Below are 288,358 nucleotides of genomic sequence, written 5' to 3'. Positions count from 1 at the left end.
GAAGTATTTTCAAAAGAGAAGAAGGACGCCAGCGATAATCAGCACATTGGTCGCACCAAGAAGGAGGAACATTCAGAGGCAATGCCATTGTTTTCGTCATTTTATGTTTGACAGATTCAGAAATAAATCAACTTCTATGTGTGGAGTTACCACATCGTTTAAGTCTGAGATCATACTGCATTCATTCAACTAGGAAATAGTTAGCAGTCGGTTACCAGTTTCTTTATACCAGTTTCTTTACAGCATTAAAAAATGGCATAAACAAACAAGCAACATGGTTGCCTCAAGCTGTTATAAACAAAAGAAAAGAAAAGAAAAGAAAAGAAAAAAGCTTTGTTTTTCCACAAACATCAACTAAGAGGATGAAGGGAGTTAGACCTTTTCCAGCTTCATGTTATTAATGAAAGTACCGTCACTTCTCATGTTTGGAAAGTCTGAAATGGTGAAAAAGTATACATGATTCCAAAAACCTTTTGGAATCATATGTGAACTCTACAGAATGTGAAAGCTTCAAATATTTCTACTTTATATTCCTCTTCAGGGAGGATCAGCGACTCCCTGTTGCTATGGCTCCTTTTGTCGTCGATTGGTGATAGTATGCCTCTTAACTTTTTAACAGCCACGAGATCCCAAAACCAGAACTTTGCTTTCCATCCAGCTTGCAAGTGATGATCACAGTGCCAAACCTGGCGGCCAGCTCACATCAGCCCATTTGAAATGAGGCCGACTGGACTTTATGATCAACAGCTCAAACACAAGGAAGTGTCCTCCAAGTTCACTTCCCAGGACAGGATCACCTTTCAGTATTCGTTTCTCCTGCAGATCCATGGAGGCTCAGGAATTATTCAGTTGTTTCTAATCAGAATATCAACACAATCAGGTAATTGATTAACCCTGAGATATAGTCTCTACAGTGTATAGCTTCCAGACAGGCACTTACTGCTTTAAAATAGCGCAAAAAAAAAAAGTGAGTTTACTCCCAAGATTACATCAATTGCAACAATGATGATGTGGAGAAAGTAATGTGTCAAACTCAAACACTTACCCAAGAAAATATTATTATTACAGACAGTTAGTGGACAAAGAAACACTCAGAGGGTGTAATTAGAGAGAAAGGCAGCGCTGCTTGATACTATGTACAGCGGAGATAATATTCAGGAAGGGGGAAGGTGGTGAGTGTCAGACTATACGAGGGAATTTGGGTTTTGGCATCCATCGTTCTCTGTGGATCTACCAGTGCTCACAGATCAGAGCTCCATCTCCTCCAGGCACTGCAAGTAATACACAGAGGTGAAAGGAATACATGCTCACAAACTTATATACACTTCTGCATTGCTTGTACACACGCACACGCACACACACACACACACGCACACGCACACGCACACGCACACGCACACGCACACACACACACACACGCACACACACACGCACACACACACGCACACACACTGTACGTACACATGTTCCCTCCAGCCATAAGCACTGCTCAGCAACCTAATTAAGAGAACAATTAAGTTTGAGGAGATGAGGAATGAAAAAGAGGGCTGCTCGGTGTGTGTGTGTGTGTGTGTGTGTGTGTGTGTGTGTGTGTGTGTGTGTGTGTGTGTGTGTGTGTGTGTGTGTGTGTGTGTGTGTGTGTGTGTGTGTGTGTGTGTGTGTGATCAAGATCACACAGTGGAGGACTAAAAATGAATCCTGGTGCCAAAACAACTCGGCCGTGTCTCATTACATTTGATTTGAGGTACTGCAAGTCTCAAATCAAGGTTTGTGTTTGCCTTCTCCTGATTTGAACATAAACAGCTCGTTTTTCCATGTTATATTGCAATTTCTCATTGTATGCCAGAGTTCGTATCTCCTTTTTGTCAAGCTTTGCATACTATATTCTTGATTCCATTTAATGTTTTTAAGTGTTTTTGTTTGAAGCAAAGCACTTTAAATTATTGTGTTTTTGTGTGATTGTCTTATGTACGGTGTACAAACCATCGAAGGACCTCGTATCTTCTAGACCAAGGTTACAAATGACAGCAGACAACACTATTAACATGACCTGCGGCCTGTCTGGTAAATCTGCCAGTAAGCTTACCATGAGGAATTACAAATAGTTTAAAGTTCACGTGAACAGACTCATTTGCTTTTACTATCAATAATGCTGGTTTACATGACTGTTTAATATGTTGAGAGAAATTACCAAAGGAAAGGTCATCTGAAAGAGCTAATTTTGCTAAACCTGGTAAACGGGCAAAAACTGTGAAAAACAGGACAATTATTAAAATAGTTAAAACTATCAATATAGCTAAATTGGATAAATCGGCTAAACTGTAAAAGTGTCTGAACCAGCTAAAATGACTGCTTTACCTGGCTCAACAGACACAAAAGATACTGGAACAGGTCAATAAACTAAACAGGCTAAAACAATCTAAATGGAAAAGACGACTGGATCAGCTGAAATAGCCATATAGATAAAATGGTTAAAACTGCTTAATCAACCGTACACCTGAAACGGTCGAAAGCTTCTTATGTGTCCAAAAATGCAACATAAACAACTTTTTTCTATGAAAACTAAAACTCTACAAAGAGTATTTTCCAGATTACAAGTCCTACTTTTTTTTCCTCATCCTTGCATTTCCAAACACAGATTGTCACTCATGCTGCAAAGTAAACACTTAAAACTCCAAGTTTTGGTGGTTTTCACTTTTTTCTGAAATTAAACTTTGCAAAATTATTTCAAGCTTAGGTAACTTTCCTGCGTTTACCTTAGGGCCCTGTCCAAACAATTCACACTTGTACACACATAGTGAAAAGGCGACTTTTTATAAACTTTGGAAAAATTGACATTCTGAGCAGACATGAAGTTCATCAGAGATTATGTTAGTTCTGAGGTGATACCTCACCGTAGCTCTGCTCTGGCAGCACAAACAGGATTTTGCGGCCAGGACGCCAAGAAGCAGAGAAATATTAAACAAAGGAGGAGAGAGCAGACGCTGAAATATACCTGCTGGCCCAATACTGAGGCTCCATATGCCCGGCTCTACCCTGACTGCTGGCTGACCAGCCTGTATGCCCACTCTCTTCCAGGCCTACACACACACACACACACACACACACACACACACACACACACACACACACACACACACACACACACACACACATATGCAGCACACGCTTCACTGGGGACAAGCCAGCAAGAGTAATCCTGGCCTACTTTTCTGCCCGGAGCCCACTGCAGCACCGACTATACACACTTCTACAACAGAGGCGAGAGAAAGGCGGCGCAGAAGGGGTGGATGTAGAATGAGGACCGATTGTAGTGTGCTTGAGAAAAGGTGGAGAGAAACTGGAAAGAATCATGCAAAGGGAGAAATTACGATTCGCAGCCTCAATTCTAGGGGTCTGTATTAGAGTAGATGAGATAAAGACATAAAAAAGACATTTGTGAGTGAAAGAAAAAAGTGTGCCAGTTGAGTCTCCTGTCAAACAAGGAGGGGAAACACTTGCTACTCCTTATTACCTTCGCACAGGCTAGTATTACCTGGGGAACTCTGGTAATTTGTGAATTACCCCCCCCCCACATCTGTGTTTCTTGCGGTACGTTTGCATGGGATAAGCAAAGTCTGGATTTTACCCGAATTTACTGATATCACAGCCCGGATATGATGTCAAGTCTGTGCACGTCGCAACAGCAGCGCCGTCAGGATAACGGGCCGTCAGGGCGTTTCTATTAAGCCTGTTGAAAGACAGGCCTAGAGAAATGTTTCACACTGCATGCTGCTACGCATGTCATCCATCTCAATATCCTCCAAATTGTCCCGCTTCCTGGTTTCAATTCCCCGTTTCTGTGAATGATCCATAGGCCTGTTGTGTACAGGCCAACTCCTGCGTTTGCACCGAAAATGCTGTCAATAATTTCCACCGCAGCCTCCATTATTCAACCGGGAAAAAGTGAGAAAAAGGCATGCAATAGGGGAAAAAAACTTGTGAAGTACACCCCCCCCACTCACTGAGTTGCAGAGTCGCACGGGACTAATGATAACACCTAAACCACATCAGGGAATTTTTTTCCCCTCTGCTCCCGATGACAGGATGAAAAGTTAGACTGGCAATATGTAAACAAATGATAACATCACAAGGGCATACGTGGCGATTAAATATTACTTCATAGCACATATAAAAGCAGGGGATAATAAATTGCAGATCTATTTCTACACGTTTGTAAATAATCAGAAAGGTATTCAGGAGCCGTGGTGACCTCTGTAAACCTTCAGGGGCGACATGTGTGGCGGGTTTTGTTTGCACGGACTCGACGCGTAATTACCGTTTGTCTCGAAATCATTTTATGAATCACGTTTGTGTACAATGTTGGTATTCTGAATGTGAAGTAGCCGCATTGTATCACACAGAATGAAAATAAAGGTTTTATTGTAGTGATAAAACCAGATTTGTTTAGGGTAACTGTCATGATTTAGATGGTTACAACAGGTCGGGTTCATTGGTTCACCAACTGGGGATCATAGGGGAGGCCCACTTTCAGGTTTACGGTATAGAAATGTGAAAGAAAACCATAATAAAACACTTTCTTAAACCCTTGGAAACTGGTTTTATATGTTAGTAAGAGTGGATTTAAAAAACAGACTGATTATAAAAACTGTCTAACAGAAAAAAGAAAGGTCTCATCAAAAAGTTCAATAAGAACAACAACAATACACAAGACCTTTGTTTGTGTTGAAGACAACATAGAAGTATACAATAGAAGTTTTATATCACGCATTACTTTGTAGGTTTTTAGATTCCCCATAGAAACTACTGGAGTACATTTTACATTAGTTTTGAATCTACAGCATCTGAAATGTTACATTGTTGGTAACTGATTAACTTAACATGAGGCTGGATCAGAAAACATCAAAACACCAAAAACCAAAAACCAGGAGTTTTTTTGTTTTTTTTTAAAAGACAAGTTAAAAGGAAAAATCAATACTTGACGTGTTTTCCATCCAAAAAACTGATGTTCATATTTCAAAAAGAAGAATGTATTTCATGCTTCTCATTCACGTATTTCAGTGACGTATTACTTGTTAAATCACTATGGGATTACTTTTGCAAAACTCCATCATAATCAATAATCTAGAAGGATCATGTACCTAATATTCAGACTGATATAAGCACCACCTACTTTATTAACATATACATAAGTTACAAGAAATAAATTAATGTAGAAATATAAAAATACAGAAAAAAGGTAACAATTTACCATATTTTCTGTACTATAAGTCACATCAATCAAAAAAGTAATCATGAAGAGGAAAAAAAAGATAAAATGAATTTATATTTAAAATGTTGATAATCCTGGTCCAGCAGCAGCTGTTCCAGAACATCTGTGATTTTCTTCTTCCATCTCTGGCCTTTATGCTTTTAGCTCATGAGTAGCATTTTTTGTTTTCTTTATCATATTAACACTTTCTCTGCTCGCTCTGTTTTGGGTCTTTTTGTTTGTTGAAATTCTGCTGTATAGCTTTTCTTTGGGCAACATTTGGCTTGCGCTGTCAATGAACTATAGTCGTAATGGAGGTTTTTCGGTGGTACTTTAGCAGCATTCTGTTGTCCGACAGTGATATCTAGTGGTCCCAGATGGTAGGTACCCGTACATTTTTTATATAGAAGACATTTCCTACTGTAAGTCACCTGATCAGCCAAAGAACTACACAAATGTGACTTATAGTCTGGAAAATATGGTAAATATGTAATACATAAGATAATGTAAAGGTTTTGTTTTAACACTGAGAAAAAGGTCATTTATTTATAGATTTTATTTTTCTTCCTTTTTTGTACTATATATCTTCACATCACCATTTAGTGGAGCTCAGTTTCATTTGTCTTCCTGCTGCACTGAGATGACGAGAAATTGACCTCTTTGTTAAGGGCAGTGACGTGTGGTGAGGTTCATCAGACTCTTTCACGGTCAGATATATGAATACATATCTATGGGACAACTTTGTTATTCTTTTGTATTGATATACGACTTACTGTTCGAGTTGAACAAGTGTGCAGCTTGCACCTCTCAGACTTAATGCCGACCCGTGTAACATGTAAGAGGTCACTAAAATATTCAGTCCGTAGAAGGTGTTAGACATCCAAAGAAGGTTTGTCTGCAGAATTTCAGGAAGTAGCTGGAACATCATTACAAAATTCCTTCTGGTAGCAGACAAATGTAATGTGATTACACTAAAAGTTTCTTGGTCTATATCAAAGGGAAAACCAAAAAAGGGGAAAGTCTGATCTGCTTTTGGTCATCTCTGGTTTTTCACCCCCACACTATTTCCAGCTGAAGGTCACATTAATTCAATCAGCAAATTGTAAAATACGGGGGGTGATTCATTGAGTTACTCTGAGATAATATTATATCACCAGGCATTTCTGTTATTTTGTCCACACCATTGATATCTACATTCGGTATTCTTTCTGCATACAGTTGGACGGATCCCACAAAGGTAGAGTTAATTATGCACATCATTCTTACTCTTCTCTTCCGACAGTACAGAAGCGATTTAATGAGTACTTGTGCTCTATGAATCACTGATACTGCACTCTTAAACTAGACAGAGGTGCCTGATTACATTTCTGTCAGCAGGGAGCAAGAAAACGTTCCAAGCAATCCCAAGGCCTTTCGGTGTCGAGGAAAAGGGGAAAATATGGATTGTAGAAGAAGGGGGAAGGGTATTTAAAGGGTCAGGTCAAACACACACACACACACACACACACACACACACACACACACACACACACACACACACACACACACACACACACACACACACACACACACACACACACACACACACACACACACACACACACACACACACGTCCCATTGCTCTCATCGCTCTCACTGATGAAAGGTGTGTCTCTGCTCATGGGTCGTTTGTCGCGGGCATCTCCACGGACGGCTCATTGGAGAGTGCAAGGACCCCTTCATCTTTCACGATGACAGGTCTCGGACACTGGGCCCCCGTGACAGACGATCCATAACTCACAGGAGGGGGGAGAGGAGCTAATGGCCTTGACTCCAGTCCGTGGTGATGATCACGTCCAGATTTCCAGTGTCACACACTCGTGTCAGACCCCACAAAGGCCGGTTGTTGTCACTTTGAGCAGATCAGACACAGAAAGGTAGGGTAGGACCTCACGCAATCACCTGATCCTCTCAATTTTTAATCAAAACCCTGCAATGACCTTCACAGGTGGCGAGCTTAAGAGACAAAACAAAGGAAATACGAATAATCTAAATATCCGTACCAACAGTGATGTACACATTACATCAGCTAATTTCTCCAGGAAAAGAAAAAAGACTGATAAAAGTGTCCATATGTAATGAAGATTCACTTAAAAAAGAAAAGCATTTTGGGGTGCATGTTGAGAAATATGAGCTGCTGCATCCTCATAGAGGGGTCAAAGCACTCATTAATTATGATTAAGATGACCATGGGACATAAAAAAAAAATACCTGCAAAATGGTGTCAATTCCCTTTACTTTCTCCATATCCTCAAAAAACCTCAATAGAATAGTTTTGCATCCAGAAAATCAATCTTAACTCAGCGGCCATGATGTTTATCGACGCACATTCCATCAGATTGGGTTATTACAGAAGCACAATCAGCACACATTGGGCAACAAAGATTTAATTAATCGACCTTATCCAGTTTGACCTTTCTCCATTTTCAAGACTTTTTTGTAAATAACTTAAATAAAGAAAGATTCAGAAACAGCCATAAACCAACAAAAGTGACTGATTCCTGTTGTAAAGGATCATATACTTGTCCAATGTGTTGTTTTAAAGTACACATTTCTTTCGTAGATGGAACTTTTATTTTATTCATTACTGTAGATTCATTGGAAATTCTCAAAAATCAAAGACAAAGCATAGATAGATCACCAGGGTAAACATGTTTTCTACAACATGGCCAGTATTTCTTTTTACAGTTTGAAAGCCCGTTCTCAATTTTACATCTGTATGTTTTTACACTGGTACATAAAGGATTAAATATGTGATAATTGATAGAACTAAAAATATACGTGTGTCGCAAAACATAAGCTGCTGTAGACTGTAGCTGTTGAATCCTTCACCAGTCCATCACAGGGCAAACACAGAGAAACACACTATGTAACTGCAAATTTTGCTGATATATGCTGAGGTGTCTCTATTTTTGTCTGCATATATTAGAAAAAAATTGATGTGCATCTAAAAACACACACTTATAAAGTCTAAAGTCATTTATGCAAATGAGCAGTTTATTTGTGTATGCATCACATATAATCCTTTAAAGCTGACGTATTAATTCATAATTCATCATGTCACATAAACATTAAACAATTAAACAATTCTTTACATTCAGGACCAACTATAAGCAGATCAGGCAACGTATACATCTGGAGTTTCAGTTGCACATGTGGCTCCTAAAGCAAGTGGGCATAGAAATGAGAAAAAAAAAAAAAAACTTTATGGGAGTATTTCAAAGTGGCTTTCAAATTCAACAGGATGTTTCCAGATCTGTAACTATCTACCAGCAAAGCCTTGCAAATCTGTAAAGATAATTTGTCTGCGTCGACTCCATTCAATGTGTCTTGTCTTCACATGTAACTGTACACCTCCAAGAAATTAGGCCGCCTCCCAGCAACTTCTCATCACTCGGCCGGAAAAAAAAAACCGCTAGCCATGATTAGTAATATCGATTTTCACTGAGCGGTGAACGCTCGCTCCAATCCGCCATGCTCAACTAAAAACATGTTAAAAGCGCTGCCTTTTTAATTTTTTTTTTCCCCTCAAAGGGCACATTTCACATTCAGTGAGAGAGATCGGGGTCTATTAGGGAGTTCGTGATTGCACTGAATATGAGTGCTGACAAGAAAGTGAGGGCTCCGCGTGCCAAACAGCGTGGGATTTGGTCTCTCACAATTTAACTACAGAGACAAGTTCAGGGGAAATAATATCACATTGACCTCACGGAAAACTGAGCAGTTAAGTACTTTTTTCTCGCCAAAGCCCATTGAGACTCACCTCATGGTATCAACCCACACATGTTCAATCTCCAGAAATAATCCTCTGATACTAATCACAGAATCACATTTGTAAAGGATGTAATTATGTTTTTTTTTTCCCATTTTTCTACCACTGTAAAGTCTTCAGGGGTGTGACACAATAACCTTTCATAAGTCGAATGCTTCATTTGGAATTGAAAATGAGACAGAGGCTCGTTATGAAAAAAGATGAATAAAGAGTGGTGGGGAGGGGCTTCAGCGGCCATGAAGAACCAACTCTTGCTTATGAATTTGCATATTCATATCTGGAGCCTGGTCGGCGTGAAAGACAATAAGGACTCCAAACTTTGCTGGCCCCTGTGGGTGTATTCAGCCTGGTCGCATACAAAGACACAAATTTTCCGCTGAGGCCTCATCAGGAATGGCACGGAGGGAAGCTGAAGCACCCCTGAGTGTCCCTGAATCGGACAGACAGGAAGTCGTCTTACGAGAAACCCCGTCCCTATGGCGATTCCCATGAATTCCCACAATTCCACTGGCCCGTTGGTTGGTTACTGATTCAGCGAGGCTCCACCGTGCTCCCCTTGAACCCAGCCATAAAGGGACAAGAGGGGGGCAAAGAGGGAGACGGAGCGAGATGAAAAAAATTATATTTCATTCACCGTCACAACATGACCCAGATAACAGTAGATTGCCCTTTTTAGTCAGGACAAAATTGTCTTTGTGTCTGAAGTTACAAGAGCGAAAGGAAAACAAAAAGCCAAATGAAAAGGGGGTTCTTCAAAGGTTAATCCGTTACAAGTGAGATCAGAGCATCCCTTCTTTAAGGAACAGAAGAAAATCTATCTCTTTTCTCTATCCCTCCTTTCTCTTTTATGTCTGGCCATAAAGAGAGGGTTTTATGTACACTCGAATGGCTGAGGCTCACAGAACATGCATGTGAATGAGGGGGAGCCACAGGGGACCGATATATCTTTACAAACATATATGCACACAGAGAAAGAGGAAGGCAGAAGAGGAAAAGATATAAAGAGAGAAATAAAAGAGACAAGAAGGTAAGCAAGACAGTAAAAATGGAAAAGAAGAGGATAGAAGAAGGTTTTGATGGAGATGGAGAAAGGAAGAGGCAGAAGTAGAGAGACCGTCTGGAATAAAAAAAAAAAAAAACTGAAAGAAAAGCAGTCTGGTGCTTTAATCACAAAATCAGAAGTGGAGGAGCAAGGCAGGCATGCAGCCTTCATAACGGATCACATCTGAGAATGCTATTACAGGCCTGGCTCTGGTTGCAGCGAATGCTACTGGGCTTACAGCACCAACGCTGAAGCTTTCCATTCCAGCCATGACCCGCCTTTAGTACCTGCTGAAAAACTGTGCCTGCTTAATATCCCAGTGTCCATCAATTCCCAGGCTACAACGCCGAAGTGCTGCAAATAAAGCTGCTGCCTCGAAACATTTGCAAGGTGTTGGGTTCTTCCAGCCTCAGCTGAGGACTTTCAAGTATTTTTATTCAGAAAAAAATAAAACTCTAAAACTCTAGATAGTTCTGGCTGCACTACAGCATTTAAAACTCTTTTTTTTCCCCAGCAAAATGAATGCTAATACAATATTCTGATTGCAGGTTAGACATGATGAGTTTTCCACATTCTTCTGAAAAATGTGCTTCACTTTTAATTTATTTTTCAATAAAGAAACAAATAAGTTTCTTTTTTTTTTTTAACAGTCTTGTTGCTTTCATACTAAAAAAAAGTGTATCCCCATCACATATTTATAGCATAGGTCTGTTGAGCATACGCCAACTTACCTGCAGGACTGTGGGATGGACGGATGGTAAGCGGGAGAAGGAAGGTAGTATGGAGAGAGGGGGAGGAAGGAGAGATGCTAGAGGGAAGCAGGAGTCTGGAGTTAAATATTAATCCGTAGTGATTCATCTGCTGTGGAAGCCTCCAGGCTCCTTCTGCACACCGCCAGCTGTTGGCCCCTGTCTCTTGGCCCTGGACCTGGATGTGAAAGGCTGGGCTGCAGCCCAGAGTGCCCAGGCATGAGCTTCCTTGGCTGGGGGAGAGGCAGCTCAGGCCAGGACAGGTGGTGGACCTGGCCGAGATGACAGGGTGTGTGTGTGTGTGTGAGTGTGTGTTTGTCACAGTGTGAGATATGGGCTGTTAAACATACTGTACAAACTCAACTCTGAGGTCTCAGTCTCAAGCTGGAGTCGTAGTGCTGGGGAATGCCCACAGATGCAATGACGTTTGACACTGCGAGATGCAGAGATGCTGTGGGACTGCGAGGAGGAGGGGGCGGGGCCAAGGAAGGTTCAGGCATAAGATCACAAAGTGATGAGGTGCATAGTGAGCATTGCAGAAATGTACTTTTTAAAGTATATCCTGGGGGTATTTTTGTTTACCTTTATGCAAAACACTTAAGGTCGACATGCAGGGCATTTGGGGGGCATGCTCGCACATGTGGCTTGACGAACCTGTCAACTGACGTTACTTCATTCATTTAAATTTTGTCAGATATTTTGCATTCAAAACCCGTAACCCGACGTTAAATGGTTTTGATGTTGTGCAGAACTTTGTGTTTCTTTGCTGTATCTTGCTCATCTGTTTAGTTTGAATGTGGCCTGGCGTGTCAGAGAGATACAGTCTGACAGTCACACACGCAAACAGCTGCTGCGTTGGCTATAACTCAAAAGCTAATGTACCTTGTGTGATTCCACCACACCATGAAAGCCAATTTCCACCGCTGAGAGAAGAAAAAAAGATCAACGAAGGTTTGAAGAAGCAAGAAGTAAGTGCCTGCTAAGGGGAACTCAAGGTTGCATTAAGCATGCCAAGTTCTCGAAAATGTAATGAACATTACTGGCAAAAAAAATCAGTACACAAATAAATTTAATAAAACATGGAAGACCATTAAATGTGATTAGGAAAGCTAAGTGCTTCTCTCCATTGAAAATTACTTGTTGGTCTGAGATTGAACAATTTGAACAAAATGTAAACTTTTCCAAAAACAAAAACATGCAAACATACAAAATAAACCTAATCGTTATGATTCAAAAATGGCATACTGGTTTGCACCGTCACCTCACACCATAAATGTTCCTAATTTGAATTTGCAGACCATGCAGGTCTTTCTGTGTCAGAGTTTGCATGTTCTCTGTCTACGACTACAGTTTTCTCTCACAATCCAGAGACGGGGCTGGTCGGTTAATGGGTGGCTTTAAATTGCCATTAGGATGGAGTATGGAAGTGATTGTCCGCTTAGACTGGGTCCAGCGCCTCAGGACTGTAACATGGATAAAGTTGGCATGAAAGATAGATTCATATCAGCTATTAGAAGTGTGCAATTATCTATAATTGAGCATTTTGAAAAAAAAAATCCATATCATGCATCACTGATAGAAATGTAATTTCTATGTTCCTGTTCTTAATACATTAAATTTACATGAGCACATTATCCCGCAGCCATTATATTTAAATGCATTCACAATGTTAAGCAGGACTGCCATGAGTGGTTATTATTGTAACCTGACCTGGACGTCTGTTGGCTAATGTGCCTTTGTATCACAAAGAAAAGATGGACACGGCTACAGGTGAGGCTCAAACATACAGGTAGGTGGAGACTCAGACATAGAACGCCAGTACAGCAGGTAACAGGAGTTATCCAAGATGTGGTCAAAGAGTAGGAAAGATGTGAGAAAAGATGTGAATTTTGACTAGACAATTATTGAATGCTACATTTTGCATGCTACAAGACACATGATATAGTGCAGATGTAGGTATTGTGTGGCTATCCTTTGGCTATCCCTGGCCAGCTGGCAAGGTCAATGAAAACATATGAATGAACAGAAAATAATTGTCCATGACGCATGCAATTCAACCTTATGGTTAGTGTGTATGAAGTCCATTTCAACCTGGCAAGACTCCCAAACACAGGTATGCGTTAGAAGAGCTTTAATGGCTTGAGGTTATTTGGTGCTCAGACCCCGGCGGAAGACTGCGACAAGTGATTAATGCATGGACACGATGATCTAGGATTAGTCGTCTCCCTGGAGTCTGGACACTGGCGGTGGCAAGGAAGAGGATGGCCCGAGGGATTCGGTTCTTTTTCAACAGAGAGAAACCCAACTGAACCACGTGAGTAAGCAAGAGCGACTGTGGAAAGGAAAAACTCCCTTGAGCAGGAAGTGACCTTTGCAGAACCGGGCTCAGAGGTGGCGATAGGAGAGTGGGATGACACAGGCAGTTCAGGTAGGGTAGGGATTCGGACTGGATGATGAGCGTTGATGGCAGCATGGACGTGAGGCCCGATGGAGGAGGGGTGGAGGTCGGTAGTAATACAGCTTGAACGCCGAGTCTTGAACGTTGAAGGCTTATGAGGCGGAACCTGGCTGATGATTGGCTGGGCGGAGGCAATCTGTGGCAGGGATTGGCTGCAGCGAGAGGGTGTGCCTGGAGACGAGTGGTGGTAGGATGATGGCTGAAGGTATGAAGATATTAGGATTCGGGTAAGGCAATGGTGGATCGAGTGGTGGCCTAAAGAAAAGCGTGCTTGTAACAGAGTTTGCTGGTTGAAATCCCGCTGAGGGTCTCCCTGAGCAAGGCCCTTAACTCCTCACTGCTCCGGTTGTGTCAGGAAAGCAATCTGGTGCAAAATATTGGGCAACACTAGAAGGGAGCAGCCAAAATAACCCAAAATTATACTGTCATGAAAATATATAGTAACGGAGTGAAATACTGTGCAATCACAATATTTTCCACCAAACAATGAAGGAAACCAGTGCAATGCAGTCATTGAGAATCGTTAGCATTCAGGTACACAGCGGCATGGAGGAAAATGGGAGATCAGTGGGATGCTGTCGGTCTACGATGAAGACACTCACGGGTTAGACTGTAAACTACAAAGCAACCAAAAAGAATCAAAAAGAGGTGTTTCTGGCTGTTTTCTCGGCAGGTGTCCCCAGAGCTCGACGAGCCTTGCCTCAAACTACACTGCTTGACTTGTTTCAGCGTTCGCTTTAAACCACAGAAGAAAGCGCGGGGATATGTTACTGCCAAATGAAAAAGAGATTTCTTCCTCAATCGCTACAGGAGCCAACAGGACCTCATAAAAAAGCTCGGGGAGCCTTCTCAGTTTTCCCCATTTGTGTTTTGTCTCCTTCCACTGTTTTCTCCGTTTCCTCCTGCTACAAAGAGTTTGAGTCCAGCATGACTCATTCTCCATCTGAGAGAGGTAAAAATAGCTTTACAAAATACTGTAACTGCTGACATGAAAGTGAGCCTCTGCAGAGAATGAGTCAACATTCATAACCTTTATCTGAAGAACACATTTGTGAAGATCGAAACATCTGCATTTTTTCAAATACTGAGTCATAAATTTTAAAACGGGGCTAAAGCAGCTTTTTGGAATCGCTCGAGTGTCGTCCTCCTGACTGAAGGCATTTCACCATCTCTTCGTGGGAAACTACAGTTTTTTTTCTTTGCATGTCCAGTTCATGCTTTGCAGCAGCTTGTTAACGTGCCCAAGAAATCCTCATGGAAACGAAGAAACAACACAGCTGAGAACATTAAAACTGATTCAAAGATTTTATTGATCACTTCTATGGTGTGTCAAAGTTCAGACCGGTCATACATTTCTCAAACGTGTGCAACAATTCCTAATTATTTGTTCTTCTCTTTGGTTTTCTTTCCAAATGAAATGTGATTCTTTGGCTATTTTTGTTTAATCAAACTTAAAATATTCAGAAGTAACATTTGACACCCTCTTGAAATGTAATGAATACATCGACATGGGGATGATTTATAAAAGGTATTTAATGCTTTACCAAAGATTTCATCAAATCTAAGTTCAAGACTTATTTGGAGTGACTTTCACGTGTAGTAATTTTTTTCCCTCAATGTATTTGAATTTGCATGTATTTGTAATTTCTTTCATTTTTAGTCCTGTTTCATCTCTTATCCTGTTTCTCTATATACACGCTACTTTTAAAGTGCTTTTTGTGAATAGCTATTTGTGTGCCTATTGCAAAAAGTGCAATACAAATAAACTTTGCTTGATTGATTATTACTTTTCATCCTGTCATGTCGAACATAGATTATCAGAGCCCATTACAAGTTGATGCCCACCCACTCTTACAGTACCTTTCTACTGGGCAGAGGCGACAAAAGAGGTGAAAGGGGGGGGAAAGGGGGGGGGTGTTACTACAGTGTCTTTGGGAAAGAGAGAAAAAATTTGAGAGGAGAAGAAAGAGAAAACGCTGGGTCATGAATTATAGAGCAGATCACTTTCGTCTGGTTCCAGGGAGAAAGAGAGAGACCACAAGAGAGAGAGATTCACCCCCTTTTCTTCCATGCCCTGTCTGGTACGTGGGAAGCCACCAGGGAGAGCGATTTATGGCCAATTGAAGCAGCAGCAACATCTCTCGGAAGGCAACGAGTGGATCCATAGCAACGATCCTAGCGGGGCATATTAATCCCCTGCTTTATGTAGTGCTAAGTGTACAATAGTAATCAGGATTGGAGCAGGCCCCACTGATCATTAAGGGAAAAGGCTATATAAAGAATTCATAATGGGATTAGCCCACGGCGAATGGAGAAAGAGAGAGAGAGAGACAAGAGAGTGTGGGGGTAGATGTCTAGAGGATGAGGACAGCGAGGAGTGGGCAGAGAGGAGGGCGGGTGGGAGGACGCAGGGAGGGAGGGGTGGCACGATGCTGGAATTAAATCACCCATCAAATTGCACGGAGGAATTTTAATTTACAGGTTAATGTCGTATTGTGTGACTAATCACAGCCAACCGTTTCGATGAACCAGTGGAAAACCGGGGAAATCAGACACTGCTGCAGCAAATTGGAAATGCTGTGTGTAGTCGCTCCTGATGAAAATACACTTTGTGTATTGTCACTTTCTTTTTTTTATGTTCACTAAGGCTTTGACCATTTAAAGTCTAAAAGAACAGACAGAAAGTTACCTTCTTTAGGAGAAATGCTATCTGTGAAAGATGCGACATCGAGCTATACACTTATGTTTAAATATACCTACAAACACAACCCATTTAGATTTCAAGTTAAATCCAACTCTTTATCCTGGCTGAGTTACTTTTATTTTTACTAACTTTCTCTTTCTTTGTTGTTATCTAATTGATCAGCTCATTCCATATTGTATTCCTCCATTTTGATCTTGTGTTTCAAACCAAGATCCAATCAACAAAATAATAAGATAATAATTAAAAGAAATGTATTTCCAAAAATAAAAAAATAAAAATCCAAGTTAGATATCCAGTACCCACTCCCTTTTGCTTGTGCCTTAAACTTTAAACGTGATAACTTGATGCTCCTTTTATTATTTCCAAACGATCAAATAATTGTAATGCCTCGTCTCTGGATGGCGTTGCATAAACAATCCTGACTTACATAGTCTCAAGTTTGAGCTGTTCAGTCTTCAAAAAGAGGAAAATCTAAATCAGTTTATCCTAAATCCTGACAAAAGGCCTAAAAAAACCATCTGCATTCCAAACAATGCCCAATGACCATTATTATACAAACCTGAAGCTCATATATGTTATCAAATGAATTGCAGGAAGTTCTAGTGAAAACACTGAAATGTTACCAGGAATGGGTCAACACTTTTTCCCTTCAGAAAAATTCTCTCCTTGCAAGATGCAAAATCAGTTCTAATCAATCTACAACATAACATTTGAGTAAATATTAAAATCTCATTTAATCATTTGTATTTACTGCTTGCCTTTGTATTTGGCCTAATCCACTAACATACACCAAAAGCCTCACTAAAGTAGATGCTTGTACATGTCTGCCAGACCGTGGAAGCAGTCAGGGCACGTGCGTCTGGAAGGACACCCCAGGGCAGACTCAGAACATGCTGAAGGGGCTGACATATCCCAGCCAGTGTGGGAATGCCTCGGGATCCCCCAGGAGCAGCTGGACGTGGCTGGGACAATGGAGGGCCGGGGCTATTGCGCTTCATGTTGTGCTGCTGCCGCAAACTGGACCGAGTGATCATAGAGGAATGGACGAGCTGGGTGGATTTATAGGACTGAGGAGCATAAGGACAACCAGATTTGTTTGAACCTAATGGTTTACAGTTATCAAACTATTTCATTCCAGCAATTAATTTGCACAGGATCATGGTTGTTTCGGTTTAGTCTTGTAGGGAATTCACACAATTAAACTGCACTTACACACACACACAAGACTGTCAATGATGATATGAAGTATTATTCGATGATAGTTATTGTAAGAAATTAGGATTTCAAAAAAAAAAAAGTGACTCCATCAATGATTAATGCCAATAACATGTAAAGCCTCTGTGGTTATAGCTACTTTAAACAGCAATATGCAAAAACACCAAATTGCCCAGCCAGCATCCTTCCAAAGTAGGTCACTGTCAGATGTACTTGAACGTCTTAGTGCACTTCTGTTATACCAAGAAAAACCTTGGATCGCCTCCATTGTGCAGCTGTTGTGGGTGTGGTTCAGTTCATTTGCTGAAAGATGGAAGTCGCACACAAACACGAAAAGCACCTTGACCCTATCAGCAGGCCACCAGCAGTCACAAAGTAAGTTTAGTTGAAACCTTTCCAGTACTAATTCTATCTGGGGCCTTGGCTCAGCTCACTTTGGGTAGCTCCTTCATCACTGCGGCAGACCGGGGGGAGGACTTTATTACAGCCACAGCTCGTTAGCTTGAGTGGTCTTAATGAAGCAGCGTGGCGATCAGACAGAAATCATGCTGCCGAGGCCTTGCGTCATTACACCAGCCTTTAATTACGTTGATATATGGCTGGGACGTTTCTTGATACCACGGAAATTCAACCAAGTCGCACCGGACTCCAGCCTCCTGCACTCAAACTCACACATAACGCACATTTCCTCAGTGTAGTTAAGCCTCAGAAACACACTCTCAAAGCCAACCTAGGCTTTTTGTACTGAAACTGCCAAAAGCCGATGTGTGTGCACAACTGTTATATTTAAATTTCTGTCACATTTACTGTAAATTCGACTGTTTTAAAGCCCAAAACCACAAGCATTTTCAACTCGCGCCCACCTCTCCTCTTGGCAGGGTGAAAACGCCTCTGAAAAACCATTTAGACCATCATTAGACACGAACAGTCTCCACTGAAAAGTGTGGATAGTGTTTTCAATCCCAGCATGCTTCTCTGCACAGCAGGTGGGAGAGAGAATCTCAGGACAGATAGGGAATTGAGGCCAAGTCTTGTGGAGATCGGAAAAGCAACTTGACTGGGTGACAACAGACTTGAAAAAGGTACTGTTGTGTTTCATTACTATTCATGAGTTTACTTCAAAATGTATTCCCCCAACTGAGCAAGAGGGGAAGGATTTCCAAAAGGCCCTGGAGGGAGTTCAGGACAAGTAGAACACAGGACTTCAGAGTCAAATAGTAACAGGGAATATTATCTTGTTTGGTTGAATGATAGATTATATTTTAAATCAGAATACTTTAGGATGGGATGTCCTTTAAACCTTTCTCTTTTTGGAAGAATCTATCTTTTATGTAAGAGTATGTATTACAATGTAAAGGTCACTACTCTCTTTAGTAATACCTGCCTCCAACCAACTTTAATATAAAACATGAAAGTAAGAGTTTGTCCAGAAAGAGTTCAAGTGATATAAAATCCCGATGGGTTTGCTGATTTTACTTCAGCAATTTTCTGGATAAATACTCAGACTTAAGTGAAGCAGCACACATCTGCAGGAGTAAAACATGACTGTCTGTCTTTATCTGGTGCTGCTCTGTGAAACATACTCCACTTTTCTTTCATTGGCCTCAGAGTTATGATAGCCATATTATGTCATGCTTCTGTACCTCCTCCATTATTCAAAATGAACAGAAATCCAGTTATATAATATGAGGCCAGAAGTTCTTATGAGATTTGGAAAGCTCAGCACTAGACATCTCCACTCTGTGTTAATTGGTTTTGCTTCTGAAAGGCCATCATTTTCTTTCAGGCCCATTAACCATAATGCTCCAGAGTCCGGGATTAGTTCGCACTCAGTAAGACTGCTGTGTTGTCGTTAAATTCAATTTAACGGGGCACCCACCAGTGCTAATTACTGCTAACCCCTAGATCCTGCATCATGTTCGTGTGGCCACAATCTCAGTGAAAAGAAGTCTGTGGTGGGTCACTTTTCCCTTTGTTTTTTAGGGTTCACTTCTTCATTTTAGTTTCAGACATAGTGCGTTAAATATTTCTCCTCTGGTAATAAGATCATTTATTACACATTTTGTGCAAATTCCTCTTGGTTTGAATCAATTACACAACCGGATTTGTAACATCAAACCTCCATAGTTACATAAATATATCCCTGTATGTCGCCACATATGTTGTTGATAGTTGTACTATGTCAGTTATTGAAGGAAGAATTAAGAAGGGGAAACAATTGAGGCTAGGCAAAACTTAAATGGATATATTTAGTTTGAATGCATGGATAGACACACAGCCTGTTCCATCGGCCAGTCAAGGCATGAGTGTCACTAGACCCGCTTGCCTTTTTCTTCCCATAATGCATCCCGGTGCCATGTGTTCCTCAGGTAAGTCATGCACATTCACCTGGCCAACCACATGTACACAAAAGAACATGCAAGTTCACTTCTTCCATTGCTCTGGGGTCCAGTTCAGAGGACCACGTGTGTCTTGTTGGTGGTTTGCTGGTATTTTTGCTGAGAGATGATGAAACCTGTCCAAGACATAATGTGGAAACATTTCACCTCAAGAGAAAGTGCAAACCTAGGATCATTTACATATTGTTGAAATGATATCCAAGTACATATTTACACATATGACCCTAAATGTTTTTTTGGCGTCACATAAAATTACTTTTGATGTTAACTCTCCTCCCAATTTAGTCAGCTGGAGGGTAAAAGCTGCAGGTAAAAGATGTATTATTCAGCTCCAGGAATGGGCAGGAAAAGGCATTTTCCAATGGCTTTTACCTAACTACCCCCCCCCCCCCTAAAAGCTTCCCAAGAAAAATACCTGCGTTAGAGAACCATGCTGTGGAGAAAGTGTATTCACTATAGAAGCACTCCCAGTACCTGAATAAAAGATGAAATATTGAACATAGACTGTGGGGTTTTAAGTTTATTATTTAGGCCAAGATGGTCTAATTGCACTAATGCAATGGAGTTGATTTTTTTTTTTTTCTAAAGCAAGGTAGAGACTTCTTGATTCCAGACCTCCACTTAAATGCAAGATTGTGCAGGGACCACTTTATAGTGCATTCATATTTTCAGTGAGGGTGGAGTGAGGTTGGTAGTGTACATCCAAGGTAGAGACATTAATTACTTTTTAATTTGTAGGAAGGGTTTTACAGACTCTTGAATTTTTCAGACCCAGGGCTCTTTACCTGAGGCTACGGATGTTGAGGAAGGACGATCTAAATCTGAATGTAGAAGTTTTTAATGTAGAGAAGTATCACGCTGTCTTTATTATTAATGAGTAAAGCACTGCTGCCATCCAAACCAAATAGACCCAGAGGACCTTTTGAGAGTAAAGGGTGTATCATGACTTTGAATGCAGGAGGACAAATCTGATTAAAGCTATATCGATTTACTTTGTTTTTGTTTCCCAAAGTATACTTTGCTGCAGACAATCACTCTCATCAGGGAGCTTTCTACAACCGCAACTATTTTCTTACAAAACTATTTTTTAAGCTCGTGTAGTTTTTAGATTAGGCCAAAATCTGTGACTCCTGTTTGCCTCCAAGCTCCACGGGGCTTTGAAGCTGCTCTCGGGTAACTCCGGGTGAAGGCAGGATACTTCATAGACAGGTCGCCAGTCCCTCACAGGACAAACACACAGACACTCACACTTTTGGAAAATTTAGAGTGAGCAGTCAATCTCGAATGCTTTGTGAGGAGAAACCAAAGTAACCAGAAAGAAATCAAACACACAAAAGGCCTGAACCAGGAGCATTCTTCCTTTGGAGTGAGAGTATTAACTACTACACCACCATGAGCTTTCCTATATCATTATTAACCGTATTTTGGAAGGAAATGTCAGTCATGCCTAAACACGTCACCACATCATTAATAACTAATAATAAAATGAAAGGATACTGGATGTGAAGCCAGGACTGCATCCAAGCAGAGTATCTGATTTATTCATGCAGTTAAGAGACTTATCAACTGCTTCTTTTTTTCTTTTTTTAAATATGTCGTTATTTGTTCACTCTGTGTGCATTGAGATGATTTTAGAATATACCTTTACAATATAAATATATCCAAACAAAGTGTGTAGCCTTGTTTTTTTCTTCCAGCTTGAGTTTTCAACAATAAAAAAAAAAAGTAATTAAGAGAGTAATAAAGTAAAAAATTGGCAGCGCAGTAGAGTAGTGGTTTGCATAAATATCTGTGTTTTGACTTCCGCTGTATTGCCCAATTATCCTTCAACATAAGAACGTAAAATAAAGTGCCACTATATCTGAAGACTCTCGGTCATCCAGGTCAAGTTTTACCTCGTATGCCAATGAGGCAACTGAACCTCCTTGAGTTTCCTTCAAAACTTCAAGCAAGTCCAATCGCCTTTAGAAGTAAGGAGCAGAATCGAGTAGAAGACGTATGAGACCATCTGAACTTCCCACTTCTGATTATTACCTATCGAGAGAATGAGGACCAGGTTGAAAAAACACTCGGGTCTCTGTAACAAATACGGCAAACTGGCAGATCTACAGCAGCTGGCAGTCAGAGTTACTCAAATGCACTGCTAAATGCTATGAAGATGAGATCGTTGAGGAGTTAGCCCTCTGCTGTTGCTACAGTTGCTATTTATATGAAGTACCAAAGGGCTGAGGTAATGACGAAGTAGAGAAGCACCTCACTATCTGAAGGTTCATAATTACCCAGATTACGATGCTGATTTCCGTTTGCAAAGTTATAAACTTGGTATCCCCACCTGGGATGTAAACATCGGCTCAATGTTAAGCCCCAAAGACTACTTCTACAGCAGATTACTCAGAGTTTTCTAGCCCTGAAGAGAGTTGGCCAAAGGAGAAAATGTTGTGAAAGAAACAGGGGAGACCCTGGCATCACCTCTCGTAGTCCCTCCTCCACCTCCTCATGTGTTGTTTGACATTTTCCAGCAATGATGGGAATTTTCTCCCCTCTCCTAGCGGGAGTCAGCCTTCATCCCCTCTCCAGCAGCCTGTCCCTCCATGCTGAGACCCACACAATCGCTCTGTGCTGGGGCCCTGTGAAATCCCGGGACACCGAGGCCCTATGAAATCCAATAGAATGGCTTTTATCCCCCGAAGATACAGTACAAATCATCATTGGTTTTATCTCAGCTGGGGATGTCAATTTATCTAAATGAGCTTAGTCCCTCTAGCTGCCTGTCAGAGTTATTTCTCTCTCTCCAACACCAGCCCCACCCTGACACCCTCCCTCCTTTTCATCTCCCTCCTCTCTCCTCCCAGCTCCTCTCTTCCTCCTCCCACCCTGATTCACTGAGCTTCAGATCCAGTCGATGTCGCCGTCCTTTGTTCTCTCCAGAGGGAGGGGACAACAGAGGACGGGCCAAGTAATGGGATTGGTACCCGGTACTGGGCACCAGTTTTGTTCGAAGGCTGCCTTACTGGCCCAAAGACAAGGGTGTGAATGTGGATGTGCATGTGTGTGTATGTGTTGGTCCGAGTCCTTTTAGTGTGCAGTGGAATGTACTTAATCTGCCTGCCACCATAATGCAAATGAAGCTCCCAGGTCCCAGCGGGGAGATTGGGGTGTGTGTGTGTGTGTGTGTGTGTGTGTGTGTGTGTGTGTGTGTGTGTGTGTGTGTGTGTGTGTGTGTGTGTGTGTGTGTGTGTGTGTGTGTGTGTGTGTGTGTGTGTGTGTGTTGCACTAGCCAGGCCTCTTGACAGAGGACACTGGAGAGCTCTGGAGGGGGCATCAAAGAGTGGGCAAAGTCTTCTGTCACACCAACACAATGGCTCAGGACCAGGTCCAGTCACACACACACACACACACACACACACACACACACACACACACACACACACACACACACACACACACACACACACACACACACACACACACACACACACACACACAAGGTCCATTGGTGCAAACTGAAATATGACACCACGCATGTGAAGTTGGGATGACAGTGAAATCTTTTTTCTCTTTGTCTTCGAGTGCTTCAGCAAAAGTCCTGAATGAATTTTAAAAACACACTGTAATCACTATTAACGCACAAATATTGCACACAGTCCTTTATGTTTAAGGAACAGTAGATCATTGAAATTTATGAGACGTCATACATTTGTAATCTGCCGTCTTTATCTTTTAGCACTCTGTCAATTAGGCCTGAGTATTCATTTCAGTGAATATGGGAAAATACTGAATATGAGTTTCATTGGGTAATTCTAACTTGTGTATGTACTTGAACAAAGCTAGAATGGGACAATATACTAAATATACAACATTTGATGAGAAAAACCGAAATCAGCAGATATAATAGGTTAATGTTCCTAATGCATTGTCAGTTATCCTCTACTCAAGCGACTGTAGTTCATTTTTAGATTTTTCTTAAAAGCTGTATTCATCCATAAGTGTTAAAGTCTAAAGGGAATGTAAACTGCAGCAACTCCCCAAACCTTAAGACCAATGGTATTATTTATTAATGGTCAGTACTCAATTTATTTTGACAATGGTCACTTGGAGCTGGAGACAATGGAAGCTGACATGGTGGAATCCACTGTCCATCCCAGAGCACAGAGAGACAATTCTGCAAGGACACATTCACATCTACCATCAACTTCACCAATTAACCACAAATGTTTTTGAACTGCATGCGGAAACTAAAGTATTCAGAGAAGGCCCACAATCTCTGTAAAGACAGAGGGCATCACTTTTAGTTTAAAGAACAAAAATATTTTTGGTTTTGTTTTTGTTTTGTTTCACAGCTTCACACAACTTTGTCCTTTTCTCTTTCTCTCCTTCCGCATCCACATCCCTTAAGATCAAGGTCAAGGTAGATTTTATTGTCCCAAAGGGAAATTACTTTTGTAGTGAGGTTATCGGAAACACTGTCCCCACCTGGCAACTAAAGATATATCCTAGTGGGTACAAGCTACAGTCAATACAGAGGACAAAGGAAATATACACTCAAGCTCTTTACAGACAGAGATGTGCATTCAGTTGAAACCTCGCAGTAAATTATACTGAGACAAGATTGACGGTGTAGGAATTTCTTCACCCTTTGTCGATTGTTGAGGTTAAATACTCCATGCTCTTTAAATATAAACTCTTTAAGCCGCTGCCATGTTAATTCAATATAGTGAAATCCATTGTTATTTTGTAAAGAGGAATACTTCAGGAGAGGCTTCAGCATGATGGTGGCCTGATGGGCAAACTTGCTTCCTAAGCTGGGAGATCCCGGTTCAATTCTGAGCGTTTCTTTGTGGGATGTACATGTTTTACATGTGTGAGCATTGATAGTCTTCAGATACAGTTTTACACATGATAGATTCTGCTCAAACAAACTGGTATAGTGAAGAGCCATATGGCGGTGTAATTCGAAGGAACGTCTCATATTCGAGTCCAGGTTGAGGAATTATGTGTGGACTTTGTAGGTTTGCTAACACAGCTTAAAAACATGCATTTGTTTATTGGTGACACTAACTTGCCCATAGATGCTCTGTGTTTCCATGAACTGATGACCTGCTGGGGAGTGTTCTTGCCTCCACACAGAGTCAGCTGGCTACAGCTCCCCACAACCCTTAAACTTTAACAAAATACAGAAGCAGTGGGCATCCTCTGAGATACAATGCCGCATGATGTGATCTGTTGTCGCCTCACAAAATTAATGCCCCGGGCCCAAACCGTGTGGGAAAATTTATATGTTCTTCCTTGGCCTGTGAAGGTTGTTTTGACTTCAAAACCACAATACAAATTGATGCCTGCACAGTAATGTCCAAAGTTATTAAAGTTAGCGCCTAGAAAAGCTGCATACTAACAAGAGAGCACAGAACGATATATTACTTATTATTAGTAAGTGATTACAAGGAATCTCATAAACTTTCTCTAAACTGTCAAAATCCAAAGCAACTAAGACACTTAACTCCCCACGCTTGAACTGTAGATCCTAATTTCAGCGCTTTGACAGTCAAAGGTACATTAATGTGGCCAAAGCTATTATTAGCAACACAGTTAATTAGATTCAAAGATTAATTACCAGCTTATCTAATCCATCAAAGGGCTAAAGATAACTATCTAATTAACAATTTGAGTGAGGAACAGCAGCAAAGTTTGTCAAACAAAGAACTCCGTCTTTAGATATCAGGGTTATCTTCAACCATCGCTAATTTTCTCTCCGTATCCATTGTTCTCTCATGTCCCTCTCTTTTGCCCACTTTCCATCATCACCCACTCCTTCTCTTTTCCTCGCAGCCCCCCCGCCACCACCACACACACACACACACACACACACACACACACACACTCTGCCCCTGATGTTTATTGATTGCCAAAGTTCATACGCGAGCATCACTTAATGCGCTTGCTTTCATGTCCTGCCTTTGTTGCCAGGGCCGCAGTCCACGATATTGCAAATTGATCCGTCTCTCCCCGCCACCCTTTGTCAGGGTTCGTGAAGTGAACTACTACTACATTAGCCCACTCTCCGACTCGTGCCCCCGCCGCCCCTTGTCCTCCCCCTCCGAGTTATTTGCTCTTTCCATCTCTTTCTTGTCTTTGGGAGGATGGCATCGGCATGGCTAAACACCGGTGTGAGGGCTGATTATCGGAGCCACACGCCTGGCTGGCTGCACTGATGAGCTCCTTGAGGTTTGATGATGTAGCCAATAAACGGACACTTTTGATTATCTGACCTCTGACCTGCTCTGTAACAACAACAAGCGGCAGCCTCCCGCCTCTCTTCTTCCACCCTCATTGTCCCCTTCACGCCTCCCTCTCTCCATTGTCCTTCTCAGGTGACAACTTGAAAATGAGGTCATGCTTGTTTGAACACAAACAAGGACGCGCATCCTCAAGGGCGGCCCATCCTTCAAAATGATGCGGTGCATGATTTTATCACCTCTGGGAACTGCAAAAGGTAGAGGGAAATCATTTTATTCTAATGTGACTGATTACATGGCACATCCTCCAAATATTGAAAAGAGCTTTTGGCTGATGTGTGGTAACGGTACCTGGTGTAACGACGGTGTGCGCACGTCAGGTTGTTTATTTTTTTTATGTTTTTTTAAGTTTCGTCAAAAAGTTATGCAAGTAAAAAGCTTTGGGATTGAAAACTTCAGTGCAACTTATGATAACTACTTCCTTCAGGCGTCAGGGACTAAGTGGACTCCAAGATGCAAGACAAGCATCCAGTAATAAGGTTTTCTCTCACTCCGCTCCTGCCCTGGACAACTTGGCAGGAATTTGGAAGGAAGACGAAACATTGGCACTCCTTGACGTGCCTGCGGTCTGACTCCAGCTTCCTCCTGAGCCGATCAACACCGATTCCTCAAGTATGCATCACTGACAGTGTAATTGCCTGGTGGAGTATTCTCCCCAGCTCAAGGCAGACTGCCTGTAATTAAGATTTGGATGCAGACCACCACCACCACCACCACCACCACCTTCCCTCAACTCTGTATATACACACTTCACCACTTCCCAAAGCTCCTGTTGTCATGGAGAGAAGACGTCAGGGGGAGAAGCTGAAAATGTTTGCAGTGATGGCAGCGGGGGACGGTCGGGGCGGGTGGAGAGGGTGGGTGTTTTGTGGGGGTATACAAGAGTGCAGGCAGCACAGGGGGTTTGTCTGAAAAAAGGGCGATAAGGGGATGGGGGACTGCGGCACAATCATCTTGATTTCTTGTGCTGAACGATTACATGCCATGCTAATTGCTAGCAGAGGGATCTTTAATAAATATTTCATTCGGTGCAGCATCATTACTGCCTAATGTCGTTATTAATCTCCACCAGTAATTTCCACTCAGGAGAAGCGTCTTTGTTAGGGGAGAGCAATGTTTCCCCCCCACAAGGAGAGAAAGAGAGAGCGGTAAAGATGTAGGGAGGAGGAGAATTAAGGAGCAATGCTGAAGAAGAGTCATTACACAAAAGTTATGAGAGAAGAGTGGGGAAGAAGTGAATGAACCAGAGAAAAGAAAAAGAAAAGGTGATAAACAGAAACTCGGAGGGAACGAGAGGAATCAAGTAGTGAGAAGTTCACTGAGAGAGAACGCATGAATGAGAAAGACTCGTGTCATCCATCACTGAGATCACAGCTGCTAATTATATTTGTACATGAGGTTGAGGTTGTACAAGTGACTGTGTAGATATAGACTCACTGACAGTAAGTAGCTGATTTGGCCAGTCATGACTCTGAGTCTGGAGATTAACGAACGGTCAAAACTGTTAAGGTACGACTTTGGTCCTGGCCTTTGTGGCCATGTGACTTTTATCTGCGTATGCGTCTTAACTCAAATATCTACAAAAACCAATGAGAGTTAAGGTCTTTTACTTCCAACCTCACATGAAAGCCAAAGCCAAGTGCATTTTTAGATATTAGAAAGCACATAGGTGGTTTTTGCATTACGTGTGCAGATGTTCTCAATGTCAAGCCAAATACTGAATGGTCCATTCTCACTGACATATCAAACTATAAATGACAATAAAAATGGTGAGCAGGATCCTAAAAGTGTGTTCTGAAATATTTATTTGACAGGTGCAGATCTGATTTGGGCAACTTCAGAGGTGATCTCTAGTTCCCCTCAAAGGGAGGCCTGGACTCAGATGGAGGACCCACTGTGATATATGATGGCCTTAAAATAAGTATTTCTATCAGGTCAGAATTAACATCTCTGCTTCCCTAAATCTGCCTTTGTTCCTTCAGTAAGCATAAACTACATTTAAACACATTTCTTATTTTATTTACTCGTCTACAAGAAGCCTTCAAAATAAGAACAGCCACCAGAATATGTTGATTCAACTGAAACAGAATCTAGAAGTCAGCTAAATGAAATATGTGAAATCCTCAGTAATAACAAAAATGTTCAATAAAAGGTATGACTCACACGAGGTGGAAGACATAATGACTTTTGTTTTTTGAGAAAAGGTACAAACAACAGAAGCTAATTCTCGTAAAAGAAATGTAAAGCAGAAAGCCATCACTGGACAACTTGAACAACTCCAAACAAAGTTTGAAGTGCAAAGAAAACGGACGGGATGTCAAAAAATAGCCTTTGCAGAAAACACACTGTGGAGAGAGAGCATGGGTCCACACGGTGCTGTGCGCGCCGTCTCTTTCTTCATGCACTTTAAGACATTAAGAAGGCGTGAAAATGGCAGCGAGCTAAGCCTTGGGCGAATAGCAAATAGCATTAGCCGGCGAGCAGACGTTGCATTTTGCTCATTCCAATATCCATCGGTGCCGCCGGCTATGCTAGCAAACTACTATCAGACTGGCTTATTCACACACATTTTCCACAGCTCTCATGCTTTTTAGAGCAAAACTCGATCTTTGGTAATAAGTGAATTTGAGACGGCGCATAAGCACAAACTAAAAAGCAAATCCAAATCCATGTTGGTCTTATCTAACAATGTATTTCATGGCCACATTCCAAACTTTTATGAGAATAGGGCATGAATGATTACCAGAAAAATGATTATATGCTTTGCATGATGTTTCAATAACAGATCCATCACATATGGCCATGGACGGTGGCAGTGGGGCTGGAATAGGATGGACGGATGGCTTGCAAGAAGAGAAGAGGGGGGTGATTTATTGACGTACAATAACGAAAGGGAAAAAAGGCTTCAGTTAAACCATCTATCCAGCCAGTATTCACTCTTTCCCTCCTTCTTCTTTTCTCTCCCCTCTCTCTCTCTCTCTTTCTCTCCCTCACACACACACAGACACACACACACACACACACACACACACACACAAGTGATGGCATTGCCCCCAAAGAAAATAGAGTTGTGTGTACCATCCAATTATCTGTCAGGGGTGAATAATGGCCCCAATAATATATTCACATTGCTGGTGCCGATCAATTTTTAATCAAGCTGAGAAATATAGAGGAAGTGAAGCTAAAATGACCCACCAGGAACTCTCCCATAATGCCCGAGCAGAGAGTCCCTAATTTTGTTCCAATCAAATTACCGAATCCCCAGGCCCCACCCGCACCTCTCCACAGCCTCAGCCCCCGACCCCCAACCCAACTTTAACTCGTCGCCTTCCTAGGAGCAATAACGGAGGCTCCCAGTGTGGGGCAGATAAGCAGCGACCACTGGTGTGTCGGTTTATAAGGGCAGAGGTCAGGAGGTGGTGACCTTATTAAAGAATCTTCACTCATAATAAAGTGATTAGCCGTTATGAGCCAAATAACACAGATATAAAAACACAGGCTGAAGACACAGGCACTCCATTCGGTGGGTGTTCATATTAATAAAAGGAAGACAAAAAGGGCTTACTTTATTTTTATTTCGTTTCCATAGAACTGTGATTCTCACCGTGTTGGATAGGGGGGGGACCAAAGGAATAATCTGGCAGTCTGTAGAATATTTTACCAAACATGATTTTACCTTTAATTTTTGAGGATAAATAATTGTAAAAAGAGCTTAATAGAGGAAAAACTACGAAATGAAAACCTGCAAAACCACAAGAGGCAGCTTTAACCTTTGGCCAATGTTCGGGTCATCAATCAAAGTCACCTGTTTTTGGACCGCTGGAGGAAACTGGATTACCTACACAACTTAAAACAGAAAAGCCCGGTCTGGTTTTAAACTCACAACCTTCTCGCCACTAAGCATTAAGTCACCATAACTCTCACCCTTTGTTATAGCTAGAAGCACATTTGTCCATTGTATTATTTAAATCGTCAATTTAATTCCTTTTATATGATCTTACTGAAATGTCGTGACTGGTTTCATTGTTTTCAATCTCATAATTTCATTATATATGTTGAAATTAATTTGATTCTGATCAACATCAATAAGGCCCCGTTTACAGGACAAGATTTTCAAGTGAAAACGGAAAATTTTTGTTGTGTTATGGGGGTCCGACAACTGTGGTCGGTGTCATTGAAAACAGAACTTTCTACCTGGGTGTAAACGATGAAAACTTTAAGATACCGCACATGCGCACTGACGGCCTCAGTAAATCAATCTGTGCATGAGCGAAAATGACTGATTCATAACCATGAATGTGGTGTGTGCTCTTCACTCTTGAATTTAACAGCATTTCTCTAATAAGGTGTATATTTACCACACGATCGTCTGGATCACATGTGGAGACACATTTTATTTCTGACAAACAAGCGATACTGAGTGAACCAGAACAGTTTAAAGGAGCTGGAATGTTTACGGCGTACTACTCTCTTTACGTCAGTTTGCAAATTCTTTTCAGACCAGAATTCTAATTGATTTCACTTTCAGGAGGTTGTTATTCAGGTAAAACTTTGTTGGTTCCTATTGTGCAACCAAAATGGATATAAACGCACTGACCGGTATCGCATCTATACTTACTTCCAACATCAGCGTATTCGGCATGATGTCATGTCTTCTTCTGCGCATTAATCTGAGATTAATGATCTCAGCAAGTAATTGGAATTAAGAACCAAGACCTGCAGTGTGAACGTAGCCTTATATTCTCATTAGAATAAAATAGAAAGGCTTTACTCATTCCCAAGGAGAAGCTTCAAGGTGTCGAGCTAACACAATAATAACATTAATATAAATTGATAGTTACAATTATGACAGCAATAAAAAAAAAATAAGTAATTCAAATATAACAAAAGCATAGGTTGCTAAACGTTGCACACGATGATGTTACGGGTTAATTATATTGTCTGATGGCACGGGGGACAACCGACCTCCTAAACCTCCAGGATGAAATAATCTTTGGCACAGGCGCAGATGTTTCAGTGTTTATTTGACTAATTGCACACATTTTTGTTTCAACCAGCTGGCAATGCATGCAGCTCTACATCAACAAGTACACACATTGGCTCGGGACGAAAATCTTTTGAAATTGTTTTGTACTTTTGCCATTTCTATGAATGAACTGACAATGGTATCCAAGTAACTGTATTTCTCGGCCCAGTTGACAGTAACAGTGTTATGTTGCACTTGTTTTTAAGCTGTTGCAGTGGACAGCAGCTGCGTATATCGCAGACGGGATGTGCAACATTTTGAAATAATGACCTACAGTTCCGCTGGTGCCTTTTCTAACATCCAGCATGTGTCATTGATGTGTAATTGTAAATGTCTTGGCTAAAATGAAAAGAAAGAAAAAAAAAAACAACATTCATATGTGCCAAATAGAAATGTGACCATGCCTAATGTGAAGCAGCCCAATGAATACAAAAATATATTGTTACATCATGTGAATGCACAAACCCTGTTAACATATTTCATGGTGCTCCATACAAACAGACAGGCATGGGTTCATGCCAGCTAATCCATGTTTGCTTTCAAGTGTATAGTTTCTTATTTCCAAACACAATACTCATATATACAACTCCTATGTCCGAAGATTTACACAAACCCGTGTGCGTGCACGTGCACTCGCGCATGCACACACAGCTTCTTGTCTGTGCACTCTGTGAGTAAATTCAACCATATAAAGCCGACCCCAGTGCGCCTGAGATGGGTCACGTACCTCTACGCAGTGCTGGGGCAATCTGCAATGAAAGCTTTCCCATTTGTAATAAACTGCAGCCTCTCAGAAGAGCAATCCTAGAGAGAATCCAGCGTGCACTCTCCTCACTATAACAACAGCGTCTGTAAAACAAATGAGCGGGGAGGTAATTGGAGACAAACAAAAATTACATTTCCAATAAAGGTTCTTGTCTCTTTGGGGTCCCTGAAGCCCCCAGCCCTCCTCAACTGTTTAACAGCCTTAATATACCCTCTCATCAGCCTTCCCGTTGAGCAGCCGCCTGAGAGAAGTTATCCGAGCACAAACAGAGCTCATCTAATGTGAGCAGGTTGAGGGTTTAGTGGTTGAAGTGTTTTAGGCAATTAAAAGGGGAAAGTGATGGTGGGATAGATGGATGAGAGCATTAGACAAACGGCTAACAGTTTACACAAGCCATGCTTTACGCCTGAAGACATTCATGGTCCTCCAAGAAACGCTAGAAGAAGATATGAAGAGAAACAAACATGCAATCATATAACTCAAGTTGTTCAATTTTTTTAATAAAAATGAACAATGGGGAATGGAAGCAACTGAAACTGCCTTTAAGGGGAACATGGTTGTTATAATGCTGTAAAAATCTTCAAAGTTAACTGAGATGAGGAACCAAAACAGTCCAACTATCCACACATCTCTATGCAAGTTTTTTTGTTTTTTTTACATGGGATGCAACCCCCGTTTAACCAGAGGCCATCACACTCAAGGTCAAGCTTTACCACATGGACCGTTGGGAGAGATGCACTGATTGAGATTCATTACAGAGGAATGCAACAGTGTGAAGCAAGTATTGAACTGTCAGGAGCTTAATTATTAGGATGAATGGGTGATGAGTTGCATGTTAACCTCTATAGGTGATGCCCCTAGGGGCCAAGTTTTACAGCACAAAACAAAATACCAGGAAGGAGGCACTGTTCTACTAACAGCAGTGGTGTAGCGTCTGGCAGGCATTTGAGGTTACCTGGCGACTCTAAATGTGTTTTCACACTGGCTAGTGGAGAACATAATGTGCATTTGTGCACGCGGACTAAATTGTAAGGCTCCGTTCACAATGCAGGTCTTGATGCTGAATCCTGATTCCTTTCAGAGCTGCGATTTCTTTGCGTGATCGTTAAAACTACATTTTAAAAACGAGCTCCATCAGACTGCAACGTTTTCCGACCCCCAAGCGGCCCGAATGCACAGAAGAAGACGTGACCGCATACGATCGAGGCCTGGGTCTGGTGTGCAAAAAAAATCGGAATTACAACGTTCACACTGTCACAAAACAGATCGGATCTGGTCACTCCTGAACAGAAAATCGGAATTGTGTCGCACTTGACTGCAGTGTGAACGTAGCCTGAATGAGTCGTAGTGAGAAGTTTCACACCAACTCTTCTGACCAAAAGCTACACTAACAGGGCCAAGCGCCATGTTTCTCGGTTAAAGACCAGAAGTTTTTTCTTTTGCCTTTATGCAGCTTTACGCAGCTCTGTTCCACAGAGCCATTTGTTAAACATACGATTCAAGTCACTACTTGTGTATGTTATGGATAGCTGTGTGTTTATAAAGTAATTTGTATACGTATTCAAAAAAGAGAATAAATCTCACTTTGGCTCCAAGTTTGGCCGCGGTTGTTTGTATTCACTCTTCTCTATTCTCTTCACTACGCTTGACAACTGGACTTTGATCAGTTCAAACTTGTGGCCTGCGGTCGACTGTGAACGCTTTCACATCGCATACTGTCTCTCCTCTTTTTTGTTTGTCCTGTGATTGACTGATGACTTGTCCAGGGCGTAACCTGAAAACTGCCTTCGCTCATAGTCAGCTGAGATCAGCTCCACCGCCCTGTGACCGAGTTGGATAAAGTGGTACCAAAGATGGATGGGAGTAATAGCCAAACAAAATGCAGGTGGATGGAAAATATCTCACGAATACAAGCCCAAGAACTGTCTTTTCATAAGTGTCAATACTTATTAGAATGCTTTTAAAATCTGTCCTTTCACAAAGTAATGATCTTGTGTTCTTGTGATCACTAAGTGATGCAAATTCTTTTCCAAATATTTCAGCTGCCTTAATTAATTTTATCCACAGTCTGCACTCCTCTTTTGTTTCTTTGCGTCAAGTTTTAAGTCTAAGCAATGTCACCTCGTGGAGGCAGTGCAGAGAAGGTGGGGTTTAGTCTTGAGGCGGCATTGGAGAGACTAATAGAGCTAAAATGGTACCTATGTAAAGGCTAAGCTGACACTGTGGAACCAGAGCCCGAGAGTAAAGCCTATCTACATGGCTCTTGGCAGGACTACATGCCAACACTGTGTTACGCAGCTGTCAAGACTCTGAGACAAAAAGCCGGCTTCCTGTGTAAAATCACACACCAGAGCAGCATTAAGCCGCCTTGGCTTGGCTCTGGGCAAAACTAAAAAGCCAGCGTAACGAGAAGTCTTCATTACGGCATTATTATAACACCCCTGTGCAGAAGGGGCCAACCTGCGTCTTTTTCAAGGGTGCATTTTGAATTTTTTTTTTCTCTCCACACATACAGTACGCACACAAATGCACCTCCAGTCTTCCACACACACAGTTGTGCTCTCACACAAGGAGACGCGGCTACGAGTTCATAACACAAACAGTGAGAATTCCTCTGAGTGCTGCAGCAGTCGTCTCCTCCCTGCAGCAGTGATCAAATCAGGCTGTTTATCTGATGGTGAACCTGACATTAGGCCAAACTAAAGGTCCCTGCTCAGCTTCCTCTTATCTAACCCTGCAAAGAGTGAACTCCATGGCCCAGCCCCTCGCCAGAGGAAATTGATTATAGCCCCGGGGCCGAACAGGCAGCAGCGACTCTGTTCATTCCATTATGAGTCCCAGAGCCGAGCGGGCCGAGGTGGCTATTAGCTACAGGTTGCGGATCAGATGCTCAGATATTATTTGATCTTGGAACGGCGATGGGCTGAATGAAATGAGGTGTAATGTGAGCCTGGATGCCGAGTTAAGGGTTGACCTCCGCCGTGACCAAACAGCTGCGGTCAAAGCTCTTAATGAGAGGTCGCGAGAGTTCATATTGGTTTGACATATTTTACTTGAAGCGAATGCTGAGACTCCAGCTTCTCTTCAATAACAAACCGCAGCGTGCAGGCGGTTCCAAAAGACCGTGTACAACTTTGTTAGCAGCCATTTGCATATAATACAGAGAATGTGTCCTGCGCGTATCTGTTCTGCTGAGTGGGAGAGATGGAAGACGCAGACAAAATGAGAAAGAAAGCAAAGTGTGAATGTGTGCTCGTGTGAGCCAGAAGAGCTAATAGTTTTAGGGCATTCCTGTCAGTGTTGCTGTATGATTGCGGGTCCTCAGTGGCTTCCTGCGCACTTTAATGCTTAGCTGGTTTGATGTAAACACTCTGAGGAGACGAAGATGGGGAAAGTCCCTGAGATATTTAACCGACTAATTCCTCCACTGTGTTTTTCTTCTGTCTCTCTTATTTATTTTTTTTCTTCTCTTTGCTCGTCTCTCTCTTTTCTCCGCCTCAGTCATCCCACTGTGGCGGAAGATTCTGGGAATCCGGGATATGCAAAACAAACATGCCCTTTCCCTTCATCATCAAGAAGTAAAAGTAAAAGAAGTGTGTAAGTGTCTACAAGCAGACACACACACCTACACACACACGTACTCCTCCAGCTCACAAACAAACACTCCTTTATCTTAAAACTTCCCTCCAGGCATTTTATTTCTCCAATTAGACTTGTCAACGGGCTGACAAGTCTCAACCACGCTTGCTTCACCTGGCAGGAAATTAAAAATGGTATCTAAGGCACTTGTCTTCCAACTTAACAAACAAAAAAAAGGAGGGGGAACTGTATAAATTGCTTCTTGGAGCATAAACATGCACGCTTTTGTTAAATGTGTTTGCAGTTTTGCATCACTTCTCCAGGTTTCTCTTCAATATACATATTTTTCCATTTTAAATCATTTTGATGAAACATAAATAAGGTTTCTGTGATAAACAAAATTAGTATAATCCAGTGTTTGCATTACAATACATCAAATACTCTAAATTCTAAACTGGATTTAAACCACCATGTGAAGTTTGCACATTAAACTTTGAGAAAAATAACAAATTTGTCCATCATGAACATAAAGCTATGAGACATAAGCTAAACTTTTAATATGAGCCTGGCAACTTATCATGTCCTTAATGTGGATTCTATGTATGTGTGTACAAAATATTAATGAATTGTTTGTTTTTTAATTCACAAGAGAGACGTGTAATTTTAACTTTAACATTTGATTGTGCGCTCAACAATTTTGTTGGATCCAAAAAATGCAACAAACGGCTTGACTGAGCTTAATTTGGCTTTCAAATGTTCTGAAAGATCAGAAATCCGCTCTGATAGCATTTCTCTTCAGATTGAGGTTAATAAAACTCATAACTGGAAAAAAAAAATCCCAGAATTTTACAGCCTTCAGCATGTTTTCACAAATCTACCTTCAGCTAATGCTCCTTCACTCACAATAAGCCAGCTTGCCGTCCCTAGTGTATCACAACTGTGTAAAATGTGTGTGTGTGTGTTGTTGTTTTTTTTAAACTACTAAAAGTTTAAGTTTTTAAAAATGATTTAAACAGTTTGCGTCGTGATCTCGTATGCCAGATTACAACCTTCTGGAAGCCTTTTTTGTGCTATGAAACCACAGCTGTAGATACATGTTAAAGAAATCATGAGGAAACATCTGAGAAGTTCAACTAAATCGTGTGTGTGTGTGTGTGTGTGTGTGTGTGTGTGTGTGTGTGTGTGTGTGTGTGTGTGTGTGTGTGTGTGTGTGTGTGTGTGTGTGTACATGCATGCATGCATGTCTCATAAGAGGTATTTATATTAACGCCTGTTTAATTCAATTTCTTTTTCATTATCTTCATTTGAGAAAATAGTAACATTTTCATAAAACGAAAATGCTTTTTTCTGAATTATATATAAATGTGAGGGTTGTCCTATGACCAGGGTCATTTTACATTCAGACCAATACAGTACTTTTAAGGAAATTATTAAAAAAAACAATAATGCAGATTGTTCATAAATCATCAGTAACTCTTCAATCCTTTGGTTTGTGCTTGGAGCTTGCAGGTGTGTTTGAAAAATATGTTTTTCCTGCTATAGAGTAACACCTTGTTCTGCAGTACAACGCTCACTAACACCCCCACACACACGCACATACACAGCCAAAGACACACAATCTACGGCGACACATTGAGGTGAGAAGGACTGTCAACACTATACAGAGACAATAATATTCAATTCTAATTATGATTTGTTAGCAGATGTGTAATTCACTCTCTGAACTGATCTCACTCCATCTTCAGGAAAAAAAAAATGCCTTTATTGCAAAAAAAAGAAAAAAAACCTGTGACCCGCATCATTTGAGCATGCAGTGGCATCATGCACGCTAATTGCAAAAGTGGGAAATATCACCCACATGTCTGCATTTCCATGCGTGCACACGCCGACAGGCTGCCCGCCCTCCCCGCACATCCTCTCTCTGATGTGTTTTTCATGTTAACACTTTGCAGTGCCTTAGGTACATTGTGCGGCTTCCCACCATACACAGCACTACCGAGCCCATTTAGGATGTTTTTATGCGATAACATCGTTTTTATTTTTCTATTAAATTTTTATACTTTTGTGTTTTTTTTTTCCCCCCGTTTCGTCTTTTAAAGGTTCCCATTTCTCCTCATCCAGGTTATTTATGTGCCGTTTCCTGCTCTCCCTCCTCTTTGTCTTCTTATATAAATCGTTGTTCTTTTGGTATCAATCTTTGGCTCGATCACCAAAAATAAACAAAAAGTAATCAGAACGGCTTTTAGGATAACCGATATAATCAGTTGTGTCTTTAAAAACCCAGAGACATTTCACCTTTATTAACAATTAAAGACTGTTGGACAGAGTTTGAAGGATTGCACATTGTCCATTTCTTTTGTTTATATGACCAGAGGTTATGTCATTTCATCCACCCATTCATTCATCTGACTCTGATCACGTCAGCTGGAGTCAATCACAACCGACACAGGCCAAATTGGAGGTTTCCCCCCCTAGACAGGCCTCACATCAGTCACGTTTTGACCAAAAGTAAGTGGAACCTTTCAAATCTAAACCAAGCAGAGCAACCAATTCTCAGATAGGAAGAGGAAACCACACACAAATACATAAGCTTCATGTTTCACGGTTAGTTTTAAGAGACCGATGTAAAGGTCCTCGGTCCAGCTGATAACATATTTTCAGACGAGAGTTGTTCCTCCAAAGTATCATCTGATTAAATTCAGAGTTTGTTTATAAAAATTAAAAAAATTCCCTCTAGAACATTCTGTTCTTTTAATTCAGGCCTTAAAACATAATTTGGTCAAGGTTTCTGTTAAACTATAGATTATTATTCTTTATTCAAATAAGCCTTTTACTTCAAGCCTTCATGTTATCTTATTGGCTTTGTCTGAACGTATTTCTGTTCTTGATATTCCCATTCATTTCCATGTGGTTCTGTATCGATTAAATAAAAACATAATGGTGCACTTTAACTGTAGAGTTTAGATCGGGCATAAGGTTTGAAGCAAATGCAAGCCAACAGTGATCTTATAGTCCAGCTTTCAAAAAAAAAAAAGCACCAATAATTTTAGTCAACTCAAGCTCGAGCCAAAGATTTTGTCATTTTCCATTTTGGTCTAACTTTATTTGTTTAAGTATTTGAATATATTTTCCGCCTCAGACGATAAAAACAAAGGGTGAACTTGTGAATCGTGGCTTAATCATTTCTACAGAAACTCTGGGAAACTGTACTGCCATTCACCCAAAGCCCAGCAAGCGAAGAGTTCATGACATATAATTCATTGTTTCTGAATCATTTGTCCACTTTTAACGATGCCACATAAACAAAACAAAACATGAGACCAACCCGGATGAATACTTTGTGGAGCAGTGATTTGTGGATGATTTGAAAAAAAATACACATTGGTTCTGTTCTGCAACCGTGTTTTCTGGTTTGTATTCCAATCTCGGAATATGAACCAAACGCATCTCTGCATGAGAGCAATAACTACAATATAATCCGATCTCATCACTTCACCTTGAGTTTGAACTGTATAACTACGGAAAAGTGATATTCAGTGAAGATATGCTGCAAATATCTAAATCAAACACGGCTGATCTTTCCATCTACTCATCTTTTATACCTCTTGGTCCAGATCAGAGTCACCGAGCCCATCTGGTGATGTGTGGAGGCGAGTTTATGATTTTGGACTGTGGGAGGAAACCAGAGTACCTGTCGAATCCCCAGGTACTTTAGTAGTGTGTATTCTTATGGAACTGTGGGAGTGGCTGAACAGTGATCTCAAATCTCAAAACACAGCAGAAGTGTGTTCAAGAGTTTGCAGCAAAGAGAAAATAATTTTATTAAGAAGGTGTGTCCATGGAGATAACATTCAAATGTTAATTGTTTCATCTGCACTCATGATACATTAACTAAGAAGTTAAAGTTATTGTTCAATTTTGATAGCAGTAATTATGGTATCTGCTTTTAAAGAAAATGGGGAAAACATGTCATTTTATGAAATATTTCAATATATTCAGATACCTTATCTTTGGTTTTGAAGATTTACAGGCTGAAATGATAAACACTATAAGTAAAAACTATGAAATGGTTTAAATTACGTCCAACTAATCTGAAATAGATGTGTTGCAATTTGTGTTGCTGTGAAAACTTCAGTAGAGTATATTTGATCTCCTTGAATCTAAAATCTTCTATATCCTATAAATTTTTTGTGAAGTCTCTGTGCGAGACATAAAACATGATTGCTGGTTGTTGAAGTCTGAAGACAAAGTCCTTGTTCACCCTTCTGGTTGATAGGTGGGTGGGTAAATAATATACCTTATTTATCCCAGCCTGAGACGATCTTTTGTTGCAGCAGCATGTTATGAGTTGTTGGGTGTGTGGGAGGAATTAAAGAAAGCAAAGAATCAAACAGCAACAGCAGCAAAAGTACAACAAAAACTGGAAAACAAAAAAACAGGTAGAAAAACTGCAAGAGGCAGAAATCCAACCGCACCATCTTATAACGAATAGGGAGGATTAACAATAAATCACTAGTGGAGTTAAACTAACCTGAAAGTAAGCCCAGCTGAACGCCTGGACCTCACAAGCAGTTATTTCTTTCATTAACTTTTCTGACACTTCCTGCTGCAAAACCAAAACAATCCTAAGGATCCTGCTTCTGACATATATTCTGCAACATAACTTTACCAACACGGCCGTGGGCTTGTTAAAGCGCAACAACATGTTGGATTATAGTTGTTGGATTCTTACCCGCGAATTCATTCATTCATTCTTGCCAGCTAATGAAGAATACCAACTGTAAACACCAGATTGTAAGATGTAAAAAGGCATTTAAATAGCAGTAGAAATGCCTCCGCTGCACATCAAGTGCATCTGAGCCCGACACATGTTGAGAGGCAGATCAAGAAAAATGTTTCACAAACGGGGTGTAGGTGTGAAGACGACACCATTCACACTCTCATAAATGGACTTTTTTTTTTTTCTTTTTAGCTCATATCGATACAGATAAACCACATCTGCAGTTCCCAATCGCTGCTTAGTGGAGACACCAGGTATAGAATAACTATGACCACGGCTCCCAGGTATCATCTCCCAGTCGGAAGGTTGCACGTTTGATTCCCATCTCCACCTGTCCACATCCTCCAGTGTCCCGGAGCAAGACAGCGAACCCCAAATTGCTCCCAACGGATTGACAGCGCCTGTGACAGCATGAATGTGTGTGTGAATGGATGAATGTGAACAGCAATGTAAAGCGCTTTGGGATTGCAGTTGAAAAGCACCATGTAAGTGAAGACCATTTACCAGTTCATATATGATAACATGAGAGCTGAGAGCTCTGATCCATTGCATTTTACAAAGGTAATATTCAGGTTTTCTCTCTTTCAGAGCGCTGATTCTGTCTCATAAGCTATTTTTGTACAATTTTCATCTTGAAAACATTGAATGTTGAATTTTGATACATTACACTGTAAAAAGTGTTGGACTTTTTAACATTCTGATCTGTTTTAATACATTTTAGTACAAAGAAGTGCAGAGAATATAATTCGTGCTTGTAGGTCCAGAACCACTGTCTTAAGGGAACCATGTGAAGTTATTTGAAAATTAACTTACTAAGAAAAAAAGAACATTTTTGAAAACATGCAGCCGTTCAGTTGAATCCCCTTAAAAATAAGTTGAGGGAGATAAACCTGGCAACATGAAGGACTGACACTCATCCAAGAACCAGGCAGTCGGAAATCACAGATAATCGCTCCTATTAAGCAGGAGGCTGAAAACAGGAGGCAGGAAGGCAGATTCGCCCCCCGTCATCTCTTTCCTTTTCCACATCTTGAATCTTGATTTGAGTGGTTCCACTGACGACGACGGACCAAAAGCTTTGAAGCATCACCTGATCGGGGCTCCTTCAAGCCGCCGAAACCAAAATGATGCCATATCACATTTGACACCTCAAAGCCTGAGACATTGATCCCTCAGTACAGCCATTGATCGTGTTGGGTTTTGAACGCGCGTTCTGGCCGGGCACAGAGGGAAGGGTCAGGAGCGAGAGGTTCGCCTGGCTCAGTTCTTTTGTCACGGGGATCGATGGACTCTCACCATGGGGGAGATTAGCCCCGTCAGGTCGTGTGAGGAGCGCAGCATGAGCTCATGTTAGGTTATCTGTGTATGTACTCCGTCTTCCTCCAGCTATTCTAATCTGAAAATGAGAGCAAATCCTTCCATGATTTTTTGCTTTATCTTTCATGAGTCTTGATTTATGAGCGCATTCTTACTTTGTTGTCCTTCGGTGAATACCATGAAAAGGGATCACTGAGCTAATAGTGTTTGTGCGTTTCCTCTGTTCCATCTATGTGATTGGTTTTGCGGGAAGTTGAGACTATTAGAGGGCAGACACACATTCTCCCAGAGGCAAAATAAAATTACCTCTGTGCCATTTATCTCAAACTACAAGTTCATACACTGACACTTGACAGCGCTGGCACTGTTTACAGTGCAAACAAATGAGCATGCTCGAGCATGCCGTGTGCATCTTTGTGGGGAGAAAAAAGAAGAAGAAAAAGTCTGTCCAAAAACAAAGATGTGTCTGTTCTTTTCTCTTTAAAACTGTCTCTCTACACAGAGGTGGCGTCTGCTTTCTGAAGCTTCTTCCAGGAGGTGCATAGGGTAAAGCATTAATCTGTAAACATGAGCGCTCAGAATGAGTAGAAGCTGCTTTGTGCAACTTGAAATGTGTTTCTTTTATTAATTTTCCCCTTGTTTGTAGTCAAACTCTTAATAGTGTGAGGGTGTAAGTTACTGAACATTTCTAATTAATTACAGCGAGAAGACACTATCACTTTAAAAAAAAAAAAAAAAGAGTCCAACTTCTGTTACACAGCTTGAATTATGCTCAAATGCAACTAAAAGTGCAAAGCACTTTTACAAAAAAAAAAAAATCTCAAAGAATCAGTTACTTTTTTACTAATATGGTTGTCAGGCACTTGATTTATTTAACTTTTAAGTTTCTCAAACAAAAGTAAGTAAAAAGTAAATAAAGTAAATAAAAATGACGCAATGGTAAACAAATGCAGATGTCAAGCAGGTAGATTATTGGTTAACAGAACATTGGAGGGCTTATATACGTTATATATATGTTAAGAGGAAGAAAGGAATCTAAGCCGTGATCAGCAATGTTCACTGTTTAAAATGGGAACCAATAAAGACACTAACAAAATAAAAATTCCCGATAGTAAAACTGCTTAGCATATAAATATCTCCCCCACGACATAAACAATAAATAACTGGGATATTTTTAATGCATTTATGGGTCATATAGGGTCATCATTGTATCTGGTATTAAATTATTAGAGTGAGTTGTCATAGAACACTGCTGGTTTATTGTTGTTTCGATATTTGTAGGATTTAAAAGTCAATATGAAGCCACTGAAAGCTGCCGGTTAAATGTAGCTTAGCAAGACACACTGGAAATGGAAAAATCGGAGATGTAAAATTATATATAAAAATAACATTTAAAAAATTATATATATATAAAGAAAAAAATATATATATATATATATATATATATATATATATATATTCATAGTCGGCATCTACAAAGCTTGTTAATCAGTGTATTACTGCAAATTAAAAGTGCCGGACAAACAAAAACAATACACAACAGAAAGAAAAAAAAAAACTGGGGATCTGAAGGAAACAAAACAAAGAGCGGATGAATTGAGGTAAGCAAGAAGCAGAGGAGGTCAGAGCTGAAGGCTCGGCCGGGCCAAAGCGGGCCACAAACACACTGGTGCTAAAGGGCCCAGGACAAGTGTTGCTATGTCCCTCTGAAACCACCGAGGCTGCTGGGTAATGAATAAATAAACACCCCCTCCAACCATCCAGCCTCTTCCTCTTCCTGTTCCCCTTGTTTGGCAGCCAGCACCCACACACACAAGCACATCCACAAGCATGCACGCATGCATATGCATAAACACACCCACACACACACACACACACACACACACACACACACACACACACACACACACACACACACACAGAAACTGGCACATGCACACAGACAATACACACAAATGCATAGATGCATGAGCGCCATCGGCTTGACAGCCCAAATACATACGCGCAAACATGCTGGTTTTGTGCAGCGGAGCTTCTGTGATTGTACGAGTGCCTGCAGATGTGTCTGCAGGTGGCAGGTTGCTCCATACATCCAGCTGTCCGTGTGCCAGAGTGTACCCCCCCCCCCCCCCCCCCCCCTTTGCTTCGCCTACTTCCTGCTTGCTCCCTCTGCGCGCGTTTCATTTGCCCTTTTCGTATTTGTCCAAGCCGATGTGCAGACGTTTGCCTGGCATGGACCAAAGCAAAAGCAGACTGAGTACACTCCCACACTGAGACGCAGCAACGCCGTATCAGAGCTTAGGAAAACAAGAAGTTGCGAGACGCACCGGCTCCACATCTACCGGCCTGACAGGCAGTGAAATTATTTTCAATTATTCAGCTTCACTGATTGTGAATCCAAAGACAGAAAACGCCCCTTTAACAGAAATCATGTGGGAAGACGTTAAACGAAAGTCAACATAGCTCTGGACATGATCTCTTGATCCCAGGATCCAGGAAAGCCGGGAAAAAGGTGATCAACAGACTAAAATTGGTGATTGGTGGGTTTTCCACTGTTAATGACAAGAAACGCAAACTCAATGATTCAGTGTGAAAGGTGATTATGAATATTATCCGAGTTTTATGACGCCTCCAAAATGCCATTCTGGACACCAAATTTCTCCTAATTAAATGTTTTTAGGTGGGAAATGAGTCTTTATATCAGAGTGAGCATTTAAACAAATTCCCCATTACCAGAGTTTAGTAAAATATTATACTCACTCACATAACAGCCGCACAGCTGCTATCAAAACTATTTACCATCTGAAACCTGCAAGAGGATACGAGTGTGTAAGTATAAATTAGTGGTTTCATAAAAACAAATCAAGTAAAGCCTAGGAAAACATAAAGTTCTTAATAATGCTTATTTGAGTGATCTCTCACAGCATAATAGTGCAGTTAAAGCACTTAAAATATCCTCCAAAAGGCCCATAAGCGAAATGATTTAAGCACTCCAGTGATTATCGAGCTTTACTATACACATGCCGGGGGTATCGCAGCAGCTCTGTTGATCCCGAACACCGCAGTCAAACACAGTTTTGCCAGTTCCTGCAGCGGCAAAACCGCGTACAAAGATACGGCGATTGTCTTTGCTTCAACATTTGTGACGGCATCCATTCAGACGGGCGTCCGACTTGTAATTCATGGATACAGTTTATACCACAATATACAGACGGTCAGAGCTTACAGATAATTCAAATAAACAGGTATGTTCAGTCCACTCAAAAGTTAATATCTTTCTTCGGTATGTGCATCTGCTATCCCCCTCCTCGCATATAGTCCCCACACACACACACACACACACACACACACAGCTCTCCATCAGACAGAAGATTACATGGCAACCTTGACCTGTCTGCCCATCGTAAATTTCTGCACAGCCTCTGCTGACACCTCATTCTGGTGTGTCATCAGCTTAGCCACCATCACATTACATCAGTGCCTTAGTGAATTACAACACAGTACAGAATCCGTTGGATGTATTAAGACCTCTTTTTTTTTTTTACACTAAATGAGCCCCTGCTCTTCTAACACCTTAATATAATGCAGAAATCCTCCAAAAATAAATAAATCACTTTTTATTCTTAAAAATCAATTAATCACAGCCATCATGTTTTAGTACGGCTAAAATCAATGTTTTATCCCGTTTTATGTTCATGCAGAGCAACTGAAGCGCCATGGAGGAATCGTCCAACTGTACTGAGACAGTAAGCAAGGCGAAAACCAACCGCTTCCAGGTCAAAAAGGAAAGGAGATAATGAGAAAACAAGAGTGTAATGGGAGCCTTGCTTTTATAATTTAGTCTGATAAGACAGGTGCGTCTTAACAACAATGAATGGTAACCTCCAGCCGCTTTAATTGTACTTGGCAATTAAAGAGATTCAGATGCTGATTATTATAAGCGGCGCAGAGGCGGCGCTCGCTCATTCTCAAACATAAAGGGCCCACAGGTAACAAAGCACATAACTACACAAAACTGAAACACTGCGCTTCATGCAAAACACAAAACAATTAACATGAAAAATACACCTGCATGCCACATCAGTGCTCTTCGATGGGTGCATTCATCATTGGTTTGACCTCAGCCGGCCTTCATTAGGCATGAGCGGGTAACATTCAACACGCAGCGATCAACAGTTTCATCAAGGCCTGAGCCAGAGACGCCATCATCGCAATTACACCCGAATTAAAAGAAGCAGGGGGTCGGATCTTGTGTGGAGGGGCTTCTATTGTGAAATGTTTGATTCGCTTTAACCTTGGATGTGTGAGTGCACTCTGTCTGCATTCGGCCCATGCATGTGTGTGTCTCTCTCTGTCCTGCACTTTATATGGATGCAAATGAGTATCTGGATGTTTAGATGGATGCATACACACATAGAAAAGTGTGTGTGTGTGTGTGTGTGTGTGTGTGTGTGTGTGTGTGTGTGTGTGTGTGTGTGTGTGTGTGTGTGTGTGTGTGATATCGCCGTGTGTTCTCTCTGCTCTCCATGCTGCTCTGCTCCCACAGTGCCCCTGGGACCCATCTGCCTCCCTGTTATTAATTCATCAGGCTTAACCATGCAGCGCTTTATGACTCTGTTTGGACTGACGAACTATCACACACCACTATCTCTCGCTCGCTCCCTCGCAAGAACATGATATTGAAAAACAATATCTGTCACTGGATGCTGAACCTTCACTTGCAGCATGATATGTCTACTGTATTGTCTCGGCCTTCATGTATCGCCCAGAATCATCACTACGGTGCAGATCTCTCTCGCTCGCTCTCTCTTTTTTATTTATTTATTTTTTAACATCTGATGGAATTACAGACAGCACAACTAAAATCTGTAGCACAAAACAATCTACTGCCAGGAAATATTGGAAAATTATTCATTGAAAGGGAAGAGTATTATAATTCAAGAGCAAATCTAACCTCAAGACAATGACTGGAAGTATTCGAGAAAACGTTTCTGTGCGTGCATGAGTGCAGCATCTCGTGCCCCTTCATGTGTACTATGACCGAATGATTCTAACAATTAATTTATGTCTTCAGAAAAAAAGATTATTAGTTGTTAATATATCTAAAAAAAAAAAAAAAAAAGGTGAATTCGATATTGTTATGTCATTAAAACTAGAACTTTCAATTAATGGAGTAGGGGTTGGCAATCATGACTAATACGAACCTATTTTCATATCTTCTACATGTTGGATCGTCCCTGATGAAAGTCACCAAACCAAATGTCTGCATTGTTAATATTGTCGGCCACTAAATCACTCAAAGATGACACAGTTATATAAAAATGGGAATAAGATACTTTAAAAGCCCCCCCCCCCCGCAAAACAAAAAACTAAAAAAGCTAGATATAACATCTTAAAAGGGCAGAAACTTTTGGGCAGCTCTGGACTTCAGGATTTAAAACTGCTTTTTCCTCGGACTTCATCTGTACATTTAATTCCCACCATGGGAATTATTTTGGGCTGAAAACTCTGCTGATTGCAGCTCCGTTCAAAACAACCCCCCCCCCCCCCCCCCCCCCCTCCTCCCCTTTTTTTATTTTTTTGAAAGAAAAGAACTCTAAACTTAGCGCTGGAAAGATAATCTAAGAATCAATCAATGCCCTTCACGTGAATACGTCTTGATTGCCATGTCTAAACCTATCCCCATCAAAGACAGGGAGAAGAGATCTGAGATTGCGGCACACATCAAAAGAGTTTATCTAGCCAGTATTATGTGACTGTAAATAGCTGCAGCAGGGATATGAGACGCACTCCGTGCACACCGAGGAACTGGAAGTAGAAGGAAAAAAGAAGACCGGTCTTTAATGGCTACTGCAGGAGCTCAGAACCAGGCAATGCAGTCTTAAAAAGACACAAAGAAAAAGAAAAGCCTGCCACAAATAGTTTTTGCACACTGGCTTTGCTTTATTTTTATCTTTTTTTTTTTTTTAAAGATAAAGATGCCCAACAATACAGTTTCTTGGAGTTTGGTGTCAATATAAGTTGTATTACTTTTCTCAACAGCAGACCTGAGCACGCAATAAAAAGCATCTTTCAGACAAAGTTTTAACTCTACCAAACACACCATTTTTTTGTTATTTGCAATTATTTAAGAATGAAAGGAAAATGTTTATGACGTTTTTGGAATTTCCTAGCTTTGTGCATTAATTGCTCATAAATGTAATCGAATCTGCAGAGATCTGGTTTGGACGATGCCTCTATCGAACAGCACAATCTAAAAGGTCAGAGGTCACAAACTGGTTCATAGAGTCAAATGAGCTTTTTCTGGAGTCATCAGCTGAAACGCTCACTGACTTTTTCCCCACCAGCAAAGCACTGTGCATGTTTTAATCGGCATGTTTAATACAGATATGGAGTAATATAATTCATTATGTGAAGTTAGGTGAAGCACTGTGGATGTACATCAGATCACATTTCATGACCAGTTAATGCAGAAGGACTCTAAAATATTTATATTGTAACTGTGAAGGGTTTGTTTAATTTAGTTTTGGTCATATTTCATACATTCACTTCTCAACATTTCCTTCACAAATAAGTTCAGCTTCCCAGTAAGAGACTTTGCCCCTTCATTCCACCCCTCAGAGGGCAGAATTCAGCTTGAGGACATCCAGAGGGAGTTTTAGTGGGCCCAACAGCAGCTTACTACAAAGGCTATACTGCCCCCCAGTGGACAGGATGTGACACGAACTCTCTGCTTCAGAGAGACTGATAGGGTCTCTCAGGGGTTTTACCTCCACTACTAAAAAGAAAGTCTGAAACTACAAAGAATTAGTCCTCCAAACACAGTTTATAAGCTTTGATGAGAGTTTAGTTGTATAAACTGTCTAAAATTTAAAAAAAAAAGCAAGAAAAATCTGTGAAAATTTGTAAGAAACTTACATTTGTGGGATGAGCAGCAGAGTAGGTGAAGTGTGTGAGCAGGCTGGTGAGCACCATTATGGTTTAATAACACTCTACTGAGGCTCCTGTTGTGGTCCATGTAAAAGAGATGTATGCCTCTTCAGGATATTTATGGCTGCAAGTAAAAAAATCAATAACTAAATGCTGGCTAATGTGCGATCCACCCATTCTGAATTGGGCGAAATAAATTAGAAACTTGATTCACAAGACGGAAATTCTCACTTTAATCTGCAACTTCAAACAGATAAAGAAAACGAATAACGGAAAAACAATAAGATTCTCAACAACTGTGTATATTAGATGTTGAGTCCTCTGTATTGTATCATTCTGCCAGATGGTACTTGCTTTTATATTTACTCTGGCCCGTACCTGTCCTGTGTTTATATATATTATGAAAAACATACAATAAATTAAAGTTTCTTTAGGACACACACACACTCTTCGCGCACATACTGTTTGTATCATGCTTTAAAGTCCCTTTAGTTCAAAGTTTACAACTGGGTCCTTGCAGGTTGTTGACAAAAAATAGGTTTTAGTATATTTGTGGTGCGAATTTAAATGATCATTTGTGTCTTTTGTTAAGTTTTCCAACCACAAGACATATTGTAAAGTGGATGTAAAGCGAGTTCCTTCACCTTCTATACCACGTCACCCCTCCTAGGGTCACAGGAGGCTGAATACGGACTAAGAAGGCAGGGTTCACCCTTAAATCAACTTCAAATGCATGTTTTTAAACTGGAGTACCAGAGGAAACCAATGCATTCACAGGGAAAACATGCAAACTCAGACTCAAACCAGGGACATTATTGCTCTGAGGTGCAAGCCACAAGAAAAAACAATATTTAAACTCAAAGTCACTCACTTAAACAGGCTATTTTTCCGCATCCTGCATTCGCACACAAACATAGGCGCCTCGCTCAAAAAGGCCCAGCGATACTTTGAGTCACCACTTTACTTATACGCGTGTTGACAATACCATTGTTTGATTCTTGGAGCTCAGACATATTCCCCACCTTGCAGCCTCTGTGGGACAAAACGGCTGACAATGTTTGAAAATGGCCTGACAATGTGATTACGTGCATGACAGTTTGCCAGTCGTCACTTCCAAGGAGAAGAGAGCGATGGGGGCGCCGGGGGGAGGAGACACAGAGAGCCATCAAGTGGGAGAAAAATGTTGAAAATGCTCTCTGTGGAGCTCAGGGGCGAGAAGAGTTGGTGAGAGACGGAGGACGGGCGACGTGGACAGAACAAGAGGTGGCGTGAATAAAGTATGAGGGGAGAAATGAAGGCTCCTGTGATTGTTTCATCTAAAACTAAACAAAACGATTCTGCCCTTCTTTCTTCAGCACTTCTCAGAAATAACGTGACTTATACATGTGATGAAGAAGATTTCATGACGGGAGGTCTCACATGAAGCGGGGGATGATTTGACTTTGAGATGCATGGAGGAACCCCACAGAGGGAAATCATGCAAACCCAACGCAGAACCCCGAGCAAGGCTCTTAACCCCCAGATCCTCACGTTGCATCAAGAGCGGCATCCGACGTAAAATGGAAAGGAGAAACTGAAACACACTCTCACAACACAACTCACTATAACTACAGACACATAAAAATAGATTAATGCAAAATATCCCTAAAGCATCCCGAAATGTTGAGCTTAATTAAGCAAAAGCAGAAATACTTGTTTTTACAATCTACCAACACAAGAAATACTCAATTACAAAGATGAGTAATTATGATTAATGACATCATTTCAACATATTTGATTCAGCCTTGATGTCTGACAGGACTGCATGTCAATAATCAATAAACACACAGGAAAAGTCAAATGAATGAATTTAATGCAATTATCTGTGCTTAAACTTCCAATCGGTGTCTGGGATTAAAGAGATTATAACTACAATGCCGCTTTAGTACAATATTCTGAGACCTCATAAATTCTTTAACTGCTAATATGTGTTTAAAAAAAGAAGCAAAAAGTCACACAGGGACGTTTCCGTTGCTATTTCATTGATAAATATAGAATGTTGAGATGCATACATGTAGTTTTACAAAAAAATTGAGCACGTACTAAAAAAATATTGGCGCCTGAAGGAAAAGTGTTTCTCTTTTTCCAAAGAAACAAATATCTTTTAGTTCCTTGGGTAAACTGCTGCTATCGCTCCATTTCCTGCCCCAAGCAACCTCACTTAGTGCCTTTCCCTCCAGGGAGCCTTTTCTTGGCAAACAGGGCTGTTTATTTTACTAAAACGGGGCTGCACTTCTGCTGGTTTGTCTAATTAAAATGTTGCAAAAGCATCAAGGAGCAGGCATTTTATTTAACAGCTAATTGTGCTGACGCCAGGGATCTGGATATTTTATGCATACACTTTCCGGGATCTTGAGGAAATAAAGCAGTCGTGCACAGGCGCACACACACACACACACACACACAGACGCGTGCACACACAAACACACACACACACACTGGAGATCAGTTTCTTGTTCATTGGTGGGATGAATTTTAAACAGTCGGGAGTATCGAGTTAATCAGTGAGAATTCAGTGGGGGGATATCAGGTTGCCTTTAACACGGGAGGATGCGTGTATGATTAACGCGGCGCTCCCTGTTGGACAGAACAGAATAATTGTCTTGTTTACCAACAGGTGTTTTTAATCTAGACACAGGAATTAAGGATCCTTGTTTGCGCGGGCACTCGGGGGTTGCCATGTTCGAGACGTAATAGCTTGTCGTTTCTCTTATCTGTCCTTCTAATTGGGCGTTTGGAGTCAATGAGTTAAGGACGTGCGCGGCGTCTCCAAGTTAACTGGGAGGTTCATCATCACTCCTGTTACAGATGCTAATACAAGGGAGAGATGCGTCTAGTCAGCTGAACAGTGACGTGTTCACCTCTTCGGTTGTTGGCACCAGAAAAATTAGTTAGTGATTCATCCATGTCGAAAGCACTGCTTAACGGTCATTCCCCTACCTGCCTCTAGTTGGAGCTACAGAGCTATCAGTTAGTTAGTTCCCATTCCCCGAGATGTCTTTCTTGCTCAACTCGCACAGTTCGTGAGAATTTCATCTCGAAAATGAAAAAAGAGTTACTTAACTTTTGAAGGTAACGGCTCGGAATATGTTAAACGACAAGACATGGTGGTCAATTTGGACTGTTTTCTAGGTGCTTTCCTTTTTTCCAACATGTCGATTATTTTTAATCAAAAGGTTTGTTTAGTTGAAAAATAACTTAGTTGTGAGGAACATCAGAATTTACGCAATAAAAGGGGACGCGAGTCGTGGCATGACTGAGCTCCATCATAACAGGTCTTGTTTTGTTCTGACAAACAATTCATATCGGAAATCATCGGAGAGTAAAATAACTAGGAAATGTTGACATAATTAAGGCTGGGATCAGAAATGCTTTAATAATGATCCTCGCAATCTCCAGATCTGTGGACATTCCACCTTGGCATCCCTTTTCAAATAGAAGCGTTTTCAGTGACTCTGAGTACCACTGTCATGACATCAGATTAAACAGGAGACGCTCCGAACAACTAAAACATGACTTACCTAAAAACAAAATCTAACTGGTGTCGATTCATCAAAGCCACATTTGGGACTCTAGTTCTGTCACTTTATTCCACAGCCTCTACAATAAATGAAAGCAGACTCCACCTATCAGGACAATATAAGGGTGTAAGAAAGCTTGAAGAAAAACACTCACTTTTGAATTGTTAAATAAATTACTGGATACAATTACAAGGAAATCAGTCCATTTTGGGTTTTCATGATTTTCATGTTGAATGATTCATCAATTAAAAATACAATAATATTCTTTATTGCTTCATTGCCTGCATAGTCCCACTCAAATGTGGCATAATTTACAATATTAAGAAGACAAAAGTAGAAGATTTAACAAGATAAATTGAAACACATTTAAAGGAAAAAAAGTAATCATTCTTGGGAAAATACTGAATTAATCACGAAGAACTTAAATTATATATTTTTTTAAAAAAGGTTCAATGTGTAACAGGAACTTATTCAGAAACTGATTTTTTTCGTCCTGAAGAAAAATGATTTCACGTGATAAAACAGCATTACCGGGTTGTTGCATTGAATAACATAGTGAGGTGTTATTTTGTGGACCCCTCTGCAGATTCCCATCAGCAGACGTGACGCTAGAGGGAAATAAATGTATCACTTTCAGTATTTTCTGCTCCCCTTTCTCCGGATTTTATGTCATTCTGCGACAAAGACGAACGAGGCGACTCACCTTCTTCCAATGTCATCAATGAAAACTCCACACGGCGTGTCTTTCTCCGCTCTAATGAGGTGTTAAAACCCCGGTGGGTGATGGTGGTCTTTGGTTTGGGGGCAGTTTTTAGAGGGACGGTGTGAATTTGGTGCAGTTATTGTCACGGCGAGGACGAGGAGGGGCTGGGATTCCTCTGTGGAAGTAAAAGCCTACCTGGTATTACCTTTTCACACGTCAGCCTGGAGATGACAGCCCGCTAAAGTAAAGGTATTTTAACATCCAATTTCAACAGTTTTGTGGCACGATTGTGTGAAGCGAGGTGAAAATGAAAAATGCCGAGGGAGACAAAGAGGGAGTTTAACTTGAAAATGGATGAAGGATTTCTTCTTTTTTTTCTTCCAGCAATGGAGATAAAATAAAAACAATACCTTTAAATGGAGTGCGCCTCTTCTCGTATCTTATCTGGACTTAAAAGTAACATTTTATTGGTTGCAGGGTGACACAATATTTCGTGTAATGTATCAATATTGCAATATCAACGAGCACAATAGACATACCACAAAGGACCGAGTGATAATCGGATTATCTGGTCTACAAGTTGTGAAAAACAAGCAAAGCACTGCTGAATAAGACATTTATTTTTCTGTGACTACATGTAACACGTGCACGTCAGTAATCCTCATCCAGCAACTACTTTTTTCAGAACCAATTGTGAAAAATTTTGTTTTCTTCATCACATGTAGCAGTTCCTCAGCTTTTCTCCAGTCCCTCACAAGCTTCTCATACATTCCAATATCTGCTGCAATGTTTCTATTCACTGCTGCACGTTTTACAATTCTTACAAAAGAAGAGAAAATGTCGACGACCTTGCTGGTTGAACATCTCAGACCGTGAGGCTCTCAGGCATTGAAAAATCATTCAGTGCGGTTCAATCTCTGACAATATGTATATTGTGCATGTTGATACAGTCACAATAAATTCATACCAACTAAATTCTTCCTACTTCACATCTTAATTTTTCTCACCCTCAACGGTTGAGCTCTATCCAAATATCACTAATGAAAAGCGCTTTTCCAGCGGTGCAGTTTCACTGCAATGTTATTAAGACCAGACAAAAAGAGCCTTCATTGTTGAAACCTCGCTTGTAAGTGAAACATGAAATATGGTGATACATAAAAGCCACATTTGTGTATCTTTGTCAGTCACACACACACTCTCTCTCCCGTCAGAATCATTTTTCAGACTGTCCTTTTGGCTCATCGTCGCCGACAGCCGTGATTTGACTCGGGTTTGACAAATTTTCTCCCCGGTTCATTTCTGTATTAAATATGTTGACGCATTAACTCATTCTCAGTTGTCACGAGCTTGTTCCCTCCATCGCAGCAAAACACATTACTCAAGCAGTCAGAAAGTGCTGGCTTGACAAAATACTTTTACACCTCAAAGGCCCAAGAAACTGCCTTGAAAACACTCACAAGCCAGTCAACTCTGAATCACTCCCAACACACCTTTAAAAAAAGAAAGACAATCTTTCATGGTTATCATCCCAGTAACTGATTATCACTGGACATCAGTAATCAGCCTGATGTAAACAACAGGGCAAGATCCATCTGTGCTTTGACAACCTAACTTAACTTAACTGCCCATGAAACAGACCGTTAACTCGAAAATGTTTAAATATTTTAACTAAACATTGCTGCGCTGCACAGGTTTTACAAATACGTTTCATTCAATAGCAGGTCGTCACTGTGTATTCACTATTTCAGAAGCTTCTGGCAACTTCTGTTCAAGGTAGATTGGATAGCTTGATACACAGACAATCAAGAGATTGATTGATATATATATACATATATATATATACACTCACAACACACAAGATGAATTTAGTAACGATGGGTAAATTAGGTCTGACATGCCCCCTTACAATATTTACCATATATATTCTGGGTTCGCCCTCAGGTCAAAGGTGCCCAGCCCGTCTCTGCTCCAGTACTCAAGTACCCACTAGGAGATAACATTCATTGCGTACACATAATAAAACAAAAGCTTAGTCTCTTATCAACAGTTAGAAACTGACACATTTTAAATCTAAAAAAACAACTAGCCGCCGCCACCGCCGCCAGGGCAGTGGCAATGGAAGCAGCAGTGGCGGCACCACCAGCAACATGGACAGCATCAAGGGTCAGCGAGGAGAAAGTACTAGGTAAGCTGGAAAGGTAAATCCCTGTGGAGAAACAAAGTGCCCTGTGAAGTATGTTCATCTGCTGACAAAACATGAGCCCCATTACCCTGTACATGACGTGACCTGGATTCTTACAAGGCTTTTGTAAAGGATGACTTTTGTGGTTCCGGTAAAGCAACTGAATGTTTTTGATTCCACAAGAAGTCAAATGCTCACGGAGCTGCAGCTGCCATTGCAAGTGCTGCTGATGCTCGAGTTCATATAGCAGCTTGTCTCTCTCTCTCTGGCTGAGGCAAGAACGGCGTTGATGAGCATTTTGTCTTCTGTACGCGATTTGGTGTGTCAAGCATTAGCCATTCGGGGTCATGAAGACTGACTGGCGTTGAGACAATGGCTGAACTTACGTGCAAAAAGACCCGGAGTTAGAGACCTGGCTGAATCAAAGTAGTTATTCTCACGACATTCTTAATGAAATGACTGAACTATTTGCACATGATGTTCCGTGCACACTAATAGAGGAGATAGCGCTCACCAAATTAATCCGACTTGGTCTTACTGCTCCCGTGACCTCCTGCACATCAGAGAGGTCCTTCTCAGGCCTGTAAAATCCCATCAACACGCCAGCATGGGACAGGGGAGACTCAATCACCTTGCGGTGTTGAACACTCAAACACATTTCAGCAGGGAGAAAACCTGGATGCCATCGCCAATGACTTCATCAGGCACACATCTGCCAGATAAAACACATTCCTCCTTAAGCAATAAACAACAGCCAGTGGTGAGTGACTGACTCAAATATTATTCTTTCTTTCCGTAACACTGTGTAGGCTTGAGATTTCAAGTGTCAAGAATTATGGAACGATAAGTCTATGAGTTTGCGCTGCATATTAATGACTTTGTATGCTGAAGGGAAACGTGTAAGTACCATCATTGTGTGAGCATGGCGCACTTTAGTGCTTGTTTAGCCGGTTCGGGGGTCGAGTATCACAGCACCATGGACAGCGCTGTTTTTTTTTTTAAGTTTGCATAGTGTGCTGCGTGATTAATAAAGAGAGTTTCTTCTTTTAAATAAAACTTTCAAATTCCATTTTCCTTCCATTGAAAGAAAATGACAAGAAGTGAGGAGAAAGAGAGAGAGAGGGGCTTCTTTAAGGCCTCTGATGTTCAGAAGCTAAAAACAACCCTATATAATCGGAATGATATGATTTTTATATGATTAATTTCAATTCAATTCAACTTTTTTTATAAAGCACCAAATACAACACAGTCATTTCTAGGTGCTTTTTACAGAGAGAAACCAAACGGATCCACATGAGGAAGCATAGTGACTGTGGTGGGGTACGACGGTAGGGTATTCATATTATTCACCCACGGGAAAAACTATAGCGCATTTACGAAAGCATAAGCATAGCCAAGCTGGTGGACGTATCCCACTAATGTCTCCTGATTAAGAATTGTATTGGAAACACAGAATCAGTCTAATTCTCAGTTTGAATGAGGTCAGCTTTGGGGGTCCGGAAAAAAAAGCACTCGCCGATATGCATGAAGATCAATATCAATCAATCAATACTTTTTTTTCCACATGTGCGAGTAGATTGACCACACTAACAATGGCAGAGTGTGGAAATTAACTGACTGTCTCTCACAAACTCGATCTCAACTAAGATTAAAGAAATTACGACATGTCATAAGACATAAGATCCCAGATTTTCAATATGAAATATTACTCATCTGTCCTCTGGACAATTTATTTGAACGGCACTTATTAAACTCCCTTGATGATAAATATTTGATCCATTGTCAGAATTAACCCAGATAAGTTGTTGAAAGTCTCATCGTTTAGTCTCATGCAAAGAAAATGTTAACTATGTGAATGAGAAAAGCTTCCACTCCAATACTTACTAATTGATTTAAATATATTTATATACCCATGCTCTTCACATATCACAGAGAAGCTGAACTTCCTGCCCTGGTTTAAAAACCTCCCCTCCTCCAGTGAGCAAGGTCGGATCCCATCCTATTTAGAAAAGGGTTAGCCAGGATTAAAGGGTGTTTCTGACGCTCTTATCTAGTGTTTGAGCACTTGATCACGGAGGCGTGCCTTAATCCGAACATCGATGCAGCTCCATCAACACGCTCTCCTGGAGCAACTCCTGAACAAAGGGGCTGTTGGGGCTTGTTTAGATTGGTGGGAGGAAGCGTGCACGCACCCGCACACACACACACACACACACACACACACACACACACGGACACGCACTCGAGCACACAGATCCCTTTTTAAGGAACACTGTTTCTGCTGTTGTTGGCTTTGATAGCTGATGCCAAATGCCTAATCTCATAAACTTCTGCCTGTTCTCTGGTTGACGGACTCAGATTTAACGTCTGTGAAGCGTGTGTGTGTGTGTGTGTGTGTGTGTGTGTGTGTGTGTGTGTGTGTGTGTGTGTGTGTGTGTGTGTGTGTGTGTGTGTGTGTGTGTGTGTGTGTGTGTCACACAAGGGTTGTTTGGAAATCTAAGTGGGAGATTAAATCAGGTTGGTTGATCATCGGTGGATTTGTTTACAGCTGGCTTTAGACAGAGATGATAAGCTGTTTATATCAGATCTGTCATGAATAATTGTAAATGTTTGGATCTTCTGATGTCAGTAACATGAGATTCCACATGTAAAGGGGCTTTGCAGCAGTGAAGATAAGCAATCAGTAGTTGTATATCATTGTAAATTGATATTTTAGGACGTTTTAACTGGGCAGTGTGCAGCCCTTTGGCCGTTCCTGACCAGCCCACGAGGGGTCAACCGGTAAATAATAAATTACATTTTTAAAATTCTGTACATCAGCGGTGCCCGATACATTGATGGTGATTTATCAGTGTTGTCAAATGAAAACCAGTGAACAAGACACAAGCCATTCAACATTTGCGTTGCAATTCTGAAGGTGGCAGCTTTTTTTTTTCTGACTCATAATTGTTGATGTACCTTTCTGGGGCTGCAATGTTACCAAAAAAATGACTTGAATGTGTATTTTGATTTGTATGTGTGTAATATCTTTATTACCTCTACAGACCTTTTAATGTCTTTACCCTCCACTCTACCTCAGATGGGCCAGTCAGTCGGATGGATTTTAATGAGTGTGTTTTGCTACTGAAATTTGTTTGTAAAAGGGTTTGTTTACCCTCAGACTAGACTTGCAGGCTCACCTTTGTCAAGCCAAGTCCTCTCATCTTGTAATATTATATTTGTACGCATTAGATCTACTACTTAGTGTGATGAAGGCTGTATGGAATCATCTACAGTACATTGTGCATGTTGATTTCATGATGATAATGAATTTGCAATACATTGCCCAGCCTTAAAAAACACACAGATATCAATACAAACATCACAAAAAGCTGCAAATGAACATGCAATTTGCTCCTCTACGATAAAATCCCAAATATCTTCAATAATTGATGAAAGACTAAAATTTGAATCACCATAATTTGACAAAACTAGTACATAAATACATGAACTCTTCTCTAATCAAATCCAAGTAATATACTACTTTTAAGTAAGAGATAGAATCATGATGAGCAATTTGGTTAGAATTTATTGATTGCCCTTTTATAGTAATCTGTGTTTTTTTCATGTGACCTACTTAAATTTATTACGACGCATTGAAATTTTTAAGTTTTCAGCAGATTAATAAACATTTTTAATATATCTTATATATATATATATATATAAAATAATAGATACATATGTTAAATCTCTTTATTAATTACTTTTATCATTTTACTGTTTTGTATTACCGAACCTAATCATATACTGTTCTGCGTTTTCTTGTTTACCCCTGTACATAAGGCGTTTCCATCCAGCCTCATCTGATTTGTCATCTTTTTGATTTCATTTAGTCCATAAAGCAATCTATAACCATGTTTAGATAAGTGCTTTTTCAATTAAGTTTATTATTAGCATTCATATTATATGTATGCTCACAACATAAGTAGAGGATAGGCAGACTCCATGTGGTGAAACAAAAACAGAAAAAAACAGAGAATGACCCTGTGCTTCCCCCCGTGGGCCTGCTGGTTTGACAGGACTGTATATCATACTGTTGGATGAGTCGTAATTGTAAGTGACTGCTCTGTGTTTCTCAGAAGTGACTGTGTGTGTGTGTGTGTGTGTGTGTGTGTGTGTGTGTGTGTGTGTGTGTGTGTGTGTGTGTGTGTGTGTGTGTGTGTGTGTGTGTGTGTGTGTGTGTGTGTGTGTGTGTGGGGTTGCCGGTGTTTTTGTACAAATAAAAAGGAGAAGTGTAGCGCTTGCTGTGGATTCTTTAGGAAATTGCTGTCGCACACGCACAGAGGCTGGAGCCGGTCTGGAGTCTGGCTCCCGGAGCCATTTACTGCTGCCTGCTGGAGCCACGGAGGCCACGCTGTGTGTGAGAGTCACTATGTGTATTTTGATAGTATTGTAAGCTTTTTGGGAACCCGGCTCGACATCATTTGGGTATGAGTGGGATGAACCTGGGCTATTTATTTTTTTCTATTTCTGCGACGTCCAAACAAAACCTACTCTTGCACAAAAGTGCCATTCAAAGCAGACAATTTGAAGCGTTCACTTAAGTTATTCACAACCTATTTTTGTCCTATGTTATATTTGACCTATGTTTGTTCTGACGTTTTCAAATCATTTCAAAAAATAATATCAGTTTCTTCCAACTTTTATTACACAAAGGCAGAAAAATTCACCTCACAGTGAAATATGTGTCTTTAGTTTTTAGATTTATGGAGTGTCTGTGTGTATTCTAGCTATATTGGTGTATATGTTTGTTTACACGTCACTAAAAAAGACCCTGAGTCATGACGGTGCGGCTATAAATCGGCAATTTCAACAGCAAGCTGCAGTCGCCACAGAAACACTGACAGACTAAACACTGATGACCCCTTGTGTTGACCTCACACACACACACACACACACACACACACACACACACACACACACACACACACACACACACACACACACACACACACACGCACCAACACACACGCACCAACACAGAGTTCGACTTTACTTTCTTTTTCTCTACATTTTATTCTTCTTTATTTATATATAATTCTGTAATTTCTTTGAATGCTACTCAACACTCTTAACAGTAGTTTCTTGTGATAATAATGCATCAGACTCCTCAGTGAAATGAAATCTGTTTCTATGCCATATGTCAGGCTTCAAATGATCCAAATGTAGTTTTATATATGACCCTACATTCAAACTGCAAGTAAAACTTGTCAAAATATATATTTTTTTAATCCATTTTTCATGGTGCTTTCACGAGTAACTGTGATGCTAAATTTCAAACCTCCTCCAACTGGCAAAAAGAAATCATTGGCTCATAAGAGCTGCAGTTGTTGAGGATGCACTCTTTAAATGCAAAGCTTTAAGAACAAAATGTTCACTTGCTGCCTGATATTTCAGTCTCACTAACACGTGCCGTGATAAAGAGATAAATCACTAACTCTTGGATGAGCCTCACTGACACAAAACGACAACAATGATGTTTTTGAGGTGAGAAAAGTGAGCAGGATCTTAAAAATCATTTTGCATCGGCGCAGATAAATTATCTCTAAACCGCTATAAAGTTGTGGAAGTGAAGTAAAAGTGCGTCAAGAACAGCTGATTATAAAAGAGAGAAACTTGATTTCCAAATGGTGTCAAAATCTGTCTGTTTTTTTCTCAATTAATTAATGGTCATTTAAGACATGTTTCCATCTATAAGGTATTTTATTAAAGCAGAAATGTCAAACATATGACCCGAGGACCAAAACTTCTCCGCTCAGGAGTGGAATCAGGCCTACAGGATGACACTGCCAAGGTTAAAAGATATGAGACAATTACAACTTCTTTTTTTTTTTACATTAAAAGTAATCGCTATTCATGATTTGTCCACTAGTGGCCGTACAGTGGTTAGTGCAGTGACAACATAGTGAGAGAAAGCAGGTCCTGGGTCAGAATCTGGGCAGGGCATTCATGTGTGGAGTTTGCATGTTCTTCCCATACATGCACAGGTTTTCGCCGGGTAATATGGTTTCACCAAACGGTGTATATGACATTTATTCCGGGGGGCCTGTTTACATGGCAAAGACTAGACTGTTTTTGCATTTTTTGTTAAAGAAAATGTCACATTTCGTTGGTAACATAAGCAGGATAGAACTTGAGATTAAGGGTGATTTAAATGACTTTGAACAGACAGGCTGATCCGAGTCTTTTCATAAACTGACAATCTACCGTGATTTCCACACACAACCCTCTCTGGGATTTATGGAGAAAGGTCTGGAAAAAGAGAGAATATCCAGTGAGGAACAGTTCACTGCCACAAAATGTTTTCTTGACGTTGTCAGAACAGAAAACCTGGATGAAGAGGATAGAAATGCATCAATAGCTTCAATAACCTGTCATTACAAAAAAGGTGTCCGCTAACAACAGGAAACTGAAGCTGCAGTTCACACAGGCTCATCAAAACTGGATGACAGATTGGGAAAATGTATGAAAATGGTTCTTTCACTACATTCAGATGGTAGGGTAGAATTTCATTAAGTTGTGGTGTAATGGTGTGAGGGAGATTTTCTCATCATGCTTTGGGTCTTTTACTATCAGCGGAGCATCATTTGAACACCACAGTCTGCCTGAGTGTTGTTGCTGATCGGGTCCATCTTTTTAATACCACACATCTCCTGATGGATAATTCCAGCAGGTGAGCACACAATGTCAAAAAGCTCAAATCATCTAAATCATGCCGATAATTCAATAGACCTACAAGGCCTCCACAATTACCAGATTTTTAACTATAAGAGCACATTTAGATGTCGTCAAGGAAGAGATTCACAACATGAATCTGCAGTGAATGGAGACAGTTCTGATGGTAAAAGGGGCTCCAGCCCACCACGAGAAAGGTATAACTAATTAGTTCTAACTATAATAACGCACGGAGCTTCATCCATTCATCTTGTGATCTGTGTGAATTACATTTATAGTTTTTAAAGGACCAAACAGGAATGTGAGCGTTTGTCTCCCCCTGCTGGAACAGGCAGGTTTGTAGCAGCTACGCCTCGAAACGACACAGCAGTGTGACCAGACTGGTAACCTCCAGCCCAATGACTTCCATTTGCCCCCAAAACCCCAGAAAAACTGTGAGGCTGACCTCTGACCTGATACCACACACTGGGGCGACCTCATTTATCACCTGGATACGGAGTGTTGTGATAAGGGGGGTGGAGGGAGAAAGAGGGGCGCATGTGTGTCTGGGGGGGGTCATTAGTGTGCAGGGCAGTGCCCAGAGTTGGTCGTTCTGGGAGGGGGGGGGGGTGACTTTGCAGGGGGGCGCGTTGGGAAAAAGGTTTTGAAGGTAAAGAAGGCTTTTATGTACGTGTACAAGAGTTACAGACAGAGCGACGCTGTCTGGTTTGATTCTGATTGGCCGGGGGCGCCGGGGATGCAGAGAGGTCACCGAGTCACGGCTGATGAATGTTTTGTGATACTCTGGGTTGGGGGGGGGGTTGGGGTTCTCCAGGGGAGAGGGGCTGCCGCGTGGTGTGGTTTGAATTAGAGACAAATTGACTCAGGTCAACAAAAACTCGTATTAAGTGTTGTCACTGATTCCTCCTGAAATGTACAGACTCATCAACTAAGTGCAGTTTTAATCGCTCATTAAGAGTGCATTCGGGTTTAAAACCTTACTTAACCTTATTTAAGGAAGGTGAGAGGCACCGAGTGTCACGTCAGGCCATTGGAAACCGTTAACATCAGTATGGTCTATGTGCTAGACCAGCTGCAATGGTACCAGAAGACACCAACAGGCACAGGCCTCATTGTCTTTATGGACCAGAGAGCATTTACCAGTGGGCCTCAGTGCTGTTCTCTGATGAAAGTCCATTCACCTCGAGCAGAAATAATGGCCGCCAATGATGTTTGAAATGTCAAGGAGCGTGCTCTGCAGCAGCCCCTGTTGTTACTGGCCATGTCTGTGACGGTGGCGGTGATAGTGTGGGCAGGTGTGTCTAATCAATACAGAACTGCTCTACACTTTGTGAATGTCACAGTGACATGGTTTTGTTTTTGTTTTTTTATCTTCATGGAAAACAATGCTCCAGCTTTTGTTGGTCACATCATGAGTGACCAGTTGCTGGACACTGGTGTACCTCAAATGGAGTGGCCTGTACTTTCTTTTCACCTGGATCCCATAGAAAACCTCTGGGATCAACTCGGAATCCTGTACCCAGAACCTCAACGACCTCATGGCCACGCCTCAAGAAGAATTTGATGCCCTGCCTCAACACACCATAACTTAACTAGTGAACAGCATGAGATGTTGTCAGGCTGTCACTGATGCTCACGGCCACAAGACAAGTTATTGAGACATTGACATTTGTCGTTCTGGCGTTCCCAGCACTGTTGTTGGCTTTTGTTCCTATACATTGTTTGACTGGATGAAATCACCATTGCATGCTTTGACTTAAATGTCCTACTTTAATGATATAATATCAGTGTCGCATGAACTTTTCACATTTTTCATTAATATTCACCTGAAAGCTAAATGCCTAACTTTTTGTGAGGAGTATGTATATTTTTACTGTATATACTCTTTGACACCAAAACCTTTTAAATGGCTTGACAAAATAATGAGCCATAACAGACAATGATTTAAAAAAAAAAGGGGGGGGGGGGGGCTGAATTTGAGTTCCAATAAATCAATTCCCACCTCAAATGATCTGTTAATCAACCAGATAGTGTGCACATTTAGAAACGCTAATAACTCTTGCACGGTTTCAACAGTTTTGAGCAAAAATAAAATAAAAAAGGGGGGGGGGGGGGTTACTTTAACAAGCAGAACATTTTTGAAGTTGAAGGCTCTGAATTACAAATGATGGTGGATTTTACACATGAAACAGCTAATTAGCGATCAAAATGTTTAGTCACAGTTTACTAATTGCGATTTAATAGCTGGATGATCAATTAAAACAAAGAATATCTTACCTTGTGACGCCTGCAGGAATCCTAATGACGAAATTGTGGAGTAGTTGGTTCATCAAAACTTCAGCCAGCTCTGTCGATTTGTGCATTAAAGTTCAGTCTGTGTTTGATCAGCTGACCTGCAAAGTCAAAGGAGCACAATGCAAAGGCACGTATTGAAAATGGCTGAACACCAGTGGCGGCTGGTGCTAAATTTCTTAGGTGGGGCTCTTCATTATTATTCCATTTCAGCCAATGGTAACTTTATTTAAATGCAGTGCGTTTATAAATCACATTACAACAATCAATTTTTAGATTGAGAGTGGTCTCAATTCTGAAAGTTAGTCTACTTTTAAACAGGTCGTGAATAGAGAGCACTTGACTCTTTTATTGACATTACTTGTAAACAAATACAAGCAGATGCTTCATTAGTCCCTTTTAGAAAATGGATGTGTTTTGGGGCTGGTTTACTTGAAAAGAAAGTTACGCTAAGTTTTGGGAAAACAAAAGACATAAAGTATATTTTCAAACAACACAACAATCTATCTTTCAAAGCATTTTAGAATTCTTTGATAGAAACTTCCAAAAAAAAAATTTGCAAAATATACAGTGTGCTATTTAAGCTCTTAGATTTTTAGCAATTAATAAATAAGAGCCTATCTAAACATTTATCAACAAACACAAACCTGGACACGTTTGCGAAATTCTGAACCCATTTCTGTTTATGGGAATTTTGAAATAACTACACTGGAGAAAGTTGAACGTGAAATGCAGCTTTTCAGCCAAACTTCTCCTTTCAAAAGGGTAAATTAAAAGGGATGTGACAGAGTTAAATCAGAGACTCGCCTATTGTCGACATCTCAACATCTTGTAGAAACACGTGAGAACAAATCGCCATGCAGGTCTGGCCAAGGGTGAGTTAAAAAAAAAAACTCCCCAAGTCGCAGACGTCAAATGATGCTGATTGGTTTAATTTCCTGTCAGTCACTCTGGTGTTCATCAATAATTGGTGAGATCGTTACTAAGCCCCGCCTCCTCGGGGCGGCTTTCTGTAGCGCCCAGGCCTGCTCTCACACACTAGAGAGAGAAATCAATAAATCCTCTTTTATTGAATATTATCTGTAGAAAATGACGGGAATGCAATTCGGGGCCCATTATTAGTTTGGTGGCATGAACATGTTTTGACAGAATTACAGTATATAATATATTTCATTTAAAAAATACCTTCTTGATCCCAGCGAGGGTCTTGCCCTGGCGTCCTCTATTGGCCAGCCGCCACTGCTTGACTGATTCCTTTTTAGGGAAACAGTTTCTCTGCATTAAACTCATTCTATTCATATTCAACCTGATCTACACATGAGAAGCAGATGGCTGCCACAGTACAGGGTTCTTCCTTATGAATCCATATTGGTAACCGACTGGCAATAAGATTTGAACCTGCAAACCTACGAACACAACCAGGTATATTTATTTATTACTGGATTATGTTTTATTCTATCTATGCAGCAACTCTCTATTCAAAACATTTCTTTCCCAAGAGAGAAATAAAGACTCTGAGTATGTTACTCAGAGTCTTTATTTCTCTCTTATACATAATAAATACCGCTGCTGACTTATAGAGCTGCTCTAATCCTGAAACATCATTAAATAATCCAGGACAATATGGTTCTCTGGTAGAGAAGAGCACATTCTTTGGTGACTTTATGAGTGAATGGAATACTTTAGCCAAAACCTGTAAGGAGCAGTAATGGCCACCTGAGGGCGCTACACGACCATATGTTTGAAGTCCACTGTGTTAGATCTAACGCCTGGGCATGAACCTGAAAACAATGCAGCCAACTGTTTGGGGCAGGAACACAAATCTGGCAGCACTCAACGCAAACAAAAGTGGCTAATCATCTTACTTCCTCCGCACTTTAGTGGATCAATCAGTGATAAAAAGCTCAATCTCCGGATTCGTTTACTTCACAAAGGCAATAATCAGATACTACAGAGAGGTGTGATGGATAACACCAAGGTCCTCCAGTGAATCAAGACAGATAAAATAGGAAATATACTTCTTCTGAGGATATGTGGACTAAAGCAGAGGGAAATTGTGTGTAATTTATCCGTGATTCAAATTAGTACATACCAATTGCCAATTATATGTGGCAAGAATGTTATTCCTGCATGCACAATTATAAATAATGTATCTAATGAGAGTTACCAACTCACACTATTATGTTTAATTTCCTGAGGAGTGCATTTAATAACCACACAGAGACGTTTTATAGGGGAACAAAGGTGACATGCCTCGCTTTGAAAGCCAGGATCCGGGGAGGGGAATAGTGGAGGAGGGGGGGGGGCTGCATTTATCAAGGAGGGCCCCACGGCGCGGCGCGCAGCAGCCACCGTGGGCCCTCAACCTAAATGTGGACCTACGTCACCGCTTCCGCCCTGCACTCCCCCTCGTCTTCTCTCCTCTTCTCTCCCTCCCTCCTCCTCCCCCCCTCCCCCGGCGTCGTTGGAGCTGCTCGGCCGCCTGCGATCCAACATGGAGTAGAGAGAGATGGGGCTCTAGCGGGGCCACCCCTCGGTAACAACAGCGACGACGCGCTTTTTACGCACAAACTGGAAGCGGAGTCGTCGGTGAAAACATGCGCCATAGGACTTAAAAACGGAACGTGTGCCTTTGTGGATCCGTGTGTGTGTTTGCGTGCGTGTGTTTGGGTAAGGAGAGAAGCGGGGGGAGTGAGAAGACAAGAGCTGGATACGGCTACTAAACAGTCTGTATGTGCGACTTAATCTGATGGGGGTCTTGAAGTTGTAGACAAACTGGGGGTTTGTTGTTCGCGTTCCGGAGGACACGGAGCGGCTGCGGGGGCAGGAGAGTGAAAATTAAAAGGGGAAAAAGAAGAAGAAGAAGAAGACGGAGGCGCAGCCAGTCGAGGGCAAAGCCAAAGAGCCGACACTCGCACAAAGGCGCAGGGGGGATTTATGCGGAATTGGAGACCGAATCGGAGGAGCCGCGGTGGAAGAATGACGAGCGAAAAGTATGCAACCGCCGTGACCCATTACCTGAGGTGAAACGAGAAAATGATAGAAGAAACACACCCGAACGAGTGAGTATACTGTCAAAAAGATTTTTCTTTACGCTTCTCCCTCTGCGCCTACAAGTTGGGGATGATTGAGGCAAAACTTGGAAGAATGTGCAGCTTCCCCTTTGCTCTTTTTTTCATGTATGATTTGTGAACATTTGTTATAATAATCCCATCTACTTGATCGTGTTAGGCTTTACTATACTGCTGCTTGTGGAGCAATGCATTGGCAGTGCTGGTGGAGAGAAGAGGGCTTTTTTTAGGGCCCCCACCTCGGTGTGGACTAGTCTTTAGAGAAGGCAAAAAGAGAAAGAAGAGGGGGGGAGGAGGAGGAGGAGGGGAATAAGCGTGGGTGGATCGGAAACATTTTCTGAAAGGATCTGAAGCGAGCGAGGCCCTGTTGCAGCGTAACTTAGAAACTCAAACACGCCCAGAAGTTCCACCTTTTCTAAACACGCAAACAGCGGGGGAGCGCACGCACCTTTTGTTTGTGGGAGAGAAAGAACAGACCCGACGGCGTTTATTTCACCTCGTTATTTGGCCACATCTGTGTGTCTGTGTATGCGCGCGCGCGCGCGTGTGTGTGTGTTTGCTTTCCGCCGAAGGGGGAAGTCTCACAGGATATGAGATATCCGATATGCCTCATCCGCCATCTCTTTCTCAATCGCCCTCATTTGCATAGCCTACCGCACTCCATTCATAAAAAAAAAAAAAAATACCGATTGTAAACGACGACTTGCCCCGAGAAAGAAATCCACGTCTGTTTCTCTTTGACTTGAGGATCTTTCCGCGTGTGTCTGCGCGCTACGATCCGGCGTTTGGAGCCGCTGATCGGGCTTTTGCCGCTAACATCGAGCGGTGTGTGTCGGAAGGCCCGCAGACTGTTTATGTGGCTCCGAACGGGCCTGAGTGTTCTCCCGGATGTGTGAATAGAAAATTCGATTTCCCAGTAGCAGTACGTGCACTCGCGTGCCAAATCCGTACACGTATAACCACGCATGTTTGAAGTGTGAGCCCCGGAGGAGCATCTGCCCGGGCTCGGTGAGACTACCCGCCTCGCGGTGGGGGTGGAAGGGCGAAGGGCACCGGAGGGGATGTTTGCGCTGCGGTGGCGTGGCGCCGGCTCATTCATAAAAGCCCTCTAACCTTCAGCGCGTCCCCCATTCATGTCTGCTTGCCGCACGCTAGGTACTGCCTTTTCGCCTGGCTCAGGTGGGGACGACCTGTCCTGCACCGACCCAGTCTCAACACGAGTCACATTCATTCACGTCCCTGCTTCCGGTTGCCTGCTGTTGCACTCAAAGCAAATATGTGACTATAATCCTAAGATTACCTCGTGAGAGAAATGAGTCGAAGATATTTACTTTGAAATTGCAGCCATCAAGTCTAGCAGCTATCTATAGTCTTCTCTTCCTTATTAACATTTTTAATGAAAGTGTATTTAAATGGCAGCAGTAACAACATGCTGCTCTCAAGGCAGGTTTACAGAGATAAACCCAACTTGAGCAGGCCAGAGTGGACAGGAAGGACTCTTTTTAACAAAGTAAAAACCACTGCAGAACCAGACTCCAACCTGGTGCCTTTCTATAGATTCGCTAGGCTCACATTTTAATGTTATTCACAGTACTATGTCCCCGATTTTCTTTTTGTACCAATCGTCTTGCCTTTGTCCTCATATCGATCATGAAAAAAACCTACATTTATATATTATGAAATAGTTCAAACTATTACAAATCATTTCTAGGACTTTGTGTATATTTGTTCCCCATAAAGTAAATCAACAACGGTACTCTCATGGGCTCTGCATATATCTAAAATACAAACTATTTGGTCAACTAGTAAACATTTCAGGCATTACTACTAATAATGATGCATGCGAGAAATATTTCATTATAATTTTTTGGGAGGATAATTGACAACTCTTACTCACAGCTTCTGAATTGAATTGTGACACACCTGAACTTTACATCTATTCCATTTTGGGGTTTTCTTTTGTCTCATAAACATTTTAAGAATTGTTAATATCTAAATTTGATTTCTTTGGCATATCTGTCTTTTTATTTGTGTCATTTCTAAAGTCAAATTAAATCTGCATTGTTTATTCACTGATACAGACAAAAAATCAGGGATGCAAACACTGCCATCATTCAATGTCGGCATTTTTCCTTCACTACAGTATTTTTACTAGTGAGTCCAGTAATGCAACAGCTACATTAAATGAGACATTTTTTGTCGTTGTATAAAAAGCCAGTGAGACCGGATCTAACAGGCATCGAGACAGAAATGATCACACTTGCTATCACAACTAATAAATTAGAAAGAAAGGACAACATAAGTCACATCTTTTAATGCCACTGTGGCATGTGTTTACTAGTGATCCACTTTCCCCCAGAGCAACCAAGTATAAACTGAAGAATACTGGCGTGATGTGTGAAATGTAGAAATTGTAAAAAGCTTTGCTGACTTTATCACAGATATTCGGCGATTTCCAAACCTTGCAACCGACTCTGATGCCTGAGGTGTTTAAGGGTTTAAAATTAACAAATCATCTTCCACAAATTAATTACACGTCATCTTTTTAACAATGAAAATGTCCTGAAATCATCAAAAGCAGAAGGCGTGATATCACACTAGAGATTCTTTTCTAAAAATGTTTACGGCGGACGTAAATTTCTCTTTTGCGGTCAAGTAGACGGATATCTGTAAACGTCATTGGTCCTGATTATTTCTTTCTATGTCACGTCTATACAGGTAACCAAGTGTTGCTCCACAGCTAATCATTTTCACCAGATACATTTTCCATTTTAAACTATAGCACAGTTTTTGATTTAATCAAACCATTGTGATGTGAATGCATAAAACGCTCTGACTTAGCGTTGCTCATATTTCTGTTGCTTGCTGTGGTACTTTGTGTATTTTCTATCCTGCATTAAATTTTGCTATTTATTCCTCAGATGCGGGTCTACGCAAACTGAAAGCCTTTATTTATATGACTTATTTGTTGAAAAGATTTTAATTATCTTATTGGGGGGGGGGGGGACTCCAGTTATGTGTCAGTGTGAGTGTTGTGGTTTTGTTATCGGAATTGAAGGCTGTCGTAAGATTAAGGTACAGTCGGCAAATAAAGACGCACCTTAAAATCTTTTGTGGTGTGTTTAGAAGGCACAGAAGCCTTTTTCACAACCCTCACAGCCTCTTTCATGACATCAGATGTTTTTTTGTTTTTTTTTTTTAAGCCTTTGCCACTTCAGTTTGTGTTGTCGTCTCTGAGGCCACCTTTTAATGTCTCACCTGATCAGCGGAACAATCGGACTCGACGTGTCTGTTTAAAATTGGCGACTGATTCATTTAGAGATGCAAAAAGCATTGAAGTGGTGTTTTGTGCGAGCCCCATTTTCGGCCATGTGATCGGAGCTAAACTATAACCACAGCTATCATATCCTCATTTTGGAGGATGTGTCTCGTTGGCCTGTCCCTCCGAGGACATTTATTACCTTTTATAGAAGTAGAAGCTCTCCCTCGCACAGAGATTCACCACGTGAGCAGGGGATGTATCGATCCGCCGCGAGCTGCTGCAGGGTCAGCATGTGCACAGTCAGTATTGGACAGGAGAGGCCCGGTGACATTCAGCTAAGGTCAACGTAGAGTCGAAATATAATCCATCCCCGGACAAAAAGCACTCATCAATTGGCAAACCCAGCAGTGAGGCGTTCGCAGGTCTGTGTGTTCCCCCAAGGAGACTGTTCTGTTCCTCATGCGTACTTTCTCTTTTTCTTTTTTTTTCCCTACGTTGGCAGCCTTTGATAGTGAGACTATGATAAACCTGACTGGTGTGAAATTTCAGGGCAGTGGAAAGGCTCCTTCACCAAAACTGCACTGAAGTAGCCAATTGTGTGAACACTTTGCCACCTCTGCATTGAGGATTAAAAAACAACCTCACAATCGCATACATTACTTTTAAAGTAAGTGGAAGTGTTTTGGTTGTTGGCCTTACTTTTGTTTAACTAGCTGTCCTTCTTATATTTTCAACAGTGCAACAAAAGCCTGACTGTGGTGCATTTCTCTCCACGCTGTACGTGTATGTGGGTCGCTTGAGCCCTCAATTGATCCCTGGCATTGCATTCTGGGTAATAAAGGCTGCTTCATCAGTTGATTCGTGTCACTTTTCTATCATTCAGTTGACGGACCAATAATGGACATCAGTTTATCTGGTTTTGCATGTTTGTGCATGTCGGTTGCATTCAGGAACTTCTGCACAGTTTTGTGTACACATAGTGCCAGTAACAACATATTTTTTCTCAAAACGGCAACCAAAAGAACAGTTAAGAGGGAAAAACAACCTTTCAAAGTAAAAAAAAAAAAAAAAAAAACTAGATTCAAAGGTGAATAAAAGAGCAACCTACAATAAAATGAAAAACCAAACACTGAAACATACAGTTTTTAACAATAACAGAATTCTAAAATGGAAAAACAGGGTAACATTGACTGACTAGAGATTGTTAGTTATTAACTATTAGTTATTAATTATACATGAACTGAGATTAGTTGTGGGCCTGCTTGTGTGACTCGCATTTGTGCAAAAATGTGACTTCACTGACAATTTATCACAGCAACTTTTTGACACTACAGCATTTAGGAGACATTGCATTAAGACAATCTTTTATTTTTACGGCAACTTGTTCCAGGGCACGCTGATGAGCTCAGGCACATCAGATAATGAACTTTCAGCTCGAGAGACGGAGAAATCTGCAGGAATGTACAGAGGGAGTGAGGAGAGAGAGCGCAGACTGCAGGAGAGACACACAAACCTAACAGCATGCAACGGAGTGGAGAAGCACACTGTAGTAAATGGAGTCTCAAAGCTTTAAAATGTCTATCGGCTTGACAGAAATAAATGGCGCACGAGTGCGCGTCGACTTGAGTCAGCCTGAATTAAACCTTATCAGATCTCAGGAGAGTCTGTGTTTGCCATCTGGACTGAAACTGGGAGTTAAATCCACAAGTAAGAAGCCATAGCCAACAAAAATGTTATTTTCTTTTATACACAGTTGACATGTTGGATTTGCAGCATTGACGATGATATCATGCATTTAGTGCATATAATGCAGAAACGATCTCTTCAGAGAACTGTGATGTTGTATTCAGATTGAATAACATAAAAAGTAAAACTTTTTTGCAAAATTTGCACAATTTCGTCTCGTTAAATAGGATTCGGATGGACGAGAAGTCATCATAAAATATGACGTGTGCCAGTGATTCCATTACTCATGATGAGGTTGTGGCATTCAAACAAATGTATTTAGCAATGGAGGTGTTGTCGGCGCCTGCAGTTTTCCAACAAAAAGTGGATAAAACATGTTTTTAGTAAAACTGAGACCATTGTCTTCACAACAACAACAAAAAGTCTGGAACAGAGAACATTGACAGTATGTCCACAAATGAACTCACTTTGCAGACCTTTGTCATTTTCTCACTCTGTACCATACACACACACACGCGCACGCGCGCGCGCATCATGTGGAACAGATCCTTTTTCACAGTGTTTCCTGTGTTTTACAGAGAAGCTCATCACTGGTTGCTATCCGGAGCCTTTATATAATGGCCTGAGCTGTTTATATCGAGAGACCAAACAATGGAGCCAGATTGTTTGCCTGTTTTTTTACTAATCTCTGCTCATCAGCTGACTGGATGACCAAGATTATAATAGCTTGGGTTTTCATTCACTTCACTGTGTGCTTCCCTCTTGTCACACCATGCATACAACGATCCACCAGGCGTCTTACAAAAAAAAAAAACTCTTCCCAGCTCCTCTGTGAATAAACTCGGTGAACTTTCATTCCTTTGGTGATCAGTTCAGGTTTATGCTTTAGGAAAGAAAAAAAATGCACTTGCATTAGTGTACTGTATGTACTGATGCAGATTGATAATGGTGTGCTGGATGTTTTGTTCTGGCTGATTTGCCTTTGTAGGACATCCAAAAAAATAATGGAGAAACTATCTGTTCTCCTCCTTCTGAGGTCAGGTTTCTCCATGTAGGACAGCTAAAGGAAGGAGGATCATTTTGTAAAGTCTGATGACTCATCCGGGGAACACCATTTTAAACGGCATTGTTGTGCAAGCTTAAGAGGTTATTTGTGTATCATTGGAGTCGGCCTCAGATCGTTCCCGTGCTGGATTACATGTCGTCACTCCTGTGAAGCCTCAGATCACGAACAAGTTCACAAGCATTAAAAAAAAGAAAGTTGCTCCACTTTCGTATTAAAATTTAAAAGCAGAGATTCAGTCATTTTTCTTCATGCTCACATGGATCCTTTTTCGTTTGTAGCGAAAAGCAAATCCTGCAAACATGTCTTAAGTCAAGACTACATCTCCCATAAAATCTCAATTTGAATTATTGCAGCCCATCATGTGCAGCAGTAAATATTGCATATCAACATACTTATGAAGGGGAATCCCTGACAAAACAAAAGTGCTCATTATTTTCAGTTGCGTTGGAGCCCTGGAGCTCTACAACAGGAAGCCCAGTTACAAGATAAACCATCTGACAGTTTATTCAAATGAGGGCCACCTAATCAAACACACCTAAGTCGACAGCGTGGCGGATATTGGCTAGAGATGCAAGGCGCATTAGAAAGCCACCCTTCATCGCTTACGGTTGACCCGGAGCGGTAAATCTAACGATGCATTGGTGGCTGCGGGGCATTACAGCCGGGGCTCGGTGGCATTCTCAGTTACTTCTAAGAGGTTTAAAGACAATCAGCTTAGTTTCTGTGAGGTTCATAATTAGATGGAGGACTTGTAGAGTCGATTCGGGGTTGTTGGAGTACAGTGACACCGTGCCATGTTTGAGCTGCCATTTTCAGGCATTTCTTTGTTCATACACAGCAGGAGGATAATATGCCTCTAGAGTATCACATCTCTGAGCAGCCTTGCAAAACCATGAATTGACAGTTAATCAAATTCTCAAATATTGCTTGTAGAGCGCCTTACATACAGGCTAGCACAGTGTAAAGTGTTTCACCAATGACCGGACAAAACATAGGACACAACTTTGATTTTCTGTAAAGATTTACCCAACATCGGCCCAGTTTACATGAAAACAATCAACTGGAAACAGTTTTAGTTTGAGAAACGATCATCATACAAACAAAATATGAAAATGCCGTAGTTGCATGCCAGGCCACTAGTTGGTGCTGTGTTTGCGTAGTACCACCATGCATGCAAAGACTGTGAACATTCAAGCTTCCTTTTTTAATTAGTCGTGTAGACCCCTTCAGTATCTGGTGTAACTAAATGATGGTGTAGTAATTGTGAACATTGTTAATCCAATGAGAGAGCGGCACAGCCACTGTGGAAACAAACGTTATTGTCAAGCTACTTGCACATGTGCAGGAAAAACTATTCAACCAAACCCGGTTAAAACCCTTTCAAAAGCCTTCAGACAGTTTCTTTTTGAATTTACCACAAGTCTACCCTTTGCAGCAACAGTCTATCAAAGTATTTATGAAAACTGGCCCGGATGCCTGCATAGATGGTGTTTCATATGCAAATCATCAATAATTACTGAAATATCTTTCACAAGAGCAATGACTTAAAATCAACAAATTGCTAAATTGAAGAAAGCACACCTTTTCACTTCATTTAGCGGTTGAGACAAGCAAAAACATGCACTTATACTTTTTCTACATCGTTTTTCACTTATTTTACAAAAGATACACAACATGGACAGAAAAGAAACACAAACCTCATTTGTTGAAAACTAGTTGAACCATGTCATCCTTTCTATTTATAATGGACTTAGCACCGTCGAAAATAGATCAACAAAGTTAAATATTATCATCATATTTCAGGCTGCTTTGGAAATCTCAGATGTGGAGGTTGGATTCCTCTTTGTGTGGAGCAGTATGAGCCCGCTAAATCAGAAAAAACGAATTACAAAATATGGACATGTATATATATATATATATAATACGCTTTGATTCCATGTTTTATTTTTTGTCTGATTTATAAAGACTGAGCACATTGGCTTCGAACAAAGCGATCGATAACCATGAATAGTTCCCGACCCGCGTCGTGATTGGTCAGCCGGCTATGGGATGTTATCCTGCACATACTAGTGACCTCCCTCACGTCAACTGACACACTCGCACTCATTCACACCAGCAGCCGCGCGCTGCCCGGACATGTGAGCGCTCCATATAACTGCAGCTGATTGACAGAAAGCCGATCAAACCTCCCCTCAGGACCCCCTTGCCGTCAATAGCTGTGAATGAACTCTCTTCAACCCTCCTCCCCCCCTCTATCTCTCCCTCTTTCTACCTCCCCTCCGTCTCCCTGTCGACGAAAGCCAGAAAACAATGAAAAGAACAGACGCAGCATTGTGAGATAATTCCCTTTACTGTATGAGTTAGATGTGCTTATTATTGACAGTGTGGCTCACAGAGATGGGCTCCTTTAACCATTGGGGATCCCTCTAAACTTTAGAGAAATCTTTACACAGTCTAAAGATTTAATTCTCACTATACGGGGTCCAAACTGTGACCAAGCACTTCTATTATGCCTTCTAATTTAATGAGAGGAACGAGGCCAGGCCATTTTATTTGTGTAAAACACTTTTTTAATGAGGAAATTTAAACTGCAACAACATTGAATAGCAACAAACCTCAATTTTATAACAACAGCATGCATTTGAAGTTAACTTGAGTGTGAGTTTGTGTGTGTGTTTCTGTATGTGTATATCTCTACTTTGATAAAACAATACAAAATGGATGTATGGACGTAAACGCATCCTAAGAGTTAAAGAGGAAGTGCAGCTTGAAATGAGCGATTGCTCGATGAAAGGTCTTCATCTTGTTTTAAAGGTACTCTGCTGTTGGAGCCATCCTGCAGGTTTCTGGGACTTTGTTCCACATATTTGGTGCATGAAAACTAAAGTCGGCTTCTGCATGTTTGGCTCTGCCTTTTAAAAACAGAAAGCAGGTTGGATCCAGATGACCAGACGAGTCTGGATTGTTCATAAACAGAAAGATTCAAATTTATACGGGGTCTGAACCACTCGGAGCGTTGTCTGCTCTACCCGTCAAAGTCTTTTGAAGTCATTTCTACTGATGTGGTTTATCTTTTTGGTGTTTGACGACTCGAGCAGCAGTTTACTGAACATACACTTGAATCAATCGTTTCTCTCAATCGTCTTGAGACATCAGTTCTTTACTTCTTGCTGTATTCTTTCGATTATAGTAATCTCTCATTGCCTTTATATGGCTCATCAGGTCAGACTACGTGACTACAGCAAGGTTTCTGCTTTTTAACCTCAAAGATTGAAGATCACTCGTAAACCTTTGTGGAGCTGAAGGTGGTTCAGTACACTCAGTGTTTGTACTGGACTGTGTCCTCCTGGTGAAAGACTGACGTAAATATCTGTGTTTTGTTGTTATCCATAATGTGAGCCAGTGAGAACATGTACTAGTTAAAGAGTAGTGGGCCCGCGATAGAACCTTGGGGAAGTGTACGTCCCAGAGTTTACCTATTGTCACTGTTTGTTTGTTTTATTTTAGAAATAATATAAACCAGTTTAATACTGTGCCAAAAAAGGCTCTGCCAGTGTTCCTGTTGGTTTATCAATATGTCAAGATCAACAGTAACATCAACTATCACCATGATTTAAATTTTCATTAAAAACTGCACATCTATGGGATAAGTTAATGAAATAAACATGCCAGCATTCAGTAGATACTTTCCTTATTAAAACGCCTTTAGTTATGTGGTTATTACAACTGATATCTGGTTGGAATGTGGTTAGAATAACATTCCTGTTCTCACCAAATGAGAAAGTAATAAACTGTTTCTTTCTTCGAACTGTCACACGGGAATGAGCCATGATGACATGCCACCATGTGAAGTTTTCAATGTCTCGCCAGACTTTTGATACATCATATATTTGAGCCCACACGCTTGATCAGTTCCTCTTCTTTGTTCCCCCTCAGCAGCGTGATGATCCACAACAGAAACACGTACATAACGTATTTGGACGGTGCCCACTGACTTGCATCCTCTGTAGTTGTAATGTTGTGCAATGACAACTATTTTCATTCTTGGCCTTTCTGTATTTATTCCTGGAGAAAATCTCATAAAAGGAAATTTGACCCAGGCAGAATTAACCAATAGATTAGTCGGGTAAACCTTAACTTGCTTTAAGACACTGAACCAAAAACGGCTCCCTGTGGAGGTCGAGCATCTTGAATAGCAGCTCTCAACATTGTGTGTGAGTGAATTGGTGAATCTGGTAAAGAACATGGGAAGTGGAAGTAAGGCCCATTTATATATGTTAACACAGTCTTAAAGTGACATTTCTGATGATATGATGCAGGATTGTGTTGAGGTTTTAGATTCTCAATTTACATTTGATATTAGCTGTCGTATGTTGTTACAGAAAAGTTAGATTCTCCAGATTTTCTTTTTTGTTTTACTTTTTAGGCAAAAAAAGGAGAAAAATTTAAAAACCTTTTCACTTTAGTAAAAAAAAAAAAAATCAGTTTAGTGAAAGCAGTCAGAATTACTCCAATTACAGCAAACAAATCATAGATTCTCATATTAAATCGGCTGTTTTAGCACTAAATGTGACATCAGTCCTGTCTTCGCTTTGCTTTTGGAGAGTCAAACTGCTGACAAACTGTCGGTGCATCAAAAACACAAACCAATAATGAAGTGGTTTTGATTGTGAAGCGCCTCTCAGTCACTTCCTGCTGTCTGCTGACAGAGCATATGCTGCGTGTGTGTGCATGTGCGTGTGTGTGGAGGTGGTGTGTGGGTGGGTGGGTGAGTGAGTGAGTGGGTGGATGTGTGTGTGGCTGTACAGAGGCGCGGCCAGTCATTCCTTATCAGAGGAAGTATAGCCACCCTTATCACACATGGCTGGGCTGCCCTCACTGGCTCTTTTATCTGACACACATGAGCTGGATTCCAGACCTGATAACCATTCTGACCCCTTCGCCCCCCCCCCCCCCCACTGTTATATTGCAATGTTGTTTGACACACAGACCACATCAGGGATTCTCAGGGTCCGGCACACTGTCATATTTTGCTCTTAATGTATGTAATTAAAACTCTTTTTATTCGACATATCAATCAATTTGGAGGTCAAATATGATAAATAATAAGAAAGCCTGACATTTACCAATCATAATGTATTATCTTCTGCACCTATGTGCTCCACCATACTCCTTGTGTACTTACATAGAGGTGTTTATAATCTTATTGAATGAAGTGCATAAAGTAATTACTTTAGAGGTCACTGTTTCTCATTTGGTAGAGCACGTCGTCTTCAGTTCAAAAGGTCGGTGGTTCAATTCTCCATCTCCCAAGTGTCAAAGTGTCATTGGTCCCAGTGGATCGAGCTCCTTGCATGGCAGCCGTCAATGTATTGACGGATGCGATGACGAGTGTAAAGAACTTTGAGATGCAGAAAAACGCAAAATATTGTTAAGTCCATTTACTGTTTTAGACAGAGCAGTACAAAATCAACAGATTATTCTTTAATTCTACTCTGTAGGAGATGATTCTCATATTAACCGGTTTTCTAGCTGCTGGACGATTAAATGTGATCTCAAGACTTCAAAACTGAGGAATACAGCTTTGTGCCGAGTTGCTGATTGTATCCCTGACCTCCAGGACTACTGCAGTCTGACTACTCATATCTTTAAGATGAACTTCTCAGTAGGGCGGTATAATAGCAGCTAATCATGAGATATGCAATCATTTTGTGGAGTACTGCGATCCTGATGTGCCTTGCTACAAATAAACATTTGAATATAACATTTAAATAACGACGCTCTTTCTTTTGTTGGACATTGATATCACACATGATATATCACACAGCCCTATTTCTCAGTGCCATCAAAAAGACACCGTGATTTTGTAGCTGTAACGAAAGTTCGTAGAAAAAAGGAGTATAAGCACCCACTCATTGAACATTTTTCCAAGTACAGCCATATAACTAAAATCAATCCAGTCAAGCTATAAAAGAGTTGACGCTAGAATTAACATTATACCTCCATGGCAATGCTGTCAAAATACTGCTCTACTTTCATGATGTGTATCTGAAAATTTGGCGGCCTTATTGAAACCACACATGCACAGTGAGAGTAGAAAGACGGGTAAGAGTGTGTGTGCAAGTATAGTTTGTTTGCAGGTTCCACATCAATAACAACCCATTGGTCTACAATAATTACTTCTCAGAAGTTGGACTCAAAAATGATGTCATGCACAAGATTCAAAATATTCTTTGACGTATGTGACCAGTGATGCACTGGCCATATAACGGGTCTTCGCCTGCTAAATGCTGCATACTTGTTTGCAACCAAGGAGCCAAGACTCTTTCAGAACACATGAAACTCTTTAATAAAAGGTTTTTTTTTTATATTTAGAGTATTTTACCACTTCTCGCAGTCTCAAGGTACTTGACACAATCATCATATTCACTCATTCTACACAATCCAGTGGCAAATGGTTCCAACGCAAGGTGCTCTCACATAGTTTGGAGTCTCTTGGGGTTTGGAAAAATTCATGAAGGACAATTTGACACGTGGCAATTTGCACGACTGAACCACAGAATTCAACTTTGGTATTGGAAAATAATCTGCTTCACATACTGGATCACAATCACCTCATTTATGTTTGAATTCCCTCACAATTATAACATTAATTGCTTATCTCAGTATTCATCATATAGGTTTAACAGACGCAAACGTATTATTTTACTTTGTTTATGTTTAAGTCGACGTGCAATCACATCAGCTTAGGTCCTTTCTGTGTAATACCCATTAGTGCATTATTACAGAATTAGATTTTGGGGCAAAGGGGCCAAAACATGTTACTGCAGATTTAATTAGTATGAGTGTAATAATAAATTCTTAAATAAAAAGTCTAGAAGTTGTATTTCTGTGGAAGCGGAGCAGCTCCAAGCTGCTGTATCTCTGCTGCTGTGTGTGTGTGTCGGTGAGGAGAAGGCAGTGGCTGCAGTACACACCGTCAAACTGTTGGTATGTTTGCTCACCAAGCTGTAGGGTTGGTTGCTGTGAGTAAGTGTCACGATACCTCGGCACTGCAACTCAAACACAAAAACGATTGGCCCACGACTGCAGTATAACAACGCTCCCAAGTTGCAGAAGGCAGACACACCCTGCACCTTTGACCTGATATCAAATTAGAGACGGCCGTGATACATGAATGACCTGCCTGTTGCTTACCGGTGTGTGTGTGTGTGTGTGTGTCTGTTCGTGCGTGGGGGGGGGGGGGGGGGTGTTGAGCTTCACCCTCTATCTTCCTTCTCAACTGAGTCATCGCTCAGCTTTTGACGCAGCACTTCGACATCCTTATCCCACCCAGCAGAGACCTTACAACGTGTGCAGAGCCAAAGATTGTGTGCAGGATGTGATTATAAATAGTGCATCAACCACCTTTTTATTTTCTCAAACTGGGCGTCACGGTGCCTTTTCAAGCTCCAGTACCTCGTGCAACATTCGTGTGGACTGAATTAGATTCGCAGTTCCCAAATCTGTGTGTGTGTCTGTGTGTGTCTGTCTGTCTGTGTCTGTGTGTGTCTGTGAGCGTTTGTGCCAGAATGTGTGGTCACTCCCAAGTGTATTAAAGTAGCACGTTGCTGCTGGTTGTGGCCGTTTATGTATTCCGACCACAGATTACAGGGCCTGTCGGCAGACGGGGCTCTAAACACGGGTCACAAGACAGCCCAAAATGTGACAAGTTCATCTCAGAGAGCCGATAGCTGGTATCGTGTATCTTAAAGCACATGTGCTTATATAGCTCAGAATTTGGTGTTATTTCTGTATGTGGGTGGCCTGGATGTGCGGTTCCGTATGTGAATGTGTCATACATGTGTTTGAGTCATGTTCAACCGCTGTGGTGCTTTCATATGAAAGCAGTGGTGGGTTTTGGATTTTCAAAGAAAAAAAAACTAAACATTGTAGAGTTTTCAGAGCTGCTGGGAAGGCGGGACTCCACATTACCTCAACATCCCATTGAAAACACAACCTCCATATAAATCAGGAATATGGTACATTATCTTTTCATTACAGCTGTTGACATGAGCAGACGTTTTATTCATAGCACACAGTTGGTCAATTTTATATACAAAATGAGGTTCATTTCTAATACAAGCTCTAAATTACCCATATCTATAAACATATTAAATCCAAAATTTGCACTTCTGCACTTTTTCAAGATAACTGTTAAATGTTTGACGCACTGGTGAATCTTGTCTGGGTTTGGATGATCGTACTGAGAATGATCAGGGGTATGTAGACACAAAATTCTCTGTTTCTCAACTGTCTGCTGACTTTTGAATTTTCTAGAACTAGAAGTTAAATTATTTGCTGCTACTCGACTGTTTGCGTTGAAATCTTTCCAACTTGTCAGAAACGGCAGGCATGACTTAACAATTCGGATCAGGAGGAAGGAATCAAAGTAGACATCATTCCCTCCGCCCCAAAAAAGCAGACTGACATGAGGGTGTCAGAATCATTAAGCTTTAGTGGATTCAAACGGTAACCGACCATTTCAAACTGCACTTTTCTCACAATTGGTTGTTTTTAGAGCATTTCTAATTATAAAAGAAAATATCTGCATATTTGGCATTTTTTGTTGTCAATATTACATTTCTAAATAAAACCAACCTATAAACAAATACACACAACAGCCAGAAAGGTCATGAATAAATATTGGCGGGCTTCACTCTACAGTCTATTTGTTAGATCCACCTTACTAGGAGCAGGTTGGACCCCCTTTTACATTAGTTCTTAGAAAAAGAAGTTCTGGAAACATCACGGATTTTGACATGACAATGTTACACTGCTTCTGCAGATTTATCTGCTTCACATGCACAAAGTGAATGTCCTGTTCCACCACAACCCAAAGATGCTCTATTGGATTGGGATCTGGTGACAGTGGAGGTGCCGGTTATCTTATTGACCCGGGAGCATTAACACCAGAGCTATACTGCGAGGGAGAATCTGTAGAAACGTGGCGGTAAAATGCTGCACATCGAGAAAATTCACTGTATCTGGTACAGCAGCGTCATAAAGATGGGATGTTGAAGTGTGATCCTTTTTAAGTGTTGATCAAAATATTGAATTGAAACTTAAATAAACTTAAAATCACATTGGCTTTGCACTAAAATGAGAGAATGTTGGTTTAAAGTTCCAACTGGGCTGTGTGACTCTGGATGAGGTTAGACCCACAGGCCTCCATCGAGAATTGGCTAACAGTAAAGTTAACTACAGTAGCTGTGACACTTTAACATTTTCTCAGTCGTACGCCATGTCGATATAAAGTTACATTTATTCATTAATTCAAAACGCATAGTTACAAGCGGCCTGCCGACCCTTTTATATTCATTTTAAATGTTGGAGCCTCTCACACGTAACTCGTTTGCTAGGCTGGAACGTCCACCATCGTGACTTAGAGGAAATAAAAATAGGCCATTGACAGCTCTATTTTCAATTCCTATTATTTACTTTGTTGCTTTTCAAGTTTCCCACGTGGTGAAGCAGAACCTGAATTACTTTTTCGTCGACGCCCGTTGCGGTTTGACACGACAAAAACGGCACAACCAAAGCTTGCAGCCTGCCAGTGACAATACAGGATCTGTTGGCGTCTTAATTTAGTCCCGAGTGTTTGACGGCACTTCCAAAGCAGATGTCGCCTTGTGTGCCTTTTAATGCGCTAACACAACAAACCTTCCAATGTCTGAATGGAGAGGCCTCGTTTGATGGAGTGTGTGTTGGAGACACAGGCGCAATCCCTGTGGGTGAATCTGCGGTTGCTGTCTCTGCTGTACGGGCTGTTTGTCTGCTGTCACCCAGTCAGTCGGTCTGTCATTCAGGCAGTTTTATGAATGTGTGTGGGCGGGAGCTGGTGAACCAGTTTTACCACCTGTGTGTGTGTGTGTGTGTGTGTGTGTGTGTGTGTGTGTGTGTGTGTGTGTGTGTGTGTGTGTGTGTGTGTGTGTGTGTGTGTGTGTGTGTGTGTGTGTGTGTGTGTGTGTGTGTGTGTGTGTGTGTGTGTGTGTGTGTGTGTGTGTGTGTGTGTGTGTGTGTGTGTGTGTGTGTGTGTGTGTGTGTGTGTGTGTGTGTCCATGGAACTGTCTGTAAGCTAATTATATAACAACACCCCTCTCCTTCACTCCCACTCGGCCTCCCTTTCTTCTTTCAATGTTTTTCTCTCCTCCATTCATACACACACACACACACACACACACACACACACACACACACACACCCGCGCAAACACACAAAGGTACATCCTGTTATTGTCAGATCATTCATGTGGATTGGGCCCGTGCTCATTGTGTCCCTGTGAGGGCGGTGGCTTTCATGCTAATGCTCCAGAATGTCTCGGTATTCTGCCGTCGTCCTGCTGTGGATTGTCTCCTCTCTGCCTTTTTGCCATCCATTGTCTTGCGCGGCCGTACAGACTAAACTGTAGCTGCACTATCTGTCACTGTGCAGGATTTGTGTCCAATAGAGGCTCCAGTCTGCTTTCCGCTCATCTGAATGGTGTGTTGTTACAATAAGATGACTCCTTGGCTCATTGTTGTTCGAGGCTGGAGGCCCGAAGGTTGACATGGCTTTGGTTATATGCAAAGGTATGATCAATTTGCTTAGGTGTTTCAACATTGTATAACGTTTGTCATTTATTGACGTATTTAGACCCTGTCCACACAGAGGCAGCCTTGTGCTCTTGATCAGACATATAAGGCCGACGTTTACGAGGCCAAAGACGCAAATTTTTTAAATCATCTCCCAGATGGAATAAATCTTAAACATTCAAGTCATAATCCCGCCTCTCTCTTAACCTGCGGTAACCATGACAACCAACAACACCAAAATGGTGGATCGTAGGGGTTGCTACCATGAGCGCTTTGGGGCTTCCACAAAACATTTACACATTTTCTTTTTATTTGTTGCATTTATAATCCAGTGTTGGCCAAAGAAGGATTTCTAGTTCATCGTTGTTCCACACAAAATGCTCTTTTTTTCGCTCATTTGTCTATAATTGCCATTGTATAAAGTTTTATGTGTATGCTTCATGTGTTCTTCTCTGTCACGGCGTTACAGCAACACGACAGGTGTGGTCGAAATACTACGGCGTTTTGGGTGATTTTATGTGTATAAAGAGCTTTTGCGGAATAGAAAAAAAGACAAATGCTGTTAAAACGAACCAAGCTGATACGACTTTGAAACCATATAAGAGCTTTACAGCATCATAAACGGGTTCATTGAGACAACATTGGAAAGGTGACGCACCCTCCTAGCAAGACGGATCCAAAACAGTAGAAACAGTCTTCGATTTATTCAAACCACAATGGAGACAACGTCTCCGTAGTTTTTTTTAATACGACGAGTAGTTATCCAGTCATATGTTCAGCAGTGCGGTGCCCACCTGCCAACCTAGTATTGCCATATGACCAGGAATGGTTTCAGAACCTGATATCATTCGGTTCATGTTCATAAAGTGAAGGGAAATGTCAAAATGTTGCCTCATAGTTACATTTTAACTTTTGCTTTTCCCCTTTTTTTTGTCCTGGTTCTCTTTAAATGCTGTTTATTTAAAGTTCATTTGGTTTTGAATGTACAGCAATGCCGTCATTTCAATAAATTCTTACACTTTTAATAATTCGCCTTGGTGATTGATCTATATAGTGTCTTTTGACACACGTTTCATTGCCAAATTAGAGCTTAAAGAACTCTAAAGTTGCTGTGTTATGGAGACACAAAGTGTTTCAGCTGCTTCCTTAAGGTTCTCGCTTAGAGATCCTCCAGCAGTGAGAATCAAAACTGCAAACTTCTGGTTACAAATGTATTTCCCTGACATCCAGACCATCACTGCTATTGCATTATGAATAAATGGTTCATACATTTTCTTTTAATGGTGAAGCGATACGGCACTTCCACAGGAAAACATAAATTTGTTGTAGGTTAATTTCCTGGTGGTCTTGTGTAACGATCATCTCCCGTCTCCTCTCATGGAGGAAGTTTCCAGTAAGAAACCACTGCCAAGCTGCATTAAAGTCTGTGCGTGTGCGTGTGTGTGTGTGTCTTAATGCTGACTTGTCCTGGTGCAACACCTCCCACACGAGCACAGCAAGGACCAGGCGAAGTCGTGACTTGTGCCGCCCTCTAACAGTCTGCCCGAGTGTGAATTCAGCTCTATAATAAACTGCTGTGGCATTAATGCACATTAAGACAAGTTTTCAGGTTTGTCAGTTTTCACACGCAAGAAGTCTCGATGAAATGTTTGTTTGCTGCTCGAGGAAGACGGCGTGTCCCCGACGGAGATTTTATAGAGTTCAGGAATCTTTTTTTGTCCTCCAGTCAAAATCATCACACACACCTCATAGATTGACTTAAAAAAAAACAAAAAAAAAACGGTTTTATTAATATAAATATATAAGCCACAAGTGGCTACTATAGTTTTTTTTCCTTAGTTTTGGGTTTTACAGTGGAAGGAAGTGGTTGCTTCTCTGGTATTTTGTTGTCCTAAGGGTTGACGATTGAAACGTCCTGTGCTTTTGCCGCTGCTCTCTTTGCTCATCCAAAGTATCACAGCACTGCTTGTTATCGGTAATAAAGGCGAGGTGGCATTGGACAATAATACTGAGGGTTTTGTCAGGGATTGTCACACTTGTGTTTTTTATTATTGGATATTAGTTGGCTGCTTATGCTTGCGATGTGTATAAAGTGTGATGAATTTTAATTGTCTAAAAGCTGTAATCTAAAGATTGAAGTTGCTTCACTTTGCAGCAAGAGGCTTATTCATTTTTGTTACTTGAATATGTAGGATTTATAGTTGACTCCTTACATTTGAGCACAGACATCCTTTTGCTTTTTCTCAATTAAAAGGGATTTTTTTTTGTGTTTTCTTTGAAGTTCAGTCAGGTGATTTTTTTTTTTGGTGTGTTTTTAATTTATAAAATATAACAGTTTGACTCAAAGAAAGTGCCAGTTCAAAAAAAGATATGACCAAGTGCAGCCGTTAGACAATACACTTTAGATAAAAACTCAAAAATTAGAGATTTTATGTTTAAATTATTTTGGTTTTTAACCTGATAACTCAATCGATCCCATAATGCCATGGCTGTGTGTAACGTTCAAACACGACCCCACATCCAGCTTTACCTGGAAGCCAGTATTGAAGATGGATTTGTCTACACTGTGGTGGTCAAATTCACCCGAGTACAAGAGCCAGTTCCAGTCCAGTTTCATGTAAGATGGGCCGGATCAGTAAAATGACAATGTAACGACATAAACAACCACAACTCCAAATTCTATTTTGTTTTAGTGCAAAGAAGTGATCTGTCGTTTACATGATCTACATTCAAGTAACTCCTCCGAGCTGATCGTTAGTACAATCCTATCTGTGTTTAATCAGATTACTTATGCTCCATGTATTTGCAGTTTACTTTTACACGTCTTCATCGATGCCTGTGTGCATGTTTAAAACATGAACTTCTGATATGCCGCCCTGATAATCCCTCTTTCTTCTGTTTGATCCAGTGACAGCTACATCGTGCGTGTGAAAGCGGTGGTGATGACGCGGGACGACTCGAGCGGTGGCTGGCTGGCCCAGGACGGGGGCGCTCTGACCAGGGTGGGGGTGTGCCGCTTCCTGCCGACAGAGCTGACACCCATGTCGGGCTCTGGCAGCTCCCAGTTCCTCATCCGGGGTGAGCGGCTGCGTGACAAACAGGTAAAATGAACACTCAAGCTACAAGTGGTTCATTTCTGGACGGGAGCAGGCGGGGGGAATGACTTCCTGTGTGTGCTGTGTGTCGAACACACAGGTGATCCTGGACTGTCCGCTGAGGAAAGACCTGGTTTACACCATAGCTACGCCCACGTTTCACCACTGGAAGGTGGAGGACAGGAGGTGCGGCCTGTCTTTCCAGAGTCCAGCTGATGCCAGAGCTTTCGACAGGGGGGTACGGAAAGCCATAGAGGACCTGGCTGAAGGTGATTATTCAAAAACGTGCTCAGATAAATCTGATGTAGATGTGAAACATGCCACTCACACTCCAGTCAAACTCAGTGCGAGTATAATATGAAAGCAGCTGCTACAACACACCCTCTAATTACCTCGCATAGTCACATTATGTGTTTTCTGGACAAATCAAAGATTTTTTTTTTTTTCTTGTAACACAAAAGGATTTACATTAAGAAATACTATTTTAATAACCATACAACCGTCCCTCACCAGCCACAATATGTTATTATCTCCAGACTGTGTTGGCAAGAGACAACCGAGAAGGAAACCCATGAGATTATGTACAAAGATAAAATTATAGAACATAGAAATGAATCATGAGAAACAACTAATCACTAAAATGGACCAAAAAGTATTCGGGGGGAAAAAATAAAATGCATAACTGATCCGACAGCACAGATAGAAATGAACGACGGTAGATGGATGAATGCAACTTAAAAATGTAACACAATGAAATCATTGTGTTACATAAATCAGAGGACTTTTCCATCCATGTTAATAAATGTACTTCTTAGTATTGTGTTGTCATCCGAGATAAGACTGATAAGGTTCTGAAATGCTTCATGTTTTAATCAAAAATATAATATATGTTCCAACATGGTGAAGTTAAATACCTGCTGGAGACAAACCAAGATTTATTGCCCTGGTGACGTTTCATCCCTATAATTTCATTACAGCAACTTATTAAACACAGTGATGTATATGCTGCAGAAAATCTCCTCAAAAAATCGAGTTTGTACAATATCAAACCGCAATATTTATGCAGAAAAGGAATTTGACTCAACAAGCTGCACAAAGAAGCTACTGAAGAAAGCTAAAGACTAATGCTTTGATTTTTCAAAGTTATTCATTAAAACTGATTATTTAATTTAGGGGGAAAGGTAGCTGCACCTTTTTATTAAACATATTAATGAAAGTCGGAGTACACCTTGCGGAAAAATCTCTTTTTGATCCTTTGATGGTCGTAAAATGTTCAGTGCATGTCTCTCAATCACCTAAAAGGTTATTTAGAGGTTACTGTCGCCAATGAATTTAACATTATCCACCGGGCTTTGATCGTAGCCACAAAATGTTAGCGAGCTTAGTAACAAGAGCCCAGATTATAAGAGGAGAGCAGCTGTTAATGGGCGTGACTGTTTAGTAGTTGGCTTTGGAGCTGCTCGGTCGGCTGAGGAAGCAACGTAAGACGTTGTGGCAAAAGCAGTGTAAAGCTGTGCGACTCTCGTCTTCACCAGCTTAAATAGTCCCCTCTGAACTCTTGTTTAGGCAACACTCCTCAGATTCAGAGGATCGGACTCTTTAAACAGAGAGTTTGTCCGGCACCTCGTCTACCGCCGTTACTCAGAAACCTGCAAATATATAAACACACGGCAAATTCATGAATGAGCTCCTCAGTAGTAGCTGTGTGCAGCGAGGCTGAACGCACTACACAGGTATAACCTGTTAGTCCTGGTATTGACATGAATGAAGGGAGAGCATGCAGACAAATATGCATTTCTTGACGTTTTGATAAGGGCCAGGAAAGGTCGAGTTGGTAGGGTTCAACTTGAACGACTAGTTTCTGGGTGTTTTTTCTGGTATTTATTTTACTACTCCTGTCACAGTTTTGGCTGGAAGACTTGAAATATACAGTATTTTATCTTTTGGTTTAATGGTTTATTCTGAATGACACAAATCAACAAGTTCAGTGTTATTTAAAAGATCATTTAGAGGAGTATATTTCTCAACAATCAGCAAGTTTTCTAACTTTGTCTTGCAATACAAGTTCTAACCACAAGCGTGGTGTATGGAGTCACTTCGAAAAGCTCCACTAGGAAACGTTAGCGCAATGGAAGCGTCTGGGTAATATACAGTAGTGTTGTCTACGTTTGTCCACTGAACCAAACTATTAATGACTTCAAATGTTACATAGGTCCCCTTTTAGGAAAGTCATTTTTGATTAGTGGATACATGTATTTCAGATATTGGTTTTTTTTTAAAAATGGTTAGAAAATATCATGAGGCTAAATAATTGTACACTCACTTTTTTTGGAAGGCTCAAACGGAGGAGATGAGGCTCCAGTGTTCTGAGAACTACTACAAACATAAATATCCCAATTTTAATGATCGGCAAGACAAGTCAACTATTTGTGAAGCACGTTTCAGGCATGTTTTATGTTACCAGACGTCAACTACAAAAAATACAGCAAAAACATGAAAGCGTCTTGAATCTGTTACACGATTCAAAAGACTAATGGCAAAGTAGATTGCAGCTCACATGGTCAAATCTGCTGCTCATCCCACAAATGCATGTTCCAGAACCTGGTACAACATGAAACTGAAATGAGCATGATTTCCAATCGTATCAGATTCATTGCAAAGAAGTATTATTAAAACAACAAAACACAAAACATACATTTCCTTTTTGTGCTTAGCTTGGACTGTAAATCCCAAATGTAAAATAAGAAAATGTAACATTTTATGTTTGAGATCGTCACAAAAACTATTAGTTGTCTTTGCGTCCCAGATGTGTATACAGGCTGAAAATGATGTTACTTTTCTCCTCTGTAGGATCCACCACCTCCTCGACAGCACTCCAGAACGAAGGCGAGCTGGGAGACGACGACGTCTTTACCGTAAGCTCCTTCCTCGTGACTATTGGTTCAATAAATCAAACAGCTGTAAACCCTCCTGAGAGGTCAGCCTGTATTTACCTGCATAATTGGTGGGAAGAAGTGTGAAGATACTGCATTGAGCAGTATATTTTCCAGTGGCTCAATTAACATTTATAGTTCTTTCTCCCTGAAGAGAATGTTGAATTTATACTGATACCACAACACGGTATCAGATCCGATTCTTGCACAATAACTCAATTTCAATTATATCGTTTATCTAATAGGAAATAAGAAGAAAGGACCATCAAACCGACTTTAATAATCAAGTACTCATACCAGTTTTTGACATTTGCCGGTTGTACCTTGTCTGGAAGTGGTATCAGTGCATCCTTCGGTGAAATCGACGTAACTGTGTACTTTTGCCATGCTGATGAACTCTTGAGTTGTCCCTCTTGTGAGTGCAGATGAGTTTAAACTTCCTGTGCTTCACATGATCACGCCCACTTTTACAAAACGACAGTGATGTTTGTCTCCATCTCGCCTTTCATCATCAATATTGCGATATACACCTCTGGGCCATGTAGGCTGGAGATGATTCACAAACATATATACATCTGAAATACATGCAACTGTGTAGAAAAGCTGATTTAAATTGAGGCGCTTCATTGAAATATATATTTTCTAATTTCAATATTTTATTGTAGAGTGAACATATGATTTTGCACTCAATCAATGACAAAATTTGGTCCGTGTGCTCAGCACTGCCCCCTACAGTGCACCATGGGTACTGACTGTCTCATGTTTTAAAGATTACTTTACGTTGTATGGAATGTGAAGACTCAACATTTATTTGTGGACAAACATACATGATGAACCCAGTTTGTACGTGATAGTACAATCTGAGGTGAAGTGAAGCTCCATCTGCCTAAACTCCACAGTCTATTGACGATTTGAGTCGGAAATATCGTAGAAACTGTTTGGAATGATTGGAGTTATAAATGATATTATCCCTGATTCTCACTTTGCAGTGAGAGGAAACCAACACATGCTCAGGAAGAACATGAATGCACAAATCTAAATACGAAGGTTTACAACAGTCGACCTTCGTCTGTCACGACGATCAGATGATCTGATAAACACACATTGGAACCACAAGATCAGTCGGGTTATGAGATGGCAGAAGCACCTTTCATCAGTCCTCTCGAGCATGGTGTGAGGTGCACACTATTGCCCTGCTGTTTACTTTGAAATTCCTGCAACAGCAGATCAAATAATTCCTGCAGTGATAACTTTTCCAAAGTTGTACAATCCTGCCTGTGAGAGTTACAAACTGTTGTGTGGCTTTTTGGCAACTGATGACGCCTTAAACACGCTCAAACTGGGCTTCCTGGATCGGATTTCATGTCTTTCCAGTACTTTAAACAACACGCCTCCTTCCACTGCAGCCGTCAGCGTTGTTTTAGACCTGCTTTTGTCTCGGTGGCGTCTTAGATATAGCCCCGGCTGTAGTCAAACTCTTGCATGCGATTTATTCGTTATTGAAATGTGAGGGCTGAAAGTGCAATCTGAAGGGTGGTGCTATTCTTCATCCAAGAATTCACTTAGTAGTCCTTCCCTGTCATGTATACCTGCCACACTGCATGAAATGTGTGTGTTTGTGTGTGTCAGGGCCTCTCCACCTTAAGTTAGCATGGAGAACCACCACCACCACCCCCGCTCCGCGGTAATCCGACACCAGGACCAGCAGGCAGGGTCACAAGGTCACTTCCTGTGTCCCACCAACTCCCCTCTCTCCTGGTGACCCCCGCCTCCCGTCCACCCGCCCCTTCGAAAAAGAGAGCAGCCACCAAACTAGCAGCTAGCAGCTGTTTCCCAGCTTAGCGCAGAGCCGGTGATTTACGAGAGGAAGTGCCTCGTGGTTCATCTTTGACTCGAGCTGTCTGTAAGGGCCAAGACTAATAGGTACTCTGCTGGGAGTGTACAGCCACCACAGAGACGCACACAAACACATGGGGAGGAGGGGTGGGGGCTACAGGGCTGTTAGAGGGTGGAGCAACCGCTGAAACGAAGCAGCGGGTTTTCAGGAACATAGAAGCGTTCAGGGCAGCAAGTCTTGACGCTTTTACCGCCAAAGTACATTATTTGAAAAAGGATGGCACAGGCTTCACTGGCGGTCTTCACTCATGCGCCAAACTCTCACTTTGCACTGTTGGTCACATTCACACACGTTTTTACACGCAACAATGGTTGCTGCCATGAAAGGTGCTCAGCTTCTAAGCACACTTAGTGAGCTGTGGGATCAAACCACCTTTGAGCAATTTTGCACAAAATCCAAAGACAGATCTTTAGTTAATGTGACTCAATGATGTTCAGTTCAGAGCTCAATGCAGCAAATGGAAGAACTTCCAAGAGCATCTGTCCCTTTTATGCTGGAGAAAACTGCTATTGACATAAGATTTGTATTTAGGAACAGATTTCTGCAGTCTATTTTCAAAGCAAATCCCTGATTGATTAATTTTTAACTCTTAAAATGTGAGCGCAGTATGTATATGGTGAGTTTAGGAGAATTTCCACACCTTCATTTGATTCAGCGGCATTCAAGCAGCACTTACGATACTCGACTTTGCCAATCCCTACGAATATTTAGAGATCCCTTGGTAACTTTGTTGAGAATTTTGTAAGATATGGACTTTAGGTTGCAGCTTTGATTGATTGATCAGTGTAGAAAAATAACTAAAAATGTGAGTAAGCAACAGCCTAAAAAAGTGTTGGCATTTAGCTTTTAATGATCCCACAGCAGCAGCAGAAAAATGCAGCTGTCTTGGAATAATGTTTTTAAAACATTTATTTTTAAGATTAATTTCAGATTTCATTCAGACATTGACTAAACGCTACAGTTTCTGTGGGAAACCTAAACTATATTGCATTGTAATGTATATCTCTCTGGATCTGTGCGTGCCACGTGGAAGTTGAAAGAGCTTACCAAATAGCACTCATTTTAGCCCAAATGCTTCATGCAGCACAGTTTGAGTTCAACAGGGTCAGACCAATAAAAACACAGTATGATAATGTTTTTTCTTCAAGTTCATCTGGATGCCTCCTGAAAATATTTGCATTAGAATTATCTGGGGGTCGTTTTCTTGGGGAAAGTAAGTACTCTCATAAATTTCCACTATTGTGCTATTTCGTTTGTAATAAGGCAGCTAAGTAAGATTTCCCTGCTGCAGTTCCGCTCTGGGTCTCAGCTTTGTGCAATGGCATCTACACTAAAACAGTGTGACCCCTAGTGTTCAAATTTTGAACAGCAGACCCTGTGAAACAAAATTTAGAAAAAGCCATTTTTGTAATTTATCCACTCAAGGTCATCCAGCAGGCTGACCCACTGTGGGCCCTGTTCTCCAGTATTCGAACAGCTTTCAAGAAAAGTTTAACAGCATTGAGTCTGAATTCTGACTGATGGTTTCAGCTCCGCTTGTGTCGCTCTCAGCTCGCGTTAATGACCTTTCCTAAAGTTAGCGTCGGTGGCGGCAGGGCTTGCGAGGCAGGCAGTCGTGGACAGGGGGAAATGCTGCTGCTGATTTACAGCCGTTCGGGGGACAGGGGAGGATAGCTGGGAGGACTGCGGAGGAGGGCGGGGGTGACAAGGATGGATATACTTCCCTAAATTATTCCTCGTTCGCCAAACCTAAACTTAACCCAACCCTTCCTCTGTCGCTCCCTTCAGCACATCTCCTCGCCGTCTCTATTTTGGCTCGTTCTCAACAGGGGGGAGTGAAAGCCATTGAAGCAATTCTTGGCTCATCCCAAGTGAGCGAGACGGGCCTGTTGAAGGATGAATCCTCCCGAGCTTTGAGTCGGGACATGTTTTGTGTCAGAAAATAACTCGAAATGTCCTCTGTCCAGCCTTGGACCAGAATATATAGACAGAGGATGTCCACAAGTATAAACTCTTCCCCCTCAGCTCCTCTTTTGTCTCCGTGTCCTCTTGTGCAGTTTGGTCTCGCACCAGAAAAGTCTGGTCTGTGTTTTGAATTAGTTGCAGCCATGGAGGCCAGACTCGGACCGGTTTTAAACTGTATCAGCCCCCCAGTAATGGCTTCTCCAGGGGGGCAGGGGGCGGGGCCCGGAGCGGAGCGGAGGCAGCATGTTATGTTATTTTTGGCCGGCTGCTCTGAGGGCTTTGTAAGAAAGCTGGGGGAAATTCTCAGCATGGCGGTATCCATGTGGGGAGCAGGATATAATAGGGATAGCTTCAGCAGACAGACAGACAGACAGACAGACGGACAGACACACACCAGATCTGGGTCATATAACTGGCAGATCATTTGTAGCATGGGTTTTAGGCTTGTTTTTTTAGAGTTTGGAGGTAAAGCCTCAACAGTTTGACGATGAGTTGACATGTTACCAGCCAAGCTTTCAAAATGTTGGGTCGGCTTCTCCTGGTGGGCGCCGGAGAGCAGCAGGAAAAGTCTGCAGCTCAGGGCGATGCCTTTCCCCACCATTATTTCTCTCTTTTTGTTTTTGAGTGTAAAATTATGAACGGCTTGTTTTGCTCAAGGTCTGATGTCTCACATTAATATTCAGTTCATCCTTTGTGATGAATGTTCTCCTTCCAGAAGAAACTGGTACTATTTAAAAACATCTTATTTATTCTGTGGTTGTTATATTACAGCTGCACAAAAACAGGAAATCCCACCAGGAACCTTGGCTGAACTTTGCTTTGGTAAACTAGTTGTTGATCCTGAATGCAATATCAAAATGCATACAATGAATAGCATGAATTACCTCCTTGTACTTTTTGCCAAACACTTTTTAAAAGCCGCAGATAGCTGTTTTTTCACCGAGTTGTACCTGATAGCACCTTATTTTAGTTCAGGGTCTCATTAAAACGACAGCAATCCAAGTTTTCTCTTCATTCTTTTCGTGCAAAAAACAACGAACGCACATCAAAATGTTGACATCTAATGCCGTTTTTACTGAATCTAAAATAAACCGTGTTGCATTGCTGTGGAGAAAAGTCCCTGTATCTGCCACCACACTGATGCTTCTCAGCCTTTTCACAAACACACCCTCAGCGTCTATCATTGAAGATGATACGATTCAAGGTCGCTGATTGTCCACTCCTGCAGCACCCTCTTCCTGCTGCCACCTTTATGTTGCATTACAGCCTCAACTCTTACTGAAACAGTTGATTAATAATAATGATGTGGCACAAATTGGTACATTTATAAATGGTCACGCTGCATTATTGAATGCCGAGACTTCCTGTTTCCACTTCGGAAACCTGCCTGGAATGAGATCTGAAATGTTTTGCTTTGCTAAAAATGTGTCTTATGTTCTCTAGTCTGGTGCGCAAAATGAACAGTAGAATAATTTGTGTGTTTTATACAACAGTGCAACTTTTATCTGTTTTTTTGTTTTTCCTCTTCATGACATTTGTTTGACAGTAGTGTTCAAGTTTAACTTGCAGTCCCAAAAAATATGGTCATTTTTCTGGAATAGGAACAAAACAATATAGTTTGCACCTTATTAAGTGTGTTGTAAATGTGGGTACTTTTGCCAATTCATACCACTATAAGAAACATGTCTTTTCAAGCCGTTATTTATCAGCCGATCGGAGTATAATCCAGTGTTTGTCTCTGTGACTGCTGCGTGATGTTTCGGACCAGATGTTGCAACTAACAGTTTACCTCACGTACCTCCATCCAACGCACATCAAGTGGCTTGAAAAACAGAGCTTCCTGTTTTTCCCAATCAGCGCCGCGCCGAGGCTTCCTGTTTTTGTTTGTCCAATCACGGCATCCTCTGGCCCTGTTTGCTTGGCCTATCCAATCAGAGCACAACGTTTCAGCCTGCATCCTGTGTTTGTTTGTCTCCTCAGAACACCACAGACAGCTCATCCAACTCCTCCCAGAAGCTGGAGAGCTCGCTGCAGCCACTCGAGTCCTCGCCCCTTCCGCACAGACACAAGTGCATGCTGGGACATCGCCGCGACATCCACGACTCCTACCGGCTCTCAGACCACTACTACCTAGACCAGGTGAGACAAGTAGCATGTGGTCGCATGACAGTGATGCCAAGCACAGGGTGGGGAAAGTGTCGGTGTCGTTTCTTACTGAATTGCGAGTTTGACTTTCATTCTGGGTTTTCAGCCGTTGTCTCGGATTCCCCGCCATGTCACCTTTGAGGACGAGGAAATCGTCCGCATCAACCCTCGGGAGCGCAGCTGGGAGCGCGCCACTGACCGCCACCACGGACGCCTGTCGGACCGCTCCTGGCTCACCGGATACGAGGACTATCGCCACGCCACCGTGCGTGACAAATTCATCCAAATGGACGACACGGAGTCGTACGTCCACTTCGCCAAGACGGACGCACAGAAGCACGATTACACCTACCCTCTGGCACCAGCGCTGTCGCCCTCAGACTCTGACCCCGCCCTCGGACCCTTGACCAATAAGGGCCACGCCGGCTCGTACCGCCACGGCTTCTCATCGGTGGTCTCCAGCCAGCCACGCTCTTTTCTCCCGAGCTCCTCCCCGTCGACCAACGGTGGAAAGGGGCAGAAGGATGACGGGATGGAGCGCGCTCAGTGTGAGCACTGCGGCGAGGCCTTCTACATCTCCGACAACCGGAGAGGCCGGTGCCAGGACGCCCCGGACCCTGTGCGGGCGTGCATCCGACGGGTCAGCTGCATGTGGCTGGCAGACACCATGCTCTACCACTGCATGTCCGACCCAGAGGGGGACTACTCAGACCCCTGCTCCTGTGACGGGGGCAGTGAGGGCAGCGGTGGAGGTCGCTTCGGCACACGCTGGTTAGCTCTGCTCGGCTTGTCGTTGGTGGCGCCCTGCTTGTGCCTCTACCCGCCCCTCCACACCTGCCATCGGGTGGGGCTGCAGTGCGGCTGCTGCGGCGGCAGACACAAGGCCCTGAGCTGAGCAGGAGACGCTCGAAAGCCTCTCGGTGGAGGAAAAACAAAAAAAAACTAAATCCAACGCAAGCACAGGGAAAGGGAAGGATGGGGGGGAAACATACAGGAGGGACAAGTGGCCGTGGCTGCTCACTTTTCTTGCCTTGGTTTCTCTGGGTTTCTCTACAAATTCCAGACACTGAAATAAGCCAAAAAGAAAAAAAAAACAACTGTTGGTGCATTTTCTGAACGGCCTGGGAAGATAAGCTCCCCCTTACGGCAGACAGTTCTCTCGGCTCTCCATGTGGCCATTTCATGCTCTGTTTCTAGTGAGAGAGCACTCTTTTTTCAGGGGGCCTTTTTTATAGCTGACCTATATGTCATGTATCACATATGCAGGTACTTTATATTGTTATATTTGTACACTGACTCAGCGTCAAAGAACTTGAATTTTCTTCTTTTCTCTCTCTCTCTCTCTCTCTTCTTTGATGTACGCGAGGCCATTCTGTTTATATTCCAATATTAGGCCCGCTCAGCTCAACTCAAGCTACAGGAGAAGTCAGACACTACACCTCTTTGCGCGTGTGAGCGACTTTGTGTACGTGTGAATGTTGTGTCTGCGGTGTCCAAACCTGGTCCTCGAGGGTCCCTTTCCTTCGTGTTTTATGCGTCTTCCTGCTAGAATTTTAACAATTATGTCATCACCAAACTCCTCACAATCCCAGTGAGGAGCGTCTCGGTGTGTTTCAGTAGAGAAAAACCTGAAACGTGCGGGCCGCGGGCCCCCCGGGACCAGGATTTGGGCACCCCTGGTGTATGAGCGCTGAGGCCTTCTGTTTTCTGTACTGCAGCTTGTAGTGAAGCTCGTGTATATAGTCGCCATAGCTCTCCACCATCAGCATCTTCTTTGTTCACTGAAACAAGCGTGGTACTCATCTTAATCTTCTAATATCCCAAAGATTCATGTTATTGTCCTATTTATTTTCTCACCGAATTGATGTACCAGCAAAAAAAACTAAACAAAACAGAAGGTGCTGGGTTGTAATTCACTCCGAAGGAGACGGTGCCTCAGCTCGGACTATGATACGCTTGCGTCCGTCTCCCTGCTCCTTTCACATTATTTCAAACAGTGCCTGAAATGTGATCGCTTAAACCAGGAACCCACCGAGTCTAGATTCCAGTCAGATCTTTGGCTCACTTTTACTTAACGCACTCTTAAAGCGGTGTGAGATCTTTAAGGCTCTTGATTCCCTCGGTTCTTTGCAGAACCTCAACGAGAACTGAAAAATCAATCGGATACCGTTTAAAAAATGGTGCCTGTATGCCTTAAAAACGTTGGGAGTCTCGCGCCGCCGGTCTCGCGCCGCCGGTCTCGGTGAAGATGTCTAACGTGAGCACGGTTATCGCTCCAAGCAATCAGCCTCAAACACACTCTTTTAAACTTGGTTTTGAACTATTTTTGTAATGAATAAAGAACACCTAAAATGCTTGTTAAGTGAGTAAACCATAAACTCTAGTTTGCCTGCGACGTACAATCAACCCCCCCCCCCCCGTTAACACATCCCCTTCCACTGGAGCCCACCGGTCACAACTGGGAGCAGTAAACAGCCTGATGAATCTTCAAGGATATATATTAGTTAAGAACTGTGTCCATTCATCTAACTTTTTCTGTATGCTGTGTGGCCTGCACCCTGGACAATCACCCCCAAATACAACTTCAGATACTTAATATTCACATAATAGCCAAACTGAACAACAAGCAGCAGAGCTAACCACTGTGTCATGTCTTAAAGTTTTAAAACGCCAACCAAAAATGAATTTTAGAATACGCTTTTCAGTAAAAACCTTTTTATTTTAGATCATTAAAGCCTTTCAAGACCTAATCCAACATTTTCTCTTCAGGGTCATTTGGAGAGGTTTTGTTCTTCAACCTTTAAAGCTAAATGTGATTCACGGGGGAATTGTTAGACAATAAATTCTACTTCAATTAACTATCAGATGAACGTGAATGATTATAGACGTGTTCAAAAGTTAAATAAGTCCAATGAAAGCTCAAAAACCCAGCAACAATTTTCACTGGTTAAAAAACTAAACCTATAGAAAGTTTGACTGAAGCGTCTGTGTTGGTTCGTCTCATGAAACTCCAGTTTGCACTGGCTAGAAAACTGATTGCATACAAAAAGAAACTTCAGAAGATGCTAACTTAATGCCAACTGCTTTCCAAAATGTCTAAGATTATTTCTTCTAGGCCAGAATGTTTGTAGAAATGGAAGATTAGCATGAGGGACCTGCAGCTCTGACCACATGTGACTGGTGTGTGCTGTTTCTCAGTCCTGCAGCATTTTTTTCCTCCCCGTGCCAGACTTGGTTCATCATCATGCACACAGTAGGAATAAAGTCAGATGCTTAAAAAGGGTATCGGTGGGATTGTTGATGTACAAATTCAGGTTATGAATGGAGGCCTTGAACTCTCCTATCTGCGAACACAGACACCAAAACGCTGAACCGACAACCTGCTCGGAAGCCTTTCCTGCTTCGTCCAAGTGTGGGTGGTGACGGCACCGTCAGGGATGTGACTGAGAACACAATAAGCTTTTTAAAAATAAAAGAAAAAAGAGGAGCAGGACATCGGTTTGATCCCACTGGAAAAGATCAGGAGTCTGAAAAACAGCTGAAATCTTGGAAACAAACATCCATCCCCAATTGTTTTGCTAAGGAAATGTTACTTACTGTAGTGCAACTACAGGGCGACCGAGGATGTCCTTTTTCCTTCCCTGGTTCTATCCGTTTCATGCATCCTGTCCTGTGTACCAGTTTGTTCGTCCTTGGTTTGTGTGTGTGTGTGTGTGTGTGTGTGTGTGTGTGTGTGTGTGTGTGTGTGTGTGTGTGTGTGTGTGTGTGTGTGTGTGTGTGTGTGTGTGTGTGTGTGTGTGTGTGTGTGTGTGTGTGTGTGTGTGTGTGTGTGTGTGTGTGTGTGTGTGTCACATCCCGTCCACCCACCGTCTCCTGCTCCTTGATCCAAAGCTACTGGGATCAGCCGAATACGCCATCACATGCAGACTCCTTTCCAGTAGAACCTGACGTGATGAATCAAGGACAGGACCAATCAGATTGCAAAGAGTGCGTGCGTGCGTGCGTGCGTGCATGCACGCGGTCATGTGCGTTTGTGTGTGTCAGCATTAAGTCTCGTCTGGTGTTTGAGTGAGTTCTCAAAAGTCAGAGCCATTTACAAGTGCCTGAATGCATCCTCTTTATCTCCATGTGTATTTAAATTGAAAAATTAAAGAAACAACTCCCTGTATTATTGAATTAGAACCATTTTTTTACGCTTAGTATTTTTACCTCTGTAAAAACAAAGAGCAGAAATTATATTATATATATCAAGTGTATGTTGTACATTTTTATTTCTATTTTGTTTTTTAAAATAACTGTTTCTAACATGTACGACTTTGTAGATACTGAAGGGTGGCCAGGTCTGTGAGAAAACTAAAGTGAAATGTGTGTCTTACCTTCCGCCTCCAATAAAACGAGAGAAAACAGTGAAACCACACGCGAGTCTGATGTTTAATTTTAGCTTTCGAGATGGAGCCCCTAAAGAGGAGGCCTGTGTGGCCCCTCTGTGTCCTACACCACATTAGTTTCATTCTACCGCGAACCTCCAGGGACCGGCCCAGGATTCTTCACTGTGTGTGACCAAATCTTCTAACATTCTCCAAACTGGCTCATTACTTAGCCTTCATGACCAAAGGCCGCAATCCAGAGTTCAAGCTGACTGTAAGAATCTATTGCAATGTTTACAGACAGACGAGAAACACCACTGGTTATAAAATCTCTTCCACAGACACAGTGTACCATTTTAAGATGATGCTCTTCGCAATCGCGACAAGAAGGTCTCACTGCTGTCTAAACCTACAGCAGCTTAACTAGAAAACGGTCCAGATTTAAACGGTGAGCTTTATCCAGTAGGGATTTTAAGCCCCTAACTGAAATTCATCATGTTTATTGGAATAATTCATGAAGATAATAGTAAAATATTCGAAAACCATTTCAGAGAGCTTTAAAGCATGATGAGGTTCCATGCATTCTATTTCTCGATTCCGTTTTAAAACTTTAAAGTCGTCACTGAAAAGAAAGCCCTGAGAAAAAGAGCTCGGCCTGCACACCCGTTTCTCTTCAAGATGTCTGCCTCCCTCCTCAGGAGGAACATGTGATAGCCATCGAGGACGCCGGGCTGTTTCACTCAGGATGTCTCAGGAAAAGCATGTGGGCGATAATGATGGAGCGCGAGAGAGAGGGAGAAGCAGAGGAGGGAGGGAAAAGAGAAGAGAGAGAAAGAAAGAGGTGTCCCTGAGGGCTTTTGGGGGCCTGCTAAGCAGCTCAACGGCTGCAAACAGCATCGCGGTCCACATGTGCAAACATTTAAGATATCTGCTGGTGTAATGGGGTCAGCGTGGCCCCTCTCTGGGAGCACGGAGCACCAGCGCTCAATTCCAACTGCAGTTTACTGGAATGGGTGGCTCCTGGTCTTATGTCCAAAGATAGGCAGGATTTAGGCCTTTTTCTTTTTTTTTTTTTCTTCTGGTCTTATATACAACTAATTTAGCCCTGCTTCACTTCTGCAGCACTTTATTCTGCTGTGATACTTCATCAGGTCTGAATGGCTTCACTGACCCACGGTAAACAGGGACACGCTGCAGAAGTTTGCAGAAAATGTTTCAGGGTACTTTAAAAAAAAAGAATAAAAAATGTTGTTCAATTTGTGCAGCTAAAGATAAACCTTGTAAAACTACAGAGGGACACATCTCGCTACTCACACCCGGTGGAAAAGGTTTCAGAGAGAAAGACCACGTGTATAAAAGAAATGGCAGAAATTTATTTTGTCTTTATTGCCATATTTGTGTTTGAGGCCCCGTTTACACGACAATGACTACGAGTGTATCCGCAAAACTTTCTTCACTTTTAAGGGGTCCGTTTACACGGCACCAGTGTGCGGATGCACTGTATCCGAGAAGTTTTTAATCCGCCTCTCAAGGTGGAAAGATTCTTTCACGCCGCTAATCCCTCCTGCAGAGACAGCCCGGTGGCTACAGAGCCTGTTACTGCGCATGCGCACCGCACCCCACCCCCCCCTCCCTCCTGCTCATCCAGTCGTTAACAAACATTGCGGCCAGTAGTAGTATGACTCACGGTCAGTATTCTAGTTTTATCATCCATATCAGTAGTTTTATAGTTGAGACTCACCCCTGATAGCATCCGATGCGTCATCAGTCCATGCGGATGTCAGGTGCTCTCCATTTTGTTCACGTTCGCTGCGCACACGTCTGTGTAGTTTCATTACAAAATCAAGCAACAGCGTCCTCCAGTGGCCCGGCATACTACCTCCATCGTTGTCTCTGTGTCTGCAGTGTAAACACGCTCCTTTGTTGTAGTGGATTAGGTGTTGTCACGTGAAACGTTGTTGTGTAAACAGGGCCTTCGTGAGGTTAAAGTTGATAAAAGGGAAGTCAAATGTTATGAAGCAACAAAAAGAAGTATTCATGGAAAATAATTATCCAAAATAAAACACTGAAAATATAAGTGTTTTTATCTTAAAACACGAATCATCTTACAAAGTGCACTTTTAACGTTAATAGCACAACTTCAGACGTTCCTGGGATCTGCTGCAGCCACTCTCCTAGTTTGGGGGTCACCACCAAAAGTTCTACTGCTATGAGAACCACATTAGCTTTAACCCTCCACATCTGTTCCAGCTGTTCTTTCTACCCCTGGTACTCCTCAACCTTTCCGTCTTCTTTCTTTCAGCTGGTACTGCCACATCTACCACTGTTGCCTTCTTCGGTTGACTGACATCTCTCTCTGGAGGTATTGGTCTGTGGTTGTCTTCCTTACAGCCTCCTCATGGTTCCTATTACCCTGTGGGATCTCAAGGTACTCTGGATATCCCCTTTATTGGCCTTGCAGGTCGGCTCGTGTTTGCAGCCATATGCCTGTTGAACTTAGCTGCTATGGTGCCTGTCAGGAGCTTCCATGTTGTACAGAGACAGGTTATCGGGTGGTAGTTAGATGGGATGGTTCCCTTCTGACGGTCCTTCATGGCTGGTCTGATGCGTCTCGATTTTCCTTCGCCACATTCAGATGGTAGAGTCACATTAAAGCCTGGAACTTCATCAATGGTTCAGACTGTTGCTATAATGGTGTGGGGCAGATTTTCCTGGCAGACATCCTTTAGACTCCGCAGCATACCTCAGTATGGTTGCTGACCGAGTCCATCCCTGAACGACCATCTTCTGATGACGACTTCCAGCACCTTGAACATCAATTTTCAGATATTATGATAAATTCACTGGATTCAAAGTTACCAGCAAATGTATCCACGTCTATATGATCAAAAATAATCTGAGGAACAGATTCATTTATTTCATATGTCAGCAGCAGTCAGACGACTGGATCGAGTTCAAAGCTGCACAAAAGTACAGTCCATTTGTCCAGATCCACAGATGATGAATTTTGTGTCGTGGGGGGGAGAAAACTTCAAACAGCTCTTCAGAGGTAACAGTTCAGGGTCAGGAGGGAAGTGGCAAGAGTCGAGGGGATTAAAATGGAACAAGGCCGGAAGAGTCTGGGAGAGATCTTTATTTCAGGCACGGAAAGCGAGCCTCTTCCTTTGGTGGCGCCAGTCCTCGGCCACTGTTCCATTTCCTCTTCCTCCTTCTGGTCTCTGTACAGACATCTTCCTCCTCCGCGGAGCATCAGTCACCTTCGTGCCTCCATCCTCTCCCCCGTGTCGGACCTCCCATCCGATCCGACCGCTGCTGCAGCAACAAGAAACTCTTTTTCTTGACTTTTGGCCTTACATTTTTTTTAGGCATAGATATTTTCGATTACATCTCCAACCTGATGGCTCCAGTTTTAGATAATAAAGATTATTTACTCACATCTGAACTGTTGGTCAAGCAGATTTTAATCCCTGGTAATGTTCAGATTAAAGTTGCATACAGCTTTGGACCTGCATAATGACCACTTACAATACATCTTTTAACTACTGAACAAAGACCAAAATATAGAAGATAAATCTATACAAACATTAATTTTGTTTGATCTAAATTACTAAGGTAATATACATTTTACATTTAGGACCTGCTCATCTAATATAACAAGAAAAATCTCTATCTTCCCCATACGTGAACAGTACACACAACAGTACAAAACTAAAAAGTGACACAGGCGTCTTTATAAATCACTTTTCTTTATTTAAATCAGCGTTATGCTGTGAACAACACAGGAAAATAAAAACCGTGACAAAAAGAAAAGACATTAAAACATGAGATCCAGTTAACATTAACTGCACTTGGCACTGGATAGACGTTCATGGAAAGAGGAGAAAAAAAATATACACATTTATCATACTCCCAAAAAAAAAAAAAAAAAAAAAAAAAAATAAGGAAGTGCCTCCAGTAATTGTTAAGTCACCTGTTGGGAGTGAAAGCCTGGAGGACTTAAATATGTTCTCAACAGCATTTCAACTTCAATAAGATACCGTTTTATTTTTCCTACTTTAGCGATTCAAATACATCTCATGGTCACCCCGCCGCTGCCTCCATGTGGTGAATTTAACGGGACCGACGGGTGAGCAAAGGTTTGAAATGCAGCTCACATCCAGAGAGGAGGCAGAGGCGAGGAACAAATCACACCCCACCCCCCCACGTTGTCGTCGTCCCCACCCCACCCCCGTACCGTCACACACCCGATGTCAAGCTCAGGGGCTTCAGTTTGTGTATTTGTCCCTTTTGTAAATCAACCATCAATTCTTCATAAAAAGACATGGAGGAACTCCTGTTACCACAATACACTCCATTTACAATGGTAGTAGTGCACAGCAACGAAAGGAGAAAAAAAAAAATAATTAAGTTATATCCGACAAAGAAGAAAACAAAAGTAAATCCCTCTCCCAGGAAAAAAAAAAAATCATGATATCATTTATAAAAACCGACATAAAAATGTGATCAGTTCTCGCTCACCTGGAACAGATGCTGAAAGCGGCCCGTGGCGGTTTTGTGGTGGACCCTGATTGTGACATGACAGAAAATCTGCATCACTTCATCCCCTCTGGAGGTTTAACACGGAGGGGAAAAAACTTTCTGTGTGTCTGGTGGGTTTATTGCCCCCTGACCACCCCAAAATTTTTACTTCAAGAGAGACACCTCCCGTCTGGGGTTTTAACTTTCTCCACCAGCACGCCACAGAAATCCAACATACACCAGCAGTGCAACAGTAACCCTTCAATTAGCTTTCAGATCGACGGGGGCTTTTATCCAAGAGGGGAAAATCGGCTAAGATGGAATTGTTATTCGGGGTTAGCGAGGAAAAGTGTGAGTCAATCCTGAACCAGGAGAGAGACAGAAGGAGGCAGAGAGGTGAAAGAGGAGGAGGACGAGGAGGAGGAGGAGGACGACGAGGAGGGTGGGTAGAAGGAAAGCGGGGAGGTGACGTCTACAACCACCCATAATTCAACAGAATCGAGCTGAAACAGAGAAGAAGAGGGATAAATAGATATATACTCTGCGATGTGGGCAACGGGGAAATATGCGTGTGTGTGTGTGTGTGTGTGTCGGTGAATGTGTGTGTGTGTATTTAATGTGTTGTGTGTGCATCTTCTGTCCGTCCAGTGCTTTATCTGACGGTGACTCCGAGTTTTTCCAGCACGCGGACTCCTTTCTCCTGGTACTCCTCCCGGGTCAGCCAGAAGTTGTCCTTGTCCTTCATGATGTCGGCCAGCACGGCTCCGCCCAGAAACACCATGTGCTTTCGCCTGGGAGGATCCTCAATCCGGATCTTAAATTTCTGCAAAGCACAGAGGCAGAACGAGTTTAGTAATTCGGAGATAACCCGTGGAAGGTCAGCCCGGACTCCAACCGGGACATTCTTGATGGGCCACACTTAGAGACTATAAAGAGATGGGGTCATTTATGGTCGCTTCTGTAGCACGCTGCATCATATCTATCAGCAGCAATGAGGCAATAAAGAAAGACAAGTATGTGTCTTGAACCTCGGAATAAATATTAGAGGCATTTTTTTTTTTTTTTTTTTACAAAAAAACTTAATATTATTGTGACATTTTATTTTGGATGATTGTGAATATTAAATATACACAGTTGTACAGTGTTGAGATTGTGGTCACTTTAATGGCAATAAGCGTAATACTACATTGCAGGAAACATGGAGAAATCGGGCTTTACACAAGGATCTAACACTAAAAAACAAAAAAGGTTTTAAAAATAAACGAAAATAAAGTTTTTACTTTAAATCATCAATCATCAGCTAAAAGGCACAGAGAAACGCCAACATGAGGAGTCTGATTGACATCCATCCTTCATCTGAAAAATACTAGATTGGAAAACATTGAATAAAGCAAAAGTTTCTAACGGTGCTCAGGCTGCTCCTGTACCGGTGGCATGCTCAGTATGTCCAAACACTCCGATTTTCACCAAATAGGGTGAAGGACGCAGCTTGTGTTTGTTGTATGTGGAACTCCTAACAGAGTAACAAACCAACAGCTCACAGTTCAAGTGACACGTGGGCTGTATATGAGAGGTAGTGGAATATTGAGCTTTTTTTTCTCTATGGAAATAAGCTTGAACATTTTTTAGTTGTCTGATGTTCAGCAGTCAGGAGGAACATGCTGGATGTGATTCTAACTTTCTTGTAACGAGAAGGGTCGGCTTGTCATCGGACTAATGAACAATTTGAAATGCTTCTCTGATTGGCGCTGCACTATGACAGCTTCAAACTATTTGAAGGAATTTCTTTATTTTCAATAAAATAATGCTTTGTGAAATCACCTGTACCTTTGAGGCCCTGACCTCTGAACAGAATCTTCCCATTGTCACCAAAACGAGTGTTTGTAGCTACAAATGTTGTCGTCACAGTTCATGTACTGTAACTTAGCCCCTTGCACCACCTGGTGGCCATTTCTGTGAACTGCCCCCTTAAACAGACGCCATCAGCTCTGGTCCTCGCAGATGTGCGGTGAAACAGATGTGGCTCGAATGGTAGCTCCAAACAATTCAATGCGTTTCATTTATTTTACTGAACTGTCCCGAGTTATACAATTTAGTCACTAAACTAGTTCAAATAAAGCCTGGTAGCTTTTCTTTCTCACTGCTTCTCTCACATGTGGGAAAGAAAATCAGGCCAAACTAAAAGGTGCAGTAAAGCCAGACGCTGGTGAATGTGACTGTACGAGTGAGTTGGGTCGCCTCTTAATAACAACAGCAGCCTATTTTCGCTCACACAAGCAAACCCAACCCAAAGCAAACACGCTTGAATTAATGGCCCGGTCATTGTGCAGACCACATCTGAGCGGCTTCAACTCGGTGATGCTGGTTTCTTACCGAAAGCTTGTCCACGTCACCCTTGAGCACACGCTCCAGGTACAGCTGCTTGAGTTCCCTCTCCAGGCGGGACGGCAGGCCCGGGTACATGGTGGAGCCTCCCGACAACACGATGTGTTTGTAGAACTCGGGCCTGAGAGAGGAAGACACCAACAAGTCACAACACAATACAAGCGTGTTCGTCTTTACTTTTGCAACATTTTCAGTCTTCAAATGAAAGTTAAACTCAAAGAATATGACCAACGGTTCAGTTTGGGGTCCGAGTACGAGGCAGAGCAAATCTATCTATGAGGCAACTGAACGTGCTTTAAAGAAAGTTGGAAATGCATCAAAATGAAACGTTGAAGGAACAATAGAATTACATTACAGATGCATTATGACCTTGACTCTTACAGTGTGGGCCAAAGTGGACAGATAGGAAACAGCAGTTACTCCAAAAATTTTCTTTTTTTCCAAATCAACTATTGGCTTCTTAATTATTCATGAGCTTCAAACAGGATGGCATCTACAAGGATGACCGTGTCTTTTAATATCTTCTGTAACTGGCAGCAACGAACAACATGGGAACGGTCGCTCAGAAATGCTTCGTTGCAGCTCCAGCATGGTTTCATAGTGCTTCTGTGCAGGTTTATACAGCGAGCCCGAGATAACCTCTTTCAATAAAGAATCAACACACACTTTTGAAGTGTTGGGGAACTTCAAGTGAGCATTTGTGCTGTAACTTGTTAAAGTTATTTATTTATCCACGTTCATCGATAAAACGGTGCACTGCAGTCGGCCTCACCTGGTATCGATGTCAGCTGCTTGGATGGTATTGAAGAGGAGCTCGGCCACTCCGACGCCCTCCACGTTGATGAGGTGGGGCTGGAAGAGAGCCTCCGGGGCCTCAAACCGCTCTCCTCCCACCTTGATCACACGCCCGTCTGGCAGCTGGAGACACAAGAGATGAAAAGAAGGGAGAGACAGAAAAGAAAATATGTTTGAGACTGCTCCAGAGTGTGTGTTTTGACTTAAGACTAAAAAAACAAAAACACTGAATTGACTTCTCGAAGACTTTATCTATGCTGATGGTACAATTCAACAAGTTAGATCCCAGAAAGTATGGGCTCCAAACTGAGTGCAGTGAATGTGTGCGACTATAAAAAGGCTTCATTGAGCTGTGGGCAGTGGGAGGAAGTGGAGCCCAGCCACCGCCGCAGAAGTGGCTACACAGGAAATGATGTAACGCACAGTTCAGGGCCCTTCGGCCACCGTTACATTGCCCTCCTTGTTCCAGCACACGAAACGGTACTCAGACACACATGTTCACTCACCTCTATACACACACACACACACACACACACACACACACCTTCGGACCCACACGAACCCAAACACACACGGTCACAGTGCGCTCGGAGACACAACACGTGCTCGGCAGGGCGAGCAGTAACACAGACTTCAGGACCAACGTTTAGATTTTGTGGTTCCCTCTGCAGGGAAAAGGACCTCGGAAAGAAAAGCAAGCCTGATGGAGGAGCACCGAGTGTTTGAGTCCTGCTGAAAACGGCTTGTCAGCAGCCGGCATGTGGCAGTCCACTTCACACCGTGAAGAAACCGATGAACTGTTTATATAACAAGTAATTATTTAAGACAATTACCGCTTCTTTTCTTTAGAATGAGATAACCGAATTGTGAAACATTCCGGTGAGAATTTCATTAAGACTATAAGGTGTGAAATACTGCATCATTCTGTTCAGTTTCACACCTTTTCACCAATTTTATTAGAAATTGTTTGAATGTCATGTTTTTTGTTTTATTTATGACTTTAATTAGTTAAAACCCTAAAAACCTTCAGAAAGATGCAATTCAAGTATTTCAAAGAATACACTAAAAAGGTTTAGCTTCCCAGTAATTTGAATTACTTAAAAATAATGCCACTTTTGAAAATTGAATCTATACTGGCTAGCTGATAATTTTGAAAATTGATGTATATTGATCATTGTGGTTTAATCTTAGATATTGAATGAAGAAGAGATGTCAAGTTAAATGAAATGAAAACCCTCAAAAAACATAAAAATATGTCCATCCTCAAACTGATGTTTGTATTTGCCATTGCTCCACTTTTATATTTTCTATACAACATGTAACTTGTTAAAACTGGGTTGTACTCGACTGTAATTATAGTACCTATGGCCTCAGTCTGTTTTTATGACATTTTCATGGAGCCTGCATTTTAAAGTTTCTTTTTAAGTCCCTTGTTCACGGGTTCTTTTCGAACTTGGTTCTTTTTTTTCTTCATGAGAAACTTTCTTGATCATATGGAAGCTACCTTCTGACCTCTTACATTTTCCACCATGACACCAGAATTAAACGTCCATCTTCACTGTTTTACTTTGAATATTACACAGAATGTCCACATGAGGGCAGCAGCTGGTTTTTATGCTGGTTTGCCTGAACACCTGATGTGAGACAAACAGGTTACATAATGAGCTCAGCAGCAGTTGAACAGCCCTGTGAGATAACTCACACCCTAACCTGCAGCCATTCAGAGTGACTGCACACTTTGATCCTACACGTACACCACTGTGCAAACGTGTTAGGCTGGTGTAGCATAATGCCACTAATCCAGCATTTTAATCCCAGCAGGAACGGATCAGCTGGAGAACACTCCTGAACATATATCTTCACTGTTTAGAAGATATCAATTCATCTGCACACATGCACATTTATTGGCGTTTACCGTGTATGATTCCACCAGCACGGTGGTCTCCAGCGCCAGCTTCTGTTCCTGCTCGATGTTGTAGCCTACATAACACAGCTTCTCCTTCATCATGCGCACCGTCTCAAAGTCTGCAGAGTGATTGAAGGCGTAGCCCCTCAGCAGCAACAACTGCAGAACAGAGAAAGAAGAATATTCAAGATCCCCATAATTTATGAATGGCATGACGTTAGTCACGAGTTAGTCTGGGCCATTATGTGGGGACTTTGAAAACCATTTAATTCATAATGTCAGATGTGTTCTTCAACAGGTGATCCTGCTTTCCAATGTTTTGGATACCTTGATGAGGTAGCGGGTGATGTCCCTTCCTGCGATGTCGAGGCGCCTCGTCAGATGAGGCAGACTGAAGCCTTCGTACACTGGACAAATGTGCGTGACACCGTCACCCGAGTCCACCACCACACCGGTGAGAAGGCCTGCAACACAAACACACACCGGTTCGTCTACATTTCCATCGAGTCGGGCGCAGCCGTGAGATTTATTTGGAGTGTTAATGATGCTGGTCAGGAAAATAAAAACACCAAAACTGTAAAAACAAGAAAAGTAATGGAACACTTTACTGAAAGCTACTGAATCTTTAAGTGAATTGTAGAGCAATATAGCTAGTTCAGCTGTGTGTAAGTGTAAATAGACCAGCAGGCCATCTTCTCCTGAAAAGATACAGCCATCACTTACCAATTAATACCAAAGCGGTCCAGACATCTTATATATGACATCAAAATAGTCTCAAAACAATTTCTTGCAAAGTTTTAGAACTTAAATGGCAGTTTTGAAGCTTTTTTGTGGGGAGGATGTTTAAACAGAGAGATCTGTGAAAAGAGATAGTCCACTCACCTTGGGCATACAGTGTCAGCACAGCCTGAATAGCAATGTAGACGCCTGTAAACTGGTAAGTTTCAAACATCACCTGTAACAAGGAAAGAAAGAATAAGTGCTTGTTCATTTAGATACTCACACACACCACTTTTTCACATCTAGTTCCAGAAGGAAAAGTCTGTCTTATGATCAGACAGTATTCGCTGCTATACTGCAAACTTAACACTCCATGAAATCATGGACATAAGTGATTTAACCAGAGTGGGACAACGTCCACAAGTTGAATTCTCTCAGGCAATAACGCTCCTGTACCTCGATGATTTTCTCTCGGTTCTTGGTGGGGTTCATGGGGGGCTCCGTCAGCAAGATCTTGCAGTTGCGGGAGTCGATGTTGAGCTTCTCCGTGCCGAAGGTGTAGTCCCACAGGTGCTTCATGTCATCCCAGTTCCTGACGATGCCATTCTCCATGGGGTAGTTGACCTCCAGCATGGAGCGCAGCTCACTGGCTTCGTCCCCCACCATTAGGTCCTGGAGGAAGAGTGGCAAACACAACACAGATGAGCATTTAAAGGCACCACAGAGCAGCCCTTCATTATGTGAAGCCCAGTTTGGGCCTTTGCAATATCACCGTCACTCAGGATGAGCACCAAGTATCACTTCAGCTTGCCTGCTGGTTGGCTAAAATCTGAAAAACCCATCACCTCTTAGATTTGCATTAACACTAGCCATCTGCCTGACCACAACAGGTGCATTCATGAAGCTTGTCGATGTAAAACCCGGTTACCCAGCATGCACAAGGCATCTTTTCTCCATGCATGTACACCCTGGAAACGCCTCCCTTTGGCTACAGTGAAACACTTGTGTTATCCTCATGCAATGCGGCCTGTCTGCCGTGTTAGCGGTCGATGTTAGCCACACAGTCAAGCATCTCGCGTCCCGCTTGGAAACATCAAAAAGCCTACTGAAGGCAGCCATTTTATGGGTTCATCCTGTGAGCTTTGGCATTAACAAAGTACCAGTCACAGGCATCGCTTCCATGTGGTCTTTATAGGAACAAAAAGAATAAAAAAAAAGAAAGAAAAAGAAAAAAAAAAAGAAAAAGTGAAAAACAGATGTGTTTCCGACTCTCAGCTGGCTGCCATGCATCCTCGCCTACTCACACTTCCTCTGCACTTTAAGTAGGTGAAATATCTGCAGATCACTTGGGACATGAATAGAAACTGGACAATACATTAAGAAAATGTGTTTGCGGCTTCATACACAGTAAATAAATCTGTGACCAAAAAAAGCATCATTAGAGGTGATGTGTTCCAGGTGCAGCTGAGATTTTAAGATGTGAAATAAGCAGGATGATCGAGGGAAACGTGATGAGCCACGAGATCAGAGGCTCCGAACATGGAACTGGTCCAAAATCTCTTTTAGCACTCCATCGATAACAGCTGGCCTATGATTCATCGCATCTATTTCTGCTAACACGTTCAGCCTAAGGGAAGGAGTGCATTAACACAACGTGCTGCGCATCTATCGCAAACTCCCCGCGACTCATCTGGCCAACGACACTCCAATACAAAGCCAAAAACAATCAAAGCAGTTCAGATGGAGAAGAATGTAATTAGAGTTAAAAAAAAAAAAAAAAAGAAAAAGAAAGAAAAAGATGAAGGAAAACAAAGGAGAGAAATAAATAAATAAAGATCAAGACAAGACGGAAAGCTGAATTTTCAGTTGAGATCAAAACATGGCACAACTCTGCAGCAGGCAAGAACAGGAGGCACACACCAACCTGAACTTACCATCTTCTGGGCATTCTACTTCACCGAGGGGGAACAAAACATGGAGGGACAGGAAGGCAGATATAACAAAAAGAGAATGAATAAACAAAAGAATTGGAAAAGACGGGGAAGAGGTAGAGACAGACTCCGAGCTAAAACCATGAGAGAACGTCTCTGAACCCAAGCATCCGGTGTTTTCACATACTGTGTGCGTCTCATCAGCTTCTTCCTGATGGCAATGGACTGGAGATAACCCATCATCTTACAACAGGTTCACACAGTTATGGAGGCTGTTCACTTTTATTACAGTGAATTACATGAAAGACTCGCTATAGTTGTGTGTGTTCCAATCAGAAAATTACTCAACTTAAAGCAACTATTTCATCTCCTTTTATCAGACTTCAAGCTTCACGGCAGCTTATAAGTTTTAGGTTTCCCTGACTGATGGCAACCTTGAAGCCGAGACTTTCATATCGAGCAATTAAAAAGAAAGACATTTCAATATCAACCAGGAGGGCCCGTACTTACCTTAATCTCAATGTTTCCCACTTTGGCTGTTGAGCGAATGATGGGCCTGCCAACAAGCGCAGGGAAGATGTGCTCAGGGAAGTTGGAGCCTGCATAGCCGCACTTGACAAACTACAAGAGAGAGAATCACAGCAGATAGGAAGTTATACAATCTTAGTGAAATGAACTGTATGATCAAGCAGAAAAAAAGAAAAAGAAGAAACATAAAAGGCATCACCATCATCCTGCCGAAAATAGGTTTCATGCACAGTACTGTGCTAAAGTATGTTTCTGGTGGGCGAACAGCTGCATGTGTTTATTTTTACATCGCCAAGCAGATTGCAAAGTGAACTAGCAATAGATGAATTGAGTATTTGGTGTGATCGCCATTTCGCCACTCCGAATCCTTTCATTTTACGCTCCAGTCCCCCCACAGAAGAGTGAAAAGCTGACAGCGCATTAACTGAACCAAGCAGTTTACCGATAGTAAATTAACTAGTTTGTGAAAAACAACAGCTCATTAATTTTCCCATGATGTGCCTCGTTGTGTCATTCACACTTGACTGATTAATTAGCTCGTGATTCGGCTGTAAAACAATTCTTATTGGTCCTAATAATAACTGTCCAAAACAAACATTTGAACTATTCAAAATGTTTCCATTTGTTTTGGTGCAAACAAACACAAATGCACAGCAAATGTTTATATTCCAGTATTTTAAAGAAAAACACACTTCAATTAGACAAAAATGTCAAATTGAAATGAATAGCAGCAATAAATGACAAAATAATCTCTCAGTTTCATTGTTCTGCTAAAAAAGTGAAGTGAGATGACATTGTGAATTATATTAATCAGAATGCTCCTGTGGGCGCGACGATCGTTTTCTACTGCAAATTTAAAGTCACGATATGAAGCGAATACGTGGAGATCTGCAGGATCAGGCTGGTAATGTGTGTCAGCGTTGGCTGGTGTCTCCTTCATAAAGTCACAGCTCAAAAGTTTAAATTACTGGATTCTGCTGGATATGATTTCATTTTCATCCCAAGAGATCATATGGAGATAAAAAGCCTGAATCAAGAGTTGCTGAAAACTTGGGCTTTCACTTTGAGATTTAAATGTCGCAGCAAAGTGTTTGAACCTCAGCTTGGTGTGCGATCCTCCTTTACACTGCACTTTTCCTGCATACTCATTTAACATCTTGAACTATTTCCACACAAAACTGCTGGCAGCTGCATTTGTGTGGTCACTTTTTTACTGAGCGGTCGGACTTTCTCATTGACATGAACACTGATCCCATTGAGGTGCAGGCTTACATGCACCAAGAATATAATCTGAATCAGTCAATGGCTCAATCCCATAATGCTCAGCTGTGTGATGTTGGGTGTTTGTGACCTGCACAAACTACAAACTGTTGGACAGGGCCAATCTGATCAAAAGTGTTTACATGACAATATTATATCAGACTGGCAATTGTTTGTATTTCTTATGGCTAATTTAACGGCTGCTGAATCAACTCTTGCTTGATTCAGTTCATGCTTGTTGATGAGTTGCAAAAAAGACACTAGACACAAGAAATGAACCAAATAGAGCGCATGTTTGCAAAGACAAAAAGTGAAGTCAAAATGTCAGCTTTTGAGTGGACGACAACATGAGGCAGCCTGCAGAGCGGTGGAATATGCAGCTGAGGTTCACTCGTCTCACTTCCTCTTGACTTTACAGTTCAACCACGACACAAGGCGGGCTTCTTTCTTCCCTCAAGATTCTTGAAATAGTCAGATCTCAAAAAAAAGCCTTATTAGTCAGTAACATGCTGAGCCAACATCCTCTTTGACTGCTGACACGGTTTAGATAAGGAAGTGGCTCAGCTCTGAAAGAGGTGCTTTTTACCTGGGTTTGCAGAGAAGATATCAAGTGCAGGATTTGCTTATTTTAACAAGCGATTACAGTTGACCACCACAGTTTTATACATATAGTGGTGACACTCCAAATCTCTGACTGATAGTTGGCTCCTATTTTGGCGAGGGCTGCTTTGTTACCACAGGCAGATCACTGAATAGGCATACCAGGCACAAGGCCAGGGGCCTCAGAGTCACAGGACCCCTGATCTTGTCCTTTCTAACTTCGGTTTGGTCCAACTCTGGCTTGAGTCACCATCTCACAAAAATCACATCATTGTCCTGGGTGAGTTTCTGCAGAATTTAGATTGCTCTCTCATTTTTTCTTCACAGATGCATTTAACTGCAAAAGTAAGTGATGTAATTAGAATGTGGTGAAACAGCTCATCTGTGAAAAAGTAAGGCACCAGGGGGAAATTTCTTCTTCTTTTTTTTTTTTTTTAACATATTTGGAAAACTGCACACTTGATCAATTCTTAACTGTCAAACAATGTTAAAATTTACTTTTAAAGTCTTGCAATACAAAAACGTGAAGCCCCAAAAAAAACTGCCAGAAATTAATGAATGAAAACATCTCTCAACTTTAGAGAGTCTTGCAATCAAACTTTTCAAACAAATGAATCTAATTGACCATCAACTGATTCATGCTACATCTATGCAGTAAGTCGACTGAGCAACACACTGCATATTTTAGTTGTGTAGAAAACTGGATGTTTTAGGCTGCATGCCAGATTTCAGGAAAAACGGGTCAGTGCATTTTAACCCTTTTCTGGGATTTATAAGAGGATGAAGTGGAAATCACCCAAACGAGACATAAACAATTGCCAGATACACAAGGTGACTCCTAACGAAAGTTGATAGGCATGCAAAATAGAAAATTATGCTGTCTTTTCATCCTTGTTGTCCTGAGCCTTGATCCTGTTATTTTTACTCATAATCTGCCCGTATTAGGAACATTTGTGATTACATAGCTACAACTTCCTGATTGATCAAGAACCCGTCAAAAGCCCTAAATTCCTCTTTGAGCAGCGCACGTAAAGACACGAATACCCAACTGAAGAGGTTCGATCGTGTCATTTAAACCTGACAAAATCATTACCAAGTTGAAGCGAGTTGCAGAAAAGAAAGAAGAAGAAAAAAAAGGTGGTTCCTCAATTCACCTGGCACGGCCTAGTTACCGTTACACATAACTAAACGATGAAGGTTCCAGACGAGGGGAGAAATCGAGCTGCGGGCCTCCAACAGGAAACCAAGAGTGCAGCGAAAAGAGTGAATGTGCAGATTCCGTGTGGTTTTCCTGGAGAAAAGTGTGAAATGCCTGGCTGCAGCTGGCAGACAGTCGGAACCAGACAGCCAGCTGTTCAACGCCAGCTAGCAGGCTAGCTCGCTAGCAGCAGAGGCTCAGCCTCCGTTAAACAAAAGCTTTCCCCGGTTGTTTAAATGTTGGGGACTGAGTAACCGAGTAGGGTGTAGTTTCAGCTTTTATCCGCGCTTTCGCATCCACTCTGCGAGCTTTTCCCGAGTCTGGTCTGGATGAATGAAAAAAAATAATAAAAAGCCCAGCAGGCTAACGAGGCTAGCTGGCTAGCTACACACCCAGTTAGCTCGGAGGCTGACAGCCTCACTTCCTGATCGCGAGAACTGCTCGACATTAACGGCTCCGTTTCACTGCGGGACGCGGCCCCGCCGCGCACCGGGCACACACGGTGAACTCACCCCGGTCCCGTTGTCGCAGACCACCACTTTCCTTCCCTGGCTGTCCATTATGTTGAAGCCGAGCCGCCGTTGAACCTCCCTCAACTTTCTTCAGTAAGCAGGAAGGAAGACAGCGCGAGCCGGCCGCGAGGAGGAGGAGCAGGAGGAAGGGAAGGGTGCTCATCCGGGGTGGAACACACAACACAGCCTCCCAAATACACAACAATCTGCACCAAATGGCTCAGAACTGCACGTCAAATCATCCTTTTTCAGCCAACACTTAATGTGAAATAGAATATTCGACACTCAAACTTCATCCTCATTCAATGTATAGAATGAAATACCAAATGTTCTTCTCACGTTCTTCAATAATCTTAAATTAATGACATTAAATCTCTATTTCTCTCCAATATATATATGAAAAAAATCCTTAAAGTACCTTATGTTCCTCTTATTAAATGCATGGCGCCTTATTTTACATCTTTCTTCAATAAATCACGACTTCTGCCACAAAACACATTATTTTACATTCACAGGGTCCAACCTATTCAAATTTACCACATAAACAATTCATTTTACATTTATCCAGTCCATTTATTCCATAAAATTCATGATTTAACATTTACTGTCTTTGATATCTTTATATTTGTGCCACGACACACCTTATATTTCAGTCTTACAAACTAAAATGTTCAAAAACAACACATAAAAAAACGTTGTTTTACTTTCACTGACTCTAATATCTAAATGTACCACATAAACTAGTCAATTTACATCTACTTGCGATAAAGTGCCTTATCTTTCTCTCCTTAAATATATGACATCTTATTTTACCGCTATGTTCCTCAATATCTCAAGATTTCTTCCACAAAACACATTATTTTACTTTACTTGTCTAACTTTCACTGGCTCCAAGAGATTCAAATTTACCACATAAGCTGGTCCATTTCCATCCACTTCAATATACAGTGAATACATTCACCTGTTTATGCCTGTTTACATACAACATTTCTGTAAAATGTTCAAATGAAACACCTAATTTTATATTCCTTTTTGATTTTGATTCTAATTTCCCCCAACATGTAAAAATTTTACAAATAACAAGGATAAATACTATTTTGCCCCAAGAAAATAACAACGCCAGCAAGCAACCTGTTTCTTTATTCCCGTTAAATAGTGCAAATGTTTTCTAGATACATTTCCACTAAATTCAGATCTATCTACAAATGGCATGTGAAGCGAGACATTCAGGGACAAAACTTATTCATAAATGATTTATAGCATACATAAGTAACATAGTACAGAAGGCAAGAACCTGGAAAATAAATAAATAACCATAATCAATGAGGAAGTATTTCAAAGGTAGTATAGAAACAGATCAAATTTGGACAATTTTCATCCCAGTCAATACTTTGAACAGGTGAATAGTCAAACATCAAAATTAAAGCTGAAATAGAGCAAACAGAAATTAAGAAGAAAACTCAATTCTGTAAAATATATATCTATATGTAACATAAATGAAACTAAATGTAGTGCAACAAGCAATCAACAGAGTTGATTATAGTATTATCAATAAACTAATGTGCATTCATCATAAATAGCCTTTGCAGAAGCTTTAAATTAAAATGTGAGATGACTTTCTGGGGATAATCTGCCTTTTTAACTGACAGTTTTCAGGTCCCATCAGAAGATCTCCAGCAGGTGGAGTATTTCCACCCAAACACAAGCTTCTTCACAGTGATCTCAGAGAACAGTCCAGGTTGTCTGCTTGATATCATCTTTAATCAGATAAAATAACACCTAAAGCAGCAATACATAAAAAACTGGCCAACAAAAGAAACCTGGCTGTTATATGTCTTAAATTAATCCTTCAGGTCAAATAAACTGAGAACGACAAAAAAGAATTATGTTTGATAGATCACACCCCTTGTTGGAAAAATGCTTTCTAGCAACACTTGTTACTGTTGAAAAGTCGGTTAATTTCCCTTTAAAAACGCATTTGTGGGATGTGCAACAGAGCTGATGGTGTGTTGTGTGCTTTTAAAAGGCTTTTAAAGATTCCCTGCCAGGAAGCATTGTTACAACAAAGAATTCATTTCCACACACTGTTTTCTGTGTCGTTTAGATGTGCAGATCACACGTCCGGGGACGATCAAGCTTCGGGAACAAGGACGCTGGGAAACATGAAGACCTTGGCCTGCATGAAGGACAGGTTGGGAAGTCCAGAGATCACGCTGCAGGCGTCTGCGCTCAGATTTTCATCCTGAAGAGGCTTCCTGATGGAGAGCACACACACACACACACACACACACACACACACACACACACACACACACACACACACACACACACACACACACACACACAGTTATGTCTCTATGTCTTCTGGGGACATTGTATCGACTCACAAAGGGCTTATTATAAAATAAACAGTAACAACTACTAACCTTTATCTGAAATATGTACAATTACAACAGATTTAAGGTGTGTGTGTGTGTGTGTGTGTGTGTGTGTGTGTGTGTGTGTGTGTGTGTGTGTGTGTGTGTGTGTGTGTGTGTGTGTGTGTGCGCGTGTGCGTGTCACATACAGCCACATGGTTTCAAATTTGTTGCACTTTTTACAAAACATATGCAACCTCTGTAAAACAAAAGAAAGACACTCCTCAGTTCCAGATTTCACTGTTGTCATGAGTACGAATCTGTTTATTTAACAGGGTCAAGATAATACAAATCCATATCATTAAAGCATCAAAACATCATTTAAATGTCTTTTAGAATGAACTTTATCCTTTAAACTCTTTTTTTGTTTGTCATGTTCACATTATGCCAAATCAACAATCCTTGGTTGAACGCTCCGGCAGACCAGTTTATGGCCCACAGGCTGCAGCTTTCACCTCCCTGATTTAAAGTAATTGTTTCTGGTATAATGTATATCCTGTTTACATGTTTCATTTTTTTTTATGTCCATGCACCCATTTGATTACACCACTTACAAAACGTTACCCACATTAAACAGCAAACTGAGCTTTGAATCAGATGCTTTGTCGAAGAATATTTGAAGAAACCTGTAATGTTGTTAACATGCAGTGACCTCTGACCTGACTGAAATGCATGTCTTCTCTGTGGAGGACAGCAGGCGGTTCAAAGTGTCCTGCATGCGGCTGCTGCTGCTGCTGCTTTCCAGCTTGCTCATGCTCAGCTCGTACAGCTCGGGGTCAACTCCTTCACATGAGAGCCACACGGGACACTTGAGAGACAAAGCTGCACAGACACTTACATGCTGCATCTAGAAGCAATGTGCAGATTCTCTGACCTGGAGGAGGACTGCAGCTTCTGCTGCTGCTGCTGCTGCTGCTGCTGCTGCTGCTGCTGCTGCTGCTGGACCTGCTCACCTCCTCCAGACCAAAGTAGTCCTGGTTGAGAGCAGAGCGGCCTGCGCCAGCATGGAGAGACGGTGGACAGTGGGGAAAAAAGGGATCTCATTCATGAAAGGAGAATTATCGCACTGTTGAGAATGATCGACACTGAAACCTGACCTGAACCGTCAGGAAATAGACCCTCGGTGAAATCAGGTTTGAGCAGCTTTAAATATCACATTTAGGTATATGGAATTTCCCCGACTCACACTTAAAACTACAATTTTTTATGAACACTTGACTTCAAACTTAAAATCCTACTTTTCTTTGGTCCCCTGGTGGGAACTGATCGGGTTGCTTCCAGCTCTGATAATCAACAGTTAAGTGGAAGCACCACACCTAAAAACGTTACGGCGCTACAATAGACCAGTTCCACAAGTCGCGGCAGGAAAAATCACGTGTTTTCCACGAGAACTTGTGAAGTGAAAATCCAGTCTGACGGCAGCCCAAGTAACCTCAGCGGCAGCAGGACACACAGGAAAGTGTGGCGTCTGACCAGTTTAGGGTCAATGGGAGCCACCCAAAGACCCGGACGATGGTGGAAGATTCTCATCATACGAGTTCACCAGGTCAGTCAGAGGGACGTGAGCCCTGTGGCATCGTGGGATTCCTGATAACCATAAGGTCCTTGCAAAACATCCATGGCTTTTATTTTATTTTTTTTAGCTACACTCCGTTTATTTACCATTCTTGTTGTTGATCTCCTGGGTATAAAATAATTAGGGCTTTCAAATGGTTACATCATTGGAATTATTTTAGTGAATTAAATGCAATTAACTGCACTTTTCCTGACTTTGAAGAGCATGAATGCACGGTGCATGAGAACACAACTTATTGAACGTTGAGATATACTTTCCAGATTATATAAAAGGTCACTCGCACAGGTCCCTTAATTCATCCCTGATTTTTGATCTTCCTCTGGGTCCATATTCAAGATTCTTTTCCCTGCCACAGATTATAAACCACCAGGTTTTTAATGGGCTCTGCAGGAAGTCATAGTTATCTTCCTTTTACTCTTTCTTGTTATTTAGAAAACACCAAACCTCTCACTTCATATTATTTTAGTTAATGTGCAGTGCTCAACACCATAATGATGTTTGTAGAAATACACACGAGGGCATATTTCATTCAGGACATGGATTATGTGTGCTAATTGTCATTATTCTATGCCTTAGATTTTTATTCTACTCTTATGGTGTGGGACAAACACTAAAAACATTTCACGGACACTATACTGTTTATAATTGTTTGCAACAAATATAGGACTTGACTTGACAATGTGGTACAAAACAATGTACAGTGGTATTCTGTGCTTATTAATTTAAATGCATGTTATTTTAAAACACCGAAAGGGCTGAGAGAAAGTGGTCAAGTTAACTGTCAAAATTATTAACTCTATAAACTTACAGATTTCAACATTTACTTATTGATGTAAAAAATATGTTTAAGTTCATATTTAGCAGTCAGACCTTACAAGAATGTGTGTGTTAAGGTTAGTTATTATAAGATGTATTCATATTCAATAAAAATATTTTGTAGTCTTTTACACTATCTGAATTTGCACATATTAATTCAAAATCACTATGGTTTGTTATTATTTAACATCTAATACCCATCTCCAACCAAGTCATTTTGTCTACTCAAGTCATTTGTTTAGACGTTTCTTTACTTTTACTGTAAAAGTACAATGTCTTGTAATACTACTTTATGCCACGAGGTGGGGACCAAGAGTGAAAACTGTGCAGCAGATTCTGACACAACAAAGAACAGAAAATGTGATTAAAGTTCAAGTTTCTCACAGAAAAGTGATGGAACTCTGAGGGACAGTGACTCACTGCTGCCACCCAGTGCACAAAGGTGAAATGACTGAATTCTTTAAAACACTACTTTTAAAAACTGAAACCTTGTAAATATTACTTATTATCAAGTGGACATAATAATATCTGAAAGACATTTCATGCTTTTTTAAGCCACAAGAATGAAGTTTCAAGAAAGTACTTGATGCAAGTACTTACTTGGAGTAATTCATCTTTGCATTCAAACACACAGAAAGTCTCACAAGGAGTGGAAAATCTGAAGAAGAAAAGCAAAACCAAGCAGGAAGGATCCAACAATTTATTTCAGTATTTACAAGGATTTCCCACAATTCCTTATTGCAGTGCATTGATTCTCAGGTTGAGCATTACGTCTTGAAAAATTAAAACAAAAAGAAAGATTTCTGTCAGTAAACTATAGGTCAAACGTTCAGCACCTTAGAAAATGACTGCCAGCAAAAAAGGCACAACTCAATAAAAACAACAACTGTATCCACGCTTACAGAAGATTTCGAGAAATAAGTTTGATTGGAAACAAATATTTTAGGCTGCGGCTTTCTAAACATTGTACTTTGAGATTCAGTACCTTTTCAGCATGCTGGACACGTTCGCAGGAAATGTCAAACAGCATTAAACAGAAAGCGCAGCTACAGTATTTAACTATAACGTTTTTCCATGTTTAATACCCATCATACTGAGAGACTATGAAAATACAGATATAAGCAAATTGAATTTTAGCCCCAAAATATATTTAATAACAAACACAATGACAAAAAGTTGAATCATAAAGTTATAGACAAATAATAATTTTTACAGATGAATTATTTATATCACTGTGGTCTGATTTTATTCTTTCTGTCAAAACTGCAAATATAATTTGATCTTTCGACACTCAGCACCACATTGAGAATATACTGCCCCTGCTGTTCATACTATGTTATTACAACACTGTCCCGTCCAGTGAAATACTCTCGAGAGGTAGGCGATATCTCTTTACTGTTACGGTATTAAAGCAAACAGGTAAATAATGTTTGATAATGGCCAATAAAAAGAGCCACAGTCTGGGGAAAAAAAGAAGAAATATCAAGGTGCAGAACAAGCGTAAAAGCTTTAAAACCCACAAGCAGAGGCTGTTTAAATTTATCCACCCACAGATTAAACTTCTTCAGGTATCATTTGGGCAATTAAACTGGTAAAGTTGATGAAATGCTCCACTCAAAGAGATAATTTCTTAAGTTTCATGCTACTAAGCTCATTTCTGCTTTTACTACAGTGATTGTTGATTTCATTGATTAATGAAGCCACATTTCCAATAAATATAAGTATCCATCTTCGTGTTTCCTTCTTTTTCTTCAAATACATGCAGCAGATTTACTTGTGTGGCAAAGTTTGTCTGTTAGTGATGCCACAATTGAAGCAATATTTGTTATTTATTAGTGTCATCTGAGAGAACATTTTAATACCAAATTCAAACTATAAAAAAAGACACAACACCTTTTGAGAACAGCGTCTTTTGTCACTGCTCCTTCTCATCGTTCTAAATGTGAAGTAAATAAATATGCATAATGTGTAATTTATTAACCAACACCTTAAAATGCTTATTGTGTGTAGGGATTGCATTAATGCTGATTTTGTGAATGCTGAAAATAGATGCTGCTGTGCCCACACGTAGTTTCATGGAATTAAATCAACAAAACTTTCCTGAGCAAAGAATAACATTTTGGTTTTTTTTTTAAACACTTTTTACAGCATTTGATTTAATCAGTCAAATGATTCAGATGGCAGGGTTGCCAGGTCTGCGGTTTTCCCATAGAATTGAGCTACTTCGTAAACAAAACATATTTTGTATGTCACGCACATGAATAATATCTATGGGTAAGATAGATATTTGAACTGGAAGTTTGAACTCTTGTCAAACTGACTTTGGGCCAGATTAACACGTACACACATGAAACCCTCAATCACACACAGTGACCCAACACTGTCGCTGTTGTAACAGCGTCTCGCTACCCGTAAGCAAAGAGTCGACAACAACAACAACAAGCTCACGACCACGAAGGGCCGTAGGAGGGCGGAGCCTAGTTATGGGAGGAAATGCACAAAAAGAGCTGGTTTTCAGTGGCCGTCAGGCTGGTTTTGTCTCTCAGACCTGGCAACCCTGCCAAAGACCTCCAAACAAACAAACAGCAAAAAAAATAAAAATACAAAAAATACAAAAAATGAAAAAAATAAAAGTGCAATGCTTTCAAATTTGAAGTCGAAGTTTAACGGCCAGCGATAGCCACCCTATTGGGAGGAGCTGCACATTTAGTGTAGCGACCATCAATACATGCAATAAAAATGCTTGTTTGAGGCAATTTAACCAACATGGCACATGATCTGACTGGTGCTAATGGAAGAAAAAAAAAATCAGTCTCTTTAAATTAAAAAAATCTTTGTCTTTTGAAAATAAATTTAACAAAAAGTGACAAGATAAAGACTTCAAAACCTTTAAAGCAGCGTAACACGGTGCACATGGTCAGGTGGGATCTCCTATAGATCCTCCAGTCTCTAAATTACGAGTGGGACTGATAAATACTGAGATAAATTCTTTCTAAGAGGCGACAGCAGGTTAGGATCAGACAAAAAAATAAATAAAAAGAGAGAAAATGGAGGCCGGCACAGTGTTTCCCCCGTCAAAGCTTGTAAAGTATTGTGACTGATTTATAAGGTTTTTGGTTTGGCTGCACATTCGTCTCATTTTAAGTCTCGGGTTGCTTGAAAAAAAAAAAAATACTAAACAAAATAAAACTTACAAACATCTGAATAATGCGTAGAACTGATCTTTCACAAAACGTTGCGGGCGACCACTACTTGCCGATCGAGCAGGGAGGGGAAACATGGCGTGAAATCAGAGAAGCAGAACATGCCCCGGAGGAAGTGAAAATCCCAGAGTGAACTCTGAAAAAGTTTTCAGCTCATTAGCAGAGGCCGTGTCGGCGGGGAGGGGGAGAGGAGGGGAGAGGAGGGGAGGGGAGGGGAGGGGAGCGGGGCTGGTAGTCTACTTCCGACCCCAGAAGTGAGGGGCCCTGCGAGGGGACGTACCGTCCTGAGAGCTGCTAAGGCCACGGCTGCTCCAGTCCAGCTGCCTGGAAGGAATCTCCTCCTACAAACAGAAGAAATTAACACTAAACGTTTAACCCTTTTGATGACTTCCCTAGTTTGGTTCTGAAGTGTTTGAAAGTGTGTGGATAGTATGGTTACTATCAGTGGGCTGCTGCGTCCGCGTGGAGACGGGACAACAGACCTGCGCTGGATGAGCTGAGAGGTCTCGGGGTCCTGGAGGTGCTCCTGTTGTGACCACTCTGCGTCCCGGAGAACAAACTGCTGGTGCAGAGTCTTTGGTGGGCTCAAGCAATCCCTGATGAACAATGAAATGGAAGGAAAATGTAAACGAAAAAATAAAAGACGCAGCCCAGTATGTTCTTGAAACGATCGGTATTTGCAACAATAGCGCCTTTCGCTTAAAAATTGTAATAATAAATCAACACAATGCTTCACTAACAAAATTACTTAAAAGCATTAACAAGTTTAAAAACAGTGTGTTATTACGAAGTGCAGGGACCGACAGTGTTTGTATAGAGGTTACAAGATGAGGGTGTGCGTTTATAGTTATTTTCTTATGTTCCCATTTCAAGCATCTGATTGGGACGCCCCCCCGGTGGCCTCCCGGGATTCATCACTCTCCCTACTGCCACCGCAACCCCAGACAACAGGAACAAAGACGGATGGAATGCCATTTATTATGCATAAGAATAGAAACAATAGTAACTTTTTCTATATACATTTTATATATTTTACATAATTTTGCATCCTTTTTTTCATGTGAAAATTTTATACAACAATATAAATGATCATACACATAAACTACAGTTATAACAATATTCAATCAGAAATACATAGATTTACTTCTCTGTTTACAGGATAAGGGTTTTTAAATATAACTACATTTGTAATAAGTCTTGTATTTCAGACATCAACGTAATGAATAGTACTCAGGTAAATTTTCCTAATTATAAAATAGAGAATCAATCAGATTCCTCCTACAACATTTTGAGCATGTTGATTAATGATGGATTTAGGGGGGTTGTACTTATTTACTTTATTACTGCGGGTCACGTGGTTTTCTAGTGGTTGGCACTTTAACTTTACAAATAGAATCTCCCCGATTCCAGTCGAGCTGTGAGCCTTTCTGTCGAGGTTGCATGTTCTCCCTGTGCATGCAGGGCTTTCTGTTGTTACTTCGGTTTTGTCTCAGTCTAAAAATGTTCCTCTGAGGTTGAGGTGAGTCTGTCTGGGAGGTATGAATGTGTGTTTTTGCCCTGCCTTCACCCATAATGACCTGGGATGAGCTCCAGTTAACCATAAACCAAACTGCAAAGTGCTGAAAAATGAATGGAATGCTGTTTTGTTTTTTTTCTCACATGTTTGAAACGAGGATCTCAATAAATCATTAAAGAAATAGATGGAAGATTTCAAGCCACTTTCATTACGGACGACTCACCAGGCCAGAGGCAAAAGCAGGCACAGTCACCGGTTGCTTCCTTGTCCCCATGAACACCTTTCACGGGACAAAACACACGATTAACATAGTTGCTACTAGAGATGCTGCTGGTGAGAGTGACAGCACTCACGATGTTCCTCGTGTCCACACCAAGGCAACTGAGCAAAGTGTTGTTAGCGCGAGAGCCGCCCCACTGGAACTGGAGACCGACTGCACTGTGAACGTCCTGGTGTGAGCGCAGCATCTCCTGCTGGATCCTGCCACAGAGGGAAAGCCATCAAGTAGCATAGTGAGCATTAATTCAGTCAAACTGGGCCATGTTGTGATTCGGTAGTCAGTGGTGGCCCAGCAGTTGGTTAGGCAAGCAGGCTTGGTTCGAACGGTACTGTCCATGGCTCGCCACTGTCGCTCCCTTGAGCCCTGGACGTGCGTAAAACTTGTACCAACTGGAAAATTGCTGTTAGAAACTCCCCACTGGAAATATTGTGGTGATTACAGTTATGTACTGAAAACACCAATCCCTACACTACTGTTAATATAATGACTTTACTTTTAGCAATGTGTTAAAATAGAAGAATACATGATGAAAGTTTGATTGCACAAGAGCAAAATGAGCCCTGTTGTCAGAATAGAATAGAATAGAATAGAATAGAATAGAATGCAATATGCACAAGTAGCAAGGAAGTGTGTAATTGGTAGATTATTTCATTGTTATAACAATGCTTCTTAGCAAGAATTCTCCATCGTTTGGAAAGTCTGTTTATTTCCATTTTAAATGGCTCCGCATTTGTAAGCAACATGCCTTTAGTAGGATGAGCAGCAGAGTTGAATATGTGACTTGTCCCCATGCAAAATGAGCCAAATCTTGCCAATTCCAAAACGTTTATTACACATTTCTTCAGACAAACCCAAAACAATGCAAAAATGGAAAAACAGAGTAATTGCTAAGAAGCATTGTTACCATCTTGTCATCATGACTGCTTTTGTAGCCACAATGTAGAACTCCAATGATGTTACTTTGCCACATGAAGGTTCAAACCTCCAATCAAGACTTTATACTAGAAACTAAATATCCAGACCTTGTCTTTATTATTTACACAATGAATTAGTATTTGTAGTATTTTGTTATTTATCGGTTTTTGTGGCAGCAGGTTTTCATTAACACAGTAGCACAAACTTTTATTTAAATTCATAGCCGAGTCGTGGAGAAATGACACGTTGGGTTTTGTAGGTGTGACGCATAAACGATTGAGGTCATCCTCACCACTGAGCACCGCTGACTTTTGGTATTTCCTCCTCGCTCTCAGGGGGATGTTGGTTCTGGAGCAAAGCACCGAGGCTGAGGAGCTCCTCCTCACCTTCCACTGCTGGGACCCCGACCTCCGGGAAACTGGTCTGCAAGAGGTGCTGGACACGGGACGACAGAGACGCCTGGTCCAATGACAAAGAGAAAGACGGTTCATTGTGTTTTTGATCAGGTTGCAATTTTTTTTTTTTTAACTCTGATTGTTGTTTAATTGCCATTTATAGCAAGTTTCCTTAATAATATTACTAATTCTATAGCATTGGGGTTTTCAGTGGGCCACGGTGGTGTTCTGGTTGGCACTCCAGTCTCATAGTGAGTTTTAAGGTTTAAGTCAAGGATTTGGCTGGCAGGGAGTTCTTTCTGTGTGGTGTTTGCATTTCCTCCATGTGTATGCATGAGTAACCTAATAAACACTAGTTTCATCCAACACTCTAATCTAAGGTGAATTATTAACTCTAAATTGTACACAGTTGAGCAGGGTGTAGCCTGTCTTGGCCCTCAGGCAGCCGACTTGAAGAAAGTGGGATGGATATACGAACAGAAGGATGAGTTTTCTTTAAATGCCTCCTACCTGACTGTTCCTCCTGCTGCTTCGCTCTCTTTCCTCCTCCTCCTCCTCGGTGTTCACATCAGTCTGCAGACTGTTGACTGACTCTCTGAGCTGAGTCCAAGTCTTCCCCTCCACCATTGCACTCTGGTCCTTGAACTCGGCCCACGACCCCGCCGCGTCCTCCTGCGTGGGCGCGGAGCAGAAATCAGCAAAGCTGTCACTCGGCGGGAGGTTTCCCAGACTCAGCACGCCTGCGTCAGCCGTTCGGATGTGCGCTGGGTCCCCGCGGCGCTCCAAACTTCCCCCAGTGGAGTCAGCAAACCTGTCGCCCGTGTTTGTTTCTGATTGTGTCTGGCTGGAGGTAGCAGAAGTTTCCTGAGTCGCATGTTGCTTGCAGTGATGAAAACTCGTCTCAGACTCACTGGTAGGCATGAAGTCTTCCAGTTCCTCCACTTCGTCGTCGGTCCGGTCCCAGTCCGTGGAATCATCGTGCGAAACCAGGGATGAAACATTTGGTTCAAAGTCAGCAGTGGAAGCTCCCTCAAACGACAAGTCATCAGAGAACGACGGCAGGTCCTCTGAAGCAGCCTCGCTCATGAACGTTTGAGGAATCGCAGAAACACTGTTTTCCTGATCTGCCCTCTGAGTTTCCCCGACCCACTCCTTTACATGAGAGGATAAATCAAAAGCTTCTGCAGCTTCCAGAAGCTGAAAGTCGTCCTGAGATGAGAGCACAAGTGCTGCATCTCTACATTCACAGTGCTTTTCTTTAGTCTTATGTGCACAACGAGATCCAGGCTCGAACTTCATTATAACCTCGCGTCCCGAATCACAGGTTTGTTCTCCTGAACTGCTGCTTGTCCCGCCGTTCAATCTGCTTTCCCACTGCTCCGTGTTGCTCATGGGAGAGAAGCCACAGCACCAGGGGTGAGCCGTCTGGCCCGCGAACACTGTAAAATCTGCAAACCCCGTTTCCTCTTTGGGAGAGCAAGCGCCCGCATCAGCCTGGGGTCTCTCGGCATGTCCGTTTGTGAGACGCAAAGATGACTCTGCATCAGCGTCCTGCCTGTCCACCTGACCTCTGCTGGACTCGAACTTCACAGTGGATGTAGGCTGAGATTGCTCGACTGGGCGATTGAAGCTCCAGCTGGGTTGATGCGTGGCTGACTTTGTGTTCGGTGGAGGTGACCTGAAACTTGAAGGCAACTCTGAAGCGTGAAAGTTTCCAAACTCGTCGTCGTCTGACCTAATCCCTCCATCAGCGTCGTCATCGTCTTCGTCATCCAGAGGAGGAGGAGGACACGAGGGGTGCAAGCGCATGATGTCCGACTCCATGGGCTCTGCTAGCAAGGAGCCTCAGGTTCCTGGTGGAGTCGAGAGAAAACAAGAAGACAATCAGAAACAGCAGCTGTTTGTAAATCTATATTTATCCCTGCGTTTCAGCCCATGAGCCTTTTTCCATAACTGTGGATGATTTTGTGAGACTATAAAGACTTTTCTTTGGGCGACTCAGTCAAAACAATATTGTAATGAAACTTGCTTGCAAAGCCACTTTTTGGTGGTAAAGTGGCCATATACAGGAACTCGTTCATCTCTTCTTAACAATAGAATGTTGAAGCAAATATAGGATACAGGTAAGAAAATAATTGCGCTAATAATTCAGGAGGGAATTATTTTGTAGTATTTCTTTATTTTCTGTAGCGTTTGGCCCCCTTTCCTTTAGCAAAATGTCTCATTTTCCCAATACATGCAACTGCATTTATACAGTTTATGTGTGTAGTTGTAAGTAACACATTGTATTGTAGGATGGTAATTAATAACGCATATGGAATTGAACTGTCTACCCAGACATGGCAAAATATGTGTGATTTTGATTGACATGAATTTGCAAGAGATTTGATTGTATAATTGGCATTTAAATGTGTAGTTTTATACTGACTTTGAAATCTTGACGTACAAAAATATCCTCCAACAACACCTCAGGGTCATAATGTTAAATCGACACATATTATTGTAAGAACCTGACAAGCATCTAATCCTCTGGTGCATCTCAACTGTCATTATGTAATGTCCTGGTCAATAGCAGTAGCTCCTTCAGCAACAGACTCATTCCACCAAAGTGCACAACATAGCGCCACAGGACAGCCTCACTTCCTGTGGCAATAAGACTCTATAACTCCTCCTTGTAAATAGTGTGTGTTGTGTTGCTTGTTAAGCTCACTCTGCTCTGCCATTGGGATTGTAAGATCACAAAGAGTCTAAATTCAAAGAAGCAAAGATAAAACTACAGTACAACCAACGTATCACTGCCATGTTTCCCCCAAAACAGTGATCATCCTGCCAAGTATATTCCTCTTATTTACAGTCAAAGTATAACATCACTTACTTTTCCCAACATGAAGGGGCAAAATAAATCAGTCGTTTATATGAATACATGAGACGGTTAATACGGAAGTGTCATGCTTTGTAAATCCTTCATGAGCAGCACCACTTTCACTGTATAGCACAACATTTATAACATGTCTTCTGGGATAAACCCTAACACAATATTTCCAGTTTGGAAGAAAGTTGCCAAATGTAGTGAGTGCCCTGATAAAGACTTAAGTGAGAGTCTTTACGTATTACAAGCAAAATCTACCACAGATTTCAAAGCATGTTCTTCGAATTTAGTTGGTTATCATTTATTTCCACACTGTGGTACTTGTGTTTTCGTTTCAGTATCAACCTGGAACGTCCTGTTCACGTGGTTATCCTGTGTATACTTGAGACATGATTCATGTTGGGATGAACTGTGTGAAAAGATACTTGTTTGACTAAACTGAACAAGTTTAGTTCTGTGAGCCTAATTGTGCGTATAAATAAAACTGGCTGCTGCTGTTATTGTTCTGGTTTGTTGTATTCACGAGAGATTAGTTAGGATGAGCTTGTTTTAACGCTCAATGCAAGTCTCCTTAGTGAACTCGACATACCTAATCGGATGAGCCTCCTATTATGAGTTCAGGATGGTGATGATTGCGCCACTTTGCACACACAGTCAAAACTTTGAGAAGCAGTGATTTAGAGGAAAAACAGCTTGCACAACAACCCTGCAGGCTTTGGCCTCAGATTTTGGTACAAATTGAGGAACTTGCTCACAAATCTTCCGCATAGACAATCTGAAACAAACTGAGCTTTGTTGCAGTGGGTAAATGTTTTCATCTAGTCTCTTTAGACCTGGACACAACTACAGTTGTGACTCTCTTTCTGCTCCTGAGATGGAAAAAAAAAAAAAAAAAGTGTCCAGAGACTCTGGCTCCAGTAAACCGATACAGGAAACCTGAGCCGCAGCTTTGTGCGACTTAAAACCATCAGGATAACAACTTTGCCTCCTGTGAAACGCTTTAACATGAAATACACAGAGAGTGCGAGCTTGTTTGTCAGCACAAAGATGCGAGTGTCACTCTGTTATTTCTGGTTTTGTGTTGATGAAGCGACAAACAACAACTGACCCCCTCCTGCCATTTTCTACTGTCTCTTCAAACAGGACGGACAGGTATCACACTGTGACATGAATGTGGAGTTATGTGCACATAAACGCGGGTTTTATTAAACACGTACACCCGCTACAGATGTGGTTATTTTGGTTAAATCTGACTGTTTAGCTGCCGAGATTGAAACGAGGCGTAAACAAGAAGCTTTAATCGCATTACCGACGCGGCAGTTTATTAGCTAACGACTGCTAGCCGCCGCTAAAGATCGTGCTTTCCCTTATAAACGCCAAAAAGAATATTCCTAAATGTAGCAAAATGTGATATTAATTAAAAAATATATATGTATCTATATTTACCAGCAGTCACTCACGCCTCTTGTCAGTCAGCGCTGCAGCCGTCTTCTCCATCATCTCTCCACATTCTCATCCATACACATGAGCCCGGATATGGAAATGAGAAGAGCGCTCACTCTGCTCCAAGTTCAGGAGAGGCGATGATCATTGGGAGCGATTGAACGGGAGAGAGACGCATCTTCAAAATAGACGATCTGTACTGTTTCAACTCTTTGTATCTATTAGGCTTATATTTTTGACCAAGAAAATTTGTTTTACAGAATAAACTCTCAAATACCAAATAGAAATAATTAACTTTTCCCAACTGTTAAAAATGCACTCAAGTACAAATACTGAAAGGATCCGTTACTTTTAACCATTAGCTGTTTCGTTGGGAAGTCAGTAGGTTACTCATGAGTCAATTTATTTAAACAAATATCTACCTTTGAAGCACATTTTCAGACAGTAAACACATTAGCCTATGCAAGAAATACATAATCATTTGTTCTGTAAACAACCTTGGATTAGAGGAAGAATCAAACCTAAAGAAGTAAACCTAATGGATACAAACATGCAGATTAAGGAGTTGTCAAATCATGGATGTATTCACTATACCCTATATATTATATATATACTAACTATATCCATGTAATTAGTCTTTTTTACTCTTACAGTGAATCCATAATGAAAAATTTGTGTTTTCATGAAATTATCAAAGTTAACCAGTGGTTTGACTCCAGGTTGGGGTACAGGTGCTTTTTCATTGCGTCTAAAAGTCTGTAGGACATTTGAAGTTGTTGCCTCTAAACAGCAACAACTGCACCCAGAGAATGGTTTATTTTTAAGAACAGCATTATGTTAGTTTGGACCACACACTTACTGGTCATCCCATAACAAGAACATCCACAGATTGGGCTTGGGAGTGTTTCTGTGTCGAGTTTGCATGTTCTCCCTGTACAAGTATGCTTGTTTTTCCCCTATGCTAGTTTACTTTCATAATACAAAATGTGACTTTTAACTGCTCATGTGAGTGTGAGACTATTTCTGGGTCTTTCTGTGTGGAGTTTGCATGTTCCCACCCGTGTGTGAGTGGGTTTCCTCCGGGTTCCTCTCACAGTCCAAATACATTAATGCACGGTTAATTGGTGACTCTAAATTGCTCCTAGGTGTGAATGTGAGTGTGTGTGGTTGTCTGTCTCTCTGTGTTTGGACTGGTGACCTTTCCTTGCCCATAGATAGCTGGAATTGTCAATCAGTGCCTCGTAACCTACATAGGTTAAAGTCGCATAGAAGATGGCTGGATATTCCCTTTAAACCAAAATATACCCAAAAGCAGGCTTGCTTGGAAAACAACCTCCCACCTGCCTCATCGACAGCATTCAATCATTAATATCCTGATTGTCTCAATACAGAAAACATGGTAGCCTAACTTATTTAAAGCACTTCACCAAATAAATATCTTCCAGACAACAGTTCAAAAAAATAACAAATATCTTTCATTTATTTATAAATAACAGAAAGACAACATGAAAAGCAATAAAAATAAATAAATAAATAAAACTGAGTCAGGTTAAGTAAACGACTGATGAATAGTATGCGATCTCCTGGCGTTGTGGAGAGGCATGTGAACTTTCAGGTCTGAAACCGTGTGAAACTTTTTGCCACAAACCAGACACCGAAACAGTTTCTCTCCGCTGGTCTGGGCGCAGATTTTTAAATGATAGGAATGAGCCACCATTTTACCACAGCTTTTGCAAAAATAAGGCTTTTCCCCAGTGTGGACCCTCAAGTGAACATTTAGATTAGACGTTTGTGCAAAGGACTTTCCGCAAAAAGAGCACTTGTATGGCTTCACACCTGTGTGAATTCTTGAGTGTATGACCATATGATCTCGACGTGCAAACTCCCTGTCACACTGAGAGCATTTGAAGGCTTTCTTTCCCACGTGAACCTCATCCATGTGCCTGACCAGATCACAGTACTTGATGAACCCCTTGCTGCAAAAACGGCACTCTCTACTGTCCGGTTTGACTTTTTCACCACATCTGGAACCACCACCGCTGCTACTCTCAATCCACTCGCCATCATTGCTCAATGTCACAGTTACAGTGCTCAGAGTGGGAGGCACCTGAAAGTCTGCTTGTGGAGTTGTTTCTGATTCAGAAAGTGGCACTTTCAAATCCTCTGAAGGACAAGACTTCAGGTTTGGGATGATACAGACATCAACCTGCTCCTCTTTGACCTGCTGAGGGCCACAGGCCTTATTTTGCTCCACATTAGGCTCCTTGGATTGCTGATGTGAGGTCAAAACCTCAAGTTGGGTATCTGGAAGACAGAGGGTAAAGGACATCTGTTAAATAACAACACAGTCATATCCAGCACAGGAATGGACAACTTTGATTATGGTTAGGGCCACAACTATGCCACTCTCTCTACCAGTGCGCAAAGGAGTACTGGATTAGAAGACCTGCTGCATAGGGAGAACCTGGAAACTTCACACTGTAGGCCCCACAAGCATAAACTCGACTAATGTTGGGAATTTTACACCATGAAGTAAGCTTGTTAACCACTACATCACTGTGCAGCCTATCTGTACTTCTTTATGTATTACTGAAGGGACTTATTACTTTTAATCTTTACATCCGAACACAATTATTTTTATTCCAAGAGTGTCCAGTCCTGTTTCTGTAAAGGACCTGCCTTGCATACTAGGTCTCTCCCCGTTGCAATACAACTAATGGCAATGAGGGAGTCTTTTTCAAGGTTTATCACGAGCTTGGTGATATTATAATTATTATATTCAGATGTGCAACCTTTTTTGAATTATTAACATTCAAAAAATTTTGCTTTTATAGAAACTTTTGAATATTTAAACAGTTTTTAAAAAAAACAAAAACTAACAGTAAACGGAATAAAAACCTACACTATTTAAACAAATGCAAACTAATAAAAGCACCAAGAAAATCTACTCAAAAAATTTACTGAATTTTACATTAAAGTCAAACAAAATAAAAACTATAACTAAAGCAAAAATCCAACAATATTATTACTTCTTCTGAAAGTAACTGCGAGTACTCTGAAAAGAGTACTTGTAATTTAGTACGATTTAGGCGTAGTTAGGGCATTTGTACAAATGATTTTCCAGTCATTTTATTCAACATTGTTCTTGAAATCTCTGCTTTATTTACTCTCTCAGGAACTCCAAGCATGAGCGCAGGACTTCCGGGTTCACTGCAAAGCTGTTGCCCGGCAACGCTCCCGGTTCACGTGATGACCACTCGCAGGGTCAAGTAATGGCGAGTCAAACCTGCTCTGAGTAACAAGACGTGAGGCTTCAACACGGTCAGCTGCTCGACCCGCTGCTTCAGCTGGATGATCTCCTCCTGGTACTCCGCCACGGCCTTCTCAAACAGCCCGCAGATCTCCTCCGCGGCGGCGCTCAGCCGCTCGCTGACCAGCCGCCTGAGCTGCTGTGCCTCCGGCATGACGGAGCTCCGACCGCCGCAGGGACGTGGAGGGAGAGACGGAAAAATAACGAGCAAAGAAAAAGAAACCGACACAAACCGAGCGGAGCGGCGGCGATAACTCTTCCGGCTCAACGTGAACACACGACAGGAGTCACTCCTGTAGCGCCCCCTGGTGCGGTGGATGACCTAAGAAAACGAGCACACGGAGAGAACATACAGTACAAACTCCACAGAAATGTCTGATTTTTATCTGCTTTTTAAAACTTAAACATAAGCATAGGTAATGTCACAATAATTAGGAGGGGTTTATCAAAGGTGGTGAAATGCAAAAAAAAAAAAAAAAAAGACCCTGGGTAGTAATAGTACTGATATGTATTAAAGAACAAAGGTTTATTTAAAACAAAGTCACTTCCTCGAGTCTGCTGTCTCTTTCTACTAGATGAAATACAATGAAAATGCGGTGAAATGTTTGAAATAGACTATTATTTGAAACCAATGAACAGGTTAGAAAATTTAAATCAAGAATACACCTGATTGATGCATTAATCTAAACCATATGAAGAAATGTGAAAAGGTGTCCTTGATAAAGGGCTCAGTACACAGAAAATGATACAGATTTCAACCTTCTCCTGCAGCCAAAAGGTCGAGTAAATCATATTTAGCTGACCGTTTTGGAAATAACAATGTACTATTGGGCAATAGCTCTCAAATTTAGAGATTTGTCTGAACAATGAATGATGAAATATTTGTGATATTGGTCAGTTTTAAGCCACTTTGCAAAATAAATTGTAAAAATGCATCCAATGGTGCATCTTCATGCTGCAGGGATTTAACTATTTTATCGCCAGTGTGACAAAACTGGAGATCAGAGTGAAAGTGTTTGTAATCTGAAACTTTTTCCACAGATGTTGCAAACCCCTGTGAGCGAAGGTAAACCTTGGAGCGACAGCCTGACTGGAAGCTTCACGGCTGTTATCCAGAGCTTCCTCTCCTTCTTTATTTACACGGGCAGCCGTGGTGCAGGCTGATGAAGAAGCCGGGCAGATGGCACCTCCTTCTGTTTCATTATAGAGTTGTTTCACGTGGTAGGAAGGCGTGAACTCTGGCGTTGCTCTGAGCCATCTCTCTGACTCTTTCATGTGCCGAGAAAACGGATCTGAGCTCCGTGGAGCCTCTGTGTTGGGACCCCACCCCTGCTGAGGAGGACACTTTCATCTCTGGATAGAAAATGCTCATTCACATTTTATGGAAGAAAGCAATATCAAATGTGGTTTTTTTTTCAGTACTGCTTGTCATAATTTATCTGTTATTGTTTGCTTTTGAAGTTGGAATATTATTAGGTTTCTCTGTTGAATGTTTTAACTTATTATTACCATCAAATATTCGACATCACACCTGTCTTGAAGTAGAATTAGACTTTTTTCCACAAATAATGCCATAGCGAGGTACTAAAGAATGTTTATTAAGAATTATAATTTGTGTTATTAAATTGTTTAATAATGCAATAATAAACCAATATTGTCACAATTTACAAAATGATTGTCAAAACATTAATATGATACTGGTTCAATTATATATAGAATATTGTGTTATCTGCTTTATTACAATTAGAATAGCCCATATTATAGATATTAGATATTACAAGTTGAGATATTATTACATTATTGGCTGCTCTAATGAAGCATCATTATCACATTCATTAGGAATTAGAAATAATTCATGATGCGTCATGAAATCCATGAAATGTGATGTATCCCCCATGGGACCAAGTGTCGTGCAGAAAACCCCAGCGATATGTTACAGCGTGGCTTTGTGAACTCAAAAGTAAAGTGATAGGAGTGTGTGAGGTCATTAGCAGTTATATGTTACTATAAGGCTCCCGTGTTGTTTCCTCGGTTAGGTCTTCACCTTTCGTGTCGGGGACCCCGGTTCAAATCCCCAAACTATAAAAGTTTATTGTGCACGTTGTAACGATGCTTACCGAATAGATTCCTCTAGTATGAGTCTCATTCATCAGTATAAACTCCTGTTGATACCACCTTTCTGAATCAGCCTGTCACCAGGGATGACTTCCCTCCGCCTGATCTGACACAGGCCTGTCTGCTCAGTGCAACCCTTTCCTGACGAGACGCAGAAAGCACATGAAAGATCCAAGATGAGAAGTTTATTGGCTTTTAAAGTAGCTGTTTTTACAAAAGCATAAAAGGAGGATTAATAAACATATGAAGCCAGAACAATGGCAGAGTGCTGTGTCTTGATCTAAAAACACAGGTTAACCTCAAAGGAGATGCAACAGTCAGAGTCATCTCAGATCACTTCAGGAATGTGCCTTCATGTTGTAAATACAAGTTGTCTTTTTTTGTTTTTTTTTCAGTGAAACGGCAGATCAAAATCAGCCAGCGTGATGTTTCGGATGCAACTTTGAAGGCTTTTTATATTCCCAAATACTGTGATGCCCCTAAAAACACTCTAAAAAGAGATGGTTTGTCTTTTTTTTACAGTTAAAAGAAAATAAAAAAAAAACATTTAGGGAGGGAAACTAAACCAATACTCCTTGAGCCCTGTGCCCAAAACAATCATTATAAAAAAGACTCAACTTTTCAAAACACCTTCAGATAATCAGGAAGAATGAGCATGTCAGTACATACAGTATTTATGTCTTCACCACACACAACCCTGCTGCAATAAATAGAAATGATAACATGATTGTACAACCATACGACACATTAGCCTACTTCTACTCAGAGGACACTTCATTAATGGACACGATGGAGCCGCTCACGCAACAGCTGCTTGGTGTTTAGAACTTTTTTGAAAATTTGATGTCAGAACGAAGAGAGAACAACGTGAATTAGACAGTTTTGTTAGTCCATATTCTGCTTTGGATCTTCAATGTTCAGGTCAGAAGTCTTGAAAAATCCCTTTTAGGTGAGCGCGACAATTCGATTTCAATACAAACTAGGCTCTAAAAAGGAAAAGATGTTGGATAAATGGTTGAAAATAATCAAACCACATGCTCGATTGAAAGAAAAGCTGGCAAAAAAAACATCCTCCCAGTATTACTTCAATGTGCTTTTTACAAAAACGCCAGGTACTCGCTTACATGCACAAAAAATGCTTTCTTCAGTTTGCAACTTGTGATCCGTCGTGTAAAAAACAAAGCCCTCGTCCTCGGGCCACGTTCATAAATATGTACATTTAAAGTCCAAAAGCTAGTGTGCCCTAGGATCAAATAAACCGTTTCTCTTTAAATCTGGCTTTTAACTCAAGGTAGGAAGGATTCTTTATAACTGGGGCAAATAGGAACAATAATTATACTCGGATTACAATCAGGAAAGAGAATGACATTCACTTTTTCAGCTGTTTTTAAAGGGATGTAGAACAATTTAACGCCAGGATTGTTCTACTTCAGAAAGACATGGGATCATCAGGATATCAGGAACTGCTGGACTTAACCTCATAATTCAACAGGAAACAAAATGTACAGTTTTCCACACACATACCGAAATATTATCAGTTTTTTTTTTGTCAAAATGTAACATTGAGCCACTGAAAGTGACTAACACTGTTTTAAAGTGCAACAGTACCACAAGGTGAGGCTGAAGGACCCTGCAGGCTTTGTTATTCACCTGCAGCACGTCGAGCTGCATGACGAACCCCCGCGGGAAATCACAGCGTGCTCACACACAGCTGGAGATCCCACTGAAGACTCCCCAAAATACCTGCGCAGACACACATCAACATACAAACACACACAACGCGACTCCTGGTGTTGCAAGTTATGCACAACGGCAGAAACCCCCCCCCCATGTGGCATGTGTATTGGAAGACTCCAGATATTAATTCAAGCAAACCCACCAAAAATGTGTGCGTATGTTGTGATTGGGTTACATGTGCTCGTTCCACTTGAGAAAAACCTTCCAAAAAATGTTTTACGTACACAAAACGTACACACATTTTTGTAACATACTTGGCGTCACAAAGCAGAGATGTAAATCTCTGCAACTCGATACACCCGCTAAACAAAAAAAAACCAAACAAGATTATTGTTTGTTTGTTTTTTGCCGTGTTGAAAGATCACCAATCAAGCATGAAGACATTCTAGAACTTGGCTGGTGCAGAGAAGAACAGTCGCTTAGCAAAACTCTCTGACTGATTTTTTTTAAAAAAGAGATGCATTTACAATGAGCAGAATTTGGGTTAAAATTCATGGCCTGTCCCTTCCCCAGTATCCAGAGTCTGATGGTCGTACACACATTCGGGTTGGCTTGAGTAAGTCACTCCTTCAAGAGGGTTGCCATCTTCAGTAGTGGTGCAGAACCGTGCGCAACACCGGGTCAAGCCCTTTAAAATCCAGAAAGTCTTGAATTGTTGTTCCCCCTCCCCCATAACGCCTCCTGCTGCTGTCGACATGCCCGACAGCCAAGGACCCAATAAACACAAACCACCATCCCACTTCAACACACGTCCACTGTACATCACTGAAACAGACTGGAAAATTGATTATATTCACGTTTTCACATGAGACTGTTGCATTATAAATGGTGATCAGGTAGGAGGAGGAACCAAAGTTTAAAAAAAGACCAAAACAAAACATTAAAAAAAATAAAAAGTGTCCAATAACACAAACTTTCAACACATTTACACAAGATTTGTACACATTTGTACTGTTTAGTGTAACACTGGAATAACGGAGTGTAGCTCTGGCTCGTGTCCTCATCTCCATACCATCATATACCAAACAGCGCTCGCTTCCTGTTTGTGTCCAAGATAAACCAGGAAGACTCCGACTGAGCAGAAAAAAAATAAAAGACTCACTCCAGAGCAGAGGATGTTATTACTATGTGAACAAAACCAATGGGCACTGCGTGTGTCTCTGTATAGACAGCAGGCGCAGTGCTTGGTGGTGGATGCTGCACACAGGTAATGAGACGCTAAGAGAAGTTGAGAAGATGTTGCATTAATATGGAGTCAATTACACAGAAGTCTGTTCTGCACAGCTGTCATGGCTTTCTCCAACTTCACAGCAGCGAAAGGTGATGGAAAAAAAATGTTGTACTCGAGTGGATAAAATGTCAAGCTTTTTGGGGTTTGGTGCAGCTTTTTGCTGCCGTCTACCAATGAGAATGCTTCCAGTCCTTTTTCGAAATGCATCAAACGTCGAATAATCATCTAAATCAGGGGTGTCAAACATACATAGCAAGAGAGGCCGAGACCTGAGAGATCAGTGACGCAGTGGTGAAAGTGAGCTACCTTATTGCTAGTGACTCAGTATTTGCATCAAAGTAATACTATAAGAAAATGCATGGTCAACGCTGCAGAAATCATGCACCCTGAGAGGAGAAGCACTGTGCACTGCATTTCTTAGTGCGAGAATATTCCAGGAGAAAGTGCATGTCATTCATTAAGATTTTGCTTATTTTTCTTAAAAAAAAAAAAAAAAAAAAAAAAATTCAAGTTGTTCAGCTTTTGTACACTAATGACATACATTGTATATGAGCCACTACTACTTCTTTTCACCAAAATAAAAGGGTTTTTTTTATTCCTAATTTTACATGTCTGGCCAACGAAACATCACACTGGGCTGTATGTGGCTGCTGAAGTAATATAAGTTTGACACCCCTAATTTAAACAGAACTAGCTCTAATCAGTACTCATTTTTTTTATTTTTTTTTTATTTAATAGCTAATAAATAACTTACAAATGATTTTTTTTATTTAAGTATTTAACGGGAGCCATATTCTTGTGTGATCAAATCTTTGCACAGTATCCTGGCGGAGATGTAAACAAAGACATAACACTGGTAATGCGTGTAACTTTGAGGACAGCCTCTCCACACAGGGTGTGTTTACGACTTCAGGTGTGCCTCAGTGGAGGAGATTACGTTTTGCAAAAAGTGGAATGATTAAAGACGAAACCTGCGCTACGCAATACATGACAACGCTCAGCAGACCTACTGCTGTCGGCAATAAACAAGGATGTAGCTGCTCTAATGTGATTAGACAAGAGGTGGAATGATTGAAGAAACTTCATAAAAAATAATTAAACATGACACATAAGAAGACTATAACATTATAACAGCACCGGCCATACCGCCCCGAAAAAAAACAAAACAACTTGTGACATTAGGAAATACCTCTGGGTATCGCTATATGCTCTATGCTACTTTATATTCGAAACATGAACTCTATACATTCAGAATACCTCCACGATCGGATCCTCCCTTTGAACTCACTGTCCAATGCAACTCTAAAGGTTTGGATTTTAGTTGTTTGCTGTTTTTTTTTCCAACTAGCATATTGTGTTAGTGTGATTAGATTTGCACGAGGACAATGCCACAGAGAGCAGAGAACAGTTTCTCAAGATCAGTTCAATGGAATTTCCCTACTCTGGAGTAAACAGTCGTACTTTCTACCTACAGGCTGCGGTGATCGCTAAATGAGTGCCAACTACCAAACGCACGCAGTGTACAAACACGGAACGCTACAGCGTGTCATGATATAATCCTCAGTTTTGGGTATTTAGGTCGGTGAGGCTGCAGCGTGTTGCCATGACGACCCAGGAAACCCCGAGGGAGGGCAACCGGAGAGGAAACAGGGTGTAATACTGCTTTGATTGTGATTAATTTTATTTATTAAGATAAATAACTTCAGTTGGACTGGAGATAGTCAAATTTGAATGTTTTGAAAAAAAAAAAAAAAACCAAAAACATTTTTACTTAACATTTGATTCAAATTGAAGTACCTGATCATGTGGAAATACTTAAAAAGTTCAAACTGGTGATTAAAACACTGCTCATGTTACGTTGCAAAGTATTCATATGCTTAAAAAGCTACTTTAAGTATAGGTCGGCTTCAGTTTAAATTAAGGATCAAACCAGTAAATCCAGCTCATATGCTGCTTACCTTCCTACTACCAGCTGAGTTCTGGAGAGTTTTCCTGAGTAACTGATTTCTAGAGCGTTTGAGTTGCTTTTTCTCATATTAGCAACAGCACTACACACCTGCTCGCATCTCAGAGGAGCCAACATGAAAAATGAAAGCACTATTAATAAGCCGTGAGATCCCTGATCTGACAAAACTGGGGCTACGAGGAAAATTACCTGAAAATGGAGCAAACACATTCATCCACAAATGCACTGTATCTGATCCTGGATTAACAGAAAGAAATGAAGCAGAGGGAGTCTAACTCGCTGCCGGTGCCTTTCTCCACGGTTCCTATGCTGCTGCAGTGTTGCATGATGACATAACAGGGGCGTCTGTGTGTGCGTGTGTGGTCATTTGAGATCAAGTCCTTACTCCACACACACATACACACACAAACACACGCTCACACCTGGCAAAGCAGAAGGAGGCGGAGGTTAACCCAGCTTGGTGATCTGTAGATCTCCTTGTATCCGTACTGTGTCGATCGAGGTCAATGATTTTACTTTGTGATAAAAGTCAAAGAGCTGGTGTCCGTCCACGAATATCCGGAACCGCTGGTGCTCGCAGTGGATCTCAATCTGCAGGGAGGAGCACAGGACACGGAATAAGAAGGGATCCTCAATAATGTACATTGAGATTAATCAAAATAAAATGTTGAATTTCAAATTAGCCTCTAAGCCTTGAGGCAGAAATATGAAAAAAAAAAGGACTGTTAATATGGTACATGGTTACTAGAGGAGTCGTTTCAGGATTTTCCTCGATAAACATTTAATACTGTAATCTAAAGGGCCATTCTTTTACTTTTGTGAGTTGAGATTCCGGAGAAATACTTTGGCTGCCATTCATTTAAATCACTATATATATATATTATCATAGTTGTTGGTAAAACACACAGTATTGTCCTTTTGTTTGTACTACTGCACCTTTAAACTTAAAATGCACAACTTTGCAATTTTGCTTATAACAATGTACAATGTCATTATTCGCAATAGAACAATTCACTAGGAATTATAACCATTGTCCAGTAAGAGCATTTTTTTGAAAGTTACAAGATGCGACTACAGAGGGGTTAAAGTTGTTCTTTAACTTATGAGACAAAAATACTTTTCTTATCTGTCAAAAAAACATTTTGGGGAAAAAGAAAGAAAAATACACCATATTTAGCATTTTCCACTGTTACATTTTGGTCACAAAAATCAAAGTAAATTCAAACATAAAACCTTAAATTCATTAAAATAGTGCCCTCTTTTTGAACATTTTTAAGTATAAACCGGAACATTGGGCCCCCTGAGGGCCATGTTTGAAGTTGGAATCATAAACACAACCACATGTGGTGCCCTGCCTCTAACCAAATGAGTACGAATACGCCCTGCGACTAATCCCTTAAAAGCAGATTTGCTTGCTTTATGAAGCTAATGATGAAGAAAGTGCATGGAAAATCAGCTCAAATGCAGTCATTTAAAGCCTCTGAGATCACTATGTGTTTACAAGAGAAATTAGCCGTTTCATTAGCAGTTTTACAATTTGGAAATAATCCTAAGTCTTTCACAGCCAACAAACAGCCAAACAAAAATGTTAGGCTGACATTTAAAATCGTATTGTTATTTAATTCCTTTATTTCGAGTCTCCATTAACCCCTCATGCCACGTGAAAACCCAGGAAGGAAAATAGCTACCGTTTGTCCTAAAAGTTTCTAACTGACACCATCACATCGTTTGCATGTAACTGTAATGGACGCTCTGAGAAAGGAGATCAACGTCATGGGAAAAACCCATACGTGAGAAAACACTGGAAATATGTTTTGAAATACAAATAAACTTCCTCCTGTTGATTCTTGGTCTGTCCTGCAATTGAAATACATCACAGAGAGGAACACACACACACAGTGGAGGAGGTGAGTGAGACTGTGTGGGTTCAATGCAATGATTTATTTTAGTGCGCCAGTGAAGAAACATTTAGATTTTCACCCCCACTCTCCGTCAGCCAGCAGCTCTGCACATGTTCTGGATGTGGAGGCGTGTGGCGCAGCTGCCACTGCTGCAGAGGACAGAGTGTCTCTATCTTAGGGTTACTTCAAATCCGACAACATGATTTTGAATTGTGGGATGGAGCCACAGCAGCTCGAGAAAGTCCACACAGGCAGAGGGAGAATATGCAAACTCCACGTTGAAAGGCAGGAACCCCGAGGCAAACAAGAAACTGAAAAGATCAAGTCATTTGGCTATCCAGCCATCTTCTATTTCTCCAATTCAGGGTAAAAGTGACACACGGAAATGATTTAGTTCCACCAAATAGACTTAAACACATGTTTTTGGACTGTGGTAGGAAACCAGAGAACTCAGGGAAAGCCTGCACACGCACAGATAAAAAACTGCACAGCGAGGAGTAACTGCAGCACCGCGCCATTTTGACGTTCATGTTTTTGGCTTGTTTGCATCAGAACATAGACAGGCTTAAATTTGGTAAGAAAATGAGTGTAGACATGCCGCCACATAAGTTGGAAGGGAAACAAGCTTGCAGGTGCGATCACTCGGCTCGAGGCAGCAGCGAATGAGCCGTCCTGCTCCCAAACCACAACACATCATGTGTTCGTCCACATGCCTCTGAATTCGTGAGACAAGTCCTGAACAATCATCTGCGCCGGCAGCCTTAACCTTCAGCCTTCAGCTTTGGACAGATTCAGGACTGTGCTGTCCTGCTGGGTCATGGTCGAACAACAAACAATGACACTTTATCAGAGAGCTGACACTCAATAACCAGCACAGGCCCTAAAAAATAAGATACCCACTGCGTTTCTGCTGGATATCACGCAATCTTAAAAATAATTGTATGTGGGATAAAATCTATCAAAGACCGTGAAATGCTCTAAATTCACATGTATTCTTAAATTCCAAGCTTCAAAAGAGTGAGTTTTTCTTGTTAATCATTGCTTAGTTCACTTTAGATTAAAACACGCCCATGTATATTTTTAGCAGAACACCATGTGTTTTCTTCATGGATGCATTCAGAATTACTAGAGCAGAATATAACATCAAACGGCTAACAAGGCCTCTGGTCTGAGGAAAATTACTCATCATGCTCACAGCTCAGGAACAGCTGATGTGGCCCCTTCCTGCTCTGAACAGACCACAGTTTGTATTTACATTAGATACGATGTAGCACGGAAAGCATTTCCTGTTTGTCTTTTTTTTTTACACAAGCATTGTAACTTGTGATTATCTGCTGGTCGAGTAGGTTACTGAAGTGCTCCTCATCAAACAAAATGTTTTACAGGTTTTTGTTTTGTGTTTCACGAATATGGAGAATGCGACATGAATTACCAACAAAATTTGAGCAACAATTTGCCTGAAATCATTGGTTTTCCTAAACTTCTACCATGACTTCTCTGGTCTCTTCTAACACCGACTTAAGGCTGCATCTATTTGAGATTGTCCATCTTACCCACCGTGCTATTTAGACCTACTTTAAATATTTTATCTTTTGTATTGTTGTTCCAAGTCTATTAAACACACTATTTTTTAAAGTGTGCGTTACACTAATTCCTACAACATATATATATGACACCATTTTTTTTTTTAAATAAAGAAGAAATTGGTGCATTAGTCCAACTGAAAGTGACCTATCAAAGTACTTTGTACTAGCTAACTAATTTTCTCATTAGTTGTCCATATTGTGGTCTTTGACAACATAGCTAAAACAAGGAAGGTATATTGTTATGTATAGTTGCCATGGAAACAGTTTCAACAGTAAATCAACTACAGTTCTGTGCAAGAACAAAGATAATAGTCCAATTAAACACATTAGTCAAGCTACAAATTACAAACACACACTGTGTGTGTTTAAACTCTGACTCATCAACCACTTTATCAGCTTGTAAGTCAAAAGTACTAGAACACCGATTCGACTGTTGTCTTAGAAGAAAGGTACAAAATAGAGCTCTGCGCTTATATACCAGCCATTATGGTAGCCCCTTTGGATTTCCTCAGTATGACACACATTTCAAATACAGTATAGAAGTTCGAAGAGTTGGAAGTTATGAAATTCAAGGCAAGTCCAGATGGCTTAAACGTACGAATAAAATATTTAGATAAAGAATCTGAATGGATCCGCTGCAAGGAAACTGCAATAAAACCCAAAGAACTACGTGGGAGAAAAGAAGAGGAAATTGTGAATACGGTGTACAATGATTAAATGTTTCAACATTCATCACATTGCTCTCTCTTTACCAGACAGATCTGAGCTACTCCATAGTCTCCTAATGCACAAGGTCAGCTGCCAAGGCTTTACAGAGTTGGTACAAACAGCTCATGAAAATCCCTCCCAGCCTAAAAAAATGCTGCATTCCAGGAGTCTGTAATAGTTTGATAGCCATTATCTGAAATCAGTGTGACAGGCCAACAAAGGGAACAAACCAGTCGTGTACTTTTTTAGGCTGAGGTTCAGACTGAGAAGCCAAATTAATTTGCGTTAACCACCAGGGCTAAGAATACCAGCCAATTAAAGCCAGAAGAAACTCATTCAGATTTCACACATGAATACCTAAAGTGTGACCCTAAAACAAGGAAGAATCCAGCCCGCTCTGTTCCAGCCACTGTTTTTCCAGAAGACCAGAAGAGGGGCAAAGACATTATGAATGCAAAATGGAGGCTTTACCCTAAAAGGCTGATCTGGGATGAAGGGGAAGTAGGCAGTGGACGCCTCCTCCACTGTCCATTTCCCAGACACACGGGCATTACGCAGGAACTGACGGTCACCGAAGCGAGCGGTGAGTTTCAGGGCCACGTCATACGGCTGCTCCTCCTTCTCCGAGTCACGGCCGCAGGTCAGGCTGACATCAAAGCTGAGGGAGGAAGAAAAGACGTCAAATGAGGTGCCAGACTTGACAGCATGGCACGGTGAAATACATGTCAGATGCTAATTGCAGATTGCTAATCTGGGATAAGTCAAATGCATAATTCTGCTGCTGCTGTGTCAGAACCAAGCACTTGTGTGGTAATTATGCGTAATCCCTGCTGCTTGTTTTGGTTTATCCTCACTCCCCTGCAGCTGTGCAATCTGCACACAGGCATCTTTTTGTTTCAGCTTGGCCTTGTAGTAAAAGTTTTTCAGCACAGTGAGATGCAACATGAAGAAAACAGCTGTGTGCTTTGAGCTCCTGTCAGCCGGGACACTCACATGAACTTTGGCATGAATACTCTGCCAGCAGCAGCAGCCACAAAACAAGATGAGGTCACCGGGAGGTTTCTTCCAAGTTTGACACAAGTTTCCATGTAGGGTAAATGACACACCCAGACAATTCTGCTCCACTATGGGGCTGGCTGCCCCCCTTTCTCCCTCCTTTTTTCCCCCTTGCTGGTGAGGAAACGCCCTGTCTCTGCATACTTAAAGAGCCACCATTCTCTCAGGCTGCCCAGGCATTAGTGTCCTGGGGTGGCTGTGCAAGTCTGACGAGTCCGAGCACAAACACTCCAAGTATAGTTTTAAATATGCAGACATGCGACTTGGTTGCAGGTAGCGTGTTTGCATGCTTTGTGTGGCGTTATCTCACCTGTCTGGCTCCAGGTCAACAATGCCCATCACTATGATCTTCTTCCCTGGACGCATGCCGCCCCGGATGCGTCCGCTGAATGGCACCGTCTATGCAAAGCAGGTCGGAGTTATTTTACGCACGGGGTCTGAGCGAGAATCAAAGAAGGGAGTGCTACGGAGACTTGTTAACCTACCAGCAGGCGTGACAAATCCTCCTTGTCAGGTGAAATGAGTCCGGGGTTCCCCAGCGAGTCGTTCAGAGGGTCATCTTCCACGTTCTTCAACACCAGTAACAAAAATAATACAAACTGTTACAATCAGCTCGGATAAAAAGTGACTTGGCACAGGTGACACATGAGACTGTGGGCCTGTCGTTTAATAAACACACACATATACACCCACACACACACACACACACACACACACACACACACACACAGCGTGGTCCAGCTTGTAACAATGACGTGGTGGCAGCAGACCTGTCATGGTTTCATGGTGTCACTGAATCGGGGCCAAAAGAGCCCTTTAAACTCCCCACCGACCACAGTTCAGAGGTAAACGCAGGCGTGCAGTGCACCGGCGGAGCTGAGCGGCCTAGGTGAGCGCACACTGTGAATATTGGATTTCCTATTTGCTCCACGGCCGCGGATGAAAGAGGAGTCGCCCAGCGCGCAGAACGCGCGGCGCTCCGCGATCACAATAATAAAAGCGCCGGATAATGCGCATAACGATGCGCTTAGACCAAACGTGCGCAAAGAAAAACACACCGACACATCCAAACCCACGCCTTGTTCTTCCCACCCGTCGGCTTTTAATACTCACTATTCCGTCCTTTTCCGCTGCCTGCACCGCCATCTTGAGCAGAAGAGCATAGGATGCTGATTATCCTAGCAGAGGCAGCCCTGCCGGGTGGTGTGTGTGTGTGGGTGTGCGTGTGTCAGCGTCGTGGCACTGACTCAGGAGGATATTCCTGTTCCTGCTCCGATCCCTGGGTCTACTCTGCACGTCTGCCACAGGCCTGGAGCGCAGTCAGTGAGCAGGACATCCCTCTGCTCCTCTGCTCCAGTGTCCGTCCTGAAATGGGTGGATGTCTGCTGACGTATGCTTTATAATAATTACAGAGCAAAAGCTTAATCCCCGTCTGTTGGAGAAGGCTAATCAGACAGATTTCCCCCCCAGCCCTTCACCCAGTCACCCAACGCGCTCTTTTTGAGTTTTATGTTGAAGGATTAAAAAAAAAACACGTGATTGGTAGAATAAATGATGGGTTTGGGGCCACAGGACTGTATTTGCGTGTCACATATTCGCTCTGAATGTGGCCTAGTTGGCTCAAGTGAAGCCACTCAATACTTTTGAATGATTAAACAATACTGTGGGGCTCAGAAGCGACAGCAGGCTAAAAATAGATGAAGATAATCCAGTTTCTGTTGCCTTCAGAGGATAATAACTATTTAAAAAAAAAAACCTGGATAAAGTGCTCAACACACACACACACACACACACACTGCGTGTCTATACCCCGAACACCACCCCCCCCCCCCCCCCCCATCTCTTCCATTCAGATTGAATACGGTTTGGTTAAACGAGCCCACTCCGCCACCGTCTGGTCATTTCTCGACATTACAAGAAAACTTTTTTTTTTTTTTAAAGCTTTATCATACAAGTCATCAAATTTAATAACTTAACTTAGATCGTAGTTGTCATTGTACATTGATATACAATGAAATCGTGTGAAAGCCTTTCACAGTAAATACAATAATAAATAGTTAATAGTAAATAAGCAATATGATTATATGAAAAGCATATTGAATGTATATTAAAAAGCTGTAGTATCTTGAATGAGGTTCAGTATACGAGGTAGGTGCTGTGTGTGAAATGTAGTCCAGCAATTGGCAGAATTCTAGAGCTTTAATGGCCAAATATAGCAAATGTTTTTTAGTCTTTCTCTCCTTGCATGCATGACTCTGAGCCTGTCAGAGAGGACGGTGGCAAAAAGAGATTGTCCAATCTGAATGTAGTCAAACCCGATCTTTTTAGCTCTGTTACTTAACCAGACAGTGAAAATGATCCAGGGATGAGTGAGGGGCATCGATGATCTCTGAAGCCATAATAATGATGGTGTCAGCACAGCTTTTCACCCATAGTCAGCTGAAATCTGGCTTCCAACTGCACCTATGAACTGGACAAAGTTGGATGGATGGATGGATGGATGGATGGATGGATGGATGGATGGATGGATGGATGGATGGATGGATGGATGGATGGATGGATGGATGGATGGATGGATGATAATTCTACTTATAAGAATCATCAATACATTTTACCCCTATGTTTGAGGGGATAAAGTGTCTTCTTTTTCCTGTCTGTGCACCTTATTATCACATGTCGATTGAAAATAAAAGATAATGCATCATGTACATAAAAATAGTAATATTTTTAATTATCCTAATATATTTTTTAATCTTGCAGTGTTTATTTACATTATGTGTCTTGAAGTCTTCAAATACCCTTGAACAACCATCTGTGGTTAAAAGTATTTCAAGCACCCTATAAAGGGTTAAATAAGAATGTCAATCGAATCAATGGTTGTTACCCCACTGACACTGTAAGACCCCCCCCCCCCCCCCCCCCCCAAGCATTTTATTTACATTCTGCTACCCTGCCTGCAAAGTCCCAATCATAGAGTTGTTTAACTGGCATGCATGCATCAATCCATCCATCCATCCATCCATCCAGCCAGCCAGCCAGCCATCTATCTATGAGCCAATCCTCGCTAACTGTAGGCGGGGGCAGGAAACATCCTGGACAGACCACCAGTCTATCACAGGGAAAACACACAGACAACCACACACACTCAGACCTTGGGGCAATTTAGCGACGCCAATTGACCTGACATGCACGTTTTTGGATTGTGGGAGGAAACCGGAGTACCTCAGTGTAAAAACCAGTTCTGTCTGCTCCCTGTGGCCCTTACTTCTATACTTTGTAGTTTACTGATTTTTTTTGGCGATCATACCATTACCCAGTTTTGGCATTTAAATGAAATGTCCCAAAATAAATTAAATAACCAAAAAGTTTATTTCAGCTGAGATTAGCCCCAAAGATGGAGGAAAGTGTGAGCTAATGTTTCCAATGATGAACTGAGTTGACACATAAATACAAGAAGATCTTGAGCAGCAGACACACAATACACAAGACCAGAAGCTCTTTGTTAGCTGAGATGACTGCAGGGTATCATTTTTTCCCACCAGGTTGGTTACACTGCAGAACATATCTACCACGACAAATTATAATGTGAATTAACATCACCCCAAACGTAAAGACAGTCTCAGTTTTCTATGGTTTCCTTACTAGTCTCCCCACATTCAGACTCACTACAGAGTAACACACACCAAATTGACGAATACATAAATATGCAAATAAGTAGAGAACAACTTAAAGTAACCAAAATAGCAGACAGTCCAGTTGCCTGCCACTCATTAAGGCGTCTACATTGCCTGCAGGTATATCTGTGTCTATTGCTGTCTTCCTATCCATGTTAAAGGAATTTGCATCTTGGATTATTAAAGTATTTTCTATTTCTGTTCTGCTATCTTGTGATGAATTGGTGAACTGTCCAATGTATCCCTGCCATGCTTTTGCCCTTGAGCTGGGATTGTATCCAGCACACCCTGAACTCGACTTGGACAAAGCAGTATAAATGATTAATGTATTTGTTATGCCTGCATAATGGGACCTTGTATCACCTTACTGATTGCAGGATGTACTCACAGTCAGTGAGTGATGATGTAGTCTTCGAACCTTCAAACGGGATTCCAGGAAACACAAATGGAAATTAAAATGTGAATTTTATTAGCATTTTATTTCAAATAAAGAACAAAGTGTCCTGCATGCTTTTACAGGGATATTAAGAGGCAGCTTCAGGAGGAGGGGAGGTTGGCATGGTGCCTCCTTTCCGTGGTCCCCAAAGTGTCTAGAAACGCCCCTGGCGGTGATGCTCAGATTTTGCAACAATTTTCACAGGTGAATGTATTGGAAAATGTTCTCTCGTGTGATTTTTGAAGTCGGTCTTCTCTTTGATTGTAGTCACTATGGTCCCTCGGTCCATCTTGCCCCCTCACCACCTCCCCCTCCCTCCCTCCCTCCTCGCGCACAGACGCAGCCGCCTGGCTGAGCGCTCCGCCCCCTCACCCTCCCTCTCCCCCCTCCCTGCTGCCATGGCCGCGGAGGCTGCCGGCTACAGTGATGGGACGAACGCTTCTGCAGACTGCACGGAGATGGAGGAGCGGGTAAGATGTCAGGGTGGATGTGTTTGCGGTGTACGTCGTGGATCGAGGTGGAGCGTAGGTAACGCGCCGCTGCTTCTGCTGCTGCAGCGGCTGCAGGATGCACGCATCTCCAGCCGGGTTTTGATTTTTGCATTAGGGCTCGTCGGGTGGATGAGGCTGCATATGTGGATTCAGATGGAGGGAGGTTTTGTGAAGAGGGAGTGCGCCGCATCGCACCTTACCGCTGCGCACCGCACCGCACCGCACCGCACCGCTTCAGCGCTCCATCCTCTGCGAAAAGGAGATGTGAAAGTGCAGCAGCTGGTTGGCTTTCGAGGCTCAGCTTATAACCAATCCACCCCTGGCCACTCTTTATTTAACAGTTTGCGCACTGGGATTTTGTCTCACTGAATCCGGACTGTTTGAGTTGCTCCTGTCGAGTCCGTTTGGCGGTGACGCAAGTTGGCAGCAAGTTGGCAGCAAGGCAAGGGTGGGAATTCATCGTGATCGACTGAACAGAGCAAGGCATGAATGAAAAGAGAGGCTTTGTTGCGCTGATCGAGGTCATTCTAAGTGGACGGTGTTCACCCGGAAGGGACAGACAGAATCTTAATGTGACCGTTTCTGTAATTATAGGGCTGCTCATTCAACCAGGTGATTGGAAAAGTGCAAATAATGTCTACATGGATGGAAAAATAGCGGTTCGATTACAGAAAGTTTAAGTCAGGAGTTGCCAGAGCTACAAATGAGATACAGCTGTGATTATTTACTATAACTGGTCAATTTAGTGACAGAAAACAAAGGCAAGTGTTACAACTTGCAGTGCTGCTAAAAGTGTTGCGTTTCTTGGATAGAAAGTGGAAAAATCTGTCAGGAGAAAAAGAAAATCAAGCATTTCAAATATATGACGTTACAATAGTGAGTTATTAAAGCCACAAGTGAGTAACTGATTGTGTTTAAGTGGCAGAATTGGTGAAATAATGAACCAAGGGACTGTAAAAGTGTTTTCCATGTTTTAGAAAGCAGTGGCCCAGAAAGACCTGTCCTTCTAATTACTAGATGACAAAAAACACACGCAACCAAAATGATGAGTTAATGGCCTTGCAAGTGACCTGTTCTTAATTCTAATAACTAATTTCTTGACATTAAACAAAGGGATGCAATCCAAATCAGTTGATTTCAGCAGTGCGTGTTTGCAGAAAATTTGTCACTTTTGTCCAATCAGGTGGTTGGAACAGTTAAAAAGTCTCTACAGAGTGTAGGAAGTGAATGTTCAGATTTGCTTGAGCCACATGTGATTTATTGGTTGTGTTTATTTGCTACAAATGCACAATTTTGTTGCTTCAAACATCAAGTGAAGACAATTGGTGCAAAAAAAATAAATGATCTTTAAAAAAGTAGTTTTGCAGAAATTCTGGCATAGTTAATCCGAAAAGTGTGTGTGTGTGTGTGTGTGTGTGTGTGTGTGTGTGTGTGTGTGTGTGTGTGGTCACTCCTCCAATGAATGCATGCATTCTCCGCCTGCCAAATGGTGAACCCAACCTGTTCTTCCACTTTACCAAGGTGTTTGTCAGCTGATGTTCACGTGCTGTTTAGTTGTTGTCTTCAGCCTTATTGAGCTCATTCTCCAGGTGCTGCTCATCCTTTCCACTTCCTCCTCTTTGTCTGCATCCTCTCACACGGGTGAGTTGTTCTGTGTTGCTGCTCTATCCTCCCATCAGACTCCTCTTAGTGAAGATGAGCTTAGTTTATCTCCGTCCAGCGTTATCTCACATGTCTTTGATGGATAAGAGTGAGTGGGTTTCCCAATCAGGTGGTGTGGTGATCTGAGTTCACATGTGGAAGGATGATGAGATGTATGCAGATGTAGGCTAAAGTGCCAAAGGTGAGGCAAGCCAAACGCTCCAGATTACACAATGGAACCTTCCTAATCTCCCTGCTGGAAAATGAGTGATTCTGGATTAAAGACTGAGGTTTAGTTGGAAACCCGTGAAAGAAGGCTGTTATTGGAGATTATTGGGTGCAGGATTGTTTCGTGGTCCACAATAACTTGTCTGGTGCACGTTGGCAGCGCTGCAAAGAAACCATCAGGAATATCCCAATCTTTTCTCTTTGTTGTTGTTTTCATCAGTTAGGAGATTCTTGTTGGACTTCTCAGGTTAAAGGGCAAACTAGTTTATCTCCTTCTTGCATTCTTGAGCAAGAAAATTTCTAATCTGGTCGTCTCTTTAAGTGTCCGGCTTGCTCGGAGGAGTAATTTGCATTGTCTTCCAGCAGACTGCTGCCACTCCTGCTGGGAAAGCGGCAGGAGTTTACTATGTTTTATTTAAGTCAACAGTGCAGGCAGCACTTTGCCACACTGTTTCAGGTGTGTTTAATAGTGTGCTGTACAAGAGGGATGCTCAATCTGGAATGTATCTGAAATGTCATATCAGGGTTTGCCATATAGAGTACATATCACAGAAAACTGGCCGCAGTACATTTTCCCATGCATTGTGCATTCAACATATTTGAACAATCAGATGGAGCTCTACTGCCACAGACTGTGTTGATCATATTTCACTTCATCATTCCAACGTTGCGTCGTAGCTGGTGGTAACAGCCAAGAAGTCAGAAGCACAAAAGTACAAAAATCGAGTGACTAAAAATGCTGCTGATGGCACCTGCAGACGTGCATGTGATCAGAGAAACAAAAAGAAATCTGCTGCAATTTGGTTAAAATTGGGTCCAAGAAGAGAAAGAGCACTGTTACTTGGAAGTACGTGTCGCTAATACAGTACAGCAGAAAGAGGAACATATACATGTGACTATTACAGTGGGAGGACAGATAACCTGAACAACGACCACATCACTTTTTGTTGACATGAATGAAACGAGAACTACTGGAGGATGTTTTGGAGAATAATCACAAACAGAGTCAGGCAGATTTTCATGTCACCAAATGCAAACATAACTAGAATCTAGTTAATTCAGGAAATGGAGCAATGTATACGCATAAATGCTGGCAGTGCATAATGTGTTCATCTATCGTTATTCAGTATAGTTACTACTTTAAAAAGCAGTGGATTTATTTTATTCATTTCCACAAATATTAAATAACCAGCTTTAATAATATTCACAGAACATATTGTATGCATTTCAGTAAAGCTGTGGCTCATTAGCTGTGCTTTATTACTGATTCATCATTGTAATACTGCGTGTAGGAGCCGTCCTGGCTGTTTAACAATGTTTCTTCTCTCTTCCAGCTGAAGGAGGGGAACATGAAGGCTGATTTGGAGGCGTCTCTGCCTGCTGGACAGGAGGAATCCGCCATCCGCTGCCGAGACGTGTGCCGGTCGTACGGCAAACTGAAAGTCCTCACAAACCTGAACCTCACCGTACCGCAGGGACACATGTGAGTGGAGTTACTGTGCTAATACATTTAAATCCCAGGATGTCATGTCTGATCAGGGCTTCGTGGAAAGAGGTACAATCAAGGTGCGTGACAAACTGAGTACGTGAATTGCCTCCTACGCAAGAGTCCCAAGACACAGCGGTGAGATGACAGAAGGAAGGAAGTGTGAGGGCTTTAGAATGAATTCAGGGAAAAGAACGTGGTTTCGGTGGGAAATTTTTCTCTGAGCTATTTGGACCATCGGCTTCTCCCACAGGGAATACAAGTCTTTAACTGAGAGCCCCTCAAACTAACAAATAAAGGAAAAGGTCAAAATACTTTCAGGAAAAGACTGGTTATAAAAAAAAAAGAACCTCCCAAAGAGAGCGTGCAGTTTTTATTGATACCAGATTTTTACTTCACAGATATGGTGGACAAATAATATCACATTGTCAATTTTATCAACTGAAAGTTAAACCATGATGATGGGAATTGAATCACTATATCACAGTCATTCTTTTCTAACTTAATTTGTGGTATACTTTGAAGAGAAGACTTTCACATTACTGTGTAATCAGATTTCGTTAGACGACTCTCCTTGTCACAACAGCACGAGGATAAAAACAGCAACATATGGAAATGAGAACATTGTTGTTGAATACAAAATAAATAGCTATTCTCTTTGTAAAATGGGTTCAGGTTGAGATCGTGGTGCAAGACCAGTTCAGAGTTCAAGCAGAGCTTTTACGTCCCTGGAAAGAAGCTGCGAGTCTCTCGGTCCCTTGTCTCATTGCTCGGAGCCTGCCAGAGGGGATTGTGCTAAAAAGATCTCTGTCCAGGGTGTGTGCTCTTAGACCCGACCTTTTCAACCCTTTTTGTTCTTCGGACAGAGTGTATTTGATTCAGAGGAGCCAATGATTTCAAATGTCTGCAGGTCTTTCCTCTCTTGTGCAGTGCAGCCATAACGCACCATACTTTTCTATGAAGCACCGGGCGACGAATCGTGAGGAGCTGCAGTGGGAGCCGAGTTTTCCTGAGAGACCGCAGGAAGATATTTGGCATATTTTGCCCTTTTTTGACTTTTTCAGTTGAGACATGATGGCATTTTTTGTTTTACAGTATCCACTGGATGCTTCTCCCAATTTAGCACAGTACACCAGTTTTGCATATTAAACTGAAGTCTATGGGAAACAGTAACCTTTACCAAAAGTCTACCTCAAACGGTCCCGTTTTTTGTCTCAAAGTCTAACATTTTTCAAGAATATTTCAGATAGTGAGACACCTTTTAGGGGATATGGTACGAGTTATAATGGCAGCCCAGCTCACTACAACAGACTCTATGCAGCCACTGGCGACTCTCTCCAGTTATGAAGGCTAACTATCGATATAGGGTAACCGCGTCTTCTTTACAAGTTGTTGCCGACCAGAGCAACCGGTTCAGCAGTGAACAATCGGCCTGACCAACACACAGCGAAGTAATCCTTTAATTACTTTGACAGGGTAAGAACCAAAAATGAGATATAGTGGGTTCATGGAGGGGTTACTACACATAAATCTATAAAACAGGCTAAATTGCATGTAAACAGATGCTACCTTTTGATTGTGTTGCAGGAGATCAACAAAAGATCAAATCAAGAATGATGCCACACGCAAACAGAGACATTGTTCACCATGGATTCATTGGATGGAGCCATGAGACTCCACAAACACTAAATGAATGGTGAAACCACGGAGTTGGTTGTGTTGAGGGAGGATGTTATCAAACATATTGATCATTACTGACATCACAAAACCATCAAAGTTTTTGTGAAAGAAATTGAAGCAACAAGCAACATTCCTGGGGGAATTGTCGGACCCAGCAGGAGCCAGTCGCAGCTCACCTTTGTCATATCTGCAAACTGATCACATGATAAAATCTCAATTTCCTGCAGGACAACCAGGTTTACCTCCATTAAAAACGGTTTAGTTTTGCTCCTGGGGGCTGAAACCAGATGATGCACTTATCCTAATTAGTGGCAGGAGCTGCAGAATACAATACAAAGAATTCTTTTCAAGTTCTGAGAAAAGCGTAAATCCACAATGCATGTTTTGATATATTCATCTGTCACCTTATCTTTGTCACTTTACTGCAGGTTGCGCTTCACTCTGAATGATTTATGTGTCAATTGTCTCACATTGTAGAAGTGAAATAAATATATGAGAAGGACCTGGGGGAAATCTAAAACCTTAGATTCGGAAAAGTGTTGATGCTCAGGTTGACGGTTCTTTCATGTAAGCAGTGTGGGAAATGTTAAATATGAACAAGCAGCCGGGGTCGATGAGAGGGCTTCTCACCTTTCTAGCAGGTTGAGAATGACCTGGGATAGTATCACAACTTGAGAGGATGCAGATCGAATTCTTACCTTTTCTTTTGAATAGGAAAGGTGTAACATGAAAAAGCGTCACATCATTAAAAGAGAAGGATGTTCGGACAGCGGACGTGTTCTTCTGTCTATTAGCTTGAAAGTGACATCGGTAACTTTCATATGTTAAAAAAAAGGCGATTTTAGTCCCTGAAATTTAAAAAGGAAGAGTTTGATATTGAAACTGAAAGTAAATTAATCTAATTTACAAACTGATGCATCAGGAAACATGTGCTACGTGTCGTGTAAAATGTATGTTTGTGTTGCCATAACGATGGAGACAGACTGTGAGCTTTATTGAAACTGAAGCCTTTGATATAAACAACAACAACAACAACAACAACAACAACAACAACAACAACAACAAAAAAAGGCATATTCAAAGAATAAAATAGCTATTTTTGAGCTTAATATTCAGCTGCCACTCCATATCCTTGGCTCTACCTGCAGGCTTTATCTTGTTTTCATCTCGTATTCTCATGGCTGCCTGCACGCATCACTGTATGTGTAAGCAGCCTGCACTTTCTTTATCACGGTCAACCAGTTTCCTCTCAGGGAACGGCTGATAAGTCACGGCAGTCATACGGAAAGTGGTGAAGTTGGTATTCAGGCTTTTGTGTTACAGATAATCTTCATAAACATCAATGTCAGATCCAAATAACATTCAACCAGGTGGTAGTGATATGTACATTTATTGTGTATGTTACAGCTATGGTCTTTTGGGGCCCAGCGGCTGTGGGAAGACCACCCTTCTAAAATGCATCGTGGGAACCCTGAAGATCTCGCGGGGTCACATCGCAGTGTTGGGAAAGCCACCTGCATTTCCTGGTCATGACGTCCCGGGGAAGATGGTTGGATACATGCCACAGGTAGGAGGACCATTTGTAATGTAATATGATTTAATTATGAGACTTGTAGAGTGTTAAGTATAAAGAAGATATACAACGACTGAAATCCTTGGATCGCCAATGGAGGGTGAATCAAACAGGAAACTGTTCAGGCTTCCAGACTCTGAATTAGAAAAAATAAATTTTATTTTTGTATGGAGCTACAACTCTGCTTATAATGCATTCATCCAATGCAGCATGATCATAAAACTTGAACAAGAGACAGTATGTGGCAAACATGTACCCAATACATACAATGAATCATATTTCGGTCTCTTATGAGCAAATAACACATTTTATTGTAGGACAGTCATACTCAGTAGAGTCTAGATGCTCTTTAACAGGAATCCAATGAGAAATCTTAGCATTTATCCAGTGTTATGAGGCTTGAAATTGTGACATACAAATGTGTAATTATGGTTAGTTTTACACAGATCTTATCAAATAAGAATCGAATCGAATGGTTTCATATTAGTCTTGAAATATCCTTGAGATGGTTGAAATTTCAATAAGTCCTAAAAGGTTAAATAACATTTCCAACCTTGGAAATCAGCAGTTCTTGCATCATTGACACTGCAAGCCCCATTTATGTACGGCTCCACGGATGGATGGATAACAAATTAGGTCACTGACGTCAATGCGCAAGAATGGTATAGAAATAAGACACTCACATAGTTCATAATAAATAAACACAAAGCTAGAAACCAAGTCGTAATCTAAAGTTTATCTAAAGAGAATGTTTCCACCTCTGGACCATTTACCTGAACACTGACTGATGTGCTCAGATTGGGTTTGTGTGCATCACCGGATTCAGGCGGTGGATCAACCTCATAATGCTTTGCACTGTAATCTCGAACATTTATGACATGCACGCATGATTCCACACCTGACTGTAGCTGGACACTGCCATGTGTTTTTAACACACCATGGTTGAAGCGTCAGGTGTTGAACGACAGAACGGACATGTGAAGGAAGCCTGCAGACGCTCTGACAGTGGTAAACAACAGAAAAGGCCATTTATGTGGACTGTGGTCAGATCATAAACATGGTCACACCATCGCCTCCTAACCAATGGTAATTTCAGCCAGATAAGACCAAACCACAGCTATTGGCTTGCCTGCGGTGGAATGGTGATCTGCTAGTTGGAACCGACTTCAGATAGCAGCGGTATAGATGCGGGATGATGGAAAGGGTCAGAATGATGATGAAACTATTCAGATGGATCCAAAGTGATGCTTTTCCTGCTTTCTTTCTTTTGTTCTGATACTAGGTTAAGTAAGGGTCTTTAAATAGGAGCTGCTGTTTTCTCGCACAAAGACTTTAATCGGGTGTTTCCTCGGTAAAACTCTATTTCCACATCATGAGGCTGACTATTGCGGCCTCGAACAGTGAAATCCACGAGCTCTTGTGTAGCTGTAATGTAGCCGTGTTACAGTAAGCCACCCGTACCTGTGTGTGTCTCATTACTGTCAGGCTGGATAACTGATGAGGCCGATAACACACATGGCGTGCGTCCTCCAGAGAATCACATTCAACCCTGCAGGGAGTGATCTGTGACCCTGAGACGCAGGAATGTGACACCTCAGATGTGGGCCACATCTACTGTTGTTGTCCCTCGATGCGATGCAGAAAAAAAATCCATCATCCTATACTCAAACAGTACCGCTGGCAAATTATGTTATGTTCTCTAGGTTTTTATTGTTTGGTTTTTTTTCGAAAAATGTGAATTTAAATGTTAATTTGACCTAAAGCCCCCACTTTAACATGTCGAGACTGAAAATATTACGCCATGTACTTTAAAGTCAGTATGAACAAACACAATCATAATCTCTTGGAAAGTTGCAAAAAACTAACAGAAAAGATAAATATTCCAGCATTAATAGTTGAAAAATTTCTATAAATCTACTCTAGGATTCCTTAATACTTACATTATGGAATACTACTGTACCACTGTCCTATAATATATGTTACCCAAACCCTCTACACTGCAAATCTAAGTCTGCACCAAACAAATAATCTCGGGTTTCTAACAAAACAAATATTTTGTGAGTGAATAAAGTGTACAGGGTACCCCAGAGTTACTTGAAACCCAGACCTCCAAACCACAAATCTTACAGAAACACACACAAAAATGCTTGTCATGTAACATCAGGTGACAAAAAATGTTACATTCATACATGTATAAATGTGAAACAATTCTAAAAGCATGAACTCATGCACCCTCTTGAAGCGCGGCTGCCTTTGTGTTGTGTTGTGTTGTGTTGTGTTGTGTTGCGCAGGAGTTGGCACTGTACAATGAGTTCACCATCAGCGACACCCTCGCATTCTTTGGCCGAATTCACGGTCTGACGTCGAAGGAAACGCAGGCGCGGATGGACTTCCTCATCGACTTCTTAGATCTACCTCAGAAACACAGTCTGGTCCGAAATCTCAGGTAAAACCACAAACGTTTACTTTACAGGACCAACAATTGAAGGTTCCAAACCGTTGACAGCAGTATAATCACTATCAGTTTGACCTTCAGTGAACAATGATATGATTCATGCATGTTAGATTCAAAAGTGTTAGTGTATTATGGGATGCTTATGTAGTTTTACAGCTGTCTGCAGACACCTGTTGCACTTTGTGCCCTGGGTTATCAGACTCCATCTGCTCACACACAGATATCTTATCTCTCGCTTCCTTTGACAGTCATCCCAGAACCCATAAAACATTATTGGCTTGATTTACTAAGATAAACCTCAATTAGATGCAAATGTTGACAGATTGCATTTTCAGCTTGTGTGTGTTTTATTAAGCGATCAACTAAAGATAACAGCAGGTATCACATCATGTGCAAACAGGATCAGGGTTTTGCTCACATTAGACCCTGATAACACGAGAACAATATGCTGGAAATTGTATCATTGCTATATTTGTTTGCTTTCATTCCACTTATAGATCATGTTCAATCTGCTTTGATGATGAATTATTCCTCAAAATGTGGCTTGATGCTTTGAGTCTACAGTGTGAAAAGTTATCGCTATGACAGAGGAATCAATGATCATCAGCAAAAGTGACCGATCATCATAATCATCTCTTGTTGCAGCTCTGTATTCACGCACCTGGTTCCTCACAAAGACCCCTCTGTTCTCCGAGAGGGCTCTCGCTCCTGCGTTCATTAGCGCCTCATCCAATATTTACATCGTTTTTACTGTGACGGCCTGTCATGTTACTGAGATACAGAATCTCACCGGTTGCTTTTCAGGACGAGACTCAGTAAAAATGAACCCAGTGTGACGCCATGCATGTCGCTGGCATTCACGATTGACTGAGACGGAGCTTATCGTCTCTGCTGCAGCTTGACGCCACAACCAGACTGAAACTGTATGAAAGCTATTCCTGGTATGAGTAGCACGCTGTTTGTGAACGATCGACTTCTGCTTTAATATTCCTTTGTGTTTAATCAAAGTGTGCCTTCCCGCCAGCGTCTCAGCCTCGGGCTTTGTGTTTTTCTTTCTCTGTGTTGCCAGGCAGGTTTGTCTTGCGCCACCTCTTTCTGGAGAAAGTTCAACGTGTTTCCCTGTGTTGTCGTGTCATTTCCTCACTTGGTTTTTCTGTGTTTCTGTGGCTCAGCGGGGGTCAGCGGCGCCGCGTGTCTCTGGGAGCGGCTCTGCTGCAGAATCCAGAGCTGCTCATCCTGGACGAGCCGACGGTTGGAGTGGACCCCGTGCTCAGGGCGAAGTATGTAGCACTCCTACAGTGAATGGGACGAATGTCAGGGTACCAATAACTGCTTCGCTCATCAAAACAGTGCCAGTAAAAATGTGTGAAATATAAATAAAATATTACCAGTTACCGGTGCGCGAAAAGTAGTGTTGTTGCAGTAACCTGATATTCCCATATTTATCATTAGGACACTATATTGTATTTTATTAGGGAGCAACTTCATTCTTCACTAATTTGCAATCATTGCAAAGACAGATCGTTTTCACTGCCGATGACCTGTCTGAAGTGTACTCTCCCCCTTAATCAATAGATTGATACATTTTACCCTGTTATCATTTTTTATCTGTTTGTTCAGCAGTATTACCTTTTAATTTAACACAATCTAGCACTAGCATGAGACATGAAATATCTGCTTAATTGAAATGTTGTGAATTATCATATTTCACAGAGATTAATGTTGTATTCAGTATTGAAGGGAAAATGGGAAAAGTCCTACTTGGGAGAACTCCGTCTGGATGCTACTGTGCTTAACAGTTTACCCATCGAAAAATGGCACAATGTGTTTGACGTCACTCAAGAAATTAGAAGCTGTACACACTCCACAAACAAACGGGTTATTTTCATGTTGCTTTTGCTTGAACTCATGCAGACTGAGTATGAGTTAGATGTATTAACAGCAGAAAACAAACAGCTGCATGAATCCGGGGTGAAAATGAGCTGTATGTCCCCGTTTTGGTTGTTATTCCTGTTGATAAGCTGGTTTGTCTCATTAGCACAGGTGGAAGTTATTGTTAACTTTCAACTGGGAAATAGGACATTCCCGCAAGAATGCAGAAAACAATGCTGTTAAATGAAATTCATTGATTAAGTTGCAGTCGCAATTATATCTCGACAGTTGAGATTTAGTTTGGACTAAAAGCTCGGAGCCAGAAAAGCTGGCCTTTTTTTTTTTTCATTTTCTTTTTCAAAGCATGTTGCACCCCCTCTGTGTGTTACTCTGGTGTCATTGTGTAATCGCAAATGCCTCCTCAGATCAAGCCGGTTGGCAGCGAAGCCGTCGTTGGCGGAGCTGCGAGCTGTGGGCTTAGGAGAACTCCATCAGCGAACCTGTTATGTAATTTAATTTGCTCCTTTTAAATCGACCTTCCAGGATCTGGCAACATCTGGTGGAGATTGTAAAGACGGGGAAAGTGTCGGTCATCATCACCACGCACTACATAGAGGAGGCCAGGCAGGCCAATGTGGTGAGTTTATTCATTTGCTGTAACCTTGGGACACACAAGTATGAGTACACACATGAACGTGCATTTGGGAATAAAGAAATGAGCACAGTGTTCCATGTTCACATTCATCCACACGGTCATGGTCCTCCTCGTGGAAGTACAATGCGTCTATTGATATACACTGTGTTTGGATGAGCTTTTTTTCTTTATTAGATTTGACAGGAAGGACACAACCTCATTAAGAGCTAGAGGCTCTGTTGTGCGTTTGTTCTGCATCAAACTGGGTGGCGTGATGTCACCTTAAATGATCACTGCAGCGAGGGACGTCTCCCAGTGAAAGCAGTAACAATCTCATTGACTACAGTGATAAAAATATGGTTTGCATTGAATACAAGCAGTATATGATGTTAGTGTCTGTCAAAAAACACTGTTCTTTCTCTTACCTGTAATTTACCACCTGAACTCCACCTGACATGCAAAACATGAATGCACAGTGCATTCACACATAAGTCATCATAGTCTAGCCAGTCTTTAGAGGTACATATAATCAACATGTTGGTTTGCACATACAGTCTCTCTATGTTGGTTCTGTGATGGACTGACAACCTGTTCAGGGTGAGTCCATGTTCACTAACTACTTTGGGTTGATTTGGCCCGGCCATATCTCTGTCGTTTCTTTATAGGCGGTCATAACAGGACTATTAAAAGTGATAAATTGAGCATCAAGGCTGTTTATTGACGGTAGTTTTATGATTTCGTTTGAGGAAGTGCTCAGTCTGGACTTTGTAGCTTCTTTCTTTGCAGCTGATAAATGAAGTCTTTGCACCCTCTGAACTCTGTCCTGACGGCAATTGAATACAGTCACTGCGAGGACAGCGAGGGCGGACGAGGAGGAGACACGGTAATCAGGCCACAAGTTTCAGTCCAATTCGCATCTGAAAACGGCTACGCCAGCAATTTTACAGCCTATAGTCCGACAGATTTCGATCACCTTCACTGTTGGTCACACTAATACTTAGCTCAACATAAATCTACTGATTTCATGCGTTCGTTCATTGTTTTAACATAACTTTCTCTGTATATGAACTCCATGAAGCCACATGTTTTAAAGTTGAAGGTTTGTACTTCAGATTAGGTTTCTGAAAGCCACCTTTGTTTTCTTTTGATTTAAATCCATAAGCCACCATTTGTGGAATTAATGCATTTTTAAGTGGGAAATTACTGCAGCTTTGGTGTTTGCATTTGCACAAATACTTAGCATTGATATAAAGTATTAATTGATACAAAGTATTAATGCTAAATGTTTGAACTGTTCAGATCTTGATCTATATTATTTGGTTTCTTCGTTCTTTGAAGTAATTGACCCATAATTACAAAGTTATGGCTTGTGAGAACTATATGAAAATGCAGAGGAGAAGTATAGGTACTTGTACTTTCTTTCACTTTGCAGACATCTGTACTTAACTTAATTATCTCAAAACAATTGAATCAGATCAACTGGACTTGTCTTTCACTTGTCTCTCCCAAGTGGATTCACTGATTCATGTCTCAGCTCTCGAGTAGTTTTTTGACCACGTTTCACTTTTTCTCCCCACATTTGAAAAAAATATCCGTACTTTCTCTTCTTCTCAGTATGTGTTTCAACCTTACATTGAAAACATGTGTAATATTTATCAAATAATTCATTGTCATTCCAAAAAAGAACTATTAATCTCAATTTGAAAAAAAAAAAGAAAATATACTGTCATATTCATGTTACATATCAAACTAGAGATAGTGAATGTGCACGCATTTCTAAACATATGCTCCAATGTGTCTAATACGTCATATTTAAAGTTGGTTTTACTTTTTTTTTTGACAGTGGTGCATTGTGTTGATGGAAAGCGGCAACAGGATTGTAAATTAAGGAACCTTTAGTAAGAGAAATCTCCCATTAAGTGAAAAGTTTAAGATTAAATTGGTGAATTCTGTCCGATTTTGGTCAGTTTTACATTTTCTAACATATCCTTTTACATATTGATGAAGTTTAGTCATGTTTATTTTTTTTAACACTTGGAAAACGCAAGACTGTTTCTTGATAAAGAAGATAACGTGTTACTTCTGCTTTGGTCTCCTGTTAAGCTGGTGTGTAAAATGCAGAACCAAAAGTTCAACGGTTGCTTTTTTTTTTTCTTTTTTTTTGCTGCACTGATCACACAGATACTCTACTTCTTACATTTCTCACTCGACTATGATCTCCACATGTTTGCTCTGTATTAAGGCTGCAAATTGAAAGGAATTTCACCTTTCGTCCGGGTTTTAGTGGAGAATTTACTGTCACATGGTGGTTTAAAAGCTCTTTGAGGAGCTTTATCAGCCTGCTGAGAAACCAGGAAACACTCACTACTTCTATCTCTTCTTTAACAAACCACCAAGCTTGAACTCCAGCGTGAACTTGTCGGCCTGTTCCCCTATGTCGCATTTAATCAGTGTGTTTGTCTGCGTAGCAGCCATTGTATGTGTGCGCTCTGTCATAATCTAAACGAAAGAATGTGAAACTGCATAACGGGAGTTTTTTTTTTTTTTTTCGTTTGTCGACCTGTTTGTGACAAGAAGTTCATTTTGGATTCTGATTGAAAAATCTCGCTTTAACCAATCTGATCGCTCCGTGAGGTCTCCACTTGGGGATGAGTAGATGAAAGACGATCACATAAACCGGCAAAGCAAACAAAGCAGATCTGTTGAACTTATTTGAATCCATGCAGCACGAGTTTGTCAATTGAAGTGGCTCAAGGCGATGCGTCGTTCCACCGTAAAGGAATGAGCTCTGTGGGGCTGCGTCAACAAGCTCCACGGTAGTTTCATCCACCACATACCGTCCAGTACAAAAGGAAGCCTTGATTCACTGCAGAGTTTGTTTTAGCCTTGTTTGACCGACTGAAATGATTGATGGGATACCTTTTAGTTCCACACACAAGACGGGAAGTGTGTGAATGTAAAACATGCTGGGAGTGCTGTAGTGGTATCATGTGAAATCCATTTATTATGGTCTTCTCTCCATTTTCTAGGTCGGTCTCATGCGAAATGGTCGCTTGCTGGCTGAAGGCCCTCCAGATGCAGTCATGAAGCAGCACAGTGCAACAGTGAGTTCAGTCTAAACAGCAGCTCGTTCCAGCTGTTCAAATCCCACACATAACCACACATATTTACGCATGGATGTGGATATTGATGAACTCATCTTCTCCTGCTCTAAGACCCTGGAGCACGCCTTCCTGCGGCTGTGCGAGACGTCAGACCGGGTCGACTCCAAACGCAGCTCCGGTCCGCAGGGAACCGGACCGCTAGAAAACAGCCAATCGTTCGACAGCGGACGTGACGAGAGCCAGCCCATTCTCGCAATCGGACCAGCAGCGACAGATGACATTCCCAAATGTTCAGGTAGTATAAGAAGGTTTACTTCTTTTTTTACTTCTCACATTAGACTTAGCTGCAAAACATCTGCTGTAAGTTTTTCAGCTGTGACGTTGATCTATAACTTTATGCTACATAAAGGATCCTGCATGTATACATGTTTTTTTCATAGCAGCCTACAATCGTTTTAACACTCTTATAAACTCACAGCAGTAAACTGATGACATTTTCTGCCTTGATCCTGACGGTCTCCAGCAGCGTAAACCTACAGCAGCTGAACTACAAAACGGTCCGTGATGACCTGAATGAAACTCAAGCCTCCCGGCAATCGCTTTGCTGTAATTAATGGAGGGAATCTGTTTTCCTAGATATATTTCTCCTTCAATGTCTGATAGCTGAAAATCTCAAGCATAGCTTATTGTTAAAACATCAGTTATGGTCCTGCGTTTTATGGTCATGTAACTGGTAGGATTTGTAGAGTTTATTCACAATCCAGGAACAAGTCGTGTTCAGTACGCGGAAAGGCCGTAAATGAAATGCGTATTTGGCCGAGATGCGAGCGTAAAATGGCCGAGAGTCCGAACGTGAACCAGATAATCCAAGTTTGACTGGAATGCTGACACGGCTATGAGCTGTAACGACCTCACGCAAGGTACAGGACACGAGGCCAGAGATCAAGACTGATGATGAACACAGGAGGAAGACAAGCATCGGAAATGAGAGCTGTGTTGCAGCACATGTGCTGATATTATATACTGTGTGTGTGTGTGTGTGTGTGTGTGTGTGTGTGTGTGTGTGTGTGTGTGTGTGTGTGTGTGTGTGTGTGTGTGTGTGTGTGTGTGTGTGTGGGTGTGTGTGTGTGTGTGTTGTGTGATATCAGCGGACTGGAAGGTGCGAGCCAGAGACGTGCTGCCGAAGTGGAGGAACATCGCTGCTCTGATGATTAAAACCCTGGTGCGGATGAAGAGGATGCCGGGGTGCGTGTTAATTCACATTGCATCACAGCGACTGAGAGCAGAGGGAGTCTATAAGCATAAGCGTGTCTCTTCTCGTTGCGTCCCCAGCTCGTTGTGTTTCCAGTTCTTGCTGCCCGTCATCCAGGTCTCTCTGATCTGTTTGTGTGTGGGAGGAGACCCGAAGGGGATCCAGGTTGCCGTGGTGAACAATGAGACCTCCTCCTCCTCTTACAGCCACTCACTGCTCTCCTTCCTGGACAACTCCAGCGTGGAACAGGTGTGTGTTTCGACATGAGAGTCACAAAATAAACACAACACAGGCGATTGCAGTCTGCTCCTATGATATGTCGTAACCCGGTTCAGACGCGTGACAAAAACAGAACCAGCGTGACAGATGTCTTCATTTTTAACCTCACAATTCAATGAATAATACATTTTGCAACGGAAATGCAATCATGGCTGCATGGTGATGTAGTTGTGTAGTGGTTAGCTCTCTCACCTCACAGAAAATATACCCTTGCGTCACATTCAAATATCAACTGGATCAGTTTTGCATCTGCTCACTTCTTAAGTTCCACCTGCGGAAAACTTCACCATCACTTTGTGCTTCTTGCAGTTTATCAGATTTACACGGATGTATGTTTCAAGATTATTTTGTAGCCAGAACTATGAGAGACTTTCTGTTATGAAAGCTTCACGGGGTGTTTTTTTTTTTTTTTTTTTTTTTAATCTTGTTTACATTTTTCTGACGCCATGCAAATGGTTTTCACTTCTGCTCACAGTGAAACAAACACTGTCGAAACTTCCCTTTTCTGGGAAATTAGTAAAAGTTTATTATAAAAGAGTATTATGAAGCCAAGAGTATTTCAACATACTGAAATAAATACATGTCAGGGAAAAATTGTTTTAAATTGGAATTTATCTCACAGAAATGGCTCATTTGGGTACAATCTATTCCGCCAGGCTTATCATTTAGGAAACAGTCCTCGAGGGTTGCCATGTTGCATGCTTTGGGTATTGTAATCAGGCAGTATCTTCTGAGCATGTCATTACGCTGCAGAATCATCCGACTGGCTCTTGATTGCATTGTGTTACAGAAAAGAACAATCCAATCCATCTAATCTAATGAGTGTGAGCAGTTTTATACAAAAACTCTTAAAAAAAAAAAACCTCTTACTCTGGTGTTTTCTTTCTGTCCGCAGGTTCATTTGTCTCACAAAGAAGCTTTCGATGGGATCTATAATGGAGAGTACTGGGGAGTCATTGGCTTCGGACAGAACTTCACAAGTTACCTGACCAAACGGTGGGAGAAACATCCGCATAACTGAAGAGATTTCCTGTCCGTTTTTGTCTCGTTTTTTCCCGGGACGAGCATCACATCACTAAAATAGACCAAACGAGTCCAACACAGTGATTTCTGCAGACACAGGTACAGATCGAAAAATATTGCACAGGCATTAGACTCAAACAATTAATCATTACAGTACAGATGATTATTCAGTGAATTATCAAGTTATTCTTAATAAATTCTTATGAGTCCAATAAATACCTTTTTCACTTTTAATACTCTCTCCCCAATTTCACATTTACGACATTTTAAAGTCCCAAAGAATCAGTAATGAGGAAAATAGTCAACACAATGGTCATTCATGAAACAGGCTGTCAGTCTCTTTACAGGTACAAATAATCTACAGTTTTTGGTAAAGTAAAGCATATATCTAAAGAATTTGGTGTCATGTATGTCCTCGACTAAAGCCAAACTTCAGAAACGTGTCAATAAATTGATTGTGGTTCTGAGGAAATCTCCACAATAATTTCAAGTCAGAAATATCACGTGAGGGATGAGAAAATGAAGGACATTCAAGTAGAGATTGGGTTACTGCACTCTGGATTTACAGAAAGGGGGAAAAATGCATCTCTTTAAATGTATTGCTTTGATAGTAGAAGTGGAATTTCAGAGAAATATTAAGTGTTTACATTATATTTTCCAGATGAAGTCATGATTAAATTTACTATGACGACCTTCTTAGTCCCATGCTTGAAGAATTGAACTTTTTCATCCTGCTTAACATTACATAAGAAAGAAAATCTACTCTCGAAGAGCTGCATCCTCAATAATCACACAGTGGAGGCTAAAACTAGGTCAGCAACTAAAAACAAAACAAAAACCAAATCGTCCTCCTGCCACTTGCAGGCAAGACTGCTATTTTGCATACGGAAGTAAAAGAGTCTTAAAGGGAAACAAAAATACAATAGTAGATATTGTCTCCTATGCTGGCAAACTTTGAGGTTGTGAGCTTAAATGTCGCTGGGGGGTTTTGACGCTTTTTCCTTTCTGAGGGATACAAAGGGTGTATATATACCTTCACACATGACATTTACCTGACATGTTGAGTCGAAGTTTAATGTTTGCAGCTTCTGTCCAACATGTTTAGTTGGCAGGTCCCAACTTGTCCGGACATGCTTTGACCTTTCACCTCGTCTGACAAAAACAAGCGGCGCTATTTTTATTTCCCTGCGTGCTTTTCTTTCCCCATTTGTCTCACCTGCGGCAGTATTTCTGGACATGTTGCGGCATGCACACAACCCTGACTACCAGACAACAATGTTTACGTGCATCAGCGTTAGCACTCAAATAAAACTAAAATCCCATCTGCATTAAAATGGAATTCCAGCTGCGGAGCAAAGACAAACGCTTCACACAAAGAAGAGACACAAAAAGACACATTCTTCACCAACAACCACGTCATGTTATATAGATTGGCATGTAAAAGTTAAGCACTTATTTTTTCCAAGAGAACTAAATATAAGCATAAATATAAAAATATATATAAAATATTCATATAAAATATAAAATATTCACATATAAGACAGTTTTATTATTGTATATAATGTATCTACAATGGATGTCTTCTTAGGAGTTGTGAAGAAAAATGCACATTAATCTCTATATTTATAGATATAATACACCTGAAATAAACAATTCTCGAAGTAGTAAAGTATAAAATACACTAAAATGTAATTTTCTATTCTATATAATTTTCCTTCTAAGATTTTTCAGTTGGTGAAATATAAGAAATACTATACCCACAATGATTGTTTTTGTTAGCAGAAATGTATATAACAGTAATCGTTAGAAAATGTAATGGAAATATTTAAGGTATTAAAATTACATTTTCAATCATCAAGATTTGACAATGAATATAAATACCTACATTTGTACGAAAGGAATTGAATTGAATTTGTTGTAAAAATGCATTATCGTCCCTATTTGGTCATATATTATACAATTCAACAGGATGATTAATAAATATTCTTTCATAGAAGTACAGCCCAACATTGGACTTGTCACACGCATTTTTAAATGTTGTGTTCATAATTTAATGTTAATACTTTATAAATCATACTACATTTTTGACAACAGTAAAACACAGCTTATTTCTGAGTTTTCTTTCCTCCAGTGAAATAAAATACACATGAGTGAAGTCTCTTTTGATTTTGTTGAAACTGAATATTGAGAAAAACAATCTTTTGTTTCTTTATTGTTGCTGTGCCGTTCCACCCATCACCCCTCCCTCCGACTTTGACGCACATGAAGTGTTCTTTGAAGTCGCTGCACACCTCACGGCCGCCATCATGCGGGCCTGAGTCAGTGCTCCTGGACGAAAGGGCACGAGTTGTTGTCTCAGACAGGAGCTGCAGCATTTGACTCCCTGCTCGACGGGCTGGTCCTTCCTGTCCTTCCTCGCAGCTTCCACCAATCAAACGATCTCTCTGTGTTATGACAAGCCATGTGCGTATTTTTATAGTCTGATAATGACGGTGTGCATTAGTATGCATGCGTACAAACATGCAAGTCAGCGTGAGATTTCTAAATCATAAACACTTTGAGATCTCCTAAAACACAGAACCGACAAGCACATATTAAATACTCTTGAAAATTTTATAATAATCAATGAAACCATAGTGAGAGTGTCTGCATGCATGCAAAGTGATAGAAATTAGTCAATTTCACATTGTTGTGCACTTGTCAAACAGAAAACAAAGCAATATGTGTATTACTCTTTTATATGTGAGGACCATGCACTTGTGGGATTAGTTACCATTCAAAACTTGCAGACTCACTCAGCCAGCATTACTACCTGCCTCCCTGTAACCAGAAATGTAAAAAAAAAGACATAACTAGTCTTTCTCTTCTGAAATGTATGTTATTGTTATTGATTTGGATTTATTATGAAATCCACTTTCCAGTTGGAAACTCAGCATTTGTCAGCTGCAGTGCAAGTCAGCAGCTTGAACTTTCGAGAATCTCTGTGATAAACAGTTTGCTGTTCCAAAAAAGTTAGAATGAGATTTAAAAAATGTGGAAGCTGCAAGTGTACCTCCAAAGCCACTCCACACACACACACACACACACACACACACACACACACACACACACACACACACACACACACACACACACACACACACACACACACACACACACACACACACACACACACACACGCACACACGCACACACACACACACACCCGCTTAACCATATTTAATTGTTACTGAGGTTTAACTAATTGAACCTTAACTTAATTGCAGGATGATCCAGCGGCAGGTATCCAGAGAAGTGGTTGATGGAGGATCTGTACACGTGTGGCTGGACCTGACAAGTAAGGCTTCTGTATAGCTTCTGTTAATAATCAGAATTTTTTTGTCTGTGAAAGATCATCATCGTCGTAATTATCAAAACATTGAAGGTTTTTTTTGTGATTATCCAGTTTTACCTTATCTTAACCTTTTAACTCACATGTTGTGGGTGTGGAAATAACGGACAATAACTGATAAAACAACAAGGTTCCAATGATATTTACGTTTTTTGGTGATGTATCTGTGCGTACGCTATCATCTCAGGTTACCTGAAAAGCTGAAATTGTTCATTTTTACGGTTCTTTGTATTTCCAGATCGACAGATCGCCATCATGCTGCAGAAGAAACTCCACGAGGCATTTCAGGTGAGGAGAATGACACAGACGTCTGAAAACGGACTGGATTTTAAATGACACTCAAACGAAGCGACGGATGATGTCGCATTGCCAACATTTTCCAAACTTTCACATTCATATCCACCTCTTGACGTCATTAAGAAGAAGCCCTCTTCACAGCAGGTCAACTCAAAACAGGACGAAACGCGACTTTTATTGTTTCTCGTGTTGAACAACAATTATTAAGTCAGGATTTGTACGACATAAGTAGTTTACTGATATTTGCTGAAGCAGGATTGTTGTAATGAAAGTTTTGATATTGAAATAGCAGGAGAGCAGTTAAAAATGGGACAGAGGGTAAAAACAATCAGTCTTTTTGTCTGACATCCGGGTATCTGGTGTATCCAGTAGGAATTAACTGGTAGTTTTTAGTGGCTCTGACAGGATCCATTATGTCACAGACTACTTTTGTGCAGGTCGGTGACATTGTTTATTACTCTCCCAGTAACATGTTGTGCACCATAAGATCCTTAGTCCTGCAGTTCAACCAGCAGATTAAGTTAAAAGTTGATCAGGACTCGATAAAACTAGTGTGAAAGAAAAATTTTAAATAAGTACAATCCACAAAACACATCTGCTGACGAGCCTTCTTGCAAAGTGAGTCCACATGGGCTTCAAAAGGTCAGGCTGTCATTCCGATTTGTTCCCGGGTATTTGGACTGGTTCACAGTTTCCACATCTTCCCAAAAATAGCCAAAGTAAGACGACTAAATGTTGTAAGCACAAGTTATTTTGGAACAAAGAAAAGATGACTCAGACCGGTCCAGTTTAATCCGTGACGAGTTTGGCTCAGATTTTTGTCAAAAAAGCCGAAAACCAGCCCGTCACAGGGTTCAATCAAGCCTGTGAGATCACGCAATAAAGCATACAAATTACAACAAAAAAAAAAAAACTACAATAAAAGTAGCTGTTGTTCTTAATTTCTCCTCTTGGGAAAAACACAGAGCCATGACTGTAAAGTCTGTATTTGCATGCAAACAGTTCATTTAATATTGTTGAAAGCATTTTTAATCAAAGAAAACAACAGTTTGTCCCAAATTAATTCAGGAAAAAAGAAGAGTTTTGTCATATTTGGTTATAAAAATGATTCACTTGATGCAAAAACCTTCAGAATGTAATTTCTTTGTGCTCAGTTGTCATTATCATGCGTCATTTGTATTCAGGTTGAGAGGGGTACGTGTAGGCAACATAAGAAAGTGCATTACCGCAAATTGCATCCTGAATATTGCATCTTTATGTCAAAGACATCAACAACGCACATTTAAACTTGATCTGTGCTGGTTTTTAAGTTCAGAACTATTACCATGAGCATTCTTGACACATAAATAAGAGGAATTATGTTAATAATGTGTAATAACAAGTAAAACAAACGTGTCTTGTTGTTTGCCTTGTAGGCTTTTGTGGACAATAAGTTGGGATCGATGGCGTACTTGGTTGCTCTGCCAATAAAGGTAAGAAAGAAAATCATGGAGATACGATGTGTGAGTTTGTGTCATATTTGTCCTATTTTATGGTTATTTATGAAAAGACAAGATATTTATAGTATTAAACTTCAGAGAGCAGAAGACCATTAATAAGAATTGATGCTCCAAATTCAAAGCAATGGACAGACTTTGAACCAAACAAATGAACATTATTCAAGCACCTGGATAGTACTCACTTAATCGTTCGATGATTCCTGCCCCGTTTGTCTCTTGTTTTTAGTTTGAGGAGCCGATCTACGGCAGCCAGAACACTGACTTCACCACGTTCGTGACACCAGGAGCTGTTCTCAGGTCTGTAGGGTGGTCTTCACTCTGAACATGTGTTTGATGTCTGCTTGATTTTGAGAGGAATTGTTACAAATTGAGCTGCGCACAGAAATGAGCGACTTGTCCTATAACGGTTGCTTGCCTCCTCCTCTCTGCCCCTTTAGCATCACCTTCTACCTGGCCGTGGGTCTGACGGCACTCTCCTTTGTCCTGGAGAGGAAGGAGGGACTTTTAGACAGATGCTGGGTCGCAGGTGAGGAGTCAAATGATGTACATTGAGATGCTGCTGATGAAAATTGAATTATTTCAATAAATATATCAAACAGAATGAACTTTACTTTTATAACAAACTTAACTTCTTCATTCCTTACTGTATTCTTTTCTGCTGCTTGGCCTCTCAAACCCCGAGCAGAAGACTAATTCATACCCTAAAATTCAAGTCATCACTTTTAAAATGCACAATTTAGGTTTAGTAACATTTCATAATTTCCAAAGTCAAACTGCTTACCAACCAACCAACCAATCAACCAACCAACTGACCAACCAACCGACCGACCAACCGACTAAACAGCAGGTCAATCAACAGGCAAAATTCAAGTCAAAGAAAATGTAATGTAACCAGTGTTTCTTAGTTGACAGAAACAGGACAGTGCAAATAGAGAAAGATGACAGCATGAATATCGATGTCTAAAAAGAAAGCAAACAACATAAAATAACTCAACAGAAAGTCATTTGTACAACCAGCAAACACAATGTAGAATGAATACTTTGATTAAAGTGGGTACTTTCATGAAACTCTATGACAATTCTATACTATTATAAAACAAGATGTGTATCAGAAATAGATAATATATACTACAAAATAAAACCGATAAACAACCCTTGTTAAGCCCTCTGTAAGGCCAGATTAGTAAAACCACATTAAAAACACTCAGTAAACGTATTTTCTCTGTAGAGTTGTAATTTGAGGCCTGGCCAGCAGAGGGAGCAACAAGATCACAGCAGGTAGAATTTATCAGCAGAGGAAACACTGACAAGCTGTATGTTATACAGTATTTTGTTTGTTTGTTTGTTTGTTTGTTTGTTTATTGGTTTGCTCTGAGGCACTTTATAGCGCAGTAGAAATAGATTTCTTTCTTGAGAAATAACTTTAATAAATTGCTAAATTTCAATAAGTTGATCCCACATACCTGATCAAAACATTGTGTATATGCACAACTGTTGATTAAAAACACTTTATAATAGTGCAAATATGTGTTTGTGTCCATGTTTTCCACCTGAAAAATGATAGAAATGACTTCTAAATCTGTGTCTCTCTTGTGTCTGTCAGGTGTGAGCTCTCTGGAGACGATGCTGGCTCACCTCTTCTCTCAGCTGTTTGTCATCAGTGTCCAGATCATCATGCTGCTCCTCTTCATCCTGCTCGTCTTCAAGGTCCGGGCTCTAAGACACGCAGGCAGATACAGATGCCGCACATAAACACACACGCATGATCCAGAACGGATAAAACAAAAACCCTCTTTAATCGTAAAATGAGCCTCTGCAGCTGCAAAGACGAGCTCCACAGGGAGGAGAGAAATAACAGGGGGAGTGCGTGCTCACTAATGAAGCAGGCAAATGACTGTTAACTATAAACTATAAACACGGGACCAAAACTGACTTCATGCACGGCCTCACAGACCTTCCTCTCACTGTTTGTTTCTCCAATCCATCTCCTCCATTGTTTATTCTTCATGGTTACATCAATACTTGTTTGTAAAACCAGACGACAGAGTCGGTCCTGTCTGACGTACGCAGAAGAGCGTAACGCCGCTCATACTTTTCGTCGAAGTCTTGAGGTTGAAACACTCGATATGTCTTGTTTTTCAGTAGCCATGTGAAGCTGCTTTAAGAGATCGCCACATTCCTGACATAGTTTGGTTTGTGTTGAGAGAGATTGTCGTGTAGGGAGCAGCTCCGACATTCTAAAGATTAATGTTTCACCGACTTGGGAGGTCTTTTTTTTTTTTTTTTACTGTCTTCATTTGCATTTTTATGACCTCTTCAAAGATATGACTTTAAATCTGATGCATCTCAGTCATTTATGTTGTACTCGCTTTAGCCACCAGACAATGACGATAAATACAATTTTAGGGTATTTAAAACTATATAACAGAGACATAATTATCACCTAATTTGAAAGAAAAAAAAAAGGTGAAATGATAAATATATATCCAAAAACAGCGCAGGAGGTTGTAAAGGTTAAGGAAGTTTTGAAGTATTTTTACACAATGTACTGTAGGTGGGAGGGTGGCATTTTATGTCTTTTTTTGCAGTTAACGCAACACTCTTTGTTGTTGGATCACAAAGTTCCATCTCAAATCAGCTTTGAATGCAGGAAGCAGCCTCCTATCCTCTCATTGACCGCTGTTCATTTTGAAGGGTTCAGGAGCACACATACATTCTTTATGGAATAATTATGGAATAATTATTGATCCCTAAATCAGCTTGTTGCAATTGGTGCAGACTATTTGTTGATCATTCCTAATGCCATTTATGTCAGCTTTTGTTTAAAGCTGCATTCAAACTACAGCAGCGACACTGAAATATCTCAAAATGTTCCTATGATCTAAATATCTTAACTATTTTACTTCCTATAAATACCACGGAGCATACCGGAGCATAAATAATATAACCTGGATCGTCTCATGTGAGACCCCTGAAGGTTCATGTTTAATGTAAAAACTGTAAACCACGCGAAGACTCCGCTCACTATTGATATGTAAGGAGTCAATACAGACAGAAGACATATTTCAGTGTGTGTGTGTGTGTGTGTGTGTGTGTGCACGCGCGTGTAGTTCATGCAGGCACATGCGTTTTGAGGGTGTGTGTCTGTGCGCATGTGTGTTAATTAAGGTGCTGCAGTCCAGAGAGACCACCAGTCCATAAATCACTTCCTGCGTTATCCGTATCCAGGGATCACTGCAGGATCGCCACAACAGCCCTTGATTGCTGTGGCAACCGAGTGGTCCTGTGGCCTCTTGGTGCAGGTCTATTTTTGCACGTTGTCAGGGGAGACGGATGGTGTCTTTACACACTGAGGAGAGCGCTGACACACTCAAGTGGAGACACACGTCCACAGAGGTTCACACACACAACAAAGACTGTTATCGGCTTCAACCGTCAGCGGAGACTCGCAGCGTTTTCAGTAGTTCTACGTCCTTGTAGCCCACCCTCTCCCTCTCTGTCTGCATTATTCAGAACCAGACTTAATCAGCACTGACATTTCTTTCCATTTCTTTGTGGTATTTTTGGCTGCAGATCAGTGCACAATGTCAGACTGCTTGTGTCTCAGCAGGTCTTTTCCTTCTTGATCTCTTTCTTCCCTTTTCTTGATCTCATCTTCTCATCTCCTCTCACGATCTCCAACAGGGTTCACCACTGATTCATCATTGAACTACTGTCAGACACACGATGGACAGCTTTAACCTGATTTTAAACTCTTATATTTAACAAATACTATCACATATGTTCATTTGCAAAACATTTTTTTTCTTGAAAAATAATATTCTTACGAATTATAAAGAGTTTAAAAAGCCTTTTTTGATTTTTCTGGCACACATAATGAAAATCTAGTGGGTATTTTAAAGTTTATTTACATTCTTAAAGTGAATATAACGCATACACCTTGCAGTTTGACATATTTCAAACTTGATTAATTGAGAACTGAAGAAAATGTGTGCACAACATGCTTTTTTATATAGTTTTATGCTTCTCAGACTTTAAATGACACCATAGTTTTAAAGACTAGGGACTAATAAATTGTATGCCACTCTCGAAAAATACAAAATGACAAATGTGGGTGGCAACAGAAATCAATAGAAATGCATGGTTTTGTATTGTGGGATGATGGAACTGGGAAAATGCACAAACGCCCCCAAATCCAACCTGAACTCGTACTTTGGATGAAGTTTTTTTCCATTTTGTTATTAACCTTTTAGAGAAACTGTGCAAATCTGCTGCATCCTCATGGGTGAAAATGCTCTATTTTTCTCAAACTCGAGTCTTCCTCTCTGCAGATACCTAACGAAGGCTCCTTGGCGCTGGTCATCATCCTCATCGTGCTGCAGGGCGTCACAGGGATCTCATTTGGCCTCGTCATCTCGTCCGCCATCGACGACGAGCAGAGCGCCAACCAGGCCGCCCTGGGCATTTTCTACCCCAACCTCATCATCAGCGGTGAGACTGTTATACAACATTGTCTCTTTGAGAAATGTGTGCGAGAGGCTAGTAGGAGTGTGATTACTGGGGCATTATTGAAGTACGAAAGTGGATTAAAAACCCTTTGATGTGGCGTTGAAGTGGGCGTGAGCTTGCGTGTAGGCCGCCGAGATGAATGGTTGGGCTTTTTTGGTGACGTGATCTAAAACTTTCAAAGCTTTGAGAGGTTCCTTGAAGAATCCTCCTCAGCGCCATAAATGAAGAAAAGTAGTTCAAACGCATTCAGTGTGCGCTCTCTGTGTCCGTTTAGTGTTGTTTTACGAAGTTCTATTCAAAATTTTGAAAAAGCTCAACGTTTTTCAGCTTGTTGCGCTGAAAACTGGTTACTTCCGTTTATCGTCTGTGTATATTATCACTTTTTTACTCATGTAATATTTATTTAATAGGAGAACGTATTTCCAAACTGTATGTATTTTTAACTCCTCACATGCGCCTCTGTCTGCCGCCCTGTGATGCAGGTATCATCTGGCCTGTGGAGTGTATCCCGTATCCTCTCCGCTACGTCAGCCTGGCTCTTCCTCAGACCTACGCCTCCGAGGCCCTCCGGTGTATCATGTACAGAGGTAACGCACACGTTGTACGTTCACGCTGAGCGACAGTTTCATAATGCCTCACACTGGCGTGTCGGCGGCCTGTGTCGGCCGTGTGCACGCTGCTCGGTCGGTTATGCACAACGCAGCCAGTCGCCTAAATCTTTAATCATCCCTGGATCCGGTGTAACCTATCCTCCTGGAGGGTAAGGTGTACCGCCCCACAGTCGTTTCTCCTCGTTCTGACCTCTGAACAAAGACACCTGATGAGAACACGATCTGTCTCCGTGTCACGCGATTCACACAGGAAGTCAGAGGAGGAGGAGGAGGAGGAGGAGTTTATTAAAGTCGTGGTGTTTGCAGAGTGGAAGATGAGACGCGGGGTAGAAATCGACAGTGTCACAATTCAATTTGGGAGATTAGTTGAAACATTTTTTAAACTTAGCCATTTCAATTTCAATCAGTTTCTACAAGCTGTGAGGTTGAAGCTGTACTACATGTTGACATCAATTTTAACCTCCTTATTTATCTGTGTATGCAGATGATACTGAGGAAAGGTTTACTAAAGAACTTGTAACTTCAGAGGTGATGGATCAATTGATCCAAGAGATAGCTCTGGATATCAATAAACTACATAAGTCCCACGGCAAGGTGGAGGGAAGAAGAACCTTTCTCAGGTGGAGGAGGTCAAGTATGTTGGAGGTTTCATGAGGCAGGCCGATGGCCGACAGATGGGTGCAGTGATGGAGTCGCTGTAATGGACTGTTGGAGTGTTGGAGTTCTGTTTACCAGTCGATCCACTTGTAAAAGTGGCTAAAATTAGTTTTTGCCAAAAAAGTGATTTCTAGGCACAGCCTGCACCATAATATCTAGTTGTACCTTCAAATCTCTAAGTGGTGTAAAAATGACCAAAATCAAAAATATTGTAATTTTTACATTAGAAACCACCTAAACTGACTCTACTGTCCTACAATACAATGTGTTATTATAGATCTTGTCATTTCCTGTATTTCCGACACCGTTTTCACAAAGTTTCATATTTTTAACATACATGCATCCGTCAGGTGCTCTGACTGGGGTAGAAGAAGCAACAGTCAAATACTCTAATGTTTACATTACGACAAATACAACATTACGAACACCTTAATCAATTATCAATTATTAAATCGGAATTCCTTCAGTTTGCCATTTTATTCAGAAGAGTGCATAAGAAGTTTGGTGACTTCCTTGATTAAGGGTTACATCGCTGAGCTTATTGGCTCAAGTGACTTTCAGTTTCTGCAGAACCTTATTTGCGTCTTCAATGCTGATGTAATTCTTCCCTCCAGGCTGGGGTCTGTCTCGGATGATGGTGTGGCGGGGATTCGCCGTCACTCTGGGCTGGAACACGTTCTTCCTCATCCTGGCGACGGTCATCCTGAAGCTGAGGACGTGATGGCCTTGCCCCGGAGGACTCCCCTCCAGAGACGGCGCCGTCAGGTGAAACCTGGACGCCAGCGTTCCACCCGGTCCTCCCCTTCTCCGTAGCACCCGCCGGTGCGACACAAAGGAAGAGATAAAGGAAGAGGAGGAGGGGGCATTACTATGGTTTGATGGACTGATGAGATGACGTCATCAGTTTCCCTCCTCCTCATTATCTGTCCCTCACACACTTGCACACACTTCCACACATGCAAAAAACACACAATCCCGTGGTCTCCAGCAAGACGCCCGATCCTGCAAGCAGTTACTTTGTCCTGTTCCAAACACACGTGTGAGTTCAATGTGCAGGAGGTGTGCAGGGCACCGTGTGCACCGCACGATAAAATGTATTGGTTTCATGTCCATCTGCAGCTTCTTGTACATTCCCACCACTTGAATGGCCAGCGCCAACTCAGGGTCACACTTTAAAGTTTCTGTTTGCCCACAGTCTTAATGCTGATAGTGACATTTTTGTTTGACAGGTTTTTTTTTTTTTAATCTCGGCGTTTGGGAAGGAAAAAGAAGTAAAACAAATAACTGAGAATACACTGATCGCTGCTGTATGATGTTGTTAATGTTTGCACAGTAATTGTCACGTGATTTACATTATATCTAGAGAGAAAATGTATGCAAACCTTACAATAAGCAGAGTTTTAGCACAAGAAAACGTGACATAGTTTGCCAAGAAGAACAATCTAAAGAGATTATGGTCTTGTGAAAATGAGGAGAATGCAGCGAGTTTCTCTCCCGTTCAGGCATCCCACAGCAAAGCCCCCCTTTGCTTTTTGCTTGTGATTTCTGTTTTGCGTTCAGCAAGCAGCATTAACTTGTGCGTGACCTCGCCGAAACGCGCCGTCTTTTTTTCCGTTCAGGTTATCGGCGTTCTCCATAACTTGTGTTTTGTGCCTGCGCTCCTGCGGGACGAGGTTGGTGATGGGTGAAAGTGATGATACTGCATCTTCTTACTGTATATTTTTGTTTTGTTTCGATTACGCTCTACTTTGCTGGACAGAGTGGAGGTTGTCGGATAGATTTATTCTCACACATTAGCCCGCATCGTCCGCACATCTATTTCACACACAAAAGGTTTCAAATTGTCCCAAAAGTCTGAACTTATGGGAAAGCACACAGGAGTGATGCAACATGTGAGGGTTCCAACATGCTCTGGAGTTGGTGTGTCTGCACGGTGTAAACGTACAAACCACAGAAATAAAGAATGAAGTTTCAGTTGAGGTATAACTAACAATTGTTTTATATCTTTATTTTTTTTACTCTGAATTCATAAAATTCATTAATTCATTAAATTTGCTTTAAAACATATGTCTTTAGATTTTGAATAATATTCACAATTCAATTCACGTTTTCAGAATAACAAAACAGGTTTATCTTAAAATAGTTCCGAGTCATACTTCATAATTATAATTTATAATCTAAATGTGAAACTCCGGGACAACCGTCAGTCCTTTCAATTAATCTCAGGAGACATATTATTGGCTCAAAACGGTGTGGTAATTATGTTTGCATTCTGAAAATGTTATTAAAAGTTCTAACAAAATGCACCAAGAGTAAATGTAGTCAGATTTAAAAAGTTTTGTTTTGTTTTTAATAATCCAGAATTAGGAGAAACTTCACATTAAAACATGCAGCATTAAAACATTTATCATCCGTTTTTAGAGAGTCCTCTCGATGCATTAAACTAAATAGATGAATATTGTCGAAATTGTTAATTGATTTTTTTTTTTTTTTTACATTTACTTTCCTCCTCCATAAAAACACAAAAATAATGATGCAGCTTGATCTCAGCACACACACACACACACACACACACACACACACACGCACGCACACACACACACACACACACACACACACACACACACACACACACACACACACACACACACACACACACACACACACACACACACACACACACACACAAATTAGCAAATTAAAGCTTTCCTTTTAACAAATTCTATTTAGTCTCTATTGCTGAAAATTCAGTTTAAAAAATGTATGTATCAAAAAAATAATTGGTTATTTTACAGCTCTTGTGACTTGCTGCTACTTTCAGTTTCAAAAAAATGCTTCTATGTTATCAAATTACCTAAGTAAAATCATATGAGTAAAAACCTATTTTTGGATTCTGTTTAATTCATTAGTAAAATGACAAAAAATGTTAGGATTTTTTTGGCTTCACTTTCATAAAGATACATTTATCTACTAAATTAGTGACATAGATTTACATATTACACTCAGGTAAATTTATATTCAAGAAAACATTTTGTGCTTGATTTTGCCATAACAGCAAAATAAATTTATTTGAATGAGAATCACTTCCACATGATCTACCAAGATGATTTTATCCGATAATTTATTGAGCGTTACATGGTAAAACAATGTTTATTTTTTACTTTGTTTTACAAAATTATCATGATAAACGTATATATATATATTCGCTTGGGTTCAACTTAGATTATATAAAATTTTTGATCGCCAATTCCCACTTTTTTCTTCTTTCTTTTTTTTTCTCCAGAAAATAATCCACATGCAGACAAAAACGTTTGGCTCAGTTTTACAAAATTGTCCAATTGACAATTTTTTTAACTGGTTGAAAACATTTCAAAGGTAAATTTAAATGATAAACTTTTTGGGGCTCTGATCTATTAAATTAACAACATGTTATTACTCATTTATAAGCATGTTTTTGATAGTGCTTCACTGACTACGATAAGTTTCCACCCATGTAACTGAGATTAGTTTGTAAATCAATAAACTAGTTTACAGGATGAAAACTACTTTTTTGGATCGGTTTTACAAAATCCTGCCACAAAACAATACATCTATACTTTCCACAGTTTACACGTGTCACTACTGCGCAGCTTCTTCTACCAGTCTTGAAGTATTTCCTTTATTTTGGGGAGAAAAACAAACTAGTGTCATTATACTTGCGTGAACGCAGTACGCCTTCATCCACTTTTGCAACACAGATAATAGGTATTGTGCACTCCAGCCATAAGTAACAGAGTTTATCCAAGCAGATAATTGTAGTTTATTTTTAAGTTCTCTGATTTTCCCTAATGGATGCAGACCACACACGTTTCAACCCCTAAAAAAACTTCAACTTATCAATATTGTAATTTCATTTCTTGTTGGGAAGAAGCACATAAGAGCATCATAGTTTAGATTTTGTTTTTATAATTTTTATGTAAAAAAAGAAACCAAAACTTTGAAAAAGCAGACCAGCGTCACAATTTGTGCCAAGCAAAGTTTGAAACATGTTTACATTCATCAGTTCTGAATCCATCTGAATAGTTTCTCAGTAGCAGACGCTTCACCTGTAAATCTAAAGCGCATAATGCAGTATGTGTTGTGCTTCCATGTGTTGTGATTGTTCCCTCTCTGGCATCCACGATGCAGCTATAGATATTTTATCATTCATTTGTCCATTAACAGGATAAATAATGAATCTAAAGGATTGCAGAGCTTCTGACTCGGGCCACTTACTGATGGGATGGTGAAGATTTACATGCATTATGCTTTGCGTAGAGACGTGACTGTGCTGTAATTCTGCTGTTGCTGCCTTGCTTCACATTTGTTGACGTTCCCATCGCACACTTTGAAGGGACATTGTGCTCTAGTTCAGTAGTTGTATGGGAGTGGCAGTGTCTCGCCCTACAGAAACAGCTTTCTGTCGGATATTCTCGCCCCACACTGCGGCTCTGACAGAACGTTTACCTCTGTGCCTCGCTCCATTCCTGGTGAAAAGTTTTTATGAAAATATAAAACTAATTCTTTTATAAGTTGTGATGTTATTGCTAAAATCTATTTAATCTGTGTAAGATATGGTGATTTTTGTTCAGAAGTGTATACAGAATCTATTGCTGCTTGATATTCCCACATCTGAGCTCCAGGTGAATGAAAATGACACAAAAAAATGAAGACAATGCAACAGAATAGTGATCTAAATTTGCATGTATTCCACAAAACACACATTAACTGCTATTATCCTGCTAAAGACTGTTCATCAAATCAACTGTGGAGACTATAAGTGAACTTATGCAGTCCTGTAGCGTTCCCTTATCACAATTATGAATGATCCCATCTGGAGATGACACCATGTCAGCTGCCTGTGGTCACATCTAAAATAATCTCAACTTTACTTTAGATACCAGATGAAGAATCAGAACTTTCACAGTGACCAATAATGATAATAATCGTTGATTGCTATTTACATGCCATTATTTTGTAGTTTTGAGAAATACTTAATATTCCCGGCCAGGTTTTATAACCTCATCGCAGATCTTGAGTTTGCAATAGAATCATAATTTGAGCATTTGATTATGGCTCCGTGCATATTTGCTACTTTTATCTCCACAGCTGATTAGAAATAGTTTTGAGTTGAGGTTCCGTCTCCCTCAGTGGGGATAGTGCAGTTGGTGTAAACAGTGTTTTGAAGGTCTGTGTTGCCAGGATGAATCACTCGGCTCCGAGCTCCAGTCCGACTACCTCTGCTGCTGTCTCTCCCCAAAGGGCATGTAAAGCATTCACACTCCTGTGTTGTGACATGTACTCACTGTGATGGCAGACATGCTTCCATGAAGTTCTACTCATTTATTCTCAAACAATAAACTCTGCTGAGAAAAAAATCTCCTTTTTGTCCTTTAGTTTGTTTTTTTTCCCTCTGAATTTCAGAGCTTTGCCAGCTTTTTAGTCAGAGCCGGAGCGCAAAACAACCCCCTCATAACTCGTGTGGTTACAAAAACACCCGGAGGACACGGACGACAGATTTATTCAATGACATCATGCGGGCTTGCATCACCGTGTTTCTGGTTACCATGGCGACGGCAATGACCTCAGTGCCTTCTACAGAGTCTGAATCCTCACCTGTTGAACTGTACAAAATGTGTGTGTGTGTGTGTGTGTGTGTGTGTGTGTGTGTGTGTGTGTGTGTGTGTGTGTGTGTGTGTGTGTGTGTGTGTGTGTGTGTGTGTGTGTGTGTGTGTGTGTGTGTGTGTTTGTTGATCGAACTGATTGCGCTTATAGAGGACAGCGTTACGCAGTAGTTTTGGTGGAGTGAATCTGTAGGAGTTTATGGAATGTCTCCGAAAACCAAACATATCCCCATGACGCTCACTGATAAGAGTTTTATATTCTTGTTTTGGTGACTCTGGGAGCCTCATCTCACTTATGGGGTCAGGATGCAATTTTAGGTCAAAGTTTACAATTTAAGTGAGGCTACAGTTAAAGTCAGGACTCAGAAACTTTGTTGTTATACCTACACTCAGGTTAAGTTGCTTTGGTGCTCCCACTTGTAAATCTATGCGTAATATTTACATACAAAAATAGTATTTGCATCACTGATTTTCAAACTGTGGTATGCATACCACAAGTGGTATGTGTGAATCCTTTAGTGGTACATTGAAGAAAGTCCAAATCCTTTCTGAGAGAGAAATGTATTAATCAACCCTCGAGCATTGCGGACATTTTTGTTCATTTTGGTAAATGCTGGAGGCATTTACACTATAGTGCTTCAGGCCTTTTTATTATTATTATTATTAGTAGTAGCAGTAGTAGTAGTAGTAGTAGTAGAAGTAGTAGTAGTAGTAGTGGTAAATTATAGTATATAGTATTATAATAAATGTTTGTATAAAATTATTGCATAGTGTAATGCAGCTTATGTATAGTTCTTTGTATTTTGTCAAGCATGTAGATTTAATAATACATTATCTTATTTATCAAAGACAACGATAAATTCTGTTCCAAGAAGTTCCCCCAGGAATTAATGAAGTATTTCTATTCTATTCTAAAAACAATGCTATTCTATTTGTTTTATATGCAAATCGCCCTATGGAGAGGGGCGCCTCATAAAATCTCACTGAGGGTGTCACATTGGATAGGGTCGGCTCTGACAGCAGTAATTTTAAAGTTTTTTATCCAGTAAGAAATGTTCATCCAGTTTATGCACATGAGCTTAAGGACTTCTTATGATGCTTTGTACAGTGTCACTGTGGTTGGTAGGAATTATCCTTAAATAATTCATAGTAGAAGTAAACATTGTAGTTCAGCTACTGCATGTTCAAGTTGCTACTTGGAGAGCTCAACATTTTCTGAAGTCGTTGTGGTAAACGTAAATGTTACTATTAAACAATTAAACATGGAGTCAAACTTCGTTGCCATTATTTTTTACCTGTCATAAAATTTCCCGTGTAAATAAATCACTCATAACTTCAAACACTTCACTGTTGAAGTGCTCAGTGGTGGATTATCCTTAATTTTGGGTTCAAACAAGGTGAAGTGTCAAAGAAATCGAGGCAAATCAATGACTGCATGTTTGAGATTGTTTGCGGTAACGAAAGTGTGGATGCAGGAGGACACATAAACGAATAAACATTGTAGAATGTGCTTATTTCAAACAGCTGAGTGCTGTTCAGTCCAAGGCTGCAGCTTTTGTTTGGCTACCATTGATCTCATTTGTATTACACCTATTTTGATATTCTGGTTTCATTGATTTCTGATTTACACTTTTTACATGGTTTAAATTCACCACAGTTATATATCAGCATCTCTGCTATGGATGTTTGAAATGACTGTTCATGTTGTCACAGTCTACGATGTTTTACGGGCCTTTGACACTGGGTAGTGCAGACCTGCACATTTGGTGCAGACTAAATTTCAAATGGGCTCCTGTAGTTTGTTGCGACTCCACTGCGTTATTTATCTCTTGACTAAACGCGGCACGAACAGGGTGGAACGAATAGTCTTTCCATGACTGTTGCCTACAATGAAATGGCAGCGTCACAGTCATGTGGTTACAAACAGGAACTTTTTTTGCCGTTATGCGTTTATGTAGAACACTTCAGGGGGAACAAAGCCTCTCTTCATGAGGTGTTTCTGTTGTTGGCCTTTCTGTCTTTCCCTGTTGTGGGCGTGTGCATGGATTTTCTGCAAGAATGTTATGTTCCTTCCACAAACCAAAAGTGGTCATTCTAAAATTGCACATAGGTATGACTGGATGTGGTTGTCTTCCTGAGATTGCCCTGTTATGGACTCTTGACCTGTCCGGGGCTGTACACTGACTTAATCCCCTCAAATGGATGAAGAGATTCAGAATCGGAACAAATAGATGGATTATAGACTTTACGTTACTTTAATTAACAGTCTGTTTCCTTCCTGTAAATAATGAACACATCAAATGTAAATACATTGATATCAACAAACTAGGTTACTGGGATCAGGCAATGTTTTTTTTACAGCGATAACAGAAGTGAAGTCAAGGCATGTGAGGGAGAAATACTCTCTTTCTTCACTCTTAACATTTTTCCAACTTCTCATGTCCAATCCCGCCATTAGCATTTCAAACATTTCCCTTTTGTCTGTTTGTTTGCTCCTAATACAGTTGTCTCTATGTGTACATGCGAGTGTGGTTACGGTTCTCAAAAATCCCAGAGCAATTTTCTTTTGTGTGCGTTAACCATTGATCATTTCGGGACATCGTGATGCTGCTCTAAGTCTTAGGTTTCAACAAGACTGTACGGCTCACAATGCAACCGCTGGAAAGCAGATGAGAGCTCTGAAGACAGGCTGTTGTTAAAATGGCTTTTCAGTGTAATGGGAGTCTAGCTGTCTATCCGCACAACAATTACTGTGGCTGGTGAGCTCGGTGGCAACACTATCCCTAATTACAGCCAGTGACTCTGCAATTACATGCAATGACACCCAAGGTAGTAAGACTATCACTGCATGTTAATGCCACACGCGGCTCATGCCACATGTCCGATACCATGAAGACAGAAAACCGCTCTGGGAAACTGATGAACGTGATCCACATGTTGTTGTCTTCATCACACGCTCATTATTTTCATAGCCATGAAACTATTTACAAAATGTTCCTCTTTCTGAAAACATTAGGAAGCAGCACCCCATTGGCTTTGTACAAAAACCTTTGTTGTAATTTATCTTGTAAAGGGCTGGTGATGTGAGAAAAAGAAACAAGCGATTGCATAACGTTGATGCCCATGACAATAAAAGTTATGATGTACAGTATTTGAGCGATGACTTCAACTCCTCAGCTTTGATATGGTCCTCAACCCCCACCAGATAAAACCAAATAAAAGCTTTACATTCACTCAAGCGAATTACATCAAACATCAGAAGTTGTTTCGACCCCTGAGGAGATATTACTTGTGGAAGTAAGTGACTTCCTCTGTCGAAAGAGGAAATGTGTTTAATATATTGGTTTACGATGCCTATAAAACACTCCCATAATGGCATCATGTGGTGATCTGCACGCTCACCCAGCAACTGGATCTGAAATGTCCAAATCAGATCTTAAAAAGAAAAAGGATGCTTTTTCCCATCATTTACGTCACTGAAACTTGATCAGGACACTGCCGGCATTTAAAAAAAAAAGTGCCTGCAATAACGCTTTCTTTATTCATTATGATCTTCATGTGCATCAACCCACTGTTTTCAGTTCGCTGCTGCGTCACGTTCATCATTATGAGGCAGCTGAAGTTTGTTTGAGATTCCACAGAGATATCAATCATAAGAAAGATGCTCGACATGAGTTTAGATTTTAATACAAAATTACTATAATGATTGCAATTTACCCAGAGGTTTGCACAACAATTCATACTTCACAAGATAGACTATCAGGGTGTGTATAATATTTAATTCAGAATAATAAATGTGGAATCTGCTACAGCAAAAGTCAATCACATTCTTGATCTGGGGACCATAAAGGTTTATAAAAGCTGTTGCTTGTCCAAGTACATGTTCAATATTTTTACTGAAACTTCAGGGAATCATAGATATCTGCTTAATATTTCATACACATCTATCCAACAGTTGTTGCTTGAAAAACTCTCTTAATGTAGTGCAGCTGCCCCACAATTGTTTATACAGGCAATGGGTCTTGTATATAAATTCTCCATTGTCCAATTTTGCAAGTGCAGAGTTTAGCTCACTTTATGCCAGATGTTTTGGATGCATACAGTCTTATCTTGGCCTTGTAGTCGGCTGACACACACCCAGCCGGCGTGGCAATTCAGCTTCCTGGTTATCTGTCTCGGCATGTTTATCTCCCGAAGCTGCTCATTACCAGATTTACGATCAAGATGCAGATTCTGGTATTGTGAGATATTGCGAGCAGCCATTACGGTGCATGCAGGCTGGTGCCAGTGTTTTGAAATCTTATCAGGAAGGAGGTTATGTCTGCTCCACCGCCCTGTGTGTGATTAAACAATGCTGTTACTAGGCGAGGAGTTTCCTTCTGCTTCATTCTATAGCAAAACAACATCTGGAATATATCACAGAGCAGAGTGCAACATCTGTGAAGAAGCAGAAGTAACTTTCTCAATCACACACACAGAGATACATAGATCACGCAAAACATTAGAACCACTTGCCCTATATTGGCAAATATTCTCTTTTTGAAACCAAAACAGCCTTGACAGGTCAAGGAATGGACTCCGATGGACCTCTGAAGGTGATCTGTGGTATCTGCACCAAGATGTAAGCAGTAAATCATTTAAGTCCTGAAAGTATTGAGACTTCATGCTTATTTATCCAGCACATTACATGATCGTTTCATTGATTTTAGATGTAGATGAACTATTTTTGTTTTGATGCATGGTGCATTATCCTGTTGAAAGAGGCCACTTCAATCAGGTGATATTGGTTCCACCAAAGGGTTCCCATGGTCTCCAACTGAGTCAAAGAAACACCCACATGAATGGCAAGACCAAGAGTTTCCCAGCAGAACACTGATCAAGGCATGGTACTTTTGTCACCTTGACTTCTCACAATTATGCAACCTGGTGCCACATGATCCTCAGGTAAGAGACCCACTGACAACTGGCCATCCACATGCTGTTAAAGAAAACATGATACTTTTAAAACCAGCATTAACTTCTTTTTTTTTTTTTGCAGTTTAGTGTTTATTGGACCTTTCCTTCTCACATGCATCAATGAGCCTTGATCGCCCAAGATTCTGTCTCTAGGCCAATGCTTTTACTTCCTTGGACCGCTTTTGATGGATCTTTACTGCTGAGGACCGAGAACAACCCACAAGAGCTGCAGTTTTTGTGATCCTCTGACGTAGTCGTCTAGCCAGCACATTCTGGAGCTTGTCAAACTTGCTGAAATCCTTATTTTTGACAATTTTTTTCCGCTTTCAACACACCGACTTTGAGGACAAAATGTTCAGATGGTGCTTTGTCCCATCCACAATGATCATAATGTTATGGCTGATTAGTGTGTGTCACTGTGTAACTTTTGTTTTCTTTTTCCAGTTGGACAAATCCCTTTTTGTCAGGCAATGCCGGTTCCACAACACGTCCTCTCACAATGCTGTTGAGCATACAATGCAGGACACGCGAACATAAAACAGGACTGAAGTCTGCCAGTTTGAAAATAACTCAGTCTTTAAAAACCGGCACACTCAAACGCTCACACACACGTTTGATTCATTTGGTCGAGTCACCCCGTGTGCCTGCGTTGTGATATGCTAAACATTCTGTAAACATTACCCAGTGCATGGTTACTGTCACCATGGCAGCCTGACAACAGCGCGTAGCCCGGCCCCTCAAACACGGGACAGTAGTGTTATTTAATATTTGGCTACACATGAGCACAGCATGTTTCTATCACATAATCCTGTCACACCAGCGAAGACTTCTCCATCCTGACTCCCTCGTGCAGCTGAACGCAGCCCAGCTGTTGCTATGTTTCGGTCTTATCGCACAACAACAACAAAGGATAAAATGCTCGCAGAGAACAGGCTGCCCCGGGTGCAATCCCACACACTTTGTCCACTGTCCCGCATCTCACAGGACCCGAAGCAGTGGCTTTTGCAGAGAATTGGGTCGCTTACATCATAATAGGGAAACATATTGAGCTAAGGAAGTCGGGGTAAAAACAGATCTGTGCGTGACTGTAGCTCAGGAGACTGGTGTCAACATGAGACTTCAGCCAGTGAGAGGATTAAAGCATGCTATTTGGAAGCGCATCTCACCTAAACAGAGGTTAAAAATGCAGATCGGATTTTAGGGGGAGTGGTTTTACTTGCGTAACAGGTACTCTCAAACACCTCAGGTCACATGTCAGTCTCTCTTTGAGAGAGCAATAACTGACTCACCTCACTCACTTAGACACTTAAACTTACAGAGTTGTGCAATCGATGCAGTGAAAACTCTTTTTGCACCTCGATTGACCAGAATCGCAACTTCAAGGACAGAAGTCCTTTAATTTATCTGTTTGCCAGGGTTCATTTTCATTTTCAACAATATGACATGTTCATTGTGTCATTACAACATTTTGAATAGAGCCACAGTTCTAGTCATTGTATAGTAGTAGCAGCAGTAGTAGTAGTAGTAATAGTAGTAGTAGTAGTAGTAGTAGAAATAGAAGGCGTAATGTGCGGAGTAACAATGATAGTAGTAGTAGTATAAGTAGTAATAACAATAAGAGGTGGTGGAGAAGTAATAGTAGCATAGCTCTATAGGAAAAGTAGTAGACATATTGCAGTTCTAGTAGAGGTAGTTGTCGTCATAATAGTAGTAGTAGTTGCAGCAGCATAAGTATGGGTATGATAATAATGGTTCTAGAAGTAGTAGTAGTAGTAGTTCTTGTTACTTGTTGAAGGGAGAAGGAGTGGTAGCAGTCTTAGGACTAGCTGGACAAGTAGTGGGGTATTATTAGTAGTAGACAGGCAACAAATGTACCAGGTTACGAGAATGAAGCTTACATAATTAAATTATTTGCACATAGTTAATGCTTGACAGAACAAAGTAGAGCTGCTTTCAATTTGAGAACTTGTGTGCACGTGTGTTTAACATTTTCTTTATTGATCGTAACGTATGTTATTTGCTTTTATCATGCTATGATCCTGTAAATCATCTATGACTTATTGTTTGGCAAATAGTAGTTATAGTAGTTTTGATCGAACTTGGAGGGGAATGAATATATGTCATCGCAATGTAAAACACGTGTCAGAAAGACAAGGAAATTCTGTATTTGATTATACTTGTTTCACTTACCGTACTTTGTGGGGAATCAGTGTATTGATGGAGTCCAACTAACTTTACAAGAACCAAAAACACCTGAATTTTATATATTTCTAAGGGATACGAAATGGTTTTTATGGCAAAGGTTCAGTTTGAGTGAGGTTTGAGCTGAAGTTAGAAGGCATGAAATTACAATGCACATTTTGATTGCTCTTATTTATATTGTTGATATTTAATTTACTCTTCAAAATATAATAGATATTTAGAAAATTGGGAGTGAGGGGCTTCATACTATGTATGTAAGTAGGAATTATAGAGCATAAGTTTAATCAAAATCAAACCGTGTGTATTTGTGCGTGCGTGTGTGTGTGTGTGTGTGTGTGTGTGTGTGTGTGTGTGTGTGTGTGTGTGTGTGTGTGTGTGTGTGTGTGTGTGTGTGCATGCTTTCATTGCTGTTGCAGGGAACCGAATCACATAGTCACAGTATGGGAGATTTGTATTCTATGTGAGTAAGAAAACGGTCTCCCATTAGGAAAATCATAAAATTTTCAGGCCAAGTCATCTTTTAGGTCAGTGATTCTCAACCTTGGGGTCTCATCCTCCATGGAGGTCACGAGAGGATTTCAGGCGGTCACCAGATGATTGTGGAAACAATATTAATCGGCATAAGAAATTTCAATTGGCGCGACTTTAAGGAGGGAGTAATTTCACTCGCTCACTCTCTCATAGTTAATTTTATCAATAGAGTTTGAATGAGTTGAATTATGTCTGCTTGAGATTCTGTTCAGACACACAGTGGATCAAAACGAAACAAAGAAGAAGCTGAATTTGGTTTTATATTAATAATGGTTGACAACTGGCAATTACTGGCAAATACATTATTATTGGAAGACATTAAAATACAGAATAAGACTGGAAAAGCGGAAAGTATTTTTTTTTTCACTTTCAAAGAACAAATGGTTGAAACTATGATTTAGTCATGATTTATAGAGTGTGAAAAGAAAACTACCAGCGGGATCCGTGGAGTACCTGCAGGTTGTAATCAGACCACACGCACCATCTGTGTGTGTGTGTGTGTGTGTGTGTGTATGTGTCTCTGTGTCTACATTTTTCATCATTTCCTGATGCTTCACACAGGAGTGCAGCCCAGTGGAGCTTGGAAAGAGAAGCTCTTGTCAAAACATCCATCAGGAGCGGGGCGAACTGGCTGCATCGCCTTCACTCGGGGAATCAAAGGAAGGTGTGTCTCCTGCTGCTTTTCAAGCCCTGCAAACGTCCAGGAGACGTGTTGGTGCTGTAACTGTGGCAACGTAAACAAGACGTTTCAAACACTGATTAAAATATGTGCAAAGATTATGCAAGGCGTGTGCAGAGAAAAGTGTGTGTGTGTGTGTGTGTGTGTGTGTGTGTGTGTGTGTGTGTGTGTGTGTGTGTGTGTGTGTGTGTGTGTGTGTGTGTGTGTGTGTGTGTGTGTGTGTGTGTGTGTGTGTGTGTGTGTGTGTGTGTGTGTGCACATGTACACACGCACACATGGTTTCTTAAAATTTCTTAATGTCTTAAAGGGCAGAACCCTAGTCGAGCGCCTTGGAAAGTACTTTTGCAACACTTACTCCTGGCATCACATGTAAAAGTGGCAGCAGCAGCAGCGGGAGCAGGCGTGTATTTAATTAGCAAACGTTAGCATGGGTTTTACAACGTCTCACAAGTGTAAAAATAAGCTTGTCTCTATGTGCATGTGTGATCGCCATGAGGAAAGCTGAGTTGTGTTTAATCGGTTCTTGGCCTCACCTGATTTTTCCACTCATTCTCACTTTGGAGGAGCCATCTCAAGCCAAGTATAGCTTTTATGGATTCCCATACTCACACATACACACATGCAGGCACGCACGCACGCACGCACGCACGCACACACACACACACACACACACACACACACACACACACACACACACACACACACACACACGCACACGCGCGCACACGTGCACGCACGCATACATGTCATGAACAAAATGTCTTCTGGTATAACTCATCTTCCAGGAGTCAAAAATATACATACACAGCTGGAGCTGGAGACTTTGGTGGTGTTGTTTGCTTCACATCTGGGACGGATTTACTTCTCTAGTCTTTAGACAGAGAAAGGTCATTTGAGTGACTTTTGTTCGGTGCACATTTAATGCCACCCGTTTCTCTTTATTCAAATAATTTAATAGACATTACACAACATTCTCCAGTTTGTTGATCATATGCGCCGCTACGTTTTGTTAAAGTCTTGGAAAGTGCACACATGTCCCTCTTACTGTGGGAGTGGAAGCCATGCTGTTTTTGTATTGTTTGTTGGAACCAGTCTGGTTACTTGTGTGCTTTTTTAGTACTTAGTTGGAATAACAAACTTATCTCCCTGAGGATGACTATGCAGTATTATATAACAGGATTTAGAAAAAATTTCTAGAGGATCCTCAAGATTAATGATTTTGTTTGTTTTCTTTGCATTTTCTGCTTTTATTAGTGACTGGTGGGTTGTTACATGTGTCTTTGCCACAAACAAACAACAAACAGCTGACTTAGACCTTAACCAGCCTTACCAGCTGAAGCACCAGCTGGCTTTAATACCAATGTGAAGTTAAAAGAGGTTTACTTTTGGTTTATGTTCCTTCTCTAAACTACTTTTTTAAATGCTGATCAGGCAAATTTTTATAGAGTTTAGTTCATTGAGAAATACTTTTCATGCATTTTTTTGTGGGAATTACACTCTGCTGGATGTATAGGATCAAAAACACATTTTATCAGAGGAGTAACTTAGGTTGAACAGTTCAGAGATGAAGCTGAAGGGGTCACGGTGACTGTAACAGTAGAGAAGGCGGAAGCCAGGGTGAGACGGAGGCAGATGATCTGCTATAGTGACTCCTGAAGGCAGCAGAAGAAATACATAGAAGAAAAACACCTTTATGCATTAAATGAAAAACGTAACACAATGCTCATATTAAAGACATCTGAAGTACTTAAAAAAAAATTGACTTGAGAAAAGGCAGAAACTGTCCCAATATTTACATTTATACAAATAATTGTCATTGGACTGGGTTATACTGATCGAAACCATACATAACTTGTTTTTATTAGCCTGGAATCTTAGTGCCATATGCTGCTTTAGATTGGATTAAGCCTTTAGGATGTTGCAGTGGTCAGATACTCTGATCACGACTACTGGGTGAAGATTCCATTCTGGTTATTTGGTTTCTCCCAAAGCCCATAAGCATGTATTTGAGGTTAGTCAGTGACTGAAAGGTAATGTGTGATTGTCTGACAGTCTGATGCAGGCCCCCTTTAGATTATATTTTCAAGGGAAAATAGTAAACTTTTGTTGTGTTTCAACTGTTTATTTATACATTCGGAGTCAGTGAAAATAGAGCTTTTTAAAATGACTTCCAGAATACTACAACGTCATTCTCTGTCTCTGTAAAAACGCTGAGTACTGCACATGCAATCTACGGTCACAATATAAAGCTCTATTGCACAGGAGATCGACAATAACAGTGGAGAACTTCAGAGTGTTGTTTGTTCTGCTCACTCTTTTGAGTTTAAAAGCTCTTCTCCAACAAAGTGTACATTTACTACACCATCATCTGGATCTCATGACACATTTTTTAGACACACCAGGTACCTAGTGGCCTATATGTCAAGGAAAGAAGGTTTGAAAAAAGCTTGAATGTTCACATTGTACGGTTCCCTGCATACATGAAATACAGGAATGCAAAAACAATGCTGTGTACAGTTAAACGGGGCCATAGTCAGCTGGGAGAGGCTCCACATCCGCAATTAGATGAGGCAGAGGAATGAATGTATGGCTTCGGAAGAATGGATTCGGTTTAAATCATTCATACCATGTCAAAGTAACATGTGGTATACTGTGGTACATCTGATATAATAAACATGATTTCATAGTCAGGAAACATAAACTCTTTCATATCAACACATGGACAAACCGAATTCTGCAGGGAGGGATAAAAACAGTGGTGTCAGCAGCACTGACAATTATACAAGACCTGTTTCATCCAGTAAGGTCCACCCAGGCTGAAAGTTTAAGCACTCGTGGTATGTGAGGTATTTTCAAGGAAAGTGAGCATGAAAGGCATATGAGGAAGAGAGTCATGCATGTCTGAGGGGCATGAATCTCACAGGTTCACATCAAAGTGGAGGCACTAAGGCAGAAGGAGCGGCCGAGGGCCTCAGAGGTGTTCAAGCTGAGTTCATACTGTATTCTTTTATCCGTCAGTTCAAATCAGGTCACTTTCTACAGGTGTGAGGCTTCAGTTGGTTAGACTGGGCGAAGCACTGCAATAAGACCAGTACTTGATATGTAGCTTGCATACTCAAACGCTTACAAGTGTACAAAGACTAAAATGAATGCAGTTATTGAAAAAGATTCCAATCATTATGGGATTGCAATGAAATGTTAAGGTTCAGACTAAATAAAATCGATCAACACATTTGAAGATAACATTTTTATACCTGTATCTGTTAGTGGAACTGTAATTGCAATCATATATGGACCTCAAGGTAGTTCAAAACCAATTTCTATATAGTCAAATGGAAAGAAGGACAATCCAACTAGTGTAGAGTCTGGAAAGTACTTCATTTTTGTTCACAGCTGTTTTAAAATCAACAGAAACACATTTTACAAATTTGCACCGTTAACACAAGAATTCAAAAAAAGATGCTTTCACCCTTGAGTCTTTCTGAGTAGCTTGGTAGTTCAGAGAAACGCTGCTACAGGATCAATCATCAGCATGTAATTGTGGTGATTTCTTTCTTTGAGTGATGGACTTGATAATGCCACCTTTAGCATCTGCACCAACATTCTTAATGGCAGGTCGTAACCATTTCTCATACATAGCTTTCTTGTCAATATAGTCCAAGAAAACCAGTCACTCTCCACATCAACACAGCAAAAATGCAGTAACTCTGAGCAGATCTAGAAGACATGAGCTTTATCCCCAATGCTCTCAGGCTTGTCTAAAAATGAATGACTGAATGATTTTGTTTTTGGATAACAACAATCACAGGGACTAGTATATACTGTAGTTATGCAGAATTAATGTATGAGGATACCTGGTATCAATCACTAGCATCGTTGCGTGAAGAACTGCTATGTTGTGGTTGTTGTTGTTGTCGTTACTGAAAGGTTTCCACTTTGGGTCCTTGTGGAAGGCATAAAGACCTCCCCAGGCACTGCACTGTGGCAGCTCCCCAGTCCCAGTAACTATGAATAGGTTGGTTTAAATCCCAAAAACTAATTGGATCTCTAAGGAGATCAGTAAAGTATGTCAAATCTTGACAGAAAATGACAGATACAATTTATTTATTTATTTATTTATTTATTTATTTATTTATTTATTTATTTATTTATTTATTTATTTATTTATTTGATTATTTATTTGTTTATGGGGCTGTTTATTATCATATTTCCTTTTTTTAAAAACTATATAAACTATAAACTAAAGCAAAATAAAGAAATTGAAATGTTCACAGCCAGTGTGAAACACCTTTTTGTCATTGCACCTGCTACTTTTTAGATGGTGACTGTAACAAAATCACTTTGTACCTGGTCATTAAATCATTTTAAGAACTTAATTTATTGCCTGTTATTAACATGTAAACAAGAACAAATCAAAACCCACCCACTGCCACCTCAAGTCAGGAAAAAGAGAGATTTGTACACCTGCATGTTCATTGTCATGTTTCATCCAGTATGAAAGGCATCCAGCTAGTCATTCCATATGACAGTCAAGCTATTTTTTGTTCATTTCTGCATCGTCCTTCTTTAAATAATTGAGAAAATGATGCAAACTTCTAAGAAAATAACGTTTTTGGATCAAAATTAATTATAGATTTCAAAGAGACTGGTAAACGTAAATAAAAGAATGAAGAATTAAAAAATATCAAATGTTAATAAACATATATGCATACTTATATTATTTATTTATTTGTCAAAATTCATTTATTTTTATTTTTGCAATGACAAATAACAATAAACAACCCCCAAAACAACAATCAAGCAAGCAAACAAACTACTACAACTACCACTACTACTACTACTACTACCACTACTACTACTACTACTACTACTACTACTACTAACAACAACAAAAACAACAACAATAACAATAATAATAATAACAATAATAATAACAATAATAATAATAATAATAATAATAATAATAATAATAATAATAATAATAATAATAATAATAATGATAATAATAATAATAATTGCTTACAGGTATTTGTCCATCTAATCAAAATTAAATCCTATAGTAATAATAATAATTTATTTAATTTGTGGCCGTTCCCGTAGCAGCTACAGATGAACTACAACTCCCAGCTCCCTTTGCGGCTGCGGCCCGGCCACCCCCTCTCAGTGCGCATGCACGGGGGCGGTGTAGGAGCAAGACGCTCAGTGTGTGTTTACGTTGAGATGCTCACAACAAAGGACAGCGCACCGCGGAGAGGCTGTCATTTAAACACTGCTCCGTGCGGGGAGCGTCTTTAACTCACAACTCCACTAAAGACGGGGACAAATAACACACATATTCTCTGGCTTCCATTTTATTTTTTCCCCCTGCTTCGTTTTTAATTCAAAAGCAGCTCACATGAGGAGAAATTAGGACGAAATTTCGTTTGTTTTTTTTGGGTTTTTTTTAGTGTGTATGTGCACTGGTTGTGGAGGGACGTTAGCTACAGCCTGCTAGCCTCCGCAAGTTGTGGGAAAAGAAGGCAAAACCTGGGGGCAAAAAACACTTAGCTCTGGCCGAGCGGAGACTTGAGGACAATAAGAGGACTTCATCATTGATAACACAGTGAGTACACGTTTCAGAGCCACCTGACTCCGCTCCACAATGGCGATAGTAAACGTGAGGGGGGCTAATTCAGCGCTAGCCTCTCTGTGAATTAACTGTCACCTGCTTTGTCCTGCTGGACCTTTAATCCTGCAACTTTGCCTCGTCCACAAGCGTCCTATCACTCAGAAAGCTAGTCGGGAGAGGCAGTGCTGCTGCTGCAGAGTAGTAAAGATCTTTGTCAAGTGCACACACTCTCTCGTGCACCTGTTTTGACTTTATCTGTATGGACATCAGAGATAAAGCTGGCGCTGACTCTCTGTCTGCTGGTGTGGAGAGATGCGGGCGTTAGTTTACACCACATCCAGTCTGCATGCTGACATGTCACGGAGAGAAAGAGGACATTGCCTGATAAGGAATTAAGCAAATGCAAGCGACTCTGGACCGTACTAAGGCTTGATTGCCAGTTAACGACGCCCCCCCCTACCCTCCCCATTCTCTTTCTTCTTTTTCTTCCATCACATGAACACCTCGGTGTATTTCCCCCCATTCTCTTCCTCGTGCTGTCCCTTTCCTCCTCCTGTGCGGGTTTGCGATGAGAGTAGAGATCTCACCATTGACTTCTTTGTTGGAAATGTCCATTAAAAAGACAGACATGCATTGAGTCACCAGCAGGATCCCCCACACCCAACAAAAAGTATGCTCATATTCTGGTCAGATATTCACTTTTAAACTGTTGCAAATGTTCAATTAAACACCAGGACTTAAAAGAGAACGTTTATGACCTTCAGCACCACCTTCCAAGGATTACTTGATGTCCACTCACAGGCTACAAAAAATGGGTACAATTATAGAATCTAATGTGATAAAAAACTTTAAATTCTAGTTTTGTTTGAGGTTATCAGAAAATCGCGAACCCTTTAAAAAAAAAAAAAAAAAAAAAAAAAAAGGGCTCCTGCTTGTGAATTATATATCCTCATGTTCTAATAGTCTGTGGGGTCTCTGCTCTCGTTTTGCGGGAAAGTTTGTGTTTTTGGCTTGAACTGGCAGAGAGCTCGCATCTGAAATGTGGTGAGTGGGTTGAAGGAATGACACTTCATAGATTTTGGCATTTGGTCATTGATGTGGTTGGTGTTGGGAGTTTTGTTTGGAGCATGTAAAAATGGCTTATATTTTCTTGTAGCCAAGTTTCTCCTGTTTAATTAGATGTGTAACATCACAGTATTTTCTAGAGTATGGCTTTGTTTTGTATGGTTTGTGGCAAAGTTTTTTTTGTTTTGCATTTAACTGATTTCTATATATTATTTGTCAAACTTTTACACAATATATATGACAATCATATTGTGTAACCTGGATGACAGTTTGCTCTTGCTTTGGTTAGAAGGGGGATTGAAAAATGCAAAAAGTCTTATTTCATATATCATGTCTTTTTAATAGTCTCAAAACTTAAACATTCAGTTGTTTTAAAACACTTTTTATTTTCTTTTTTCATGCGTTGTACAGTTTAGGAATGTATGCACATTTCTGTGTTCAGCCTCACACAGAAATACATTTTGTGTTTTCCTGTTATGTCTTTCAAGACATGAGGTTTCTGACACGATGCAGAAATAGTCACTGTCAAAATCTACTTTTAAATTGAGGTAACTATGATCTAGGAATAAACAGAAAAATAAATTTACAGCGGTTAACAATACAAGAGGACTTTTGAGGATTTTTCTGCAAATGTGTTATGAACAGATTTTGAAAAAAGAGCTACAGTTGACACTTTAGTGTAAAAAATAAAAGAACAAATGAGAACACACTAGCAACACAGCTTGAATGCAAATCTGTAAAACTGCTTGTCAAGAATTGTTTCAAAAGGAGTCTTGTGAGCCTTATCTCCTCAGCTGAAGTTACCAAAAGTAATTAGAAACACCTTTTCTAACAAACCTCATTTTCTTATTCAGTGGAATAACATCTGTTAACTAACTTAGAATATTTTAGGACTTTTTTTTTTCTCACTTTTGTGACACAAATCAACTTTTTTATTTTGCATTTACATATATAAATCAGACGGAAAGTGTGGAAGTGACTCACATCAAACACGTTTCACCCCACATAAAAAAAACTACAATAGAATTAGATGTACTATAAACGCACTGACAATATTATGCTTTTTTTTGCAACAAAGGAAGCTCTTCCATTCCATCTTTTATAGTCAGACTTGAACGATACATGATTAAATTGTTAAATGATACCCATCAACCCATAGTCACACATGCATTAAGCAGAGAACTAGTAGAGTTCTGTGTTGCAACCAGTGTCCTGCAAAAATAGCTTGTGCAGCAGACGCTGATGAATAATCTGAAGCCCGAACAGATCTGGATCTGTTGTAGGAAGCAGTGAACACAGTGCCACCCTGTTTTAATAAATGTTTACATTATAATTCTCTGAACAAAGCGTCCAGCCTCGCAGTACCATAAGTGGGGGGGGAAAAAAAGTACTCGCAGTGCTTTGGGTATGTTATGTAACAGTGGGGAGAGTGCAAGTATTGCACTTACTGATTTGCACATTTAACATAGGGTGTGTTGCCTGGAGGCCGGAGTGCGTCTGTGTTCTCCAGGCTGGTCCGGAGTCTCGGTTTCAGGGAGGAAATGTGATCCGATGGTGTCAGACGGGAGTGCAGAGGCAGCTCTGATGTCTTAATGGAGGCTCCATGCTGCCTGTATCCTTAGTAACCCGGTCTGTGGGGACACAGGCGGGCCTCCCAGTCTCGCCCTGGTCTGAACTGGACCACCACAGAAAACCCATAACCTCATTTCAGCAATTGGATTAAAATGCTTTCATATCAATTATAGATTCAGCTTTGTCTTTTATAGGGTGTGTGATCCAGTGTGGATGTGAAATTGTTTTGAAACACAACAACAGGATTACAAAGGTGCTTCCTACCCGTGTAAAAACTATGACTGTCAAAAGTAGTGTTTCTCATAAGTCCTAGTTAAGGTTATGATTGTAACCTTGGTTGTCCAATCACAGGCAAGATTCTTCGTATGAAGTTCTTAGCACATCTGAAACACAACTGCCTCATATTGAAAGCTATTAAATTAGAATAAATCCAGTCAGTCTAGGAGTGAAGTGGTTAAGTAGGGTTTTCTTACATCATTGCATGCGTGTATCGAGCATCGTAAGTTGGGAAGACGGGCCGAGAAAGAGACTATTCAGAATATTTAGGACTTGAGTGAATTAATGTTGTTGTCTCGTCTGCATTCTGAGCTCACTGTGATCTCTGTGTGGAGTTTCTTTTATTGCTTCTTCGCTCGGTGCTCAAAGCAGACTTTTTAGCCTTCGAGCACTTAGTGTTTTGTAAGTATGTTTGAGATTTTAACCAGCAAGTCAACAAAAGGCCAAGCAGCTGTGTGTGTTGGTACACTTTAAAACCTTGAAGGTTGAGATTGCCGTCGGAAAGAAAAGACTTTTTGTTTAGTGTTTGCAGTCATCGTCCACGTGCCTGCAGTGTGTGGATTGATTAGCGAGGGCCGGTGAGCTCGGCGGGTGTAATCGCCGGCACAGCTGAGCGGCGGCTTTCCCCCCGCTGTGTGTGAGAGGCTTGGCGCACGCCTCCCGGCCCGGCTTACTCGCTGCCGGGGCTGGTAAAGCGGCTGAAGTTTGTGCTGGGAGATTACGTCTGTCATGGAAAGTGGGTCAGACAGTGGGCACAATTTTATGGCCTTGTTTCTACAAGGTAGGAAATTAAAGAGGAGGGGGAGCATTAAAACCACCAGCGATTTTCCGTCGCTTCAGGGAGGCCGAGCTCGAGACAATTCACTTACGCTCTCCTGTTTGTCAGTTTGTTGCACATTTGCTAAAGAGGCAGTCATGAGTGACTTATTTTCATCCAGTGTATTATTTCGGGCTTTTGCAGCTTGGCCTGATATACGTCGCTTCAAGTGGCTCCTCGTTTTTACGTAAGTTGTTCAAAATACAAAGTTTGCAGGACTCGTAAAGCTGTAAAAGCTATATGTAGTTGTGAAACATCAAAGCTTCTATCCCACACCAACAAATGCCAAATATGCGAAGGATTTTACAAAATATCTCACGACATTCACAGGTTTGCCGCCTTTGCAGTGGGGTGTTGGCTCAGTGGTGAGTCGTCTTCTAACCACACGGTCGACGATCGATCGCCTTTCTTGACCTCATCATATGTCCAAAAGTCCTTGGGTAACAAACTGAACCCCAAAGTACTCCCAGTGGAGGTCAAACGCCTCATTTGGCAGCTATTGTCATTGGTGTGTCACTGTGTTTTAAGTTTTAAGAGCCTTGAGACTGTTGAAGCAGTAAAAAATATGTGATATTAATGTCCATCCATCCTTTTGTCCTTCTGGCTATCCATCCAGAAAGTTCGAGAAATGAGATATGATCTTTCAGCAGGTTGAGAAAATCCCTATATATATATTTTTTTTTTGTACTTGGCCCTGAGCAAGTCAGTTTGGTCTTCATCCAGGTTGTTTGTTTAACACCATTGCGACATTTGTGTAAAGTATGCAAAGTAGCATTTCAGTGTAATTCCGACTGAAAGTTTGCCCTATTTTTTTGCAAATTTTCTCATAATTCTGTGTCTCCCCGTTGTCACGAAATGTTGCCTCTCACTGAGGTTGGGGCTTCAGGTTGAAATTAAGCAAAGTCAGCGTTCAAAACATTGAGATGCGTCTTCTCACTCGGTTGCATTTTCAGGTAGTTCAGACACATCATTGCTTTGCTTTGAGAATCAATTTGTTTACACTTTACATGGCCAGAGTTTATACTTTCGATCTGTCTGACCATCCCATTACAGAGTGCCAATGCTACACTGGTCGGCTTCCTAGTTTATTTGTGTGCAAATAACCCATGTCCGTTGTCATGTAATTTTGAAAATATCAAACAGAAATGGAAGGCGACACAAATCTGATTTAATTCAGCAGAAGCATCAAAAAAGCTACTTTTTTGTTTTTGCATTTTGTGGGCTGACTGCAAAGCAGACTTAATGTTTGAACTCATAGAAAGTATAATGTCGAAGTTGCTGCATAAATTAATTAGCTACAAACCCAGGGAGCAGCTCAGTTCCTCCATTACGCTTCTGGAACTCACATGTAATAATAAAATGCCTCCCATAGGTCACGGCACATTACATTACCATATGAAATATGTAAACTCAAGTTATGGAGAAATTGGTTTATTGTAAAACACATGAATTATGGATGAATTGTGTCTCTAGAGCGTAATAGCTTTGACAAGTATGGAGATTTTTATAGTGAGAGATAAAAATACAAATTGCATACGTAAAGAGACCATACCTGAAAGTACACCTGCTTAGTAGCTGAGATTGCACAGCGATGTGTTGTCCTTTGTCATAACCTTACACCTCTAAGAAGACATTTTTTCATATTTCTCAGGGGTGAGTGTCGTCACTCCTTCATCAAAATCACACCCTTATTTCTCTGTTTTCTTCGGAGAAACTTTCTCTCACACACATAATACGTCAGCCAGTAGGCGATGCTCTCCTCCTCCTTTGAGAAAGGTTACCCTTCTTTTAATTTTACCACTCCACTTGGTCTCATAGCGCAGCCTGTTCCTGTGGGGATGTCAGTATCTCTTTGCATCACCAGAATCTTTTCACTTTTCGAGGCAGAAACTGAAAACGCTGTTGAGGTAAGCGTGGGAGAAAAGTTTGTCACAGTATCACCTTTCGTGGTTTCTTTTCCTGACTGTGTAGCTCGTTCAAAGAGGCAACTACACACACACACACACACACACACACACACACACACACACACACACACACACACACACACACACACACACACACACACACACACACACACACACACACACACACACACACTCGTATTCACATGGGGGCCTGTGATTATCAGCCCCCCTCTGATTGTGCTTCATCACCATTTCCTGCCTCACTTTCCAGCCTTCCTGTCTCAAATGAGCGTGTGTGTGTGTGTGTGTGTGTGTGTGTGTGTGTGTGTGTGTGTGTGTGTGTGTGTGTGTGTGTGTGTGTGTGTGTGTGTGTGTGTGTGTGTGTGTGTGTGTGTGTGTGTGTGTGTGTGTGTGTGTGTGTGTGTGTGCGCACAACACACATTCAATAATCAGTCAAGGGGTCCTCGTATTCAACAAAGCAAATTCTTGCTTAAAGTAGTTAAGATGTGACACATGGCTGAGGTCGGTGGCTCTTAAATGGACCTGGATACATGAAACTGTTGTTTAAAGCAAAATATTGACTCTAAATCCAACTTGTTTCCAAGTAGCAATGCTTTGTTTTATTCAAAAATACTTTTGAAAAGTTGCCAGCAGTTTGAACACAAGCAACATTAAAAGACTTATGTTCCCAAACTGTAACCGGGTACAGCACATCTTACAAAAACTCTTACCTCTGTAGAGAAATGTAACCTTCACCACGACTGCAGCAACCCAAACAGGAGCGGAATGGTGGCTGGAAAGATGAATAATTTAACTGTTAAAGTCTTTTTTTACCTGATGTTTCGGTGCACGAATAGTTGCTTTTGTTTAGCTTTAAAAAAGCAATAAAGCTTCTAAAACATAAAATGATACAACCCAATGTTCTTGCCAAGTACTGTGAATCATTAATTATAGGTGCTATAATTACCACTGTTTGGAAAGTACCTTCCTCTAGTGTAAAGTCACCTGCAGTGTTGTAGTTCACATTACAGTTGCTGTCATACTGACGGTGATAATTAAACTGAGTCATTCTTTCCCTTCTATTTCTACACTGTCCGTTGAGACCTATGAGCAAATATGGACAGTGAAATCATACTTTTTACAATTGCCAACATGTTGTTTTTTCCATGTATACCTATCAGGACGGAGTGACAAGACGTGGATATCTGATAACCAACCAACTTCCTGCTTTGAATGACCTGTCATGTGATTTTTGGATAGGCTGGTGTAACGTCGCATGTAAACAATGAGCATGGTGTGATTTGTGGTGACGTCAGTGTTTGCAGTCACACTGTGAATCTAGTATTTGTCTACGTTTTAGACCTGCCTGATTAGTTTTGCAAGTGGAATTTATATAAATACGACTCGCAAGTGAATCACTGTCAAACGTTTTGTATTTGTTTGCATGATGTATTTTCAGCTGATTATTTACATTAATAAACATGGTATTTTATCCACCACCTCTATTAACTCAAAATGAATTTTATTTATTTTTTTATATAGCAGCTGCATTCTTTTAATTGGAAGCTAAAAAAATAAAAAACATTAACTGACTGAAAATCAACTAAACTAAATCAATGTAGGCTCATTTTAATTACTTAGGTCATCTGCAACATTTTTTTGCATCATTTGACTTATCAGTGCGACATATTTTAGTTCTGTTATCGTTACCAATTGCTTTGGTGCATCCCCACCAAGATAACTTTTCTGTCTGTATAATAAATGCTTTCACTGAGTGCTTTACATGTCATGATTTAAACTGTGTGTAGAAAATGACACATGTCATAAATTTCTCAGTCTTAATCAAGCTTGCTAAAAGCGTAGCACACTGTGCAGCCATCATTTCTCTCGTTGGCTTTGTTTATGTGTCACTCTCAAACACTTTAGCTGAGAGGGTCACATTTGTGCTTTTCTCAGTGACTGTAATCATTCAGTCTCCAGATTTGCTTTTATAGTTCATAAATATATGTTCACGTAATTAACTGTGATTTAGAAAACAAACAAACTAGAATATATATTTCCCCTCTGCACACATGATGGGGATGAATCATTTTGAGCTTGCATCTGATTTCTCCACTGCGTTCTGCTGTTGCTTGCTTCCAGGAAGGTCACATTTCGCACAGGGCACTTGGCTGTGTAAGCACTGGGTGTTACTGATGTTGTGGGGACATAAATCTGTTTGCGCATTGTGAGGACTCAGCTGTCTTTTGAGAGCAAAAAGCAAGTCCGTTTTATTCACTTAAGCTTGTGTTGCCCATTTCCTCAAGGACCTCGCTATCTGTTCAGCGCGTGACCCTCCTTGTCCTTTGACCCTCAATTTAGAGGGGAGTAACGTTTTCAGGTAGCCTTCAGAAGGACAATGTATTTTTGAAACCTAAGGAAAATTAGCCATAGGGTGATTTGTGTTTAGGGTTAGGGCATCAGACAACAGTTGGACAAGTTAGTGTGATGACCTCAGGAATGAAGGAACTGTACGCGTTTGTGTTAACATTGACTATACGCCCACACGTGTTTGGATGTACACTCCACGTACAACATGTTCATGTGCGCATGACTCCTCACACTTTGCCATTCGTAACTTGCATTCATGTCCGATTTCCTGCACTACAAAGACACTCAGTGATCATGCTGCACGTGCATATCTATAATTGTGTCATTTTCATGTCTCCAAGACCTTGCTTGGGGTGTGTGTCTCGCTACACGTCCACCGACATTCTAGTTTGTTGTCTGTGCGTGTACTCCTGTCTGTGTTCTTCCTACTGAATTATTGATGAGACTGTAACTTGAACAGCAGCCCTCCTATTTCTCCCCCTGCCGTCTGTCATCAGTTAACCTCCTCCCGGCGCAGCTCACAGGAAAACCAGTATGCTGACAGTGGACCAGCCCTGGAAACTAAGAACAGCAGCCATTTGTTACAACGTGGACAAAACACAACACCAACAAACCGTCACTCTAACGTTAAGAATGTTCTAGTTCTGTTCAAACATTTGGAACACGTCATTAATCTTCATAGTCCCTCTCACATGGTTTATGCTCCCTTCCTGGATCGTGGCCTTGTCGTGGCGGAAGGGCTTGTGCGGTCTTGTGATCTCCAGAGCTATGCCGTCGGGAGCAATGTGCTCCTGGTAGGGCTTCCCAAGGCGGACAGGTCTGGAGTGAAGACCCAGACAAACACATCCAAAAACACCTCATTGAAGCAGAACACAACAAGTCGCGTACTCCGCCCAGACCAGGACCCACCTTAATGGAAAGGAGGTGAAAAGGAGCCATTGCTGGCAGTGGGAGGTGGACAGGTACCAATTCAGTCTTGTTGGGCTGATTTCAGGAACCAAACTTCTTGATAGCAAATGATTAACATGAACATAGATCATGGCATTTGATTTAGAACAAATCACAGTCTGAATGGTCATTGCAGAATTATTATCATGAAAATACCCTGAAATATTGTGATACCACATAAGGTTTACCACTTCCAACTACAAAAACTCTCTTTAAATGCAAATATAAACCATTTGTTGTCTTTGGTGTGTTAAGTTTCAATATTTTACGGTTTTCATAGCCTTATGTCTCTGAAGATTTAAGTTCCTTGTTGTGGAACTTGCTGGCAAAGTCAGCTGCTGTTCCACAGAGAAGCAGGCAATAAATTACAAAATAAAAACGCAACAAGTGTCAAGTATTTCAACACAGCTTGATTATGTGGTTAATAGAGGATACTGGTCACGTGCTTATTTTTTTCAGTATACAAAGTGATTTGTAACAACATAATGCAGCTTAAGGCTGTTTTTCTTAAACATCTGATGAATAGGTCTGTGTTCGTGTACTGGCTGGCGGCCTTCATTTATAATGAACTTTTTCCACTCGCCAGACAAAGTAGGACCTAGTTTGAGAATCAAGGCCAAATTTTTTCAATCCCAGGTAGCCTCAGTTAGATTGAGGGAAGTCTGTTCCACATGGATATTCCAATCATTATTCATAGAAAGACATAAAAACAGGAACCAACTATACCAGTGCTTGTTAGTACTCTTCCTAAACTTATCCTGGGATAGCGGGAAGGAGGGTTGACATGACACATTAGTTATGAGTCAAACTCCCCTCCATTCACAGTGAATTGAGTATTTATATTCCTTCGGCTTCCAGACAGTCTGACCCTTCATACAAGTCCAGCCGTTCGTTGCCTCAAACTGCGTTGGTGGGAGTGGTCTTGTGTCCTGATTTCTGGAGGGCTGCCAGACCCTGGGAGCTTCCAGAGCAACCAGTAGTTTGTTTTGATGAGTTAATTTAATTCTCAGCAGGAATTCGGCGCCGAAGGGTCCGACTGCAGTCTGTCTTCCTGGGAGTGGTGGGTCGAGGTGCGAACAGGGCCCCTGTGAACAAGAAAAGATCTTGTCCTGGGTGCACTCTTGAAGTTAAAAATGGGGTCTTCTCAAGGCTACTTGTTTGAAGTGTCGGGCTCATGGTTGAAATTGGTCACAGAGGGCCATTGTATCTTGACCTTTTACCAGCATGTGTGCAACGTTTTGAGCACGCGGTGGTGTAGTGCGTAGCACTTTCACCTCACAGTTAGAATATTCCTGATGTGAGTCCGGACTTGAGGGTCTTTCTTTGTGGGGCTTTGCATGTTTGACTGGGATATGCATGTGGTTTCTTTAGGTAATCTGGCCTCCTACCACAGTCCAGTTCTCTTAGGTGTGTGTGGCCGTCAGTTTCTCTGTGTTTGCACTGTGATGGACCATATTCAGCTGAGATCAGCTTCCTGCGACCTTAGGTTGAACAAAGCAGTATAGAAGAGTGATGGATGGAAAGTGTGGACTACAAGGGCGTTTTGACACCATCTTTGCTATGTTCATATCTGCCAATAAAGACTCTAACCCTAACATTTAAATTACACTTGATTTACTTAATTATTCCTGGTAAATATGCTTCAAAAGTAATAACTTGAGTGTGCATTTCAACCCGCAGCCAGTACTGCTGTTGCTGAATATGCATTTGAATTGAATGAATTTCATTAGTATATTAAATGCCCTCAAGTGCAACATGAGTTGTCAGACAATTGTCACTTTGGTACAAGGAGTGGAAAAAAGGGAAATACATTAACAATTATGTGGAACAGATTAAAAATAAACCCATAAAAACAGAAGAACAAAGACTGTGTAAGTGTATTTATTATTTTTACACAGCTTGTTTCTAAGTCTTCTTGACCCACTCCACATATTTCACGTCTGGCTGTTCATAGCTGATGAGTGAGTATTGTTGTGGCAACGCTTCCTCCGGTCAAGTACTTTGGCGTCCGGCCCAAGTAGATTATTCTAATCGGCCTTGTTACCAACGACCCCTTTTTTCCATCATAGTCCCAGCTAAGGGAGATCCTCTTAAAACGAGCTCAGCGTGGTTTGGCAGCTTCACTGTCTGTGGAGGCTTGATGTGTGGGTAATGCTGTATGTGGAAGGGTTTGGTTTGGTGCACAAGTTTATAAGGTCGCAAGAGAAGTCTGATGGTTACTGCTGAGATTCCTGATGCCATATAGTGTGACATCTTCTGATAACGTTTCCATAAAAAGGGAGGAAATTCAACTTACCCACCATTAAAATGACAGATGGGTTAGAGCTAATTAATACTTTATTTGCCCTATTAGAGAGCATGTGTGCATCGTCCTGAGTAAGCAGGATATTCATCACACTTTACTGCTACATCGTAGCTGCAGCCCATCCGATTCACTATCTGAGAATGAAATTCAGGACTAATGATATATTAAGTATTTTGTTATCCCAAAATAATGACTTTCTGGATACAGATTACTCCTTCTATCCTTCTCCCGGTTCCTATGGGGTTGAGATTGTGGATCCATCCCCTGCAAAATGCAACTTTCTCCAGCTGAGTTTAAGGTACCTGGAGCAGTTTTCTGTGACTTCAAAGTGAAATATGAATTTTGGGTAGTTTGGTACGTCACTAAACTCTTGGTCAAACCTCTTACAAAGACTTCAATTTCAAGAATTGTGGACTGGGAGCCTTTATATTTGAAATGGAACTTAAAAGTAAAAGCAGTTTCACTTGACAGGAAGGATTCCCCTTGACCAACCTGCTAGCTGACTCTAGTTCCTCGATAGGTCTAAGCTATGGATTTACTCAACTTTGAATTGGTCAGAGTTGTGAATCTGTACGTTGGTGATTCTGTCAGTCTGTGACTAACTTATACCAAGTCCTAGGTGTAGTGTGAGCTGGGAAAGCTCCTTCCCTCTGCGACCCTAACTTGAATAGAGCAGATTTATGGATGGAAGCTGAATCCAATATTCATGTAACCTTATTTATTGCTCTCTGGTATTTCACACAGCTGCTTTGTCTGAGATTTTTTTTTGCAGCAACTAATCAAGATTTCGGGATTATTATATGTCATGAATAACTCTATAGGACATTGAAACACTATACAATATCATGTAATGGTGATTTTCTCAAACTTATTCCCATTAAATGTCGATCCATTACCTTGAGTGGATTTTAAGGCTAAATGTTTTTAATATTTTGATGGTTTACAAGGATTTATTGATACAAATGTGCATGTGCTCCTGGGTGTATAGAGTCCCTTGTAACATTAGCTTTTAGGACAAAGGTTACCTTAACTCTTACCTCATGATTCCAAGCACTCATCAGCCATTTCTTCTCAAGCAAATGTGATGCTGTGGGGCCCACAGTTTGTTTGAAGTACAGTATGTTTCCCTCAGATTGAGTTAATACAGGACCACACGCATACATAGATGTATCAGACAAAAACGCTGGAGAGCTTCTCAAGGGAAGACTGATCATGAGAAGTGTGCGTCTGTCTGTGAGTGGGCAGGGAATTGGGACTTCCTGTGTGCATCGACACACGACTCTGTGTAAATCACTTCTGAGCTGCACGCATATCTGTTGTCAGACAGACATGTTTCTCTGTGCCATTGTGGGCTTCAGCTTGAAAATAATCAGCAAAATATTAAGTAGCGACATATCTAATCCATGTATACGCTCACAAACGTATATTATTCTATTTCTCTTGTCCAAGCTGTAGAAGCTGCATCAGGACTTCACCCTCTGGTTTGTATTGATAAAACCATCTTATCTGTCTGCCCAGCTTCAAGGGGTGTAATTCTCACTACATTAATTTTCCCATACGTTGCATCAGCCTGCGAATTTTCTTGTCATGAGTTTTATTGCCCGGTTTATGTTTTCAGCTTGGATTTTGTGTGCCAGTTCTCCTAGTTTATTTATTTTAACATCTGATGTGTGAATGGGAATAAGTCTGATCATTTCCCATTGGGAAAATGGACTCACGCTTTCACTCGCTACAAACCAATCCAGTAATTATGAGCTAGCTGTTGAGCATGTTCAGTAGAGGAATTTATGTTAAACTAGAGGAGGTGTAGTAGTCCTATTTCTGAAACCCAATTCACACCACGGAAAGAGAGTGTGAGCAGGATGGAAAATTAGCACTCGCCGTTTGCCAAATGCAGTCAGACTTGAGATTTTATCTCGCCGTGGATTGTGATCCATTCAGGTTGGCTGGGAACCAACAATACTCTGGAAGAGCTCTTTGGATTGTGGAGCTGTTGGCTGCTGTGGTTGAGAACTGAGATTTTGCTTCCTGGTGATGGATTGCCATTGCTTTTTCAATTGTTGAAATGAAAGGAACTTAATGAAAACACAGGAACGTATCACACAGTATCTGTTGAGCTCTGTTGAAGTGCTATTCAAAGAGGCTGGTAGAATTTGTTCTGCTTCACAGATGACAGAGTGTGATATTGAAACACAAACCAATTATTACTGGGATTAATTAAATTAAATTTTGAACTACATTTCAGAAAATGAAGTGTGCCTATCTGTGTTTGACCGGCGGTCTACTTTAGACCTGTACGATCTCTATTACTTTCTGAACATAGCTTTACTCAGAGATTTTAGCCCGTCCCAGTCAAAACAGAAGCAATTGTTACAATATCTCTTGCTATGGATTCAAATTTGTTGTATTGTGTTGTATTTGTTGCGTTGTACATGCTGTGGTTGTGACTCTGGATTCAATGGAAGGTGACAATGTGGAGGAACTTGCTGTCATACCAAAGTTTATAAAATCTGCACTGCACAGTGTGGCTGCTGATAAAGCAAGACTCCTAAAGTCACACATTTTAATGGAGCCTTTGGCAGGGAGAGGCTTCCGACCCTCTGAGCCTTATCTAAATGAAACATGTTTTAGAAGATGGATCGATGTAGGGAAGCAATAATAACTCACCAAAGCTTTATTTAAAGTTTAAGTAAAAAAGAATCAAAACGGCAATCAAACAAATAAGACATGAACAAATGGAGCACATGCACATTCATTTACACACTTAAATGCTTTTTGCAAAAACCCTGAAAAAAAGGAGTCATTTCCTGTAGCGTCTCATGTGACTGGGAGTGATCTCTCCCCGCCTCTTTTTTCTTTTCATGCTTTCTAATGTAGATTCCAACTGTTCATGTTCATTGATTGGAAAAACTTTGACCAATAAGGAGACAGAAAGAGGTTAAAAAAAAAAAAAAAAAAAAAGATCCTGTATGCTAGCCCCCCCACCACCGATCGGTTTCCAAGTCGTCCAGCATCTGATCTTCTCAGCGCACCAACCAATCCCTCCCCTCTGACCCAACCATGCAACTCTACACATCAGAAACTAAACCCAAGGACCAGCACACCCACACATGCACATGCACACACGAAGCCTCCAACAAACTCCCAACGGAAAGCTCCAAATCATCCAACTTTAATTTGTAGGGTTAACACATGATTTGACTTGTTGTTCGCATGGAGTTGCTTTTGATGCGCGCTGCCACTTACAAGGGTGAGGTTTCTCAGCCAGGCCTAGCAACCCTCCCTTTTCCTACCGTCTTTACACCTTCAGCGTGACGGTGCTGCATTATGCTCCTTTTAGTCACAATGAAAGACATTCAAACAAACAAACTGTTGGAAGCCTTTCATCTTGTGCCCTTTTCCTTCTTTTCCTGCTCATAAAGAGATGACTGATAATCCAGTTCATATAGCTTGCTCACTTTGAAAGGTTTCCTTTTTCCCCTCCTGCCATCTGCATCAGACTTTACATGTTGTTCCACATTTGGTTGTAATCGGTTGTGGGTTTAGCATTTTGCTAATTGCACTTTGAGCTAGTGCTATTATCTTACTCAGGGTTGCAGGGTGCTGGAGCTTATTCCAGACGACTACAGCCGAAGGCAGGGTACAAGGTTTTGGACTTTGGGAGGAAGTTGGAGGATGGTGGAGTAAAGCCATGCCCCCACAGGGAGAACATGCATACTGTACACAGAAAGCACCCGTCTGGACTCAGGATATTCTTGACGTGAGCTGTGATTGTTTATCACTACACCACCCTGTGCCTATATTGCCTCACAGCCAGGTGATTTTGTCAGCTCTGATTGTCATCCTCTTTTACAAATGAGAAATGATAATTAAACTTTCTTTTTGAACTCTTTTCTGAGATTCCGAGCTCTCTGATTTGAGGCTGGCTCCCCTCGCATGGAGGTCCTGATTTCTGTTTGTTGTTGAGCTGAACACTACTTTCTGTTTTTCTTTGGCTCTGTTTGATTGAAGAAATGTTGGGATAATTGTAGACGTTTAACTCCACCCTATGAGTTAATTGCAGAGCCTGAGGTTGCTTTGTAGCACTTCAGGAGGTTTTCTTTTAATGTTAAAATAACCTGTAGCTTGCATGGGCAATACTCTCGCCCCCACGCTGATTAAAGGTCTTGAATATTGGAGTCTAAGGCTGTTAAATTCTCACAAAAGTAAATTTTACACTTCCATAGTTGTTAGAGTAACATGGTCTTTTTAATACTTTGTATGGAACACAGTCCTTTCAGTTTTTTGTGGTGTTATTCATATATTCACAAATAGATTAATTTCCAATAGAAGCACTGACAAAAAAACTCATTCTCCCACCAGAGACTCTTTACTGAAGCTATTTAGTCAAAAGAAGAGCAAGCAAAAGACAAAATGAGGCTACTATAAGACTGAGATGAGAGATCGTAATTGAGAGTTTGGACTTCATAAGGTCAAAAAAGAGACATCCGTGCAAGTTAACTGGATTTTATAGAGCTTAAAAAGCACACATTTAGATGCTGATGAATATGTAGTTTCCAGTTATCTGAATGCCTGCCTCATTATATTGGAGCACAGATTTTCACACTATGGGAAAATGATAATCCTCCTTATTTGTAGTTTGTAACTAATGTGAAGTCAGTGCAACCTGTTTTCTCCATAGTAAACTGGAATCAGCACCCAGACAAACCAGGAGAAGACGGGATAGAAAATGGATAGATCGATGGAAATGTGTGCTTTGCATTAATTTTTCTTTTCTTTTCAAAGATAATAGAAAGAATTGTGCTTGGAAAGGGCATTCCCCTGACCACCAGCTCCTCGGAGAACGACAGTGGAGGCCTACCCCACACTGAAACCACTATTAGAGATTTAAAAAACCAAAGCTTTTGTCATCGGCTTTTATGTATTCCCGTAACTTCCTGCGAAGAATTGACCATCAAAATATTGGATGCAACATTAATGTTTCTGACTACACTAATCCCAGAAGTAGACCACTCCATCCTGGATGGGCCGGAATATTGTTATAACAGAAATGTGCTGCTGCACAGTGGTTTGCCACAAAATGATACTTTGAGTTTGTCTCCAGCGTGACCTTTCAGCTGTAGGATTTCACTACAGCAGCTTTCACAGCCTCATTTCTCAAGTCCATGCTTCCACCGAGCACATAGATATGCTTTTTGTTTTGAATCTTAAAATTAAGAAAATATGCTCTGTAAATCATTTGGGTCCATTGAGCGAATAACATGGCTATCAGAATGAGAAAACCCACCCAGGCACAGGGAGAATATGCAAAACTCAACCAAAAAAGACTCCCAGCTCAGAAACAAGTTGCTTGTTGTTACATCACAACGCCACCCGGTCCTACTCGTCTATCTCTTCAGACATGGTCTGTATTCTAATTACAGGAATCATGTTTGGATTGACTTAGATCACCAGCTGTGGTGTGAAAGCTCAAAGTGCAGGCCTGAAATAAAAAAAAAAAAAGTCAGTTAAATCTGAGTCCATCTGCTGACAGGTTCTCTGGCCAAACTAGAACAGGCAGCTTCTGGTTCAAAAGAGCAACAAACAGAAACAGGTTGTGCTGCTCACCATCACTCTGTCCTTTTCTATTTCCATTATAATTAATCCTAACTGCACTAAAATGAACAACACTGGAAACAGATGGTGTATTTTTTTTTTAAATTTTTTATTGCAGTCTCGGCCATTTACCTCAGCAAAGCAGATGTTTGCTTTCAAGGAGACGTGGAGCTGAAGGTGCAAAATGTCTCCTGCCACTCCCTACATTATTGGTTACAAATCTGAGGTCTGGGATGTCTTGGGGGCAGATCACATATAATAAAGTTTTAGAAAGATCATGCTTTGACAGCCGTCTTTTTTCTTTAGTCCTGTAGCCTAGAATCTCTATATGATGCAAACTTTTGGTATGAGACATCCGTGCCTCCATGGTGCAATGATACAAAGTTTGCTTATGTATACTTATATAATATCACATCAAAAATCACACGGTCTCATCTGCTCAGTGTGAAAAACGGCTGAGCAGCTCAAAGCTTCTCACTCGCAAACATGAAAGGTGTGAGATGCGTAAAACCAGCAGTGTTTTGAGGATGTGGTGGGAGTCATACTGGGATGATAAGGTATCTTATGACCTTTTACATGAATAGAGATCACAGCAGCCGCAAGGTATGAGATGAGTTCACTTGTTTCCTTTTTAGTGCTCTCTGTTTCACACACACAGTGTCATCAACTGTGAGCCCACGTTGGGTGGTTTTTTTATTTTTTATTTTTTTTGCCTAGCAGGCAGAATGGCAACAGCACTTTGAGAGTCAAAATAAAAACACTGACAGAGTGAATATGTAGACCCAGCTGGGTGATTTGCTGACAAGCTTTATTTTGTTTTTAACAGTAAAGGAAATATGAGATGAGAAGAAGTGGCCAGAATACCTGGAAGCTGGAGAATTTAGGATTCACATGCGGACAGAAAGGCCCTCCATACTGAAAATGTTTTTTGTTTAGAATTATGGCCGCATGATGACAATTTTTCTTCTTGTCTATTTTTAAATTGAGTGTTTTAACCCTTTGGTGCTGTTGAAGGCTGCTTCGAGATAAATTTTTTGTCGTCATATCACCTTTAAAAGTAAGTATGAATAGCGTTAACTTCCATTTACATCCACCAGCCACTTTTGATAGGTACAGCTTGCTGGGTTGTAGTTTTTTTCCCCCATCATAATTGCCTTAATTCTTTGTGGCATGGCTTTTTCCACTTCCTCAGAGATTTTGTCCTTGATGACATGATAGCATCTCTCAGTTGCATCAATGCAACCATACAGAGAATGTCCTTTTACCATATTCCAAAGGTGCTCTTGAGGATTGGGATCTGGTGACTGTCGAGGCCTTTCCAGTACAGTGAACTCATTATCTGGTTGAAGAAATCAGTCCGAGATGATTTGAGCTTTGGGACAATATGCGTTTTCCCGCTGGAATTAGCCATCAGAATATGGTACACTGTTGTCATAAAGGGATTGATCTTAAAACAATGTTCAGTTGAAAGTCAGTTGTATTTTCACCCATCAGTAGGTGTGCATCGCACTAAAGAAGCCAGAATCAAGCCACTCTGTATGAGCCAATGTGAGGCTTCTCTAATTATTTATTGATCTGATGACCCACTTAACCGAGAGGATATTATTACCACGTTTCAGTAATGAAGATGCCTCTCTGTGCAGGAGATCTTGGTTTTATTTTCTGCAGTATCAAACCTGTTATCATATGGCCCTCAAACACACTGAATGTGAAAATGCATTAAGCTTTCAGTAATTTTTTCTTTCTTATAATTTAGCTTGACAGATGTTACTTTGTGTCTTTAAAATGAACATCTGTTATTGGACGAGTTTCAGACATATTTACACTTTTTGCTGTGTTACTGCTGTTTATAGCGCAGGCAATGAATGTTATGCAGTTTGCGTATGTTCAACCTATTTTTGTCTGCCAAATAAATTCTCGGTAGCGCAGTGGTGTAGTGCTATGAAGTGATTTTGAGAAGATCTGGCTTGATTCTGGGCTTTGGTGGTTTTTTGCGTGGGGTTTGCTTCCTGTACCCCACGAGCCAGATCATTTAACACCCTAGTCACGCCCTTCTGAGTTCCTCTGTGTCTGGTTCCTGTTAGAATATCCAGTGACCCGTTTTTGGGTGCTGACCTGTCGGCCGAGAAAGACTCGCTGGTTGAGTCGTTGTTTCCGCGGAGCCTTGTGATTATGAAAGTGTGTCACCCTTTAACTTGCCACAACAGCAGTCTTTTTGAGCATTGCACGCCGGATTGAGAAGGGCTCCATTTCCCTGGAAGTGTCGCTCTCTGACATGCGCTAACCGGGACATTTTGATATGTTGCATTACGGCTGAGTTGGCGTTCAAATGAAGAAGTGCAGCTGTTATCCTGCTTCCGCGCTAACACGAAGAAGTGTGTGCAGAGCCGTTTGCCATGCTATGCAGCCGGTGAAAATGGCAGGTGTCATCTGTGCCTCCTCGCACTGAAGTTTTATGAAGGCCTTTGGAAGTGTGAGGTTGCTGTTCTCGCCTGTCGGCAGCATGCCATTACAATTGGTGACCCCGGGCAGCGGAGTCCGCCTCGCCGAGCTCTGGCCCCTATTGTTGTAGGACTGTGTGTCTCGGTAGCTAAGCAGCCGCTGGCATTCGGCCACACCGAGCTCTGTGTCATGCAGCACTGCAGAGGTCGAGAGCTTACTCAGACACTCACTTAAAAATTATACACACGCCAATACGGGCAGCACACGTGAGACACGTCAGTTTCAAACTGTGCTTCTTTTCAGGGTTCGGCAGAATTAATGATCAGTACAAAATCCACCCTTTACTAAGCAGTTTCATCCCCTAAAAGAAAAATCCCTTTGCTAAAATTATGTTTGTCAGGGAATTATTTAGGTCAAAGGCACCAAGAGATAGCTTCTGTGATGTGTGGCTTTTTTAGACTGTTCTCACTTTTTTCAATCATTTCTTTTTCTGAATCTTTTGAAGAAGCATTTGGGGTATAATAGTTTAAGCCCATTGTCGCAGTGTAAATTAAATGAATGTACAAGTGTATACATGGTGGAGCAGAAGTTGTCTCACAACAAGTGAGTTTCAAACTTGGTTTCTTAGCCCCGAGGTAATGCCATTGCCCAATGGTATTGGGGGTTTGGGGGTAATTGGGTTGAAATTTAGGTTAGTTCACAAACAGGCTGGGTTGTGTGGCACTGTGGTTCCCACCAGCAACGTTTAGAAAGTGGAACAGTTGTTAAGCTTTTGACTTTCTGGATGTTTTGGTTTTTTTGCCTTAGTTTTTGTGTTGCCACAAAGTATGATTTAACATTGAATTAATTAAGTTGTACAATCTTCCATTTTTCTTTTAAAAATGATCAAACTCACTTTGCCTTTCGCATGGGAACTTCTTGTTTGGCCCATTCTCCACCTTTAAAAATAGATTTGCCCCATATTGCCCACAGAGCAGCTCATGGGGGCTGTTTTGGCTCTCAGTATGAACTACAGGTTAACTGAGCATTTTACACAACCTCTGGTAGCATTAGTAAAAAAAAAAAAAAAAAACTCTTCAATTGCCAATGTACCGCTGGATCGCGATTCAAATGGCACAACCATGCAGCTTTATTACGTTTCTCCTTTATGGAGGTAGCAGTCATTGTAACTTAAACTTTTTTCAACATCTTCTTCTTCCGTCCATCATTTAGTCAGAATGTTGTTGGCTTTGATTTCACAACATCTTACGAACTGATAGACACTGTTGGATCGCATTCATTGTGAAGTTAAAAACTTTGAAGTTTAAAACATTTAATTGACACTATGCATTCCACATTTAAACAGTAAGTCCTGTTCATTATGATGGGACGTTATGAGAAACATTTATTGAATGCGCTCACTTTTTATTATGGACTTATAACACTGCATTGGTGCGTGAGCGGCGAAGAAGTTGGAGGATTAACCCCTTCTGTGAGCGAAGCAGGTGGGGATCAGGCTAACATCTGGTTTCACACTGGCAACTTCTATCCAAACAAGCTGGGAAAAAAAATTAATCCACTGCTTTTCAAAGCACCTGCTGGACTCAGTTAAAAATCTTCAGGATTGAACTGATCGACGTGCTCGTCTTAACTCCAACGCGACGCAAAGCGGGTGTGATTTCTGTCTGTCTCACCTCTGCTCTCTGTGCATGTGATTATAGTTTGCTGCTATGCTGATGTTGTGGTGTGAAACACTGAAAATAGCTCTTGTGTCGTCACTGTTAATAATACATCGTATGTTGGGAGATGTTAATGGCTCTGTAAGTGAGAGGCCGTTAACCACATGAATGTATGTCACTTTCTTTTCCTTTTATTTAATAGAATATGCAGCCCCAATTCCAAAAAGATTCTGTCATGTAGAAACAGGAGTAATAATGTTCAAATGAAGACCTTTTTACTTTTTCTGTAAAAAGAGCAATTTGCAACCAGCAAGGTTAATTGGTAACAGGCCAGCAATTTGGACTTTGTCTCTTAGAATGAAAGCTCTTCAGAGGTTCACCATTCTTCACATTAAATTTGGTAAGCTTTCCCCAACAGCAGTCTAAAGAGCCTGCTTTTTTTTATCTGTGTCATTTACTTTTCTAAATCTCTGGTTTCCTTGTCCCTAGACTTTTGAAACATCTTTCAACCATAGATTAAAAATATAGAGTTTTGTTTTTTTTTCCTGAAAAAGTCAAATGTTTTCCTTTCAACATTTCACATGTTGTTCAACTGGGAAGAAAAAAAATTTGTGTAAGAAAACGGAGTCATTGCAAACCTTTTGCAACCAATTAAATTGGCAGAACAGTTTGAGAAAAATGATCCTCAGCAGAAAGTTATGAGGACCTTTAACATTCTACAATCTACACTACATATCACCACCAAATGGTTGAGAAATCTGTAAAGCAAGAATCAAAGCTGAGGTCGATATCGGCTGCTTGTGACCTATTGCTCCCCAGACTGCATAGTTAAGAGCAGCCAGGAGTGTGTACTGAAACCACAGCAAGGCCTCCAGATCACTTCCAGAAATCCTTGTCCGTAGTCCACAGACACAAGGTAGAGCTGTACAACACAGAAAAGGCATATCGGTACAGAATCTAAAAATGATTCAAGGCTCATTAAGAGACAAATAAAAAACTGTTCTGTGGTCAGGTGAATAAGACGTTGAAATTAATTTGGGGACATTTTTGGAATCTGCTCCCATCACTTCCAACTCTCTCAGGGAAAGGCCTCATATTTCAGCACAACATTGCTGGGCCTGATACCACACCCATCACAACAGCATCGGTGTCTGTCAACATGACTTAAAGTTAGGGGAAACAATTCATCAAACTGAGAAGTACATCATGGGGAAAAAAATATATTTTCACAGCACAGTGCTGACGACAATCCACAAAATTTCTTGTCAGCACAAGATGTTGTGTTATCAGAAGCTTCATCACCTTCATCCCACTTGTGCAGTCGCCGGCTTGGAAACTCCCACTTTGATATCCACGGCGAATCAAAGTTGGTCATCTGAGAAGCAAAGCTGCTGGCAGTATACACACGTTATAACTGTTTCTGGGTGGGAACTGTGTCTGCATGTGAAGTCACAATACAGTGCAGAAGCGCGTCCTCTGAACAGGACTCCACTGAGCCGTCGGAGTGAATGACAGACCACCAAATGCTGCAGGAGTAGCAGCCACACATTACATCATGGTTACTTCTGCACTCCACGCTCAGTTTTATTCCGAATTATTGACATTCAGCCTGTGACGCTGCATCACTCACTTATCCTTTGTATTCACACAAATACAAAGTATGTTGTCTGTCATTCATACATCTTTTTTACGAGGAATCCTGCAAGAATGTTTGGTCTGGCTCTGTTCAGATTATCAGCCTTTTTGCTGCTTCACCCTCCCCCAAATCCCCGCTCACCATCAAAACACTTTGCTTCTCATACTTTATTCATGTGTGGTTTTGCCTTCACTTAGCAGATAGGTATTCTGGGAATTGTAGGAGAAACGTTCTTCTTTAGGGGAAGATGTCTGCTGAAAGTGAAGTGATGACATTATAGTTTGGAAGGTTAGTTTAGCATATGCACTGTATGGTCTGGCTTGTGCGTGAAAGGGGAAGTGGAGAGGTTATGAGTTAAACTGATAATGACCTTCATCAACTTGTTGAAAACGGGAAGTGCGTCCTCCTCTCTTAAATCGTGCAGGATTTTCTCACACATGCTCGCTTTCTCTTCTCCTTTCCTAAAAAGCGGTGTCAATACTGACTTCGAGAAAACATTTCGCATGCTCTGTACTGTGACAATGCTTCAGGATGGTGCGGATTAAAAGCATCTGACTGACCCCAAACATACAGCCCATTAGTAGGAATAGTCGTCAATATTACAAAGAACAAGGGCTTCTGAAAAGGTTTCTATACCTTGCACAAATCGCTGATCTCAGCATCAGAGAGTGCTTGGGATGACAAGAAGAGATTGAAGGATTTGAGACATCTTACATCTGCAGAAGACGTATAGGGAGTTGTAAGCATTGCACATGTGGCCTGCTGTGATATCTTTGGTGTTGCCTGTAAATCGGTGGTCCTTCATTGCACTGAGACCGATTCAAGCATGGCCGTTGTCCTGGTGTTGTTGCCAAAGACAACCTGCAATAAAATTCAGACCGTGTCAGATATTTGGGGAGATCGTGACTGCAGCTGCAACCCATGTCAACTAATTGACCAATAGAAATGCAGTACGGAGTGACGTACTGATCAGTGTGACACTAAACCCAAATAGATGCTGTGCTGCTACAATAGCAAAAGGCTTTAAAAAAAAATTAACAATCGGTGTGAGATGTAAACAAAAACTTTCTGGGATTTTTCTCCAAATACATAAATGCCGCGAGGGGCTCCGTTCATGCGTAAATGGGTGGCGCACGCTTATGACGTTATATTCTTGTGCCGTCACGTTCACTCATGTACATCGTAGGCTGCGATTCAGCTTGTTTTCATCATGCAACCGGCCGTGCCCAAATTTTATTGCATTCATCTCGTATAGTGTGGCTAGCTGTGAACTTAAAAGACTGTTAGAATCGCTCGGTGTGCAGCGGGCATTAAGTGACATTGTTACATCTCACTCTGTGGGAAATTGTGGAATTATTTGACATATGATAGAATCAACTTGTTGCACCAATAAGGAGACATGCCAATAAATTAGGAAAATTAAATATGCAAAATGTTAAAATCTTCACAGAAGGAAACCAGTTGGTAGTAGATTCTGGCAGTACTCGAAAGCTCACGTCTTCACCTGATTAAAGTACCCCCCCCCTTCCTTTTTGCTGTTCTCTTGCTTCTTGATTTATTGCGCCTCTCGTGGTCGCAGTAGAAACTGAGCGATGATGTTGAAACCAATCTGAACAGCTACAAGTACTTCAATGGTGATTCCCACTGACCTTGCAGTTCACTGAGACTGGTTGTGTATGTTTGTTGCTGACGCAACATTAGCAACCCTGCTGAGTCATTCGAAGTAAATAAGGTCACAGCATTTTTGCTTGTAGACATGTTATCTGTCTGCACTTGGCATAAAACACCTCATGCTGGGATTAAAGATGGATTATTTACACATATCTGCATATGAAGTAACATTTAGATAATAGAAGATGGGAATATGCTTTTGTTGTTATCAACGACTCTGTGAGCTTTCCTCTCGCGTACAATTAGATTGGGTTTGAGGTACAAGTTCATGTTTAAGTCCTGTTTCTTCCCATTTTAATGAAACACACTAATCTTGTGTTAATCTTCCTCTTTGTGTCTGTCAGGGCAGGACAAGTGGCGCTGCGAGGGACGGGCTCATGAGGCATGAAAGGGTGGAGCTGAGGCTCAGCTGACCCTTCCCCTTCCTTCTCCTCTCCCCCAGTGCACCATTCGATCAGCACCTCCCCCCCTCCCCTCCCTTCCCCTCCTTCCCCCTTCCTGCCTCCCATCACCCTGTCAGATTGCACCCGTACGTTCCTCCTCCTCTTCCTCCAAACCTCAATTAGCCGTGCCCAATGTACTCCCCGGAGCAGGAAAACATCTCCACCACCGCCTCCACCAAAGTGCCAGTGAAGTATGGAGAGCTCATTGTGCTGGGGTAAGCAAGAGCAAGCAGCAGATCATCATCATCACACCTCCTCCACTGCCTTTTGTTTCCGGTGATTAAATGTGACAGCACAAGGCACCCAACTACATCACCATGGCCCTACGGAAACTGAAATATGAAACTCTCACAGCATCGTTTCCTGACATTTTATTGACCCAATAATGAGTCAGAATGATAATCTGCTGGTTTAATAAGTCATGAAAATAAGTCTTTAGGTTATTTTATGCCCCATTGTGTTTTGTCAATGTCATTTAAATCCATTGTGCTTACGTTTTTATTCAAATTTTGATATTTTCTTTATCAGTGTCTTGCAAATTAACATACACCTGAAGTTGTAACCTACAGGTGCATCTTCTGGGTAAATCAGGGATTTAACAAAACATGGGTTTGTAAGATAATTTTTACCATGTTAAGTAAAATGTATAATTATCACACGTCTCGCATCGTCAAGTCAAGTCAGTTCATTACATTAGATAGAAAAGAGCTAAATCGTTCCATAACACCGGTCAAACATGGCAGAATGAACATTTACTCAAGAAATTCCAAGTTATACCTTATTGTATACAATATACCAAAAATGAAAAAAATTTGACTATTAGGCATCAACTTGTTCGGTTCTTGACAACAATGGAGTCATTTCTCATAATGTAATTCTCATATAAATAATGAGTGCCAATTTTTTTTTAAGATACAACAACCAGCACACCAAACATGGGCAAAATGCAAATTAAACAAGGTTTTTCCTCACATTTTAAGTTTCTTTTTGCAGCAAATAATTAGCTGAATAATAATCTTGTGGGAATCTTTACAGCGCCGTTCTTGCACAAGGAGCACGTTTTTGTCGGTCAGCAGCAACATGCGCAAGATCACGTTGTGGCTGAAATCTTAAGAAAGATCAAAGGGAAAATTCTGGTAATTTTTATTAGGGTTTCATTTGCAATATTATTGAGATTAGATTTTTTTGGTTCAATTGCATTTTTCATCAGTATCTCAACAATTGGGTGACAACTGTGCATTTGAACCTTACCTGTCCATGCCTGCAATTTAATCAAACAACCATCAGAATTGCATTTATTAGTCTTGATAAAAACATCTATGGGCATGAAAACAGGATGTGTAAAAAATGCAAAGACAAATATCTAAATACTTCAAAAATATAATGAACTAACTCTGAAAAAATAAACAGAATTATAATTATAGAAACTATATGAGCTGGATCAGTGATCACAACAAAAATGTATTTTGAAGGATGTCTGCATGGTGGTATAGTTGCTAGTGGGATCCGTCAGCAGTAATCTTATTTAAAAGCCTGAACTTTCTGTAGGTGTACAGGTCCTGTAAAGATAGTAGATTGCAGCCAATCACTCTCTCAGCCAATAGAGTCATTATATCCGGAACGTATCAGGCCATTATAAAGCCAATGAGAATCATATGAGAGCCACACGTTAAGAGCTGACAGCAGCGACATGTCTTCAGAAAGCAGCTCAAACAGCTGTCATATCTTTGTCCGGTTGCACAGGGTCATGCACTCCGAGCACACAGTTAGGAGTTAGTGTTTTCGGAAGATGAGATTAGCCACATGGCTCGGCGCATTACAAGATGAGATCAGTTTTGGCTGACAGCAGCAGCAAACAGTTATCTAAAACGCTTCGACTGTCTCCTCCAGCAGAGATTTGTTTTGAAATAGGTCCACATAGTCAGCTGTAGGAAAAACCCTCCGCTCTGCACCACCCTGCATCTTCAGAGTGGACGACGAACAACTCCTCGCACACATCTAAACACGCTGACTTTCTCCAATGGCAGCTGGCAGTGAAGGACTTCCTCTATATGTCCGTCTCCTGTTTATTCCCCAAAGGGCCATTCCACTCCACTCCCCAGCCCGGCCCACTCCTGCTCAGGAATGCAGATGTCGGAAAGACTCCTTACACGCACACTTGTGCTCGTACAACGCCGACTTTTCATGTTGGTTTCACAGCTGACTCACAGTTTGTTGTTCGGGGTTGCGCTGTGGAACCATATTGTCAGGGAGAGGACCGTGGAAATTCTCCCCAGTGGAAAAACCCCCCCGCCACGAGCAGTAAAGCTAAGCAGGTCTGTGCCTTTACAAGGGAGAACCCGCGTTTTCCATCTTGCTCTGCTTTTTCCGCTCCTGGGTTTTGATTGTAGGTCAGGCCTCCCTCTTCAAGAGGTCATCGGGGGCATGTTTGCTCCATGACAGACAGTCGTGCACAGTGTTACGAGCCAGGCTACTCTTTAAACCTTTACAGGGTTCAGAGAAACGGCATGTTTTCAGAACATGCAGTGAAGGAGTTGAGCTTAACCCTGACATTAATAGAACAATCTATTCTTTCCTATCCTGTCCCGTGGTGGAAGACCAAGACGTCCTCTTCTACTTGTTTGCGATCTCTGCATTTATAAGGCCCTGTAGTTCAGCTTAGGAAAATACAAACAAATATACTTACTGCTCAATGGTAGAGAGCTGCAGAGGGACATAAATAAAAATGTTTGGATGTTTCAACTTTCATATTTGAACAGTTTGGTAATATCAACGTTGAAATCGGAAAATCAGGTCTCAGGCTAACTTGAAAGCAACAAACATGCGCTTCAGAGGCGCCATATTCTTGCCGATTGATGTGTATAAATGAGTAATTCCTAACGCTGCTTTGATGCCTTCATACATTTTAAAAGATGTCGGTGAGTTTCACAGAAACTGTGTCCTATTTATTTTGTTGCATCCAGAAATCTGCTAAAAGATCTGAACTCATATTTGCCACACTGTTTTAGTATGTTTTCACAAACTGACTGTAATGATATTGCTTTAACCCTTTTTAGCTGAAACACTTAAAATGCGCAAAATGATACTGTATAAATACCCTTGTGTGATATTCTTATCCAATCACACCTGTGAGAAACTTTCAGAACTGGATTTCTGTGTATGGCTCTGACATCCTTGTCTCCTTGCATGTTTTATCAACAAAAAGATGATTTATTTAACACACTGTGTACTTTTTTTTATTTTTTATAAATGAGCATATTAGCTTGTATTCTGTTACTGTCAATAACGTTCTACTGTTGGTGTGGAATAAATGTGGACGTTATCATTTATTGTCACTCATTCAATAAAGGGTGAAGAGGTGAGCCAGCTATAATATGATATATAATATGTAAACAATATGGTTGCATCCGTGATTAAATAAATCAGAATCAACATTTTTTTATTTTTGTAATTGTAAGCTGCTAGAATTCTTTACTTTTTTTCCATCAATACGTTTCATGTCTAATCCAACAGTGAAGGTTTTCATGGTTCTTCGAAATGATTGGCTTCAAAAGTAGTAAACTCCACCAATCTCAATGTTTGTTATTCCCGTGTTCACAAGAACAGACTTGATTGGTCAGCAGCTCATGTGCTTAAAGCCTTCAGTGTGTAGTTCAGGGTTGTGTCTGACCTCCTCACTAACCCTGGTTCCACATTACCATATTTGAAACCCAGCGAGACTAATGGCCTAATCCAGAGGAATGCTGCGGCGTCTCTGGGGGACGGTCTGTTTAGAGACACACTGGACATCCATGTGTCTTTTTTTTTTTTTTAAAGCAGTTGTGATGTCACTGCACACACCGCAGTCCCTCCAAGTCCTCGTTTGTCTCTCTGTGTGTTGGACATCATGGCAATTAGTGCAGCTTGTATCCTCTCAAATACAAATGGACTCACAAAGACATTTGAGGATTTAAAAAGACATTCTCAAAAATAACTGAAGCCAGAGTGTAAAGAGCAAGCTCAACACGTTTTCCTTGGAGTCGCTGAAAAATCCATGTGTGCACTAAACCAGAGGCCGAACTCTGTATGCACTTGAACTGAGGATCTTCTCACAGTGATGTGAGAGTGCTAACCACGACACCACCGTGCCAATCCTTCATTGTTAACAGAGGTCTGACTTCATTAAATGAGGCTGACGATGAGAGATCCCCTGCCACCACAGCACCACAGGACGGGTGGCTTTTAATTATCTGTGGCATTGAACCCAGGATTTACAAATCTGGCTAATCAGCTGACAAATAAACATAAATTAGTGAAAGTCGTACCCATTCTCGTACTCCTACTCTGTATGTGGCTTTTCCACGTGTTTAATCCCATGTAATTGAGCCCGTGGACTAGATAAAATATAGCTGACTGTGAGAAATGGCCTTCCACTCTGTGTTTATTGAGAGTGACATTAAGACAGATTTCAACATCTGTTTTGCCGTTTAATATTTACCTCTGAAGCACTGCGTGTTTAAAAAGCAAACGTACATCCTTGGCAGGTTCAGTTCAATAGCGTTGAAATGTTAACACTTGTAAACAGAAACGCAAATAGTGAGTCAGCCATGAGCCGTAATTACCCAGACAACCTGTCCGTGTGTTTTGATAGGTTTACTGTGTAAGTGGTAGTTTGCTGCTTCACACTGGGTTTCAGTTTACCCGTCTTTGGAGGGAATAAAGAATACAGTGTGTGTCTGTACCCTCAGACTAACTTTTTCCAAACTGTGGCTCCTTACGTGCCGCTGAATGAACGACCTGGAGGTGCACACATTCGTGAACACACGGATACAGCCGCTCACCTTTGGCCTTTTCTGCTGTTGTTTTGACAGTATTCGGATACATGTATTGACACGCACACAGACCTGCTACCCATGGGAACCTTGTGGTTTTCAACTCGACGCTTTGAGCGTCCTCCAGCAAGGCCGCCCTGCCCCTGTCCTCTGGATACGGGCTAAACTTCACCATGGTTACGCTCTTGCCATGGTTACTCCTCCCAAACGTTGCCACGACTCTGTCCCCTCACCATGGTTACCCATAAACCCTCGCAGCGTTGTTTGATCCCAGCAGAGCGTCTCTCTCACTCGCTCTCTCTCTTGCTCTCTCTCTCTCTCTCGCTCTGTGAGAGAAACACTCGGCTGCAGGCTGGGCGTTCTCACAACCTGCCTGCACCGTGTCCACTGGGCTCGCTACAGTGGGCGGGTTTCCTTCCGCTGTCTGATTGGTCAAAGACGCGCTCCAAATGGACTCGTTCAGCTGCAGAAGTTCTCCCGCACGAGTGTGTTTTATCACTTTGCAATCACATCCTCGCATTTAGAGGAGCCTTTGATTTCTGACCGTAAAATAGCCCTTTTGCTGTAGTAAAGCACCTTTAACTGCCAACTACCACCTTTTATGACTCTATATTTGATTGCATATACATAAAGTAACTGTTCGTCAATTTCCAGATGTATGCAGAGTTGCCTTGGTTTTTCTTCAGGAATAACTCATTGTATTGTCGGAAAAAGTGCTCAAGAGCTTACTGCTTTGGCTTGAGGCTTTGCCAGCACATGTAAAAAAAAAAAGGCTTTTAACACAAAGACTTCAATGTAAAACAAAAAAAATGGCAACCACTGTCTATTATTGATATATTAGCAGTATGTTTATACATTTATCAGAACTTTTTCCAGAAATTCTATAGAGTCCATCCCATTAGGAGACATTTTAAAGCTATAAATTTAGTAATTTTTGCGCTCTCGTATTATCTGAGGGTTGTTGCAGTCTGAATCCGATTGATTGCTGAGTGAAATCTGCAAAAAGCATTTCGGTCTTACGTTGTGACATCACACTGCTTCCACTGGGGTCAAGTACAGTTACAGTATATCGGCGGAGTCCGTAACGTCTGTGGCTTCTGGATGTCATAACAATGTTGAAGTAGGGAGCTGTGTTTATGCATGCGGTAATGTTTATAAAGCTGCGGTGCTCCGAGCAGGAATATCACTTCACGGTGGATGACGGCTCATGTAAAACATGTGTCTGCAGTCAGGAATCGAACCATCTGCACAGCTGCAAACGAAGGACTCGTCGTGCCTCACGTGTGCGCGATTCTATTCACTTTTTCTGTCTCGAGCCTGAACAATCATCAACTAACTTAACAATGTCAGATTGATAAGAAGTTCCAATTTTCCTTCTGTTGGTTATTGTGAAGGAAAAGGCAGGCGGGTCAGTTTGAGTCAAATCTCGTCACGCCACGCGATACCGATACGCTGAAAGCTTCGAGTGTTTTCTTACTTTACGATATTAAGCAACACACGCACACACGCTCGCAGAGAGATACAACGGGCCAGTCACAGCACTGGGGAGAGCCACAGAGACTCCATTCTGTGGAGGGGAACGCCTCTGTTTATTCTCCGTTCCTCAGCCATGTATCAGGCTAAATGAGTCTCTGTGTTTTGTTTTCTCAGCCTTCTCTGGGGTTATGTTTGGAGGGCTTTGTTGTTTATGGGGGGGGGGGGGTGTATGATTTGCTTTTGTGGAAGAAAAAAAAAAGTATGTATGAAAAGTATAGGCTGCTGTTTGTGCATTGTGTTTTTTGTGTGAGCGTGCTTGTAGTCTTAGGGGCATGAAGGGAGGGAACCACAACGCCTCAAGCATTTTCCACAATGACTCTTTTTCCACCTTATTATGCAGCAGTCCAGAAAATAATGCCCTGTTGTTCTCTCTTTGTGTACGTGTGTGTGTGTGTGTGCGTGTGTTTGTATACGTGTACGTTTTTGTGTGTGCGTGTGCGCAGGTACAATGGCTCTCTGCCCAACGGGGATCGAGGCCGCCGTAAAAGCCGTTTTGCCCTTTGCAAGAGACCGAAGGCAAACGGGGTGAAACCCAGCACAGTTCACATCGCCTGCTCTCCACAAGCAGCCAAGGTGACAGACACACACACACACACACACACACACACACACACACACACACACACACACACACACACACACACACACACACACACACACACACACACACACACACACGTATTCCGTCATTGAGACGGTACATTAACTTGACCTCAAAATTGATTTAATAATGATTCAACAAAGCTTTCCATTATAGTTTGAGCATTCCAAGTCATTTATTGTCATTTTGTTTGTATTCTCTGTGTATGAAAATTACATTGGCGTTGATTGTCAAACTACCACCAATAGTACCAAGCTCCCTTTATTGGTACATGAAGGAAAGGTGTATTTTTAGAAATACAGCTAATGTATTATCAAAATAACAAGTTAAATATACTTCCTTTAAGTTTGATGAAAAACAGCTTTTATTCTTTGTTTTGTGACAAAAAGGTTCTGCACCTTGTGGGACTGAGTTTGAGTTTTAGTGTCTGGTATGATGCTGCAGCTTTGTAGTGTGTCTGAGGCTCAGATAATCCTCACATTATCAATAAATATGTCTCCTTTGCGATCTTTCAATACTTAATCCTTGGCTACTTTATGTCCACGTTGCACTATCGCTATTATAGTAAAATGGCTACAAACGTGCAGAACAAAAAGTTTAAATATCAATTCATATTGTGAAGGTAGAGCAACAACTGATTAAATAGTATCAGATTAAATAGTATGAATTGTCCTTAGATGAACTACGCACATGCTTAAAAAAACCCCCAAAAAACCCAAAATACAACTTAATTACAGTAATGTAAGGTAGTTTTTTTTTTTTTTTTTTTTTGCTTGTATTTCTAGTAAATAGAAATTGATCCCCATGCCAGTGACTAAATTCAGGTCTTTCAGGCCTTTTTTTATACTTCAATTCTTTCCAGACGTGTTTCTTTGTGTTTGAGATGTTGAGATGTGCATTGATCTCTAAACATGCGTGGGCAGTTCAAAGAGCTTTACAGGCAGAGCAACAAGAATTGCAACAACATGAAAAACAGCTAAGAGAATAAGAACCATGAACAAATGAATGAGAACAAACAGAAAGTTGAATCATACAAACAAGAAAACAATTCAAATTTCATATTCCAAAAATACGAGAAACTAAATAGATTGTAAGCGTTGGGATACAGTGGAGTTGTAGCAGCAGCAAACCAAACAATCCATTGCTTTGTTTTGACACTTTTGTACATATGTATGTTGATGTATTTATGTGTCTACATGCATTTACTTTTCCCTCTTTCAAACAATTTTGAAGCTCTTTGAACTGCGTTCGTCTGAAAGCTGCTATACACATAAAGATTGACGGGGTACTTGCAGGAAAATCCCACTCTTATGCTTAAAAAAATAAAAATAAAAATGCTTCCCTTTGTAGGTGTGTGATTTTTTTTTTTTTTTTGTCTGACAACATCAAATAAAACACACCCAATTGAGTGGACGTGGCCTGCGCTGCTCCACCACAGGCTGCTGCTTCTTTCTTTTTGTGAAACTCCTGTTTGCTTTTTGTTCTGCCATATTAAAGTTGCACTCACAATGAATCGCAGACACACACACGCACCAAGGAAAATAAAGGGGGAAACCATGTTGGCATACAGATTGTTTTTTCTCTTATGCTTTTAAATGGCTTTAATTCTGTGTTTAACTTGAAAAGGCTGAAGGTTTATAAGGGAAACAAATGTGAAGGTAACCAAGTGATTCCAAAACTGAGCAGCAATCCTCTGAAATCTCTTTAATGATGAGGGTGTTGTAAGGTGTGTGGAACAGAGGGTTTTTTTTTTTTCTGGGGGCGGGGGTGGGGGTTAACATCTGTACTTAATGTGTTCTCTGTGGAAACCAACTTATACGCCCTCACTCACTCACACCGTGAGACTTAAAGCTGCAATAATTCAAAGAGTCTGGAAGAGAGATTGCCCCCACCTCCCTTCTGTCTTGTGGGTGGTCTGAAAGACGGTTAGGTCCGGCTAGTGTCTGCAGAACTGAAGCACCCCGCCCCAGCCACCCCACCCTTCCTGTGTGTATCTGTAAAGATGGCCGGGCGGATGTTGGAGGTGTTTTGTGCTATTAAACATTTTCAGACTGTCTCGGCATGCATGCAACACTTAAAGTGCAGGGTTTCTTTTTGGAGCGTTTCAGGACCTTTTCTTCCCTCATTTGACTTCCTCTCTAATTATTCGTCCTTCCTTTTCGTTCCACCAGGCCATAAGCAACAAAGACCAGCATAGCATCTCCTACACTCTGTCCAGAGCGCAGACGGTGGTGGTGGAGTACACCCATGACAGCAATACAGATATGTTCCAGGTAACAAAGCCCAGATTTTTACTTTTTTATTTTTAATTTTGTATCACCGACTCTGGAGTATTTACAACCAAATTACAGTCCTTGTGTTTCCCACCTCACCGCGCCGTTCACAGGTATAAAAGTGGAACTGATGTTTAAGAACTGTGCGGCTGTGTTGGAGCGCTGTGAGGCTCAGTGTGTGAAGAGAAACCGAGGGCTGCATGACGCCTCTCTGACAACGACGGGAAGTTATTTGTTGTGGTTTGGATCACTTATCGGCACAGTCGGCAGTGGGAGCCGCAGCGGCGGCTGTGACACACAGCGCATGGAGACAATTAAGATGCTTTAAGGCCTGATCGTGGCAATTTGTGGCCCATCGTACCGCACGGTGCAGAAACGGTGACTTATAGAGAGCGACACACTACACCATGCCATCAAACAATCGGAAATCTGAAATAAAAATTCCACAAATAATCCAGTGATAATTATGTACACCATCTTTACATGCTAAGTCAACAAGTCATCTTTCTTTGATTAGAGCCAGCATACAGGCAACGTCTACACCACAACGCTGTGATTGTGTATTGTGTTTGAATGCAAGGGTGAAGGTGGGTCAGATCAGGATCAGACACTCTGTGTGAATCTCTGCTAATGACGTTTTAAATGATGTCTGACGGAAGAGAGGAGAAACAGATGGGTTAGGGGATGAATAGATAAAGAAGGGCTTGGCAGGGGGTGGATGAGCTCAGAGATGACTGGATGAAGCAAGGGATGACTGAGGGAGGAACAAATGAAGAACGGGAGGGTTGGGTAGAGTGACGGATGAATGATGAGAGGTCAATTAGTGAAAGAAAGGTGGATTAAAAAAATATGATGTTGGAGGAGAGTGAAAGATGGACGTGAATGGGAGGGTGGATGAGAAAGATGAATGAGTGAAACGAGGAGTTGGTGGAGGAGTGACATCAATGAGATGGTTAGTCAATTTTGGAAGGATGATTTAAGAGGACGAATGGATGAAACTGAATTTGCACAGGGATGAATAGATGAAAAGAAGGATTTTATAGTAGTAGGGTAAGAGGATGAATGAATAATGGATGGATGAATGAGGTAGAAAGTTCAGGGAAGAAATAAATGAATAACCAAGATGTTTAAATGATGAAAAAGAAGGATGAACGGGTGAAAAGGGTGTGTCTGGATGAAATTAGTTATTGGTAGTGAAGGGATGAATGAAAGGAAAGACAGCATGGCATAGCAGAGAGGAGATTTCCCGCATATGAATGGATGAAACTGGTTGTTTAGGGAAAGAATGAACAATAAAAGAGGTTTGATTAGAGAAGGAAAGAGAAAAGATGTTTAGGGGTTAGACGAAGTAAAATTAACGGATGAAATGACAGGTCGAAATAAACGAGGAGGCAGTGACTGAATGTGGCAATGACGAATTCATGAAAAGAGGGTAAGCCAGAGGATGGATGAAGTAAGATGAATGAATGAAAAGACAGATTGTGAAGAAGAAGGATTGTAAGATAAGATGGTTTCTGGATAGAAGAGGATGACGAATGAACCGTTCTGGAAGGGACGGATGAAGAAATGAATGAAGAGAGAAGCCGATTGTGCCACAGTAGCAGAGGACAGACTGTCCTCGAGGTTATTACTGCTTTCATACAGTGAACAAACTTCCACATCCTTCAATTAGTTTTCTCGTGCCAGACTGGTAACGTTCACCCGCGTCTTTAAAAAAAATAATAAAAATTGGAACTTAATGGATTCCACGTTGCGTGCACTCTGCATTTATTTACCCGTCTTTGTCTCTATTTTGCTGTCGTTATGCTCTTTTCCCTGCCAGACGACGCAGAGGGAATCGATTATGACATTGTCTCATGGCTGGACCGCGTTGTTGACTAATCTTTCCGTCTCTCCCCACCAGATCGGTCGATCCACCGAGAGTCCGATAGACTTTGTAGTGACCGACACGGTGGCGGGAAGCCAGAGCAACGCAGACACTCAGTCGGTCCAGAGCACCATCTCCCGCTTCGCCTGCCGCATCATGTGCCAGCGCACGCCGCCTTACACCGCGCGCATCTACGCCGCGGGCTTCGACTCCTCCAAGAACATCTTCCTCGGGGTGAGCGGCTTTTTCATCTGGTGCTTCAGACACGTGTGGGCGAGTGTGCGAGAGTGAAAGGGAATAAAAAAGCAAGATGGAGTGAGAGGAAAGCCGGGAGGGGCGGGGGGTGGGGGGTGGGGGGGTGGAAGAGGAAAATAAACGAGTCACGCGGCTTCTGTTGTGGTAATATGTCAGGAGCTTTCATTTCGGTGTGATTCGTCATTGTGTTGACAGCGGAGGATGACGGCTGACGTCTTGTCAGAGCGCCCTCGGCTGCAGCAATTGTTCAGTACAGCAACAACAAAACACACTTTAATAATTCATTCTCTGTGTTGTATCCTGCGGCTGCAGCATACGTGTGCAGCAACAAACATTAGTGTGTAGAAGTGGGACAACAAGCACGTTCTTGATTTACTGCTGTGGCTCTTTACCGTTTTGTCCTTGGAGTCTCCCCAGTTTGTCTTCCAAGAAAGGCTGCAGACTCCTTTTCTGATATGTGCCATTTCAAGTGTGTTTGTTGGAGTCCTCGTCTTTAAGACGCCGCCCCGTGTCTTTGTCTCGCCAGGAAAAAGCTGCTAAGTGGAAGACGTCCGACGGTCAGATGGACGGGCTGACCACCAACGGCGTGCTGGTGATGCACCCTCGCACCGGCTTCACCCAGGACTCCAAACCGGGCGTCTGGAGGGAGATCTCGGTCTGCGGCAACGTCTTCACACTGCGAGAAACCCGCTCGGCGCAGCAGCGAGGAAAGATGGTGAGCAAGCACGCAGGATAGATATGTGGCGTCACTCTTCTCCTTCATTTGCACCATTTTTCTTTCCCACAAAGCTTCCCCGGGGGAATATTCTGGCTCTCACGCTGCTCGGCGCTTCTCTTTGTTCCTGGTTGTTCAGTCTCGGTAGAGTGAGGTTTGCCACTGAAAACGCCTGCTGTGGCTGAGAGCGATGCTCCGAGGATGGCGAGGAGTAAACAATGAGGTGACGCTTCCTGTCGAGCTCCAAACAGAAGGGAGGAACTGTAAATATGAATGCACCAGCGATCATCATCCCTCCATTATTCAGATTGCGATCACAGGAGCCGGTGTGATTGGAGGTGGCGACTGAGCGAAGGTCACAGTTCGCCCGTCTCTGACGTAGAGGGAAAATTAGAGTCGCGCTTTAACTGACGCTCCAATGACACAAACATTGTTTTCAACACGACATGTTGGCTCACAAACGAGCCATGTCGGCGTGAAACAAAACCGTGTTTTCACCTGAAACTTGGTCGTGTGAATTGGGGCCTAAAAAGCATGCCGTTGGATTGTGGAGGAAGCCGGAGTTGAGGAAACTGAGGTTCAAGAAGAACATGCAAACTCCACACAGAAAGGTGCACGACCATCCAAAATCAGCCCTAATACACTTACGTTTTCGAGCCTTTAAAAGACAAAGTGACAAAATGGCTTCGAAGGTGAAAAAGAAGCACGGACAATTTAAATAAAAACCTTTGAACGGTGCTCAATGAAAAATCTTTCTTTAGATCGTGTTTTTAAACAGAACAATAACTTAGTCCCCCCTTTTTTTTTTGGGTTAATCCTTATGATGCTAAAATGAAAAGTAAATTAGACCACCTGGCTTTGGTTTTTGGCTTCATCTGGGGACTGGCCCGGAAGCTTCACAGTTATTGGGGAAAAATCTGTTGGTCAGGCGGATGACGGTACTATCAATCATTTTATTAAAAGATTAAAAAAAAAAAGTGATTGTAATCAACTGTGTGCTGCCGTGTTTAATTAAAGGCAGAATCAAAGCCTGGCGCTCTTCTTCCTCATCTGCTTCTTCACACCGTCGTGCACGTTCTCACACTCTGTCGCTCAAGCCGCAGGAGCCCGACACCACCGGGAGGTTATCGGGATGCCATCTCCATGGCAACCGGCTCGCCGTGTGTAACCAGACCGCGTTAAGGGATCCTCCTGCTGATGTCACAGCCTCTCAGCCAATCACAGCCTCATCGGGCACTTATGTGATTGGAGTTTTTTTTTTTTTTTTTTTTTCTCGACTTTCTGGCGACCGCGTACACATCATCATCCTCATCATCATCCATGAGCACACAGTCGGCAAGTCCGCCGCTGCTCTAAACGTCCGGTTGTGACGTGATGTTCTTTTCTATTCAAGTGAGTGACTGCAGAAAAAGGTTGTTTTCTTGCATTTAATTCAACAGGAACTTGCTCCATGGTGAGAAGACCTCCCCCTGTTCCGTGTTTGTTTGAGGATTTTAACTTGATTGAAACATTGAGAAAAGCGACAACAAAAATCAGTGTTTAGTTGGACTGAAAGGTACAAAGCGGCTTCACTCGAGGCTCCTTCAGCTCCGGGAGTCACACGTCTCTCTAAGCGTGCTCTGCTTTGTCCAACAGCTCAAGGACTTCCTAATCGAATGCAGGGAAAATGTAGCATCAGCAACTTTGCCCAAAAGCTCCATGGCTGGGTTTGGAGTGTGTGTACATGAAATCAGTGTGTGTGTGTGTGTGTGTATCCTGGAAGAACTGCTTTCGAGAAACGTCCCTCTTATTCCTGCCCTCAAATCTTCCTCGCAAAATTCAGGGTTTGTGCTCCTGCAGTTGTTGTATTGATGGATGATTCGCTATGGGGGTAATTAAATAACCCCGAGGCTGTGTCGATGTTTACATGAGTTCAATCGACCCCGAGTGCTCAGATCATTAAACTGGAGTGAGATCATTTATTGTGTGTTTTGACCTGGCAGGAGGTTAACGGTGACCTTTCCCACTGGCCTGAGATCAGCTGAACAGCTGGGAAAAACTCTGAGAGCAAAAACAACAAGTGTCGCTCCGCAGCGAGACGCTGAACTCTTCCCCGTTCCGCTCCGGCAGCTCGTCGGCCAACAGTCCCACTGTGGTGGTGCTCGACCCGGGGGCGGGGCTTAAAGGATGACAGTTCGGATGTATTGACTCCAAAACAAACAAACAAACAAACGTGTTTGTTGCTCATTAGCTAATAGCCTTCAAAAAGAATCACTCCGTTTGGGAAGAGCCTCAGTGTGACTGTATTACTGTCTGTGTGTGAATAAAACCAGCATTGTTGAAAGAACCTCGGCTCCTGGTGAACATGAAGGTTAAAACAGGCGGGGAAACGTCAGCCAGCGCCGGCGTGACGCCTGGAGCCTGACTCTGCATCAGCACCACGTTCAGCTCCCACATCCTCTCTGCAGCCCTAAAAATACTGTCTGTGTCTTTTAGGTCTTTCCCTCCTTTCATCTCCTTCTCTTTGACTCTTTTCTTCTTCTTCCTTTTTTCCCCTCGTAATTATCTAAACTTGGAATTTCCCACCGCATCTCCCAGCTTAAGCCAGATCTCCACGCCGTCATCCTTTCAGTCTGCTCATGACATCTTGTCTCCAGCTGTCGCCCCCTGAACCTCACATCTGTCCCGGGCGGATTTATCTGTGCTGCACCGCCACCTGCTGGCCTGTCTCGGACACTGCGCCGTCTCTCTATAGTCTCCTGCACTTGTTCTAACTGGAGCAGGTAGAACGTGCCACCTCATGGAGTTCAGTGTCAGGCTCTGGGATTCTTTGGGTGGGGTTTGCGTGTTATCTCCCTGGTTGCCGCCTCGTCCTGACGTCTCTCCGTCTCTCCCCCAGGTGGAAACGGAGTCTCAGGAGCTGGTGGACGGCTCGCTCATCGACCTGTGCGGCGCGACGCTCCTGTGGCGCACGGCGGAGGGCCTGTCCCGCACGCCCACCCTCAAGCACCTGGAGGCCCTGCGGCAGGAGATCAACGCGGCCCGGCCGCAGTGCCCGGTGGGCTTCAACACCCTGGCGTTCCCCTCCATGCGCCGCAAGGACACGCCGGACGAGAAGCAGCCCTGGGTCTACCTCCACTGCGGCCACGTGCACGGCTACCACAACTGGGGCAACCACCGCGAGGAGCGGGAGGGCCGCGAGGGCCGCAGCCGGGAGTGCCCCATGTGCCGGGCCAAGGGGCCCTACGTGCCCCTGTGGCTGGGCTGCGAGGCCGGCTTCTACGTGGACGCGGCGCCGCCCACTCACGCCTTCAACCCCTGCGGCCACGTCTGCTCGGACAAGACGGCGGCCTTCTGGAGTCAGATCCCGCTGCCGCACGGCACGCACACCTTCCACGCCGCCTGCCCGTTCTGCGCCCAGCAGCTGAGCGGCGAGCAGGGCTTCGTCAGACTCATCTTCCAGGGACCCCTTGACTAGGAGGGCGGACCCCCCCTCCCCCCTCCCCCGCTCTGACCTTTACAGACTCTTTTCTGGACTTTTTCTCATTTTTAAGTGACCTTTGTATTGCTTTTTTCATGAATGACAACAAAGATTTCTATATTTTCATGTGAAACCAGAGACACAAAAACCAAACAAAGAACACTGCTGGGTATAAAAAAAAAAATTAAAAAAAACTTTTTTCTTTGTTTCTGGGAAAGGACTGAAACCACAGTATTTATCTGAATTACTAACATGCTGCAGAGCAAACACGCAGCTTTCACTCATGTTTATTGTTGCAACATACACCCGTGTACATCTCGTAGAGCTAATTTAAACAAAGATGTTTTATTTATGGCCCAGGACCCACGTGGCTTCAGATCCGCCTGACTCCAGTCGTATTTAGCAGTTTCATTTAAAAGTTCAGTATATTGTTAATCAGATATAAAGTTGTCGGCGTGTTTCTGAGGGTTTTTGTCTTTGACCCACCTTCACCTGTCTGATCGTATTTATAACCCCCCCACCCCTGGTGTGTGTTTCTCCCTTTAGGTCCTCTTCTCTCCGTCAATTCGCCACGGCCTTCCTCACATTCAAAGCAATAGATTTGGAACAGAAACCTCCTGAAGCATCATGGGAAACAGAGTCCCTCCCTTTAAAGCCTGAGTGAAGCATCTGTGTGTGTGCGTGTGTGGGGGGGGGGGGGGGGATTTTCTTCCAGACACAGCTCAGCCGTGAAAGAGCAGCCATGTAGCACACACACACACGCACACACACACACACACACACACACACACACACACACACACGCCACAGAGCCACCTTTGTGGATGTGTGTGCACTCAGCAGGTTGTGCAGAATATCAGGGCTGCAATAAATAAAAACAAATCTTCATTCTCATTATTTACTCATAACTACAAGGGCTGAAAAAAAAAAAATTTCATTCTTTAACTCACTTTCTCATGTTTCCTCCTTTTTTAAATGGACTTTTTTTTTTTTTTTACATCTTCATCTTTTAATATTTATATATATATATATATATATTTTAGGGGGGGGGTGTCTGTGCATCACCTGCGAAGCTTTTAGTTTGGTCCCTCTATTTGTGGTTAATTCAGTTTAGAGGACAGAATCTGGTGAGGACATGAGATTAAAACCCCCCCACAGTAAAACAGAAATGAGAAACGGAAAAGAAAGAAGATATCTCAATAACTAAATTTTGTTTTGTTTTGTTTTTATGTAAAAGCACCTTTAAAAAAAAAATATCGATTTCAAAGACAGAACTGTACCAAAATGTGGAAATTGTTCTGGAATGTTCAAAATAATGCAGAGTTCTTCTGATTTGTGAAAGAGTCGAGACAGAGTGCAGCAATTTATGTTTATGTCCATTGAAATCAGTCAGTCACATTTAGGATGTGGGGGCATATGTGAGAAATACTTTATTTATGGCTTCAAGGATATTTAGAGAAATATGTCTGATTTTGGTCAATTTCATTATTTTTCAACACACCTTTTAACACAAAAGTGTTCAGATAGCTTTTGATTGAATCATCACGTTAAGGGTCCTATAAAGGTTTAATTTATTTATCATGGGTCGTTTTAAGATTGCAGGAAGAAATGCAGAAGTTGGCAGACACAGATAATTGAAGGACTCTGTGGGAGGAGAAACTCCACACAGTCTGAAAACATTCATCTCAGACTTATGGTTTACTGTTTGACCGTGTGATGGACAGCTGGGGGCGGGTGGGGGTGTGTGGTGGGTGGTGGTGGGGGGGGGGGCTCCACCCCTCTGCTCTAAATGGTAAAGATGGAAGATAAGACGAGAGGAAAAGAGGGAGGACAGTAAGGAGAGGTGAGGTTGCAGCTGGTCAAGAGAGAGCAGTCCTGATCTTCTACACAACACACACACACACACACACACACACACACATGCCTGTAAACGAGACGCACCCCAACTGTAGAATCCACAAACAAATCCTGTTCTGCACAAACACACACACACACACACACACACACACACACACAGCTGAGCTCTAAACACAGTCGTATCTGCAGGTAGTGTGAGTGTGTGAGATTGTAATTTATGCATTAAGATGATTGTATGTGTGCAGTTTGTGTGTCCACACTGTAGCTCTCATCTGTATCCTCGGAGTGCAACACATCAACTCACCTCAGGGAGAAAACGTAACACACATACACACACTGCTAAGGGCCTCACATATAACTCTGTATTCAGACATAGTGTGCTGCCTCTTGGTTTAGTTTCTCGGACTCTGTCTGGCTGAAGTGTGTGATTAAGGGCTTCTCACCTTCTCTGTGCTGTTATTTCAACACTCACACACAAAACTGTCAGTCCGTCCCGCCGCCCTCCACTCACTCCTCTACTCCTCTTTGTGCTTGTAAAAGGCGAAGAATGTTTCCAGCAAACACTTTTTTGTAACAACTTTAAACAATAAAGTGTAAAAGTGACACATTTCATTGTCATTCTGTTGTTGTTTTTTCTCACGACCAGCAGGTTTTTAATTCACTTTTTTTTTTTTTTTTAATTCAGCACACGTATTGCAGTTAGTACGGAAGTACGGAAGAGTTTTAGGGCCACTGAAGAAATAAAAATTTGGAGGCAAAAAAAAAAAAAAAAAAACTTTCGTGGCCTAAAAAGAAGTCGAAAATCATATTCGACATTTTTTTTTTCGGAGGCTAAAAAAAAAAAAAAAAAAACTTCGTGGCCCCAGAAAAAGTCGAAAATCAAAGTCGAGATTTTTTTTTTTCACGGAGAGACGTCAATCCATCCCTCATCATTTGCCCGTAGATGTGAATTCACATTAAATCACTTAATTCTGACTATATCGGGTTGCTTACTGCTTATGGACATGTGATTTTACACAGGATTTCCTTGATTAATAAGAACACATTTAAATAAGCAGCCCGGGATCCGTGCCTTTGTCCTTCGTACTCGACGAACTTCCGCGACGGAACAAGGCAGCAGGCTGCTCTGTCTCTTCTAGTCCTGATACTGATGATAACTGCACCGTGTTTATGAGCTACATTCTGTCCTGAAGCATCTTTTCATCACTTCATTAAACCGCCTGATGTGCATTTTGAGGAAGCAGTCACACGCGCTGGCATGTGGATGGACGGACTTTTTTTTTCCACGTGAAAAAAAAAAAATCTCGATTTTGATTTTCGACTTTTTCTAGGGCCACGATGGGGTTTTTTTTGTTGTTTTTTTTTGCCTCCGAAAAAAAAATCTCGACTTTTTCTAGGGCCACGAAAGGTTGTTTTTTTTGTGTAGCCTCAGAATTTATTTTTTCTTCAGTGGGCCTAAAACTTTTCCGTACAGTTATATTTTTTCTGCGTGCCAAATCAAAAATGATGAGCAGCCGTTAGCCCACCAACACAGTGGGAAATTGTTGCGTTTCATTTAAAGGGGACATATCATGCTAAATCCACTTTTTTAGCCCTTAAATGCATTTTGTTGTATATTTAGAGTGTTTAGAAGTACAGAAAAGTTCAAAGTAGTCTCTTCAGGTGCTCCGTTGATATCTTTATATTCTGTTTTGGTCATATTTTGCGATCGGTTTCGATTTTTCTATTCTCTATTACGTTTTTTGAACAATGACGTCACAGTATTCCCGGCGGAACTGCCAAATTAGGACATCGACATTTCGAGCAATCCGCCATTTTTGTTTCTCGCTGCGATTTTGTAGTCCAACCGAAGTTACGAGAGGATAAGTCGAAATGTTCGGTTGTTGGATGTAGTAACCCACAAGCTTCGTTACACCGTCTCCCAGCATCAGAACCTTTTCGAAGTGCCTGGTTGAGTTTTATTTTTCACAGAAATGTACCCACATCTGTGGGTAAGGTCATTTTTGTGTGCGCGAATCACTTTAAGGACGACTGCCTCAGCAACCTCCGCCAGTATAAAGAAGGATTTGCCGAAAGACTTCGTCTGATTGAGCGGTCGGTTCCTTCTATCTATGGAGACGACGAACAGAGCACTTCGGTAAGCTGTATATAACGCTAAAAAGTGTGATGATAAGACGTCCCTGTCATTGTTTTGTTAGCATTAGCAGTTGCACCGTCTTCATATGTTAGCGCTGTGTGCTCGTTTTAGATTATAATGTAACTTCTGTGTTAAATAGTCGTTGTAATACAGGCAGTATTGTAGTAGTGGGCATGGATGGAGAAGTTAGTGTAAATATAGTAACACACCATTGCGTTACATCCATATGAAGACGTTGTTCTGTAGGTGCATCATCGTCATTTTCATCTCGCTCCGCCGGGTCCGACTCTGGCTCCAACATGTATGGCTGGATGGACAAATCTTCCGTTGTTGACATTTTGTAAATAATGTGTGAATATAAAGTTTCTGCGCCGCTAGATAATTGTATCTGTTCTATCAAACTACAAAGATGGCCGAACAGGGTGGCGTTGAACCGAGTGTCACCTCTGCAACCTGGAGAGGAGGAGGGGTATGAAGAGACCGCCCCAAAACGAGTTGCTCTCAGAAGCACATCAGAAAAGGGGTTGAAAAGGGGCCTGTGGAGCTCTAATAATGAGGAATTCAGACCCAAGCATTGCAGTTCCGCTTTATATAGACCACAACTGTATGATTTATATGTAAAAAGGAAGGATTTAAAAGCATGATATGTCTCCTTTAAATGGCGTGGTGTGTCTGCAACGTGTCATTGAAATACTTTTACTGTCCAGCAGGTGGCAGCAAGGAGCGTATCAATAACGACCTTCCATGGAATGAGTGACGAGGAAGAAGAAGCAGAAGATTAAAAACATTTTTTAAACGTTCCTTACTTTTTCTAACACATTTCCCCAGTTTTTAACAATAAAAAAGTGTTTCCCATACTTACTCTAGGCGAGGTCCTCTGGTAACACCAACTTCCTGTTGAGACATCAGCCTTTATAGTTATCAAACATGACACATGTTTTCATGGCTTTAAATATCAAATATTGTAAAGACTTTATTTCCTAAATCCATAAAAGATGATCATTTGCCTTTAACAGCACTCTAATGACATCTACAATTCTAATTAATATTTATCAGTGTGTGAAAGCACCAATGAGGCAAGTTATTTTTCAATAAGTAAACAGCTCAGCAATTTCCCTCAGTTCATTATTTTGTCTGGTGACAAAAAAAAAAAAAAAAAAAAAAATGAAGGCAAGCTGCAAAAATAGGACACCACCTGATCAAATTTATTGTCACTATGCACATAATTTAAGATTGCATTGTATCATTTAATGACTGCTTGTTGTACTTTTATCTGCACTTTTACTTCAGTTTAATATTTTTATTTTTTGTCATTTTGTTGGACTGTAGCTGGATTATTTAGATAATTACAGTCAAACATGCAGAATGGGATCTGCATGTTTGACTGTAATAATGACACTATTTATTATACTTGTGATTTTAAAATAAGAACATCTTTGGGACTGAAAACTTAATTCTGATTACATCTTTGGTCACCTAACCCAACCCTAAAAATAAATCCAATTAACATCACATTTGAGTTTTGTTTTGTTTACAACACAGGAAACGTGCATTAAGAGTGTGTCCAGAGTTCAGTCTTTGTTGTGGAGTGTGTAGGAGTGAGTGAACTCTTAACTTAGTCCACTGTGTGTGGCTGCAGTGGATCCAGTTTGTGAACATGTTGCGTTCACGGCCCCACGGTTCTGCTCTTTTATTCACCTGATAGAAATGTAGGCCACTATTCTGGATCATGTTTTATCAGGAAGTTTTATTTTACACTGAGGACGTTGAAGTTTTTGAAGATTTGTTTAAGTAAAGTTCAAATCCAGAATACGTGATCATATGCACTGGCAGAAAACCTGACAACCTTATCATGCATACCAAAACAAGTATAAACAAGTATTTAAAGGAAACACACACACACACACACAGTTTATTTATGTCTCACGGCGGAAAAGCAGGGTTTTCTCTCCACCGGCGTTTCCGCATTCAGACACACAGTGCGCATGCGTCATGTCCCGTCGAACTAAAGAGTTAATTTCTCGTTTCACGTAATCATTTCCACTTTTCCGACTCCCCAGTACGTAAGTCTAAAACACAATCTCTCCCTTTAAGCGCATATATACATATATTAAAAGCTTCTCGTGACGACTACTACTAAAAAAGCGACCTGGGGGCGTGGTCACGACCCCACGTATCCATTATAGCGGCGTGTGCGTGCAAATATCGCTCTGAAATTCAACTATTTGCTCTTATTACTCATGAAACATGAATGTATATGTATATGACAACATCACTGTGTGGCATTTCGATGAAATCAGCACTTCTTTACAAACGCGTGTGTATCAACCATAACAGAAGACGGTATGGCCGAGAATGGCCTGCCGCACTTAAACCCATAAGTCTTCAGTACACTCTGGTTTCTCTTCAGATCGTATAAATCTTTCGCCTTTTACTAAAGATTTCCGTGGAGAGGAACAATAAGAGTATAAACTAATTTTTTGATGCCCTGCGTCAGCGGGGCTTCCTCACGTGTTCAATGAAAACATATCAACAACTTTTAGTAGGTGAAGGTCTCATAGATTTGATCCGAATTATCAAACTTTCGTGTGGTTATCCTGGATGAAATAATCTACGAAGCACCATACCGGTCAAGCTCTTAATCTGCCCAACAGATGTCTCGTCACAAGTACCTTATCACTGGCACTCCCGTATGAACGGAATGTGTATTTAACACGTTATCACCAGGTGTTGTATTCTCTGGATCTCAAAGGATCGTTTAAATTTACCGTATTTTTGTGATTTATTTGGAAATAAATCCGAATCATTAACAATCGTCCCGCGTGTTTTGAGGTGCTCTTTGTGTGCGTTGGTGCAGGACGAGTTACCTGCAGAAAAATAATGATAGAATTTAACAGCCGCCCAGGATAGTAGTGTGTGCGCCTTGCCAATATGCAGGCACAACGAATAATAAAATTGAGCCTTTTTAAAGATAGAAATCCTGAAATGAGTTTTGCATTTTACACAAATTACAATCTCATAAGATTGAATGAACTCTTAAGAGTAAAAATGGGAAAATGCTCACGGTTATTCAACATTAAATACAAAGTTGGAAAATAATTCATGAATTCAGTCTCACAAAGCGAGTGGACACAGAGGTGTTTCATATTGCACTTTATTCAGCTCTGAGGAGGCGGGGCCAGGCTGAGACCTCGTCACCGTCACAGATCAACACTTATTGCTTTCAGGCTCTCGGTTCGCCTCAGTCGGACCCTTCTCAAGTCTTCTCACACTGAGACTTTGTGTACATGTTTGTGTGTGTGTGTGGAAATACTGCACTTCCTGTCTACTAGGAAAGATGCTGGGATGGACTGGACACATCTGAGGCTCCACACAACATGAAGGTCAAACAAAGAAAAAAACATCATGATTTCTACTTCACACGGGGTTAAAAAGGCCTTCGGTCTGCGACTGAACAGGTTCAGGGACATATAGATGGCGTCTGGATGTGAATCCTCACGGGACAAAGACACGGTGCGGTGACATCTTCTCTATGGCACAGACTCCAGTCCGGGCCGGGTTAGGTTGGACACACGACCCGGAAGTGTCTTCAGTCACCAACTTCACTTCAGGCCACACGGTTCCACAAACTCACAACAGCTGATTTTTTTAAACAACGATTGACGTTTGAACGTTTACATCCACTGCGGAGGCTTTCCCTCTCCACAGGGGGAAATTGAAGCTGAAGCCTATTTAGTCACTTAAATGTCTTTAGATTGCACTTCTTCTGATACGATACCTCATGCAGGTGTAAATACATGGATCATATTAAAGCGTTCACTCTTCTTGTAAGAGAAGAGGAGGTTGACTTTTGGGCAGAAGCCACAGTGACTGCCATGGCATTCCTGATGAGAACAGATATGAAACTATTGGTGCCGCGAGTTCAGAGGATTTGAATTCGAAGCGACCAAATACGATTTCTCTCTTGATTTTTTTTATTTTTTTGTTGTTGTTGTAATCTCAGATATGGATGAATGAAACGCTGTGGCCCTGTGAGCAGTGCACAAATACCAACACCAACGGCATGAAATTGAGGAACCGTGTGGACAGTGACGGTCATGTGCTTGAAAGAAGCGCCTTCGTTTCCTCAGGTTCTGTTAGTTCACTCTGTGACTTCACAGGATCAAAAGAAGTTTCTCCCTAAAACTAACTCTCTCATTATCATTATTAACAGTATTTATTTATTTATTTCCTTCTAAAGCGTAGAATAGCTACAGTTTCTCTTTCTCACGAAGCTATCGATCCATTTTATTCCAGGGGTGTCAAACTCATGCAAATCTATAAATAATCTCATATATCTATTCACATAACCTGAAAAAGTGGACATTTTCAAAGATAAATAAAGTCAGCGAGCCTGTAGACTTTGTGATTAAAGATCTTCGGTTTGCTGAAAGGTCAGGCATTGTGTGTGTGTGTGTGTGTGTGTGTGTGTGTGTGTGTGTGTGTGTGTGTGTGTGTGTGTGTGTGTGTGTGTGTGTGTGTGTGTGTGTGTGTGTGTCTTTGCCGCAGTGTTGCATCATGTTCACTACTGTTACTGAAACTGCTTCCTGTCGTTGCTGGACGGCGTGGACCCCCTGGCGGGCTGTTGGAGCCACTGGCCTGATGTCTGACACCCCTGGTTTAACCCATCTGTACTGTTAAAGGCCCTCCAGTAGAGGGCGCTGTATCCCCACCGCTCTACACGACCTCCTGGTTCCTCTCACAGTCTGTTGGTGTGAAGTGAATATAACAGGTCACGTGGCTGGGAGCCAGCCGGGGGTGGTCTTGTGACATGGTCATGATGAAGATGATGATGGTGATGGTGAGTCGGGGGGTGGGGTGGGGGGTGGACAGGGTGGGAGGGAGAAGGCCTCAGTGGTCCAGGATGCGGAGGTTGCCGGAGACAATCTTGTTCTCCAGCATGGAGCCGGCGGGAATATCGATCCGGTCCCCGTGGTTGGCGATGATGATGACGGTGCCCTGCGAGGAGGAAGAACAAGGCTGCATTTTAGTTGGGCCGTCTTCAGAGCAGGAGTTAATTAAAGCGATAAATCAGAGGCGGCCGCGGGTAAAATTTCAAACGGTGGGAGCTGAAGGTCAGAGAAAGGTGACTCGCTCCCACAGACGAACACAAACACTGAAACCGTCGGGAGGTTTGCGGCTGCAGCGAGGGCGACGGGGGGAAACCCCCCGGGTCAGAGACAAATCTCGCTCTGACATGACATTTTCAACACTGACGTATCAGTAACTTTAAAAACGGTCCAACTCTCAACAGTCAGCCGCTCTTTAAAGTGACAGACGTGAGTTCATGTCGCATTAAAAGCGAATCAGAAGCTTCCTGCCGCGTCGTCGTCCTCGGATGCAAAGAAAGCATCGCAGTTACCATGGCAACCAGCATCTTTCCAATTAAACACTAAATGACAGTTAGTGCCGAGTTTAATCTTGACTTTCTGGAACATTCCCATCATAAATAAGATTAATCGACACATTCTGCTTTTCCTCGGAGGCCAGATGACGACACGTCATCTTTACAGCTCAAAACAAACCCTCTTTTCTTTTTGGGGGGAAGTAAGTCATTAAATTTGTCCCGACTATTACATAACACTCGGCCAACAACACAAAACTAAAAGGACTTTGTTCTTAGCTCACGAGAAACAGACGATATTATGTATTCTCAAAGGAAACACTAAATTATACATTAATAATCCGTTAATAATCAGATTTTTCCATCGTGCGTCCCCTTGAGAATAAAATGTTAATCCAGGATCTAGTCCAGATGTGAACAATCCAGGAGAAATTTCCACCAAGTGGAGAAACAAGGACAATCAAATTTCAAGACAAGTTGTAATTATTTCTTAAATATTGTAAAAGTGTAATATTTTACGATATTGTGGCGACACCACACTATAGGGTAATAGTGTGGTGTCTCCAGACAACGGTCACCATTCCATATAGAGAATAATCAAACTTTCCAATGGGATAAATAAATAACATTTATTTCCAAACATCAATAATTGTCAAAACAAAAAGTCCTTTTTTCCTGCTTAATTCACTTTTTGTGACTCTAAAATGAAGGAAAATCTTCTAGTCACAGTAACCATTCACCTTGAGCGACACGTTTTTCCCGAAGGTGACGTCTCCAGACACCGTCAGGTGGTCGAGCTCCAGCATGTCGGGGATGCTCTCGAAGCGGGTCAGATACTCCTGAACCTGAACACACACACACACACATCAGAGTCTGAATGATCTAATCTACTCCCCACACGACTGCGACTCATTAGAAGATATTTTCTCGGCGATACTCACATTGGTGAAGGAGCTTCCCAGCTTGACGTGCGGCGTCGTTGGGAACTCTCTCTTGGGGCTCATGGTGAGGGAGCCGGCGTCCAGGCTGTACAGGTTGGACATGACCAGCAGCAGGTCCGACGTGGTCTTCACCGGCAGGAAGCGGCTGCGCGGGACGTTTATTCCCAGGGCGTTGTCGAAGCATTTGATGGCGGCGCCCACCGCCGTCTCCAGCTGGATGACGTTCTGCCCGCCGTCCAGAGTCTGAAGAGGACGAGGACAGAGGGAGTTGGGAGTTGTCTCTTCATCTGAACTGAGACGTTCGGCTTCAGGAGGCCGGAAACCGTCGCAGGATTGGAACGGGAAGGAAAATATTTCCGAGGTGCCGAAGCTCCTGAAAACCGAGCGAGCTCAATACCAAGAACTAAAATTAGACCCTGCAAAGGTTTCTCAGGACAGCCGTGATGTAACAGCGCGCTGGATCCATCAGCAGGACTTACGTAACCTTCACTGCTTTTGTCTTAAGTGGCTCTCGGCAGCAGGGGCAACACAGAATGTCATGAGAGGAATGGACCCCGGGCCAAACGGAGGCTCTCGGATTAAGACGGCCCCCGGGCCAACCAAAACACCTCCTTTGCATACCTTCTGCTATTTACACAAACGTTAGACCTGCAGGATATTAAACATCGCTGTTCTTTCTCGCGTCTTTCCACTTTCTTGAGGAAATCTGTAAATCTTTGGCGGGTGGATTTCAGCCTTCTGCCAGCAGGTGTGACGCGACGCTGAAACAATCAACACAATCACTGATTGATCAAAATGTGTTGAGGTGCTTGTTAGTACAGGCTCATGGCTCTGTGACTGTATGCAAAGGTGTGTGGGTGTGTTTGCGTGTGAGCTGAACAAACGTCGTCTCAGACAGCCGGTCGGAGTGTCTTCATAATTCAAACACACACCGTCTCGGCGACTAACCACACAGTTTAAGGGGGACCCCCGAGGAGAGCAACCCAGGAGCTCCTCTGTGTTTGTAAAACATCCCAGCTCAGAGGTTTGAGACGAGAGTTTCCGTCGTCAGCTGGTGGAATGTCTTTTCTATCTTGAAGCGGTATGATTTATTCAGGAGGGGAGATCTCTGCGGGGGGGGGAGAGCCAGACTCGACAGGAGGGGACAGCGACACTACTCTGAGAGGTTGAGCTGAGCACTGAACGACCGACTCACTGTGCTCCTGCATTCACTGGTGGAGGTACATCGACCACGACTCCATCAAGCAGACGGAGGAGGAGAGCTACATTTCCCACAATTCTGCAGCTTTGGGGCTGAATATCTCACGATTAGTTGATTTTAAAAGTTTTTTTTTCTGCCTGGTCCGAGACAATAACACAGCTGATCACTATAATCTATCTATCTATCCCTCTATCTATACATACAATTGTACACAACATAAACCTTGCATCTAATCTTGTGTCGAGTGACTGGTTTTAATAAGAAAAGCTTGAATTATGTCTGTTTTCTTGACTTGCGGTTGTTGTCTGGATGGTCCTCTGCTCTAAATGATCCCGACAGCATTGATTCCTTCACTTTTTCCCCCCACAGACTTAAGCTGCAGAGTTTTAGGCCTCGTGTCCATTTTCCATCATGAGGCTCTGAGCTAAAGCACAGATGACCGATGCTCTCTACAGCCGGCTGTCCTGCTGAAGCACGCCACCGTAGAGGGTGTTCCTGTTTGAAAACCGTTCTGTCGTTCTGTTGCCTCCCTACTCACCTTTGGGTTGACGATGATCTCCAAGTCCATCGCCTTCTGCTCCTGCAGCCTCTTGATGGCGCCCAGAGAGATCCACAGGTTGTTGGTGTTGAAGATCTTGAACTTGGACACCGATTTGAATTCATCCACATGGGCTTTGGGGACCTGGGCGATCTCCAGCAGGCGCAGTTTTCCTTCGTACTCGATCAGCGTGCCTCCCTGGAAGACAGCGTGAACGTTTTGTGAGGACGGATGAACCAAAGCGGTTTATTCTTGGTTGTTCAAATTGATCCAATAGAGATTTGAAGAGTTTTGGAGATAAAAACTGCAGTAACACCACAATCAGGTTTGAATGTTTGTGCGCTTGCCTGATATGATACTTGTCCTGCGATTCTAAACCCCTCCGTCACCCTCCTCCACGTACCTTCACGTCAGCGCGCGTCTTATCCGTCACCTCCATGACGAACTCGCAGCGCTTGCCGTTGGGTTGGCTGACCAGGTGGTGCAGGATGTGCAGGTCCACGGTGGCGCCCAGGTTGTCGATGTTGGACACAAAGATGTACTCCTTGCCCTGCGCTATCAGCTGGTCCAGCAGGCCCGAGTTGTAGAAGCTGGCGTAGATGTCACCGTGACCTGGGGGGTACCAGCCTTCTGAGTTCTGGCTGCTCATGCTCAGATTCGTGGACACGGGGAGCAGCGACTCTTTGTTGACCCGGGGGTACCTGCGGGGACGGAAACGGTCCTCGTTATTACACACAGACAGGTTTCAGGTTGTAATGACTTCATTATCAAAGTATGTATGACGACGATATGTATCATTATGTAGCATGAGCGAATCATCAAACTGTCCTGCTGAACTCAATCAAACACCGATCATCTATAACACTTAGACCTGATTATGTGTAGATCCAACCATCCTGCCAAACAGGCCCGAGCCAGTAAAGCTTGGACCCCACGTGACCTCTGAGGGTGTGCTGTGGAATCTGGCACCGTCACGCCAACAGCAGATCATTTGAGTCCTCTGAGTCGTGAGGTGCGGCTCGTCTTTGTCGTTCATGCCAAAATGATTGAAGTTCACAATCAGAAATACTTTATTAATCCCTGGGTGGAAAGTCTTGTGACGTAGCTCCACACAGAATGAGTAGGCTAGAAGGTGAGGTTGGGGAATTTCTCTGTGGCGCGGTTGCTGAAAGCACTTCTGCCAGGGAAGTGAAATTCTATCTCCAAGGACACCAGGATCCGAGGTTTCATGGCGGAAGAATGATCTCGGTGCATCAGGTGCAGCTCCAAACAAAAGATGAACACACAGCACTGCGCTGCGCTACACATTCTGACAGCTTTCTATCACACCCAGCAGGAACTCCTGCAGCAGTCTGAGCTCCACCTGATCGCATAGTCGATAGGTCGAGTCTTTACTCCTCACCTGCATCAGCGTGCCTCCGCTGCTCCTGACATTTAACTGCTTTTCCTTCCTTACAATCGATACTGACCACCGTAGATGAAAAACACCCTGCAAGACTAGTGGAAATGCTCAGAGCCTGTCGTCAGCCCACCACCATGCACAGCTTGTGAAAGTCAAATGAATCCAACACATTCATTAGAGGAGAAAACATTTTCTTCCTGCCCAATACATCCCATCTACTAACAGGTGTAATGGTAAATAGAGGATCAGTGTTGTTCACTTTGTCTGTCACATTAAGGTTCATCAGCGGGTCCTGGGACAGTAGTGAGACTGCATAAAGAACAAATAAAAAAAAAAAAAAAGAAGAGTGAAATGTTTTCCTCCACATCTGAGCGAACCCGCATCACGACAGGTGGCGTGTAAATTTCTTATTTTCATATCAGTGCTTGGACTTCAAACAGCTGCTCTGAGAAGTAAACGTTTCAGGCTTTTCCAAGCAGGCCGAGAGTCCGAGCCGTCATCCGTGTGCATTAAAGTGATCAAAGAGTTCCTGGGAAGGGATCCGCGTCACGTCGAGTCAACAACCCCTCACGGCTGTGGTTTTTTGGCACTTTGAGGATATTCGAGGGTGCAGATGAGCCGGTCAGGTGAGAGGAGGCACTGAGGATTATTTCCGGTCCACTGTTCTAGGAAGACGTTTCCGACGAGAGGCTTTGATACTAGACCAAACACGTCAAAGGTTTGGTCTCGTCTCGTCTCAAATCTCAGACACTCTGTCGCTTTTTGCGCCATTTCTTAGTTGTTAGAGCTGCTGCCGCTGCTTCTGAAGAGAGACATCTCCTCTTCATCGCACAGAGACACAGATATCCAGCTGATCAGAGATCTTCACTTCGGTGTATTTTGTTAACTGAGCAGTGGATGAACTTAGTTACTCTAAAGCCGCCCTTTCAGGTCAGGAGCCTGGGGAGTAATTATCTAATCTAAAATCAAATATTTGGATTAAGGGAAGCAGGATGTGACACTGGAATAACGCTCATATTTACATTGTCATGTCATTGTCACATTGTTATGTTCACAATGTCATTAAATGGGGAAAAAAAGATTTAAAAGGAAAAATAACAGTTTGAAATTGGAGCCCGAAATAAAATATTTGATTTTGAGAACAATGTCATTGTTTTTCCTGTCATTGTTACTCCAGAAAAGAGTCAAACTTTGTATAGAAATTTGCATTTATGATAGCGTTCCACAATAACAAACCTTTGAAGACCTTCAAACGCTTTATTTATTCCGCTCCTCGCTTTGGAGGGACGCCAGGCAGTTTAATTTGGCCCAGAAATAATTGAAATGACTGAACAAAGAAAGCCGTCGCCTCCTCACACTTTTTTACTGGAAGTGCAGACAGTGACACACTACGGCCAATTTCAATTTCACTCTTATAAATTACTGTCACCACTTGGACACAAGAGTCCTCTTTGTCCTCTCCACGCGTGACGTTCAAACTGTTAAATCACTTTCTCTCCGCCGGCATTTAACTCTCAAACTACCACAGACGCCCCCGATATTGCTTCGTACTTCGCACTCCTCCAGGCGCGCCACAGAACATATGAGCGCTCTAAATAATTCAAAGAAAATAGGGGGGAACCAAGTTGCACTTGAATGACAAACTGGAAACAACCAGGCATTAAATATTAAGATGCCTTTCCATCTTTTCATACATTACTTCCTGTCTGGATGCTGAACGAGTTTGTACAGGAAGTTCAATCCCGCGAACTGGAGATGAAACTGTCAGATGAATCTGCTAATACGGAGTTGGGACTTTTATCTCCTCTCAGAAACGATCTTCCTCTTTCTTCCTGTTAATGAACAGCCAGCAACAAGTCCCACAGGTTGTTCAAACTCGGCGTTAAAATTCTGCATCGCAAAACGTTCGAGGTGCATTACGGGGGGAGCAGGCGGAACCGGAGCACACGACGGTGACAACAAGGTGGAGGCAAAGCAGACAGGAATGAGCAACGATGGCGGTGCTCTCACCTGCTCTGGTTGAAGGTGTGTATCTTGACCCGGTGGTGTGTGTACTTCTGCAGGATTTTCTTTGTGTCTTCATCCGTGTTGAAAGAGTTCATGAGGACCAGCGGGACGTCTGTGTTGTAGGTCTTGTTCAGGTGCTTTGGGAAAAATCAAACACAATAAAATGAAATATTAGCACCTTTTTAAGACTTAGTAATGGCTTTAATTAAAAAAAAACAGCTCATTTGTTGATTTCGTAGAGTTAGCGTGCAATTTTCTAACAATAACAAGTCCAAAAAAAATATATATATATGAGGAGGAAGGAGATGTGGTGCAGAAACCAGCAGGGCGAAGCTGACGTGATAGAAGATGGTCAAGAGTTGAATTTACAGCCTGTGAGAGAAAGCAGGGGATTATGGGATTTTTTCCGGGCGTCAGTGAGAACATCTTTTCACGGTTAATAAAACACGAGGGGGTGTTGGCGAACGTCACACCACATGTAGGCAAACACAGATCCCTCGTATGAAGTCCAACAGGAGAGAAAACTAATCGAGTTTCTTTCCTGCACCTTTCTGTGAAACTGCATTCAAACTGGGGGTCATTAAAAAGCGTGACGTCGCTCCTAGCACGCGCACACACACACACACACACACACACACACACACACACACACACACACACACACACACACACACACACACACACACACACACACACACACACACACACACACACACACACACACACACACACACACACACACACACACACACACACACACACACACACACACACACACACACACACACACACACACTCACTCCAAACAAAAGGGATTAGTTTGCAGCTTTCGTTTGCTTTTGCCTTAACTGACAGTTTGCAACGTGAAGGCAAAGAAAAGAGGATTGATTGTCTTTGTGTGTCTAGTCTGTGTGGGAGATCTCCGTCTTGATATCCCTGCTGCAACTTTATTAGCAGAAACTCTTTATAAATGAGAACAAAGGAGCTATTTAGAGTTGGATATACTACGCGTGGAGGAGATGTGTAAGTCTGAGAATCTAAAGTAGTTTTTTTTCCTGAAGTTTCAGTCATGCAGGAAAAGAAAACGCCTGAAATGTTTTCATCTTTAATAATAATTTTGATTAAAGGTTTACAATATTTGAATTGTACCTTTATATGTTCACATTTAAGTCGCTATGTTTATGTGTAAATGCACGGCTCAAAAGCAGAGCGATATGACAGTTTTTTCAAATACCCGGGTACGTGTAAACATGGCCTGAGAATCTCATTTACTTGCGAGAAACACCTCCAGTTCACTGAGGTGAAGGTGAAGGTTTTAGGAAGTGGCTGAATTAAACACATGCTACTACACCTCCAAAGTACTGCACAGCACTGCAGCAGCATGTGAAATACCATAAAGTAAAGCTCCAAATGTGCAACGTTATATCCAACTTCTGCTATATTCTCACTATTTTCAGAGCATTTTACTTGTTCGGACTAGTCGACTAGTATTAATAAAATGTTCATGTGTTTCAGTCATCGATGATAGAAGAAGAGGTTTTGCTTCAAGGAATTGTCCGAGTTTTCTCTTCCTAGTTAAATTCCACAGATCTTGCGCAAGGCGGTCACTGAGGTGAAGGTTGTAAATCTCCTGCAGCCAGGTGGCGCCCTTCTAGAAAGCCTGAGTTTCATCTAAGCTTACACTTCTGACCTCACACACTCCCCGCCCCCACAAAGCCCTTTTTTTTTTTTTTTTTTAAACTCCAAAATGGTCCAACATGAAGAGTCCTGAAGCAGCTCGGTAGCTGAGGGGGGCGTTCTCACACTGCAGACGGTGTTTTTTTTTGGGGGGGGGTGGATGGGTTGGGGGGGGGGGGGGGGGGGGAGGGGGGTTGCTGAGTGCAATCTGTGTTCTCTTTTTCTCAAAAGGCTGATTCATTGGGCAGGTAATCTGAGCAGAAAATGGATCGCAGGCACTCTGACACAGAGGGCAGTGTGCTGGGAGCGGAGAAGTGTCCCATGAGGCCATTACGAAACACTACATAAACTCAGTTACACAATATGGCAAACATCGGCATCACTACTTTATTTATTCAAAGGCTCAAAACTATCAGAGAGTTTTGACAGTGCTTAAATGTATTTATCCCACCAGAAGCCGTGACGATGGCTTCATCCGTGTGAACTGATATGCGTGGGTTAAGGGGCGAGGTGAGCTCCTGGTGCAGGGAAAAGGTACGATCTCGTCCAAATGAGAGCACACGCTCCTCTCCTGCAGCACACAGTCGTCCTTGTGTTTCTGCCAGCCCTGCAGACCTGCCCAACAAATCCTCTCTCGCCACAACCCCCCACCCCACACACACACATCCCACTGAGTTCCTTCCAAAAGACCTGCAGATGAAATAAAAACACACGTCCAGAGAATGTAACAGAGAGATCTGGAAGTTAAGACATGTGCCAGTGATTTTCCATGAGTCGCCTCATAAAAAATGTATTTGATGTATCTATCGGGAATGCTGAAGGAAAAAAAGAAGCTGTCCAGAATGAAACACGGACTATTGAGACAAAACAGTGCAGATGTTTGCGTTACATCAGGCAACACGTCACCTCTTGCCCCATCCACTCTGACGTCACAGTCACATTGCGTGCTCCTCTGGCTCAGGCAACTGCTCCCAAAATCTGAGTCACAACAAGCCGTTTGTCACGGCATATTCATAAGCATCTCGACCAGAGACGGCAGAGACGGGACACAGCCAAGGTGGAAACTGGAACCAGTGAAGAGTTCCTCAAATCAGAAGTAGAGATGGATGTTGAGGAAGATAGATTGCTAATGCAGTCAGGACTGCAGCCGTCTATGTTTTTATACATTGATTCTTTCATCTATGTAGCCATCATTCTCTCTCTATTCATCCATCCACCCTTAACAGTATTAAATGATGGCAAAGTAAGTAGTAATTTTCTTCATTATCTGCATGTGATGGAACGAGACCTGATAACCTCACAAGTTTATTAATGGTCAAAAAAAAGCCAGCAATCCAATGAGCAGTTTACATGGAATCCGACTGGACAAGCAAGGTCAGACCACCTTCCTCCATCCAATCGCGATTTCAATCGGATAAGTTCAATCTAATCAAAAGTGTTTACATGACAAATTAAATTAGTTGGCTTTTAATCAGATTACATGACTTCCGTGAAACTGAAGCTAGTATCAGCTGAAGGGAAAACACAAGGCTGGGATTTGAGCGGAATAAAAGAAAAAAAAAAAACACAGGAACTGTTGAAAACCGCCTCTTCGCCCCCGTGTCTTTCCAACATCAAGAGATTTTGCCACAACACAACAAATCAAACAGGTAGTGCAATCAGGCCCATCCTGAGCAGCTCAAACCTCAGCAGCACCTACTCAAACAAACCCACCTACAAATCCTTCAGAGCTTGTGACACAGAAGCTTTTTGGCTTTGAATCACTGCCGTCACTCACAAATTACCGTTTGTCATGTCAGACTGTGACGGTGAACGAGAGCGAGTTATCACCAAAGTGTAGTAATGTTTCCAATTCCAACTACGACAAAGCATATTCCTACATCTCTGTCGAACCTGCACTCCAAGATATGTCAAATGTTCTTCAGCAGTCTCTTCTCTGCATTGGAAAAATCAAAAACCCACCTGAGCAAGGCACCTCTCCCTTTTCCAGGGAGGTGGAACAAAACCTTAAACTACATTTACAGGTTCAATCTGAAGAAAACAAATCTGATGTGACCACATGTGCCCGTTGAAGCCTTTTACACAGTTGCCCAAATTATTCAACACTCACTTAAGTAAGAGCTACAAACGTGTAACTTTTATTACTTTAAAACCTAATGTTAACAAACTGTTATGGTTTGTCACTGTGCATTTTTTCTAAATAGAAACATGAGCCCTCAACCATTATTTGTTTAAATTGACTGCAGCATTGGTATGGATCACTGTTACCACGGTTACCATCAGCTGCTTTAATCCTTTCACTGAATCATCCTCCAAGGTTAAAAGAGGGAACGAGCCACTTTAAAGAATGTGAGGAGGAGGAGGAGGAGGAGGAGGAGGAGGAGGAGGAGGAGGAGGAGGAACAAGATCTCTACACTGATATTTGTCTTCGAAGTTCGGGAGTAAACACAAACAGTCATCAGAAAATAAATAGCCAAGTAAAGCACATGAGAAAATGGACTTCAGCACAGTAATAGCTATAGTAGCTATTTTTCTAGCCGCCTCCAGTCATTTCCAGGGTTTAGCAGTGGGTACCATCAGGTGCAGGAGGATTATGTTGATCGAAGGCTTTTTTTAAGCTGATGGAGTCGGTGAAGGGGTTAAGTTTGTGAAGCAAAACAGACCTTTAGATGAGCGACGCCATGAAAACTACAGCCCAATGTTCAGAACTAAGATGCACTGCATCATCATTCAGCAAGTAATGGAGTCATTATCATACTTTCTGGGGCGACACTGCAGTATTCACTGTCTTTAGTTACATGAATGTAAGTTTAGATGAACTTTATCACTAAATGCAGATTGATGCAGGTCTAATATAAAACTTTTTTGATTGTGATAATGGGACCGTCTGGTTAAAAGAAAATCTTTCATGAGATGTGCCATCGTGACACATTCTATTCATAATCTGTACATAACCAAGGTTTCTGAGTGCAATGACTCCTCACAAAAGGACTTTTTCGCATTCACAAATATCTGAATATGAGAGTTTTTGAACCTCTATCTGCTGCACGGTGAGGTCCAGGAAGGTGTTCTCGTTGCGGACGCTGATCAGGCTCTTGGGGCCCTTGCAGCCCATGCTGGTACCCAGACCTCCGTTCAGCTTCACCACCACCAGCTTGTTCAAGCTGTTGGCCACGTTGTCCGGCAGGCCTCGAGCAGCGATCTTATCGTAGGGCTGGATCTGGAAGACAGACGGAAAGAGAGAGAATCCCTTCAGGTTGGGTTTGAGCTCACAGTTTAGTATATCTGATATCTATATAACGAGCTGAATATCAATTTGGACATTTTTGCCTTCAACTCAAAAGGCTGGATGTTGGATTTTCTTTTGACTAATAAGACACTTTTGAACTCGCAAAACTTGTATAATATTGCTGTGTAATAAGTGCATGCTGTGCAAACTGTACTATAGTTATGCAGATTCAAAACCTGGTGGCAAACGTGCGTCTTTCAAAAGCTATAATCCCACACAGGGCTAACGGTAATGTTTACACCACCCTGAGGATTAATTTCACTCATTTTCTGCTGTCTCCACTTCATAAAGATTGGACACAGTTTTGATATTAAAATAATAACTGGTGCATTCAAAAAAAAAAATTAATAATGTAATGACCTGCTGTATAGAAACACAGATGGAGCACTAAAGCCTTCTTGGTGTTTTACTGCTGGTCAGATTTACTGTCCACATCAGGAGCCAGTGACCCTCAGGCATTCATTAAACATCCCACAGCACCTACTCAATTGATTTTCTTCTGCACAGTTTTATTCCTGCAGCTCTGGGTTTAAATTGTGATTGTTTTTTTGTTTTGTTTTTTTCTTCGGTACATTCAGTACCTTTGAATAAATAATTAATGCAAATTGAAACCTTTACACATCTATTTGAAAAGTAAACTACAAGTACCTTTAAGAAACAGTATTTGGAAGTTTGTACAAGACTTCTTGTCTTTACAGAGCACCATTACTGTGGTGCTATTTTACGATCTGACACGTCCAATATGATTCTAAAAGGAAGGAGTCAAAGCAGGTCTGGATAAATCCGTTGTTGCACAAACCAACAACCTTCAGAGTCGTCGCTCTGTGCAGTGATATGCTGTTCCTCACACTCCTGCCAGGACTGGAGGTCCTTCCTTCCAAGTGTGTCAAGCACCATCTGTGATATGCACTGGTTCCCTTCCACAGTGTTGAATCTGCGCCCAATCAGCAGGAAGTCCATCTTAGGGAACAGGCAAAAGTCGCAAGGAACCAAATCTGGCCAGTTTGCTCAGTATGAAACGTTCACAATGGAGATCAGAACCGTCGAAGCTGTTCCAAATGAAATACTGACAATATCAGTAATTCCCCGGTTAGTGATTGAACGTTTTCAAGTGAGCCCTTCCCTCCGTCTCCTTTTACTTGCTGGTTTTAGCTCATTTCGACAGTTCGAAGCGACGCTGTTCTGACACCACTAAGACATCAGTCATGCGCGAGAGACGCTGCTCAACAAACTTTGATAAGCTTGTATTCCAAGCATGTTTGACAACATTATCCCTTCTCCCATCTGGGCCACCACAGTAACGTTTCCCTCTCTGAGGCCTGCCTGTCAAACAAACGCTCCGATGCGACGCTGACGTCACAGAGAACCGAGCGGGAGGCGATGTGCTGTCTGATGTAATACAAACATCTGCTCCGTCGCTCCCCAGAGGAGGCCGTCTCGGTTCACTCCAGGGTTTGAAAGGCAGTAGAATTTCGTGATCTCACTCTTGAGTCACGTCGAGCTTTTGTAGTTTTCTCTCAGAAATTACCTGTGACTCACTCGTTGCAGCTGTGATGATCCGAACTTGGGATGTTTCTGCTTTTGTGCATGCAAATCACTTTTAATAAGCAATTCAGTAATGCAGATCAGATCACGGTTTCGAATGTGGGCTGATTAATCACTGGCTGAGCACTGAAATGAGCTGAACTGATGTGGAAATGCGAAAATGTCACAAATCATTAAGTTGATCTGCTTCTGTGCGACAAGAAAAGGACATTAACACAAAGTTGAAAACACAAAAGACTAATTGAGCACATAATACTGACGGTAATGGCTTAATATACAACAGAGCCGGGTTTAAAAGTAGTACTCAGCGTTTCTTGTGACCCTACTGGAGTCTGTTGTGTGTCTGTCGGAGTGTAAATCTACACAACAGGATCAATATTACAACCCTCACATCAGCATATTCACACATCATGTATTGACTTCTTTCCTTCTCTTGCGCGGACAAGATGGAAGAACTTAATATTCAGCCAACCAGGGTCCAGATAAATTCACAGGAAAGCCTTTCTTTAATAAGATGTAACTGAAACAACAGCCTGTGGCTTTGTCTTTGAGCTTCATCCAGCTTTGAATGAATCGCATACTTTCATCAAGAATCTGAAAAATAAAGTCGAAAATAACGTGCAGCAGCATCCAGGGACATTCAGTTCGAACCAGATGTTACAACAGATTCCTGTTGTTCGGACGTCAGCAAGCAGATCAGTGGGTAAACCTTCAAAACTAGTAGAAGTGCGTCGGTCATCCTGTGTCTTTTCCTGCTAAAAACCCTGGAGCACACAGCAGACCTCCTGATGGAAACAGACGCTCTCTCCTCTGCGTTCACCCCCCCAACCTCACCCCACGTAGGGGATGAGGTTACAAACACAACACACAACGCAGGGACAGCTGCTGCTCGGTCTCCGTCCTTCACACACAGCGAGCGGTCACGGCGGAGGACTACTGGACGTTTCGGAAAGTTGTTAAACAAGTTAACTGAAGGGGAAAGCTGATAAACGGCAGTCACTTTGTTTACTGTTGATGTTGGGAAAATAGAACTGGTGTTTGGAGTGAAGACAGACGGCTGTTCGGAGTGTGTTTGGTTATCGCTGCCGAAATGTTTTTCAGCTGATCTCCCCCATCCTACCCCTGTACCCCCGGAGGGGGAGCTTCCAGACCCAGATGTTTCCCTTTCTGGACGAGAGTAGCCGTTTCCCTCTTTCTCCTCCGTGTGTGTGTGAACAGGTTTTCCCACTCTTACACGTTTAACTTAAGACACAGTTGTAGAGGTGATGAGGATGAGGCCAAGCAGGTGTTATTTGCTTTAAGAGTTAGTTTGAATGAAACTAGTAAAAAATAAATGCATTTATCCAGCAGAGGTTATGCAGCTTTGTGATGAACAAGGTTAGGATCAGATGTGAAGTGAATGCATCATGGCAGCGGACGGGCCTCTCAAGTAATGAAATACAAATGTACAAAGGCGGTGTGTGTGCGTGTGTTTATTTGTTTCCAAGGTAACATTACAATGAGTAACCTGGAGTAAACCATTTCTACATTGTGTAATTCTTCAAGCAGCTTGTGGTTCATAATACTTAGTAGTATTAAAGTAGCTGTCGGATTCAAACAGGCTTGATGGCTGCTGCTGTGAAGACTCTAGTTTAAGGACATAATACACAATGTTGTGATCTGTGGCAATTATAGATTCAACCGTGCTGCCTGTATGTACAGTAACATGGCGCTGCACTGATGAAACAATGAGGAAAACTGAAAAAAGCCTCAGATTAAACTTGGGGGGGGCCTTTCTGTGTAGAGTTTGCATGTCCTCCCTGTGCGCAGGTTTTTTTTCTTGGTACTCTGGCTTCCTTACAGAATCCCAAAAAGCAGGTTGGTGGTACTTTGAGACGTTAAATAATTAAGTAAATTGATATCGACACTAGCGCCTCGTGACCGTAACTTGGATGAAGCGTTACAGAAGATTAATGGATGGATGAACGAGTTTCTCATATTCAAGGTGTAAATAATAATTACCTCTGGATTTTAAATAGGGAGAGATAGTAAAACACAAAACTACCACATGAAGGCAGAGCAGCTGTCCAATTCAATGTGAAGCAACAGGAATCAGAGACATTGATTGAAGTTATCAATATGAATTGATACATTACTTCAGATGAGGAAAAACACAAGAATGTGATTTTCAATTAAATTTCCAACTTTACAGCATCATATTCTATCTTTTGAACCTTGAAGTTTTTACCCTCCTCGCTCAATCATGACCACTTCTCTGTGGTTCACTGATGACTTCGCTGCAGCAATAAACAACCGGAATTAATCCACAAGACATGTCTATCTGCAGCCACCGGCCCGATGCTGGATTATAATTTTGGACTGACGCACACACGCATGTCAGCAGGATTTAAACTGTCATACAACCACGGTAGAGTTTGCAAAACATGTTAATCAGCAACAGAGGAGGAGGGGAGATATTTACAAACAGCACGGTCCTCGTTGAAGTGAAGTGGAAGCGCGACACTGATGTAACAAGGAGAATTACATAACTAAATAATTTGCTGTTGGCTTAGCCACAGTGGTTAGAAAGTTGGTTCACTGCCTCCTGTGTGTGTTTTTGGCAAACGACTACACGCTTGATTTCCTCTCATGCAAGGTCTGATTTTCACAGAGACATTTTCTACATTCAGCATCACAAAAAACATGTTGGTTAATTAAAAGTGGCAGGCCGCGCGTCACATGGTATAAACATCTCAATTGTCTGGGATTAGGATTCTTTGAATGAGCAGGAATGTGCCAAGAAGCTCTGGAGTTCTCCGCTCACTTCAGTCGCCAAGCAATTGCTCCCTCGGATTTCTGCTATATTAGCTTTTAGAAGCCATATTGTTTGAATAACAGTGGTACAGACACAGATTTGGGTGTGTCATTTCAAAGATGAATGGTTTTCCATCTCTTTCTCAATAAGCTCTCTTAAAGCAGGCTTTCGGTAATTGTTTGTTGGCTTAAGGATATTAAGTTCAGAGTGCCAACACAAACAACCGACTCAAAACAAAAGTCATTTCTGTTTGTGTTAGGATGAGGATGAAACTCTCCTCAGAACAAGAAGAAGAAGAAGAAGAAGAAGCAGAAGCAGTGACAAACATAAAGCCATCCTGTAAAAACTGTTAGTCCATTGCAAAATGCAGTTATTCATTTATTTGATATTTTGATAATTAAGGCCCATTAACTAAAATTGTAGTGATTTTTTTAATGTGTGCTTCAATGCAATTCGATTGAGTCTATTGTGATTTTCCTCGCTATGGGATAAATTAAGTACAACCTAATCTATTAAAATTGTAACATTCTAATTTTCTAATTTGAGGCTAAAAATAAAAAATAAATACAGTTAAACAAGTAGATTTCCTCCTCCTGTTTAGAGGGAAAGAAAACTACAGAATTTCGGTTTGAGTAAAATTAAACCTGCAAAACATGGAACAACAGCACTATCGGGAACCAAACCTGCGACCTCCTCACAGCTGTACGAACGATCGAGAGTGATGAAAGTGTAATGACAACTTTTCATGGATAATTTTGTCATCGTCTGCATAACTATGCTATCGTGTAAACATATGGATGTCTTGTAAGAAACAATAAAACAGGCTTTGTTTCTTCATATAAATTTCGTGATCTCATTTAAACGGTAAAAATGGTGTGTATACCCTCCCGCACATAAATACAGCAAGATATCGTTTTTTTAAAATGTATGTTTTTTTCTTGTGAAAGACAGAGAAGTTATATACAGATATTTTGAAAATTTCACGTGGATGAGAAGAAAGTAACGCAACTTCAAATCCTTGTGTGGAACAAGCGAAACAAATTCTGATCATAAAAAGCTGTTTCTTCCGTTTCTGTGGAAAACACTTGAAGATAGGTCAATTATAAAGCTGCTTCACAGCATGCTCCTGCTATTTTAAACTAACCTGGTCTGGTTGAGGATCGTGCGATTCGTGTTGACACATTTCCTGATGCAACCTGAGCAGTTGTGAGTTGAAATCCTTCCTCAGAGAACCACAGAGGATTTACCTGCTGGTTCTGGGATTTGAGCCTCATGTCACAAATTAGCTTTGTCTAATCTTCAAGCCACAGCTTTTCCCAGTGTGCTTACTAGATCTTTTTTTTGGGGGGGGAAATCGGATTTAGAAAGATAAATACAACTGATGTCCAAAGAGCCCTATCAATATCCAAACCAGTTCATGGAAAATCGGTATCACATTTTCTGGGCATTAAGTAATCATCTAGCACAGATAGTTTATGTATTATATGTATGCATTTTTAAATTAACATATTTTCCCTTCCTTAAACCACTTAAAATTCTCCTTTTTTTTTTTTTAATGGAAACTGGAATCGCCTCGTCTTGTCGTAAGATATTCAGAATGTGCCAAGCCACAAAGACTTCCTCTGGCAATCAGCCACAGCATGAGAACAATGCACAAAATTGTCCTCAAACTCATCTTTTACACACACACACACACACACGCACACACACACACCGCATGACCGTTTACAACTCCCAGTGCCGCGTTCAGTTAAGTGTCTTTGTAGTCTTGTGTGTGACATTCCAGCGCTTTTTGTTTCCGGCCTGCAAACAAAGATTTCAAATCCTCAGCCACTTTTTCAGCTCAAACCATCTGGAACACAAACACGATTGGTTCAAAATAAATTAATCGGCTGCTGTTTTGTCAGTCGGATTCCACTCATTCATGTTCTGTCAAAACAGAGTCTCTGCTTTTGTTTGTTGTAAAGTTTGTGATTATATGATAAATCTGTGCTTTTCAAAACTACGCTTAAGGGAAACATCTCACTTTCACAACACATTCTACGTTAATGAAATAGGAAATGTTATTAGACATTAGAGAACATTGCAGTTTAACAGCAGTTTCAACCACATCTACCAACAAATCCAGCAATTACTAACAAATACACAGTATTCATGAATATTTAATTACACGGGCAGTTTTACAAAGGTTTGTAATGACACCAGCAATTTAAAGCAGGTACATATAGTTATTCTTTCACCAGTTATTTACTACTTCCAATAAGAATGCGTGCAGTTGGTTAAATAATAAAATTTCAAAAATAAAAATAGTAGTTGGTTAAATCAATTTCTGTTTTCGACAGGTTTAAGTCTGTTCCTACGGAAGAGTTTTAGGGCCACTGAAGAAAAAAAAAAAATTCGGAGGCTAAAAAAAAAAAACATTCGTGGCCCTAGAAAAAGTCGAAAATCAAAGTCGAGATTTTTTTTTTTCCACGGTGGAAAAAAAAAGTCCGTCCATCCACATGCCAGCGCGTGTGACTGCTTCCTCAAAATGCAGATCAGGCGGTTTGATGAAGTGATGAGATGAAAAGATGCTTCAGGACAGAATGTAGCTCATAAACACGGTGCAGTTATCATCAGTATCAGGACTAGAAGAGACAGAGCAGCCTGCTGCCTTGTTCCGTCGTGGAAGTTCGTCGAGTACGAAGGACAAAGGCACGGATCCCGGGCTGCTTATTTAAATGTGTTCTTATTAATCAAGGAAATCCTGTGTAAAATCACATGTCCATAAACAGTAAGCAACCCGATATAGTCAGAATTAAGTGATTTAATGTGAATTCACATCTACGGGCAAATGATGAGGGATGGATTGACGTCTCTCCGTGAAGAAAAAAAACTCGACTTTGATTTTCGACTTTTTCTGGGGCCACGAAGGTTTTTTTTTTTTTTTAGCCTCCGAACAAAAATCTCGAATAGGATTTTCGACTTTTTTTGAGGCCACCAAGGTTTGTTTTGTTTTTTTAGCCTCCAAATTTTTTTTTTTCTTCAGTGGCCCTAAAACTCTTCCATACTGTTCCACTTAACGTCGTTGAAGATAAATTCTTTGGGACGCTATTGAAAACCTCTGCGGGGGAAGCAAAATCAAATAATGTCCAGAATAACTGAACGCTGGAGTTATGAACCAGGTACTTCAGAGAATTTTAAATCTGATATGGTTGCTGAAGAATGAAATCTCAATATTATCCAGGCACAATGTTTTCTGAGCTTTTTTTTTTCCTTTCAGTGGACAGAACAATTTGCCACCATTAACATCCTTAACTCGCATTACAGTCCACTTTAAATTTCCCACTCAGATTTGTATGAGAATTATGTTAATGAGACTGAATCCTTCTTATTCATCTGCTCTTGAAGAACACATTTCGGTCATTGTCACCTCATGAACATACCGCACACCAACATGACTTCAAAAGTGTGATGAGGTGGTAAGAGACTCTTCAGATCAATATGAGTGATGAGAAAAGCTGGATTTCACACCCGAGTACAGCAAAACATGAATTACTTCCTCCATTGGAACAGGCATTTAACCTTGAATCATGATGAAATACAGCATAGATAACATTTTGAGAATACCCTTGGATTTTTAAACCAGTCATGTGTAATATAAGGGTTCATATCATGCAGGGAGTGTCTATAAACTTTTTTGTCCGTGTACTATAAGTAACCAGAGAGCTGGAAGTGGTCATATTCTATAAACCAGAGTAATACACAGAAGAATCCATTAAGTGTCGGTCCTCTGCAGAGATATTGCTGTAAAAATAGTGCATAGTTGGTAGACTGGACTAAACTCAGCGTGACTTACGAGTGGAGATCATAACTACCATGATTCAATGATAAATTACAGTGGGTGTAGTTCAGGTCATCTTTAGATTCACACGATGACTGTGATTAACGTACAGTTTTGTCGTCAGTGGGGTTTGACTGTTTACACTGAAGCAGCAATAACCCTGAAAAGACTCGAATCAGAATCAGTCATCTGACCTCAGACCAGCTGAGAAACAAACACACTGGCTTTTTGGAGGCTGCCCCTTTGTTTTTGCACAGATATCATTCACTTGTGATGTAAATCATAATTTAAAATCACATGGATATGATGACTGTTTTCTGTAAGTGGCTCTTTTGATGAACCATGGTCTGTGAATGGCTTGAAAAGTAAAAGGTTACTTTATATGGAAGACCTGACAATACAGCTCACGTCACAACCAATGATAATGATGACATGAGGCCTAGAGAGACCCGTAAAACCAGAATATCCTTTGTACTGTTCCTTTACTTTGCATATCGGCATAACTACAGATACTAAAACATGCCGCTGGATCATTGCAGCCACGTGTCAATTTCTACTGGAAACGGTAGACTCAAACCCTGACATCGTCGCAAACTAAAATACTGACATTTTGACTCTGGTCACTCCCTGCCTGCTAACTATTATTAATTTCTGCTCCCATTTCAATCCTCAATCCTAATTTATTTGTGCTTAGGTTTGTTATAAGAGGGATCTGAGGGTTTCAGAGTGACGCAGTTACTCTTTGCTCACCGGAGAGCTGAGAGGAACGGCAGATTAGATTAGGTTGTCAGTTTGTGCTTGTGTGCAGTTTTGGTTGGCGAGTCGAGGGGATGGCGAGGTCAGAGTGCAGCGAGACGAATCGGGACTCTGTACGGCTTCTCGTCTGCCTCCCAACCATGTGACCCCCGGGTGACTCCTCCGGACAGACGGTTTGAACACGTTGTGCTCGTTGTTTTCTCCAGAGGAGCTGGAAACGTTTCTGTGAGCCGTGACTCCTGCTCGTGGTGATTAATGAGGAGCACTGGACAGGCTTCCTTCTTTGAAATGTACAGGAAAACAACGACTTTCTGCAGAGTTTGTCAGTCACATGTGTCCTTATGTAATACTTCGCACGTCCTGTTTGCTGCAGCAGCTGTGTCGCCAGATAAATCCCTTACGAAATGACTTTTCCTTTGTGATTTACAATGTATAATGAATTTATTTATAAACAAATAAAGGGAGAATGAAAAGTATATCGTATTAAATTACCGGGAGAAGTTTATGATAACATAATTTCCAACAACGTGATTTAGGTTTTTTTAACAAACTTCCAAAGATGCTGCTGTTAATGTGGTTCGATGAATTTGCTCTCGGCTGCCTCCCCACAAATTTTATCTGTAGACTTGCAATCTTTTATTCATGTTTTCTGTTGCCCTTCTTTTTCCGACAGCTTTGACTTTGTTACCACTCATGTTCTATATCATGTTTGTCTTTTTTTTTTATTCTTTTCCAAATTCTGATTTATTTGCGGTGACACTACGATATGCTTGATAACTTAATCCATAGTATCACTTTTCTTTTGTACATGTGGGGCTCATCCAATCACTGCATGGCAAACAACCAAACATGGAACCAATAGTATTTCCAGCAGAGTTCTCAAATAAACAGAACCTAACGCAAACAAATCTCTCATTTGAATACGGTTGTTTGCTCCTGCTGTCACTCATGGCGTCGTTATTAGTTGCAACACTCGCAAAACATACGCAGACTGGGAGAACGTGCATTTTAGCACGCTCCATACAGGATCTTGGTAAATATGGCTTGTAAAAGGTCACAAATTAGGAAAACCAAATGGTATCATAAAAAACAAAAATGAGAAAATGCAAATCCTTTCAAGGTTTGGGAAACATTCTGGAGTGCAATTCATTGGCTGTGGCCATTATTGCACTTTGCTCCATCAGCAAATACTTCAAACACAGGGAATGAAATATGCAAATAAAACACAGATATGAGTCCCGTCAGGTTAACTACAGAGCTCGCCGTGAATATACCTTCAGTTAAGGTACAGGGAACAAAAAGACTGATAATCTTCAAAGTAAAACACTTCAACCGTTCAACTATGCTTCAAAGTCTGCTACAAACACGTGGCTTTCATACGATATCAAAAGGATCTATTGGAGTACAATATCAAGAGCAGCCACTTATAAAACTCATTTGACCTTTTCCTCATACATCGTCAGTATAAAAAGCCCCATGACAACAAAATTAATCATTTGATTCATACAATGAGAGGGTGTGTTCACGCTCGACAAAGTTTCACGCCAAACCCTGAAGTGGTTCTGTTAAATAGTTGAAAGCAGCCATTCAGGTATGACCACCTAAAGTGGCATTTGATCAGTGTCAGAAGAAATGTGTATCTTTGTTAATGTGTGTGACGCATGGTTTCCTTCTCAATACATCGTCTAAAAATCGGGTGTGTCCACGGCAAGGACAAATACAGCTGCTTACGCTTGGCTCAGCCTGTATCATCATGACAGAAGCTATAAAAGTTCATATTTATACGTTGAACGTAATGGCCTCATGAGATATTCTGGGCTGAAAAGAGAAAAAACATCCCACGCTCAAAAAAACAAAAATAAAACTTTGGGTTTGAACACATATTGAATCAAATGACTTTCACATGTCGCAGCTCGAAAACAAAACTCCGCTAATCTTCCTATATTTTCTTTAGAAACCAAAAGATTATAGTGACTTGTTGCATTTCAATATTAAAACTGACCAGCAGACTTTTGAAATGAGATCGTGATGCAAATGCAATTTCATACTAACTGTTGAGATTGTTCAAATCACAAAAGACGTAGCATTGTGCTGAATTTTCTACAATTTTCTAAACATTCTAGAGCAGTGATTCTCAAACTTTTTACACCAAGTACCACCCAGAAAATACTTGGCTCTCCAAGTACCACCATAATGACCAACACTAGACAGTAACCTAGTAAGCCTAAGCATTCATCACAAAACAAGGCAGAGGTTTTACTCCTAAAGAAGTATATTTGATATGGTCAGCCATTGTAACATTTTACACAGTTAGATTAGTAACACTACGCTTAAATATAGGAAAATAAAAGACTGTACTTAAATAATGATTCAATTAAAATATATTGTACAGAAAAGTTAAATAAACATTGTACCTAAATAAATGAAAAAACCAACGAACAAAAAACTGTTCTTAAAGACTAAATAAAACTGTACTGTACTTAAATTTTAAGTAAAGAATGTACTGTACTTGATTAAAAAAAAAATCAAAACAGGCTGCCTGAACTTCACACACCGCTGTATGGCTGCTTTCTGAAACAGAAACACACCCACACACACCCTCTGTGTGTGTGTGTGTGTGTGTGTGAGTGTGTGAGTGTGTGTGTAGGGTTTTTCCACCAAAAAGAACCAGGTTCTAGTTCAGGGCCGGTGCCAGAGCCAGTTCTTAAATGAGCACCACCAAAGAACCAGCTTTTTCCACCGTTAACGGAGCCAAGTGAGAGCTACGCCACTGCATCACTCCAAAACGTGATACGTCACTTATTTCAGCAATTTGGCGCTGACAGCGCTCATCCAGGTACAAGGAGACGGACTGTATTCATCGGTTTAGTCCGGCTCGCTCCATCTAGTTTGGCCTGAACCTCAGATGCAGACCAAAGAGAAAGAAAACATTCCGTCTCTTCTTGTCTCTTTTTTTGTTTTTTCACGTCTGTCTTACTTTAGTCCAGAGCCCCGGAGTGGACATTGAGGGGGAAAAAATAACGCGTGTATGAGTTTGGGGCTTATTTTTCAACATTTGGGCGTCACACAGTGAATTTCTGCTCCTTTCACTTAATTTCTGGGTGTGTCTGAATCAAATGCTTCAACGTCGGAGAAGAATGGAGGCGTACAATGATAGAACGCTGCTCTAAAAGCTGTTTCCAATGGTAACCTACGTAAGCATACTGATTAAAGTTCTTTCTCATGAAGCGTTGTTAAAAGGCTAATTTTATGCCTATAAAATCCAAGCTTTCATTTACAGTAGTATGTAATTTGTTTTTTAGTTGCTGATGAACCAAAAGTATTTATTATAAAGAAGTTCTGTCGTTATAAAATAATATCGGCGCGGAGCAGCCACACACTGCCTTGCTCAGCGGCTGCAGCTCCTCAAGCCTGCGGTCAGAACACGAAACAAGACCTGGCCGTCACGTTAGTTATAATAATGTTACAATGAAAAGTGTGACAAAAAAATGAGACTCTGGGGCTCCGTGTTCGCTGTAGTTTTCAGAAAGCTGGTTCAACCTCACTTCCGCCTTTTAGGTAGCGCTAACTCCAGAGGTAACTCCGCCCCCAGCCGATGACGCGTCGGGTCCCAGTCTAGCTCCTCTTTGGCCCAGCAATGAAGTGGGGCCAGCGTAGCACCAGTTTAGCCCCTGTTTGGCCGGGGCTTTGGCAGTGGAAAGACAAAGAACTGGTGCTAAGTCTGGCCCTGGCTCCGAACTAGCACCTGGTTCTTGCCTGCTACCGTGAATAACTGTTGATGTCAACGCATTTATATTTATTTCAGTGATCCTTTGGCGTACCACTAGAGGGAGCCCCGAGTACCACTAGTGGTACGCGTACCACACTTTGAGAATGACTGTTCGAGAGGCTTAAAAGCTCTTCTCGGAAAAGGGTCTTGTGTTTTTCACAGCGTGGCCCTGCATTTCTTTTAACCTCTGAGGAATAAAAAAAAAAAACAGATTTTCAATACGTAACCAATCTTTTCTTTATGCGAGTTACATTTCTAAAGTCTTACAGGATGGATGTTGTTGTGTCTTTATGTGCGTCTTTAGTTGCCGTTCCTATGCTTTCGCCAAAAAAGCAGATTTCTAATTTTACAAGTTGTTTTTTCCGACCTTCGGAATCACGACGTCAGAATGTGGAGGCACATTACAGAGAGAGGTTTGTGTTATTAGACTGTGTAAAGAAAATACTGAAATGAGGCATGAATGCAAATTTTCATTTCGGAAATAGTTTTTATTTATTATTTTTTTTTGGGGGGGGGGGGTTAAAATTTGGCAGTAACCAGCATTCCATTAACTTTTGACTAATCACACTGTAACACCACAGTTTCTTTAAGTCTTTCCTATTCCCCCACAAGTTCAGGTTTCCTTCCACAAACAGGCCACTGTAGTGAAACTGATCTGCTTCAATGTGACAGAAAATGTATGAGTTTGATTTGTACATTTATTATAGATGCACAAGGCCACTCTGCTGAATGCTTCAGTGAAAAGTCACAACTTTCAAAGAAAGCAACCAGTGTTTGAAAGCCTGTGAATGGACACTCGTCTTCCTCTGCTGCTTACTTTACTTCCTCTTTTTTTTCTTTCCCAGTGTTGCCGTCAACTGCTCAACAACTCCCACTGACTTCACAGGCCCCTTCCCTGGAGATCGGGGTGAATCGGAGAAGTTTGCTCTTGGAGCTCAGTTAAGACTTTTCAATTGGGTGCTTTGAAGCTCAACATAAACGATGGAAACTGGAGGAGCGCGCTGAAAGCCTCCCTTGTGGCTGATGAACATAAGGAAGACCTAAAAAATGTGCTGTTCTCGGGTGAAGGAGAACAACAACTGAAAGACACGCTGATGCCTTGGTAAAAGAAACAGATGCACAGATGCACAAAGGGAACTCAAGACTCCTGTGGTTTGGCTGCTCTCCCGGTTGAGGATAAAACAAAAAAAAAAAAAACCCAAAGCAACATTTATGTTCCACTTTTTAAGGAAGCAAACACACGACTGGTACCTTAGCATATTCAAAAATGTACTCTGACATAACTTTAAAATGAACGGAATCATGCAGGGATAAAACAACACAAATGTTCTGCCTTTCAAACCAGGACTTTGTTGTAAATTATTCATCATCTTGATTTTGCTCCAGGCCGCAGTATCCGACACCAAGAAGTTAGCAGCAGATCTTTAAAGTTCTGTACGTTATGAGGAAAATTCTCCCCTGTTGCTGTCCTGTCACCAGTTTCCTGCCCTTTGGACACTTTTGATAAATACTGTAAGGAAAAGCTTGCACGTTTTCCTATTCTTTTTCTTTCTTCTTACGATGCAAGGAGATGATAATGTTGCATTAATATATTACGCTGTGATTTTTTATTTTTAAAGTTATTCTTCTTGTTTCTAACTTTGAATACAATATGTTCATCAAGCACCAATGATCTGTGCCGATAATTAAACAATCGGAGTAATCCAAGTCTTGCCACTTGTTAGTAATCTAATGTAAAGGCTGATCATTGTAGTTTTAAATACATTTCACATTTGCTGAATGAAACTGTTGATATAAGTGGGATATAAACCATCCATGCTGTAGTCATACTGCACAGCAGAGAAGAGGGACACTCTCTTAAATACCAGAGAAAGGAAAATTGTAATTTTTAGATGTTACTGGTGATCAAACCAATACATTGTACAAGAATTCAGGTATTCAGCTGGTGGCCTTCCTGATAAAGACAAATAGAGATTATTTGGAGTTTTTATTGCAACATTTATAATGCATCTGCACTATTACAGAATTCGACCAGTAACGTAACCCAAAAGATGTATCCATGTTTGTGAATGTCTTAAATTTAGTCTGTTTTTTTCTACAGTATCAGAGGAAAAGAACATGAAATATCACTTTCAAACATTTAATTGGAATGTTTTGTTATCATATCACTATACACATATTCTCTAGCTCTCCATTTTAAAGATATGAAGCCAAAGTTTCCTATTTGAGAAGTTGGTTTTGGTAATCATTAACTATGTTCTCTATGTGCTACTGGTAGAACCTCTTTAATGTAGACAGCTTCTGTAATCTTCTGATTACTCCTCTCTATACCTTCTGCTGCTATATTTGGTCTTTACTGTGTCCTGAGTTCAGTTTCCGCCTCTGGTTCGGCAGGAACTTTCTTCCTGGTAAATAAAAGTTGTTCCTCTTCCTGGTTCTCGTGCATTCTCATGTGGGAATTGTTGCGTTTGTGAGACGACAGTGGCATAATCGGCAAACGTTCCAGTGTCGTAATGAGAAGGATAATATCACAGAAGAATGAGGTAGAAGTGTAATTTGATTGCGCCAAGAAAATGACAAGCCACTCGTAGAGAAATTGTCACGTATTCTGCCAAGAGGGCTAATTAAGGTTTATGTTATAGCCCACTTGGAGTTCAGCCAAGCTGTTCAGGGTTTCTCCAGTTCAAACCAAAAGCAGACGCGAGACACAAACTGCCCTCACACTGTTGACTTTGACATATAATCTGATCAGTGAGGCACCTCTGTTGATTGAGGTGATAAAGAGAGCCGATTTTTCCACTCGCATTCGGAGTGGATTTCACATGGGGCAGTAAGTTTCAGTAGGGAGCTGCATTTCTAGTTAGTAATGAAGTGTATCCTTCAAACTGACGCCTCGTGTGATAAATAGATTACCACTTCTGTTCTTTATATCCAGTGTCTCTACTCACCGTGTTTGTTGTTCAGCAAGCAGCGAACAAGACAACAAAAGAAGTGAGATTTTTTTTTTTTTTTTTGAAGCGTCACAAAGTGTGGGTGAGCACTGCTTCATTTTTTCAAACCGAGCAGATTGTGTTTGACGCCGTTCGTTCGTTACTTCACCTTCAGTTCAAAGCTGCGGCCCGTTTCGCGACAGGCAGCTCATCACACTGAGTGACGGGTGCTTGTATGACTTTGATTGCGTGAAGGCCGGGATTAAACCCAACCGCTGACACAAGGTGACGAGCCACATGAGGTCGCATTCATTCTTAATTTTAACCTACTTTTTGTGGAGCCCTCAAAGAGATTTAGCAAGGGCGTCATAATTAAGAGAATCTTTAGTTTAGAAAGTTAAGCCTGTGCTGGTGAGAAAAAACAAACAAACGTATGCAACACTTCTAAGTGAGTGGAACAGTGCTAAAAAGTCTGAAATGGCGCAGAGTGGAAGGCGCTTGTAGCTTTACAAATAAATGTGTGACTGCCTTAGTGCAGAAATAAAACCTGTTCATCAACTTTAGTGTGACAACTATGTTGTGTGCAAAGCAGCACAACGCTCTTGTTTGCAATTACTGAAAATAATAATAAGGGGCTGCAAATAACTGCTCAATTAATCTCATCAACTCACTTAAACACGGATTAAATGATGGTTCTACCCTTCAAAACTTCCCAGTGAGTGTAAAGAAACACCCATATGTGCCAATTATATTTGAAAGAAGTGTCTTAAATACTTTCTGAATTTCAATAAAATATAGTGCCTTACTGAAAGCATTGGGAATACGTTTGAACATGAACGGAATGTCCCTTCTACTACTGTAATGTGCCGTTCGCATCCCCAGTTTCAGTCAGTTATTTGCAACCTTTGCAAGGGAAATGCAGCAATGTGGTGCACTGACGGGAAGGAAATGACAATATGCAAAAGTGTGAGATAAAACATGTTTGTAGCAGGCATTTCAGTGCTTAGCACACTACTTTTATCTGCTTACAGTTTAGAAGAAACTGAAAGAGAAGCAGAAATGGACAAATATGGTCACTTGCATGAAGTTGGAACATTATTCCTCTGGTGAGAAGTTACATATGTACCGAGTTAGTGGATTTTTGCATTTACTTTCTCTACACACACAGGACATGCCAGAGTATTTTCAGCAACAGTCTCTTGTGGTTGTCAAGTATATGTTTTAATATTAATAATTATTATTTATTTTCCAAGATATAAGCACATATCCACCGACACACAACAACATCCCATCATACTTACAGAATCCTCTGGAGGCCTTTGGATCTTGATCCACTCCACCGATGGCCCCTTAACCTGCAGAAATCTGTGGAAGAGACTCTTGAAGCCCTCAAAGTCTTTCCTGGACACCTGAAAAACAGATATTTTATCAGATTTTTTACTCCTTATTATTGTCACAGAAACCATTTCAAGTTTACAAAGATGGTTACACCGTCACCTTATTGGTCCAAATATGAAACTTTCTTTCTGGAACTAGGTCTGAAAAAGTGGGGTAGGCTTATATTTGTGGTCTAATATTCAACTTCAAGTATTGTGATAAGTTCTGTGGACATCTGACTGACAAATATCAGATACCTAGAAACCTAGAGAAGCCACCTAAAAGATCTGAACGAAGCTGTTAAAAAAGCTTGAACATGCTGCATCTCAATTTTGGTTGGATGACTCCGAGGTTGACGAGGAGCAGGGGAAACCGGCTTATGATGTAAGCAACATGCTTTTAATATCTTTATTTCAGAAAATAATATTCATGTCTTCATAAAAACAAGATCTGGTCAGCAGAGGAAGAGTCGTCTTATAATCAGGTGTGTCCTGTATTCGGAATAATACAGTAAAATATTATTTTTCCATAATAATTCTTGTTTTGTTTCTAGGAGACGCTGGTTGCGGCTACTTTTGTCATTAATAGACTATGGTGATGAACTATGTTTGAAAACCTGCTCTACGTCATTGCATATGCTGGATGCCACAGCTATAAATCACTCACTCCTCATTGTATTCTGTGTGCATAGAAAGGACAACAAGGCCGTCCTTGTTGGCTGGTATGCATCTCCACTGATAGAACAATTATTGGGCTGCTACTATCATATCCTCCGCATATCCTCACTTCAAGATCAAATCCAAAACACAGTTTGTACTCTTTGAACTTCCCATCTACCTCTATCCGCAGAACACTGACTGAGTTTGGGAAGATTCATGTACCCTGTTCCCTCTGCCTGGAACACTCTTCAGAAATCACTGAAGCTACAGGAACTTGTGACCATTAGTGATTTTAAAACGTGTGTCACCGGACTATGAAACATAACCCATCCACAGGACTCTGGGACTTTGTCTATTTTGTTTGTCTCGGCTTGAAGTTTAGTGAAATCACATCAGAGAACCCATACGCAGGAGCTCATTTATTTAGCATTCGATTGAAATGCCATTTATGGATGTGTAAAAAGTGAAATTAATGGAAACCCGGGTGCACTAACAGGGAAGATACAAGGTAAATTCTTGTTCTACACATTTACATTTGTACAGAAGAAAATGCAAAACGCAATCAGTGACTAAGCCCATGTGAGCTGTGTATGCTCTTTATCGTGGGCTTCTTTCAAGCAGTAACTGCTCGTACAAATACAAATGATTTTTCTGTGGACACACTGCGAAGTGTGTGTTTGTGTGTGTGAGGTAACGATCACGCCTTGGTGTTACCGACTCTCCCTCCTGAACGCACACGCTGCGTGCATCATTTTCCCTTTTTGTCATTACTTGTAATTCAGTCCTGCTCGGTTAATGTTTATGAAGAAGTTGTTGCCACACCCTGCGAGTCCAGTCACTTCTGGCTTTCTCTCATGGTCTGTGTTTGGTTAACAGCCCAGAAAACTCATAGGGGGAAAAAAAAACAAACAACAAATGACAACATCTCCAGTGTTATTGCAGCTGTTTGGGTTTTACGCTTAGATTTACATTTCGTTTTGTAATTTGAAGCAATGGGGTGAGACGTGTCCGCCCTAAACACCAGAGTTCACTTTGGGCTACTTGGATAACCATTCAGCCGGGCTGGACTCTACCCCTGATATTATTACTCATAGATGATTAAAGCAGAAGCCGTTGGCGTGAAGAGCTCGTCGAGTCGAGTGCAGTTCTCAAACATACTCCGTGTGTGAATGTCTGTACGCATGTAGGTGGGACCTTCTTTGGCACCATGCTCCAGTGTGTCACTTTTGTGATTTCCCAGCATTAGTGTAACTCCCCCCTCCTCTAAATCACAACCAGATGGTTTGAGGGTGAGTGAGTGAGTGAGGGAGGGATTGAAGACAAAGAGAAAGAGAGAGAGAGTAAGTGTACCTCTCTCTCAGCCCCTTTGGTGGTGTTCAGCAGTTTCTCCAGCTCGGCGTGCATGGAGCTCTCCAGCTGCTGCCGCATCATTTCCTGGAACTGAGCCATCCCTGGGTTGGCCAATTGTTTACAGAGACCTGGACACAGGAGACAGCAGAAAAGACAGGGAGTTTTGAAAACAGTCAACTTAATGCGACTCCCGCTATATTTTACATTCTCAGGTTGCTTTTCACCACAAACACAAACCGGCTGTTGTCGCTAAACAAAGCGACAAAAGTGGTTTTCTGCATTCTGGATCCATAAATCAGAGCTGAAATGGAACCATACTCATCCATAAGTAATAAGCCTGTTTAGCTTGTGTCTTGAAAGCGCATTGATTAATCAATTCATTCTTTATTCTACAACAGGAGTAGCCAACATGGTGCCCACGGTCACCCGGTAGCACTAAGGACATGTTACAAAAGTAATGGTCAAAGGAAATACCATGATTTCAAACTTCAGTTATTCAGAAACATTGAAACTTTTGTTCATCAGTATCGCCATCTTAATACTTGGTACCCTTAGTAAATGTCAACATTAATCATTTCAACCAAGGAGAACATAGCACCGGTTAGGATATGATTGACCTTATAGACATACGAAGGGCGGAAGGCAAACCAACGAGCATTGACGAGGCTCATTCCACCAACGTTTTGATATCAACCGATCCACAAGATTAAAACAAACTCGGATGTGGTTGAACGTACCGTTCAATTTGAACAATCATGAACTCTGTCGTCTAAACTTTAATGCTCGGAAAACAAACACCCTGAGACCCATTGATCGGTTGGCTCTGGTGTTCTTCCAAGGCGACTCTGGCGTCATTCAAAATGTTTTGTAACAGCAGGACAGACCAAAAACCCTCCAAGTAATCAAACTCATAGCTCAGATTTCACACGGTTACACATGTCTACGAATGATAATTAGAGGTTAGATGATAAAAATACCACCAAAATAATCCCATTTGAACATTTAAACCGGCACACAGCATTATAATAAAAACTTAAATTCATACGGGCGTCTACTGTATGTTTGGTTTGCATTTCTTTGGTTTCCATGTGAGTGCAAAGGGAACTAGATTAGAAAGGAAACTTTTACTACTTTGGCCATGACTGTTAAACCACACCAAAAGTGAGGACACAGCCTATGATAGAGTTAGCTTTTCCTCTGACTAAAGAGGATTGAGCATTGTGTCACTGTATACATCCTCATTTGTCTCCGATTTCACAGGAATATAATGCCACAGAGCAAGGAGTCACTGAGGGGGAAAAACTTGATCCGTTTGTGACACAGATCTAGGAAATATGACATGTATAAGCTTTTAAAGCACAATACAGTGCAAGCTGTTTCACTGACGGACCAGAGATGAGTCTATCTGGTTCCAGAGATCAGTATCTCTAATGGGCCAGAGGTGAAGTGGTTAATAAAAAATTCCAGATACAAGTGTGGGCATTCCTGTGTGTAGCTTATATGTACAGGTATATCTCTGTGTGGGTATTGCGGTTTCCGAAATACACACGTTTCAACTACCCATGCAATTGAATGTGAGCTTCTGTGCCTGTTTGTCTCTCCGTGTTTGGCCTGTGATGGTCTGGCAACCCGTCAAGTCATCCGAAATCAGCTTGAGTCCACCACAGCCCGAACTTAGAGGAAGACAAACAGATTGTAGTCCACATAATTAACCACCGGCAATAAAATTGCCGTGATAGGAATGATGCAGGAGTCAGGTTGAACAACTTCCTCAAAAGACAATTCTGTGACAATGAGCAGTCATTTGAAAGAAAAACTAAACGCAAAGAAGATGAAAACAGTTACTGTTAAATACTTGTTTTACTTTAATTAAAATAAATAAATAAATCAAATTAAAAATAAATATAAATATATATATATATATATAACGAGGTCTTCAAGATTACATTATCTGTCCTGTGTCAAGAGCAGCATCATTAAGCCTGGTTGCCGAATGGATTTCCATACGTCTTTGTTTTCCTCTACTGAGCAAGACACAAACTGAATTCCAGAGCTGTCTAACTTTCTGGACCACCATTTCTAACTCAAACTCCAGGAACTGAGGAGGTAAACCAACCACCATTTAAAGATAATGTTCAAATTGAAAGCATTTTAAAGCAATTGAGAAACAATTTGACAATTGCTCCTGCATTCAAGAACTTGCAGTCATTACCACGTTAATGACCATAATTTGTGTTATTGGTATTGTATCTATATATCTATATTGAGCCTATATATTATATATTATCAGCAGGTTGGCAGCTCATTAAGCTGCCCGGACAAAGCATGTAAAAAGAAATACTGAGAGCATCAGATGGATTACCATCCTAGAGGGTTGAAATGAAACCACTGAATACACTGGAAATCTTAAACGTGGTTTCTGGCTTCCTTCTGCCTTATAGAAGGACCTGGCTGGTTTGACACCTGGTTTTGTACAATATAAATAAAACTATTCACACAACAGGGGCTCTGTCCTTCAACATACTGAGTTGGGAATTTTGACCAGAGTGAAACTAGGATGGTGCAATATCATTTATGTTGCGAATGATATTGTATGTAAATGGCTTATCAGCTTTTGTCAGTATGGCAAGTTGATAAAATTGTGTTTTAATTATGCTTAAACGCTGCAACAAATGTTCACATGTTAGGATGATCCACAAGTACCATCTCGGCATGCTGACAATTCATGGTCCTTTGCATTTTATTTATTTTTTAATTCGATGCCTGCCTCTATTATGGATCGTTGTGTATGGTGGTTTTTACAATATGCTAATAGTTTACAGGGGATTTCTCTGAAATAGGAAGTAAAATTGCATAACTTGATATATCTGTAGAAAACTAACCAAAAATTGTGTCAGCATATTAGTAGTCTGTCGCAGTGTCTCTATCTTATTCAAAGTCTGACTGAAATCAAAACATACTTTATCTTAAACTGAAGAAAATAAATGAGCAACACTGAAACTAAAAGTCTCCTCAAGCCGTTTAAAATACTTCAAAAGGTTTGAGTTGTAAATACTAGCTTCGAATATTTCCTAGGGCTATATACTGAGAAAAACATCCGTCATTGTCATGACCCAGGTTCAGTTTGGGAAAATGTGATGGATATTTGTCAAACTCAAACTCTGATCATTTGCAGAGGGGTTCAAATTTCATTTACGAAAGAGGGCCAACACTATATCTTATTGGTTTCATTTAGCTGTATCCAATGTCTGGATACTGGTAGATTACATTGACCTGTTCCCTTGCCCTCGCCGGTTATGAAATTTTATGATCTTTCCCATCTTCAGTGACAACGATCTGAAGAATGTGAGTTTATGGCCAGTCTAATCGCAGATAAGAGGCTGACTGCAACTAACTGGAAACACTCACTTTTACTACCCCTGCAGCATTGATTACAGTCATATATATGTGGTGCCTTTTTCTAATCTTTTGCACAATTCCAAAGGAGAAATACTTACATATATAGTTATTCATTTATAGTTAAATTTTGTCCAAATCAATCATCATTCACCCTGAACTTGATCACACTTCACAAAATTAAGTCCCTCTTCGATTTATCTAATCTGATACACCTCTAGGTTTTATGGTTTAAAGCACATATCACTATATTACTGAGCCAGCTTGAATGGGTTGTAATGACCTCCCGAAAAAAAAAAGACTATTATATTGAATGTATAATGCATGTTTCCTCTACATGCATGTCTCCTTCCATTACTTCTGCAGAGTGTTTATACATCTGTATATCTATGTATGTATGGATGATCATTTAGCCTTTTTTGGGTAATGACCTATTAATCTTTATGTATATTTATACACGCCATTTAATTAAGCACACTTGTACAACTAATCTGATCTTGAACAACAGTTTTCACGTGAATCCCGCCTTTAACCAAGGTGATAATAGGCAGTTTTGCTTGAGATTGTCAAAAAGTTCCAATAAAATGTGGAGTGGTATTTAATGGGATGCATATAATCTGGAGGTTTCCTAATATTCTAATGCACTTGCTCTATTTTAATGGGGCTGCCAACATATTAGAAACAATTCCACTATGGATAGATAATTTAATGACTAGTCTATGATCATTTGTAGTGAACTCATTTGTGAAATTTTGGACTTTGGCTGGATTATTTCAGTGTGTATTTTCAATGTAAGCTACAATTTACAAAAAGTTACACTGAATCACATTGGGAAAAGGTCCTAAATAAGTGTCTTGCTAAACGTTGAAAAAAAAAAAATAAATTGATATGCCCTGTTTTAACCTTTGCATGTTCACAGTTGACAACCTAATTACAAGCTACAAGTACATAATGTCGACATCACTTACCTTGTACATAAATTGCCATGTTTAAGTATCGACCAGTTCAGCAATAATAATAAAAAATTAAAAAAAACAGGATAAATCCGAAGCAGACCAGAGGTAAACGTTTCAACTTTTCTATTCCAGAAGACAATCAAGATAAAAACCAGAGTGTCAATGAAGATACATCCCGTGAAAAGCTGAAAAAAACTTTTGTTGAGGTAACCTCAGAGCCCAGTGTCCATTGATCCAGAGGTGTGCGTTCAGCACTAAAGAATAGGAGGAGGAGGAGGAAATGAAGGCATCATGCACTCCTCACGCACTCATAAAGAATCGGGGAAAAGCAGTAAAAACAAGGACACATTCATCCAATCACACTTATCTCTCTGGACCACAGCCAAGCGTCGTCCCTGAACATGGACACGGCGGAGCTGGCTTTCCAGCAGCCACACGTCACAAATACTAGGTTTGACTCCCAACCTCTCCTCCTCTTCGTACTCTCCCCCCTCTTTTTCCTCCTCCCTTCATTTCTAGAACCTCGCCGCCACAGAGTCACTCACACACCCAGTCAATTATTAAACCGGAGAGACTGTATATATAAGCGGCTCCATCCGCAGGCCAATCAATGAGTGATAAATGAGAAGGAGACGATGAGCGCCCGTCTCCATGAAGGAAACGTTACCAGCACGAACACATGAAGGGGAACTCCATTGAACGGTGGTTCCGTGAACGCACCACGAGCAGCAGAAACAGCCGTGTTTCGCTGAATGTCCCCAAAAAAAATAGGGTAGAAAACCTCAACGTAGCGAAGAAGCAGTTGGCCAGATGATACAACCGTGAACACGAGCACATTTAAGGGCTTGAGTCGAGGTGAAACTATGATACATAGAGCTGATTTCTTACGGGTTGGCTGCAGGATGCTGTCGGAAAAGAAGTCGATGAGATCGGCCTGGACCTGCAGGTCTGAAGGACCAGAGCACAACGAGCCCGCAGAGGAAGAAGCAGCAGCGGGGAGGGGACACGGCAAATAGAGCTTTGTTATTATTTTGCTCAGCCGGTTTGTCACAATTACAATACCCTACTACTTGTTTTCCATCGGCATCGCTGGATTAAAAACCACAAAGGGTGAAAGGGGAAAGTGGAAAACTTAAAGGAGAAGAAAGATCGGTTTGTTTGAAGATATTTTACACTATAGTGCCATTGGAACGTCTCGTGAGGATGCGAGCCAATCAGAAAGCAGGTTGTCATGTGACGCGTGTTTGACAGCCAATAAGATTCTGCGACGTGTATGTGGAGTCTGACAGTTCCGGGTGGAGAATCTTTTTTAATTACTAAAACATAACACATACACACACACACACACACACACACATATATATATATGTGTATATATATAAAAAATTACCTCGTCTAAACAAACAAACACCATATTTGCTTTAAATTCTGGGGTTTAATTGCACTAACATGCACGTTTGACAGCATTACATGTTCAACCTGACTAATATGATTTACCATTTTATTGTCGCATTGCTAAATCTTTTGGAATATGTGGAGTTTTGGAATATGTCAAATAAAGATGTTACATAATCGTTCCTGGAGGCCGTGTGCTGGGACAGAAAAAAATGAAAGGCTGCCCCTGTGTGGTGGCATAGTGTCATCTCACAGATTTATCATATTTATCTCAGATTACCAGAGTTTATATGCATTATTAGGCGCATAAAATGTAAAAGTAGCAGCTTCTGTATGTCTGGAACAGAAATGAAGGATAACCTGAGATGTCGGAACATAAAAAGACTGTGTCTCATTGTATTACTCAGGCTGCACTACAGTGTCCATTCACAGGCGCGATCCCACTACTGAGCAGCACGGGGGTTTTGACCTGCTCCGTTTCCGACCTGGGCCGGTGCCCCCCTCCTTAGACGACCTGGTGGTCCCGGGCTCCCCCAGGAGCACCATGTCGATACCGAACTTAGTGCGGACACCCGATCAACATAGTCCACTGCAGCTCAGAGCTCCTGAGCTCAAACGATCCTCCAGCCTCAGCCTCCCGGTAACTTGGATTACAGGCGCGCGCCACCACACCCGGCGAGAGTCTTCATCATTCACAGAGTTTTTCACCTTTACAAACGTGAGGATGCGGTGAGGTGTGACATGGGTGATGGGATTAGTAAATGATCAAACCTCATGAACGAAAACTTGATGTATCCCATTGACACGTTTCAATTCTTTTTAATATGAAGCCTAAACGTACTGAAAGTTTTTACTTTGATTGATTGATTGATTGATTGATTGATTGATTGAAATACATGTCAAATGTTCAACATGTAAAGATGTTCATGTTTTCATGATGTTGAAACACTGTGTCCAAACACGGAGCACATCAGGATCCAGATACAGTGGATGAACTTCTGCTCCTACACAGTTACCAGAGATACTGACTGGGTAGCCTTGCACAGATTGTTGTACCCAGGTTAGAGAATGATCAAGCAGGAAACAACACAGCCCATCATGTCCCAATATGTGTTTTACTTCCAGGTGGAGGCATCATATGGTAAAGGTTTGTTTTTTTAATGAAAAAAATAGTTCACAACTGTGTTCAAATCTGATATCTTGCAGCCTTACAGAGCCCCTGTCCTGCAGAGTGGCTTGAAAAAGTATTTTCACCACTTGAACATTTCCACATTTTGTTACATTACAACCACAAATATAAATGTGGAGTTTTATGTGATAGATCAACGCGGCGTTACTTGTGTTTGTTGCCAGAGCATGAGTTTAGTAATTGCATAAAAAGACTGTGTCTCATTGTATTACTCAGGCTGCACTACAGCATCTATTCACAGGCGCGATCCCACTACTGAGCAGCACGGGGGTTTTGACCTGCTCCGTTTCCGACCTGGGCCGGTGCCCCCCTCCTTAGACGACCTGGTGGTCCCGGGCTCCCCCAGGAGCACCATGTCGATACCGAACTTAGTGCGGACACCCGATCAACATAGTCCACTGCAGCTCAGAGCTCCTGAGCTCAAACAATCCTCCAGCCTCAGCCTCCCGGTAACTTGGATTACAGGCATGCGCCACCACACCCGGCGAGAGTCTTCATCACTCACAGAGTTTTTCACCTTTTACAAACGTGAGGATGCGGCGAGGTGTGACATGGGTGATGGGATTATTTAATGATCAAACCTCATGAACGAAAACTTGATGTATCCCATTGACACGTTTCAATTCTTTTTAATATGAAGCCTAAACATACTGAAAGTTTTTACTTTGATTGATTGATTGATTGATTGATTGATTGAAATACATGTCAAATGTTCAACATGTAAAGATGTTCATGTTTTCATGATGTTGAAACACTGTGTCCAAACACGGAGCACATCAGGATCCAGATACAGTGGAGGAACTTCTGCTCCTACACAGTTACCAGAGAGACTGACTGGGTAGCCTTGCACAGATTGTTGTACCCGGGTTAGAGAATGAAAAAGCAGGAAACAACATAGTCCACCATCTCCCAGCAGCCAGCATTGCCTTCACTTAATGGTTTTCAATAAAAGTCTGGCATGATGTCGAGTAGTGCCACAAACATTGCTCTATAGCTCACTGTGTTCCCATGTTCTCTTATTGCATATGCAATTTTGCTGTTTTCTTCCTTAAATAAAGTCAAATTTTGAGCTTCACTGCTTAGATTTGAACTTTGTTATTTGCTATCAGAATTGGTCAACAGCTAGTCAGGTAATGATTTGTCAACTTAATCCTAAGCAATACCACTGATCAAATCAGCGGTGAGAAAAATAACACCAAACACGTCCATGTGTAAAAATATGTGCTGTTTTTGCTACTTATGCTACTAAACATGTAAAACTGCAGTGTGACCTGTCCCAGTCTGTGTTTTACTTCCAGGTGGAGGCATCATAGGGTAAAGGTTTGTTTTTTTTAATGAAAAAAATAGTTCACAACTGTGTTCAAATCTGATATATTGCAGCCTTACAGGGCCCCTGTCCTGCAGAGTGGCTTGAAAAAGTATTTTCACCACTTGAACATTTCCACATTTTGTTACATTACAACCACAAATGTAAATGTGGAGTTTTATGTGATAGATCAACACGGCGTTACTTGTGTTTGTTGCCAGAGCATGAGTTTAGTAATTGCATAAAAAGACTGTGTCTCATTGTATTACTCAGGCTGCACTACAGCATCTATTCACAGGCGCGATCCCACTACTGAGCAGCACGGGGGTTTTGACCTGCTTCGTTTCCGACCTGGGCCGGTGCCCCCCTCCTTAGACGACCTGGTGGTCCCGGGCTCCCCCAGGAGCACCATGTCGATACCGAACTTAGTGCGGACACCCGATCAACATAGTCCACTGCAGCTCAGAGCTCCTGAGCTCAAACGATCCTCCAGCCTCAGCCTCCCGGTAACTTGGATTACAGGCGCGCGCCACCACACCCGGCGAGAGTCTTCATCACTCACAGAGTTTTTCACCTTTTACAAACATGAGGTTGAGGTGAGGTGTGACATGGGTGATGGGATTAGTTAATGATCAAACCTCATGAACGAAAACTTGATGCATCCCATTCACACATTTCAATTCTTTTTAATATGAAGCCTAAACGTACTGAAAGTTTTTACTTTGATTGATTGATTGATTGATTGATTGATTGATTGATTGAAATACATGTCAAATGTTCAAC

At 41.4% G+C, this 288,358-nt stretch overlaps 8 protein-coding genes across 10 annotated transcripts; 3 read left to right on the top strand and 5 right to left on the bottom strand.

Moving 5' to 3' along the window:
• The first annotated feature begins 66,113 nt into the window (after positions 1–66,113).
• Positions 66,114–98,181, top strand: spred2b (sprouty related EVH1 domain containing 2b). The gene is made up of 6 exons (XM_080481611.1): positions 66,114–66,834; positions 86,379–86,571; positions 86,666–86,834; positions 89,416–89,480; positions 95,341–95,499; positions 95,612–98,181. Exons 1-6 carry the CDS (start codon positions 66,809–66,811, stop codon positions 96,398–96,400), a joined length of 1,401 nt encoding a protein of 466 aa, XP_080337737.1. The 5' UTR covers positions 66,114–66,808; the 3' UTR covers positions 96,401–98,181.
• Positions 98,182–103,889: 5,708 nt separating this feature from the next.
• On the bottom strand, positions 103,890–116,352 carry actr2b (actin related protein 2b). The gene is made up of 9 exons (XM_080481303.1): positions 116,226–116,352; positions 112,638–112,748; positions 110,653–110,868; positions 110,359–110,431; positions 109,804–109,940; positions 109,486–109,635; positions 107,548–107,693; positions 106,764–106,896; positions 103,890–105,213 (listed from the first exon to the last, which is right to left on the bottom strand). The coding sequence occupies exons 1-9, from the start codon at positions 116,271–116,273 to the stop codon at positions 105,043–105,045; spliced, it is 1,185 nt and encodes a 394-aa protein (XP_080337429.1). The 5' UTR covers positions 116,274–116,352; the 3' UTR covers positions 103,890–105,042.
• A 996-nt stretch (positions 116,353–117,348) lies between these two features.
• LOC308121111 (uncharacterized protein) lies at positions 117,349–131,750 on the bottom strand. Its single transcript, XM_080482189.1, has 10 exons — positions 131,659–131,750; positions 127,854–129,196; positions 127,241–127,407; positions 126,107–126,233; positions 125,977–126,033; positions 124,720–124,833; positions 124,518–124,578; positions 119,517–119,636; positions 119,302–119,425; positions 117,349–118,480 (listed from the first exon to the last, which is right to left on the bottom strand). The coding sequence occupies exons 2-10, from the start codon at positions 129,165–129,167 to the stop codon at positions 118,357–118,359; spliced, it is 2,208 nt and encodes a 735-aa protein (XP_080338315.1). The 5' UTR covers positions 129,168–129,196; positions 131,659–131,750; the 3' UTR covers positions 117,349–118,356.
• Positions 131,751–133,109: 1,359 nt separating this feature from the next.
• On the bottom strand, positions 133,110–135,234 carry LOC308120531 (uncharacterized protein). The gene is made up of 2 exons (XM_080481172.1): positions 134,942–135,234; positions 133,110–133,959 (listed from the first exon to the last, which is right to left on the bottom strand). Exons 1-2 carry the CDS (start codon positions 135,117–135,119, stop codon positions 133,205–133,207), a joined length of 933 nt encoding a protein of 310 aa, XP_080337298.1. The 5' UTR covers positions 135,120–135,234; the 3' UTR covers positions 133,110–133,204.
• A 5,547-nt stretch (positions 135,235–140,781) lies between these two features.
• On the bottom strand, positions 140,782–148,641 carry lgalslb (lectin, galactoside-binding-like b). The gene is made up of 5 exons (XM_080481297.1): positions 148,379–148,641; positions 147,751–147,834; positions 147,576–147,664; positions 146,681–146,867; positions 140,782–142,605 (listed from the first exon to the last, which is right to left on the bottom strand). The coding sequence occupies exons 1-5, from the start codon at positions 148,409–148,411 to the stop codon at positions 142,462–142,464; spliced, it is 537 nt and encodes a 178-aa protein (XP_080337423.1). The 5' UTR covers positions 148,412–148,641; the 3' UTR covers positions 140,782–142,461.
• Positions 148,642–151,773: 3,132 nt separating this feature from the next.
• Positions 151,774–182,045, top strand: abch1 (ATP-binding cassette, sub-family H, member 1; the record flags this gene model as incomplete). The annotated part of the gene is made up of 20 exons (XM_080481295.1): positions 151,774–151,845; positions 155,070–155,218; positions 158,309–158,468; positions 160,766–160,920; positions 162,102–162,209; positions 163,345–163,438; positions 166,465–166,539; positions 166,651–166,834; positions 167,688–167,784; positions 167,872–168,040; positions 168,966–169,066; positions 172,360–172,430; positions 172,723–172,772; positions 174,197–174,253; positions 174,507–174,577; positions 174,718–174,806; positions 175,884–175,987; positions 178,612–178,771; positions 179,272–179,376; positions 180,672–182,045. 20 exons carry the CDS (start codon positions 151,774–151,776, stop codon positions 180,776–180,778), a joined length of 2,178 nt encoding a protein of 725 aa, XP_080337421.1. The 3' UTR covers positions 180,779–182,045.
• A 17,208-nt stretch (positions 182,046–199,253) lies between these two features.
• On the top strand, positions 199,254–240,818 carry peli1b (pellino E3 ubiquitin protein ligase 1b). 2 transcript variants are annotated; one of them, XM_080481338.1, is made up of 7 exons: positions 199,254–199,669; positions 224,282–224,595; positions 231,171–231,300; positions 233,500–233,601; positions 235,505–235,702; positions 236,250–236,438; positions 239,317–240,818. In XM_080481338.1, the coding sequence occupies exons 2-7, from the start codon at positions 224,513–224,515 to the stop codon at positions 239,893–239,895; spliced, it is 1,281 nt and encodes a 426-aa protein (XP_080337464.1). In that variant the 5' UTR covers positions 199,254–199,669; positions 224,282–224,512; the 3' UTR covers positions 239,896–240,818. The 2 variants fall into 2 exon arrangements, with proteins under 2 accessions (XP_080337464.1, XP_080337465.1); XM_080481339.1 differs by lacking the exon at positions 199,254–199,669 and adding an exon at positions 208,387–208,644.
• Positions 240,819–247,030: 6,212 nt separating this feature from the next.
• Positions 247,031–284,869, bottom strand: ugp2b (UDP-glucose pyrophosphorylase 2b). 2 transcript variants are annotated; one of them, XM_080482161.1, is made up of 10 exons: positions 283,698–284,869; positions 279,334–279,461; positions 277,249–277,356; positions 260,076–260,261; positions 255,368–255,501; positions 252,359–252,656; positions 251,956–252,153; positions 250,217–250,459; positions 250,016–250,120; positions 247,031–248,890 (listed from the first exon to the last, which is right to left on the bottom strand). In XM_080482161.1, exons 1-10 carry the CDS (start codon positions 283,714–283,716, stop codon positions 248,783–248,785), a joined length of 1,527 nt encoding a protein of 508 aa, XP_080338287.1. In that variant the 5' UTR covers positions 283,717–284,869; the 3' UTR covers positions 247,031–248,782. The 2 variants fall into 2 exon arrangements, with proteins under 2 accessions (XP_080338287.1, XP_080338288.1); XM_080482162.1 differs by having other exon boundaries at positions 284,574–284,866.
• Between the last annotated feature and the right edge of the window lie 3,489 nt (positions 284,870–288,358).

The sequence above is a fragment of the Lipophrys pholis genome, assembly GCF_963383615.2.
Source record: "Lipophrys pholis genome assembly, chromosome: 15".
Classification (NCBI taxonomy): domain Eukaryota; kingdom Metazoa; phylum Chordata; class Actinopteri; order Blenniiformes; family Blenniidae; genus Lipophrys; species Lipophrys pholis.
Note: the sequence above shows the minus strand (reverse complement) of the source record. Positions and strands in the feature narration are given on the sequence as shown.

Excerpts from the sequence above, each read along its gene's own strand:
- spred2b (XM_080481611.1), top strand. The coding sequence starts at position 66,809 with ATGATAGAAGAAACACACCCGAACGA. Across the intron at positions 66,835-86,378 it reads GAAGAAACACACCCGAACGA|TGACAGCTACATCGTGCGTG; the intron begins GTGAGTATACTG and ends TGTTTGATCCAG. Across the intron at positions 86,572-86,665 it reads AGCGGCTGCGTGACAAACAG|GTGATCCTGGACTGTCCGCT; the intron begins GTAAAATGAACA and ends TCGAACACACAG.
- actr2b (XM_080481303.1), bottom strand. The coding sequence starts at position 116,273 with ATGGACAGCCAGGGAAGGAAAGTGGTGGTCTGCGACAACGGGACCGGG. Across the intron at positions 110,869-112,637 it reads TGGGAAACATTGAGATTAAG|GACCTAATGGTGGGGGACGA; the intron begins GTAAGTACGGGC and ends CTCTTCCTCCAG. Across the intron at positions 109,941-110,358 it reads GCTGACACTGTATGCCCAAG|GCCTTCTCACCGGTGTGGTG; the intron begins GTGAGTGGACTA and ends TTTGTGTTGCAG.
- LOC308121111 (XM_080482189.1), bottom strand. The coding sequence starts at position 129,167 with ATGGAGTCGGACATCATGCGCTTGCACCCCTCGTGTCCTCCTCCTCCT. Across the intron at positions 119,637-124,517 it reads CCTTAGCAGCTCTCAGGACG|GCCGCTCTGCTCTCAACCAG; the intron begins GTACGTCCCCTC and ends ATGCTGGCGCAG. Across the intron at positions 119,426-119,516 it reads AAGCTGCAGTCCTCCTCCAG|GAGTTGACCCCGAGCTGTAC; the intron begins GTCAGAGAATCT and ends TCTCATGTGAAG.
- LOC308120531 (XM_080481172.1), bottom strand. The coding sequence starts at position 135,119 with ATGCCGGAGGCACAGCAGCTCAGGCGGCTGGTCAGCGAGCGGCTGAGC. Across the intron at positions 133,960-134,941 it reads CGTCTTGTTACTCAGAGCAG|ATACCCAACTTGAGGTTTTG; the intron begins GTTTGACTCGCC and ends TCTGTCTTCCAG.
- lgalslb (XM_080481297.1), bottom strand. The coding sequence starts at position 148,411 with ATGGCGGTGCAGGCAGCGGAAAAGGACGGAATA. Across the intron at positions 147,835-148,378 it reads CAGCGGAAAAGGACGGAATA|AACGTGGAAGATGACCCTCT; the intron begins GTGAGTATTAAA and ends CTGGTGTTGAAG. Across the intron at positions 147,665-147,750 it reads AGGATTTGTCACGCCTGCTG|ACGGTGCCATTCAGCGGACG; the intron begins GTAGGTTAACAA and ends TGCTTTGCATAG.
- peli1b (XM_080481338.1), top strand. The coding sequence starts at position 224,513 with ATGTACTCCCCGGAGCAGGAAAACATCTCCACCACCGCCTCCACCAAA. Across the intron at positions 235,703-236,249 it reads CCAAGAACATCTTCCTCGGG|GAAAAAGCTGCTAAGTGGAA; the intron begins GTGAGCGGCTTT and ends TTGTCTCGCCAG. Across the intron at positions 236,439-239,316 it reads CGCAGCAGCGAGGAAAGATG|GTGGAAACGGAGTCTCAGGA; the intron begins GTGAGCAAGCAC and ends TCTCTCCCCCAG.
- ugp2b (XM_080482161.1), bottom strand. Across the intron at positions 260,262-277,248 it reads AAAGGCCTCCAGAGGATTCT|ATCCAGCCCTACGATAAGAT; the intron begins GTAAGTATGATG and ends TCTGTCTTCCAG. Across the intron at positions 250,121-250,216 it reads TGGGAAGCTCCTTCACCAAT|GTTCAGGAGTATCTGACCCG; the intron begins GTGAGTATCGCC and ends GTGTGTGTTCAG.